The 285,645-nt window shown below is 39.6% G+C and overlaps 13 protein-coding genes and 1 long non-coding RNA gene across 28 annotated transcripts; 6 read left to right on the forward strand and 8 right to left on the reverse strand.

Moving 5' to 3' along the window:
* Positions 1–25,645: 25,645 nt before the first annotated feature.
* wisp1 (WNT1 inducible signaling pathway protein 1) lies at positions 25,646–34,548 on the forward strand. The gene is made up of 5 exons (XM_004073810.4): positions 25,646–25,883; positions 28,034–28,322; positions 30,935–31,189; positions 33,152–33,345; positions 33,416–34,548. The coding sequence occupies exons 1-5, from the start codon at positions 25,836–25,838 to the stop codon at positions 33,713–33,715; spliced, it is 1,086 nt and encodes a 361-aa protein (XP_004073858.1). The 5' UTR covers positions 25,646–25,835; the 3' UTR covers positions 33,716–34,548.
* On the reverse strand, positions 34,012–47,979 carry LOC101170853 (protein NDRG1). Of its 2 annotated transcripts, XM_004073808.3 has the most exons (16): positions 47,832–47,979; positions 43,924–43,999; positions 43,129–43,164; positions 41,373–41,478; positions 39,642–39,762; positions 39,315–39,377; positions 39,152–39,212; positions 38,452–38,538; positions 38,273–38,329; positions 38,093–38,193; positions 37,963–38,019; positions 37,814–37,865; positions 36,862–36,909; positions 36,475–36,510; positions 36,115–36,166; positions 34,012–35,445 (listed from the first exon to the last, which is right to left on the reverse strand). In XM_004073808.3, exons 2-16 carry the CDS (start codon positions 43,978–43,980, stop codon positions 35,195–35,197), a joined length of 1,185 nt encoding a protein of 394 aa, XP_004073856.1. In that variant the 5' UTR covers positions 43,981–43,999; positions 47,832–47,979; the 3' UTR covers positions 34,012–35,194. The 2 variants fall into 2 exon arrangements, with proteins under 2 accessions (XP_004073856.1, XP_004073857.1); XM_004073809.4 differs by lacking the exons at positions 43,129–43,164; positions 43,924–43,999; positions 47,832–47,979 and adding an exon at positions 41,694–41,851 and having other exon boundaries at positions 35,110–35,445.
* A 12,083-nt stretch (positions 47,980–60,062) lies between these two features.
* Positions 60,063–62,493, reverse strand: LOC101163910. Its single transcript, XM_023960250.1, has 3 exons — positions 61,562–62,493; positions 61,361–61,456; positions 60,063–61,285 (listed from the first exon to the last, which is right to left on the reverse strand). Exons 1-3 carry the CDS (start codon positions 61,700–61,702, stop codon positions 60,749–60,751), a joined length of 774 nt encoding a protein of 257 aa, XP_023816018.1. The 5' UTR covers positions 61,703–62,493; the 3' UTR covers positions 60,063–60,748.
* Positions 62,494–67,710: 5,217 nt separating this feature from the next.
* LOC101171502 (catenin beta-1) lies at positions 67,711–76,779 on the reverse strand. 2 transcript variants are annotated; one of them, XM_011480793.3, is made up of 17 exons: positions 76,622–76,779; positions 75,573–75,621; positions 74,025–74,234; positions 73,241–73,491; positions 72,847–73,085; positions 71,610–71,811; positions 71,335–71,479; positions 71,125–71,228; positions 70,871–71,005; positions 70,602–70,805; positions 70,354–70,512; positions 70,144–70,263; positions 69,914–70,064; positions 69,710–69,831; positions 69,196–69,256; positions 68,744–68,939; positions 67,711–68,652 (listed from the first exon to the last, which is right to left on the reverse strand). In XM_011480793.3, the coding sequence occupies exons 2-16, from the start codon at positions 75,583–75,585 to the stop codon at positions 68,749–68,751; spliced, it is 2,307 nt and encodes a 768-aa protein (XP_011479095.2). In that variant the 5' UTR covers positions 75,586–75,621; positions 76,622–76,779; the 3' UTR covers positions 67,711–68,652; positions 68,744–68,748. The 2 variants fall into 2 exon arrangements, with proteins under 2 accessions (XP_011479095.2, XP_020562747.2); XM_020707088.2 differs by lacking the exon at positions 76,622–76,779 and adding an exon at positions 76,208–76,406.
* Positions 76,780–81,251: 4,472 nt separating this feature from the next.
* On the reverse strand, positions 81,252–91,162 carry LOC101164165 (cytoplasmic dynein 1 light intermediate chain 1). 2 transcript variants are annotated; one of them, XM_004073982.4, is made up of 13 exons: positions 90,936–91,157; positions 90,610–90,683; positions 89,099–89,215; positions 88,761–88,991; positions 87,929–88,083; positions 87,709–87,802; positions 86,948–87,083; positions 86,743–86,854; positions 85,545–85,604; positions 85,389–85,433; positions 85,206–85,293; positions 85,005–85,127; positions 81,252–82,450 (listed from the first exon to the last, which is right to left on the reverse strand). In XM_004073982.4, the coding sequence occupies exons 1-13, from the start codon at positions 91,037–91,039 to the stop codon at positions 82,332–82,334; spliced, it is 1,458 nt and encodes a 485-aa protein (XP_004074030.1). In that variant the 5' UTR covers positions 91,040–91,157; the 3' UTR covers positions 81,252–82,331. The 2 variants fall into 2 exon arrangements, with proteins under 2 accessions (XP_004074030.1, XP_011479096.1); XM_011480794.3 differs by having other exon boundaries at positions 85,005–85,293; positions 90,936–91,162.
* A 1,839-nt stretch (positions 91,163–93,001) lies between these two features.
* Positions 93,002–124,822, forward strand: LOC101171755 (copine-4). 3 transcript variants are annotated; one of them, XM_023960051.1, is made up of 17 exons: positions 93,013–93,388; positions 100,168–100,356; positions 105,879–106,058; positions 109,134–109,205; positions 109,394–109,468; positions 109,950–110,033; positions 110,110–110,199; positions 114,429–114,530; positions 114,645–114,731; positions 115,341–115,400; positions 115,507–115,640; positions 115,875–115,929; positions 116,139–116,190; positions 116,715–116,848; positions 116,919–116,961; positions 119,399–119,607; positions 123,863–124,822. In XM_023960051.1, the coding sequence occupies exons 2-17, from the start codon at positions 100,186–100,188 to the stop codon at positions 123,992–123,994; spliced, it is 1,680 nt and encodes a 559-aa protein (XP_023815819.1). In that variant the 5' UTR covers positions 93,013–93,388; positions 100,168–100,185; the 3' UTR covers positions 123,995–124,822. The 3 variants fall into 3 exon arrangements, with proteins under 3 accessions (XP_023815822.1, XP_023815819.1, XP_023815821.1); XM_023960053.1 differs by lacking the exon at positions 116,919–116,961 and having other exon boundaries at positions 93,026–93,388; positions 119,371–119,607; XM_023960054.1 differs by lacking the exons at positions 116,919–116,961; positions 123,863–124,822 and having other exon boundaries at positions 93,002–93,388; positions 119,399–119,586.
* Positions 124,823–131,837: 7,015 nt separating this feature from the next.
* On the forward strand, positions 131,838–147,818 carry mrpl3 (mitochondrial ribosomal protein L3). Its single transcript, XM_023959933.1, has 10 exons — positions 131,838–132,062; positions 134,935–135,116; positions 135,185–135,276; positions 139,706–139,804; positions 143,266–143,365; positions 143,476–143,536; positions 143,717–143,828; positions 143,916–143,993; positions 144,088–144,165; positions 147,599–147,818. The coding sequence occupies exons 1-10, from the start codon at positions 131,989–131,991 to the stop codon at positions 147,746–147,748; spliced, it is 1,026 nt and encodes a 341-aa protein (XP_023815701.1). The 5' UTR covers positions 131,838–131,988; the 3' UTR covers positions 147,749–147,818.
* A 23,503-nt stretch (positions 147,819–171,321) lies between these two features.
* On the reverse strand, positions 171,322–189,832 carry LOC101164657 (chondroitin sulfate proteoglycan 5). Of its 2 annotated transcripts, none has more exons than XM_011480799.2 (5): positions 189,186–189,832; positions 183,140–183,908; positions 182,103–182,291; positions 181,078–181,156; positions 171,322–172,267 (listed from the first exon to the last, which is right to left on the reverse strand). In XM_011480799.2, exons 1-5 carry the CDS (start codon positions 189,265–189,267, stop codon positions 172,079–172,081), a joined length of 1,308 nt encoding a protein of 435 aa, XP_011479101.1. In that variant the 5' UTR covers positions 189,268–189,832; the 3' UTR covers positions 171,322–172,078. The 2 variants fall into 2 exon arrangements, with proteins under 2 accessions (XP_011479101.1, XP_011479099.1); XM_011480797.2 differs by having other exon boundaries at positions 180,994–181,156.
* LOC111948196 lies at positions 180,241–180,982 on the reverse strand. The gene is made up of 2 exons (XR_002874152.1): positions 180,672–180,982; positions 180,241–180,538 (listed from the first exon to the last, which is right to left on the reverse strand). It is a non-coding gene; the product is annotated as an uncharacterized LOC111948196 (long non-coding RNA).
* Positions 189,833–193,150: 3,318 nt separating the features above from the next.
* On the reverse strand, positions 193,151–205,083 carry LOC101164905 (SWI/SNF complex subunit SMARCC1). 3 transcript variants are annotated; one of them, XM_011480804.3, is made up of 28 exons: positions 204,839–205,083; positions 204,397–204,516; positions 203,881–203,966; positions 203,680–203,761; positions 203,344–203,436; positions 202,312–202,381; positions 202,165–202,234; positions 201,760–201,835; positions 201,442–201,567; positions 200,553–200,635; positions 200,355–200,461; positions 199,656–199,715; positions 199,533–199,561; positions 199,310–199,425; positions 199,158–199,229; positions 198,967–199,080; positions 198,740–198,893; positions 198,551–198,661; positions 197,255–197,314; positions 196,858–197,116; positions 196,701–196,772; positions 196,221–196,261; positions 195,109–195,223; positions 194,887–195,041; positions 194,533–194,667; positions 194,319–194,454; positions 194,101–194,202; positions 193,151–193,490 (listed from the first exon to the last, which is right to left on the reverse strand). In XM_011480804.3, the coding sequence occupies exons 1-28, from the start codon at positions 205,004–205,006 to the stop codon at positions 193,423–193,425; spliced, it is 2,880 nt and encodes a 959-aa protein (XP_011479106.1). In that variant the 5' UTR covers positions 205,007–205,083; the 3' UTR covers positions 193,151–193,422. The 3 variants fall into 3 exon arrangements, with proteins under 3 accessions (XP_011479106.1, XP_011479108.1, XP_011479107.1); XM_011480806.3 differs by having other exon boundaries at positions 194,887–195,026; positions 204,839–205,082; XM_011480805.3 differs by having other exon boundaries at positions 194,101–194,187; positions 204,839–205,082.
* aste1 (asteroid homolog 1) lies at positions 204,841–213,145 on the forward strand. 4 transcript variants are annotated; one of them, XM_011480802.3, is made up of 7 exons: positions 204,841–204,940; positions 205,589–205,839; positions 208,312–208,578; positions 209,258–210,159; positions 210,801–211,032; positions 211,130–211,313; positions 212,176–213,145. In XM_011480802.3, exons 2-7 carry the CDS (start codon positions 205,602–205,604, stop codon positions 212,468–212,470), a joined length of 2,118 nt encoding a protein of 705 aa, XP_011479104.1. In that variant the 5' UTR covers positions 204,841–204,940; positions 205,589–205,601; the 3' UTR covers positions 212,471–213,145. The 4 variants fall into 4 exon arrangements, with proteins under 4 accessions (XP_011479104.1, XP_020562751.1, XP_011479105.1 ...); XM_011480803.3 differs by lacking the exon at positions 204,841–204,940 and adding an exon at positions 205,162–205,480 and having other exon boundaries at positions 211,130–211,275; positions 212,176–212,425; XM_011480801.3 differs by lacking the exon at positions 204,841–204,940 and adding an exon at positions 205,171–205,480.
* A 300-nt stretch (positions 213,146–213,445) lies between these two features.
* klhl7 (kelch like family member 7) lies at positions 213,446–223,286 on the reverse strand. Its single transcript, XM_004073813.4, has 12 exons — positions 222,843–223,286; positions 222,643–222,745; positions 220,368–220,461; positions 220,118–220,242; positions 219,874–220,049; positions 218,986–219,160; positions 217,627–217,769; positions 217,218–217,458; positions 216,920–217,121; positions 215,161–215,258; positions 214,890–215,073; positions 213,446–213,835 (listed from the first exon to the last, which is right to left on the reverse strand). The coding sequence occupies exons 1-12, from the start codon at positions 222,969–222,971 to the stop codon at positions 213,661–213,663; spliced, it is 1,845 nt and encodes a 614-aa protein (XP_004073861.1). The 5' UTR covers positions 222,972–223,286; the 3' UTR covers positions 213,446–213,660.
* Positions 223,287–225,777: 2,491 nt separating this feature from the next.
* Positions 225,778–231,365, forward strand: LOC101165404. Its single transcript, XM_011480807.3, has 4 exons — positions 225,778–226,120; positions 226,348–226,426; positions 227,002–227,223; positions 227,299–231,365. Exons 1-4 carry the CDS (start codon positions 226,064–226,066, stop codon positions 227,694–227,696), a joined length of 756 nt encoding a protein of 251 aa, XP_011479109.1. The 5' UTR covers positions 225,778–226,063; the 3' UTR covers positions 227,697–231,365.
* Positions 231,366–233,693: 2,328 nt separating this feature from the next.
* Positions 233,694–258,225, forward strand: fam126a (family with sequence similarity 126 member A). Of its 4 annotated transcripts, none has more exons than XM_011480810.3 (12): positions 233,694–233,855; positions 244,922–245,003; positions 245,646–245,747; positions 246,774–246,953; positions 248,643–248,723; positions 248,803–248,918; positions 249,359–249,454; positions 250,178–250,294; positions 250,770–250,857; positions 252,695–252,857; positions 253,483–253,823; positions 256,085–256,269. In XM_011480810.3, exons 2-11 carry the CDS (start codon positions 244,953–244,955, stop codon positions 253,779–253,781), a joined length of 1,293 nt encoding a protein of 430 aa, XP_011479112.1. In that variant the 5' UTR covers positions 233,694–233,855; positions 244,922–244,952; the 3' UTR covers positions 253,782–253,823; positions 256,085–256,269. The 4 variants fall into 4 exon arrangements, with proteins under 4 accessions (XP_011479112.1, XP_023815557.1, XP_023815556.1 ...); XM_023959789.1 differs by lacking the exon at positions 253,483–253,823 and adding an exon at positions 244,722–244,830 and having other exon boundaries at positions 233,695–233,855; positions 256,085–258,225; XM_023959788.1 differs by lacking the exon at positions 253,483–253,823 and having other exon boundaries at positions 233,695–233,855; positions 256,085–258,225.
* The last annotated feature ends 27,420 nt before the right edge of the window (positions 258,226–285,645 follow it).

The following is a 285,645-nucleotide window of genomic DNA, read 5'->3' on the forward strand; positions in this document are numbered from 1 at the left end:
AAAACAATCCTCCATTTCATACAAAAAGAAGTTGATGAACTATAATTCAACCTAAAAAGAAACATGGGGAGCATAGCAAACTATGCAATTTATATTTTAACAATATGTGATAGTTTTTTTAACAGCCTCAGACAAACAAGAGTATTTTGAAGGGCAATCAAGGAGGAGTAATTTTAACTTTGAGGGAGTCACCAGGAAAATCATGGGCTGATTCAGAGGAAAAAGTCAAACAAGTCATTAAAGAAAAGTTGCAGCTTCCCAGTGATACTGAATTGGAAAAAATACATTGTGCTGGAAAGACCGAAAGCAGCCACAAAACTCTCCGCTTTAAAGGGCTTCCTAGAGGAGAATAGTAGACCACTCACAGCCTTTATTACCCCCTGGGGACTAAATGAGTGGGTCAGGATCCCTTTTTGTCTATCCTCAGCACCAGAAGAGTTCCAGTGCAGTATGGAAGAATGTCTTTTAGGACTAAGGGATGAATCCTGCCAGCCATATCGAGATGATAATCTGGTTCATAGTAAATCATCTGAAGATCATCGGAATGAGGTGAGAGAGGTGCTGCGTCGCTAGCAGGCACATGGTGTAAAGCTAAAGCCGACCAAATTTGAAGTATTTAGAGATTGAGGGAAGATTGTAACCAGGATGGCTACTGCACAGATCCAGCTAAGACCGGGAAAAATGCCGGGCTGTTAGTCATATTATTGCCCTTACATTCCAAACTTCTCAGGCATCACAAAGCCACTGTAGCATCCAGTGATGCTAAACGAGTGATCTCAAGCCAGAAAAAGGGGAAACGCAACAAAGCAGATCAGTTTCTATCGTGCACACCAATCAATTTGTCCAAGCAACTTTAAGATGTGCTGTGTGAACCAACTGAATTCCTGGTTTGTTCCTCTTTAATAGGATATCCAGATTTTGAGAAGCCGTTCATGTTGCACTGCGACGCCTCTCAGGTAAGTCTTGGTGCAGACCTGTCCAATCTCTCGTTAATGCAAATTTCTAATCGGCCAATCACATGGCAGCAACTCAGTGCATTTGTGCATGTAGACATGGTAAAGACGATCTGCTGCAGTTCAAACAGAACGTCAGAATGGGAAAGAAAGGTGATTGAAGTGACTTTGAAGGTAGCATGGTGCCAGACAGGCTGGTTTCAGGAACTGCTGATCTATTGGGGTTTTTCATCCACAACCGTGTGTAGTTTAAGGACAAAAAACGTTCCTTGAAGTGGGCTAGTTTACTGAAATTGTTCAGTCTGGTGTTTAAGGGCTGTAGTGGTTAGTGCTGTCACCTCACAGCAAGAAGGCGCTGGTTCAAATCCCAGGTGGGTTCTTTCGGAATTTGCATGTGGGGTTTGTGTGGGTTTTCTTCCACTGTCCAAAACCATGTTTCATAGTTTCATTTATTTCTAGATTGTCCAAAGGTGTGCATTTGAGTGACTGGTGATCTGTTCAGGGTGTACCTCACCACTATTGCCCTACAGTAGCTGGGTTGGCACTAGCAGCCCCATGACCTTTTTGAGGTCACAGGGCTTTGCTAGTACAGAAACTGAAGCTTGTGCGAGTTAATGTTTTCTCGCTAACAAATATCCTAAACTGATGTAGTTATCCAGTCTGCGTCAAAAATGTTTTTTGTGTTTAACGTTTGTTCACAGTTGAAGCTCAGAGGACAGAGTAAAATCCTTCTTCTTTGAAAACTTTGAGCAAATTGGGCAAAGGAACAGATTTATATTACTGTATTTCCAGCCATACTAATAGTTTTAGGACCTTGTTTGTGTTCTTGGTTTGTGTAGTGTAAAAGACTTAAAAATCTATTCTAAGAGTAAAATGTCATGTTACATAGAGATTTGCTTAATGTTGTGTCAAAAGCAAAAATACAGAAGCAGAAGTGGAAAATCACTTGGGTGTTTTTCAAGCCTAAAAACACACCATCGTCTGACTGGTGGCCATTTTCGGATGCCCAGACTAACTGCTGCGGTTACCACAAAGGAAGGAAGTTGTCAGTAGCTTTAGATGAAAATAAATTCAAAGTGAACATGTTTCTTTGTGGTGAGAGAGATCACTTACCTCAGACTTCACTGCACGTCCTTTATCCAACAGTGAACGAGTTGATTTGTATTTAAAGTTGTTGTTTTGTTTTCACCTATATTCCCTAATTTAATGAGCGTCGATGCACACTAGAAACTTTAGGGAAATTTTCAGGGCACTCGATTTTGCAATTCTAGATTTGGACACCTCCAAAAAAAGGTGAACACCCTTTACAGTGCACCAAATAGTGAGTAGTGAGGGACTTACGACACAACCTTTATCATGTTCAAGCCTTCAGTAGAACGCTCAATAGCTGCGGCAACATGGACAAAAGTAATCGGAATAAATGCCTGATCAGAATAAATGTGTGTCATGTAAACACACCGTTCCGAATACTCAATCCCCGCTAAGCTTTTTAAAGAACATTCCGCCTAATTAATGAATCCATATTAGCAAAAATAAATACCTTTCTGGAAACAGGTAAAGTGCCAAAGTCTTTTAAATATGCAGTTTTAAACCTTATATATTATTTAAAACCCTTTATTTCAAAAATCCTAGAAGGAGTTGTAGTTAAGCAGCTTTACCGCCACCTTCAGGAGAATAGTCAATTTAAAGGTTTTCAGTCAGGGTTTAGACCACACCACAGCACGGAAACTGCAATAGCTAGAGTCTCTAATGACTTATTATTGGCCTCAGAAAAGGGACTACTTTCCATTCTGGTCCTATTAGACCTCAGTGCAGCCTTTGACACTATCGACCACAGTATTTACTCCAAAGATTAGAGCATGACACAGAGATTGGAGGATCAGCCTTCCAGTGGTTTGAATCCTATTTATCCGATAGGTACCAGTTTGTTAATGTAAATGGACAGTCCTCTCACTGCACTCGTGTTAGCTACGGAGTGCCACAGGGCTCAATTCTGCTGTTTATGCTTTACATACTGCCCTTAGGAAACATAATCAGGAAACATAGCATTAGTTTTCATTGTTCTGCTGACAATACGCAGTTGTATTTATCCATTTAACCTGACCAGAGTCACCATGTAGAGAAACTTCATGCCCACATCAGAGACATCTAGACCTGGATGACAATTAATTACCTCCTCCTGAACCCAGAAAATGGTGAGGTCATTATACTAGGTCCTAAAAACCTCAGAGATGCTCTGTCTGATCAGATAGTCTCTCTGGATGGCGCAAGTATAGCCCCCAATTCCACAGTTAGAAACCTTTTTATTTGACCAGGATTTATCATTTAAGGCTCGGATATCTCAGGCATGTAGAACTGCACTTTTTTCACCTGCGGAATATTGCAAAGATCAGAGATACTCTCTAAAAGTAATGCGGAAAAACTCATCCATGCGTTTGTTACGTCTAGACTGGATTACTGTAACTCTTTGTTAGCAGCGTGTCCTAAGAGTTCCTTAACCCTTGTGCTATCTTAGATGACCCCACTCTTACATTGACGTGTTATTCCTACCATGACAAAGGTGGATAAAGGTGGAAAGATTTCATGTAATCCATAGACACCTGTGAAGATCACAAATCATTGAAGAAAAAAGGTTCAACACACTGTCTAGTGGGTCTAGATGACCCAACTCCCAATGTTGAAGTGCCTAGGATAGCACAAGGGTTAAGAAGTCCCCAGCTTGTTCAGAACGCAGCAGCTAGATCGTTAGCAGGAACTAGCAGAAGAGATCACATCACTCCTGTGTTAGTTTCACTTCACTGGATCCCAGTTGATTCTAGAATAAAGTTCAAAATCCTCCTGTTAACCTACAAGGCTTTACATGGCATGGCCCCATCCTATATTAAAGATATCATAGTGCCTTACCAACCAAATAGAACACTTTGATCCCAAAATGCAGGACTGCTTGTGGTTCCTCGAATTAGTAAAAGTGCAGTTGGAGGTGGAGCCTTTAGCCACCAAGCCGCTGTTTTATGGAATAAACTCCCAGCTCATGAAAGAGAGGTCGACAGTTTCTGCATTCAAAGTTAGACTTAAAACATTCCTCTTTGGACAGGCTGGTGTCAGACTAGCTAGTAATAGAGAATATTTAACGTACCTACTGTAATGAATTTTGGGGGAATAAGTCAAATTTTCATTACATCCACTATACATATTTCCCCAGAGAGGCAAGATGGTTTCACAAACAGGGCCAGGGCGGCCAATTTGTATTAATATTGATATCCTAAAAATGTAGATTTTCTGTTATTGTCATTATTATTACCATCTGCTATAAGTACCATAGTGCATGCAACGTACTATTTATATGTTTGAATTAAATTTCTATAACCACAACAGTTAGTTGTTAGTAGGCTGCTAGAAGATAGAAGCTGGAGAAAGTATGGTGCACTGGGGTTCTGTCCTCTATTCTCAACTCCTTCTCTCCTCTATTCTTGATCATTTATTTCTTATTTAGTTCTTCATGCCTCTGTTTGGTGCCGTTTTTAGGAGCTTTTCCTTACAGAGAAGGAGGGTCTAAGGGCAGGGAAGCCCAGTTGTTTGTTAAGATTACGGTAGTTTGGGCATTACCTATTGAATTGAATGACTGATTTCATGTTCTCAGACAATTACCGGCATAAAGCCCATTGAGACAACTAATGTTGTAATACTGGGCTATATAAATAACATTGAATTGAATTGAATGTTTGCCACCAAGCCTGTTTATCTGCGTATGGAGTCCTTCAAGATCCACTCTCATCGTCTTTTGATCTTTTTTCAAAGCGTTCATGGAGTTGTCTACAAGTGGAGGCATCAGAATTGAACTGAATAGGGAGCTTGTGCCCCACCCTACGAATTTTCTACATCACAAATACGATCTATTTCAAACTGCACTTTTGTATCTGCTCCTGATTCAAGAGAATTTTAACAAAGAAATACTCAGAAAAGCTACTTTGATCTTCATTTTCTTTCCGTATGTCCTCCATCATCAGAAAAATGTCACAAGAACATGTTAAAAACACCAAAAATAGACAACTTCCGACCAAGTGGGTCTTTCACCACCACTTCCTGACAGATTTTAGTCAAGTTTCTTTCATTGTTCTAAATAGAAGCTGCATGTATTTGTTCAGTTTTTCTATTTAGTTTTTCCCCCCAAATGCAAGGTTAAGGATTTTTTTTTTCATTTTAATTGAAATGAAATTACTTTAAAGGAATAAGACTTTCCCGGAGAGAATAACTTAACATGGAGTTTTTTAAACAATAAAAAAAAAGGTTCAATAGAATCGGGGGGTAGTTTTTGAAGGGTTTTTTTCATTTGGTTTGTACATGGAGAAAAGCCAAAGCATAAATGTGATGAAATTTGGGGATGTCAACTCATACCATCTTAACAGAGTATCTTCAGGTAATCGACTGTTTTTCACTCAAGTGCAGGAGAAACTGAGCTGTTTTATTCTGTTGAATCCTCGTCTCCACATGTGGAGGGACAAAGAAGGCAGCTGTGTGTTTATCTGCGCTCATGAAATGAAGCGTGGAAACATGCGGGCAGTATAAGTCATACAGGGCAATGTGATTATCCAAACGGCTTTACGAGAAATTTATGTTGTCTACACCGTGTCCCTAAGGCCAATCATGCATTTTTTAAACATGTTTTTCTGAACACACCTGACTGTAATGACGGTCGTTACCAGGACAGAGTTGCAGAGCTTGATTGATGAGCTGAATCAGAGGTGTTTTCAGACGGAAGATTATAAATTAAATCAGCATTTTGATACATAGTAGTTTTTCACCAAACCTTTTCTAAAGGAAACTTAAAACAGTAAACAATTAAAACATATTTCATATACAACTGATGATTTAAAGTGCACATGTAAAAGTGTATCTTCACACTGAACGTTTTCTATCTTTTTACAGATAAATAAATTCTTACCACAAATTTGAATAAACTGCCCTTTTTTTTAACTGGTTCTGTTCCACAGCCATCCTCAACATATGGATACACAAAATCATTTTTTGTTTGCCATATGTAAAATAAATGTACTTTTTTTCCCTTACAATTATATTTTTCCTCTTTATTTGATAAATAACTTTTGTATAGTTTTTGGTAATAGGCTGTTTCCTGCTTTGAATATGATTTAAGCTGTTCAGTGTTCTACCAAAACACAAAGTTGAGTTCTTTTGACTGTATAGATAAGGTGTTTGTGTAATCAAAGTAACTTAGTTTATGTATAATGCGCTTTTGATTTTTATAAGTAAAATGTCTTCATTCAAAAAAGCCACATAAAAACCCTAACAGGTGTTTGGGAGGGTGTTGCTGTAAAGTGAGCATTATGCTGCCAGGATCTTTCCTCACAGAGAAAGATGAGAGTGATTGATGTCCCACATCTAGGAACATGTGCTGCACAGGTTGTGCTTTACTCTTTGAAGTCTTTCAGTTTTTAAGGTGACTTTCTCTGAGCAGCTCTTGAGCCGTCTCTCATGTAGACGCAAACTCTGTGCCTGTGGCTGACACTGGCCGCTTGCCAGAGGCCACTGTGTCCCACACCCTCTGTCTAAAATAAGTAAATTACCAACTGTAAGAGTCTATATAAAGACATTTGGATGAGCATTAATTAAAAAGTTATGAGAAAGCTCCTTAGGGTTCTTTGTTTTCTCACAATGAAAGGAACAAGACTGGCCACATATTGACAGGGTTAGCTATATCTATAAGCTGTATCAATACCCAACCCCATTGGACGAACAATCCCTTACTGATGTAAATATCTGTTTATTGTGCCACCTTTTTATTACAATCTAACATTTATTTAAAAAATAATAATAATAAATCTATTCATGCAAACATATATACAAGGACCTTCTTAATGTGACCTAGACTCATTGTACAATGTGTATTTATAGAATTATTCACAACTAATCTATGCAACTACTGTATCTAAAACAGCTTTCTGAAACCCCTCGTTTTCTAGAAAACCTAAAGCAGGCCCTTACAGGATTTATTTTAGTATTCCAATTTATTTCTAATGTAATTTTTACTTTAATAGGGATATAACTATTCTGCATGGTCATGACTCCTAAATGTTTCCTGGCAAAGGTGCTCAAGTGAATTAACAACAACCTGAAAATGTTTCCAGCCCTAGAACATTTCATTCCAGTCTGCTGCAATAAATGATGCTTAGGAAAGTTTTACCCACCAGAATGACATCAGTATCATTACTGTGACCTCTGACCACCATTGCAAACATGCTGTCAGTACTTGACAAAACAATGCAAATTTGTCCTCTGTGGAGGGGGTTTATAAAGGGCCTACATCCTGCTTTTATTAAACCTTTCAGAATAAACTATTACCATATATATTATAATATACTTCCTTTGTCATACTAAATAACTATTTTTTAAAATAAAATATGAGTTATTTTTGCATCAAATTATCCAACCCAGAAGTAAGACAACTCGATCTCTGAGGCTCCGCCTTCTGCTCCGTGTGGGTGCCGCCCATTTCATGACGTCCATCTGGAGTCGGCCTCAGCAGCGTGTCTGCGTTTCTCCCACAAAAACAAACTGTATCCCAACTTTTACAAAGATAGATGTGCATGTTGTGCATATAAAATAAAATCGTTTTTACTGATCACTGCTAGTTCCACGGCGAAAGTGTGTGTGTGTGTTTTAGCCTGCGGGCGGTGGTGCCAGCGCAGATTTTAAATACCACTTTGGGGTTGTTTCATAGTGAGGATTTAACATTATAATATATTTAAAAGCTCAAAAAAGTTGATTTTCCCTTTAAACTTAAATATTTCCTAACCACTGTATACTATAAAATGAACTCCTTTTGGTATCTACACATTGGAGGCTTTCCAAAGATACCAAATGTGAAGGGGTGGGGCTCCGTTTTTTTGGGTGAATATCAATAAAGTTTCGACTGGACCAAACATAGTGAAGAAGTTATAAACATTTCCCATCTACTTTCTCTTAATTGTCAGCCTCCATCAGGAAGTCTACCTCTCCCTCTGTGGATCATCTTAGGTTTGGTTGATCTTGCGGTCAAAATCCTGTCTTTATCTGTTGCTGTTTTATTGATGACTTGTTTTGATTCTCAAATAAAATATGCAGCTCCTGCTTTGTAAGGCCCTTGTTTGCCTTCATTAGGAAATTACAACAAACTTTGCAGCAAATCCATATTGTGTCTATAAATCTTGATTTTCTCCATCAATTTTGGTTTCAATTGAAATGCAGATATGAAATGGGCGACCTTGGGAGCTTTTCAGGCAGATTACTCTAGCAGTGTTTTACGCGGTTACTCCCCTAGGGCGGTTCAGTTAATCAACTCACCTGTTCAGCGTCCTATTTAAGTCCAGGTGTGCAAGTTGTTCATTCTCTTTCTTTACCGCAGCGCTGCGTTCATCGCCCCACCCTCCTCTACCTGTGAACTCCGTTAGGGGTAGTTATCACACACAAATTTTAAGGAAATTTTGTTTCATGGAATTGTACGGAGCCTTATGCCAAACTAAAAGAATGTGAATGCCAAACTAAAAGATGTAAATGCCAAACTAAAAGAATGTGAAATAAAAGAATGGGACTGCCAAGTCAAAGTATGGGATTGCCAAGCTATGAAAGTGAATGCCAGGCTAAAAGATGTAAATGCCAAACTAAAAGAATGTGAAATAAAAGAATGGGACTGCCAAGTCAAAGTATGGGATTGCCAAGCTATGAAAGTGAATGCCAGGCTAAAAGATGTAAATGCCAAACTAAAAGATGTAAATGCCAAACTAAATGTGAAACTCAATAAATTTTACTGCATGAGTTGTCTGACAGAAAGGGATATTTTCCTGTTTTACTAAAAAGTAATCAGTCTTTTCCAAATGGAGTACTCAGCAAACAGTGAAAGTGTCCCATGAGTTCCACGGGTGCATTTGCAGTGCCACCCTCAGCCTTCACATGCCTGCATGAGCGCACATTAAGCATACATAATGCCAGCTTTTACATCCAGGACAGGTTAACTATCAGTTACCCTGCCAGGCAGCCCTGTCAGGCCCGTAATGAGAGTTTGGTAAGTGTCCTCCCGCGCTCGCTTCAGCAGCCCAACTGTTTATCGCTGCGTCATCATGTGTTACCCAGTCATTACAGGGCAGAGAGCTATTTTCATGATCTGAGCTTTCACCATGCACCTGTGAAAGTTCTCCACCCAGACCCAAACATGAAGGCGCACTGCTGCTTCTAAGATGTGTACATTAAAAAAAAAAGCCCCAGAGCCAGAGCTGATAAAGATGTTAATGTGCTTGTCAGCTTTGGTGTAAGCACGTGTTTGCTAACTGGAAGCAAGTCATGAGTGATGTATAACCATGAGGAATGTAATCATAGTCTTTAAGCACACTGTGTCCTAAAGACGTCATGAGGCTTGACTGTCTTGTTGGAAAGGTATGCTTCAAAGAGAGCGGTAGGAGTTGGTGTTCATATCAATGTAATCAACTGTACAAGAAGGGCCAATGTCATCTCTCCCTTTTGACTTTGGAGGGTGCGGACCTCTATAAGAACTTTCCACAATTCTGTGGCAGCCTCTGCAGTTCACCACGCTCTGGTCTGCTGGGGAGCAGGCAGCACAGACCGGATGGTCAGAAACTGAACAAGCTGGTCAGTGGGACTACTTCTGTCCAGGACTCTGTTGAGGAGGTGGATGACAGGAAGATGTTGGTAAAACTGAAATCCATCATGGACAACACTTCTCATGCACTACATCAGACAGTGGAAGTGATGAGCTGCATCTTCCGTTACCGACTGTTAAACCCGCAGTGTGAATCTAAGGGGCCACTTCCAATGAAAAGTTCATGTAATGATTCCATGATCATGCGTTGCTACGCAAGTTTGAAGTCCATTTTCACGCTCTACCTGTTGAATTTTGACCAATCAGGGATTCGGATTTGGTAGTGAGCAATGCTTTTAATTCCCGGAAAGGACAACCGTTTGAAATGTGATCATAAAAGATAAATGAATAATTGCGATTTGTTCCCTGACAGATTTCTATGACACCAAGTCTTTCACATATCGGAATACAGCTGTAAAAGGAAAAGCCTGGAGCAAGATTCACAAGATTTTAACTGCTTCAACACTCTCCGTATCAAGTCTCTTCCAACTGTAGATGGCACACATGCCCTGGTAAACAGTAACAAAGATAAAGAAGAAGAAGCCCCTCCCTGCTTGTACAGGGTGAAAACTATGGGTTACACGTGCATTCAAGAAGGCACGTTTACCGCGTATCATAGGACTCTCATTCCAACCACTATTGGACCTTGCAACTTAACAGTCTAACGACAGATGCAAATAACGGTTTAGTGACAGAAAAAAAAATCCACTTCTAATTTTCTTGTTCTGGTGTTCTTATTTTCTTTCTATGTATTTATAGTGGATCTCCTGAGAGATTTGTAACACCAGTTTAATTTTATTTTATTTCTATTTTATTTTTCCTTCAAATTGAATTTTGGGAATGTTCTAATTTTTCTTTTCTTTGCATTTTTCTTCCTGATCCCTAGAGTTGTTGTAACAAATGAAGTTCCCCACACTTGTAGGGGTCACACAACAACACACAGACTGACATCTTAAGACAACTTAGAGTTACCTATTAACCCATGAAGGAAGTTTTGGGACTGTAGAAGGAAACTGGAGTCAAGGGAGGAAACCCACACATGCATGATGAAAGCATGCAAACTCAACAAAGAAAGGACCCTGCTGGGATTTGAACCAGAGCTTCTCCTTGTGAGGCAAAAGCGCCAACCACTACACCACCATGCAGACCATATAAGCAAACCAGTCACTCCAAAAAAGGCCAACAATTAGCGCTCTAGATGTGTGTTTCAACTTCAGGTAGCAACGTATCAAACCTTTTCTGTTAGCACTTTAATCTTGGAGGTTGTAATTTACAATACTTTGTAATTTTTTATTCCTTTATCAACATTCTTTAAACGCTTCTTTTTTTTTAAAACAATGACAATGGTGACAAAAACGTTAATATTATCAAAGAATTCAGTATTTATGCACATCAAGGAAACAATAGAAAAACATTGTCTGTTATCAGATAGAGCTGTAGACATGAATGACAAGATGTTTACAGCATATAGGTCCTTCTCTTGTAACTACAGCACACCAGTTTGGACTAAAAACCACTGTAAGTGTTTGTGAGATGTTTTGGCACTTAGTTGTGCTTTGTCTGAGATTTCAGCATACACTTCGAAAACACCGTGTTTTGTTTCATCACGTTCTGTGGGCCCCATATTTGAGTGCAGCAGTGGACATTTAAAGTGTGGCTTTAGGTGTGGTGGATTCCCCAAAGATCTGTTTGGCTCTAAATCCTGTTTACTTTGCTTTGAGAAAATCCTTTCAGCCACCACGGCTCCAAGATTCCCCCCAACGTTCACATGTGTCAGCAGAGAGATAATGGAGCGTGGGTAGTTACTCGGATTATCCTCTCCTACCCTTCTCTACTTTCTACTTTGCCGATGAAAGCACAACTAAATTAAAGCAAAGATAAATCACGAGTCAGAGATGATATGCTCAACTAAAAAATGAACAGCAATGCAGTACACACTTTTTTTTTTTACCATATTGCTTTGTTTTTTTCTACATTTTATCATTTTCACTTGATTTGGTGTTTTTTTCATAATCTTTTTTGTAATTAATGGTTTTCCTCCGATGTTTCTTGCACATAGTGCTGTGTTTAGTAGAAATCACTATAAAGGGACAACAAAAATTTAAAACCTTAATGACAACTGCCCTCACGGGTAGATACTGCATGTCATGTTAGCACAATGGAACAAAAACAGACCCAGTAGCTAGCAACCCCGAAAGACCACAGACACTAGAACGGAGGACAGGCAGCTCCATTCTCCAGGTGTAAACTGGTGAACTGGAATGGAGATCTGTGGCTGTTGGATTATAGCAGATTGGGAGGAGGAAAAAGCAAAAAACACCAGAGCAAAAAGCTCTCCGAACTTGGGAGATGAACTGTGGTCCTGTGGACTTTTAAAACTGCATGACCTTGTTGATTTTTACACCGCACAACCTTTATGCAGAGTCAGTGGGAAATCTTTACCATTCAATATCCAAAAACTGTTCTTAGAAAATGAGGAGGCTACAAACTGAGGGGATGTAGGACCTTCAAGATCAAACTGATAAGAAGCACAAAGAAAAGTTTCTGTGTGTCGGTGTGTGGCCCTACACTTTGGAACGGGTTAAATAATGAGCTCAAACAATGTTCAAGTATCCAAATGTTCAAGAAAATGTGTAAAGAAACTCTGATTTTGCTCCCGCTCCTACACCTGGCTGTGGATCCTGCCTCTGGCTCATCTCTGGCTCGTCTCTGCTCTGTACCTGACCGAGTACCTCGTCTCTGCTCCTGCTCCTACACCTGGCTGTGGTTCCTGTCTCCGGCTCGACTCGCGCCTTTGACTGTCCCCACAACCACGGCTGGATGAAGCTCGTCTGCCGGACTTTTATATATGTAGTTGTAGATTTAGATAAGTTAATTCTTCTCTAAGAGTTCTGGTAAATCGCCTGTCCCTCCTTGGGGAGGATCCCTCCTTCATGTGGGCACCCCTGAGGTTTCTTCGTTTTTTCCGGAATCCGGTTTTTTTGGGAGTTCTTCCTTACCGCAAACGGGGGTCATACGGGCAGGGATGCCAGTATAGCATAGTCAGTTTGTTAGTTCATTTTAGTATTTTCCTATTGAACTCTTTTGTATTTGTGATCCTTTTAAGTTCATGTTTTACTTCAAAGCCCATCGAGACGACTGTTGTTGTGATTTTGGGCTGTACAAATAAAATTGAATTGAATTGAATTGATTTCACCATATAAAGATCAGAGGAGTTAATGATCAGCAGGTGTTTAAATAAATCCAAATACATGTGAGAACTTGATGGTGGTGTAATAATCAAAGCTCTTTTAATTACAATAAATGAGTATTACATTGTGTAATGTGCTATAAGGTTTACTGAAATGTTCTAAATGACTTTGTCCAGAGCAATGTGCGACCAGGGTCGGCTAGGCGTAGGTCACGGGTGGAGCAGCCCAGATGGGGGAGAGTAAGAGGACTTCAATCTGGCAGGAATATGTTTTTGCTCATCCTTTTCCATGGAAGGGCAGGAAAATCATCTACAAAGCAAGGTGAGAGTCCTGTAGACAACAGCATGGTGTCAGGAGACACGGGAGGTGTGAGTGATTATGGAACAAACAGGGTTCCAGGTGGGCAGGGTGCATGATTGGGTTCCTCACCTTGAGCTTGGCAGGCACTTACATGTCACCTGGACACCCTACGTGTGCAGCATTTGCATGCGGCCAGTAAGTAACCTGTATACATACCTTACTAAGGACTAGACTGAGGCATTAGAGCATCGTACAACAGCATCACCTGGACTTCATGACTGTGTGTAATTTACATTATCCTTACAAACTTCACGTTGCCACATGCACGACAATCAAATGTTCCATTCTCCTGATATCTCTTAAGGTAATCCTCTGCGAGCCTGGACAACCCAAAAACCTGCAGCATTTGTACAGGTCAACCACTGCATGGGTTCATGGGACCAAAGTATAAATCAGGTGCAATCAACTATCAACCACAATAGTGCTTTAACAGCACTTGTCATGTACTAATGTTTATTTTCCATTTAGAATTTGTTATCCAGTCTATATTTTTTTAATGCTGATTAAGCACTTCATGCCTTTGTTTGTAGTAAAATCATGCCAGCGCTTCAGTCACACATGATTGCAAACTGACTCATATTTTGAACTGTATTTACTGCTGAATTGCATAACCTGAGGCTCTAGCCATTTGGAGACCAGTATCAGCATAGCCCTGTAATGCAGAGCATTCCTAATGTGGACTTGGCCTTTCTTTCTCATGAGACCAGAACTTGAACAGATCCACCATTTATATTCAAGACATCGCCTAAAGTTGGGATATGTTTACATTGTTCAAGTGCAGAAGTCAAGCTGATGTTTTGTTTGATTTACTGACATGCATTGTTGAAATGAACATGGTTGATGGGCTTCCTGCTGTGCACGTGAGCACACACTGAAAGGCAGTTTTTGTGAAAAGTCAGTGTCTGAGGAACATTTCGGTCCCTGACTTATCCTTTAGCCCTCCCTTAGAGTGCATCTCCTCATTCTTTGGCCAACTTGAGCAAAGCTCAAAAAACGCTGGGTGGGCTAAGAAAAAGTCACCGCTGTAGGTATCCCTTGATTGCTGCATGAAAAATCACAGCAATGTGCAACTCACTGTGTGTTTTATTAATTTCCCGTGATACATTCATGCACACACTGCTATCTACTAATGGGCGTCATGCACTTGTGAGCACATATTTATGAAAAATGAAAACACAGGTCCTGCAAGTCTAGATTAATAAAACAGTTCATTTGTGATCAGCGTTGATTTCTACAGTTTTACCTCCCTCACTCAGGTGTTTTGATTCCATCAAAATTCCAAAAGACAAATCTTAAATGACAGTCATCACAATAAGTTAGGGATATTATGTTTTTAAATAAGTGCTTTTCTTATTTGGTCTGAAACAGAAAGAAATTAGTAAATGTTTTGTTTGATATTATTAAAAAAAGAAACATCATTTTCATTAGTTTGATAATTATTACCTCCAAAAATGAAAAAAAGATAGTCCTAAATAACAAAACTTGACCATATCAATAGTGGGTATTTCTCCCATTTGACAATGACAGCTTGACAGCGTCATCCCCTGCTCCTCACCAGCCTCATGATGAGGTTCAGAAGGCGACGAGTTCCACTCTTCCACAATTTCTACATGCCTTTCTGCCAGATCATCTAGGGGTGGGGTACCATCATCCAGTGTCTGCTTTAGCTGGTCCTAGACATGCTCTATGGGGTTCAAACCAGGAGTTATTACTGGTCATTTCATATGAGGCACTCCCACTTTCAGAAGTCCAGCTGTGACAATTCTGACACCATGTGGTGGAGCATTATCATCCATAAACAGAAAGTTGGGGGTTGCTGGTGGAGTTGGGGGATGATGATGGTTTCTAGTGATGGACCATCTACAAAAACCAAATCGGTTTTGCTCTGACTGGTGTGGTCTGCCCAGAGTGTTGCACCAACTCCACCAAAGTCAACCCTGGGGACCACCTTGACTTCAGCGTATTGCTCTCTTTGCTTCTCCAGCAACCAACCATCATTTCTGTGCAAAGTGAGCCAACACTCATCAGTAAACAGAACGGTAGACCATTGCTGCACTGTCCATGCCACGTTGTCTTATCCCCACTTCAAATGTGTTTTGGTGTTTGTGGAGTCACCTGTAATGGCCGACTGTCAAGGTGGTGGAATCGGTTCCGAATGGTTTTTCTTAAAACCCTGGTACCCGTCACATCTGGTAAACGGGCCTGCAGCTGTATGGCGTTAACTAAACCATGTCAGAGTGTAGGGCTCCTCAGGTACTGGTCATGGTTGCGGTTTGTCACTGGTAAGGTTCCACACCTGGGTCTGTCACAAACTCTGCCAGTAGTCCTGTGTCTGGATTCAAGACTGCTGATGACACTTTGAGACACACCAGGGTCACCTGCAACATCTGACTGTCTACTACCAACCCGAAGGCGCATCATGGCCAGGTGGTTCTACTCGTCCTTAAACCGACGTCATGTGTTTGTGGTTGTTTGAATTATGAACTCGAAATGACTTACGGACGAAATTAGCTTTTTATATACACAGAATGCTGACAATGATGCCACATGGAAATGGGTTTTCTTTTAGACTTTTTTGTTTCGGCCCCTATACGTTAGACACACTGAACACATTGAGACCCTAATGTGGAAAACACTAAATTAAGTGTGCCCATCACCCCAATACAATCCCAAGAATCTATGAAGTGAAACAAATACTATGTATACAATTTCCACTGAGTTTTTCACAGTATCCCCAATGTATTGTGAGTACTGTATTTGCTTACAGTAGTCCTTTACTAACGTTTATTCTTTGTTTAGTTTTTGACTCAACAAGAACTGCATTTTTATTGCTACAGTGTGATTCCAGCTTAAACAAAATCCCCAAATCTCAAGACCACACAAACAAGAAAGAGTACATTCAAATGTGAAACATTAAGGATTAACTTAATATTTAAAGTCTTAAACTTTTATTTGCATTCATTAAGCCTTCATGTTATATGTACTGGCCGCATACATTCATGTTATTGTGTAGCTAAGCCAACTGTAAAGAGTTTCCTCCCATCAGTTTAGAGGAAACAAAAACTATTGTCAAGTGGGGGGTTGCTGAAGGACCCAAAATGCAGAGACTCGAGGCACACCAAACAAAAGCCGCTGCCAAGCAGGGAAACCAAAAAACCAACTGTCTGGGTTATCCCTTGTGCCATCTTAGATGACCCCACCCTTACATTGACGTGTTCTCCCTACCATGACAAAGGTGGATAAAGGTGGAAAAATTTCATGTAATCCATGGACACCAGTGAAGATCACAAATCATTGAAGAAAAAAGGTTCAGCGCACTGTCTAGTGGGTCTAGATGACCCAACTCCCAATGGTAAAGTGCCTAGGACAGCACATGGGTTACCAGGCAAACAGGGAAGCAGACAGTATGGACCAGCACAAGAGGAAGGCAGTGACAAGACATTTTTACCAACAGGACTGACGAGACACAGGTGAAGACGATCAGGGGAGATTGGGACAAGGGAAGTCAAACTCAAAACAACTAAGACAGGCAGGGAGAACCTGCCTGTCTTGTTCCTGAGTTACTTAGTAGGTTGGTTAAAAACTTCTGCAGTCCTTTTTGGTACTTTTTATCATCGTAATCAACCTTAAAATGGAGCAGTGCAAAATTATGCAGCATCATCAACATGCGCAGCATCTTGTGCTTAAATCCTCCTTCTTCCATGTTTGACTTATTTTAGGTTAAAGTAATGTTTTTTTTATGGATTTTGACTGAATGGAAACACAAATGTGGTTGATGGCAACCAAACCAAAACATGATTTCAAGAAATCAGATCGGATGTCAGATCGGAACACAAGTTTTCACCTTAGGAGATGTGATCTGGCTGCAATTACTTATCCAGATGTGAAGGTAATTATGGGTGTTGTATAGGATCTATTACCTGTGTTTTTCTTTTGCCCAATTTCCTGCAGCCTAAATACAGCAACAAATCTGTGAACATTTTTTAAGAGATAACCATGTTTTTTTTTTTGTTGCATGAAGTGACCTCATCTCACCAGTTTAAGGATATTTTTTACTCTAAATGTGGGTTGTTGTTTTTTTAGCATGCAGTTTGATTGGAGTAACATTGAATGTATCTTATCCGTCTTTACACACACACGAGTTGCCTTTATCTTTAAGACTCAATGATTGTTTGTGTTTCGAGTTCATGTCAGATTCTTCACAGCAGATGTTTTAGTCGGGCCAGAATTCTCTGACCACAGCTAGAAAAAGACGTAGTAATTATAGGACCCGTCTGAGCTCCGGCTGCCATGCCCTGGCTCTTTCACATATGTAAGGCAAAACATCACATTTGCTTTTAAAAAAAATCCATTTATTGGGTTAATACAGACTGATTTTTGGTTTCAAAATTACAAAGCAAATCAATTAGGCTCTAACTTTAAACAAGGGTTGATCTACATGTTTAAAAATAAAGCAGTGATTGATGGTTTTCCTGTTTTGATTGCTGCTAATTTGGAAGTTTTATAAGTATTTGTACAGTAAATGTTTGAAGATTTTTTTCTTCTGCAAATATAGTCACTATAAGCAATACTTTTTGCTTTTCCGACCTGTTTGATGGCTTCATGGATTTAAAGCAGAGATGGGAAATTCAGGAAATGTTCCAACACTCTCCACAGTATCTTTTTTCATGCATCACCTCAGCAGTTTTTGGTTGCCTGAAGGTGTTGCGGAAGCTTTTCCCCATTCTGATGAGGATTAGCCACCCCACTTGACTTTGAAGCTGTCTGTGACTTTTCCAAAACACAGATTGACTTCAAGAGAGTTTTAATGAGAGGATTTCCTGTTCAATCAGCTGTGCAGGACTCTAGTAATGGGAGGATAGCTCCAGTATTCACACCCTCTGTCACAAGTTCAACCAAACTCCTCTTTATTTGGGTATTTTAAAAGATTTAACATTAAGGATAATTGTTTCTATTTATTAGATGTTGCATCAAGTAAAAAACGTAGATTTCAATGAACAAGACATGGTTTCATGGGTTAGGGTACTGAATCGATGCACTAACTTAATGAAGCTTCTGCATTTTTTGTTTTGTTTCCGCCATCTTGAGAGAGATCAGCAGTTTAATGTTAAATCTGCTTAATTCCTAGCTTTAAATCTGAGTCCACTTCCGGCCTCAGGCTTGCCTTACAATATCTTTTTTCCCTTAAGAGGCACAAATTGAGCCAACTTTTTTCTTTTCTTTTTTTGTCCGAGGTTGGCTCAATTTCCTGTGGTATTACTGCGACCTGCTTTGCTTGAGAAACCTAGGGATTTTGTGTTCAAGTATTTTTTTTTCTCCAGCTTCTTCAAACATTTCTGTTCATGAGGCGGCCATGGTGCAGCGGCAAGGTGGTAAACCTTAATATTGAAGGTTCGATTCCTGCCTTGCCCCTACATTTGTCAAAGTGTCCATGGCCAAAACACTGAACCCCACCTTGCCTCTGCAGTGCTTCTGGAGCAGAGCCGCCATCAGGGTGTGTATGTGTGTGTGACTGGGACTGTGACTGTAAAGCACTTTAGGCCTTGAAGAAGGTAGAAAAGCGCCACACAAGTATACACCATTTAAAGCACCTAGTTTTAGGGGTCAGCAGAACCTCCTTCATCCATGTATTATTGTGAAATCAGTATCAGAAATACATATGAACTTTCTTAATGTTAATAAAACACACACCAAGATGTGTGCACAGAAAGATCAGGAGGATGGATGACTTGTTGTGTATAAAAACAGGAAATCTTTAAAAGGACCAAAAAGAGAACAATTAAAAGTTTGACCCTGTGTAATTAGTCTTGTCATTTTTGATACACACATTTTTAAGACCTCTATCTCATAGCATTATCCAATCTTTCCTTAATTATCCATTGTTCATAACACTTGGTCCATGTTTTCTGCCCTGTAGTTCATTGTCAGTCCTCTGGGGGCAGTAGAAGGGCCTCTTCTGCTCATTTCAAAATGTCTGCCTCCCTGAAATCTCAAAAACACTTTTGGTGGGAAAAGTTTAGCAAATTGAAACTTTGTGCTGAAAATAACTCATCTATTTTGGGTCATTATCTTAAATGACTACTTGCTGTAAATTAGCCAATAATAAATGTTAAAAATGTGAGTTTCAAATTTGATACAGTAGGTAAATAAGGTGCTTTTTTCTGAACACCCAGGACAATATTCCTTTGCATCTCAAACTAATACTGTTGTGAGCGAAAACGTACATAATTTGACTAATGGATCAGAATTAATACTGTTTGTTTTTTTAATTTAAAAAATAGCAATGCAAAATATTTTTGTGGATGTCATCAAAGGGATTAAAGGACATCTAGATTCAGGAAAAATTTTGATTTTTTTCCATCAATTCTTTGATGTAGTGAACTTTACAGGGTTAAATAATGCTAAAATGATCTTAAAGTGTCCACATTAAGTCTTGCGAAATCTGAAAAGGCTAATTTTGTTCTTCGTTTGTTTGTTTTAGACTCGGTTTTAGGGCTTTAGAAGCTATAGGCTTTATATTGGATTATAGAGTTTTGTCTAATTGTTTTGTATTGCGTCTCTCTGCATGTGCCGCTAAAAACTTTACTATAATTTGGGAGGTTTGTCAAGTACAGGCTATTCAACTTTGTTTCTAAGTCTCTTAGATTATTAACGAAGAGCTTCACCCAAATGGCTCTGATCTTGCAAATCAGAACAATTATCATCATTTGAAAGAGGATTTTCTTTCTTTATTCTCAGTGAGCAGAAAAACTCTTAATACAGTCAAAACTACAACTTTTTTATTCTATGAATGCAAAATAAAAAAGACAGATTTGGACCTTATCTGGGATTTGAAACAGGGTAAAAAATTCTGCTTTTAAAAACACATGGCAGCCAGACAGGAAGTGGTCACATCATGCTGGAGGAGCTAGGTAGTCCTGGTCAGAACGGGGAGGAGAAAGCAGCTCAGAGGATGACATGTCTGCCTGTAAATAACAGAGGCTCAGAGCTTAAAAAGCCTTCATTTCTGATCCATCACTTTTTTCCTTTCTCTGTAACCTCTGGTGAGGTCAGACGTGATTGATTGACTTTCAGCTCCAGTAGCAGTGTGTTTGGTAATTTCCACTCCACACGACAGTGGAGGTTTTTCTCTCTTTATGCTCATCATCTCAAAGAAAACCAATAAAGAAAAGTGGCAGACTGGGATGACATCAGGGACTTGAAGTGAACATCTGGAGGCCAGACACACCAGAGTGTGAGGATAGGTGGGCCATCTGGATGTGTGGAATAGTGACAGCAACTTTTCAGTGGAAGCTTTCAGTGGAGCAGCAACAGAGTTGAACATAGCAGAAAAAAACGCAACACTACCTGGAAAATGTCTCCCACAGTGTCACTCTATATGTATTCATCGTTGTTCTTCACAATAAAAATTAATTTGGAGGAGTGTATTTACAAGACGGTCAAATTTATTAAAATTTACCTGATAAATTATACCTGTACTACCCTGTGAAGTCCCATTCCGGTCATCTTTTGATCTATTTTCCAAGTCATCTTTTAGTTAGGATTAAATTATGATGAATCCTAATGTATTTGTCCTCCATCATCGGAAAAATACCACAAGAACATTTACAAAACACCCAAAACACAATTTCCATTGGAGTTGATCTTCATATAGTAATGTTTACAATTTGTAAAAAATGTAAGATTTTCTCAAAAGCTTCCCTTTTTTTTTAATGAAAATTGTCAATGAATAAATTACGACGGAGTATCAGGGCCACCAAAAAAAAAAAAAAGTAAATTTACAAGATTTTATCTCTTTACGAGATTTTATCTCGTAAATTTATGAGATAAAAACTCATAAATTTATGAGAAAAAAACTCGTAAATTTACGAGATTAAAGTGGAAGTGAGCATGCAGAGCAGCAGGTGAACGCCGCGCAGCAACAGATCAGACCGACTAAACTTAGTTGAACAGGTGAGCTGAATGTTTATTGATAACGTTCCAAATATCTGGAAACTCATTTGTTTGATTTATGATTTATTAAAGTTTTATTTATTGGTGGGTGGTTTGCAGGATCTCTGCAGCCTGTGGACGAAGACATCGGTATCCCTGCAGATGTCCACTTCCATCCTTTCTGCCTCCACCAAAGACCAGGGGCCTCATTTATAAAACTTTGCGTAGGATTTGCGTCAGAAGTGGCGTACGGATGAAACATAGGACGTGCGTACGCACAGAAATATTCGGAGTTATAAAACCGTGCGCACGCACATACTACGCATCTTTCCCTTAATAAATCACAACCAATTCTAAATGCAACGCAGCTTTTGCGGCCTCATGACACGCCCATATTTGCCCATAAATAGTCCGTGAAACGCCCACAAATGAATATTCATTGATTGCGAAACCATGCCAAACACGGAGAGAAAATCAAAAAAACGTAACTTCACTCAATGTGAAGTAGAAGTTATCGTTGGCGAGGTGGAAAAGAGGAGAATAATGTTGTTTGGAGGGCACAGTGTGGGCATTACTAATGCCGAAAAGGCACGTGGCCGGCGCCGTAAATGCTGTAGCCTCAACCTCGGACCGTGGCCGAAATAAAAAAGAAAAGGTCGGACATCAAAGTCAAGGCAAAAAAACGTCTAGCGCTGAACCCCCCCCCCCCCCCCCCCCCCAACACACACACACAAACACCCGGGGGGGGGGGGGGGGGGGGACACCGACGCGCCAGATGAACCCGGTGACACACCCCCAAAAGCCCGCAGAGGAAGTCGGAACCGGCTCATAAGCCACTCGTCCTCGTTTGCCAGCAAGTCTTCTTGCTGTCTAAAGATGCGTTCACTCCGAATTCTTCCATTTGCCACATCTTCTAATAGCGCAAGATCAGCCATTGTGCGTCATTATTCATTGTGATGGGGCATTTTATTTCCCTCCATTTAATTACATCTGACAAGCTACAGATGTCGGTAATAATCGGCGTGGAAATGGGAAATTGATCAGCTCAAATGTAATTTCTTGTAACTTTCTGAATGGTCGAGACATACGCCATACATTGTTTTATCAAAAATAAAACAAACTAAAGGCATATGCATGAATACCATAATTCCGTACCTTATGAAGAAATGTTTTACTATGAAAACAACTTTCCCCAGTGGACAATTAATGCATCTCTCTCTATCTATCCATCTGTCTGTCTAATTGCACCTATATCTGCTCCACCAGACGGACACATTGACGGGAATATCAGTTTTGTACATTATTTCGTTCTGTTAACTATATTATTTATGAGGATGAATTGCACAACATGCCAATATTGCAGAACATATTTCACTTTTCTTTTTGCAAATATGTGTTCATTTGAATTTCTGTTGTAATTTTCGTTTGATTTTTTTTAATTTGTTTCACTGCTGATCGGTCCAACGGGTGTTGGTGTAGCTGTTAATTGTAAGACTTGCTTTGTGAAGTCCTCATGTTAATTCTGAGAGGCAGTATGGTCTGCAATGCAGTTTCACGTGTTTCTTCCATCTGCCGACGGTGTCGCCGTTTCTCATTTCACCCGTTTTTGTGCGTACGCCTGGGTCAGAGCTTGCGTGAAGGACCGCACATTTTCCCGTCAAGTTTGCTTTTTATAAATCTCAACTATTGCGTAGAGAGTGGCGTACGCCTTCTTTTGTGCGTACGCAACGTTTATAAATGAGGCCCCAGATCTCTACGTCTGTGTGACGCTTCCGTCTGAGGAGGATCACTTTTTTGGCATTTTCAACGTTCTAATGCTAATATAACAGACTATTTTCATTCATCTTTATTGTTTTATGCTGAAACGGGACACTTCATCTGGAGGAGTGGGCGTATGTAACACTGTCTACTTCCGCATTGGTGTTCGGATGACAGGTTCACTTCAGGTTATGTGAATGAAAAGGAAAATATAGTAGCGGTGCTCTTCACCAAACGTAGGCCTGCACAATATACCGCAAATTTATCGTTATCGCAAAATCCAGCTCTGCAATATGCATATCGCAAAAGACGGAAAATATTGCAATAAATCGTAAACTTTAAATGTGCTAAAACAATCTTATGTCAGCTTGAACCGTTTAACGAATCAAATGAGTTCCTTTATGCATTTGACAAATCGGATGGAGGCCTATTATGTTAGATGTTTGTCACCTATGTCGACGAGTGACATTTGGAGTATAATTCTTTAACTGTTGCAATGTAATGGGAATGGTTATTTGGTTATTTTGCTATTTGTTTATATACCGCAAATTATATCGTTATCGCAATTTTAATCTCTAATATCGCACATCGCGGGTTTTCCTCATATCGTGCAGCCCTAACCAAACGTGTCTCTGAGTTCCTTATTTTACATATGAAACTCCGCTTTACCGACACTGAACCCCGGAAAGCCGCTACAATGACAATAATCTGATTTTGAGTCGCCAAAAGGTTCAGAATATCTTTGTTTTAAACTTATAATAATCCTGAAATAAAGCTTCACAAAAGGCTCAGATAAACAGACAACTTCTGTGATTTTCTCCTTGTTAATCTACGACTTTTTTCTCGCAAATTTACGAGATTTTAAATCGTAAATTTATGAGATAAAAAAATCGTAAATTTACTACTTTTTATCTCCTTAATTTACGAGATAAAATCTGGTAATTTTACTTCTTACTTCGACTGAGTTTTTGGTGACCCTAAAACGTCGTAATAAATAAACCGAGTTACCAAAAAAAAAAAAAGTTAGGAACCATTATTGTAATTTATACCATGGTCCGGTTGAATACTCGATTCTGATTGGCTGCTGGGTATGCGTTAAAACCTGATAACCGCACGGTGAAAAAAGAAGTTCCGGTCGGCTAGCTTAAATGATTTGTATCACTGCGCCGGCTTCTGTAAAACAACCTTTTGCTTCATCATCTGGGCAAAAACAAGCGGTAAGCGATTAACTTTCCCTCTGAATTGATGCTTTATTCAACCCATCGGGACGATCAGCATATATATATCGCCGAATCTTGACTGCAGCGGTGGTGCTGCACGACCCTCCGCTTCGCGTCGGACGGTTCAGGCTTCCACGGCGTGCGTTAAAAAGTAGTAACCGCACACTTCGTCGGCCATTAACCCTTACATATATTTGCATACAAACCTGAATGTTTTGTTCAAGATTACAAGTTAACACTTTTTATACCATGGTCCGGGTGAATACTCGATTCTGATTGGCTGCTGGGTGTGCATTAAAAAGTGATATACCACAGGATAACCGAACGGTGAAAAAAGAAGTTACGGTCACCTAGCTTAAATGTTTTGTATGACTGCGCCGGCTTCTTTAAAACAACCTTTTGCTTCATCATCTGGACAAAAGAAAGCGGTAAGAGATGAACTTTCTGTCTGAACTGATGCTTTATTCAACCCATCGGAACGATCAGCATATATACATATCGCTTTATATCGCCGAATCTGGACTGCAGCGGTGGTGCAGCGCGACGCAAACTATTTGTTATGCCGCACCACGTAACAAATAGTTCGCTTTTAGTGAGAAAAGCGATCCAAATTGGATAAAAAACAAGAATTTAGGACTAAAAACGGGTTACTATTTATTTCTTTTGTAAGTGACCATGGTATAAGCGGGTTAATGGCCTTCAAAGTATGCATAATCAATTTTTAACGCGCTTCGTGTCGGACGGTTCAGGCTTCCACGGCGTGCGTTAAAAAGTGATAATGCATACTTTGAAGGCCATTAACCCTTACATAATGAAGACATACATGAAGCATTAGTCAAGCATTAGCTGAGCATGTGCGAATAGTTATTAAATGGTAAAAAAAAAAACATTTAAATGTTTATACATCCAAGTGTTTAGACGTGTACTGTAACTGTGTTAATAAATGACCTATATCGACTTTTGTTTTTTTAAGGATAGGGCAAAATTTGTCATGTATATCTGTTGGAAAAAACACTTTTTTTTAATAGTTGAGAAAAGCCTTTGCTAAATACTCGGTTTCTGAATTTACCATGTACGGTGGCCGACAGGGCTCACTCTACATACAAAAGAAACAATGCAACGGCATTAGTGCAATAATATTTACCTATAGTTAACTCAAATATATATATATTTTTAGCTGTCCAGTTAAGGTATTTTTCACAAGATATTTCACAAATATGATGAAATAAATTAGGTGCAAATTTGTACCTAATTTATTTATGTCAATAAAAAAAAGATACATCTATTTTAAAGCATGATGTTGTGTTATTGTTCAGTTTGTGCGTTTTTAAAAGCTAGTTTAAGTTGTTGTTTTTTCGTTTTGTTGTTGTTGTTTCTTTTCTGCACCCTTCTCTCAGGATCAGTGGGACCTTCTGCACCCCTCTGCTCCCAGAACTAGTCTAGCGTGGGCATCGACGTGTGTTTACGTTTTAAAAATGGACGAGCAAAACGAATGTGAGGAAGAAAACCCACCAGTTGATATTCCTGACACGCCCTGACCACGGAGGCCGTCCACGCGAGGAGGGGGAGGAGGAGGAGGAGGATCAGGCGAACGTGGAGCGAAGACAAATCGGAGAAAGTGTCAGAGAAACAACAGGGTTCAGCCGTGCAGAGCTTTCTTTTGGTGGGGATGACAGAGACGACACGAGGATGTAGAGCACCTGCGGTGAGCAGCGAGTTGCGGGATTCGTGGCTTTGATTCCGGTTTAGATGCGTGAGCAGCTCCGCGCCAGTGATGAGGGCGCTGCTTTTGTGGATTCTGACAGCAGCTGGGATTCAACAGGTGAGCAGTGAGGAGACGTTTTTCTGTCTTTTGACGTGCAGGTTAATTGTTGTTGTTTTTTAACATTAGATGATGTTATTACAAAATAAAAGCCTTTTTTTCCTGTGATAAAATAAAAAAAAAAATAATGCAACAATATTATGAATCAGTGACTTAAATATAACGTTTTCTTCCTATGTTGAAACAATTGTGTAACTTTAGTTAGAAATTTAGTGTAACATGCCCAAACACATCCAGTAAAAAGTGAACACAATTGACAACATTTTTTTACACCTCCAATGTAATTTCAGGCTGTCATCTGAAATTTGTTTGAGGTCAGAGCCACCTTGTGGTGGGTTGGGGAAGTGCATCCTAAGCGTCTAAAAATCTGTTCAGCTTTTACTGGATTGTTTTTATTTATTTATTTATTTGTTATTGTTTTGTATAACAATATTTGCATATTTAATATTTGAATTTTAAAAAGCTATCAAAAACATCAATAATATATAAATATGTATCTATACATACATATATCAAACTTAGCATATATAGTCATGTAATGATTGGAAAACAGACATTTACATGGAAGTATTTCCATTATATATACTCTTAGTCATAAATAGACCTATTAGCTCTTATGCATACAGAACATGACATATGGGAACCATTAAATATTAATTTTGTCAAAAGGAGATTAATTTATTGCTTGAATAATAACAACAAAAATAATACATTTATTTAAGCACTTATTCAGTTTTAACAGTTACAATCATTTGTACAATAAAAACACAACCTTAATAGGTTTAAAAAATTATCTTTATGTATTTTAACTCTTTAAATCAACTTAGTTTCATGTTATCCCTTTAGTCTTGTGTGAATTTACTGACACAGTGAAAATATTTCTTAGTTACCAATATAAACAAAGACACTGCAACTATATGATTAACCTGGAGACACCTGAATTTATTTCCAACTATGAAAATTACTTATGTTTTTGTTTTACATAGATGCTAAATTAAGGTATGTTTGTAGCAAAGTGGTTTGATCCATATTTACATCAATAGTCTTCTGGGGGTTCAGCCCTGGTTCAGTTTTTGTTAACTGCATGGGACACCGCCTCTCCTGTAAGATCTGCTGTGTCAAGTTTTGCAAACCCGAGGATTTAAGTAGATCAGAAGTTAGCTTGTAAGGTTTTTCTCAGGCAGCATGATTTTGGAGAGGTGACTCAGTGGCTCGGCTGTGATTGAAACACATTTGACAACATTAACTTTGGACAACACTCAGGATTCTTCTCGGGGTTACTCTAATTTCACGGAAGTTCCAGAAAATGACTCGGGACTCTCAGAGCTTAACATGGTTACGATTTCTCACAATTTTATTGCTGATAAGGGCTTCATGCTAGTGTGCGTTCATGCGTAACCTTTACGGAGCTAAAGCTTCCTGTTGCTGTAAGTTTACAGGTCAAGCTATAAATGGTGTAGTTTCTTGTTCAAGCACTGATGAAATCATGAAAAAAAAGTTTTTGTTGGTGTTGTTTTTTTTGTTTTTGTTTTTAATAATGACATTCCAGGTCAGAGTTACTAATAAGAAATCAAGATTATAATGGAACAGGTGAACAGACCTTCTCCAATCATCTTTTCATCTTTAGTTAAAGCATTACCAGTTTTCTTTTAATTAGGATTTTGCTGTTTTTAGCCAAAATTCAAAAAAACCTTTGTTGTTTTCTGGAACATAGCTCCTGTGGAGCTGCAAAAGGTTATCAGAAAATCATCTCTTAGTTGTGGGTGGGACCGTTGGCGCAGAGCAAGTCCGGCCCCACTTCCCTTCCCCGTTGCTGAGTGCTTTCTGTTTACCCACTAGCTTACAGCCCCTCACACCCCCACCCTAACATTAGTGGACCAACAAAATATGGCGAAGGATTTTGGAGCTATCCAGCTGTTCTTGTAATTTTTCTTTATATATGTGCTTCAGCATCAGAAAAATCCCACAAAAACATGTTTAAGACACCAAAACATAATTTGTTATCAGAGTGGATGTTTAATGTTTTTCTTAAGGAAAAGGTAAAGCAGCAAAAAAAAAAAAAAAACTTCATTGTCCCTCATATATCAACTTTCAGATGTTGAAATCTTTTTTAATAGATTTGTTTTACTCAGTTCTTCTTCTCTCCTCAGGCCTACGCCCTGAATTCCACTGCAATGCCCCTCTCCACAGCCTTCACCCCACCACCCACAGACGCTTATAACCGCACACAGTACTGTAAGTGGCCCTGTGAGTGTCCAGAGGTCCCTCCCAAGTGTCCACCAGGCGTGAGCCTCCTCACAGATGGCTGCGAGTGCTGCAAGGCCTGCGCCCGACAGGTAGGCGAGGTCTGCAATGAGGCCGACACCTGCGACTACCACAAGGGGCTGTACTGTGACTACAGCTCAGACAAGCCGAGGTACGAAAAGGGAGTGTGTGCATGTAAGTGTCACTCATCCAAACAAAACACCTGCTTTTGCACAACAGAATTATAGATTTGCTAAACTGATGATATTGGGGTGTGTCATCGACTGAATATAGTGGAAGTGATTCGATCAGACCTGAGGTCTGGGTTCAAACATTTCTTGTTAAAATCATGTAAAAACAGCAAAATCAAATTATAAAACTAAGTGTGAATTTGCAAAAAAAAAAAAAAAGTGTTTTAATTTTTTGAAAACTGATGTGATTTGATTAAAGCAAATAGTATGTTTTAAGAGTTGGTCCAAAGCAAATTGGACATATTTGATCAGTATCAATATAGAATATTATATTAAATTATCTATTACATAATAAGCAATAGAATATAAAAGAGTATGTTAAAAGTTAAAGTAAGGGCGCAAGTAAGTAATACGCAAAGTACAAAGTACAGTAGTAAGTTGTTAATGATAAAGACCTACTAGAGTCTTTAAGATGTCCTTTCCACCATTTTTCAAATAAACTATACAAGCTGAACTTTGTTTTTCCTCGTTTTTAGTAAAACTATATTTCTAGTTTGTAATTTTTTTTTTCATTCTGCTTTTGACTAGCATCTGCTCTTGGTTATTTGCTTTTTATATTTTTTTCCACTTTTAGTAAAAATACACCAACCTTTTTGTGAATTAACCAAACATTAATGCTTAAATTGATTTTAAAAAATGTAATCTAACTTCAAATTTTAAGGCTGATTAATTAAATTAAAACAATATTTTGGTATGGTAATTTTCAAAGTAATTTTTTTAGCCACTGACATTGAATGAGTCATTTAAAAATGCATTTGAAAAAGAGCTTCTTTGTGACATAGAAATTACACTGGGCGGGTCACAAGCTCCCTGCTCTGCTCCATTCCGATACATCCACTTACAGAAAATAGATCTGTGTACGTCTTATTTTTCCTCGTCTGAGCTGGAATCTGGATCTAAACTGTACGGCTGGGTAGCTCCACTATTGCTCGCCATCACACCCCCAACCTAACATTGTCAGTTGCACTGACAATGTTAGGTTGGGGGTGTGAGGGCCTGAAAGCTAGTGGGAGAGCCTGTAACCAAAGGGATGACAGGAAGTGGGGCGGGGTTTGCTGTGCACCAACAGTTCCGCACAAAACTCAAAGTTAAATTTCTAATGAACTCCTGCTGCTCTGCAGAAACTATGTCCTAGAAAACAACACTTTTTTTTTTTTTTTTTTACTAAAAACAGCATAATCTAAAATAGAAGACCACTGGGAACACTTTTACTATAGATTAAAAGATAATCAGTGTGGGTTTTTAAACATTTATATTAGCTTTGCCATCCATCTACCCTACACCAGCTACTATTGGGTGAAGGCGAAGTAAACCCTGAACAGTTCACTACTCCATTGCTGGATCATTTTGGCATTGTATTCATGTTAATTATTTTCTATGACCAAACCCAAATCCTAATCCTGATTGAGTTTGTCATGTGATCTTTACTTTTTGTCAAAACATCATTACACATCTCAGTTGGATCAACAGTACAACAAGGAACAAGGAAAGTCCTTTTAGAAGTTTTTAGTATTAACATTTTTTATTGTTATTTTGAGAAAAACAAACAGAAAAAACAAAAAAAAAACATAAAATAAATAAATGAATAAAATAAAAACAAGAACATTTCCAGCACAACAAAGTCACAGCACGGAGGCAACACATCAGCTAGTTACATACAACTAGTACATTACATAGATTATGTCATGGTGAACCTAGTCATCATTAGTTCAATCAGAGGACAACATTTGGACTGCCTTTATAAAGAATGTTGACTAGATCACCAGGAAGATGATCAAGCCTCCATAATTTATAAAAAGCATCAGAGTTGCCCTTTAAGAGGGCACTGAGGCGTTCCATAGGAAGAACTTTGAATGCGTCTCTGTACCACTGTGTGACAGAAGGAGGTTGTTCCTGAATCCACTGCAGCAGTATGCATCGTCTCGCCAGGTGTAAAAACTTCTGTAATAAAACCTTCTCCTGACCAGATAGAGGTGGTCTCTCCACTGACACGCCAAGAAGAAATAACGCCGGGTTCAGAAGAATTGTTTTGTGAAAAATACAACTGACTTCGGTTACAATATTTTTCCAGAATCTAATGATCAAAGGACATTGCCAGATGCAAATCAAATCAAATCAAATCAACCTTTATTTATATAGCACTTTTTCGACAACAGATGTCACTCAAAGTGCTGATGCAGTGATAGTATGTTCCTAAACCAGTTTCACATTTTATACAAAGAGGGGAACATTGAGGATTAAATCTATGCAGAAGCTGTGGAGTGTATTGAAGTCTGTGCAGAATTCTATATTGATTTTCTCTAAGTCTGTTGCAGGTGAATACTGTCTTGGCAGATACAAAAGCTTAAGACCATGTTTTACTACTGAGCTCCACTCCCAAATCCTGGCTCCAAAGAATCCTAGTTCCTCCAGTTGAGAGGGAGAAGTTTTTAGCTAAACCGCAAAAAGTAACCTTCATGATTGTTGTTTATGTTGCTTTACAATTTCAGTTCTACTGCTTTTAATAGCTGCCATATTTATTCCCCAATTCATCAACTTGTTGATCACCTCTGTCAGATATGGTGGGAACAGGCTGTGAGCACAATGGTGTGATCTACCGTAATGGGCAGAGCTTCCAGCCCAGCTGCAAATACCAGTGCGTGTGCGTGAACGGTGCCATTGGCTGCGTGGCGCTGTGCTCCGAGTCCCAGCCTCCTCGAGTGTGGTGCCAAAACCCACGGCGCATCAAAGTCCGGGGGCAGTGCTGCGAAAAGTGGATCTGTGACGAGCCCAGAAGGGGGCGCAAGGCCGCACCGCGACATGCAGTGGAGGGTAAACACACATTTTTATACCTCTGTAAGGTCTTTAGACAGCTAGATTAAAAACAGGAACTTGGAGATGTCACAATTAAAGTCAAGTAGAGCTTGATTTATTGCTTGAAAAGGAGTGGGAAGAAGCAAGCAATAAAAAAATCGACATAGAATTTGTAGAGGAGCTGTCTGGGTAACATCTAATGACCAGCTGTGTGAGATGTAATGCAAACAAAGAAAAGGTACATGACATCATGAGAGAGAGAAAAATCTTAACTTTTCAAAACTTTCAACGGTTCTTCCCAGAAGTCTGTAGTTTCATCTGCAGTTGCCAGATGCAGTTTCATCTCTAGAGGTGAAGCCGAAGCAGCTGGGTTTGATTGATGTCCTGGCAAAAGTAGCTGTGTGAGGTCGTTTTCCTCCAGCAGCATTATGAAGTGTGTGTGTGCGCACAGTGGCAGACAGATCCTTTTCCGTGGAAGCCCTGACACTGTTTTTGAGCCACATCCAGTTTCCAGTCATTTAGTGCACCATTGCCGTGGCAACAGGACAGACAGGACATCGCTGTGTTGCATAAGGATCCAGACTGAGGAGCACACATAGTTTAATGGTTTGGATTGGAAACAGATGAAGGGCAAAAGGTCAGTGTTTTTCTATCAATTGGAAATGTAGGAGCAATGGAAATGAGACAAAGGAAAACCAAGACAGGAGAGTTTAAGAAAAAGAAAAATTATTTCAATTGATATGATTTCAATGAACTTATTTGTATAAAAGGTGCAGAAAATACGTTTTTGTTCAATGACAAAGATTCACTTCAATTATTTTTTATGTAAACTGGTTGGCAATAACAGAGGGCAAATGTTATGGTAGATCTTCTCCAGGTTTACACACACTGTTGCTGCTATTTTGGTCCATCCCTCCATGCAGATCTTCTCAAGAGCTGTGATGTTTTGTGGCTGTTGTTGGGCAACTCAGACTTTAAACTCCCTTACATAAGTTGTTTTTTTTTCAGGACAGGTCAACCGTCATCCTCTAGAGCCACCATTCTTTCTGTTTTTCAAATCTTCCTGGACTCTTTGATGCTGACTATCTAAATTATGTGTGTTCAGTCATTCAGGATCTGGAATCATTTAAGTCAGTAATCAGCAGTAAGCTGGTCATGGAGAACTGGAAACAGGCAAAGTAATGGCTCCTGATGGATTGGGGTTTAGAAACTGGCTTGGTCAGTCAAGAACCTTGAAATCATTTTTAACTCTTGAACTATCTTAGATGACCCCACCCTTACATTGACGTGTTCTCCCTACCATGACAAAGGTGGATAAAGGTGGAAAGATTTCATGTAATCCATGGACACCAGTGAAGATCACAAATCATTGAAGAAAAAAGGTTCAGCGCACTGTCTAGTGGGTCTAGATGACCCAACTCCCAATGTTAAAGTGCCTAGGATAGCACAAGGGTTAAGTAGCAACTCTTTCGTTGCCCTGGTGATGTGTTTGGGATCACTGTCATGCGGGAAGATCCAGCCTAATTTCACCCTCAATGCTTTCCCTGATGGGAGGAGGCTTTTGAACAAAATCTATCCATAGATGGCCCTATTTATCCTTTCCAAACATAGGTCAGTCCCCTGTCCCTTTTTAACGCTTGTGCTATCTTAGATGACCCCACCCTGACATTGACGCGTTCTCCCTACCATGACAAAGGTGGAAAGATTTCATGTAATCCATGGACACAAGTGAAGATCACAAATCATTGAAGAAAAAAGGTTCAGTGCACTGTTTAGTGGGTCTAGATGACCCAACTCCCAATGTGATCTTCACTGGTGTCCATGGATTACATGAAATCCTCTCCACCTTTGTCATGGTAGGGAGAACATGTCAATGCAAGGGTGGGGTTATTTTGACCCCACAAGATAGCACAAGAGCTAAGTTATTTAGTCTTACTAACAATAATAACAATAGCAATTTCTCCATTTGCACTGATTCAGCTCTGCCAGCCAAGAACAGGAGCTGGGACAATAACTGCATCTCCCAGACTACCTCATGGAGCCCCTGCTCTAAGACCTGCGGCCGCGGCCTCTCTTTGAGGATCTCCAACGCCAACGACCAGTGCCAGATGGTCAAGGAGTCTCGCCTCTGCAACCTGCGGCCATGTGAGGTTGACATCACCAATCACATCAAGGTATTTGCATGGTCTATACAAACGAAGTCTCAGTAATTCCTCCCAGATGGAAACAGCTTTCTTTCTTTAGCCGGGAAAAAAATGCTTGAACATCTACAGAGAAGACCAACCCCTGAACCTTACGCTCTCCGGCTGCACCAGCAAGAAGCAATATAGGCCCAAATACTGCGGCGTCTGCACGGATGAACGATGCTGCATCCCTTACAAATCCAAAACCATCGATGTGGAGTTCGAGTGTCCCAATGGGGCTGGATTCACGTGGAAGATGATGTGGATCCAGGCCTGTTTTTGCAACCTAAGCTGCAGAAATCCCAACGACATCTTTGCTGAGCTGGAGAATTACTACGGTTACCCAGAGGTTATAGACTAACGAGAAGTCAAATTGTGCCGTTTTCTATTTGGTTTGACATTTTTCCTATTGGAAAAACATGTAAATATGAAACGAATGTCTCCAAAATGAATGAATGAGGCATAAGATTATAACTGCCTCATGAAAAAAAAATTAAATGTTTGTGTCTAAACTAATTTTTTCAGGCATCTTGTTTTGCTTTTTAATACCAAAAGGTCACTTTTGCTGCATTTCCAAACTTCCCAGATGATGCTGCTTGACATTTTTACCAAAATATCAGATTTTTGTAAACAAGTATGCAATAATCACAGCATATGAATCTGTTACAGGTTTTTATTGTTTTATTTTTAAATAAATACAAATGTATGCCTTTTTTATGCATTTCTACACTATTAGATGGTTTGTGCATTGCATCTTTACAAAGCTGTGAGTCTTCTATAAAAGTAGAACGTTGCTGTAGTGCAATTAAAATAGTGGAGTAAAATATGTCCGGTTACGTTCTAGGGCTAATCCTCATGTTAGCATGTGGACTTCCTGTCTCTTTACTCACCCCACAAATCCACAACCATAAAGGAGCGTCACATTTTGAAAAGTGAACAATTCCATGGCACTTTTTTTTTGTTCCATTTCACTTCATTGCAATGGGAAAAAACAAACAACTGAAGCTTTACCAAGATTTATCAATAAAACATAACATGCAAAAGCTTTGAATTTATCTTGGGGCATAATCAGATTAATTAAAGCATATATCAACTGTGGAATGTTATTTTTAAATTGATCACTTGTCTCCCCGACATCTTTGTTTTACATCACTGTTGAAAAATGAGAATATAAAATGATAATTGGCAAAAAAACAAAAAAAAAAATTAATTTTGAGTATTTACAGGATTTTTTTTATTATTCTGTCACTTAATTTGCAAAGTTCCAGAAAAATTGTCAAGCTACATAGCCATGTGTAGTTATTCCATTCATCTGCTTCCCTATCCCATCACCCTGAATCTACAAGTCAGCTCCCAAACACATTTATGATACAGAAAAGAAAAAGTTCAAATGATCTGACAATTACAGTAAGGGAAATAAGACATTTACAGAGATTAAAGAAAGCTGTCTCAATAAGAGTGGATAAAGAAAAATAGAATGAGAAAATGCTGAAATGATTCTCTATACATGAGATACATACGATGATGAACTATAAGCCACAGCTTTCTTGAACATTCTCCACATCAGTGTCCTGAACGGCTGCATTGCCTCTAATTGCACTCGAGCTTTAAGAAACAGACGTTTGAACCCCTGAACGAACAACGTCAACCCTAACCCATGTCAAGACGGGCTTTTAAGGGAATCCCAGCTGAGCTGAGAGGTCACCAGGGATTGTGCGCTATTGGTATTTCCGACTGTCTAATCTAAAGTGTTTCTATGTGTGTGTGAGTGAATTAGAGGCAGCGCAGGACAAATGAAAGGACCTCAAGTAGTTCTTCTGTCGGGCGAGCGGCGGATCACTTAACAGGACACTTCAGTGGACTTAGGCACTGCCTGGTCCATGTTGTTGGTGGCCGTGCCGTCAGCAGAGCCGTCGGCGTGAGCGCGGGCGTCAGCCGTGTGGCTGCGGCTGCGGTTGCCCTCATTGGTGTGCGAGCGGGAGCGGTTTCCCTCGTGGGTGTGGGAACGCGAGCGGTTGCCCTCGAAAGAAGTGATGCTGGAGCCAGAGGCGGTACGAGAGCGAGCCAGGCGGGTCATGCTGGCAGAAGGCACTGAGGGAAGGGGGACAATTCAATCAACTTCCAGCAGCAGTGAGTGAAAGCAACAGATTACTTTTTGTATTGACTGGATTATTTTTTACCAACCGTTTTTAAACACATATTGTGCCGCTGCAACAACTAGCTCATCTTGCATTTTGAAATTACTTCAACCACATTATTTAAAGACCCACTATGAAGAAATGAGTGTTTTTCGTGCTTTTTCACATGTTCTTAATAGATGGAGGACAGGTGGAAATAAAATTGGAATCTGGATCTAAACTGTACGGCTGGATAGCTCCAATATGGCGGAAATGCACCTGTAATGTTTGGCTGGGGATGTGTGGGGCTGTAAGCTAGTGGGAGAGTGTGTAAACGGATGGGTGATATGAAGCAGGGGTGGGCTTTTTTTGGCACAGAATTTTTGATGAACTACTGATGCTCTGCAGAAATTATGTCTTAGGAAACAAGTTGTTTTTTTTTTTATTTGGCTAAAAATTTGCATAATCGCAAGTAAAAAAAAAGGACAATTGGCCTGCATAGTAAAGTTTCTATTCCCACCACAGGGTGGCAGAACACTATTAGAATCAAGTTAATATTGCATTAGGTTATTTGAAGTTCATAGTGCTTTGGAAATCTTGCAAAATTTGGAATAAAAAAACCAAACTTTTTTTGAGTACTTACTGTATCCCATGCCCTGAATGAAGTACTTGAAGGCTTCTGTCAGTTTGCCAGGCTGCACAGAGAATAGAACAGATGCAATCAGACTTCTGTTAAACGGATTTCCTTACCATTTTTTTTTTAACATCGATGTTCCTTTTCTCATCCTGCAAACAGCTTACTACCTAGATGCAACAGCTGCTATGAGCAGGTGCTTCTCAGGATTACAACCTGATGACTGTGGCCCACGTCTGTTTCTACTTAATGCTCTTAAGTGCCACCTTCTTACGCTATTCACACTTCCAACCTGAATAACTGTCCCGATTATCAGGCTGCATCAAGGCCACCCTGCAGAATTAATGTCACAGTCTCAGATATACACACCTGGTCGACTTGGGGCATGCCACCGCAATCAGCCATCTGGAGACATAAAAAACAGGGCACAGAAGTTAACTATTGCCGTTGCCACAGTAACAGAGACATGGCATTGTTCTGCATGTAAAATGCACCACTTGAACGCCTTGTCCTTGCCGAGCAAAGATCTGTGCATATAAACTGAGGAGTTAAAGACAACTAATACTTCCCCTCTGCCGGACAAAAAAGTTTGCAAAAAAGTGGGACAGTTGGTGAACATTACACAGACGCTGGTTAATAAGTCACCAGGTAAATGCTGAACTGCTGGAAACTTATCAGTTCAAGAGTTTCCATCAAGGCCATTTCGTTTAAAAGGAGAGTGCGGGTAGGATCTGCAGGGTTGTGTGGGGGACTCACCTTAAGCAGAGTGGCCTTTGTTGGGTCCAGCTTGGTGTTGCACTCGACCTGTGGGTAAATAATTAAAACTAACTTTAGTAAATTATTTAGTAAAATGTCAAACTAGTGGTTAAAATTCATAAACACTTCCAAGAATGTTGTAAGAATTAAAGTTTCTCCAAAATGTCAAAAAAAACAACAACAAATTTTTGTTTTTTCCTTGCTAATGCATTTGAAACGCTTGCTTTTTTGCATGTAATCTTGCTTATTTCCCAGGCTTTAACACAGAAGACTCGTGCATGGAAAGCAGTGCAACTTAACCCTACACAACCAGTTGTATCATACTTGAGAAATACATTTTTGAGACCCCCATCCTATTCTGTGATCCAAACTTTCCTTAAAAAGCCATTGTAATGGACTTGGTCCATGATTTCTGCCCTGTACTTCATCCTCATTCCACTAGGGGCAGTAGAAGGGCTTTTCTGATGATTTCACAATGGCTGCTTCCATTAAATCTCAAAATCACTTTTGGCAGGAAAGGTTTAGCAAATTTTACACATTTTATGGTGAAAATAACACAATTATTGTTCATTTTTAAATGACCATTTACTGGATTAAGAAAAAGTCCAAATTTGTTGACAATAATTATTTATAATAGATACGCCCTGTTAAAAATGTGTGGATCAAATTTGAAATAGTAGGTAAATAAGGTGTTTCCTGAATACTCATAATATTTTAAACTAACGTTGTGAGCAAAAACATACAAACGTATAACAATTGATACAATCTATATGTCACTAACAAAATGATATTGCATTTTTTGTCAAAGAGTTTAAAAATCATCTTGATTCCAAAAGAAAAAAAAAATTTTGACAATTATTTAATGTATTGGGCTTTACAAGGTTAAAGGGAGGGTATGTGGTGGTAATAGCTTTAGAAGGTTTCAGTAGCTGTTTTAAACACATGGACTCACCACAGCATCCACTGCTGGAGAACTATCACCAACCACCAGCAGAGAAGGACACCTAAATGCAAAAAAAAAACCACAAAAATAACAATCAGTTGCTGATCCATCAGTAGACATTCTGTATTTTGTTTCAGAGCGAGGTGGGAGGAACTTACTTCAGGGTTCTTACATTGCTTCCAGGAACAGGCCGCTCAATTTCCAGATCTCTCCGGCTGAAAAGACAATTCCATCAGCATGAACTAACAATCTAATAAAGTTGTAGTGTTTTTTTTGTGCAACACTCACCTTTCATAGGCCTTAACAAAAAGATGCAGGTTAAACTGGTTCATATCGATGATATGGTTGCGATATCTCGCGATTAAATCAGGGTTGTGATTGATCTCCTCCTGCAGATACAGAAAACAAAAAAGTATAAAAACCAGAAATGTTCACCTTTTAGACTTCATAAACCTGCCGAAATTATACCTTTCCAAATAGGTGAGTGATCACCAAGTCAGTCATGGCATTGGTCCAGCCGCTGATCTAAAGTTAAACAAGTTCGATTTAGTCTCAGATTTGCGAGTGAGCTCAAAGAAAAGAATGGTTTTCCTGTCAAGAATGATACATATGGGGCCGAGCTGCTAAAATGAGCATGAAAAGTTCACCTTGTGTGCAGCCCAGTCCATCCATCCTTCAGCACAAGGGTTAATGTTGATTAACACCAGGCCTTCCACCATGCTTGGAGAGTTCAGCTAAAAATTAAAAATAAAACTATAAAAATGGAGTTCAGTACAATTTAACAAGTCTAGAAAATAAAAACCTAGATATGCACCCAAAAAAAGGGTCAAACAGAGAGGAATTCTGTGGCATGACCACTAATGTTTTCTTTTTCTTTTGTCAAACAAATTACTTTTTTTTTCTCCAGCTTAGAAGTTTTGCACAAACCATTGTGCAGTCCCTGTCGTTCCATAACTGCAGTCTTTCTAAAATTAAAATAAATTCAAAAAAGGCGGATAAAGAAAAATGTTTTTCCACTTCCTGATATTTTTCAAAATAAATTTCTTAAGAAATACTGATGTTTAAAAGGAGATTTGTTTTCTCACAGGTGTTCAGCTGAAACACAAGGAGAGCTGAAGGGAAAACTTCCTTCATCAAGGAGTTAAAAGTTGAACCAACAATGTGAGACTTCCTATTGAGAACCGTGTTGATCTGCTACATTCTTCAGGCCTTTATGGCTCAGCAGGCTCCAGCAATAAGCACGATTTTGTTGCCAAAATAAGCCAACCATTTTAGCTGGTACTGCTAATCCAGGATTGATGAAAACTGGTAATTAAGTGGGATCGATAGAGCTAGGTGTCGGCTTACAGCAAATCTGGCCAGGATGTAGGCTCCGGCTCCAATTCCCATTCCAACCACACTCTTCAGTCTGCAGGCCAGAAAGAGCAGGGGAGGCTGTTAAATTAACCAGCTAGAAGAGATCCTATGAATTACGGAAGGTGGTTAACAAGAAAACTAAAACTCAACGTACCCAAAGTGCTTCAGCACCAGCGGGAGAGTCTCGGATAACTGGTCCATTGATGGATACTCATATCTGAAAGAATTCAAAGTTAAAAACATTTTTGTGGGCCAGGCTTCATCAAAGACATATTGTTCTTTATCACAGTTTCCTTTATGATGCTATGGGCGCATAACCACAGGACAAAGTCCCATCATCAGAGCATAAGATTAGGCTGCCTGAGATAACACCTGCCCCAGCAACACACTTGTTAAATTGGGTTGTGCCAAGTACATCCGCAGTGATCGTTTGACCCCACTGCTTGTTCACAGGTGGATGCTGTGTTTTAGCTGAACTCACCCCGTGGAGAAAGTGTTTGCCCCTTCGTGTTGCCCCGGTGCATCAACATGACACACTGCAAAGTGCTGCATGATTTCTGACATATCTTCATGGTTGAAGAGCGAATCCCAACAGGTTTTATCTACAAGGAGATCAAAGAAAGGAAAGCCTTTAGCTACACTGCTCACTGTCAAACTTTGGTTTCTTATAAGACATTAATCATGCTTGTGAACTTGGTGTCGTTTTTTGGAGTATAAGTCGTGTGTTTTTTATGCATAATTTGGCCTGACTTATAATCAGGTGGGACTTGTATGCGATTTAAAAATAGTAAAAAGGCTCGTGTTCGTTCATTTTCCTCTAACAGTTGCTAGAGTGCACTGTCGGTGTGGGCTTCAGTATTTGCTACTGTAAGTAATGCAGAAGAAGAAGCGCTACGTTCACACCGACCATGTGATGTGCATTCTTGAACGTGCGTTTAGCCCAAAGTGTTCACAGCAGAGAAGGGCTTCTTCTTCCTTTTCTAATGTTGATCAGCGCATGTCCGCCACCTACAGTTGTTAGGGCGAATCCGAAATCTACCCCTACTCGTTCGGCTTCTCCCTACCCCTCCAATTGTAAGGGCATTTGGAGGGATAGGGATGTTTTAGCATGACTTTTCAAAGTTACAAAACTGATGTTGTGCATTTTCTGAGCGCTAGCCACACTGCACTAACATGGATAACCAGTCACTATTGATGACGTCATCGCGTGGGAGTGAGGTCTGGATTAGATGACCCCTTTTTTCTATAACTTGGATTGAATGGCTGAATATACGGTTAGGGAGAAGCTGTAGGGGAAGAATTTGGATTCGACCGTAGAGTCTTGGTGTGAAATGTCAAAGTGGATCAAATCTGTTGAATCTTGCTCCAGCCTCATTCTTTCACAGCTCTATTTCGATATATAAAAGACTTTGTGTCATATAATGCCAACTGGGTACAAACCACAATTATGAATTCCTCCATGATCAATTTTCCAACGGTCGGCACTTCGGTGAATTATAAGAACGCCATCCATCCACTTGTAACTACCAAATCCGAGTCCCTAGTTTAACTTTTAATCAGTTGATGCAGGATTTGTATGTAGAGTCCAAAAAGGGTCGTAGAGGCTTGCGTAGCAATGCGAGAACATGTTAAGTTTGATCGCGGAAGCCCGCAACACACAGCTACACAGACTTTTCTTTGAAAGTTGTCACTTGAATGAGCGTTGCCGATGGGAACGTAGCTTTATGCCAGGCTTGGCAGAATTGTTCCACAGCAACACAGAGGATGAGGAATTCAATAGATTTAGTGGTTTAAAGTGACGGAGATCAGTTGATCTGTTAGCATGTTCTCTATGTTTTGGTTGTCTAAAGAGTTGTTTGTATGTTGTGCTAATAAACACAAATCCTTCCATGTTTATTAAATTAAATACTTTTAAACAGTAGTAAAGCGTGCAGATATTCAATCTATTCGTTTTATTTATTCTGTTATCGTGATGTCTTTCAAAATAAAAATGTCCATTCTTGTTCACATATTTTGTTCAATGGATTTCTCCTAAAAGTGTGACTTATACTCCAGAGCGACTTATTGTCCAAAACAATACGGTGGCTAGATTTTCAGTTACAGCCCTTCTAAGGTTGTCCTACCACTTATTACAGGTGCTTAAAACTGTGCAGGCTGTAGATACAACCGATGTTTGACGCCGATGGCACCAGACGAGGGAGTTAAGACTTACGGTTAAGTCCAATGTCATGGTAGGTGAGGATGACCGGCCTCTCCGATTTGGGAACCCCCTTCATTGTGCAGTGAATTCTCCCATAAGGAGTCTCCACATCATGCTCCTGTAGGTTATAAAGAAGAAGAAAAAAAAATTTAAATCCTAAAGAAGAAAATCTAAACTACAGTTTTGCTAGAACTTGCGTTTAAGAAGACATTGCATCCAAACGTCAGAATATAAATCTACTTTTTTTCCACCATCAAGAAATCCAACTTTCTACAGAAGCTGCAGTTCAGAAAAATCATCATAACACGTAAATAAATCCAATAATTTACTCACGCTGACTTCAATCTCAGCTACAATCATTTCCACGTCAGAATCCTCCAGAACCATGTTTGCAGGAGAGAAGCTAGGCACCACTCACTACTGAAAACTGTCCGACTTGTAGAACCGAGGCTCTGTAAGGCTTTGTAATTATGCAGCTCTGTGGCGAGAGCTGCATTTTATACCCCCCATGCTTACTGGACGACTTAAGCCCTCCAGACTCCCATGGTGCCTTGCAGGCCGTTCAAAACAAGCTAATTCTAGATGAATACATCCTTAAATTGGATCAGCCGGTGTCAAGCAGGGAGGCATCAGCTACTGGATTGACGTGATGAGCACAGGCGCATGCTCACAGAAGAGCAACACTGGAGCCATTATTTAGCAACAGGAAGGAAAGACCCGACTGAAAAATCAAATGCAGACCACCATGGCAGAATCAAGTTATTTTTCACCAAATTAAAAAATACATACTTCTTTAAAAATGATTTGGTGGAAGGAAACTCTTCTATTAACACACTTTGCAGGACACACTCAGGCACGTACACCACGCACGACAGATAATCTCACAACGTGTGCGTCTATACGTTCATGCCCATTAATGATGCTGGGAGCAGCAAAACACCTCAGAAATTTACCAAATAACCACATTTTGTCAACTTTAAATCTTGTTCTGGAGAAGCTCAAATTTCTGCAACCAAATAGTATCAATGCAGGCCAGTAAGGGGATTTTACACCCCCCCCCCCCCCCCCCCCCCCCCTTTCAGGGCCTCCCTGGGAAGGTTGGCCTATTTTGGTCAGGTGTCGAGGGTCAAGCTGGAGTCGCCAAGAATGTGATGACTGCGCGTTCAGCTGATGAAACAAGGACCAAAGAAAAGGTCCCTTCTAATTCTGGAGAAAAGACCAACTATGACCAGGATTAGGTCATGCCTGACGCTCACCTGCAGGCGGATTGTACATTAATCCATAAGAATCCGGGGACTTCAATCAATTTTCACAAAGCTTTTTTTGCAAACATCCCCACTGCAGTAGAGGTGCAAACTGTAGTTGGAACAAACTAAAAAAAAAAGAAACCACCAGCCAGAGCAGATGACCTGTGACCTCTCAGACTTATAGCCCGAAGCAACACAAAAACAACAACTAGGAAAATTCTCTTTTACCTTTTCAGATTAGGACATCATCTCCATACCCACCTTAAACACAATTAGATTCTGCAGCGCAAGTGGGGCGTTAGTGGGGGAGCGTCTTTAAAGAAAATGTATTACAAAACGAGTTCTAGGAATCAACTAAATGTACCCTCATTTCTGCCCTAAAGACAAAACGTACTCCAGATGAATCCAAAGCAGTGAGAGAATTCTGTTTGCCAAACTGGTGACAAGATGATTAAATGAGAAAAATCTATACTATCACATAAAAGCACGGCGAGTGGAGCTTTGTGGTTTTGAAAGCATACCTTGACAACAAGCTGCTGCACAGCTTCTCTCAGGCCCTAAATGGAGAAAACAAAAGTGATGAAAGCAGAAATAAAATCCGATAACATACAACCAATCAATATTTTAAAGACCCATTTTGATGAAAATGATGTTTTTGGTGTTTTTAACATGTTGTTTGGGCATTTTTCTAATGAGAGAGGAAATATATAAAGAAAATTAAGCTTAAAATTGCATTTCTGGGCATTTCTTTATTCGAAATGATCATATTTGCTACAAAAAAAATACACTGGGTGGGCACCAAGCTCCATCTTCTGAGGTCTCAGCAATGGGGAGGGGAAGGGGGGGTGGGGTTGCTCTGTGCCAACAGTCCCACCCACAAGTCAGAGGTGAATTTCTAATGAAGTCCTGCCCCTCTGCAAATAACTATGCCCTTTAAAACAACACAGATTTTTGATTTGAGCAAGAAATGGCATCATTATAAAAGATCAATCAAAAGACAATCAGAGTGGGACTTTAATGACCTAATGCTGTCATTAAGTTTACCAGTAATAATTGTAACTGAACAAGTTAGGCCAAATAATCAGACTGTAGATTAAAATTTTTTTTTTCTTTTACAGAAAGCAATTCTTTGATGACTCCTAAAATGTTACAGAAAAACTGTGTGCAGCAGATTGACCACGCCCACAATGACCAGTAGTGTGCAGAGTGCATCTAAAAATATTAGTATGCAAAGACAAGCAAGCCAATTCTTTGTGCTTAACTGTTTTCTGAGGCACAAACGTGTTGTTGTTTTCCAAAAAAGTGCTCCAACTTACTGGAAGTTCCCTGTCGACCAGCAGGGGTTTGGACTCGACAACCTGGATATCGTCCATTTTCAGTGAGCTTCAGAGCCTGGGAGTGAAAGAGAGAACAGTTTAACCTAAAGGTCAGGAAATAAAGCTGAATTTTAAAACAAAGCAGGATAAAAAAAAATGGGTTATTGAAATCAATTAAATATTAAGCTTTAAAGACAAGAACTTAAGTGACTTTTAATTTTTTCTTCTTCTCAGATTTCCAACTTCACAGTTAAACCGATAAAAAAGAACCCAAAAACTCTCTCATTTTGATCCTGTGGGAGTTTTCCACAGACGTGCAAAGACTTGTTGAAATCTGTGACAACACAGACTCATAGCTACATCCCTGAAGCGCCCCCATAAGGAGAGAAGATACAAAACCTGCCAGAGAGGGTGCAACCCCCCCCCCCCCACCCACCCACCCACCCACCACACACACACACACACACACACACTAACACACAGGGAAGCAGTTAGGAAAATTGGAAACCTAACCCAAGGCTCTCCAACTCCTCTGGGAAAAACATTATCTTTCACTGCCTTAAAGACCATAATCAGACAATATAACGGAATCTAATCAGAACAGAAAAGAATATGCTGAGGCCTGCACAATAAATCACAAATGTATCGTTGTCGCGATATCAATCTGTGGAATATGCATATCGCAAAAGCCTGCGAAAATTGCAATTAATGGTTACCTTAAATGTGCAAAAACTGGCAGCTTGAAGTATTTAGCTAATCAAATAAATCCCTTTATGCATTTGACCAATTGGATAGAGCCTTTTTGTGTTAGATGTTCACCTCTTAAGTAGGGGAAGGTTATATGGAGGGTAATTTAAGTTATGTTGACTCTTATTTAAATTAAACTGTTGTAGTGAATTGGAAAAGATGTTTTGGCTGTTTTGCTATTTGCTCATGTATCGCCAGTTTTATCATCATCACAATACTGATCATTAGTTTTCCTCATATCGTGCAGCCCTAATGCTGAGTAACACAAACAAATGCCCATCTCTGAACATCACTCTGCTGAGGAAGACCTTGAAGATGGTGACTGGGAATGCTAATCAAATTAGCCAGTTAAGAGAGCCTCTTTGTTTGCTGCCATAGTGGCCCCAAAGCCAGAAGCTTGACCTCCTCTCTCTGCAGCTGAAGAGGAGATTGACCAAAACACACATCAGTATACACAGGGAGCAGCCAACGCCATGGTTCCCAGTAAAACATCCCAGCTTCTTATTCAGATGCTGCTTTCCTCCCTTTTTCCAATGTCTTGATTTCTGCCTGGGTGCCATCGCCATGTTTGTATTTCCAAGGTAACACAATGTCTTCGGCGCCATCGTTGGATCCCTCATCAGTCTCTGTCCGCCTCAAAATGGCTTAGAGCTTACCAGAGCAGGAAGTCATTCATGAAAGGCCAAATCCAGTTGTCTGGCCAAATATGCCATCATCAACACACACAAACACACTTCTCTGATGGAGTCCAGCACCAGCTAGATCTGACAACGGGGGCAGAGGAAGAGGAGTACAACGGCTTCATTTGTCCACACAAAAGCAAGGTCACTGTGAAGCTACGGACACACACCGCGCATGTGACGCACCGGTGTCCACACTGGACAAGCAGGGAGGGGCTTCTTCTTTTTCTACTGCTTACTAGCACATGCCCGCCGCCACCTACTGTTGGAAGAGGCTTGATGCAGAAATGTCAAAGAATCTGGTTCATCTTGCTCAAGGCCTTTCCTCTCTCAGTTCTATTGCAATTTATGAGACACTTGGTGTCCTATAATTCCAGCCGGGCACAAACAAGAAATATTCATTTCTCCTTCATGATCTATTTTGAAACAGTTGTCACGTATGGATGGCGTGACAACTGTGACAACATCCATACTGACTATGGTCACGTATGGATGGCGTCCATCCATACGTGACCAAATCCAAGTCCCTGATCGGTCAAAGTTCAACATGGTTTAACTTTGCAGTGGTTTTGTACGCAGAGCCCAAAAAAAACGTCTTAAAAATGTGAATAGATACACACAAACGCTGGATTTTTGCATGCAGAAACCCAAAACACCTGTTTATATAGACCTTTTATTAGAAGACAAATGCAGGGGTTTTGTTTAAAGGCATCAGAGATGAAGCCCCCACACTTAACCACGTTTACAGTCAAGTAAGACCTTCCAAAGTTTCAGATTTGGCGAGTCAGCAGGTATTGCCTTGCTCTGCGCTGTTGTTGCCACCTGTAAGCACATTGGCAGATGACTCAGATGTAGGTCACCTGTTGTTTACACCCTACTGCTCGCTGTGCTGAGCTTGTGTTTCACCTGGCTGTGAGGAAAACAGAAATGGGGCGTTAAGACTTTCAAACCCACTAAACTTCAGGCTGATGCAGCAGACAACAAAAAGCTGAACGGCAGAATCTAAAAGTCACCAATATTGTCAAGTTTCTGCAGGGTATCATGTGTCCCTGCTGCAGCAAGGAATTTCCTTTCAACTTTCTTCAGTGATCGCAGAGGTCACTGACAACAGGCGGATATTGTTCATAAGCAAGTCAAAGAAGGTCTTTCATGCTGATCTCTTATTGGAACTTGGGGGTGGAGATTCTTTTCAAGGGGAAAAAAAATAAAAAAGTTACTGAAACAGCTTTGTTCCAGCAGAAGTGATACTATGTTGTGCAATCATAAACAAGGAAAGAACCAGAAAGCTTGTTTGAGATGATCTGCAATGGGGTGTCAAATGCAAATAGCAAGAGCGTGAATTACATTTTAAAAAGTAACCCGACTTGTGCAAGTTTTTTGAAATTTTAGTTTTACTGCCTAGAAAAAAAAAAGATGAGGAAAACACTGTCATTTTTGAGGCTGCATACCACATTACAGATAGTTTTCCAGTGCTAATCCAGATAGATGTCATGGTGACTATGCATAATCCTTGTCGTTACAAAACTACACGAGCTCAAACTGTTAGCTGGAACATGAGCATATGCAGATTAAATTTAAGACAATTGCCGGGAGTACGAAGCCCGGCCCTGGTTCTCTGATTTGCAACCCCACAGCCTTGCTGCATCCATCTGCAGAAACAATGATTGCTTCTCTAATCTTTAGAAACTCGTTTAATCTGTCAAATCCCTGGTTCTGAAATAACAGCACAGTAGCCCGCTGGATTAAGCTGCCAAAGACCTACATTTTCATGCAAAATATAGATATATCTGCATATATGTATACATTTATGTTTGTGGCTCTTTGCTCCATCAGTATGTAAGGGGAGGGTTAAGGAGGCCACAAGGGGCTGCAGAAACAAAATAAATGTGGAAATGTGGGGGGGATCATGCATGCTTACTCAAGCAGCAGCTGTTGTTTATTGTGACATGAATCTTCCTGAGTCACTACAACACACTGTGATCAGCTTGTTAAATAACATGAAATCCAAATGGAAACATGAAATGCTGAGTAAAACTACTTTTTTATTAAAAAAATAAAATTAAATTAAAAAAGACTAATGTTTTTATTGTGAATATATCATGTGGAAAATTTTGGAAAATAATTTGGAATTTTCAGGAACATTTCCAGACCATATCAGAGATGTAAAAGTTTTTTTCTCCAACACGTGTAGTAGAGTCCCTCTGCAGCATATTTGCGCACCTTCGCTCCGGAAAGGCTGCGCATTGCTGTTTTTGACATGCATTTCCTAAATCCTCTGCAAAAGCATGCAATTGCTACAAATCAAATCAGTTTTAAATAGAAATGAGTAGGTAAAAAAAAAGGTTTTTTCACCTATAATTTGAATTTTTTGGGGGCATTTTAAATACCTAACTCCTCCCTAATAACAACGTGCTGGAACATGCTGCGCGGAAAGGAGAGAAAAACAAATAGAAATAAGTTGATTTTAGGCCAAATACTCACCTTTGGTCTTCGACTGCTGCTTGTCTTGAGTTCTACACGCTTTAAAAACCTTACAGCTCTTTTTAATCAGTCTAAGCTTTTCTGTGAAAAGTCTGCAGAGACAGATCTCTTTGTTTATCATGCGTTGCGCCAGGCGGATGTGTGAGGGAACTTTATAAAGGCTGGGAGGGGGCAGCCCGGCCCCCTTTGCGCCTCTGCCCTCACCATTGGACGACAGCAGCTGCGCATCGCTGCGTTTTCCAGAGGTTTCATGAAGGGAAAGAGGGAAATCAGCACGTCCACACTTTCAAGACACAAAACAAAAAACTTTTGACAACAGGAAGCTTTTTTTTTAAAGAAATTTGCATCAAGGTTCACTGGTATCTATTTCCGATGTTCTATTTACTCTAAATATTTGACAAATATATTCTTTAATAAATTCATGGGCTATGTCCCGCACGCGCAAATTCTATTTATGATTAAGATAAATTATTGTCATCTTTTACATGTGTATGTGGAGGTTTTATGGATGTGCATCTTCTTTTCCCATGAAATCATTCCTTTGGAAAAAGTAGTAGTACTGTTGAAGTTAATTTGCATACTTGAGTACAGGTACTGCAAGTATACCATGTACGTGTAGTGTAAGAAGTATAATAACTGAATACTTCTTCGGACTACATTCTAATATTTTGAATTTACAATATATAAATAGTATATAAAAAGGAAACGTTAAGTATATTAGTATATAAGTAAATTTGATATCACTTAGCAAAAAGTAGTACTTTTTAAGTTTATTTTAAATATACTTGAGTATTAGTATAGCAGGTATACTACAGACCATGTACATAGTGTAGCTTCCTACAGTAAATATACTAACTGAATACTTCTCAAGACTAAGATGGAACATTTTTGTGTTTAGAAAATACAGATACTATATAAAAGTAAACTTCATGAATACTGCCTCACTTTTAGTATAGACTAAGTATTCTTGTAGTACATTTTTGCAAATGGATGACTAATTATACTAAGTTTGATATCTCTTAGGAAAAAGTAGTAAACTTTAAGATAATTTTAAGTATACTTCAGTTTAAGTATAGCAAGTATACTATAGATCATGTCTGTGTAGTGTAAACTAACTGATTACTTCTTCAGAATAAATTGGAACATTTTAAGTTTACAACACATAGATAGAATTTAAAAGTAAAGGTCACTTTAAGCTATAGTACTGTGATGTAGAACACCAAAAAAATACTTTCTACTAAGGGATATTTATGTATAGATATAAATGTCTTTGTTTTGTCCTCTTTAGTATTTTTTGTTTTGTTTTGACTTCTTAAAAAAAAACATCATTTGCCATAACTCTTATCATTAATCAATTAACGAGGAGAGAGGAAATGGCTCATTCTCTCTAAATGTGGATGGATGGGTGGGGTGCTCACCTGTTAACGTCAATGTGTAATATGAATCTTTAAATTAAGAAGAAAAAAAATGCAATGCAGTGTTTGATCGGCTTCTGATTCTAACATAACCCGTGCAGAACTTTCTACTACTAGTTCTCTTGACCAGATTAGCCTCTAAGGTAGTGGACACAACAGGATGCATGACATCCCACCAGAAATGTGATGTTTTGCATACATCAGCATCTTCCAAAAAGTAGTGTTTACATCCCAAATTCTCTCATCCCTTTGACTTGGTGACAGCACTGAGGCTTTTTATGGAAAATTCCACACCTGCAAGGCTCTGACTACTAAGACTGTGAATCTGCCAATAAGTGTGAGTATTGGCTATGAGTGTGTGAAAGCTCCTTGTTGGGATACAATGGCTGTACTGTGGACTTGTAATGTGAAGCCTTCAATAGAAACATGTTGGACAATAGGCACATTGCAGGGGGGTGGTATAGCCAGCAGGCTGCTTTCATATCTCGCATATCTTCTTGGAAAACATACCCATAAGCCTTAAAATAAAATGTCGACTTTTTATTGTGTCTTTAACCTTATCTTAATTTAGCAAAGAGTTATAGCTATAGTTGGTGCTAAAGTCTGCATCAAATTCAGATGAGAAGGTCAGGGATTATGTGGAGGTCAGTGGCTTGACCAAAAATAAAAACATCAACTTCTATGCGGGCTGAGGACCAAACCGCTGACCCTGGTTAAAGGGCAACGACTCCACGACCCTCAGCCACAGTATTTTTTCAACCTGCAGGAGCTCCTTGGTGTTTGCATGCCCAATTCTGCAGCTTTATCTTTGTGAAGCAATGCATTCGTAGGCTGCAAGAAAATGATTGCAGCATTTGTGGGTCGCAAGCTGATAAAGGCAGTGGACTTTCACCTTCCTGATTACTGTATTTGTAGGAGAGGCTGGCCACGTTTAAAGAGCACACCTGGGCAAAAGAGGCTGACGTTTTAAATAGGTTATTTGGATTTTTTTTTCACGTAACTTAAATAAGAGATGTAGAATGTTGACCTTCCGTTACAATGAATGATTAGCTCTTTACTGTAAAAATGTGTCCATGGTCTGCATCCTCCATCCCTTGCAATGCCTTCTGGGGTCTCCAAGTTCATGTGTTGGACTTCAAAGTTAATGACTGCAGTGCTCTGCTGTTCAATGCAAACAAGGTGGAACATAAAAGGCAGGATATAAAGCTCTAAAAGTCCGAGCAGTTGCAGCTGCTAAGTACTGCCAGTCGACACCTGAATGAGTCTCATGTTGATCGAGCCCAACCCAGCCTGGTTGTGTCTCAGAGCTTGTCTCAACTGGTCATGAAGAAGCTGATGCAACACACTTGCAAGTGCCGTGATTCAGGCGCTCATGACCTGAAGTGTGTTTGTAGGTCACGTAGTAAAAGGTGACTAATAAGATATTCCGTTTTTTTTGGCCAGAGGAAAAAAACGTCTGCATTGCATCAGGAAATTTATGAGGCTGACGATTGACGTAAAGGTCAATAGCAATTCTCTATAAACATCTGTGAACAACATAACCTTTTCACATAAAACTTGATGAATTATTACAGATTGGGATCCTGTTACCTAGCACACTGAGTGTGATTTCAGTGAATCCTGGTATCTCTGGGCCTAAAGTGAAGAGTCTGCAGACTGAGAAAACACAGAGGAAGGGCTTCCTCATCTAGATCCAAATGATCAGGATCCACTCAGAACAATTCCATCTGATTTATTAATTAACATTCACTTTGACAGATTATGGTCTCCCTTTGGTAGTTATATTAAAGCGTTTATGCAGGAGATAATTTCAACACCTTATTGTAAGAAAAAGAGAAAAACACTTTTTTGCTGACTGAAAAGGGATTTTTGTTAATTCCTCTGTTGAAAATTTGACTTTCATTAAATACAGATTTTTTTAAAGGAACAGTAACTTGTATGACGAACGCTCTCTTTCTTCTAATATTGATACTGAGTAATTAACCAGGCTTGAGAAATGTTTTCTCATATTGAGTTTAGACAATAAAAGCAAACAAAAGAATCCCAATAATAATCTATTTTTAGTTTTGTTTATAGATTGTAATTTCTTTAAATCAGAGTAAGTGATTATTCGGTTTGGAAACGTAAGCTTTGCAAATGTAAGGTTTGTTTTTCAGACGAACTTTTAACAAAAAAGTTTACAATTAATGCAATTAATCTGACCCTGGCTGGGGTCAGAGGAGTAAAGGTCCAAACCTGCAAAAGGATGACTGACTTAGTTAAACAAAAACGAGTGACCACATGAGCAGCAACCTGCAAACCAAAACACAATACCCACATAGAACTGAAAGCTTTGAGGACGCTCAAAGTAATAGTGTCACACATAATATTGCTTGAGATACTCTGTATTACTCAAACTAAAATAAATGTAACACTTGAAGGACTGCATTTTGGTTTGGAGCTTAAATCTGAGATACCTGCTCTCGTTTTATTGATTCTTACGACAAATCAAGAAGTCCATTAGATTTTGATTGGAGCTAGCAGAGGATCTGCAGCCTGCAACACATAAATAGCCATCTGGGTTCATTTCCCACTGACTACAACCCAGTAGGAAACATTATTTCACCCTTTAGAAAATACACTGATTTGTATTGATGTTATTGTTAATTTTAGCATATACATAAAATATAGGATATAGATGAACTATTGTGTTTTGGTATAAATAATTCACAAACATTAAGAGAAAATAGCTTCATTTTTTTTCAAAATATAACATATTTTAGAACTTTTGACAGAGGTTCACATGACTTCCTTTCAAATAAAAGACCCCCGGTTCCATATAGGATCATCTTATTTCATCACATGTAGAAATAGATAGTTTAATGTAAGCAGTAATAAAAATAAAGATAAAATTAAATCGGAGCTAATTAAGTGACTCTTGTCAGATTTTTCAAAACCAAAAGGTTCACTTAAAAATCCTCAAATTTGTTCAAAAATAGAAAACCCGCCCTATAATCCGGTGCAGTTAAATTATGATTTATGGTTATGCTTACTGACCTCAAATAGATTTTCTGTAGTACACAGCGCTCAAAAATCTGTCAAAGTATTTTGAAACCATATTAGTCAACAAGGGATAACTGAATTGTTGGAGAATTAAGTCAGGAAACTCGTGGACTCATCCGTACTGTCCTTCAACTGTTTGCGTTACTGCACGTGTTTAACTTTACTACTTTTTACTTTACATTTACTATTTTTCTATTTTTCTTTAACCAGGGAGCCACAATTGAGGGGGAAAACGGCAAAGTGTCTGGAGCCTCAGGGTGCAGACCCGAGCACATCCAGACAGCATTTAAAAAATCCATTTAAAAAAATCACAACAACCTTAGAAATGCCACAAAATGACTTAAAATATTTCCTAAAAAACACGCAAACATTTATACAGAATTACTTCAACTGTGGACACAAGCAAAGACCAAGAGAATCGCAGTTTTGACACAGTTAAAGCAACCTGCTGAGTAAAACAAAAATTACTATGTGGATGACTCTTAACTAAAAAGGATGACACCAAAAGGTATGAAGGTGAAGGTTCTCATTTTTTCCTGGTGAGGTTGTTTATTTATTCTGGTTGTTTGTTGCACAACAACACAAACACACAAACTGAACTAATCCTAATCCTCTCAAGAACAAGGTACTGCCCGTCAAGTTCTGAATCAAAGCTGGAAAACCTTCAACACAAGTATAGACAAGAAGAACATGCCAAGGCCGAACAACTAATGACAGCTACACAAATATTGAATCATGGTGTGTTTTCCCAGAGTCATGCATTTGCAGGCTGGATCCAACCCAGGAATCCTGGTAATCCACTGTTGCTTTTTTCAGTCCAGTTGAATCTCACTTCCTTTAGTGACTTATTATACAACCCTTTTTTCCCCTGCCTGTGAGGAAAGCATTCCAGAAGCAGGGAGACTCAGTCTTTCCCCATAGAGCCTCACTCAATCAGCCTTTGTTTTGATTCAGCAGGAAGGTATGTAAGGTCAGGCCGACCACGTCTTCAAATCCACCCAACATTCAGCGGATATTTGTCAGGTGGCGTGGGACGCAAAACGCAAGAGGACCAGGCCTGGTGGCGGAAAAGTCAATATTTAATAATTGAACTAGAACTCGAAAAAAATGTAAGGATCAACAGAAAGTGGACGATCTGACAAAGAAGAAATGTGCTGGGGGAGAGAAATTGACTGACTGAATCTAACAGGGGGAACACTTACAAACAGAAGGAGAAGCAAGAAAACGCTGAAATAAAATCGAATTCTATTGCCTTATAATTCTGTTTTCTCTTTTACTTTCACCAAGAAAAATCAGCTGATGTTCACGTAAGTATGTTGGTACAGTTGTCTGAACGATCAGGTTAGTGACCTGTGGGATGAGAAACCTCTGTTTGACCCCAAAAAAAGAGCACAGGAGGCTAGATTGGGAAGTTGGCATCAATAGGATTGCTTGAAAATAAGTGCAGGGGCTGTAAATGAATTAACTATGACTGGTCAAAATAAAAGCAAGTGCACTTCTTTTATTACCGGTAGTCTAAAGTGCTTAAAAGGAATCCAAAACATGAAAATTTTAAGAAACTTGTTTTCAAAAAAACTTTTAAAGAACATGAAATACTTCAAATCCGTGTTTAAATGATATCTTGGAGGTGAATCTAGAGGACAAACAGTGTTTTGGAAGGACTAACCTCAGCTTCTGAATTCCCTCATACGCTGAGCCTCAGCTAAAACAGTCAGCACTGCTCAAGCATGGCTTCATAATTAATGATTAAATTGTTTGTTGTGGGAAAGTCTTATTGTGCGGTCAACTTTATAGCATGATTTGTTGTCTGTTATTAAGAAGGAGCTGCTGACTCGAATTGCTCAGGAGTTAATGATTCTCGTCTTTCCTTGTAGTGAGGATAAGAAAACAACACGCCTCAAAGGCATATAAAATAAAGCCGTGATATGACTGCGATAACGCAGAGGTCCCTCCTCTGGTGCAAAAACACAGCATAAATAAAGTCATGCTAAACTAAAAGTGCTTTAAAAGATCATAAACAATGTTGCAGAGAAAGTGCTGGGTTCCAGTGACATGCCCTTGTCGTTGACCTTCTGTTTATACTGAGGAAATACATTTTCTGGCATTTTTAGCAAAACAGTACACTTGAATTTTCATCTTTAAGCATACTTGAGTATAAGTAGCAACTATAGACTATGGATGTTTAGTGTATGAAGTATATTAACTGTATACTTCACAAATTGGAACATTTCAAATTTGCAAAATATAGAGTACAGACTATTTATAGTTGTAGTACATTTAAATAAACTACTTTTTTCTGAGGGTTTCCTCATAGTTGGATGTTTTTCAGCAAAAAGTATTACACCTGATGTTTATTTACTACGTATATTTGAGTATAGGTAAGGCAAGTATAGACCATGTATGCTTAGTGTACAAAGTATACTAACTGAATACTTCTTCAGACTAAATTGGTACATTTTAAGTTTGCAATATATAGATAGTAAATAAAAAGTAAACTTCAAGTATACTGCCTCACTTTTACTACAGACTAAGTATACTTGTAGTACATTTAAATAAAATACTTTTTGCTGAGGGTTGTGTGAACTTTCCATGATGTATTTTCCACCAAAGGGGTTCATCACAGTGTTCCAGTTAAAATATTAAGTATTTTTTTAACAGGAAAACCTATTATAGAATCTTTTGTAGTATTCTAACTGCAATAAATAAATAAATAATTACCATTCCAAAAGATTATATATATACTGTCCAGCCTGGTCTAGTTGGTTTTTTTTTTAATTGTTAGTATTTCTTTTTTTATTAAAATATATTGTTTCTGTGTTATTCTGCTGAAATCAAAAAAGAGAAATATAAAACTGGAATCAGGACAAAGAAGACAGATGCGTGGGAGACGTGACGGCCCGCCTGTAGCTCTCTTATCTTCTCATGTCACTCAAACGCGCCTTCAGGAAACGCCCAGTGCTTTGCTTTGGACAGTCAGGCGAGAGAACAGAGGGTTCTGAGTGCTGATCCGCTGACTTTCAGAACAACACGCTGCTTAGCTTCTGAAGCAAACAAACAAACAAACAGCCTCTTTCCAACAGAGCCGTATGATCAAATATCACGCATGGCAAAGATGACAGCAAGATATCTGTACAATACTCAGTAGGCGCTGAGGTCAGATGGGAGGAAACGGGCATTTGAGAGCTAATATTAGCTCAGTTGTACAATAGAGCGGCTTCTGTGTAAACAAGTGGCAGAACATCTGTCCAGAGATTATAGGAACATCGACAGGGAGGCATAAACATTCACCAAAGACCCACAGAGTTCATTTGCATGCACAGATGTGCATATATGTATACTTATATCTAAATATAGATATCTATATATAGTTGTGACAATTAGGAGGAAAAACAAGCTGCTTTTTTCGTTTCCATCCCTCCGTGCCACTCAGTCACATGCTCAGTGTTTCTGTCTGAGTGCCAAGCTCAGTACTCTCTGACTGACTGTAATCTGTTGATCAGTTAGGGGGGAGGGGGGGGGGCATGATGGACAGAAGGACAGCAATCTAGGTCGTCCAGCAGTAATCCCTTTGGATGGAAGCGCTGTATGTTGTCGGGAGAGAATTGTTTAGCTCGCCCAACCCTTCTTGTGGTTGGCATGGTAAATTGTCGCCTTGTGACAGACAGCCCTGACTTTGTCTTCCCCCTCACATGATCTGATGGGATCTGTTAGAAATTCCTGGCTTTGATTAATCAGTCACAAATGGCGGAGAGCAGGGAGATGCTTGAGACTCACTGACTAGTTCTTGTTAAAGGTTTTAAACAAACTAGGCACCTTGTGGGTGTGCAAAAACAAAAGGATTTCTTTGGAACTCTGCTAGAATTTAGAGGAGCATCAGATACATGAATACATCTGCTTCCAGCAGAAGATTGCATAACTACCATTCAGAGAACATCACAAACAAGCTTTTTGGGCTTTGGGTCAAAGGGATGTAAAAGGGTGAATGAGTCCAAAATAAGAAAACAAACCTATTGCAAAAATAGTAAAAGATCAACCCCAATGAAATGTGTGTTTTGAGGGTTTTTGACACGTTCTTGTAGCATTTTTCTGATGATATGAAAAAAAAAAACAACAAGGAATAATAGTGCATTTCTGAGTATTTATTGAAGTCGTAGAGAATCAGGGGCAGGCGAAAAAGTTTGAAAAACGCTTGCAGTCGTTACGTACAAACTACAATCGGCGGGCCACAAGCTTCATGCTCCGCTACATTCTGATGCATCTACCTTCATACAAATAGATCCCTGAACGTCTTTATTTTCCTCGTCTGAGATGGTTTTAGACTCAAAACTGTACGGCTGGATAACTCCAATACTTCTCACCACTGCTCTAAGCAACAAGAAAGGGATTAAAAAAAACTGTGGAAACACTTTTGCAATTGATCAAAAGATGATTGAAGTGGGACTTTAAATTGTCAGCTGTTGTTAACCCTTTAACTGCCTACTCAACCACACAGTAGAGCACTTCGGAAAAATATTATCAAAAGCACTGATTATGTGTATTCTGTTGCAATGAGCAGCAGAACAAAACAAAAGAGTAAATGTGTTAATATTCTCTCAGTGTAAATTCAGTCTTTGGATTTCTGGTTTTAAACTCGGTGCTCGTCATTGTGGTCCCCTGCATGTTTTTGGTTGAAGGATGTTTGTGTTTTCTGTCAGTTTAAATTTTAAACAGTGGTTTTTGTTATGGTTCCTTCCTGGTTACCTGCCACATTCCCTCTTGTTTAAAAAAACCCCACGACCAATCACATTTTCCACTGTTTTCATGTTTTCATGTGTGTTCTGGTTGTTAATTTTCATTTGCAGTTTCAGTGTTGTCTGACTCAAAAACACACACAGATGGCTACGTTTTTAATGATATATAAACTTCTGATTTGTCATTTTATACATCGTATTAGTATAATAAAAAAGTTTGTGAGTTTTTTTTACAACTTGACATTGAAATGTTTCCTCTCAGTTGAGAATCACACATGCATGAAGCCTCCTAGAGCCGTAATAATCCCAGTAATAAAGAGAGCATTCCTAAAATACTTCTTCAACTTATAACAGCTTTTTAAAAGTCAATTCATTGATCTGATATGACACACTCTTAAACAACAGTAAGGCTGTTAAAAAAATTAGATAAGTAATTCACAAATTACTTATTAACTATGTACTATTGTCCAATGTTGTGACCGCAGTTGAACTGGAAACTTGGATGTGCATCGACTGCTGCATGAAGAGGTCAGTTCAGGTACTTAGTGCAATAATAAGATACATATAAATTAAAAATGGTTACACAAAAGCTTTAACCTCTACTTTAGACCTCACACATCAGCCTTTTTGCAAGAACTGCCATGGCTGTGCATGCGCCATATGTCCTCTGTTGACAACTAACAGTTACTTCATGGGGCTTTGTCCTACTTGACCTCGAAGTTCAGTTTGCTAGTCAGTTTTTGCAGAAGGGAGATGGGTCAGAAGAAAGTGCAAGAGGTTAAAGGTCATGAAAGGAGCCAACGCTTCTGTGTTTATATGTAAATATATAGGAATACAAGCAAACATGCTCATATGTATATGTCAACACTCGTGATTCCCCCCCAAAAATGCTAAAATGCATGTTTTTTTTGTGCATATAGTCTTATAAGTGTAACACTATGAATTAAAACTGCTTTTAGAAACGTGGATGATTATTTACAAAGTGAACAGAAAAAAGAACTATTAATATTTGGGAGTCAGCTGAAAAGGGGGCTTGAAAAACTGGCAGGGGAGGATTCACGCTTCGTTGCTAAGGTCACGTTGCAGAAGACCGCTTCATGTCACAAGTCAAACATCATGGCAAAGCTGAGCGCAGCAAAAAGAGGAGCAAGGTCATTGGCAAGGTCTTTGTAAGGTTATCAAGGCAAGTGAGGGGGGGTAGCATGAATTGTTCTACTGTCTAAAGGATTTGAACAAGAAATTAAATTAAAAGATAGAAACATGGAAAAGTTCATCGCAAAATGTTTTTATAAGCACAGCAAGAGTTGTAAAAACATTTTTCCTAAAGGAAATTAAGTCCTGCAAAGAGGAAATGCTGCATCAGAGCAATTCTGCATGGAAAATTTGTTCTTAAGACTAATCCTTAAAACAAAGTTTTTTATTTTTCTTCATAAAATTGTTTTAAATTCTCTTTACTAGTAAATATACATTCCAGACCAAAAGTTTGGACACACCTTCTCATTCAAAGAGTTTTCTTTATTTTCATAACTATGAAAATTGTAGATTCACACTGAAGGCATCAAAACTATGAATTAACACATGTGGAATTATATACATGACAAAAAAGTGTGAAACAACTGAAAATATGTCATATTGTAGGTTCTTCAAAGTAGCCACCTTTTGATTTGATTACTGCTTTACACACTCTTGGCATTCTCTTGATGAGCTTCACCTGAAATGTTTTTCACGTCACAGGTGTGCCCAGTCAGGTTTAATAAGTGTGATTTCTTGCCTTATAAATGGGGTTGGGACATCAGTTGTGTTGTGCAGAAGTCAGGTGGACACACAGCTGATAGTCCAACTGAAAAGACTGTTAGAATTTGAATTATGGCAAGAAAAAAGCAGCTAAGAACAGAAAAACGAGTGCCCATCATTACTTTAAGAAATGAAGGTCAGTCAGTCCAAAAGATTGGGAAAACTTTGAGTCACCAGCCTCAGAAATGGCAGGTTAACAGCATCTCAGATTAGAGAGCAGGTCAATGGCACACAGAGTTCTAGCAGCAGACACATCTCTACAACAACTGTTAAAGGAGACTGTGTGAATCAGGCCTTCATGGTAGAATATCTGCTAGGAAACCACTGCTAAAGAAAGGCAACAAGCAGAAGAGACTTGTTTGGGCTGCTTTGGTCTGATGAGTCCAAATTGGAGATTTTTGGTTCCACCACCATGTCTTTGTGCGACGCAGAAAAGGTGAACGGATGGACCCTACATGCCTGGTTCCCACCGTGGAGCATGGAGGAGGAGGTGTGATGGTGTGGGGTGCTTTTGGTGACACTGTTGGGGATTTATTCCAAATTGAAGGCATCCTGAACCAGCATGGCTACCACAGCATCTTCCAGCGGCATGCCTTTCCATCCGGTTTGCGTTTAGTTGGACCATCATTTATCTTTCAACAGGACAATGGCCTCAAACACACCTCCAGGCTGTGTAAGGGCTATTTGACCAAGAAGGAGAGTGATGGGGTGGCTGTACAGAGGACCTGGCCTCCACAGTCACCGGACCTGAACTCAATCGAGATGGTTTGGGGTGAGCTGGACCGCAGAGTGAAGGCAAAAGGGCCAACAAGTGCTAAGCATCTCTGGGAACTCCTTCATGACTGTTGGAGACCATTTCAGGTGACTACCTCTGGAAGCTCATCAAAGCAGTAATCAAAGCAAAAGGTGGCTACTTTGAATTTTCAATATTACATATTTTCAGTTGTTTCACACTTTTTTGTTATGTATATAATTCCACGTGTGTTAAATCACAGTTTTGATGCCTTCAGTGTGAATCTACAATTTTCATAGTCTAAAAATATCTAATATAAAATATATCTGTTTTTTACAACTACAGATCTGTCTTTTTTTTGTTTGTTTTTTTATAATTAACCCCTCTCCAGCAGCTGAGCAAATCTTTCAGATTGTACTGTACCAATAGAGGGTCATGAATCTTTCAACCCATGAAATGTAGACTTGGATAAACTCCTTTTGTATTTGGAACTAAACTTTATTTATATTATATTTGCATACATTCATTTTTTTTGAAAAGGCAAGAGAGAGTTGGGATATTATAAATGGGGGATAGGGGTACAAAAAAGGAAAAAAACATTTCTTGTATAAATGAGCTGTTGGATCAAAATGTCTTAACTGTTCCTTAGATGGACATTTAGAAGGAATTGTTTATGGAGAAAGGTCCATTGGTAAAGAAGACCGTCGAACTCCTTTCCTAAGACTTTCAGCAGCTGTCTTATATTAGGTAGTTTAGGTCAGGAAGGAGCTGAAAGGCTTCCAACAGCCCCCATCAACTTCATGTTTTACAAAGCATTCCCTCCTGTTTATCAGGTCATTACCCTCACTACCCATTCTCAAGCCTAAACTAACTCTGACCTCTTTGGGCCAGCCTTTATCAGGACTTCAGTTGCCTTTCCCAACCACATTAACTCATTTGCTCAAGTCAAACTCGCAGCTGCAGTTAGTCTACTTTGTAATGTATTATGTCACTTGTTAAGCCATGACTGCAAGAGTGTTAACCTTTAACAAAGGCAGACGGTTTAGATTTTAGCTCGTCTTCAGAATGGTACTTTATATCTCTAACAATGTTTTTTTCCAAATCAAACAAACTCCTCACTTCTGAAACATAAAAAAAGTAAAAACATATTTTAAAAAATACAAACTATATTGCACTGGTTTAATGTAGCTGTGTCTACAGCGATCAGTAGTTAGATGGTGACCCAAGTATCACTGGCATGTCATAGATTGATTGAGACATTCCTCCAGTATTGAGGCAGTGGGATATGCTGCCCCCTGTTGACCAGAATGTAAAACTTCCAGCAGGAGTTTGACTAAACAAAAGCTGCTCAGACCCCCAGGTAACAGCCGTCTTTTCTCCAGCTGATCTGTGATCTGAACAAAGGTGCTGCTCCGCTTTAACCAGCAAAATGGACGGTGGAAAAGCTCTGAGCGGCCGAGCTGGAGTAGTGTCTTTTTTCAGCAGGTTTTCAATGGAAAAGGAGCTGCTGAACTTCCCGTTAACCCGGGCATCATCACAGGCAGCAGGTTGAGGAGAGCAGAGCACCGACTGCTTTCCTGATCTTTGATTTTTGCTCCCTGTTTCCACTTTGGAGGCGAGCTCGGGGAAGAGGTGCAGGAGATCTTTGAGGTGACGACGCACCATCTTTGTTGTGATCTGGCTAGAGTCCAGTTTCCAGTAGTTTCTCTTGGTAGTCACAGGGTCTGGCACCACTGGAATCTAGTAAAGTAATTGTAATCCAGGTTTTAGTTGCAAAATTAAGCTAAACTAGCACATTTAAAGACCAAAACAAACCTTTCTGAAGCATCTGTGCGTTGACAAACACACCCGGATGTTGTTCTCAACAGATTTTCTGCCCTCAGAAATCAGTGGCTCCATCTTCTGAATCAACTACAAGATATTCAATTGGGGTTATTCTTTTTTTTAACATTTTGAGCTGAAATAAATAAATAAATAGAAAAAGAATCAATTAGTATTCCATTTGAATCATCTCACCTGAGTGAAGGTGAGCATCTGGTCCGGAGCATCATGAAGGGCCACTGCAATCTTTGCCAGGTAGGTGGAAGCATTCCCATAGACTTCTCTCCGGGTGCCACTGGTTGGATGAAAGGTTCCTGGAACTCCAGACTTCTCCATCTTCCTTGCAGGGGCTTCCAGATCCGTGTTGGTCTGAGATCTCCAGCTGGTGGACCTTCAAGTCTGCACATAAGTCCTATTTGTACAATAGGGGATTACAGGGTGGGTCCCAAAGGTTAACAAGCACCTTTTCATGAGATGATGACCCATGGATGTTGGAGGTGGAGCCAGACATCACAGGAAAAGGTCATTTCAAAAACAGCTTTACATGTGCAAATGTGAGCAAAAGGCAAATCTGGAGGTGGCAGAGCTGAAGATGTTCAAGTTCCCTTCGGGAATAACAAGGATGGATCTCAGACACGAGATTAATGCAGCAAAGTATCTTAAATGGTATGGACACACGAAGACAGTGATGATATTGATAAAAGATGCTCAGGTTGGGGCTATGAGGAGGGATTTAGGTCAGGAGTCTGAAACCTTCAACACTTAAAGAGCCATTCAGGAGCCAGAAGAAGCTGCAATGTCTTTTGTCAAAAACAAGACACGGATTTGGATTTATGTGAAAAAATAACGCTATTGTTTTTATAAATAACACATACACATAAAGACATTTTTCCAAAAATGAAATAGTTTATAACTTTTGACAGGTTCATATGACTTATTTTCAAAATAAAAGACTCACTGTACCACTTATGATCATCCCAGCAAATGCAGTTACAGGTGGTGTCATGCCAGCACTGAGAAAATATTTATATACACAGGTAATTTTATTGTAGTTGGTGCAGCTCAGTCAAAAATGTGTAAATCTAGCAAACTAAAATCAAATAACAGGTAAATTGTGCAACCCTTTTTTTTTTTTTACCATAAAAAAGCCTGAATTTTGTTCAATAATAGATAGTCTACCTTATGCTCTGGTGCTCCTTAAGTATGAATTCTGGTTCACTGACCCCATGTTGATTTACTGTGGTACATGGAACTCAGAAATCTGTCATAATGTTTGACTTGATTAACTGTAGGAGCATTGTGGGTAATGTAGTCAGGACCCCTGGGAAGTGAGATGTTCTGTGCTGCATCTGTTTAGGAATGAGTTGATTTAAGTTTTGACTTTTCTGGCTGTTTTGTTTTGCTTGTCTTTTAGTCCAAAAGGTAAGGTTACAGTTTAAACTTTTAACCAGTTTGTTTTTTTCAACCAAAGAGCCACAAAGGAGGGAGGGAGTCAAAGAGGTTGCAGATCCCTCCTTCAGGTGGAAGTGGGTGATTTGGTGTGAGGAGCCCTGAAGGGAGCAGATGGCAAAGAAGAAGTCCTTTTAAAAGAAAGATCGTTAAACTAGTTTAAGTCCCAGAATGTGGAGTCAGCATTACGTTTGGATCATTTCCATTCATGTTCAACTGTAGCACGTGGTGGAAATGGTTTAACATCATCACAAAGGTAGGCTGCACTCCATTGTGGACTGTTGTTGTTTTTTTTTTTTTTTCAACTTTTACACAAATATTCACATTTTTCATGCTGGTTTTATTCACCTAACAGCTAATCCTATTATCCTTTAAAGAAAACCTTTAAGTTGAAAATGGAGTCGTAGGCTGGGGTGAAATTCCAATGAACAACCATTACATTCCATTTGTCTTTTGTGTGTGTGATGATGAGACCTATTTGCATCATTTAAACCCATTCAGATTTACACATTAACAATGCCCATGTTAAAGGTTTTGTTTAAAAAAAAATGAATAAATGGGTGTATTCTTTAAACCAGTATTTTCTTGTCCTGCCCTGGAATCTGAAGCCTCAAATGCCTCTTTTACCTTCAACAATTATCATCATCTTTCTTCAGAAAAATGGAAATTGAAATAAAATTTAAATTACTTTTAGTTAAAAAGAAAAAAAAGCCACTTAAGGTTTGGTGATGTTCAGTTTTTACTAATCACATTTGCCAAAATTGCACCAGACTGTCAGCAGGTTGTTTAAGGGATAATAATAAGAAAAATGTTCAAATCTTTTTGAGCACTTTAGTTTTACTACACTGGGTTCATATCGGCTATTATATCTTTATTCTTATCAATGCTTTTCTTTTTAACAAATCATTGTTATTGTTATAATAGTGTGCAAACAATAAGCACACAAAAATGAGACTTTTTTCATGCTACCATGTTGAAACATTGATACATGCCATGTCTTGTATCTGAAGGAACCTGCTAATATTTACAAATCTCATTTTGTAGAGCATTTGTAACTTTAATGCATTGAATTTAGAAGATAAGATCAAATGTGCTTAACATATTTTGCATTAATTAATCTTTTTTGGTATAAATGCAACAAAAATAAAAATAAAATAGTTAATAGATGGATAACTTCTTTCTTAATATGTGTAATTTACTGTATTTTCCTTTTCATTCACATACCCAGAAGTCCATTTGTCACCTGACGTCATGGTCCTGTCATGCGCAGAAGAAACACCAAACCGGAAAGAAAGGCGTTTTTTTTCGATAAACTTTATTGCACATTTTTCAATTTGCAGAAATTCACAGTCAGTATCACAATAAAGAAACAATTGTTAACATCAAACACACATAAAAGACCAAATAACAGTAATGGTAATAAGCCCTGTGTGTTTCTATTTTAGTGTAGGTCTTTTATTTTTTTATTATTTTTTTTTTATAAATGCTCATATACAAACCAAGTTAGGGTGAACAAACGTAAATGCACATATAGAAAAAACAAAACAAAATGTGAAAAGAAGGCAAAGGCAAGCCAAAAAACAATTCAAATAACAATACTTATGATATTTGATATATTTGATTGTTTTTCTGTTTTTGTTTGGAATTCATTTAAGACACTTATAATAATTCAAAAAAATACCAAACAAAGGGAATGAATTTTTACCATTTACATAAATAAATGAAATGTTTGCATAAAATAATAACAGCATTGATAACATCAGAAATTCCCAGGTCCAGATTTTCCATTAAGAGAAGAACGTCAGGTGAAGAAAAAAGGGAATATTTTAAACTTTGAGTGACAACCAATTGTGAATATCAGTCCAAAATATTTGTATCTGGTTGCAACTGTAAAAGAAATGTTCTAACGTTTCAGTTTCAGATTAACAGAATCTGCATGGTTCAGATTGAAATTTGTATCTTTTATGTAAAAAATCTCCAGGAAGGAAAAGTGTTACATACATCCCCTCCTCCAGAGGAAACGTCTCGTTTTAACACAAAACAACAAAGATGAATGAAAATATAGTCTGTTATATTAGCATTAGAACCCTGAAAATAACAGAAGGTGCTGCTCCTCCTCAGACTTAGAGATATTGTCTTTTATGGAGGAAGAAAGGATTGAAGTGGACATCTGCAGGGACACCGAAGTCTTCATCAACGGCTGCAGAGATCCTACAAGCCACCAATCAATGAATAAAACATTAATGAATCAAACAAATGAGCTTCCAAACATGCAGCTCACCTGTTCAACTAAGTTTAGTGTTTGCTCCGCTGCTGTGCTGCGTTCACTTGCTGCTTCACTGTATGCTCACTTTAATTTTAATCTGGTAAATTTACAATTTTTTCTCTCGTTGATTTACGTGTTTTTTCCCCCTCATACATTTGTGATTTAAAATTTAATAAATTTACAAGTTTTTCTGATAAATTTACAACTGTAAATTTTGTAATTGTACCTTTTTATGGTGGCCCTAAAACTCAGTTGTTGTTGTTTCTCTTTTGGCTTTTCCCATCAGGGGTCGCCACAGCGAATGAGTCGCATGGTAAACTTGGCAATGTTTTACGCCGGATGCCCTTCCTGACGCAACCTTCTCAAACCGGGCTTGGGACCGGCACAGAGGTAGAGAAGGGAACAGGGAGCAGCCTGGAGTCGAACCCGGGTTTCACGGACGGAAGGCGCCGCAAACCAGCACGAGCTAAACCAGCTCCCTCCCTAAAACTCAGTTGTACTGAACAATAAAAGGAGGATCTCATTCATAAAGTCAGATTTAAAGGTTTTACATATTTTTACTGGCACAATTTCAAAGCATTTCAAAAGAGGACAAACATTAAGCTTCATGTTCAAGCTTCTTTGTGATTTTTTTTTTGTTTTAAACAAAAGTCACAAGAGTAAAGTTCAAATTGAGGTTTTCATCTGATTATTTTAATGTGCAAAAAAAACATTGTGCAGACTTTATGAGAGGTGATGCTTTTCATGTTAATGAGAAAAATCTGCAAAAGAGTTTCCAAAATGCAGCTTCATATGAGGAGCACATACAGGAGCTTTTAAGAGCTCAATTAATGAAAGGCTAAATAAAAAGAAAAGGACCCGGATTTTATATTTTTCACTGATACTAGCAACTTTCATAGATAGAGCAATAGTCGTCAATAGTGAAAAGTTAAGGTCCTACCAACTTTAAATATCAGTTATCTGTGGGGAAACTCTGGTATAATTGTGATGTAGTTTTCCTTTAAAAACAAAAAAGGTTTTAGGCAATTCAGACAAGCATGCAATGTGTGCTGAATTTAAAATCTAAACTTAAACCATGACAAACACATTTAACAGTTGAATGCATTTCCTAAAATGTTACCTTTGTTTATCCCTAAAAATAGGTATGTGCTTATTTTGACCTTTTTATGTATATCCTGCCTTCATAAGCCTCCCAATTGCACTTGTTGTGCGTCCTGTCTGCTCCACAGGGCGGGGTTTGGCTTGTTCGAGAGCAAATACATCTTTTTGAGGGGGCAAAACACAAATTTAGAGCCTTTATTCTGTTTCATCTGATGTGTGATGCTGCCCCGTCTTCTTTTCCATGCGTTGGAGGGGCAGTTGCACAGACATGGTCAGTGCCGTTTGTTTTGCTGTTGATCTTTACAGATTATGACATTAACCTACCATAAAAGTGCATGCGTGTTTGCCACTCTGCCTGGGAAATTTTGATGAATAAGATTTGATGGGGGGCATTTAAGTTTTAAAATTAATTTGATTTTTATTTTAGTCAACAGTAAAATAGTTGTAGCCCTTTAAGGTTTGTGGTTTATATGTTTTGGTACAATGTAAAGGTACTGATTTTTATATAAGTAAAATGCAAGATTTTATCTAGTTTCACAGTTGTTAATATCACCATTCAGATCTAAACAAAATAGAAAAATGGTTGGAAATCGATAGAGAAAAATAAAAAAATCATTTCAAGCCACTTGAATGTAAATAAAAATGGACTTAGTCTTTCGAGATGAGGACAACCCATAAATCTAGTTGTAAAAAAAATAGTTTTCCTTTATAGTGAGGACATGATTTCTTTTAGATGTTCTACTACTCACATTTTACAAGATTTACCCATTGTTAAAAATTACTTTTTTTTTCTGGTTTGTTACTGAAAATTTCCGGCACCACGATCCAAGGTTTATTTCATATTAGAGGCTTTAAAGTCGCACTCCAGTCATCTTTTGATTCATTTTCAAATTGTATCCAGTTGTTTTGTAACCCTTGTGCTATCCTAGGCACGTTAACGTTGGGAGTTGGGTCATCTAGACCCACTAGACAGTGCTCTGAACCTGATTTCTTCCATGATTTGTGAACCTCACTGGTGTCCATGGATTATATGAAATGTTTCCACCTTTATCCACCTTTGTCATGGTAGGGAGAACACGTCAATGCAAAGGTGGGGTCATCTAAGATATCACAAGGGATAATTATGATGACTATTTTAGCCTAAATTTCTAGGAGTTTCCTGCAAAAGCAGCAGTGGTTCATTAGAAATGTCCCCCGAGTTGTGGGTGGGACTGTTGGTGCAGAGCAACCCTTGGCGTTGTCCCATTGATAATTCTGTTTACACCATCTCCTGCTAGCTTACAGCCCCTCACACCTCCAATCTAACATTACCGGCACAGCAAGTGGAGCAGGGAGGTTGTGGCCAAACAGACGGCTAACATGGCTGCAGTGTGCACATTGAGGCGTGGCTCAATATGGGCAGGGCCCACATTGGTTTGGTGTTGTTGCTAACACTAGCTGCTGGCCAATATGTTTTCTACCCGAGTCTTAGGGTTAATTTCATTTCTCCAAAGTAAGCTGTGGGGGACAAAAGACACAGGATACAAACTGAAATAAAATGCCATTTTTAATTCTTCAGCCGTGTTATTAACTCCTCTTGAAAATAATCACAGCAGGACTACAACTGTTTGTCAACGTAGCTACCCCTGATAGCACATAAAACTGGGTTTTATCCGACCACCAAAGAGATAGCGTTAGAGTTCTATCAGACATCCAACGATGGCATACAAAATAGTTAACCTACCAGTGATACTTTGATATAAAACACTCGTCTCTAGATTTGTCCCCCGATCCCCCCTCAATTTCTGCCCAGCCCCCTTTAGAACATTTGTGACACTGACATATTTTATGCTTCAACAAGCACATAAGAATGCATAATTCTCCATTTTTGAGATTATAAAAAACAAACTACACAATGTTACACTTTAAGTCAGAGTACAATTCAACTGATTATTAGTGTTCTACACATTTGACCGTCAGCAAAGGAACATTGTATAATAACACTATAACTTAACACTATGTGTAATGAACGTTTCCTTAAAAAGAATAAAATTACAGGTAGTTAGCACTGAAAAGAAAAAGAATATAGCTAGTGTGAAGGCAAGCTGGGTCAGTACCATGACAGAATGAATAATACAAAAAGAACAAAATTAAAATGTTCAGAGTAAAAAATAAAAAGGAAAGAAAAATATATTGGTAATACAGGCCAGGCTAAAACAAGTGTTTCAAACTCAAGATTCACCTCGTGTGCGTTCGTTCGGAAAGCTAACCTGCTCTTAGACCTCCACTGTGTTTCCATATCGGGTACTTTAAGTCTCATTTCCCTCCAAATTTCAACATGCTTCAGCGTTCCTGTGGCAACCATTGTTGTTTTCATGTGTCAGGCACTTCCAAAGACCGGTTCCGCTTCACCTTTAACACTCTGCAGGGCAATCATAATGCTGCTTCAAACAATACAGGCCAGTCATAATGCAGCTTCTATCCGGAGAAACTGATAAAAAAAAAAAAAAGGATAATAATAAATAGTCATCAAATGCAGCTGCTTATATGAGCAGAGAGAGATTTGAAAAAGTTCGTCTTACCAATCCTACAGGTCGGTGTCAAACCAGGCCAGCTGGTTGCTGTCCATCAGGTCCTGGGTGTGACCGAGATCTGGCAGAGGGTCAGTGTGGTGACCCAGGTCAGGGAGAGCATCAGTGTGATAGTCCGCACCTTCCATCATTGGGTCCAACAGGGCGTCCGGCCCGTAGTTGGCTGGGTAGGCTCTGTATGCTCCATCTGAAATTATTCAGTCACAGTTTTAAAAAGCCAGCCATCCTGAGACCAAACCCAGCATGAGATGTGAAGGCTTAAGAAGAAAAAAAGATGGGATTAAATTCAACGTTCAACAGCTTTCCAAAATTCTAATACCTTTGTTATTTCTATTTATTGAAGGAAAGAAAAATAAATACACTTTGCATAACTTTGCAATTGTTTTACCACATTTAAGGCGTTTTCATTTAATCAAATAAATAAATAATTAAAATCAACTCACCATCTGGTCTGTAAGCCAGGGGGTCTCCCTGTGCTCCGATATCCAGTCCCAGGTCTCCAGTCTGCAAAGAAGCCAAACAAATTAAAAATATAAGAATATTGGCATAAACATTTCGATGAGATTCAATTTTACGCAAGAAATCTTTAGTGAGACTCAAAAACCACCTCAATAAAAACTGTGTTTTTAGCCTGCTCTTGTGTCATTTTCTTTTGATGTATTTAAATTCAACTCAAAATTGCATTTCTGAGTTTTTCTCTATTAAAATTGTTGTGAATCAGGAGAACATGAAAAAATGTAGTTTGGGGGGGGGGGTATATGCTCCATTCCGATCATACACTTGCAGACAAATAGATCCATGTTCGTCTTTGTTTTCCTCATCCGAGCTGGATCTGGATCAAAACTGTACGGCTGGATAGCTCCAATACTCTTTGCCATTTTGTGGAAAAGAGGATCAAAAGTTGATTGGCACTTTGAATTACAAAAAAGTGCAAAAAATAAAAGTGTGTGCACTCACATCATTCCAAGCCATTGGCTCCGTCCTGAATAAAGAGCTGGTCAGCTCCACGGACAAACGTTTCTTGTAGTCCTGGGGTTTGTCCTCAGACATACGGAACAGGACGGCTGCAGCGTAGGTGGCTAGAGGGGGATTTAGAAAAAAAACCTATTCAGCAAAGTACAAACTGTTTTCTTTCTGGCTCTGTGTTTTTGACAGACTTACCTACGCCCTCGTTGCGGGAGTGGAGCAGCTCGGTGAGGGGTGCAGTGGCTCCTTCAGCTTCAATGGCTTCTGCAGCCTCCTTGTCCTGGGCCAGTTCACACAGAACACCTGCTGCAACACGCTGGATGTTCTCCACTGGAGAATACAGCAACTGGATAGAAGAACAGAGAAGATTTGTTAAAAATGAAGATGTAAGAAAGAGGTTTTATCAAAGATACTTATTTAGTTACCTGGACAAAGAGCGGAATGGTGTTAAGCCCTCTGATGACAATTCGGTTGTGAACATCCCGGGCTAGAATGTGCAGAGCTCCTGTGCAACCTTCCACGATTTCCTCCATACGAACACCTTCCTAAAGCGTTTTTGAAGGAGATGATGATGTGTCAAGTACAGGAGAGGAGGAAGGAACAAACCCCTCACTGAAAACCCAACATCTCGTTACCACAAACTGCTGCTGGTTGCCTCCCATGCTGGTGCGCCTTTGGGTGTCCTGGTGAGCTCTGACAAGCAGTTGGACCAGTCGGGGGATGGCACCCTGCTCCCGCAGGGCGCTGTGATTCGCAGGGCAGAGAGCCAGGTTGCGAATTAAACCAACTGTTGCCTGAATAGAAAGGGGGAAAAAAAATCATAAGATTCAATAAATCGACTTTGTTACCTTGTTACTGGTTGATTATTAAAAGAAAAATTCACTTTAATTAGTGGCCAGTGGGATGGAGGGTGGAGTAGTTTGACCACCACAGGCAGACCATAGTGGAGGCGAACAGCATTCTGAGCCATCTCAGCATCCTGGTGGCGGGAGGTCAGGTGCCGCAGGGCACAGACAGCCGGCTCAGTGATGTCCTCTCTATCACCGGCACGAAGCACCGTCCGCACCAGAGCTTCAATGCCACCCACCTATCGGAATGACATGTTCAGTGATCACATCCAACTCTCAACACACACAAAGAACCAGTTTTTACCTGGCAAACCATGAGCTTGTTACTGTAGTTGTTGCAGGTCAAGTTGGAGAGAATGCCAGCTGCACAGGTCACCACATTGATGTCATCACTGCCGAGGAGCTGAACCAAAGTCCCGAGGAGACCCTCCATCCCCTCCTACAGTGATGAAGCAGCCAAAGCAGGTCAAGATACCAAAAATTTAAAAAAAAAGCATCTTTTCAGCAGGTATTTGAGTCCTTCATGAAGAAATGGGATGTCCCCTTCATTGTACTTACCTGCTTAGTGGCAGCATCTGAAAGATTTCTCAGAGTCCAGAGGCAGTTCTGGACCAGACGCTGGCTCGGGTCTGTCAGATGAAGCCCTAAGGCCTGCATGCCTCCTACACAGGCAAATGACTTAAGTTAGAGGCCTTTGATAAACTGCTACAAGACCTTATTTTACATGTCCATGCCCACCATGTTTCAGTTCCCCGCGTGAGTACGTACCAGCTTCAACAATCGCCGGCTTGTTACTTGAGCAAACGGAAAGCACCTTCAGCACCCTGCTTGTAGTCCACAGAAGCTTCTCATAGGTGAAAGTCCTCATGATGTTAACCAGGGCCTGAGGGCCACCACTGGCCAGAATGATCAGCTAAAATAAGGACAGTTTTATAGTTATATTTGCAATCGCTTGATAATTTAAAAAAACATGTAAAAGGACTAATTTAAAAAAAACCTGGCCATGTACAATGAAAAAATTAAAAAAGACAACCATTTGATACCTTGCTTTCTTGATTGCCATAAGCCAAAATCTGCAGGCAGTCAGTAGTGATTGCCAGAAACTTGACATTAGTGTTTGACAGGAGGGCCACCATCTTTTGCAGTCCTCCAGCTAGACGAACCGCCATCTTTGCCCCTTCTTGGTGCAGCAGCAGGTTGTGGAGAGTGGTGATGGCATAGAACAGCACACTGTCCACTGGTGAGCTACAAACAAGACCCCCCCAAAAAGCTTGCATTATAAGAACAGCCATTTCCTCAAAGAAAAGCCTCTAAAGACAAATGTGATCAGATCCCAGATTCTGGGACGGGGACACTTGAGATGCTTTTTGAATGCAGTTTTAAGTAACTAAAACAAACACCACCAATAACTAAAGAAGATGTAAGAAAGAGCAGAGAGTCTGTTCTGCTAGGGTCCTGTTTGATTAGTTAGTAATCAAACATTGTGGCACCCAACCAAATATCAGGGTTGCATAAAAAACACAAAAACAAGACAATTAACAACCACCAAAGAAAGAACAGTGAATCACATATTTAATAACTTAAGCCAGATACATTATTATAGAAACTAGCTTGATTAAAATATGCTTTGTGTTCCACACAGCAAGTGAATGCAGGTGATATCCACCATGTCGTCACTACTTGCCAGTTGATTGTTTGGATTATCACAAAGGAAAAAACCATAGCAAGAAGGAACCCAAGTGTTTTCAGACTAAGTGTTGAGATGGTTCAGACCAACAGGACATTTTCTTGGAGTTCTAATCAGAAAACAAAAGTTTGTCACTGGAATAAAAGGACTCCACCCACACAAAAGCTCAAAGATTCTTGTTTTCTTTTGACCATCTGATATCAAGCTTGAGGAACATCACTATTTAACATTCTTCTTCTTAAGAAGGCTTAAACCTGCTTTTTTTTAATATTTCTAACAAGTGCTTTGCAGAAAATGTAATCAAATATGTAGTAATGAATGAAGCCACTTTAAGAGGTAAACAAACTGTTTTAAATCCTTACAAATCTTTAAGCATTATCTTTGTAACACAATTAAACAACAACAGTGTCTTTAGTCAGAGGCCTCAAGAGAGACCCTGTTACCCTGAACTGCTGCAGCAGATCCTTCCTGTCCACAGCTATAGTCACCTACAGTGACTAAAGATTACTGTACAATATTTTCCTTTCCTTTTGAATAGGAATAAAAGCATTTAAAATCAAAATGTTATGGCCCTCTCTTTGAAACTCTCTTACCCTAGCATCTTGACCAGAGCAGGGATGCCACCAGACTTGAAGATTGCGAGCAGCCCTTCACGATGGTGGGAAAGGTTGTGCAACGTGCCGGCAGAGCAACGAGCAGTCTCCACATCGCCAGTATTTTGCATGGCACGGACAACCGCAGAGACCATTTGTGGTGAACGCATGAGGGCATGGCGCGACGCTTCCTTCTTTGACAACTGATGCACCATGACAGCTGCTTTATTCACAACAACCTTCGAGGGGAATGAGGTTAGTTTCAGATGAGCGGTCAAAGGATGTAAGAATACTATTGCCATTAAGTAGCGCAATTACAATACTTAGTGAAGTGATCATGAAAGCGATTAGCTTGGATACATATAGGTAATGATACTGTAGTTTTCTCCCATACCTGGTCTTCGTCGTTGAGCAGTTTAGTGAGTTCAGGTATAGCACGTGTGGCCAGCTCAGCATCATCCTGATAGTTAATGAGGTTGACCACGGCATGCTTCAGCATCTGAGAAGGTTCAGCCAGACGCTGCACTGCTGTTGGATGAGCCGCATCCAGCTGGGTGGGAGGGATCTGAAGTCCCTCTTCCAGAGTCTCCGGAAACATTGCGGCACGGACACGTTGAGCTCGCGTCATGGCATAACCCTCGATGTCTGAAAGAGGTGAAACATAAACACAGTGAGACTCCAGAAAATGAAGATTTGGGGGAAATAAGCTGTTAAACTTCTTCGTTATTTAAATATTTAAGACAGAATAAAAAAAAACAGTTGAGGTAAAGTCATATTGTATTCAGACTTCTAAACGAGTCATACTTGGTTCCTCTATTGCAAGTTTTTTAAATGACCTGTCATTAACAAAACATTAAAATCCAACAACAGGGATCTAAAATTTGAATAGGTCCAAATAGAAAAACATTCTTGATTATTCTGGAAAAACACATCATGTCTAAAAACTCTAAATACTCAGTGTAATATATTTTACGTAGCTGAGGGTTGGTCTGTGACTGTGTCAATACAGCTCAAAGCTTCTGTCCTCCATAGAGTAAAAGACACGGCTGGTCCCAAAGACTGGGAGTAACAGATTTGTTAACCTCTGATTTTAAAAATACAACATTTAACATTTCAACGTATACAGCAGCATAAATTGATTGTACTGCATGTCATGTTAATGTTCAACTGTTTTATACCTGTAGGCTCTGGAGTGAAAGGCTGGCTGAACTCCCAGTCATAGAGTGTTGGGTCCTCCTCTTCAATATCAGGATTGCCCTTGCCACTCAGAGATGGTGCAGTGGTGGTGACCCCAGACTGGATTCCTGAATCCAAATAAGACTGCTGCTGCCACTGACTCACAGCAGCCTTACTATCACCCAGAGCCATGTCTAACTCCATCAAATCAGCTACACCAAAGACAAAGAAAAACAGAATATGACATAGTAAAACAAACACTGCTTTTAGCGTTCAGCCTTGAGGTATAGCAGGCTTTGCACTGTCACTGTGGAGCGAAGGTTTATGTTCTCGAACTGAAACAGCTTTCCATTTTAAAAAGCACCGGTCTCCTTTTCTGCATTGGACACTGTGGTAATTCAATCGTTTATTTAAATCAATCTTAGCAGGTGTGGCAACTGTAACGTGAAGTATTTGAAAGTTTTCTGTAAGTTGCACAAACTTAAGACATACATATGATGTTGTCATATGGTGGCCAAAAGCCACACTATAGTTGTTGGTAAAGTGTGTATACATCAGTGTTTTTCAACCTTTTCTGAGCCACGGCACACTTTAACCTTAAAAAAAATCCCGCGGCACACCAGGATCCAAAAATTAAAAAAAAAACAAAAAAAAAACGGAGAAACTCAGTCTGTATTGATCTACAGCCCCTCCACAATCTCACATGCATTTTTGAGATAATTGTGGCAGAAAAAGCTAACAGTTTGATGTGTGTTCGTTGATTTCAAGACGTTTAACAACAGATCTCCTTGAGCGCTGTCACTCTCACAACCCAATGCATCATGGGAGATGTAGTGCATTAAACGGCCGGCGGAGATCGCGTCTCTGAGCTTCCTTGTTTTGTTCACTTGTTCCACGGTCTGACATCGGATTCTGTGGAAAGCTGCACCGATAAAGACGAGCTTTAGCTGGTATTTTTGTTAGAACTGAGCGACTTTACGAGCTAAATCGGGACAAGGAAGTGAAGACTTTAACCACTTCTGATTGGTCAGACTGATGACATGTGATTAAGCTCCCCAAGAATGATTGGTGGAGACAGTTAAAAGGACGGGACTTTTCCAAAATACAGCCGGAGTTGCAGCTGAATCGCGGTACGGTCATTCTTATCAAAATTTATTTAATAAAATAAAATAAACGCAAAGAAAAGGTATTTTACGATCTTTTATATTCCTAACTCCTCAGTGTTTTATCAGGGCCTGTTTGGATGAACAGAGAGCTGAAATCCTGGAGATGGGAAATGTTTAATTTTTCAGTTAATGAGGGCAATTTCCCACGGCACACTTGACCATCTCCCACGGCACACTAGTGTGCCGCGGCACACTGGTTGAAAAACACTGGTATACATGCTCCCCACTGACCTCGTCCAATGCTTTTTTCAGGGATTGTGCATGTGATCTACAAGTGACCGTATTTTGTAAAATACATTTCTCCCAAAAGTGCAACTTGTGATTATTTTTCTTCGTCAATATGTCTTTTTTCGGGGGGCTGTTATACTAACTAAACATACTCACACTGGGTAGCCATTGTTCTTGCCAAGCCTCAGCCCGCACAGCAAAATGTCTGGGAGGGGGGGGGGGGGGGGGGGGAGAATGTACATTATTATACAAGAAAAAAACAAATCACGAATTAAGTTAACTTCCTATTGCCAAGGCTCTATGCGTTATATAACCTTAAGGCGTTTTCACCAACGTGGGTCATTTAAGTAACTGGCTTCGTTACCTGTGGCTGTGCCAGCCCTTCAAATACATGTACGGTTTACTACCGTAAATGTGAGGGGAAATGCCGAGCCTCCACCTCATACCGAGAGAGCAAACCGGTGGGTATTTCCAGGCCAGCGCGAACACAATTCACCATTCAGCGGCAGGGAACATCAAAGGCATATCCCCCTCCTCCCTCCCTCCCCCCACAGCGGCCAAGTTCCGACCTCGAGTCGAAGCTTGGATTTCCAATGAAACTACCCCTCCGCCCGCATTCACTTCCAGTACTCCCCATTTTTTGCGTGGTGGCTCCGGTTCCAACTAATAACAAGCTGCCTTATCAACCACAGAAAGCCCCCCACTAACCAAATGCCATTAGCACGTAATTCCCAACTGTAACACCAAGCGTTAGCGACCCCCACCTACTAGCTAACAGGTTGGTAGCTTACCTTGGTGGCGAGGCAGCCAAAACGGACGCAGCTAATCAGCTTGCTAGGTTGCTAACCACCCAACATAATAAATAAACAATTTGTATTCGAACATTTTTGTTTCTCGCCACTTCGTAAAGCTGCGTAGGGCTTTAACCCACTACACCCCACAAGCCAATACACATATATTTGAAATGGTTGTGTTTTAAGTACACGTTTCATAAGCTAACAGTAACATCCAAAATTACCCTCAATATGGGTTTGATTAGCTTAGCATACCAAAACGTATGAAAAGTAGTTCCAGACGGTAAAAAAAAAAAAAAAAAAACCTGCTCTACACAGCCAGCCAAATCGGAGAACCCCTCCGGAGCCCCTTTGCTGGCCAAAATATGTCTTTCTTTAAGACGTACAACACAACTAAAACACAATTCTTACCGCAATCGAATAATTCCTCCGTGATTCCACAGACAAAATCCACCCTTTTCACGTATCTTAAAATAAGGAAAGAACTGCTAGGTGAGACAGCCGTGCTACTCCGAACCACACCCGCTGCTGCTCTGCCGAAGATGTTGCTTCCGCCTGTGCGATTGAACATTAAGATGGCGAAGAGGGGAAAAATACTGTATTCTGCCGCACTTGAAAAAAATAGAGCGTCACCCTATAAGTCGGTCCAAAAAGACTTTTTTTCCCACGGTCACGTCTTTGTGTATTAATTTATTTTACAACAGCAGGTGATTTTAGCTCTAAGACTTGTCAACAGAACTGATTTAAAACGGGTATATCTGGTGCTATTACTGGACAGGACTGCAGTCATAAATTGCTGTAATTTGAGAGATGGCCAAATGAATGTGCAAAAATTGAGAGGTTTAAACATGTTAACATAAATGTTAGAAATAAATTAGAAATAAAACAAGATTTGGTATTTAATAGGGAAGGAGAGAAAAACATTCATGAGTAAACCAACCAATATAATAGGTTTAAAATAAAGTAGTCCAGTGTGTATACAAAATTTACAATGTTAGCTGTCTTGAAAATCTTTTTAAAAATACATTAAACAGCTTTATATGAACCAATTTATGCTCCAATACATGACTAAAATGTTTTTTTTTAATTAATGAAAACTTTATTGGATTCCTCTAAGCACTGTATGCAATTTAAATCTACTTTCCTTTCAAACAATTTAACCTAAGTAGCTACAGTAGAATTGTACATTTGCTCAAGTCTTTTGAATATTAAGTATATTTTTAAAAATGCAAAAATGGAGAACTCCACAAGGAATTTGAAAGATAAAATAGAAGACGTGTGTAATGTAAATTAGAGGTTAAAGGTCAAGGTCCAAAGTGTCACAGAGGAGCATTTTGCTGTAAAGACAAAAGGAAACTTTACAACCAGGAACTGTATCATAATTACCAACGGACACTTTTCAGTGGAACTCATTTTTCAGGAAAAACAAAGACTACAGAAGAGAAAATAAGTATTGATACTTTGCAGGTGTGCCTACTTCCAAAAAACTGAAAGTCTGTCAACATATTCGGTCAGTTAACTTTACAAAAAAAATCAAGAAATCAACTTTAAGGAATTTATACACACATATTTGCATTTTATTGAGGGAAATAGGAATTTGATCCTTCTTGCCAGAAAGGCGTAGTACTTTGTGAATAAAACCCTTATAAAGTTGTTGAGCAGATTTCTGCACATATAAGGAGGAATTTTGCTCCACTCTTCTTTATAAATGACTGCTATAGGTTTTCTATAGGATTGAGGTCGAGAGACTGAATGGGTCACTCCATGACTTTGATATGCTTCTTCTCCAGCTGTTCCTTTTTATTTTATTTTTATTTTTATTTAACCTTTATTTAACCAGGAAAGTCCCATTGAGATTAAAAATCTCTTTTGCAAGGGAGTTCTGGCCAAGAGGCAGCAAAAAGTTACAAACATAGACAACAAATACGATTACATTCAATTATAAAAACAGTTACATTTAAAGGAGTTGACCTCAAGTGCTCTCAGCTTTAAAATCATTTAAAGAAATAAGTTCAGGGAGCTTCCAGGTTTTTTGCAGTGAGTTCCATGAAGTGGGAGCAGCGTGAGAAAAAGATCTTTTTCCCAGTTCTGTGCGGACAAATGGGACACTGAGCAACAGTTGATCATTTGAACGCAATGTATAAGAATCAACATTTCTCCTCGTTAGTAAATCTCCAATGTAGGAGGGAAGCAATCCAAGTATGGCCTTGTACGTAAATAAAAATGTACCAGTGTCCTTGCCTTCTTGTGGACAAAGCTGACCACCCCACTAGAATACAGTTCACAGTGATGTGTTAATGCTCTACAATTGGTGATAAACCTCAGAGCAGCATGATACAGAGTCTAATTTGTAAAGACAATGAGTTGAAGCGTTCATGTACAAAAGGTCCCCATAGTCTAAAACAAATGAAAATGTTGCCGTCACAAGCCGCTTTTTTACCTCGAAAGAGAAGCAAAGCTTGTTTCTAAAACGAAAACCCAGTTTAAGTTTTAGTTTCTTCACAACGTTTTCAATGTGGGGTTTGAATGTTAAGATATCAACAAGTAAGACCCCAAGATAATTGGCTGCCTTGGCTGGATGTTTTGGGTCATTCTCCTGTTGCAAGATCCATCCACCACCCATTTTAAGCCTCTTTGTGGAGGGAAGGAGGTTCTATATGGCCCCGTCCATCCTCTCATCCACCCAGGAAGTAGCCATGTGCAGAAAAAAAATCATCCCCAAACCATAATGTTTCCACCTCCATGCTTGACAGTTGGGACAGTGTTCTTGGGGTCATGGCCAGCATTTGTCTTCCACCAAACACAGCAGGTCAAAGAGCTCAATTTTGGTTTCATCACACCACAGCATCTTCTCCCAGTCACTCTCTCAAACATGATGTTCATTAGCAAACTTCAGGTTGGCCTGTACATGTCTCCTTAAGCAGGGCTACTTTGTAAGATTGTGGTGTCAAGTATTCCCAATGGTTTTCTTGGTGACTGTGGTTCCAGCTGCTTTAAGATCATCAACTAACTCCTGTCGTGTTGTTTTAAGCCAATTTCTCACTGTTCTCATGACCATAGAAGCCCCACCAGGTCAGATCTTGTTTGGAGCCCCAGACCTACAGGTGGATTTATGGTCACGTTCTTGTATTTTGGCTCTCAATAGTTGTCACCTTAACCTCCAGCTTCTTGCTGATGGTTTTATAGTCCATTCCAGTTTTTGCATGTCTACCATCTTCTCCCTTACATGCACTAAAAGCTCCTTAGTCTTTCCCATGTTGGAGAGTTTGGAGTCTGACTGATTCTGTGGACAAGTATCTCTTCTACAGGTGATAAGTTCAAAAAGGTGTCTTTTATTTAGGTGACAGGTTGATTAAGAGTCTAACTGCTCTGTGGGAACTAGAAATCTTAATGTTCCGAAGGTATCAGATACTTATTTCTCCCAAGGAAATGCAAATAAATGTATTTAAATTGTTTAAAGTCTATGTCTTTGTAATTTTCTATCTCTTACCTTTCTAATGTACCATTAGGATGACAGAGTGTCAATTTCTTTTTAAGGAGGCAAATCTAGAAAGAAAAAGAATCCACAATGCTCACTGAAATGACTTGAAACATTCAAAAGTAACAATAAATTAAAATTTATTGAAAATTAAATAATCAAAAACAGCCATTACTTTTGAGTTGAACACTGAACATGGACAACAGAAAGAGAAGGAGAGAATTGTCCCAAGACATTAGAAACAAAATTATAGACAAACATGGTAAAGGTAAAGGCTATAAAACCATCTCCAAGCAGCTTAAAGTTCATGTGACAACAGTGGCACATATTAAGTTTTAGACCCACGGGACAGTAGCCAACCTCCCTGGACGTGGCCGGAAGAGAAAAATTGAGGACAAATTGAGGAGACGGATAGTTGGAACTGTATCCAAAGAGCCCAGAACAACCTCCAAAGACATTAAAGGTGAACTCCTAGATCAAGGTACATCAGTGTCAGATCGCACCATTCATCGTTGTTTGAGCCAGAGTGGACTTCATGGGAGACGACCAAGGAGGACATCACTATCGAAAGGAAATCATAAAAATCCAGACTGGAATTTGCAAAAATGCATGTTGACAAGCCACAAAGCTTCTGAGAAAATGTCCTTTGAACAGATGAGAAAACTGGAGCTTTTTGGTAAGGCACATCAGCTATATGTTGGTAGACTCAAAAATGAAGCATACAATGAAAAGAACACTGTCCCTACTGTGAAACATGGAGGAGGCTCAGTTCTGTTTTGGGGCTGCTTTGCTGCATCTGGCACAGGGTGTCTTGAAGTTGTGCAAGGTCAAATGAAATCTCCAGATTATCAAGGCATTCTGGATAGAAATGTGCTGCCTAGTGTCAGAAAGCTTGGTCTCAGTGGCAGGTCATGGGTCTTCCAACAGGACAAGGATCCAAAACACACAGCCAAAAAACCCCAAGAATGGCTAAGAGAAAAGCGTTGGACTATTCTGAATTGGCCTTCTATGAGCCCAGATCTGAATCCCATTGAATATCTGTGGAAGGAGCTGAAACATGCCATTTGGAGAAGACACCCATCAAACCTGAGACAACTGGAGCAGTTTGCTCATGAGGAGTGGGCCAAAATACCTGTGGACAGGTGCAGAAGGCTCATTGACAAATACAGAAACCGTTTCATTGCAGTGATTGTCTCAAAAGGTTGTGCAACAAAATATTAAGTTATGGGTACCATCATTTTTGTCCAACCCTATTTCATTAGTTTGTTTTTTAAATAATTCTGTTAATCAACAACTCAAAAGTAATGGCTGATTTTGATGATTTCCTTTTCAATAAATTTTAAATTTATTATTACTTTTGAACGTTTTAAGACATTTCAGTGAGCATTGACATTCTTTCTTTAACTGAGGGGTACCAACTATTTTATACACCACTGTATATGTATATATGGTCCCCACATTTGTAAGCTCTCCACTTATACTCATATTGGATAGTTTAAACTCTATTTTCTACACATTTTCACTTCTAGCAAAAACAGAAAAGACAGACAGAAACCACTCGGGTCCGAATAAATACACCTTTTATTTAACTGATTGACAGATCAGATTATATAAACGCCAACACGGAGCTCTGAAATAACAGGACCAATCAGCGAGGCGATGACTGTACATTCTTGATGCAATTTTTCCCACATCCTGCCCCCCCAACGCTACCGTTTTCTAATCAGCCCATAAGCAGTAACTATGGAACTTAAATCACTAGTGCTTTTCCTTGTACAAATAAAGCTCACCCCCAAACGTCCGTTCTGTTCAGTGCTCTATTTACAGGGTTGAAGTGGATGCAGATCCTCCATGGCCAGTTGGAGACCAGTTACCAAAACCAATTGTAGTGCTTTTGAATCCAGCTTAAAGTACGTTTCCATTCAGTTAAATTATATTTCAATTAGGCTGCAACAGTAGTGTGATAGCATCTTTAGGATTTGGTTGGAATGCAAACAGCCAAAGAAAAAAGAAAAAACATAACAAAAAATAAATAAATAAAACATATTGAAATGGAATAAAGTTTGCTCGTCATGCTCTGCTTGCTCATTTTTACAGTTTTGTTCAACTCTGATACACCCACACACACACACACATACACACACACACGTTTTTCCCTTCATCAAGAACACTTTTGTCCTCAATATCTTCCTTTTAAGCCAATGCACCCTTGCCTTTTTCTAAAGTAAAAACACTAACTGCACCGTCACAAAAAACGGATGGATAAAACATCCAGTTTCATTTTTTTTGTAGTCGACCTCTCAGAATCCACTTCTCCCTTTTCCACTCACTCCATTTTCAGATCCCTCTTACCGCCTTCCTTTTCACGTAACAAACAGACTTGCATGTAAAAGTGACAAGTATTAGTTCCTTGGTGTAACAGCCAAGAAGCGAGGTGCGTCGGGAGCGACGTGTAGGTGAGGGAAGGAATGAAGAAAGTTCTTTCTTGAGGAAAAAAATGGAAAGATGGCGGGAAAGAACATCCACCCCTTAATTTCCCCTAACATCTTTACGATGAAGCGGAAGGAGGAACATGGCGGGAAGAAGGGGGAGGTTGACCGTAACTCAGGTGATGAGAGGAGACAAGGAGAAGTGTGATGGGCTTCATGTGTCCTGGCCGTCGGTGGCTGGGGTGTCGTTGGCATTGGTTAAGTCTGAGTCAGTCTCCCGACTGGATATGCGGTCCAGCTCTGCCTGGACGTCGCCCAGGCCCAGCTTTGAACCTGCATTGGTGGTTGGAAGATGCACACGAACAAATATTAGCATCGCGCCAAAAACCGACACAGAAGCAGCCTGAGCAGTGCAGCAAACAACAGCACATTTCTGAACTGCAATGGGGGCGCAGTAAAAACAAAAGAAAGAGCACATGGTTAAAATAAGAGCTGGTGCAAACTGTGGTTATCCCTTTGTTTTGAAATGGATATAGATTTGGTCTAATTCAAGCACTCCAGCAGGCGTCCGTGTTCTCATTGTGTCCTAACTAATTTGCAAACAGAAAAACAGCCACAGCCACCTCTGAAGAGAGGAAGCACAATACTCCAAAAGGAAAATTCGTTTTTAGATTATATGTTACAGCCACTGGTGCATTTCTTACAGTATGTTTTAGTTAAGCACTGTAATTGTAAATAAACTAATTTATATATTTATAATTTTTCACGTTTTTACGTGAAACATGAAATGCTCTTATAAAATGGAAATACAAAAGGTACAAAGAGTATTAAATTCAACAGCTTTCAGGTAAAAGTTGGTCATTTATTAATCAAAATGAAAATGCACGTAAAATTATATTTTAACTTACAGACCCACTCCGATAAAAAATCATGCTTTTTTTTGTTGCTGTTTTTAAGATGTCCTTGTGGAATTTTTCTGAAGATGAAGACCACTGGGAACACTTTTACAATAAATCAAAAGATGATCGGGTTGGGTTTTTAAAAATATGCAAATCTTCTTAAACAGATCAAGAGTTAAGCACGTGCAAAAAAGACCTAGAATCCTCAAGATCTAGAAGTTATCAAAGGAAAAAAACATATATATGGTTTAATGAATGTTGTCAGTGCCTTTTAAAACATACTGTCAAGTGTATAATGTATGCGCATTTGCTTTTGAATTTGAATAGTGGGAGATAAGAGAGAATGAATGTGCTTTTAACGTCCCAGTCTTATTTAAAGTCACATGCACTGACAATGGGAGGTGCAAAAGAAAAAGAAATGCAATGCTGCATGCAAGCACTATTCATAAAACGATAATTAAATCAAAATAATTGATAAAAATACAAGTAGGATTTTTTTGGGGGGGGTTCTTCCTTTCTGCTGGTTATTCTTTACAGTGTTGTGCAGATTTCCATGACTACAAAGTTGATAGATATGCATCTAGAACATTTTTTAATTGGCAAAAAAGAAAAAACTACAAATTTAAAGGAGAGCTTTTTGGATTTTAATGTTTTTAGGCAAAATATTTTGCTTTGTCTGAAGGCATGCAAAACCCCATCCATCCGGGGAAATTCACAAGAGCCTTTATTGTGCAACTTCTTGACCAGGATATGTGTTTTTCTGTTGAGTAGGACTTTTTTTTTTTAAATTAAAGTAGGCCTTACTTTAATATTATGTAAGTCAGAAAGGCAGCTGTGGAAGTTTCCTTTGGTAATTTTACTTCACAGAGGGGAGCTCCTTAAGCAAAATTCAAAATGAAAAGAACTGTGTCCAAAAAAAGCTGATTCTTAAATTAGAAATTGTTTTGAAAAGTTAAAAGTCTACTGGAAAGCATAAAAAAGCAGTGAGTTGGCGAGTATCCAATCAGTCACTGTTGCAAGAGTATAGTTTAGTCATAGTTCTGATTCTAATAAAAGTGAGAGTTTTGATTAATCGTCAATTTTGAATTAATGAAATGTAAAAGGATGTGCTTGGAAAAGACAGACCAACTTCAGAATTAGAAGCCAATTAAAAGTCAGACAGCAAAAGGGAGAGTCCAAAATACCTGGACTCAAGGCAAGTGGGGCTTCACCCTAACTACAAATTAAGGTCTGGTACATGGCTTTATCCTTGTACTACAAAAAACGGTACTTTATCTCTTAAAGAAGCAAAAAGAAAAACATGACTTTGACAGTCCACGAGTAAATTACACTTGAATTCATCAATGGTCCTCTTTAGTTTTAGAATAAAAGGTGGGGGCTCAGGAAAAGGAAAAGGGGACTGAAAGAAAGATGACCATACACAGGCAGTAAGAGACGACACGACAGACATATCATGCTCACACCTTAGCGTGGCCAGCATCCTCTGACTAGCACGTACACACATGATGAATGGTTAGGAGTCAGACTGCACAAAGGTACATGAGCATAGTTTAAAAAGGAAAATTTCCCACAGAGCTAAACACAGGGATAGAAGGAAAGCCTTAGTCACAGGTGAATGGGTGCTTGGAGGATTGTAGACAGCTGCACCTTAAGGGGAGCACACAAATGTGTCTCGCAGTTTCATTTGAAGCCACCTTAAGGAAAGCGTGATTGTCGTGTTTGAACCAACTGGTCTAGGACCATATTTCTTGTGGACCACCTGCCTGCCCCGTACAGGTTTACCCATTTCTTAGCCCCCAGGCAGCCCGTATGCACCGGTAAGGGCAGTTCAGACTAAGGCTTTCCTGGATGGGCATCATCTTTTTATGATTTTATTAAAGCACATCATGTCATGTCAGAAGTGGGGGAAAAAGTAAAAACAACAATGGATAGCCAATGGGAGGTGGATGAACCAGGATTTTTATGTGACACTGGGAGCTCCTTCTCACCTGACTTCCGAACAGTTCCTGGAGTATTGTTACCGCCGCCCGGTGTCCCCGGGGCTCCTGTACCCGCTTTCTTTGTCAGTAGACTGTTAAAGAAATTGGCCAGCACACCTTCACTGGTCTGACCTGCAGCATCAAGACACAAAAGTGAAAATATCCTCAATGCAGGAACAAAGCAGTGCGCTCGAAGGGTCGTGTACCTACCAGACTGTGGCATGGCGTTCGCTACATTGGCTGCTGCAGAGCGATTACTCGTCCTCGGGGAGCCTGTTGGTGCCCTGCTAGAGGTGTCCTGTGAAACGAAGTAGTGGTTTTTTTACACATATGTACACAGAAAGGACGTTTTCCTTTGCTGATTAGCCACAACATTCACACAGAAAAACTTACCACTGGCCGCCCTGCTGTCACAGTGGGCTGTTTGGCGAGTAGTGACTGCAAATGGTAGAGCATAATATGCACATTTATTCTAAGTTGAGACAAATTTACATAACAAAACCATCAAGCTTGATTTCATGTGCAAACCCAAAGTTATTTATAACTGACCTGCAGCTTTACCAGAAACACTTGGTCGTCTTCTGCCTGTATCTCCTTTTCATGAACAATCTAGTGTAAGGAAAAAAAAACAAGTACAGTCACCAACAAAAGTATTTAAACAAAGTATCACGTCACAGAATTTAAAAAGATGCAAAAAATTATTTATCTAGTCGAGTCAGTGCAAAGGTATTAGCTCATTTTCTCAGCAGCTCAACAACTGATCAGGAGTGAATTTGCTAATTTGATCCCTTCAGAGACGCGAGCTTGGAAGCTCTGAAAAAAGCCTGCTTGATATTTTGAGGAGTTCAAGAGGTGAAAATGTGGTATGGGAAGTGGCCCCTGACCTTGGGCTACAGACCGGCACTGTGGAACATTTGGTAGAGAGAAAAAAAGTAACATGAGCACCACTTTTTTTTTAAATATGATTTTAAAGGAAGTTTATTTTGGAAAACGACTGGATTCTCCCCACCACATCCGGGTCATTCTTGACGCATGTCAAGTCACTCAGTCATGCGTTGAAAATCCATCCACTACTTAAACTGAATCCCTTAAGCTGACAAATTCAGCAAAAAAACAAACTTTTTGGGAAAGTTTCTTTTTGCAGAAAAAGTCAGCGAGGAAAAAGAAGATCCTTCGACTTCAAAATAAAAGAAATCTGCATTTGACAGACAAAAACCAGGAGACTTTACTCCAAATATGGGTTTATTGCCACAGTTGTTCCACACACCATAATAATAATGCATCATTTTCAGCAACTGGCTGTCTAATGCTATGAGGATGCTGCTAATAATGTCCTTCATACGGTGGATTCACGTTTATAACTATATTTAGAAGTTTTAGCGACCACTTTCTAAAATTTTTAACCGTCGCACCATAAAAATCACGTAAGGCTGAGGTTGGCGACGGATTTTTTATCTTCCACTTTGACAGTTGTGGGTTAAGGGCAAATCGAGATCACATTTTAATGGTTTCTACAAAAATCTAGTGTATTAATAAAGTTTAAAGCAGCTGCATTTTTTTTTTGTCTTACAGAGGATGAAGATAAACTTTACCCTCAAAAGATGAGGGAAACTGGAAGCTAAAAAAAAAAAAAGACGGGTTTCAGCCTCGTACAGGCTGGTCCGTGTAAACATGACATCAAACTGGTTTGTGGCCTGAAAAATGTTACAAAATAGTTAACATTTCTAAAATGTACAGTGGCTTGTACCTTTCTGACGGGCGGTTTGACTATAACGTCCTCGTAGTTGTCATCTGCTTTCACCGTCTGGAAGTTCTCATAAAGTATGGCAATCTTCTTCTCGTTGTCCCAGCCTGATGGACTAGTGGAGGACAGAGGGACATACAACCATAAGAGTCTTTACTTTTTTCCTGTCCCTGGAATTGATTTCATTGGGGGGGGGGATTGGGCTTACATGAAGACAGCGTCTTTTTCGACCACCTGAGCACCGCAGTGGAATGGAAAACCGTAGAGTCTGTGAACCAGATATTTGTACAAGATGTCCAGGTTCTTCATTTCCTTCACTGACGTGTAAAGCAGAGTTGCACCATCTGACATTGAAGTCAAGGATTCCTGCACACCGTGGTGACATACATCATTGATGTAGCAACAGCGAAGCTACCCATTCCTTTTGACTGACATGGTTTAGCAGAAACCAGGACACAGAAAAACAGCAATCTTGGCTCAGTTTTAACACATCAACCCTGTGGGTATGTTTAGCGTTTTCAATTGGTTTCAACTAGAGAAAATACAGCCAGATAACAGACTGATCCTCAATATGATAGTCTAGTTATTAACCCTTTAACATCAGAGGTTAAGATTCAGTTTTGACATTCTTTTGATTACCATAACTCATCAACCGATTACGTCATCAACGTACATCAACTGATTCTGATTATGGTCAATATGCTGTTGTCGTCCACAGAGTCGATATGAAAAGCCGTTTTTTTCTGCGTCAGAATCAGCTGATTCAGTTTGGTCGCGTCAATGGCCAAACAGTTGCAGAATGTCAAAAAGGACGTGCTATTTAGGTGTTGCTGCCGACGGCTCGCCGGTCGAACACATTAGCATGAAGCTTCAGCTCAGACTTCCACCTAGAGAGTATCACGTTTAGATCACGAAAGGTCAAACGCAGATAGAAAATGTAAAATCCAAATAATGTTCGATCAAGGATACGGTGTAGACAGAACTGTCGGATGTGGGACTGGATGAAGTCCAAGTGCTCGTCTCTGTAGTCATGCTCCTTCTCCAAAGTGCTGATAGCATCACACTAAGAGAGAAGAAGCAGGGAAGTCATTCTAAATCAATCAGGTAGGGGGATGCTTTTGTTCAAACACACGATAGATAACAAAGATAAAAATGAAGGCTTAAGAACTGCTTAGTATCCAGTGTGTACCTTAGTGCAGACCACCACGACTGGTATTCCCAGGTTGTGTGTCAGTGTGTTGTCTCCTAGTGGCAGCAGTACACCCTCCTCCTCTTCACTTCTCCTTTGAGGTACTCCATCTTCTCCACTACCTGGCTCTATGTACTCCTGAAACTGTTTAACAACTAGAAGAAAAAAATATATATTTTTGTCAGAGATTGTTGGTGAAGACAAAAAAAGGCTGATTATTTGTCCAGCATCTGTCCTAGACTGCAAAGACCATACTGTGTTACTGCGTCTTTGAGCGAAAAGTTCACCCTCGCGCCTAGTAGCTGCAGAAAATCATTTTTGGACATAGTTAAAGATGTGTGTATATGTCATATTATCTGAACATATTAGGAATGTGGGCCAGGTTAACGAAAAAAGCATCAATTGCCAAGCAAATCCTAATGTGTACTTTAGCTGATTCTTTTAAAAATTACATAGATCTGTTCATCACCCCCAGGCAACCAAAAAAATCAAATGGTTGCTATGGAGATAAACTTAAAGAAAAAAATAAAAAAGCTGCAGGTTTGACCAGAGTGGCAGGGGAAGATGGAGAGGGTGAGTGGCAGGGGTGAGGGCAGGTCAAAAGGGGCCGACGGGGTTAGGTAGCTCCTCCTCACAGTTTTCATTTCATTTAGTAATCAATGATATTCTACAAATCCAAAAGTTTCCTTTTCTCCCCAAATTATGAACACCACAATGACAAAAAAGCAAAAAGTCTTCTGTTTTCTCTGAAAGGGAAGATCATTTTCTTTCAGGATGAAAGCTTTCTTTAAAAGCTTTCATCTTTTTTTTTTTTTGGGTCTATGTCCCTTACTTCTGTGTTCCATCTCCCGCAGCTTTTCCGGGGCAACTCTGAGTTTGTCAATGTGTTCCCTAGCAACGGCAGCCCACTTCTGAAGAGAGTCCAGGGCATTCCAAGGCCGCGACATGTCAACTGTTATCAGGAGCAGAGTGTTTTCCACAGAGTCCACTGGAACGGCTACTCCCTGCAGACCTTTGTGGTAAAGGTCTCCGTCCAACACCCATGCATTGCATCTAGTGTGATCTAAACAAAATAACCCACATGAACAGATTTCAGAGTTAATGCCATCATCGTACATCTACTGATATAGTGGTGTTGATATGTAAGAGAGAAAGGCAGTAGTTGGTTACCATCAATGTCGTCATCATGAACACTGAAGTAGAGGTATTCTAGGCCACGCCCCTTCATGTACTCCTCAATACCCTGTAATTTAGCCACTAAGGTGGTCTTCCCTGACCCCACCTCACCTAGACATAGAAAATCCACGAATTACACAAAATACACTGATAGGACATACAATCTTTGAATTCAATCTCTAAAGGAATTGTAAAAAAAAACTTGCATTGTTGTTCACTGAATCTTTGTTTCTAATGCTGCAGCGTAACTATCTTTAAAAAAAAAACTCAATCTTTTATTCTTATTGGACGTTTTCCGATTTATCCATACAAATAAATCGTGTGTTTAGAAATACTTAAATAGTAAATAACAAATTATTTAAATAACAAACCATTCATGTCTTGTCTAAAATGACCACCAGGAAGAGCATCATATGTGTAAAAAATGTGTTAAATAGTTTATATCTACCCCCTTAAAAGAAATAATGAATCTATGATAGATCTATTGAATCTATTCTATTTATCTTTCTTTTATGTATTACAATTTAGTTCACAATTAACACATACAGTTTAAATTGTGACTCCTTTTTTTCAATTCAATACCTTATTTGGTTTTAATAAAAAACTATTTCATGAACAAGCAACTTAAACCAGGCAAAAGTGAAGACATTTACAGTTTTACATTTACAATTTGTAAGGTTAAAAGGTAACATACATGTTATTTATGCTTGAAATGAGAGGAAGTTCCTTTAGGGGAATATTGATCCATTGATTTCATAAATCCATATGGCATTTTTTGAGTGGATTTTCTGATTTTTATTTTTATCTTAACCCTTCAAACTCTCATATCAACTTTGATACAATAAAATACTGTTAAATTAAAGTTACAACTAAATAAATAATGTACATTTCTTTGAATTTGAATATGAGGTATGGTATTGCCATGCATTGTTTTTGATCTGTGTTTTATAAGGTCATCATGTCTGCAAGTATCTTTTTTTCTTTGTGCCATTTTAACCTGAACCGATAGGGGGTTTTTGCACCACGGACATCCTAACAAGTCAAGTGTTCACATTTACATTTATATCTTGGCGACTTAAGGCACAGATTAGCTTAGATGTGCTTGTATGTTTTATATACGTGGGTCTTAATTTAAAGGTACAGGCAGGCAGTCGCTCTGCTTAAATCATTTAAAGCCCGAAAGAAAAGAAAATCAGTCATCCATTGTGTTTATTTTCATCTTTGCTAGCTCTGCTACAGTACAGCAGCATCACTGGATGTCACAATGACTTGCATGGTTTCAAAGTGAGGCGGCTCGATGGCGCGTGTGTGTGCGCGCGCGCGAGCAGCAGGCGCTCAAGAAATACACCTGTCCTGTGTGCGAGATGCTCCAGCTCCAAAGCGAATACCGCTAGCTTAGCTACCGCGCAGAATTAGACGCAAGAGGAGGTGATCACCAACTCATGGGCTGTACCAGAGCTAACGGTACCCACTGGCTAGCCAGCAGACATGCAAATAATACCCACCCATAACCAGGACATTTTTCCCAGACGGAAGCTTTGATCTTGAATGGGTGGACACTTCACTCAGGATGGTAGACCTGCAGACAGCACGCCTCCATTATTACAGCACAGCCAAACAAGACGTAGATTCATACGAATTTATTTATAAACAATGAAGCCACAAGTTAAACTGAGCTCGACTGTGTCACCAGTGAGTCTGGTCCTGATGCTAGCTAGCCTTTTTTTTTTTAGCATGCTAGCTGTCAAACCATCATTTCTCCAGCTTTGTGGGCTCTCAGTGTCCCCAAACTGTAAGCACAATGAACCCGCTTCAATCTCCTATCGCCCACCAAAGGTTCTGTCCATCTTCTTCTTCTGGGTTGGAATTCTCCAGTGTGCTCTTAGGTCCACTTGAGGTGGAGGATAATAGTGCACTCCTCCCTGAAGTCGCCATCTTCGCAGGGTAAACCTAACGGAGCGCCCGGATGTAGCAGCGGCTGGGAGCTAGCTAGCTTAGGGTACCGCGCGGCGCTTCCACCGTGGCCGGGGCGTGGTCCGCGCGCACAAAGGCTGAGCTCCGCCACAAAACACGGGGTGATCTCATCCAACAGGCGACCCGACGGGGAAAACAGATCCTAGAAAATAAAATACATGCCCAAAATAAAAAAATGCGAAATGTCTGAGAAGAAAAACAAATAACAGAAAAACTATGACATTAAATTACACATCATTTTATTGTATTTAGATCTGAACAGATTTACTAATACATGATTTTATTGTTTAAAAAACAGATTTAATGTACCGGTCTTCAATTAGTGGTTTAAAGTCCCTCTCTGATCATCTTTTGATCTATTGTAAAGCATTCCCAGTGGTCTTTTAGTTATGATTATGCTGTTGTTAGGCAAATTCTAAAAACCTGTGATGTTATAGGACATAGTTTCTGCAGAGCGGCAGGAGTACATTAGAAATTTGCTCCATTGGAGCAGAGCTACCCTGCCCCCTTTCCCGTCATACATAACCGAGAGCTCTCTGTTTACACACTCTCCTGATAGATCACAGTACCTCAGCCTCCCAACCTAACATTACAGGTGCAAAAAAAATGGTGAGCAATATTAGAGCTATCCAGCCGTACAGTCCTGAGTCAGATGCCCTCTCGGTTGTGGAAAACAAACACTTACATGGATCTATATGTCTACTAGTGGATTCATCAGAATGGAGCAGAGCAGGGAGCTTGCGGCACACCCAGCATATTTTCTGTTTTTCATCTGCTCCTGATTGTCAACGGTTTGAAAAAAGAAATACTCAACCGTGCAATTTTGAACTTAATTTTCTTTTTAAATGTCCTCCATCGTCAGAAAAATGCCACAAGAAGAGTGCATGTTTAGGAGTTGATGAAGACCATTTTTTGGATGAAATTTAGAATAGCCTTATTACAACGATACAAATTAATTTTCAGTGACAATATATTTATAGAAGCCACAAAAATCCACCTATACTCAGCTTTTGTATTTTGATTTGTAAACGAAATGCCATCTGGCTAGGATTTTTAAAGAGGTAAAAAAAAGATATTGTGATGCATACATTTGCTCCCCTTCATATTTCCTTAAAAGTTGATCCGTTTTTATAACTCTCATGTGAGGTTTACTAGAGAAATTGCAACAACAACAAACCACATTAAAAACCAGCTGATCATCTTTAAATCTATTGTAAAAACATTCCAAGTGGTCTTTTAATTTTGATTATACCATTTTTGGACAAAATACAAAAAAGCTTGAGTTGTATTTTAGGACATAGTTTCTGCAGAGCAGCAGGAGTTCATTAGAAATTTGCCTCTACGTTGTGGCTAGGACCGTAGACATGAAGCAAGTCTGCCCCACTTCCCGTCACCCACTTGTTGACTCTCCCGTTAACCTGTAGCCTCAACCTAACATAAGAGTTCTGATCCAGATTCCAGCTCAGACCAGGAAAACAAAGACATTAATTGATCTAGTTAGTCACGAGTTGATGCATCAGAATGCAGAGAGTTTGTGACCCGGATTTTCTACTTCACATCTACAAGCATTTTCAATGGAATTTTTTCATCTGCTCCTGATCTACAGCAATTTGAATAAAAGAATACTCAGAAATGCAATTTTAAGCTTAATATATATGTCAGAAAAAAAGCTACAAGAACATGTTAAAAACACCAACATTTTTCATCTTTAAAAACTATCTTGTATCTTTCCACCAAAACAATTGTAAAGCAACTTTGCAAACGTCTGGATCATTCTATTTCAAGCTTAAGAACCTGCAGGATACTGCGGGTTCCTGCTGTCAGGCGGTCACAGGTGTGCGGTCACTGCTCATTACAGGAAGCAGCGAGGCGCGTCGCAGCCAATCAAAGCTGAGAAGCAGCCCCTGCGAGCAGTAGTTCACCTCTGCCACCACAAGATGGCGCCAAAACACCGCACTTAGAAACCGCGGGTCCCCCGGTCCTCTGCGCTCCCATGCGGCCCCCTGACGGAGTCCGCGTAGTGCAAACTCCAGTAGAGTGGTGTAGCGTCCTCCTCCTCCTCGCCCTCAGCCTTCACTCAACCAGGCGTGTGGCGCGCATCCTCCTAGCTGTTGGAGTTCAGCTCGGACTGTCAGTGCCCAAGCCGGTCGAGCTCTGCAGTAGTAGGTGGTGGTGGAGGGGTGTAGGTTGAGGCGAGGACAGAGATCTATCACTGCGATGGGTCCGGAGGTGGAGAGGTATTCGTGATTGTCCAGTGACCGGTGGCGAAGTTCCTCAGCTCCGCTCGGATCCCCTCTCCAGGACGCATAGGTGAGTCTCCCCTTTGCAGGTAGGATCATGCGCGAGGGGTAAAAGACTGTTGGGGGGAGCTTCGCGCAATTTTCTGTCCTGCCACTGATGGGTGGAGGCTGAAAACATGCAGCCCAACACAGAAACAGCAACAATGTATGTTGTGTGATTGCTTAAACGAGTTATTCTAGAACAAAACAAAAGAGGAAATCCCCATTTCAAAGAAATCAGTTAGGGTACATGTTTTTTTTTTTCTGAACAACCTCAATGGAGCAGTTTTATAAAAGTAAATCTTTCTCCATTAGTTTCTGCTTTCTTTTCTCCTTTGTGTCTTTCTATTTTATTTGCCCGTCTTTCCCAAATATCTTTCATGACTTTCTAACTAATCCATCATGTGTCATATTAACTCTTCAGTAATCTTTCTGTCTGCTCAGAAAAGTTCATCAAATTTCCCTCTGGTTGATTTCTCTATGCTTTTGGATTCTTTTGTGTTGGACTCTTACAATCTCATAATTGAATTTGTGGTCACAGAAATATGTAGCAGGTGTCATGGAAGTCACTAGCACAGGTGAGTTTGCCTTCCACCTTTTACTCCTCGTGACCGATTTGGCATGTACTTGCACATACACTTGTTCACAGACGGAGGGTCAAAACAATCAAGCTCCAGTGATTGTCACAGTGTGTAGAGAGTGGGTTGAGAGTGAAGTGCAGTGGTACGATGCAGACGTGCCTCAGCAATCAGCTGGGACTCTTCTGGTTTTTATTTATGACTTCCAGGCTCTCCGAAGGTATTTGCAGTTTGACGGTAGTTTTCAGATTTCAAAATGGTATATCTCTTATAGTGACAAAGTTTTGAATCGGAACATTTTCAGAGTAATACAGTCAAATATTTGACACAATTATGAATTTTTTTAATGTTCTCTGATCATCTTTTGATCTAATTTAAAAGAGTTCCCAGTGGTCTTTTAATTAAGATTATGTTGTTCTTAGAAAAAAACAAAGAACGGTGTAATTTTTTAAGACATAGTTTCTGCAGAGCAGCAGTGGCTAATTAAAAAATGCCTCTGATATATAGGCGACAAAGACTGTCCCCACTTCCCCTCACCTATGTGTTTACAGGCTCTTCCACTAGCCTACAACCTCTCACCCTTTGTTGCACTTTACTGGTGCAACAAAAATGGCGAGCAACATTGGCGCTATCCAGGCGTTCAGCATTGATCCAGATTCCAGCTCAGACAAACAAAACAAAGACGTACATGGATCTAGTCGTCTACGAGTGGATGCATCAGAATGGAGCGGAGTAGAGCGCTTTCTACAGCGTATTTTCTACATCACAAATACGCTTTTCCCCCCCGCGATTGAACGTTTTAAATAAAGAAAAACTCAGAAAACCAATTTTAATCTTAAGTTTTTTTTTCACACGTCCTCCACCATCAGAAAAATGCCACAAGAACATGTAAAAAACACCGAAAACATGATTTGTCTTTAAAATGCAATAAGAAAAAAATGAAAACAAAAACCCAAATAACAAATCATCAAATTCAAGATTACAGAAAAAAGTTGTCTAAAATAAAATAAATTGTATGTGTTTATTTCTTTTTAAAATGTATTGTTTATTATTTGCTTTTGATCTGAAATTTTTTATTAGTTAAGCTTCATTTCCTGTTTTTTTGTCCATTTTATTGGTGGGAACTACATCATTTGCATTTCAAAAACAGCAATTTTTTGGTTGTTTTTTTTTAACTGTATGTTTCCAGATTTTTTTTGATGAAGTGTGAAGTGAGAATTAATTGTCACCTACAGCAATGTGTAACACATGTGACAGCTGATGCTTAACTGAACCACCGTGGCCGCTTCGGCACACAGCAGCTCTGGGTAGAGAAATGTTCCATATCTCTTTTTATTATTGGTGTCATCTGCTGTCAGCTGGAACAGACAGGCATCTGCTGCTCTTCACACGCACACACTTTAGTGAACATGCACACGCTGACACAAAACAACAGTTCACAATAAAAAATAAAAAAAACTTTTGCCACTCCCACTCATATCTGCTGCGCGTTACAAACCTGCCATGTGGCTCTGTCCACGTCTCTGTAAACACACCGTTCACTGAGCTTCGCTAAAAATAATCACCCACACACCCTTAGAACATGAATTATGGAAGAAGGGGAAGAGGGAGAGAAAGAGACATTCAGGTCAGAATCAGACCCACTTCTAAGAGCTTGACTCCCCGAGGATGGTACTACTAGACCACTGCATGAATATTCAGCTGGTACCATCTAGAACCACAGATCTGCGGTCATCCTGCTTTTTCGGCTAACTGGACCCGAGGCCACCCAGGGGTTCTGCCCTACACATTTATGGGCCGGAAAATCGGTGCCGTACATTTTCAGATTAATTATACATGAGATGCAGTGTTTCCAACACAGCAATAATCCTCCAGCTAAGTCTAGCCAAGTGTCACCGGCTTTACGCTACACTTGTAATATAAAGGCTCACTGCAGTGCGCCTCACACACGTTTTATTCACATATCACCAACTTCAAGTAAACATCAGGATATTTTAGGAGTTTAAAAAGACTTTTATTATCCAGCAGATTGATCCCTCACCCTTACTGCGTATAGCTGTGGGGACTCGGAAGGTTTGCCCGGATACAGCCCCTTCCAAATGTTAAAAACGGGCCCATCAACACCTCTGCAGCCCATTAATTAACACGTTGTCATTTCTACACCCATTGAATATGTGAGGCTTAAATATATTTAATGCTGCTCGTTAATTTGTGTGCACCATAATTGCTGGTATGCTGGCTGATGACAGATTTGACATTTTTTGGCTAAATTAAAACAAGCTTCAAACCTGACGCACAAAGCTGAATATTTATAAAACATCATAAAGTGTCCTAAAGACCCACTCTAAGGAAAGTTGTGTTTTGAACATGTTCTTGTGGCATTTTTCTAAAGACATCCTCAAAGAAAATGAAGCTCAAAATTACATTTCTGAGTATTTCTTTGTTCAAGTTGTTGTGAATCAGGAGCAGACGAAAAAAATGCTATTTAAAAAAGTTATATTTGTACAATGAGTGGGCCACAAGCTCCCTGCTCTACTTAAACAGGGAGCTCCCAGCGATGTGGAAGAGAAAGGGGGGCGGGGTTGCTCCACACCAACAGCTACAACTTATAGGCAAATTTCTAACAAACCTGTACCGCTCTGTAGAAACTACACCATAGAAAATGATAAAGGTTTTTTTGATTTTGGGTAAAAATGGCATTATCCTAGTTAAAAGACCACTGGGAATGCTTTGGGAATGCTCATCAAAAGATGATCAGAGTGAGTCTTTTTCTTTTAACTTGTCCTGTCCAACAGCTGAGCAGACAGATAAGAGCTGAAAACCTCTTGTGTTGGACATATTTTACTGTTACAATAGGGGTGATGAAACGTTTGACACACTAGGTGTATATTTGAATAAACCCCTTTTGTAATTTAGGCTAAACTTTATTCATATTACTCATATCTGTAACAGTTTTTGTTGGACCGGACGGAAAAGAAAAGAAGGGAGGGGGGGTAAAGAGGAGGGGGGGGTAGAACCGTCACGCAGCAAAAAGCAACAAGTTGCTGGATGTTTACAGTCATTACAGTCAGGTACTTACATACTTATGCAGTGTGCCCCGGCACTTATGAGTAAGTCTTTTTCTTGCATTAGATTTAAGTCACTGCACTGGCTCCCAGACCATTTGCCAAATAATTTGACGATTCTGCCTCTCATTGAAGCCACACACCCTGTTATCGTTTGCTTTTTTTTCCACTCACAACTGTAAATTTCCGCCATTTCAAGTTATCTTTACACCTGAAACTTGTCTCGTATTTTCATTGCTTAAATTTAGCTTTTTAAGTTACTTTTAAATATAAAATCAGTGAGTGTATGAATATTAATTTGTTATAAAACATGGTCTTTTACAATTTCAGCTTTTTTGTGCATTTTTAAAAACTGTTCGAAGGAAGTACAAATAAAATCCAATGAATTAATTTTTACTTTAATATCCCTGAAGAGAGTAAAGTTTGCTCTCTGTCCATCCCACAACTATTTAATGCTTAGTTTCGCATTTACTCGCTCTTTAGTGAGGTTAAGACATGAAATATTAATTGGTAAGGTTTAGAAAAACACAGTACTTTGTCTTAAAATAGATCCTCCAGTGTTGCATGTTTCTCATGAGGGCCACACTTTAGACTCAGGATGCAGACAACAGAAAAAGATTACCACCAGAAGAAGAAACAAAAATAAAACCCTCCGTACAATGGAATTGACGTTTTGTGCCCGTTTCACGCTTTGCCACGAGACTGAGCTCATCAAGTAGACTTTAAGGATTCAGAACAGGTGGGCCACGGAAGAGAACAATGTCTTGCCAACATGTTGAACTAATCCTTTAAAAGCCCCGCTCGCCTTCTTGTCGGGCTATATGCGAGGAGATGCAGAAAACGCCTCACAAGAGTCAGCGCGCGTTCAGAAACGGCCGTAAACACCCAGGTGGGTGCAGCAAATTAATAGGGGAGTACAGAAGAGTGTCAGGCTGAGTCTGCGTACACCCACACAGTTCTGAATAGAGGTCCAATAAGCAGAATAAGTGAGCACACCTGCGTGTGCGATGATGGACTTGAAGAGTTTTCACTGCAAAAGCATTAGATATAGTTTCTTTTGTGCACTCAGAATCAATCCAAATCCTGAATTTATTCAAGAACAGCAGGAGCTGCCTTTATTTTTAATGCTTTTAGAGAAATAAAACAATGTAGCGTCTGAAATGCTTTTGTCACAACCAAGTGTCTAATTCTTTCGAAGTTCAATGTAAAATGTGATGAATTATTAATAAGCCATTCTTCATTACCGCGGCAAAAAGCTGTTTCTATTAGATGCTAAGGACATTATAGACTTGGTGGAAACCTGAGTAGCAATCCGATGACATTTCCTGAAGACTCAGCAGAGGGCTTTGAATGTGTGCATGCATTTGTGCTTCTTTGCTTTAATGTGCATCTGCAAAAAAAAAATTCTTGCATTTACATAGGCGTGTGTGTGCATTGGGGTTTTTGATAAACAGCTGAAAGGTCTGGAGGATCATTACTTTCACTTTTTTTGTGCAAAAATCTAAAATGCTGCAAAAGCCAACAAACAAGTAGATGGCAAAGGTCACGGGAAACCGGAAAAAGCCGCATTCGTGTCGGTACTGTATGTTGCACATGTGAGTGTTTGGCCACTTTGTGTAAAGTGGTTTAGGGTTTAAACCTTGACCTGGCAGTTTGAGTGCCGCCTGCCAAGTCGGCTTTAATTCAGCCGTGTCTTTCATGAAAGTACACGCACTGCATTGGATCTGTCTGTCTATCCATCTATTAGGGATACCACAATTCTCGGTTTCAAGCAGAACAGTGTGTTACCCCATTGAACCAAACCCTGAGGAAAGTGAATCGGAGCATCTCCACTACGTTTGCATATGTGTACGCTGAAAGTGTCAAACACATGTTCAGTGTGAAATTGAATATATTCATTTTGTTTTATGACATCACACCAGGCATAGTATAAGCTAAATGGGATGTTTCTTTTTAAATATTTTTTTATTCATTTATTTATTTCAACCTGATAAAAGAAACATAATAACCCAAAGTATAAATGACTATGAAAAGTTTGAAAAAAGGCCTCAGATGAAGTTCGATAACTTATAAAATTTAAGCCTCTTTTTTCTATTCAGTCCCAACTTAAATTAATTCTGACATTATTACAAGAAATAAACACATACATAGAAAACAATAAATTATGGTCAAAAGAAAAAAAGTTATTTAAGATAATACATATGGATGAACCTTGTTAAAGGGCCCTAATATCTATTTATTAAATCACTTTTTTAAATTGCTTTAATATTTTTATAGATTGACAATTTCTAAAGTCTTCCCTGCAGCTATTCCATATCTGGAGATCCAGTGAAGTTTACCATTTGTTTTCACAGCTGGTTTTATATTTGATCCTCTCAGATTGGATTTATTATTGCTAAAATGGAAGAACCTTTGGGTGTTTTTTGGTAATTGTTTATTATTGTTTTGAACATGATTTGAATTATTTTGAAATCAACCAGGTCTTCAAATTTTATTAATTTCAATTTGTTAAACAGTGAGTTAGTCAGCTCTACATATGATGATCTAATAATTATTCTTTGGCTTTCTTTTTTTAAAGAAAAACAATTTACTGTTTTAATTTAATATGTTTCCCCATATCATATAACAGATCATGTGTGGAAGTAAATATTTAAATTTATAAAGAACAGATATTGATTTAGATATTTTAGATTTTCGGCAATGAATATGTTTCTTCCAACTCAACAATTCATCAAATATTACACCACGGAATCCTATTTCAGACACTATTTTAATTTCTCCATCATTAATCATAAAAGTCATAAAAATGTAATGTGAATTTATTCAGATCAATTAATCTCTTACATTTAGTAAGTTCTGGTCTAACTGCATCCATAAACTCTTCCAAATGATCTCCACAACAAAAAAGAGTTGCATCATCCGCAAATATAATTGTTTTCAACAGACCAGAAACTCCACAAATATTTATTTTCAAGATAAATAGTAAGGGCCCTAAAACCAAACCTTGAGGAACACTTAAGTTTCAACCTAACTTTGTCTTCATGGTCACTCAGAATGTAAAAAATGATTTTTTTCCCCCTGAATTTTAGATATTTGTTATTCTATCTGTCTGTCTGTCTATGTAAAGTAGAAGTAGTTAATCTTGTGTCTTTCTTTCTTTCTTTCAGCCCGACACTGTGTTCAGAATGAGTAACATCTATGAGTCTGCAGAGGCCACGCTGGGCTTCATCAGCTCTCCATGTCTGACCAAAGTGGAGCTGCGAGTGGCCTGCCGGGGCATCTCGGATCGTGACGCTCTCTCCAAACCTGACCCGTGCGTGGTGCTGAAGATGCAGTCGCATGGCCAGTGGTTTGAGGTACTGTCATTTAAAGAGAAACTGTGACAGGAGGGGGGAAGAGGCTGCATCTGTACATTTGCCCATCTGTTGAAAATGTCTTTCTCATAATTATTAAATGAAGTGATTATGGTGAGTCAGAGCTGGAAACCAGAAGTTGATCATTCTCAAGTGTTCTTTCTCACACTGATTCATCCACTCTGACACCTTGTAAATTCTAGCTACAACACAAAGAGTGTCCATCACACTGACAGCACTGACGTCTTATTTTCCTAAGGTCTGTAATATAACAAATTATTAAGGGATCATTTTTATAATGTCAGACATTGAGGATGTACACAGGAACATTTCTATTTCAGTCCTCTGAACAGTATTTACTCTGCGGAAATCTGAGTGGAAACCAGATGATATTTCTGACGACTCAGCACAGTTCACCACATGCCTATGTCAAGACGGGCAGACATATGCTTGTGGGATTCATTGCTTTAACCCATTCATGCCGTAAATTTAGCATTCCCTTGAATGGAAAGAAACATTGATATTTATATATTTTTTAAATTGGAAATAAGGTCAGGCATGAAGGGGTTGAACAAAACCCTCAAAATGTCTTCACCATCAGCCATGTAAGTCCTTTTGAGTTTATGAATTGAATCAGAAATCTAACTAGTAATCATTTAAGTTCCCTAAAAAACTGTACAAGATTTTGTAAACATTTTGACTATTCCCTTAGGTGGTAAAGTATGTGAATTACATATTTTTCCACATAAAACTAACATAATATGTGACTACATGTTTTTGGAGGATTAAACAGTAGTTATTAATAATTTTCATCTTTGGAAAGTTTGTCATTTGCAGTCTTTGGACACTATCTATCCAAGTGCCCCAGTCTTATTTTAATGGAAGCTGTTTTTCAATTTGGTTCCAAAGGAAACAGTCGGTACGGTGGCCCTGAAGTGCCAATCACACCAACAACCCAACAAATCGAATCAACACAAAAACACGATAAAGATCACAACAGTAATAAAAAAAAAAACGAAAAATAAATTAGAAACACCATTTCAGAAACCATAACACAATTCTAAAAAAGGAATGGAACAAAAATTAAACATCTCGGAAAACAAAAGTAATATTCAGAAATCAAAATAAAATCTTAAAAAATCCAACGCAATAAGAAACTGGGAAAGGTTAATACTATGGCAGGAGTGGGCAAACTGCGGCCCGCGGGCTAGATCCGGCCCGCCTCCATGTTTGGTCCGGCCCACTGAACAATATCAGAGACCCATGTTTATTTATTTTTTAATCTGGCCACATGATCAAGACGTGACATTTTATTCCCCCCTTCTGCAGTCTGTGCTCCAACCTGAAACCCTCTCAAAATGCTTGTCAAATAGAGCAGAAGACAGTCTGGTCCGGCCCTTCTATCAAATTTTAGCAGATCTAATATCACTTCATGCCTTTTCAAATGACTGTCATCATCCACTCAGCAATGTCCCATATTGTGTCTTTTTCGTTTTTAAACATTTTATTTTGATTCCTGGAAGTTACTTTTGTTTTCATTTTTGTTTCTGGAATTTTGTTCTGATTTCCAAACTATAATGTTGTTGTTTTCTTTTTTTTAAAAACTTTTATATTATCTTTAATGTGCTTTTGCATAGAGTGAATTAATGATGGGATTTGCCCTTCAGGGCCATAGTAAGTCTGGACAAACCATTTTTATTAAACTCATTCTAAGATACACTAGTATTTAAAAAAAGGGGAGAAAATATTGTTTTGGAGTAGGAAGTCTAACTTCTACTCTTGTAACATCGAACGAACAACTTGCATCTGTGTTTTTTTCAAAGGAAAAGTCTTGGAGTGTTCAGGTCTGTCAAATGGATACTTTGATACACCCTTTCAGAGAAATTCAAGGCAAAAGAATAAGAGTGCCTTCATTTTTGGCAAAAGTTTCACCTTAAGGTCCTCCCTAAAGAGGGTAATTCAGCTATGTTCATGAAAAATACATTAGAGCTGCAAAAAAGGAAGAGAAATCACAGAAATAAACAGCTGCGGGAATGAAACTCCATAGCATTGGGAGGAAATAAAAGGAAAGGAAAGTTAAAACAACAACATAAGATTTACAGGAGATAATAGCCTTGTATGTTGTTGAAAAAAAGCAAATAAGGATGAAAAGCAAAATAACATTGAATGCAGAATGTGTACAGAACCACAGAAAATGAAGGGAAACAAAAAAGGAAACAGGCCAATATTTTCATTTTCTTTCTAAGAAAGGTGTATAACATGCTGATCAACCGGTTTAGAGAAATAGATAAAATACTAACTTCCATTGTGGATCACTGCATGTTGCACGCTAAGTGGCCGTCTCACAGATCTGAAAACACACATGAAGGTCCAAATGTGCCACCACCACCACCACCACACAGAAACTGTCAGACTCTAAAAGCCCCCACACCGTCTCACACACTAACAGCTGTTTTCCACTGGGCCCTAAGATCAACCGCTCAGAAAGTAGTGCAGCATTTGGCAACTCCGTATTAGGAGGCTTCACAGAAAGATCTCTGGAAAACCAAACTAGGGAGCTGTTTTTTTACTATCATATCATAATGAGGACACCAGACATTCAAAAAGTTTGCTAAATGTATTTCTAATTTGAAGGAGGAAGTATTACATTAAACCTTTTCAGTCAAGAGCCTTTTAAAACTTTTTTTAACCTATTTTATAATTTATTTGATTAATTTATCTTCAGAACTGTTCTTTTGCACTGCTTGATATCCCTCCAACCCCACCATTTTTATTACATTACAAAGTCAAAAAACCGAAATTGTCCAAAAACTCAGAGTGGTACATTTTGCCATTTTCTTTACTGAAAAATCCAAAAATATTGATTTAAACAGTTTTGACATTTTATAACAAAGATCGAACACGTAGAGACAAAAAAAAGTATACATCCACAAACAAAGCAAAGGTCAAACAAAGCTTAAAATGCCTAAATAAACAGGTGAAGCTCCACTAAGCTATATGCAAAGTTCCAAGGATTTTTCCAAGCTTCACAATTATGCGTCATAACTCTTGTTTTGGTTGTTTTAAATCCAATATTTTGAAGCTTAACCCAGCCATGTCCAAAGTTTGGCCTGTGGGCCAAATGGGCACGCATTCAAATTTTCATCGGCCCGCGGGCTCCTCCTATGAAATTAATGTGACGCCCAGTTCTTTCTTGATTGGCTAAATTCTGTCGTTCAGAGATTGCAGGCTGATTGGTTGACCCTCACACATTTGGACACCCCTGGCTTAAACCTTCCTGTTAGGTTTTGAATGACAACAGTATCAGCGGGGTAGGGGGGTTGGTTTCATACCTGCATTATTGTAAACAGCTAATAGAAATAATGCAACAATGACTTTAGAAGGTTCAGAATTGATTAGCTTTTTCTTGCTTTTTTCAGAAAGGTTAGGTAAAAATGCTAAATATGAGTAAATTAAATATTTGCAATAAGAAAAATAGGCTTGATAAGCCCCTTTTGAGGAGAATTATGAGGACAAATATAATGTCTTCACTACCCATCAAATTTGGTGTCACAGTGGTGTACCTTAAAAAAGAATTGCGGCTGTTTAGTATCTTTGTTTTGTGGCAAAAACCCTAACCCAAAATCTGTGTTAAATCTGTGATTGTGGGAGAGTCTCTTGCAGGCAGTAATTTAAATGGGTTGGATTCCTTTCAAACAGTTGCTGCCGCCAGTGTTCAGCATGTTCTGATGCTGTGGCAGACTTTGGCTTCTGTGTCAAGCAGTCCGAAAGAATGATAGAGATAATCAAATGTGAGATCAATGTTACAGCTATAATCAGATTTCTGTGTAGTCAAACAGCTTGGGAGAATTTCAGGCTGCATTGGGGGGGAAAAAATCAATGTTTGCAGCTGTCAAGCTGATAAGTGTAAAACAATTTTCTAATGGCTATTTGTGGTAATTGCTGCTTTACTGAAGAGACTTTGGAGGCGGCTAATCAATGCACAAAAGCAGTAAGCTTGGTGTTGAATTGGGGCTTTCGTACTTCAGTACTCTTTGGAGCGCTACACATGGAGCCCAATTTAAAGGGAGACTGCAAACAAGTGGTTGAAGTGATAACCAATCTTTTGTATGTGTTTATTTAAGCTACAACTGAACAATGCAAGAATTTCCTTTATAACAAAGCGGGAGGTTTTCTTTTCCATGGTTGAGTTTTAATCTACTGTACATGTGATTTTCATGCCGTTATTTTCCCTGATATTTAAATAACTAAACAACATACAGTACAGACTAAAAGTTTGGACACACCTTCTCATTCAAAGAGTTTCCTTTATTTTCATGACTATGAAAATTGTAGATTCACACTGAAGGCATCAAAACTATGAATTAACACACATGGAATTATATACATGACAAAAAGTGTGAAACAACTGAAAATGTGTTATATTGTAGGTTCTTCATAGTAGCCACCTTTTGCTTTGATTACTGCTTTGCACCCTCTTGGCATTCTCTTGATGAGCTTCCAGAGGTAGTCACCTGAAATGGTCTCCAACAGTCATGAAGGAGTTCCCAGAGATGCTTAGCACTTTTTGGCCCTTTTGCCTTCACTCTGCGGTCCAGCTCACCCCAAACCATCTCGATTGAGTTCAGGTCCGGTGACTGTGGAGGCCAGGTCCTCTGTACAGCCACCCCATCACTCTCCTTCTTGGTCAAATAGCCCTTACACAGCCTGGAGGTGTGTTTGAGGCCATTGTCCTGTTGAAAGATAAATGATGGTCCAACTAAACGCAAACCGGATGGAAAGGCATGCCGCTGGAAGATGCTGTGGTAGCCATGCTGGTTCAGTATGCCTTCAATTTGGAATAAATCCCCAACAGTGTCACCAGCAAAACACCACCACACCACTTCCTCCATGCTTCATGGTGGGAACCAGGGATGTAGAGTCCATCCGTTCACCTTTTCTGCGTCGCACAAAGACACGGTGGTTGGAACCAAAAATCTCCAATTTGGACTCATCAGACCAAAGCAGAGATTTCCACTGGTCTTATGTCCATTCCTTGTGTTCTTTAGCCCAAACAAGTCTCTTCTGCTTGTTGCCTTTCTTTAGCAGTGGTTTACTAGCAGATATTCTACCATGAAGGCCTGATTCACACAGTCTCCTCTTAACAGTTGTTGTAGAGATGTGTCTGCTGCTAGAACTCTGTGTGCCATTGACCTGCTCTCTAATCTGAGCTGCTGTTAACCTGCCATTTCTGAGACTGGTGACTCAAAGTTTTCCCAATTTTTTGGACTGACTGACCTTCACTTCTTAAAGTACTGATGGCCACTTGTTTTTCTGTACTTAGCTGCTTTTTTCTTGCCATAAAACAAATTCTAACAGTCTATTCAGTTGGATTATCAGCTGTGTGTCAACCTGGTGTGTCCAAACCTTTGATCTGTACTGTAAATGTAGTTTAAAAAAAGATTTGAATGTGTTTTAATTTTTTTCATAAGCTGTGCAGACCTCCGGGTTTCGTCTTATAGACCCATGCGAGTTTGTAATTGCAGGTGGACCGTACGGAGGTGATCCGCAGCAGCAGCAGTCCAGTTTTCTCCAAGATCTTCTTGGTGGATTACTACTTTGAGGAGGTTCAGAGGCTTCGGTTTGAGCTGCACGACATCAGCTCTGGCAACAATGGCCTCCGTGATGCTGACTTTTTGGGAGCGATGGAGTGCACCTTAGGACAGGTCAGTGTGACTGACACACACAAAAAACTAGCAAATTGCATGTTTCTTGAGAGAACAAGGTAAATGTTTGGGTGAAAAAATAAGCATGTGTGAGCCTTTAGCAAAACCAAGCCACATGGAACATAGCAATGCCTGTAAATATGGTTTATATTATATACATCTGGACATTTGGAAGATTTATGATGTCAGCATATTCAGGAGACAAATGTGGAAAAACACATTAATATGCATCATTAGGAACAAGCTGTATAGATGCATTATGACTATTAGAGTTTTTGCTTTACTTTGGTTCCTTTCTGTAATCCCCGAACCTATTTAAAGTCCCACTTCAATCATCTTTTGATCCATTGTAAAAGTGTTCCCAGAGGTCTTTTTGATTACGATTACGCTGTTTTTAGTCAAAATCAAAAAACCTGTGTCGCTTTCCAGGACATAGTTTCTGCAAAGCGAGGGGACTTCATTAGACATTCACCTCTGAGATGTGCGGGGGGCATGTATGTGTGGCGTAAGCCCGCCCCCCTTCCCCTCCCCATTCTGGAATGGAGCAGGGAGATTGTGGCCTGCCCAGTGTCTTTCTACATTTTTTTTAAACTTCATTTTTTTGTCTTCTCCAGATTTACAATGATACGGATAAAGGAATACTTAGAAATGCAATTTTGAGCTTAAATGTCTTCATATATGTCCTCCATCATCGGGAAAAATGCCACAAGAACATTTTAGAAACACCAAAAACACACTGTAAGTGGGTTTTCATCAACCCCTCCAAAACAAAATAAAAAATACAAAAAAATTTATTTTACGTATGAATAATAATATGTTTTCAAAATGCCTTTAACCCTTGTGCTATCCTATGTGGTCAAGATGACCATTGGCTTGTTATCCCTACCATGACAAAGGTGGATAAAGGTGGAAAGATTTCATGTAATCCATGGACAACAGTGAAGATCACAAATCATTGAAGAAATTAGGTTCAGAGCACTGTCTAGTGGGTCTAGATGACCCCACTCCCAATGTCAAAGTACCTAGGATAGCACAAGGGTTATCCATTTGGTTGAGTGGGCAATTGAAGGGTTAAGGTAGCTCTTGTGCATCTGAGTTTTATATTTTAATAAAATTGAATCACAATGAACTACACAATTGGGTAAAGACTCCTTTTCAAAAATAGCCAGTAGTTAGATAATATGTAGTTTAATTAGTGCAAGGAGGCAGCTTCAGCTGTGGATCTGCAGATTTAAGGTCAGCTCCTGCCACTGTCTGCATTTGCACTTTCAGTGTCCTTGAGTTTGTATTTACATAAAGCCTCCAGGCTCCCTCAGATTGTTTTCACTGCATTCATAAGTAAATAAGCCAGTTGGCCACAAAGTCACACATAATGAGCTTATGACTGATTGTTATCAATCTAAATAATTTTTATCATTTTTTCCTATTCAGTTAAAACTATGTGGGTATGATGTTCATTAAAGACCCACTTTGACCATCTTTTGATCCATCGTAAAAGAATTCCCGGTGGTCGTTTAGTTATGATGATGCTGTTTTTAGCCAAAATCATAAAACTTGCATTGTTTTTTAAGACATTTTTTCTTCAGTTGTGGGCAGAGCCATTGGCTCAGAGGAACCCTCCTAACGAGACCCATCACTGAGCTATCCGTTTACACTCTAGCTTCCAGCCCCTCACAAGCCCAAACTAACATTACCGATGCAACAAAAACAGCAAGCAATATTGGAGCTATCCAGACGTACAGTTTTGATCCATATACTTGCTGAGATGAGGAAAACTAAGACGTACATGGATCAATTTTCTGCAAGTCGATGCATCAGAATGGAGCAGAGCAGGGAGCTTGTGGCCCGTCCAGCGTATCTTCTACGTCAAAAATAAGCTCTTTTACAAACTGCACTTTTTTCTCTGCTGCTGATTCACAACAATTTGAATAAAGAAATACTCAATATATGTCCTCCATCATCAGAAAACTGTCACAAAAAAAACACCAAATAATTCATTTTCATTGGAATGGGTGTTTTTTTTTTCTTGAAGAACTGCTCAGGGGGTTTTGGCAGAGATTTTAATGGCAGATGCTCTTCCTGACACAACCCTATATTTAATCCGGGCTGGGGACCGGCACAGGGGGACCCAGACTTGGGCCCCTTGTGGCTACATAGTAATGCAGTGGCGTAAAGTAGAGGTCTTAGTAAAAATTGATTTGAAGAGATGATATGTCGTGATATTTCATTTGGTAATACTTGTATGGATTTAAAATGCACACAGGACAATATTTAGACATCCTTTAGCATCTGATTTTTGTTTTCCACTTCAATCCCGATGGCTCTTTGGCAGCAACAGCACACTGAGCCCCTTTGAGCAGCTATACACCACACAAAACAACACAATTTCCCAAAATCGGTTTAGGTTAAATGCTTAATGTTCAGTCAGGCTTGCAATTTTTGTTATGAGAGATGTTCTGCTTGATTTTGCTTAGGGTGAGTACTGAGTGGTGTACCCATGGGTACCTGTGCCACGTTGCTGCCAGTACCATATAAAAACGTGGATTGTGGTGTTTTGTAGTGGGCTCCAGATGAGAACGAGTGAAGCAGTGCGATAGCAGGGCGATACACATCGTCTGGTGAAACGCATGTAGCGATACATTTCGTATTGCCAGAATCTTGCCAATACACACCCCTAACATGAAGGGTCTTCCCAGAGGATCCACACTAGGTCTTAATGAGAAATAGAGACATTTGTGTTTATACATACAGGACACAACACATTGATTTCATTAAGTGTGAAGTTTTTCAAACACAGTTTGATTAATTGCAATTAAAGTTAGTAAAGTTGTTAGCGTTTTAATTGTGGTCATACGAAAATGAAAGTATGAACTTGTGACTTTATTGCTGTTGAATTGCATGAACTTACATAGATCTATAAACACTACTATGTAGCAACTCCATCACCAAAAAAGAATAGAAACAGACAAAAATGACTTGATTTGTACATCACAATATTAAATAAAACAATGGCCTTTTTGCACGTTTGAGTTAAGACTTTCTCTCTGTCTTTGCTGGTCTTACTGTATACTTCAGATCGTCTCACAAAGGAAGCTGACCAAAGCTCTGCTCAAGCAGGGAAACACCTCTGGAAAGTCCTCCATAATGGTACGACGCTTGTTCCAGAGTCCATAACCTGCATGTGCATCAATCACATACACTTTTTTCTGCACACTCAGAGAGTCTGTTCTGTTCATTTCCATCTAATTTTTCCTCACCTCCTTCTGATGCTGGTTTCTCCTCCTGTTGCACCCCCCCTTACTCTCTCCATCTTTTTTCCGCTCCTCCTCAATAAGGTGACAGCAGAGGAGTTGTCTGGAAATGACGATTACGTCGAGCTCTCATTCAGCGCTCGGAAGCTGGACGACAAGGTTTGTGCGACTGCCTGTGTTCATCAATTCAAATTTGAGATTTCTTTTAAGATAATAAGATGTAATAAAATGTGTAGAACAGGCCTTTCTGGTTGTGCGATCCGATGAAGTAGCAGCTAACATAATACTTATTGTACAATCCGACCTTAGAGGAGGCCCGCTGAGATAGGTGGGCACCCCTCCTCCACAATAACCCCATTTAATCTTGAGAACCCTGCCACAATAACAGATAACCATATTAATTTTTAGCTCTCATGCACATGGCCATGGATGACTAATCCAAACAAGTTGTGCCCAAAGGGAGTTGTGGAAAGCTGCAGGGAGGTGGTGGATAAATTGGAAAGAACAGGAGAGATGGATAGATGAAACAAAATAAAAAGGGGCGGGAAAAGAGGTCAAATAACAATTCAGGGAGTGCGTGAATGATCTATGGGGTAAAATAACATATCTGGGTAAACGCTGTAATGTTTTCTCTCTAAAGGATTTCTTCAGTAAATCGGATCCTTTTCTGGAGATTTTTAGAGTAAATGATGACGGGACAGAGTCGCTCGTGCACAGAACTGAGGTAATCCCCCCACACACACACACACACACTTATTATCACTAACTTTTTATATTAACGTGTGATTGAATGTGTGCAGACGGTCATGAACAACCTGAGCCCCGTGTGGAAATCCTTCAAAGTTTCCTTGAACACATTGTGCAGTGGAGACCACGACAGGGAGTTAAAGGTGAGTTAAATGCAACAGCTGATGTGAAAATGATGCCGGTGACATTTGATATACTGTTAATCTGTTATAAACCTTGGCCGCAGGTCCATCAATTTAGCAACCCCCTTAAGGAGACTCCAGGCTTGTTAACAAGAATGAAGCCAAGTGGCACCGACATGCCTGTTGTTTCCTTGCCAGAAATTGTGTGATTTAAGCAGCTCCCCAGCTCGATGAATATGAAAATAATCTTCCCTTCAAAGCAGCCACAAGCTGTTAGTTACTACATAAGTGATTTCGGGTTGTTGTTTTGACAGTTTGGGATGAAGTCCAAGGCTGAGAAAATATTAAGTACCGTATCTGAGCATTAAAAAAAAAGAGCAGAGCAAAGGTACAAACTTTTCTCCAAAGAAATCTTGATTGATTGGGCTAAAAATCCACCTTTTTTTGTGTACTGAAGAATAATTAAAAATCAAATCATACCGACTGACTCAAATGGGAGATTTTTTCATGATAAAGGAATTTGGTGTCTATCAGCAGAAAGTTGATTTGATTGATTTACGCGTTTGTTTCAAATAATCAAAAAATAATAAAGAAGACAAATAAAATACATCTATACATCAACCTAAAAATGATTAGTCCTGATTCGAGGAAGAAAAAAAAGTACTAGATACATCTCCATAAATATACAGCCACATAAATGATACAACATTTCTTCTAATTATGAATACAAATAATACACATGTTTTTGGGGAAAAAAAATAACCTTTGTTTTTTCCTAGGGCATAGCCTCAGAGTTGTGGGCACGACTGTTGAGCTTATTTCCCATCACCCATTTGTCTACCCTTTGTCCCACTAGGTTACAGCCACTCACAACCCCAAGCTAATGTTAGCAAAACAACAAAAATGGCGAGCAATAATGGAGCCAATGAGTTATATCACTAGAGGAGACACGCCCGTTTTAGAAGCCTCGCCGACGGTGGCAGAGCGCGACGCCATCTTGGTGAGGTCGACGACGCCCACATGACAGTGATTTCTATTGATTTTAGAGGTGTCTAAGTAGCTTTTATATACTTTATATATTTTTACATTTATATATATTTACACATATATGTAAATATATTATATTTATATATATAATATATATACAGATACATCATTTGTTGTTGTTAAAGAAGAGAAACAGTCAGCCTTTAAAGCTCAAACTTTAATGAAAATGCTTTGTTGCAGGACTTCTTATGAAAAAAATTAATTAAAAAAATTATTACAAAGAATTTACAAAAAAATAATTTGTAAACATTTAGGAGTTTTAGACCTCTTTGACATGTAATTTAAATTATTTAGTAAAACCCAACAATAAGTCAATAATAATAATAATAATAATAATAAATCAATAGTAAGTCAATATAAACAATAAATAATAACAATACATAAATAATAAGTCAATAAAAAATAAAAAATAAGTCTATTAATATCATTATTAATAATAACAACAACAACAACAACAACAACAATAATAATAATAATAATAAAATAAATATTCAAAAGAAGTCCAAAATTGAACAATAGATTTACCCTAAAAAAAACAACAACAACAAAGAAAAACAATAGATTTATACCGATCCATGCGAGTGATCAATTTGTGTAACACAGATGTTATGGTGTCGGGTTTCAGGCAAACAGTCTGGCCTCTTATCTAAATGTGTTTCCACAAATCTTTTGAACATAGCCAGACTTTATTGTTAGTTGGTACCACAGTGATCCATCTGGGCTAGCTCTTTTTATTGCTAAGATCCACTTTTTCCTTAAGTCTGAATCCATTGGAAACCTGCAAGAAAAGTTCAGTCACTGAGCCAGAAATGTATAAATCTATATTACTAAAGTAGCCTAGTATGCTGTATACAAGTTTAGTAAAATAAAATGTACATTTATGTCGACAGCAAATTATACGTACATCATGCAGCATGTTGATAACAGCCCTGCAGCATCATGCATGTCAACATGTGTATGATTAATGAAGCCCCTGCAGCATTAAAAGAAAAAAATTATAGTACTTACCTGTGAAATGATATACCTTCCTCCTTCATGGAATCAGTTCTCTTGAAACCCGCACAATGAACTGGTATTATGCAAAAAATGTGTTCACATTAATGCACTGCAGTAGTAACTTCACCTCACCAAGATGGCGGTGCTCTCCTCCCATGAGGAACCACGTGATGTCTCCTCTAGTGATATAACTCATTGAATGGAGCTATCCAGCCGTACAATTTTGATGTCAGATCGGAATGGAGAGGAGCACGGAGCTGGCGGCCCGCTGTCTGTAGTGTGTATATCAACCAAGGTTTTTTTAAAGCACATTTTGTATTCTGCTGCTGATTCTCGATTCAAATAAAAAAATACTTAGAAATGCAATTTTAATCTTAATGTTACTTTATATATGTCCTCCATCGTTGGAAAAAATCCTACAACTACATGTTAAAAACACCAAAACCATGATTTTCATTGGAGTGGGTCTTTAACTTTTTTACTTATTTTTTTACATATCACATGTATCAAATGGTTTGCTTTATGATTGTCACCAAGGAACTTATTAAAATGTAATTTAAAAAATTGTTCTTTTGTGTGCCACCGGTAATAAATGATCATAAACATGGATATTGTTTACTATAAAAGCCTTAAGAATAGCATGATATAGGCCCTTCAAAAGCTTTAGCCCTTCAACACTGTAGATGTCACCGGCGACACCTAAATAACACACGCTCTTTGACATACTGTAACTCTTCGACCGTTCCCGTGATCAACGTGAATCAGCAGGTTCTTCTCCATTTTTAGAATTTGCAGATCTATGTTAACTGCATAAACGGTTGAAGAGTTACGATAGTTGAATGAAAGTAGGGTTAAACTGTTTATGACATTTTACCAAATTAAAAATGCATTTCAACTCATGTTCCTCTTTAAGTAAAAGTTATTTTCAAAGATAAGGATCTGAACCTTTTTAATTTCGTTAGCACCTACACGCATTAATGAAAATAATTTCTACAAATCGATAAAAAAAAACACTCATAATTAGTTCCTTGGTTTTTCTTTTGAAACCATGTAGGTGTTGTCTCCTGATATGTTGTCTAAAGATCTTTAACTGTCACCTTCACTGGCCAGATTGGATCTACCTGCATGCGTGTTTGGTGTGTGTGTATGCTAGGCTTCAAATCAGCTGTGAACAGTTATCCCTCTCATGAATAAACATGAACTTGTTCATTAAATATTCAGAGGCTTCTTAACTCTGTATGGCTCCTAACAGCGGGAGAAAGGGCTTGCACTCTCCCAATCGCACACTCACGACTCTACGGACTATCGTTTGCAGAACTACAACCTATGCTAGCCAGCAAGGCTGTGGTGAGAAATGAAAGGGCAGGGATTTTTCTGCAGGCTGGAACTTTCTTTTACCTGGGTCTTTACTGACCAATGAATAAATGCATAACCTTCCTCTGCAGAGTATAGCAGCTTTTTTCCTATTGTACTTCTCCTTGCTCATATCTCCACCTCTCCCCCTTTTCCTCCCCTCCCTTGGTCTCTCACTCTCTGTCAGTTAGTATTCAGTGAATGGAACAGAGCTTCTTCATTTTTTCATTAGTCTCTAGCACACCTCTCAGCAACTTGAAGTGGAGGCAAGGCTTCCAAAGTAAGCACCTGCTTCCTCATGCTCAGGAATCACTATTAAAAGCACAAATGACAGGGACATAAAGGGCAGGGTGCATCGGGTGGAGCACAAGTCGGAGACAGGAAATGAGGAGATTGTTGCTGGTCCTTTATTTTAGTCAGGTGCCATTGGATTGGTTTAAAGTATAGAACAGGCAAGACTTTTCTGAGCATTACTGTTCACTTTTCAGGAATGTTCATGTCCACGTGTCGCTCCTTTGAGGTAATTGGTTGTTTTTTCACAGGCCATTAAAGTTTGGCCTGCTGACCCCAATTTGAATTAAGTCATTTATCATCACAAGTAGCACCTTAGAGATAAACCAAGGATTACGGCTAAACGCTGACACACGCTCATAAAGCTGTCTCTTAAACTGTGTCCCTCTCAGCGTCTTCAGATTAATATTTCACTGCTCCATTGCCCCCCCACCAACACCACTCTATCAATCATTCACCATGGCATTTCTCTCCTTGTTTGCGAGTAAAAGTGTGTGTGTGTTGGGGTGACCATGTTGTATCTATGCTATCTAACTGAGTGCATTTGTCTGTGTCTGCAACAGTGTACAGTTTGGGACTGGGACTCCAATGGAAAACATGACTTTATTGGAGAGTTTCAGACCACTTATAAAGAGACGATGAAGGCAGAGCAGGAGGGCAAGCAGGTAATTAAAAAAAACAAGCCGTGAGTTTTTACGTGCCTTTCGAAGGAGTGGGCCAAAAAAAATTTCCAGGTTAATGCTGCTGTTTAAAGGTGTGCGTTTGGTTTTATAATCCAGATCCAATGGGAATGCATCAACCCTAAATATCAAATGAAGAAAAAGAATTACAGAAACTCTGGGACTGTCATTCTCAACCACTGCAAGGTGATGTTACACACAGGCCACCCAAGCATTCACATCCTTTCTCTTTGGTAGCATTATTAGATCTGCCTCTTAACTGTCCAAAAGACATGTTGGTGTCTTTACATTTTCACACACGCATTTACTGGTGATTGACATCTATTCATCTATATATGCATGCCTTTAACATGAAAAATCAGTTTTTTAGCTTTTAAGTGTATTATTATGTTCATTCCTCACTATAAACAACCTTAAAGTGGTATTTTGATCTTCCATCAACCGTTTAAATAGAGCCCAACATTTCAAAAGAGCCCTAAAATAAGAACAGAAACAATTCTATATTTCACATTGGATGTGTCTTTGATTGTGTTTCCCCCCACGATACACAGATATTTTTTATTTTTATCTTTCCTTTGTCATATAAAAAATGATACGTGATGATGAGGGTCCTTTCCCCCTGAGGACTAGCTACACAGATGGCATATTTAAGGCCATGATGGTATCCCTCCATGTGTCACTATGTGTTCATTTTGTTATTGCACTTCTAGTAAAATACCAGCAAGTTCTTATCATTGTCTGAGACAATGATTCATAGACAACCCAAACTGACTTCCAATGCCCTTTTCTTGACAGATCATTAAGATGTATTCTTTTTTGGATTACATCATGGGAGGCTGTCAGATTCAGTTTACAGTAAATATGACACTAAAATTAAAATTACTATACATTTGCATCAGATTACCGTTGTCTCATCGTTCCCACTTTGCTGAAACGGTTTCAATTTCTTTTCGCATTTTAGGTGGCAATAGACTTTACAGCATCCAACGGGGATCCGAGGAACAGCTGCTCCCTCCACTACATCCATCCCTACCAGCCCAATGAGTACCTCAAAGCTCTAGTGGCTGTTGGAGAGATCTGCCAAGACTATGACAGGTAGAGAGCACTCCATCAATCATCATTCACCTCATGCTGACATACAATCTAAAAGAACAGAGATGCATGCACGGTTTTTCTCCTTGAGGATCAAATCGTGTCTCCTAGAGATGATTTAGTATGTATGCGTAATATGTGAAATAAAGTTATTCAGATGTCAGGCTTGTGTCCATCATTTTTCTTTCCTTTGCTGCCTTGTTTTCCAATTAGTCATGTCTCTCTTCATTTCTTCAGTGATAAAATGTTCCCTGCATTTGGTTTTGGAGCTCTGATTCCACCTGACTTCAAGGTAGGACATTTGAGGGTGTCTTTGCTGGAGCGGGGGGGGGGGGGGGGGGGGGGGGGGTTCTAGTTGCTTGGGATTAAAGTTTCAGGCATCCTTTGGAGTCAGTTGTATTAGAACAACATGAAAGCAAAATCTGTCACCTTTTAAAACTGGGATTGACATGTTTTTCTGTATGTCGTGGCTACTGATGATGTTTTCTGCCTTGCTTTAAGGTTTCGCATGACTTTGCTGTGAACTTCGATGAGGACAATCCTGAATGTGCAGGTGAGTGCCTAAGACTGACACGAGATAGAACCAGACAGCTCTGTAGTGCGTGCGTCTCATCTATACCTGACCTTCAGCCTCATATTTCTACTGTTCCACCTTTCCTAAACCCCCTCTTTCCTCCTCTCACACACACAAAAGCACACGCAGGCCTACTTAAACATACACTAAATGCAGCGGGGAGATTGTCACAATGCTGCAGGATGTATTTGAGGCTGCACAACACAGAGAGAAACAACACTAATCTCCACGTGTGAAATAGGCTTCTGTGCTCTCCTCCCAACATAGCTTCACTGCCTGCCGTGAAGGTGCATGTGCGTTGGATTGTGTTTGTGTGTGGCATGAGGCAATGCATTTTAAAAATGCCCAGTCACCTTGGAGTAAAATTACATGTAGAGTGTCTGATTTATTGTAGCAAGTTTCTCTGGAAGCACAAGAACTTTGACATTGTGAGGTCAGTGCTGCAATGTGGGCCGACAGAGATAAATAAGCAAGTAAAGACCCTGCGGTGGTGTGGGTTGCAGGGATCCAAGGTGTGGTGGAGGCCTACCAAAATTGTCTCCCTAAGATCCAACTGTACGGGCCGACTAACATTGCCCCAATCATCCAGAAAGTGGCCTCCTCCGCCTCTGAGGAGATGCACACCAAAGAGGCCATGGTGAGTGAGAAAATGGAAGAAAAACACTCTTCTTTACTGTTGTCGTGACTTTTGGTGTTTGTTCTGGCAGACAGACGTAAAAAAAGACAAGAAACAATGTCGCAAAACAAAAGGTGAGATGTCGCAGGAAGGAAAAGATGAGCAAAAAACAATAACATTGAAAGAAACAAGTCCTAAACTTGAGACATTTTAACCCACATTTAAGACACTGCTGTCTTTATGCCTGCTCCTCTCCAGCTCCTGTGGATTAGATCAAGCTTGATTTAAAGACCCACTCCAATGAAAATCATGTTTTTCTGTTTATATAATATTTACATATGAAGAAAATTAAGCTTAAAACTAAATTTCTGAGTTTTTTCTTTATTCAGATCATTGTGTATCAGGAGCAGTTTGAAAAAGCTTGTAGTTGTTGCATACAAACTACAATCAGTAGGCCACCAACTCTCTGCTTAGACATCTGGCTTAAAGCCATAGATAGCTCCATTACAGTGATCCCTCGCTATAACACGGTTTACTTTTCACGGTTTCGCTACTTCACGGATTTGCAGCGTGCATTGTGTTCTGCATTCTGATTGGCTAAAAAGCCACTCTGCTTCTTCTCTACCTGTGCGTCAATAACGTTGCAGTTTAATATGTACACGTACATAAAACAGCTTGCCAAATTTACATTATGTACTTGCAAATTCTCTTGATGTTGGCATGTCGGTGTATAAGGATGTTTTGCGAAGAAGAAAAAAGAGCAACACCAACTGCCGATCACTATGTTCTTCTCCCGAACAAACACACCTGCAGCTGCACCGCGGGCTTTAAAAGAAGAAAAATCTGCAGAGCGGAGTCAGGATGCAGCGGCTCAGTCTGAATTTAGAGCAGTTAAATACACCCGAGTCACTATTTGTCCGACTGTACTTTGTATTTTTTCATAATCATCATTTTATATTTTCTCCCGTTTAATCCAATTACTCGGGTCGCGGTGGGCGAATCTCCGCGATTTGAAGCCTTCTGTTCACATTGATAATAAAAATTATTATTTGACAGTACAGAACAGAAGTTATTTGTTAAAAAACGTTTCTAAAGTACTTTGATTTGTGAAACAAATGTTTGAGCCTATAAAATGATTTGTTCTTTCTTTTCAATGAATAATAGAGGATTTAATTGTATCATAATTGTAAAAAAATAGAGGTTTCTACTTCACGGTTTTTGACTATCACGGGCTCTTTCTGGAACGTAACCCCCGCGAAAAACAAGGGTTTACTGTATTGCTCACCATTTTTGTTGCACCGCTATTGTTAACTTGGGATTGTGAGGTGTGAGGTGTAAGCTAGCAGAAAAGATTGTAAACAAAGAGATGATGGGAAGTGTTGGCAGGCTCACACCACGCCAACAGTCCCACCCATCAATTTCTAATGAACTACACCAGCTCAGCAGAAACTATGTCCTAGGAAACGACACAGGGTTTTTAATTTTGGGTGTAATCATAATTAGACCCAAGCAGACCCCAGTCTGGGACCAGGAACTGCTCTCTGAAACATCTTCGGAGGTGGTCATAGTTTGTTTCCAATCATCCAGCTTCGGTTCGGTCTGAGATTCCTCAGTCTGAATACAATCCGTTCTCAGAGCGGAACAACTGGACCAAAGCGGCCACCGTAGCCGACGTAAACAGAGTAGGAAGGAAGCAACAGATAAGTCGTGGATAAATGTAAAGCAGTGATTGTCGTTTTATCAATAAGAAGAAAAATGTCCAACTGTTTACTTGTTAGAACGTTTATTTTTACACAGCTGAAAACGCTTTTTGCATCCTTTTTGTGTCTCGCCATATGGCACGCGCCCAACAGGCGCTGCTGTGACGTCATCCTAAAAGTTACCCTGTTGTTCCTGAACAGAATTCTCTCAAAACAATGACACAACAGCAATGAGACACAGCAACTCATTGCAATGTGGTTGGATGAATGCAGACTCATTAAAACAACTTTTAATGTGATAGACATTGCTTTTCTCACTGTTTTCCTGACAATCTATGTGTCAAACACTCATCAGTAACTTCTTGGCTGTCTTTTTGTCAGTAACTGCCCTGCAGCATGATGCCTCCACCGGACCAAAGAAGCTTCTAAAGTTTTGAGCCTGACGTTGACACAGACGTTCAAAATTTGTGAACAAAATATAAAGTCTGAATGAACTAAAAGCAGGACTTTCATAATTTCTGCTTCTAGTTGCTTTGCCTCGCCCTCGTAATTACTGACCAATGAGAGAAGAGATCTTTAGTCACATTGTTTTGTTTACAAGGTTTAGTCCGGAACAGGAAAGTCCCCATGATGGCAGTCTGACTACAGACCAAACACAAGGTTCAGGACTCGATCCATCCAAATAGAAGCAGACTGGGTCAGGACCAAACGGTTGTCTGAATACTCCCTGAAAATAGATCAAATTATGATTGGAGTGGGGACTTTAAATCAGAAGCTACTGCTATAAGATAATTGTCATTGGCCATCTTTTCCTCATTTCTTCCCTTTTAACCTGACAACCAGGAATACTTCATCTTGCTGATCCTGACAGATGGAGTCATCACCGACATGGCTGACACGCGGGAGGCCATAGTCCATGCCTCTCATCTGCCCATGTCTGTCATCATTGTCGGCGTGGGCAACGCAGACTTCACAGACATGCAGATCCTTGATGGAGACGATGGAATCCTGCGTTCACCCAAGGGCGAGCCTGTCCTTAGAGACATCGTCCAGTTTGTCCCTTTCAAGGACTTCAAACATGTGAGTGCTGGCTGGGATCAACAGTAGATGTTGCTTTGAGCTTTTTTATATGATCCTAAGCCTTATTAAAATCATGCACATGCCCACCAGGTCAGTAAACAAATGCAAACACTGACGCAACTAATGTGTTTAAAATGAGTAAAAGATGCCTAAGGTGGAAGGTGGTACATTTTGTTCCCTTAATGTAAATGTCAAAAGGGAAAACGTTATTATCAGTGTTGCATAAGTACGGTGAGGAAAAGAGGCCGAGGTATTTATTTTTCTGTCTCTAAGAGCCAAAAGTACAGATGTTTTAGATGATTATGACAGTTTGACAATGTTTTACAATTATATTACTTATATTATCATCACAGCTATTTTTTAAATTAATTTGGCAGTTTTACAAATAGGATTGGCCAGTTTATAACTTGAATAACTTGAAATAAAGGAAAAAATTTCTTTTTAAATAAGCAGGAATGGTGATTCCGACAAATAGAATGACTGAGTAATCACTGTTTATTTCTCAATAGAAGTCTATAGTATTTTGGCCTCTTGGAGCCAGAGGGCTCCTGTTTGGATTGCTGGTGGGAGGGTTAGGGTTACCAGGTCACACGTACAGTCAAAAAATACAATAAAACAACACAAAGTTTAAGTGAAAAACCTGTTTTTTTCTACCTGATTGAAAAACCAGCACTGAGAAAACATGGACGTTGGAAATTCACAGCTGGAGCTTGCAACTTTGACAGCTTTCAGGAGAACTGTTTCATGAAACCAGACATATCATAAGAAAATAAGTAAAACGATTCGACTAAAGCCAAAAGGTCAAACTTTGACTTCTTTTTCAACATTTGATTTATTCATATCTGTCTTTGTGAGTTTAAACGAGTAAGCCTGTCCTCTCAGAAATGACATTGATTTTGGATGTGTGTGTTTGTGGGTGGGTGAGCATAATATGTTTGCTGTGCTCGTCATGAAGCATTAGCGTTCTCCTCTCTGGTTGCGGTGTGGATCTGCAAGTGTGTGTTCTTCTTCTCTGGCTGCATTAGCCTTGCCTGGCTCTGACCAGATGTGTTTGCCCGGATCCGTTATGGTGAGTTTGATCTGTGACTGGTCTGGAAATTATATCTCATTAAAACAGCATCCTAAAGAGTACGAGTTGAACATGTGAAGCTGGAAAATTGGACAGAGAGAAGTGATAAATAATGTGAAAGGGTTGAGGGAGAGTAAAGTTTAGGAAAGAGGAGAGAAAGCTGGTAGTAGTGGTGGTGGTGGTGGGGGGCTGATGGGGGGGATTCAGCTGAGAACCAGAGCTAAAGACAAAAGGGAGCCAGGGAGTTTGTGACAGAGGTGGAGAGGTGATTTTCTGCTCTGTCGTTCCTTTTCAGAAGGGATTAGCAGGACGGAGCTGCTGGATGACAGAAAGAGTGGGGGAACAGGTAGATGAGAGTGAGAGAAATAAGAGGAGGTGGGGGGGGGCAGTTGAAGAGGTTGCGGTGGAAGCGCTTTGATGATCCATTGTCTAAGAGAATTTATGTGAGGCGAACGACAGACTCTGACTTTGACCATTAATTTAATTTAATTTTGAAATTCCTCTGCAAGTTATTACAGATCTAGCCTTGTTTGCAGTACTAATTAATTTATCATCTGCAAGGTGAAGAAGCAATGTTTATTTAGTTGAGCAATCAGCTGTGGTCTTTTATGACTGGTTTTATGTTTTTGCACAATTACCAGTGTAAAGCCTGTTGAGAAAACTGTGTTGTGATATTGGGCTATTGAACTAAAATTGAATTAAATTTGTATTGCACATTTAGTGTACACAGAGACAAATCAAAGTGCTTTGCATAAAACATTGAAGATCCACTCCGAAGAAAATGGTGTTTTTGGTCACAAAATGTAGACACAAAAATGCTGTTTGAAAAAGAGCTTATTTGTGGTGTAGAAAATATGTTGGGTGAGCCACAAGCTCCCTACTCCAAGTTCTCAGGAACTGGGAGGGGAAGGGGGGTCTGGGTTGCTTCACACCAACAGACCCCCCCCCCCCCCCCCCCCACAGCTCAGAGGAGAAGTTCTAATGAACTCCTGCCGCTCTGCAGAAACTATGTCCTAGAAAACAGATTTTGGCTAAACACAACATAAATATGATTAGAAGACCACCGGAGAATAGACACTTTGAAAATAGATCAATAGATTATTGGAGTGGGTCTTTAACATGTATTTAACAAAAACAAAAAAAAAGGATGAGTTTTGCAGTCCAGCTCAAAAAGTAATAAAGATGGACTGTTAAACACAAGTGGCCAGGTTGTGCAGGAACATCTCCCAGCTATGGGGAGTTCTGCATCTAATGCCGAATGCGTCGGTTTGGAATCTTAAAAACCCCACAAAGCGATGGAGACAACATACTAGGGAAGGCTTCACTTCCTCAACCTTGAGGTGACAGTTCCCCCACAGCATCACACTCATCCATCAACCATTTTTATTTGTTCTATTCATCTTGTTCAAGGTCAAATATGCAATGCATACGAATATATAAAATTAGGCAGAAGATTATGGCAGTTCAAAAATGATATCACTATGCAATATCCATTCTAGAGACAAATTTGTAAGGTGACAGTAATCCAACTGAGTTGTGCTTGCAACATTTTTGTTCCAGTTTTTGGAGACCATTATTCTTTGTCTACCCACTCAAGTTGGAGAAATTACTTTTCCAAAAGCAATATCAAAAGATTAATCCTGCAACTGCATAACAAGATTATTTACCAATATAAAATCATGTATTGCAGAAAAAGCTGCTACAAATATAAAATCTACAATTTTACTACGGGGAGCCGCTCCTTTATCCCTTGTGCTATCCTAGGCACTTTAACATTGGGAGTTGGGTCATCTAGACCAGTGTTTTTCAACCTTTTTTGAGCCACGGGACTCTTGTGTTTTTGTGTGTATGTTGTGTGTGAATTGTTTCAGTTTCCTCTATACTTTTTGGCATTCGGAGCAGACAGCAAATAAAGAATTTCATTGTGCAGGGAAACCCGTTTCTTACTGTGCATATGATAATAAACCCTTTGAATCTTGAATCTTTAACCTTGACAAAAATCCCGCTGCACACCAGCATCCAAAAAAAAAAAAAAAGAGGAGAAACTCATAGTCTATTGATCTACAGCCCCTCTGCAATCTCATGTGCATTTTTGTGATGATTGTGGCAGAAAAAGCTGGAATCTGCAGCTGTTTTTTATAAAAGATGTCATAATAGTTAAGTTAGAAGATTTAAAAACTGTTTGATGCCTGTTCGTTGTGGTTTCAAGACGTTTAACAGGGACTCATTGTGCGCTGAGACGCTGTCACTTTAACCCAATGCATCATGGGAGATGTAGTGTGAAAACTGCCGCAAACTCCAGACAGACTCGCGTCTCCGAGCTTCATTATTTTGTTCACTTGTTCCATCCTCTGACACCGATTCTGTGGAAAGCTGCACCGCTAAAGACGAGCTTTAGCTGGTATTTTTGTTGGAACTGAGAGAGGAAGTGAAGACTTTAACAACTTCTGATTGGTCGTGACGATGACGTGTGATTGAACCTCCAAGAATGATTGGTGGAGACAGTTAAAGGGGCAGGACTTTTCCCAAAACAGCTTTAGCTGCAGCTAAATTGCGGTAGCGTCATTCTTATCAAAATTTCTATAATAGAATCAAATAAATACAAAGAAAAAAGTATTTTACAATCTTTCATATTCCTAATTTCTCAGTGTTTTATTAGGGCATGTCTGGATGAACAAAGAGCTGATCTCCTGGAGATGGAAAATGTTTTTAGATCAGTTAATGAGGGTAATTTCTCACGGCACACTTGACCATAGTGTGCCGTGGCACACTGGTTGAAAAACACTGATCTAGACCCCACTAGACAGTGCACTGAACTTTTTTCTTCAATGATTTGTGATCTTCACTGGTTTCCATGGATTACATGAAATCCTCTCCACCTTTATCCACCTTTGTCATGGTAGGGAGAACACGTCAATGGTCATCTTGACCCCATAGGATAGCACAAGGGTTATACTTTCTAACATAAATAGTAAAGATGTGGCACATTTCTTTGGCAAAAATATTTTAAACAAACTCAGTAATGACACCGGAGATAACTATAATACATTTTGGAAGCTGCTGGTTGGGCTTGGCCAGTCCATATACTCATGGGGGTTTACGTTGCTCAGTGAAGGTCGACCTTAAATGTGGGAGCTCTTGTGTTTTTGTATTAACGCCTCTTCTCTCTGTCTTGTGCTTTTTCAGGCCTCCCCAGCTGCCTTGGCTAAGAGTGTTCTGGCAGAAGTCCCAAACCAAGTGGTGGATTACTACAACGCGAAAGGAATTAAACCCAAATGTATGACAGACTATGAGTCCACAAGAACCTTTAGCCCCTGACATTGGACTATGTGCATATTTACACACAATTCCACATACATTTGCCATTGACACTATTTAAATACTATTTAATTATATTTAGGTACTGTATAAAACATTTACATGCACTGAAGCACAAGCAGATATACAAAAGCACACCCAACAGTACAGCATAAAGTAGTTTAGCTCAGAGAAATAGCTTGTTATGGTGATAGTTTGATCTTCTCCGTTGGCGATTATTGCATGTATGGCCACAAAGACGTCACCGGGGAAATTATTGCTATTTAACGTACATTTACAAGGCATTTCTAGAAAAATTGTCAGTCTTCTGAACCAGCATGCTGACTCTGACCATAGCTTGACAAAAGAAATGACAATCTTACCTTATTGAGTAAACTAGCAGGTAAATAAACCAAGGATCCATGTGAGAGAAAGTTTAAATGTTAGCACGCCTAAATGAAAATGTTAGCATTGCAAATGTTATTAGTGAGGGTAGAGAGATTTCAGTTAGTTTCCTGCATAAATGCATGAATAATTCAGTTTCCTCAAATATCCAATCTCGAGTAGCTGCTTGCTAGTTACAAAATAAAGTATCTCTGTCATTTGTGAGCGTCTGGAGTCATCTTTGATGTTTGGGGTTCTTTTCTACAATTTTGTTTGTGATTTTTGCTAAATGGAAATTAAAAACTGAATTATTGTAATAATTTCTTAATAACCTTCTTATATTGTGAAGAGCCTTGGGAGGGTAGAAAAGTGTGTGTGGTAGACTCTAACCTGTGAGCTGAAAACAGTTTCTCTTTTTCTGTATTCTGCATGTTGACAATAATAAAGATACTTTGGTTTTCTCATTTTAGTCTGATCCGTTTTTTTCTTTTGTGAGTGTCAAGTTGTTTTTATTTGTTGTTTGCAAAACTGCTGTGATTGAAAATTAATCTGTTCTGGTCTTTCCAGTTTGGTGATTCGCGTCTCCCAAATGGAACCCTTTTGAAGAATCCATCATTGTTGCAGCACCAGCAATACATAACACTGAAGTTTGTAGAGTCACGCAAGTTGAAATCATGCCAGGTCTTCTGAAGAGCTATCCACATAGAATGTATGGGTGTTAAACTGCTTTACATAGATGACAGTTTGGCTCAGACAGGCTGCACAGTGGCACAAAACATATTTGTCAGTCACCTGTTTCTGCAAGTTGTCCAACCTAGAGAGATGATAGAGGTCTGGAAAGTTCATCTTGTGCTGCATACACATTGGGCATGTGTAAATTTCTTCTCCACATTTTACCAGTCCCCTGGGGGAGCGATGAGCTGCAGGTGCAGCTGAACTCGGTAACCATTTGAGGTGGTGTGGTGGCGTAACCTCCCAATCCAACCCCTTTATGCTGAGTGTCAAGCAGGGAGGCACTGGGTCCCATTTTTAAGGACTCGGCCTGGATTCGAACTCAGGGAAGTCACAGAATAGACCTCCGTCCATCCCTTCAGAGGCTACTAAGCTGGACGTGCTTTCTTGAACACACTAAGGTAGTCGAAGTCGATGTCGAAGAAATGAAAATCCCACACTCCAGGCTTTTTCTTTCACAGCTCTATTCCAACCTATGAAAGACTTTGTGTCATAATTCCATCCAGGGACAAACCACAATAATTAGTTTCTCCTCCATGATCAATTTTCAAATGGTTTAAACGTCCATGAAATAAAAGGGATGCTACCTATATGTCATAACCAAATTTGTACGTAGAGTACAAAAACGGTCTTGAAAAACATCCATTACAACACAAGAGTTTTTAAATGCGGAAGCCCAAAGCGCGTATTTACTGATCTCACGTTTTCACAGACTTTTCATTGGAATGGTCACTTGAACACTCGTTGCCAAGCCCGGTAGCGTTAGATACACTTCAACTGTAAGAAACAGAATATAAATAACAATCCAGGAAATCCCATTGTCTGATTTAAAAAAAAAGCTTATTTGTTTAATGGTGAAAAAGCAAATAATTAGCCCAAACAAACAAACAAGAATTCTGGCCTCACAGACATCTTACTGCTTCTTTAAAAAGCTCTTCTATCCTCTTGCTACACGTCGACATCCTTAAACAGTCAGACTGCAACCTTTCCACCAACCCCTCTATGACCGAGACCATAGAGCTGTCAAAGGACACCAGGGACAAGATTGTAGACAGTCTTGTGCACAAGACTGGGATGATCCAATCCACAATATTCAAAGTTTTTGGTGAGAAATGCTTTCCTGTTGAAGCAATTATTAGAACATGGAATAAATACAATATCACTGACTATCTAACTCCACCTGGAGCTCCATACAAGATCTCGCCGGATGGAGTTCAAACGATCTTGAGAACTGCAAGGAAACAGGGGAACTGGTCAATGACCTGAAGAGAGCTGGGACCACAGTAAGAAAGGGCAGTATTAGTAACACACTACAACTTTGTCATGAATTTAAATCTACAACAACGTGGCTTAACCCAGAACATGGCCAGGACAGTTTGAAGCTCTCCAGAGATCATCTGGATGATTCAGAAGAGGATTGGGAGGATGTCATGTGGTCAGATGAGACCAAACTGGAACTCTTTGGTATAAACTCCACTCACTGTGTTTAGGGACAAGAGTACCGAGTTATATCACGCTTTGGGGCTGCTTTTCTGCAAAGGGGACAAGACAACATATCCGTATCAAGGAAAGGATGAATGGGCCTGTGGATGGTGAGGTTTTAGTAAAAAACATCCCTCCATCAGTGAGAATATTGAGAATGAAACATGGCAGCTTCTTTCAGCATAACTCTTTTTCCTTTAGACTTTACCCTTCTAAGGTCGCCACAGCGAATTAGCTTCCTCCATCGAATCCTGTCTTCTGCATCTTCTACTCCAACACCAGCTACCTTTACATCTGTGTTCACTGCATCCATGAACCACCTTTTTGGTCTTCCTCTATACTTGCAAGGCCCCCCCTAGGAAAAAGAAAAATTGTAGCGAGAAACACAAGATTATTGGTCACACAAAAGAAAAGTTAGACATAAGTGCATCACTGCATTTAAATTTAATTCATTATATCTGCTGTAACCATAATTTGGTTAGTCATAACATTAAAAAAAAATCAACTTGCTCTCACAAAGCAACAAAAAGTTAAATTAATCACCTGTATATGCCTTGTACAGTGTGGACCTCAGACCGTCCCTGCCAACTGTTTTGGGCTTTTGCACCACCAGCTCACTAAACGGTTCAGGATGGATTCCCTTACAAGTTAAGGGCAAAAAGCAATAACAGTCTGTAGTCACTACTGGGGTTTTTTAAAATCATTTACAGTTTTTATGGATACACATCGGTTCTTAAATCATAATGACAATTTTATCACAAACCCACCTGTGCTCTTGGTCTGTGCCATCTTTGCAAGCCATTTGTGCAGGCCAGGGCGGGTGGAACAGCCTGCAGACCCAGCTGTGAATAATGTGCGGTCTGGAACAGGATGGCAACTGTGTGATTGCAGAATCCTTTACCAGCCGCACAACTGCAGGGGAAAGCTTATAGGTTATCACTTTCTGCATCCAGTGATATCTAGATACAATAAATTAAATAGGTTACAATTAAGTCATACTTTTGTTGCTACATCAATGTTCATAATGACATGAAACTATAACTTTCAGTAGGGTGACCAGATTTGAGTTTGTAAAAAAGAGGAGTGAAGTGAGTTTGTGAGATATTTCATCGAGAGTAATTGGTGTGCAGAGCTGCGTACATAAAGCAAATATGATTACATTACATTTATTTTCAATGATATTTTATTATATAGGTATCAAAAAAAGGACATGTCCAGAAAAAAGAGGACGTCTGGTCACCCTACTTTCAGAAAAATACTAATAGTAAGCGAAGAAAGTGCCGCAACCGCAGCAAGAAGAATGAACACGCTAGAACGGGCAACTTTTGCCAACCGGCATTCTGTCTATAGACAAACCTCCAGTTTGTGAGGCTCCTCGCTCTCATTGACCTGAAGCATCTACCTCTCACTACCACCTGTCCCTGGAGTATATTTGATACTATAACCGGATGCAACAACAAAATATTACGTGTTATCTCACATAGAAATACACAACTTTACACACAAGACAATGTCAATAACATTTCATATTTACCTACAGCTTCACCAAATTTTTGGTTGTTATGTTAATCTCATGCATTCTCACTTAAACATATAACATATTTACTGCGATGTGTTATACCTTATATTACAAATTCTTAACACCAGGATTTGCAGTTAACGTAAACAGAGTTATAACCGGTGATGATGAGGCTATGGTTAAAGCTAGCTAAAGCTTACCTTGGTAATTGTAGATAAACCCTTCATGGACTGATTTATATCCCTTGTCCAATTTGTTTCCTTTAGTGGACGAATGCATCTCCACACTCTTCCCCACATTGGCACTGGTGAACTTCGGAACACAACACAGGCTCTTCGAAAATACTCTAGCTGCCATTTCTCCGGCCAACAAAGCACAAACCAGAACTTGGTTTACACTTTGATTACGTGTTTCCGGTTTTTGTGTAAAAGGTCTATAGTGGACCGGATTTTTTTCCAACCACTGAGTCGCTGTCACTACCGATCCCCGTAAAATTTATTCCCGGGCATTTGCCCGTATTACCTGTGCCTAAAACCACTACTACTGGCATCGCATCACGCCCGCCCCACTATTTGAGAAGCACTGGTCTAGACCTCTGTCCTGAATCTTTCAGCATTGCAATGATCCCAAACACATCACCATGCAAAGAAGTCTACGTACAAGCGTTTCAAGGTTCTGGAATGGCATTATTAGTCTGTGAGCCTCAATCAAATAGAGAATCTGTGAAGGTAGTTAAACCCAGTGACAGCCCCAAAACATCACAGCTCTTGAGAATATCTGCATGAAAGAACAGACCAAAATAGCAGATACCGTGCAAACCTGGTGAAGACCTACAATTGTCAACCAGGGTCACATGATTAAGTATTGAGGTTAATGTCTGGTATTTACCAAATATTTATTTTCTGCCCTATCGTTCAAAGAGTTAACTCTTAGCCATCTTTTTTTTTTAAAATAAAATAAAAAATCTTATCTGAAACTAGACATCATAGTTATCTGTGGACCTCCTATGCAAAGCTGGTCCTAATTAGTGAACTGGAACTCCACAACTGTTGAGCTGCCATGGACTGTTCTTTTCACATAGAAGTGGAGCTCACCTAAAAGACGCCATTACATCTTCTTTAAGTAGTTTTCAGACATACAGTGAAATGAAACAAAATACAGTTTCTGTATGTGGAAGCGGAGGAGTGGGAGGAGCCAAAGGCAGAGCTTTAGGAGTGAACCTTTGAAGAGGGTTTGACACCTATGAATGGCTACAAGGACAAAAGGCTGCTTGATTTTATGGCAGATGAAATCCCTGCTGTTAATTCCAGCAGAAAGCTATCCTATATTTTTTAAAACATTACAGATTTAGAACGGGATAACGCAGTACCTGGAGTCTTTTGTGATACATGCATGCTTTATGTAATTCAGTGTTTCCTGCATTCGTCATTCGTTGTGTGGAGATGTCCATCGAGGGTTTTAACGTGAATTCGTCTATGAGCCGTTCAAAATTTGTGGTCAATAAGAATGATGCAGTTTACACGTATTTTACATAGTTTATACACAATTATTACATAAATCATATGCAATTGTTTGTGATTTCTTCTAGATGCATTTGCAAATTTGTGGCTTTCCACAACCATTGAACATTTGTCCATGTATGTCTAATGGACTTATCACACATCTATCACAAAAGAATGACTTTTATGTCACGCAAACGCCCACATATAACATTCAAATAACGTAATTGATGCACAAATCACTAATGAACTGCATATAAAAAGAAATAACCACACAGTTCATGATCTACATTAATTTACATGTTCTTTGCGTGGTTCATTCGTACTTCTGTGGTTTTAACGTGGGTAATGAGAATACATCTGCAAACATTTCACGTTAAGAACCATAACTTTTCTCACTTTTCCCACGTATATTGATGTAGAACCAATTTTCATCTGTGCAACGTGCACAAAATGTATGTAGTCACTGTGTGACACAGCCTTTAGAAGTCTGAGCTGAAGTGAAGCTGCAAAACAATGAGAGAACATTCAAACATCAGACATTGTTAATGTAAAGACAAGAACACTGTTTAAGAAAAATCAAGTTATGGCCCAATGTTAAGGATTATAATCCTAATACCGTAGACATCCTAGCCCTGTTAAAGAGCTCATAAAAATGGACAGCATGCATAGACTTAGTGCCTCTAAACTGCTCTCTCTCTTATGTTTATTATATTTTCCATATTTCTATTTGAGCATAAAGTAAATTTGATTGGCATCCTGTGCTGTGTACAAGTTTCACTTGTTTTCCTATGTACTGTTTTAATTACCTATTTTTGTCTTTTAAATGTGTGCCAATGGAGACAAAACAAAACATAATTAACAAGGCAAATTTAATTATTTCCACTGAGTCAGTCTGGAAAAGGAAAATTGGGGGGGGGGGGGGGGGTCAGTGAAACTCACTGCATTTCATAGTCACATTGTTATCTGTCATGAGCTTAACCTTGGTGATTCCTTAAAAAACAACCAAGACCTCTCTTTGTCCCAAATACTCACAGGAACTCAAAAACATGCATTTATGTATAACTAATGAAGACTTTTAAATGCATTCATGTATTTCAGTGCAAAGACTGACCCCAGCTAGAAGTAATAACTTCTTACTGTTACAGAATGGGGGTTGAGGAAGTAACCAGGCGCAGAGAGGAGGAAGCAGGAATTCCAGGTAACCAAGGGTCTTTAATTCCAATTACACAAGAACTGAGGAGACCTAATACTATGGAGCAGCGGAAGGACAGGACTTAAATACATACAGGACGACGAGACACAGGTGGAAACAATGAGGGCAGATGGGGACCAAAGGTAAAACTCAAAAACACGACACAACACAGGAAACTCTGAAAAATAAAACAGGAATTGAACTCAAAACACGATGAAACAAAAGACAACCAGAAAAAAAAAGTTAAGAAACTAAAACCGTGACACTTACATGTTTTAATCTGCCAATGAGGTTAGAAAAATTGTCTTCTCAACAATTTTTTTTTCAAGAAAAAAATTCTAGTGGCCTAGAAATGTTTTCTTAAACCAAGGTTATTTTGCAATTGAAAAACTTGATAGTTTTGAAGGTGATTGAAAGGATTATTTTCAGAAAATAGGACAATCATTCTGCAAACAAGTTTTTTTTTTTTTTTAAGATTCAGCTTCTGCAGTGTTGTTGGCCAAATCTTCCATAATTTTAATGGTTGGAAGACATATAGGTGAGAAGAAGTGTTTTTCCATAATCTTACATAGACAAAAAGAAACATATCCAAAGATTTCAAATGGAAACTCATGCACCAATACACACTAATAACACTGATGAAAAATGCAGCTACTGTTGTTAATATTAACAATAAAAAAAAAATTTATTTGGTTATTTTAGTATTCCCATTAGTCTTTACTTTACATCTTTATTTATTTTATTTCCTATATGTAAGAAATACATAAAAAATACATACAGTGCATTACTACATTATTCCAATAGTTTTAAATGAAGATGCCACTACCACTTGACCCCTGAAGGAATACAATGAAAGGTGGACAACAACAACAACGATAACAAAAACAACAACAATGATAACAAAAACAACAACAACAACAACAACAATAATAATAATAATAATAATAATAATAATAATAATAATAATAATAATAATAATAATAATAATAATAATAATAATCGAAATGCGGTTGTGCCTCAGCGGAACTCTTGTTTGGATACCTCGCTCAGCGGAGCTATTTATCGTTACGTACCGGAAGCAGGGAGGGTGACATTTGTTGCAGGCGTGTGTTAGCGTTCGAGTTATTTATTTACCACCATGTCATTATAGTTTTCGTATTTCGCTTCTCGTTTTAAACCTCTGTAAAGTCGGATAAAGAGCGTGATGGCGGCATCGGGCTGGAGGTTTGTTCTTCAGCGCGGAAGCCGCTTCATTCTTTCAAGAACAACAGTAGAGAGGTAAAAATGCTAATGGCTAACTATATATCTTCTAGTCTACACCAGTTAGTTAGTTTAGGTAAGCCCATATGATCTTTTGCCTCACAACAGAGTCTAGTTGCTGTTCAGTGACAAAATTCTAAAGTTTATATTTGATTTTCCTGTATAGAATTTTTTCAAAGTCATAGACAGAGAAAATGTTGAACATTTTCTCTTTCCTTTTTCAATTTAAGTAAGTCTTCTGCAGCAGGGGATCATGGGTGTATGTTATTTTGAAAGGAACTTGTATGTGCTGCTGTCAAAATCAAGAGAAATATAGATTGTTGTATATTCAAAAATACAACACAACTGTAATTAAATTTTTGGATCATTTTTATAGGCTACATTTAAAAGAAATGACCAAAAACAAATATTTTTGGTCCTGTTTTTCTTTTCTTTTTTTCTGATTAGTTAGTGATGTTTGTGGCTCTCGTTGGAATTCCGTCAGTAAGAAGAAACTGGACCAAACGGCTCTTTTAGTGCATAATGTCTACACTATTGCCAATAAGTTGTTCTTATAATTCTATTTGGTTGTTTTTAACTGTTGATAAAAACTCGGGAACACTTTGTTTTAAGACAATGTTGGGTTTCTTTGTATTGATAAACAGCCATATAAATGTTAATTTTCAACATAACTGGAGTGTGACTTAATGGTGACTTTTAGAACAAATAATTGAAATGGTTAGGTGTCAAATTAGTCTTTTAGAGATGGGATATGAGACTAGATAAAATATTTTGAAGTGATCAGAGGCTCTGCTGCAGTAAATACATTTAAATGTCAAATATTGATCATGTCTTTTACAAATAAGGGAGCATAATATGAGATACGCATGTCCACTGGACTTTTCTCCCCTCCACAACTTCAAATAAATATGGATTTGGGCTAGAAATTATGCATTTTTTTTACATACAAAAAAATGACACTTTTATCTTTAGATATTTTTAATTCCATTGCAAAAAAATGAATCACAAATCACAATTTTTAACATACATGAAAGCAGAAAAAGGATAATTTTGCGATGAAAACGTGAACGATATTTTAAGATTATCTCCTTAATGCAAAGAAGCCAAATGCTAGGAAATGTTTTTTTTTAATAAGTATAGTATGAATTATAATTACATTGATTTAAAAAGTATTGATAGGGCTGGAATTGAATACATTGAGGGAATTTCTTCGCCATGGGAGCCCTGTAGAGGTTGCAGGGCTTCACTACAGAGATTGGTATGTTCATAATAGAAAGTAACTTGATATCCATCTTGGCACCCACAGCTAACTGATCATATTGATTGCTTCTGACTGATTTAAATGAGCTATCAGCTAATGCATTAGCACGCCTGATAACTTAGCAGACTGGCAGATCTAAGGGCGGCCCGTCTTTCCTCTTAGGACTAGAATAAATAGATGACTATTCTATAAAGTACTTTACATTCCGTTGAGTACAAAACGTTATTTTTAGACATGGAGTGAAAAAATCATTAGATTTTTTTTAAGCTGTTTTGTAAACAATGTTGGAAACCCCTAAATAAGTTACTTGAATAACTTGTATTTGTCATACATAATAACTAAAAAAGCATAAAATATCAGACCTTGGTTTAAGGAGGTGTTTAGCTAAATTGTTTAGAGCAAGTTAAACAAAATATGATCATGATATATAGTTTGTTTTTTGTAACAAAGTCTTGTGAAAATAATCAATGAAACAATTTCTGTGGCGGGAGGTGGGACCGTACACGCCTGTCATGTTTGGTTTGTGGATGTGTTCGAACCAAGCTCTGCTTTTTCAGTGCTGAATGAGGAAACGTGTGTTCTCAGCTGCAGCAGTGACGTGTTCACACAGAGGGCTGCTGCTGGCGATGACGACTGTGAAAAGAAAATGTGCAAATGTATTTTGGTGCCGAAACAAGAGCCGATTGGAGACACTGCTCTCAACAAACTTTAAAGAATAATTCAGACAGATTTGATGTGCTATTTTGAAGAATGATGACATTTTTGATGTACATTTGACCGTTGTTGATCAGTTATTTAATCATCATCAGCATTTTCTTTAGATTATAGTTTGTCATATTCTAAACATAACTCTTTGAAGAATTAAAAGTTAGTAAGTCGTTTATCAATATGTATCTATGTTACGAATAATAAATTATAATACATAAATAAATGATTGAAAATAAAAAATATTGAATATATACATGTATAAATTATATAATAATTTACCATTACAATATTACAAATAATGTAGATGAATAATAAGGGTTTAATGTTTCTTATCAGATGAAAACAGATCATCTGCAGGGATATTTGGATATTTGAGAGCTTGCTTGTAACGTGCTGATGCATGCTGGTCTTTGTACAACATGCATTGCACATTGGTACTCATGGCAGAGTTTTGGTCAGCTTAGACATAAACACTCACTTTTCTGTGCCGGCTCCACCTCCCACCTATTTTTTCTATCCTTGATGCAGATTCTCATGTCCCACAACATTTCCACAGACGGCTTTCATGTCCGCGTTACCACGGATCATTTCTATGACCGTCCCCAAGATGGAAATTCTTTTTTCCTTTTCACTGTGAGATTTTTCTGTTTTAAGAAATAAACAAAAATCCGATCGGTGATATCAGTGCTTCATCTTAAACTCTTTTCACGCTTCAATCTTTTGAAAGCTAACAAAAATAAAAGACATAATTCATAATTTTTTTGTATAGTTTAAAGAGCAGTTGGTGAATCCTCCCTGCACTGCAAAACAGCCCAAAAAGCCGCAGTACCCAGACAGATCTGCACCCTATACCTGTGCATACGACGAAAGCTTTATGTACCTTGAGATATTAGGAATGAATTCTCTTTCTATTTCTGTTAGCTCCTCCCAGTTGGTTGGCTGTATCAGGACTGTAAAGATCCCAACATGGTTTGAGGAGCACCTCACAGAAGACAACCAGAAGTACATGAGACACAGCATGGCAGAGGAGTACAGAAGACAGACAGCTGAAAGGCTCTGTCCTCTCAAAGACGAGCCGTGGCCTCGGCACGAGTGGACAGAAGGTTGGTGCCGTGATTAATGGAAGCTATGTTTGGCTGTTGCTCCTGCTTTTCATTCGTCTCCTTTTCAGGAAGCAGAAGAGTCGGGTTAGTTGCCATCAAGTTGGGGATGGCTCCTATCTGGACCAAAAGCGGAGAAAGACACGCAGTCACCATGTTACAGGTAGCTCACAGAAAACACATCCGTAGTATTTATCATGTATAACTGCAAATATTTCCCAGGAATCTTTTAGAGTTAATAAAATTAGTAAAGTTTTATATTTATAGGGAACAAACCAGCATTTCTGTTCTAATGTTACTCTTTCCTTCTCAGTGAGGTGAAAGCAGTAAACTGCAGTGCCAGGTTCACTCCTTTCACAAGTTAATTTTATTGAATGGTCTGTCAACTGAGTCCATTTAAAGCGAACACTGTCTGTGTTGGCCTCAGTCATTATTGATCGTGATTTACTGCAGCTGGACGCAGAAGAAGAACCCATTTCAGTAAAATACCACAGTTATCAGAATCAGAAATACTTTATTGATCCACACGTGGGAAATTTGTTTGTTACCATAGCAGTAAAAGAAGAATAGTTGTCATAAGAGAAAATAGAATATAAAAAACAAAAGAATTTAACATGAATGTAAACAAACAAGGTCGTATAATTTAAAGAGTAATTTACAGACAGGACCAGCAAAAAAAGACAAATGTCCAAAAGTTATCTGCTACCCTGGAAACTATTGTACAGTGTTATTGTATTTGGTAGGAAGGGTTTCCGGTATCGGACAGTTTTGGAGTGGATGTGTCTGAGCCTCCTAAAGAAGGAGCTCCACTGTTTGTCCAGAACAGGCTGCAGAGGATGGTCTGGGTTGTCCATAATGGATAAGAACTTGTTCAGTGACCTCCTCTCCAACACTGCTTCAACTGTTTCCTGTTTGCAGCCAATGACAGAACACGCCTTTCTGATCAGCTTGTTCAGTCTGTTGGCATCAATGACTGCAGTGCTGCTTCCCCAGCAGACCACAGAGGAGAACAAGGTGCTGGCCACCACAGACTGGTAGAAGATCTCCAGCATCTTACTGCATAGTTAAAGGACCTCAGCTTCCTTAGGAAGTAGAGTCTGCTGCAGGCCTTCTTGTACACAGCAGTACTGTGGCTCCTCCAGCTCAGTTTGCTGTCGATAGTCACTCCCAGGTATTTGTACTCCTCCACCACCTCCACATCCACATCCTTTCCCAGGATGCAGAGAGGCTGCCAGACTGTCCCCTTCCTTCTAAAGTCAATCACCATCTCGATGATCTTGTCCAGTGTCAGTATCTTGTGTCAGTTAATGATCCAAAAACCAAAGGAGCTTGGCCAAAGTAAAGAAGATGAACCTTTAAAGTCCTACTCCGATAATGTTTCGATCTAGAGTAAACCCTTGTTTTTCGCGGGGGTTACGTTCCAAAAAGAACCCGTGATAGGCAAAATCCGTGAACTAGAAACCTTTATTTTTTTCTTACAATTAATATACAATTAAATACTCTATTATACATTGAAAAGAAAGAACAAACCATTTTACAGGCTCAAGCATTTGTTTAACTAATAAGGGTACTTTAGAAACGTTTTTTTCCAACAAATAACTTCTGTACTGTACTGTCGAATAATAATTTGAATCATCAATGTGAACAGAAGGCTTCAAATCGCGGAGATTAGCCCCACCCACCGCGACCCGAGTAATTGGATTAAACAGGAGAAAATTTAAAATGGTTATGAAAAAATACAAAGTACAGTGGGACAAATAGTGACTCAGGTGTATTTCACTGCTCTTCAGACTGAGCCGCTGCATCCTGACTCCGCTCTGCAGTGTTTTCTTCTTTTAAAGCCCGCGGTGCAGCTGTGTTTGTTCGGTAGAAGAACATAGTGATAGGCAGTTGTTGTCGCTCTTTTTTCAATGGGTTTTAGAGAAACTCGAAATTGCAAGAGAATTTGCACGTATGTAATTTAAATTTGGCAAACTGTTTTACGTACCTGTACATATTATATATGTAGTTGTAGATTTAGATAAGTTAATTCTTCTCTAAGATTTCTGGTAAATCGCCTGTCCGTCCTGGGGGAGGATCCCTCCTTCATGTGGGCACCCCTGAGGTTTCTTCGTTTTTTCCGGAATCCGGTTTTTTTGGGAGTTTTTCCTTACCGCGAAGGGGGGTCTAAGGGCAGGGATGCCAGTATAGCTTAGTCAGTTTGTTAGTTCATTTTAGTATTTTTCTATTGAACTCTTTGTATTCGTGATCCTTTTGATTTCATGTTTTACTTCGAAGCCCATCGAGACGACTGTTGTTGTGATTTTGGGCTGTACAAATAAAATTGAATTGAATTGAATTGAATATTAAACTGCAACGTTAGTGACGCACAGGTAGAGAAGAAGCGGAGTGACTTTTTAGCCAATCACAATGCAGAACACAATGCACGATGCAAATCCGTGAAGTAGCGAAACCGTGAAAAGTAAACCGCGTTATAGCAAGGGATCACTGTATTTTCAAATCGTTCCCAGTGGTCTTTTAATTACAATCGTGCTGTTTTTAGCCAAAATCTAAAAACCTGAGTCCTTTTCTACGACCGTTTCTGCAGATGAGAAGAAGTTCATTAGAAATTTGCCTCTGAATTGTGGGCAGGACTGTTCCCCTTCCCGTTGCTGAGAGCTCTGAGGAGGGAGCTTTTGGTCCCCCCAGTGTATTTTCGACGTCACAAATACAAATGTGTCAAATATCTTTTTCAAACAGTATTCTTTCGCCTGCTCCTGATTCACGATTTGAATAAAGTAATACTCAGAAATACCATAAAAACAAGTTAAAAACACCATTTCCATCAAAGTGGGTCTTTAAAATGTAATCAAACATGCAAGAATACTTTACTTGCCTTATTGAAGTAGGTCACTCAATGGTGGTTGTAGGAGGAAGTCTGAGGCTCCTTCATCTCTCCATTGAGGCTCTTTGGCTTTGAAGACGATGCTTGGTCCTATTGCTTTAGTTAATTAAGTTTTGTCATTTATGTTTAGGTTTTCAACATGTTCGATAGCTGAACATAAATAATGGCAGATGGTTAAATCCATTGATTTATCACAAGAATCAGATTAAAGCTCTCCAGTGTCTAGTTGCTGTTCAGAGACAGTTCTTAAAGTTTATAATTGCATTGACATGCATGGATTTTTAATTGGATTCTACACCAATGTTGTCATGTTTATATTTGATAGTAGAAGGAGGAAAAGGATGAAGGCACACCAAAGTCTTAATTATGAAAAATGTCTCACGTTCTTACATTTTCAGGATGGCTGTGGATGATTAAAACAGTCTTAAAAGGGCTTAAAGTGAACTTTAGTCAAATAAGGCCCTAAAAGCATTACATTGTCCTAAACTTCGATTTTTTTCCTCACCAATGCAATGTGACTTCATGTCACTAAAAAAACATTTCCGGGATGTGCGGTGTCATAACTGGTGGTAAATCGTTTAACCTCATCTAGTTATTTTTTTAACTTGTGCTTGTTGGTGTGGGAAAATGAGGGGGCAAATTCACGGAGAAACTGGACAAAAATAAGGATTACGGTACCTAGTGGTGGTTAAAACCGGTTAGTGGAAATCGTTATGAAGTATAAACTGTACAGTTTGCTGAAAGAAAATGAAACGGGCACGGTGGGGATCAAAGTGATGAAATCGCATGTGCAGAGCAAGAATCGGCAGACTCTAGCTCGTTGTTTCCTCTTCTTTGTACGTACTGTCTTAAATTTCACTTCTGTAAATTAGTTGACACCTTGATTTTTTTTTTAATTCAAGTAACTCTGCTGCAGCAGGAGGCTCCTTTTTTACAAAAGGTGTATTTTATTTTGAAAGGAACCTGTTTGTGCTGCTATTACATCCTCATATATATATAGATATTTTTAGAAATATGTGTAAACATTTAGATGCTACATTTTATAAATGATCAGTTTAATGGCCACTTAAACATAGATGAAGTGTTTTTTTTTCCAAATGGAGAGGTGGTGCTAAGCGGCTCCCGCTGGGTTTTGGTCAAAAAGAAACTGGAGCAATACGATTCCGTGTTAAAGGTTGCAGACCCCTGACCATTAGGGCAGCAATGATAATTCTTCGTACAAGAGATTTTTAAACTGTAACAGAAAGCAGCACTTCAGTAAGTGATGCTTCTAGATGATGGACAGGACACTAGAGCAGTTTGATTGATCGTTTTTGACAATCTCTAACAGTGACAGATCTATAACAACATGGTTTTTCCAGCTGGAAAAGCTTGTATTTAGGCTTGTCAGGGGAAAAGGGATCCCAATTCATTACCTTAAAAAATGAACAAACCACAAGTTGTTTTTCAAAAATATTGACTATTTAAAGTTGGGTTTAGTCTCAAACTTCAGTGGCAACAAATGAACCCTGTGGATGGATATTAATAGTTTACACCCACCTTTCTACCTCCTTGCTTAGCTATATCATTGCTCATGAGAAATAGAAAGTGCATGACAATGTGCAATTAGACTTTCAATTAAATGCTAATACCAGTGCTGGCTCTCGTGTTCTTCGCTTAGTCAAGCATGGATTTACCGTAATTGTTTGTTTTTTAAACTTTTCTTCAGGTGCAGGACTGCCATGTCATAAGGTGCATGTCTAAAGAGGAGTATGACGGCCATTCAGCTGCTCTGGCTGTGGGTGGGAAAAACGTCTCACCGTTCTATGTAAGTGATTTCCCTGATTATTAAACACGGTTTCAGCTGTTTCATCAAATGTGCTGACTTTGTATGACGAGAATTAAAAGTGAAGAATAACTTTTTTACGTTTGATTTGCTAAAGAGTTTCTGACAGCCTGCTTTGCCTCTGCTTTCAAGTAATAGGCCTGCAGACCATGAAAATAGTAATAGACAGGTCATTACTTAATATTCTTCATTCATGTTTTATTGTATTTGCATTAGAGATGTCCCGATTCAGTCACAGGATCTGAAATCAGGCCCGATCCCGTGGTTCCAGACTCGGTCAGGATCAGACGTGGCATATATTTATTTTAGTCTCATTTTATGATCAAGCGCTGTGTATTTCAAGCTTATTATTACAGATAAAAATCCTTCTGATAGTCTGAATATCATGAACTGATCACATTATTTTATTGGCATAAAGCGCAGCAGAATACGGCAGCAGTTCCATAACGTTAGCGAGAAATTCAAAGATTTGGACTTCCGGGCTCAATGACACTTATTAAAAATGTTTTAAACTGACAGGAAGTGTCTCTATTGGTTTGTTCTAACTCAACCTACAAAAGGCATTTCAATAGATGGATACACGTGTTTTTTTTTCTTTTTAATGAGACTGAAATGGAGAGACGGCAGTGAGGTGGCTGCCAAGGGACCGTCTACAAAGTGCAAACTTCTGGAAAAAGTGATAGAAAAAAAATTCAATGATGACTAGAACAACCGACACGAATAATGGTTTCATTATTTCACTGGTAGGTCTGCACAATAAATCGCAAATTTATCGTTATCGCAGTATCAAACTGCAATACGCATTTTGCAAAAGTCTATGAAAATCCCAATAAATGGTTCCCTTAAATATTCTAAAACAATCTTATGGCAGCTTGTATTTAACAAATCAAATAAATTCATTTCTGGATTTGACCAATCGGATGGACTCCTTTTGTGTTAGATGACCGCCTCCTATGTAGACGAGGCTCATCTGGAGTAATTTAAGTTATGTTGACTCTTAATTTAAATTAAACTGGTGCAAATGGAAATTATGTATTTAGATGTTTTGCTATTTGTTCATGTATCGCAGGTCAATTGATCAGTAATATTGCAAATCACAAGTTTTTCTCCTATCGTGCAGCCCCACTAGTCATGAATACTAGTTATTGTTTTTAGGAAATATTAGTGGAGATTTGAATCGCATGTGTTCAGTATCTGTGAAGATACCGAAGCTGCAGTCCCAAGACTTTATCACATGACTCATTATCACCAATTTCTACTTATTGATAGTTTTTTCTAGTTGATAGTTGCACCGTTTTTGCTTGATTGTTCAAGCTGCTTCACAGATGGGCTCTGTTTGTGTTGAACAAACAATAAATAAAATTATTATAGGGGAAAATTTGGGTTTGTTCATTTATTTATTTATTTTTAAATGCGTTATAAAAGTATTGGATCGGAATTTAGTTATTATCATATGACTTATGACATATGACATATGCTCATTATCGGATGACTTGGAATTGGATCAGGTCAACAAAAAAAAACTAGACCGGGCAACCCTATTTTACATAACAGCTTAGCTGCAGCAAATGTATTTTTTAAACGAGATTTTCTTTTTATTAATTCTTTTAAATTTGTACGTAATCATTAATTTATGTGTTTATTTATTCATTAGGATTTTTCTCATCATTATGCCCAACATTTATCTAATTCCCGCTCGCAGGCATGCATGGCATCCAAACAAATGACCACACCGTGCTTCATGTCTGCTTGGTAAATTACCAGCAAGAGCTTCTTCTCTCAAGTGTATACTTGGTGAACAAAGCATGACAAATGTTCTGCTGTTGGCTGCGACTTTTGATGCTCTTCTAGCTCAAAGGAAAAGAAGACCTAGTGGATTTCATGCCCACAACAAGTGTAGAGTAGTAATTACTGTGATTACTAATGTGCCACAGGGTTACCACTAGTTTTGATTTTACTTAAAAAGGCAAAAGTCATGCGGAAACTCAGAGGGAGTCTCCATAAAATCGAATTATCCCCTGTAAGATATTTTATTTTAGGGAAAAGACGCCACCTTGAATGTGGATCTATTGCAGCCCTTTCTTAAATCTTCTCCTCTGCTTTCATATCTTCTTTTCGTTTTAGTACAGCTTTATTTTAGAAATCACTTTGCTTACTTTTAAGCATTTATTTACACCTTGACCAAACCTCATAAAAAAGACAAAAATAGAACTATTTATGCACTGAAGAATTTCACACTGTTCTTGGTGTTTTTCCTACAGTTTATGCCTTACAACTGTCTTATAAAAGTCCCGGCCCAATCCTCTTATGATCTATTGTCAAAGTGTTCCCAGTGGTCTTTTAATTGTGATTATTCCGTTTTAGCCCAAAATCCAAAAACCTGTGTTGTTTTCTAGGACATAGTTTCTGCAGAGCGGCAGTAGTTCATCAGAAATTCACCTCTAAGTTGTGGGTGGGACCGTTTGTGTGGAGCAACCGCGCCTCCCTCTCTGTTTACATGCTCCCCCCGCTAGCTTACAGCCCCTCACACCCCCAACCTAACATTAGCGGTGCAACAACATTGGAGCTTTGCAGTCGTACAGTTTTGAGTCAGACGCCAGCTCAGACGAGCAAAACAAAGACGTTCATGGATCTAGTCGTCTACAAGTGTAAGCATCAGAATCGAGTGGAGAAGGGAACTAGTGATTTGTTTTTCATCTGCTCCTGATTCCCAACAATTTGCATGAAGAAATTCTCTGAAGTGCAATTTTGAGGTTAATTTTCTTATTATATGTGATCCATCATCAGAAAAATACAACAAAAACACGTTTAAAGCAACAGTTTTCTTTGGATCAGGTTTTTAAAGCTTACGGTCTTCTCCATTATGTTATTATGGCCCCAAATTGACTCAAACCTGTGGTAAAACTACGATCCTGCAATCACTTTGTGAACCAACGCTAAAATATCATATTTAGAAAAAAAAACTTTTTTAAGAAAACCCACAAGCATGATAAGATGAAGAAACAACAGAGCAAGAATAAAAAAATGGAGGTGTGATTTATTCATTGATGTTTGACAGATTGGTGCCAGGATTTCGTAGATGGAGTTTTTATTTATTTATTTATTTATTTTTTTGGAAGCCCTTTCACACAGCCACGTCATTTTTCAGAGGCAGAGTTTGTTGAAGCGAGAAGCTTTGGCAGCCTGATTCTCAGGCAACAAACGGAAAGAGGGAGAGTTTGGAGGGACTAGAGGCGGTGAGACGAGAGCGGAGTGGAGTGAAAGCAAATGTCATGGAAGCTCACTGCCAAGATCGCTCGTGTGATTCTGAGAGTTAGTGCGTTTAGCTCCTGTACAGTTATAACAAGCCCCTGGTTTATTTAAAAATCCCCCAAAATGTCAAGGTGGCATCAATCAACCTCTTTTTTTTTTTTTTTTTTTTTTTTTATCTCAATGACTGACAGAGGTCGGAAAAGGCAATGGAGCTGTTCAGGAATGCAGGAGTGCCCCCAAAACAGAAAGTGACCATCTTTAAGGTGTCTGACAACGCCATCATTAAACCAGGTTGGTAGCTTTACTCGTTTTATGGCTGTTTCCATGCCACACACAGAGATTTTCTTTTTTCAGCTCACGTATACAAGCGTTTGTGATGCAGTGTTTTGTCTTGTGTGAAGGCACTCCTCTGTATGCAGCACACTTCCGTCCAGGCCAGTATGTGGACGTCACAGCCAAATCGTAAGTTGTGTTCTTCCAAAGTTTCCACATTTTTTTTCTCTCCGAGGAATGTTTTTGGCTCATGATGCGTCTGACTTTCAGCACCATTTTTTTTTTTTTTTTGATTTATTCATAGAAAGTTTGGAGTTTAGTTTTAATAGAAGCAACAAATCGGTGAGCTTCTCTTGTGTTTTTGTGCAGCATCGGGAAAGGCTTTCAAGGTGTAATGAAGCGATGGGGATTCAAAGGTCAGCCAGCCAGCCACGGTCAAACAAAAACTCATCGCAGACCAGGAGCTTCTGGACCAGGGGGGGTCAGACATCCAGCTTACACACACGCTGTGAAATCAGGTCGCTTCTAATTAGTCATTTAAATGAGATTTTTTCCCAACGACATTTAGGATCCAGCCAAAGTTTTCAAAGGGAAGAAGATGCCTGGCAAAATGGGGAACGTGTTTGTCACAGCTTATGGACTGAAGGTAGATGCAGATGCAAACGCTTGCTTTAAGTTTGCTTGACCTTGCAGCCTGCCTCAGTGCAACACACCCTTATTTGCCCCATCTGTGGTTTCAGATATGGAGGGTCAATACCAAGTACAACGTGCTGTATGTCCACGGCTCTGTCCCTGGACACACAAACTGTGTCCTGAAGGTAAGGATAATCAGACGTACACACTCTAAATTAAAGTGTGAAAGGAGACGGCGAGGTTTTCTGATGATGACAAGTGACCTTGCACCTGTAAAAAACACCATCGCACCTGTAAAAAAACACCATCGCACCTGCAGGACGGCACCATTCATCTTCTCTGACGTTGTGCTGGATCAGCACTGTGTGTTTGTGTGTTTTTTTTCCAGGGGGCAATGAGAGTGTGGGCTGTAATGATGTTAGTAATATCCACAGCATCCATCTCCATACTCAGCATGTAGTGCTTGTCTCACGAGTGTGTGAGTGTTTACATGCACGCGGCCCATTATTTGTTTTGGAGACAACTAGTAATGAATACAAATGTTCTTTGCATTTCACCCATTTCAGCCTCACACACACACACACACACACGCACACACACAGGCCTCGATTACTCCTCGATAATATTTTCCCCTGCAGACCACACGTCTTATATTGTCTTATATCGCTTATTTTTGTGTCATAAATGTCCTGATATCAAAATGGAAATGAGCAACGACAGCAGTTTTTTTGCTGATTTCCATTTTGAAAATCTTTTTAGCAAATTAAAAACTTTTTAAGGATTGTGTTGTAGGTTTGTCTTAGTCTTTTGGTTTGTGACTTAAAAAAATAATTTGATTCATATAAGACATGACATATGTGTATACCCAGTGAATGTCGGCTCAAAAATGTCCCCCTCTTTTATTTAACATTTAACTCTAGCTGGTATTGCATGCAGCTATATAAGAATAATATATAAAACAGAACGTGCAGTGTTTGTGTTTCTAAAAGCCCCGAGCAGCGTTGCGAGGCCCACAGGCGCTACCTCCCCTCGCTACCGTCCTTTGACCCTCTCTCATTGGTTAAGCAGATACGACACGCCCCTTATTCTCCTCCTCTGCCTAAGGCCTTGGTCAGAGCTGCATAAAAAAATTGTTTTTCAAAGAGGTTAAGTTTTATTTCCATAGCAACCACTTTATTATGTCACTTTTAGAGGAATCGGAAAAAGTACATTTTTAAATTTTCGTTGGCAATGCAGGTTTTTTGTGGACCACACCCACATTCCTAATATAGTCATATTGTATGTCATACCACTTTATTCAGCCCAAACCGGGGATTTATGTCTTAAATTCTCACAATGTTCCGGTAAAAAATAAGCGAGCAACAGGGGAACGCCACTTTTGTAAACCCGCCACGCCAACACTGTTACCTGAAAGCTAAAAGTGACAGCTAACTGCGATCGTCGCTGCTAATGTCTGCTCCTTTTCTACGTATTCTACGTCTAAAATAAAGAATAATTACAATAACAGTAAAAAGAGTGTTAAAAGAAGCTCGGCAGACCTTGACTTTCATAACTGGTGGTGACCAGTCTAAGCCTCCCTAGGGGGTGTTTAAATTTGTACAAATTTGTGAAGATCACTCAAACAAAAGTATTCTTTTCCACAAAAATGGCCAAATTTCACACTTTGCCAGAAAAGGGCAAGCCGTAGGTCCTCTGGTCATCCCATAATAATTTCAAAACTTCCTTTCGATATCTGCAACATCTTGGTTTTGTTACTCGATTTGAGCAATTTTTTAAGCCCTACAAAAGATTTAGGCCCCATTTTTGATGGTTTTACCCACTATGATGTCTTTTTTTTGGGGGGGGGGGGCCGTTTACTATGGCCAAAATACAGGGTAGTAGGTGCATGCTAATTTTGGTTAACTTTTGAGTTTGTGCACAGAAAAAGAAAGATCTGTAAGAACAATATGGTCTTTTGAGTCCAGGACTGCTGGGAACTCAAACCAACGTCTTATCTTTTAAAAAGGGACTTAAAATCAGCTGTTGGATATTTGTAATAAGTATTTAAAGCTGCGTATATTTCAGTGGTTTACTGACAGAGTATTTTTATTAAACTGAAACCCATTTTAAAGGTTTATAGAATTTCCAGCAAAAGTTGTAGAAAAGGCAGAGGCAGCTGCTCTGCTGTCGATGCAGTCATGCACGCTTGTCAGCCGCACAGCCCAGCTCAGGGCCACTGTTTCACACTGCCAACCGTGCTTGGAAAAAGCTGTATTTTAACAACGTTTCACCTGTGAGTTATTGAACCTGGAAGTCTGCACCTGTGAAGCGTCACGGCGCTTGATGCATGAAGGCAGGGAGGCCACTCTGGATTTCGATAGCCTACCTTGTGCGCTCAAGCCTTTTGCGTTTATTTTAGTTTAAACTTGATGAAAAACGTTGGCGTTTGCAGCTGCTTGCAAATTTACTTTCCTGTCTTTTTTTGTTATTAGTCGGTTATAAGTTGTAGTACTTAAGACTTTGGGCTAAAAATACTAAGAACACATTTACAGTTGTAGTCTGATTTCTACCAAGTGCCATGGAAACAGGGAAGTTCCTGAAAGACAAAATGATCATGACAAGACATTACGATGGCAAGAGGATTGTGTTTCTATCATTTTTGTAAATTTAGTCATTTGTTTAAAGAGCAAAAGAGAAAATGGTCACAGATTGGATGATGATTGTTCTTCTGACTACCAGAAAAATAATGTTTTAAATCCTCCAGAACCTACAATTCCCAAAACCCCACCCCTTTTAGTTTTTAGTATCATTAAAAAGCCCCAAATGTCCTCTGTAGAGACATACCATTGACTGTTTTGGGGGACAGGAGTGAGGGACCCCTCCCCCCTAATTTTCTAAACAGGAAGTACATGTTCTTACTAGTACAGTTTTTTTTGTCATGGTATTTTTCTATAGTGCAAGTTATTTAAGTTATGAACTGGCCAATCAGATCCCTCAACAAAACTATGTAGTCTCACGTTGAACGCTCAAAATGTTTGATTGACAGGTTTTGTCAAGCTTGTTGGACTTGCAACAAGCTTACTCCTGATTGGCAAGAGTGGTTGCCATAGAAACCATGTGTCATGACAGAAAATTACTGCCAAAAAATGGCGACTAAATTGACTTCATTTCACAGGAGCTGAAAGTAAGTCATTTTTATGGCTGACATCACACTCACTCAGTCCAGTTCTCATATACAGTCAATGGTAGATACAGTGGTGGTTTTACCTATGGGCAACGTGGGTGGTCAGGGGAATAAAGGGGGGGGATTAAAACTATGGCCAGTGTTTTTTTTTTTCCAATCGTTTTCTATACTAAAACCTTACAGTGCAAGATAAACTATTATCAAGTTGTATGCAGTGATTGGGAGGTTTATGTTTTCTACAGAGGAAAACAGAGATAAAATATCCATTGCTGGTTGTCTGGAGGTCAAGAGACATTTTGATTGTGACCCAAGATTTCTCATCCATTATGGAAATGTATCACTAATTATTTCTACATCACTTTTTTTTTTAAACCAAACTTACAACACATGTAGATTAATAAAAGTCAGTCCCTTTCATTTCATTATTTCACATTAGTGTGTTTTTTGGGATGCAGGTCAGAGATACAGTGCTGCCAACCAGAAGGTCCACCATTCTCAACCCTCCTTTTCCTACCTACTTCACCGAGGAGGAGGGGGACCTGGACGAAGACCTGTACAATGACGACTTGTTTGTTCACACAGAGCCATCAGTGACTTTGAGCTGAATACAAAGTCAGTCTTTCCTAAACCCTTCCTCTGTATGTGAAGGCTTCAATAAACTCCTCTCTCTTGAAATGTTGTGCTGTTTTTTTGTGTGTCGCTGACAGAGATACAGCAGAACCACCACGGTCTGTTTGATTAAAAACATTATTGCTCAGCCTCTCCCCCCTGAAACCATGGTAACCGTTGGACTGATGATGTCACTAAAGGATCCCCTTGCTAAAAAGGGAAAAGGGAAAGAAAAAAAAAGACAATGGAAGGAAAACATGGAGGGAAAATGTGCAATATGTATGCAGGAGGAGATGGAGGGAAGAAATGGGTAAAAGTGAGGGGCATACGAAGAAAGGGGAAAAGAATTGGAAGGAAATACAAAGGAGTTGATGGACGGAAGGCGTGCGGAGCAGCTGACAAGGGCAGCGAGGAAGAGCCAGGGATGAAGGCTGACAAAGGTTGACATTTGTGAATAAAAAAGGATAAATGGGGACATAAATGTTGCAGGAAGAACTGCTGGGCGCTCAAGTCTGTATTTACATGAAAGAGAGGCTGACAATTCCCGTTTGGCTGTGTGTAAGCCTCTTCTTTTTTTAACAATAAGTAATCGAATACAAATCATGTCCTTCTAACTGCTTCAGTTTTGTGTAAATCTGTCCTTAGGGGGTCTACATGTAAGAGCCCCCCCTCTCACTCTGCGGCTCTGTTTGGCTTGTAGTTGACACCAACAATAACCAGGCTTTTGTTTGAAATGCTGACAAGACGCAATGATGCCTCACAGAATCCCTGCAGCAGCAGCAGCAGATGCACGGCATCTATGCCTGTAATTGAATCAACAAACAGATGCTGGCTCCCTGAACGCACCACGACCGCCCATCTTTAAGCCATAAAGACGTGCAGTGATGAGTGCGTCTGTTGCAACCTTTGTCCTGCTCCATTTAGCATGCCACAGCTCGTAGGTCTGTAAGGCAGCAGCGGCTTCTTTGAAATGATAATGATATCGTTTGAAGGTCCTGCTCTGTGGAGCCTGCACATCATCAGGCTCCTGTGGGGGTGGATGAGATAGATGGTGGGGCTGGGGTCACTGCTTATTAAAGCAGAAAGAGAAAAAAAAATAGAGTAGGGAGACTAAAGTCTTGCCTTTTCACGTCGCTCTTGTTGGTGTTTAATAACTTTATGTAATAATGGATCAGCAGGGTTTTCTTTTTGTTAGAAATCCACTTTAATTCTTTTGAGCGAGCAGCTCATTTTCATGGTTTCCTTTGTTGGCGAATCCTTCGCATCACCACAGGGCTTTCTGTTATCAGTGTCAGCTTTATTAGGCCAACAGCCCTGACCTGGATCTAACTTTCATCGCTGCTGCAGCACACAGGAGAATTTACACTCTAAAGAACCATGAATAAAAATGACACTTAAAATGCTTTTATAGCTCTCTGACACTGATTTGAAATAGACCTGCAGTTCTACACTCAGTTGAATAACTATCATTATAAGACAAGAGGAAATAAGTATTTGATTCTCTGCTGATTATGTAGGTTTGCCCACTTAAAAAGAAATTGACAGTCTGTCATCTTAATGGTACATTAGAACAACGAGCGTTCTGGTTCACACAGACCAATTAGACTGTCCTAATCAACCTAAATAAAAGACACCTTTTGGAACTTATCACCTGTAGAAGAGATACCTGTCCACAGAATCAGTCAGACTCCAAACTCTCCAACATGGGAAAGACTAAAGAGCTTTCAGTGCATTTAAGGGAGAAGATTGTAGACCTGCAGAAAACTGGAATGGACTAGAAAACCATCAGCAAGAAGCTGGAGGTTAAGGGGACAACTATTGAGAGCCAAAATACAAGAACGTGGCCATAAATCCAATGCTTATGTTGATGGGTTTTTTAAGTTTGTTTGTTTAACATAAACCGAAAGAAATATCTCTAAAAAAAATTGTTAAAACAAAGGTCAATAGAAACTGAACAGAGATATAAGTCATACAAAAAATAAACAAACTGACACAGTAAAAAGTGTACTTCAATAATCTAAATCTACTCTGAAGCGAGTTTGGGAAATATGAAATAGCATCATTAAAAATGGGACAAAAAGCGTACATACCCAGATTACTTTACAGATGAAAACGGTCAAGGCTATAACATCAATGAAGCAGCAAACGGCCTCAATAACTATTTTGTAAACGTGGGTCCAGAGTTGGCAGCAGAAATTCCAAAATGCAAAACCAGCAAAGACAATAATCAAACGGGTCCCACACTCCATCTTTCTCTCTGATGGGAACGAAAATGAACTGATATCAATTGTAGATAAATTCAAGAGTAAAAACTCAAAAGATTGTGAGGATGTAGGTATGACAGTGGTGAAAAAGGTCATTAATAAGATCTCTAAGCCTCTAACCTACATATATAACTTATCATTGCAAACTGGGAGATTCCCTAACCAAATGAATATTTTAAAAGGTATCCCTATTTATAAGAGTGAAGACAAACAGATTTGCAAACTATAGACCTGTCTCTCTTCTTCCCCAACTTGATCTGCAATATCTAGATTGAATGAAATTGTATTCTGGTTATAATCAACAAGTCCTACATATATGTATCTGTTACATGGTGTGTGATTCACATCACTGTTTACTGAAATCAGGAATGAATGTTTTCTGAAGATAATCAGTCATTACTAGGCACTGGATTTTTCAGAACCGGATGCCCAAAACAATGTAAAACTATCAAATGAATGAACTCAGCAGGGTCGGGATTATAAAAGCTCGCTTCTTCCCACTCCTTTTCAAGCAATAAATCAAGCTCAGCATGTTTTTAGTTTATGATCACTTTATTTAAGTAAGCAAATGTGACTTAAGTGTGTCTTTGCTTTTGTTTGTCTGTTTTTTTTTATCTATGTTTTTCCTCACTTCTGCAATGAGTTTGATAAATCTGCATCATTCTTTTTATTGTATTGACTCAATTAATGCTTAAAATAAAACAATCCAAATCAAATCTCAAAGCAGCTGGAACCACAGTCACCAAGAAAACCATTGGGAATACTTTGCGCTGCAATACCTTAACATCTCGCAGTGCTCATAAAGTAGCTCTGCTTACGAAGGCACATGTGGAGACCCGCCTGAAGTTTCCCAACGAACACCTTCATGATTTAGAGATCAGAAGATCAGAGATCAGAAAGCCAGCTTCACAGAAATTAATGAACTTTCAAAATAGTTTTAGTGTTTTTCCAATCAAAAAGCTGAAACCATTACTTTGAAAGCAGAGATGTGCTTTGAACTACAGTTCACATCCAAGCGAATCAATCTTAGTTTTGTGTTTGGAACTTCTAGCACTGCAACAAACAAAACCACACACCTAATGCACCTGTGCACCCATTTTCTTATCCTTAATTGCTCTTGTTTTCACTTATTAAAGAGCTGTCGAAGTTTCGGCTGATTCGAGACTTTTCTGGGAAATCATTTAGAGTGTTTGGCAGGGGGTCAGCCTGTGATTTTGACCCTGTTTCCACATGATGGATCTACTTCTCCGCTTTTGCTGGCTCAACACATAAGAAATCTGATTTCCATTAGTGAGGAGGACAGTCACAAACACACTCACAGAGCTACGATTGCACACTTCACAGTGACTTTCTCTGTCTCTGAAAGACATACCTTCTTTACAGCCTCATCAATCTCCATCCAGTACTTAAGCTCAAACTTTATTCCTACTTTAACTTCACTGCAGAAGAATTATAACCCAGGGTATTTTCATTTTGGTAGCTAAATGAAGCCACAATTTCGAAAAGGGGGATCTACCTCACTTACAGGAACGCTGGGTTGATACATCTCTGTAGACGTCGTTATAAATTAGGCCTGCACTTTGAACCATTGGCTAAATAGTCCGCCTCTCTTCTCAGCCAATCACACTCAATATTTTGTCTTTAAATTCTCCCACCTTCTCCACCTGGAGTGATGCTTTGGAATGGTCTGGCCTCTAACCCTTTAACACCAGAGCTTTAGCTCCAGTGTTTACATTATTTTGACTACTTTAACCCTTCAGTTGTTTAACATAATTCCAGTAGAGTCTGTTGGGGTGAAAAGCAGCCATGCGCTGATATGCAACACTTTACAGTAGTGACGTCTTTACGCAATCAACGCACATCAGCTGATTCTGTTGCCCAAAAGCGACTTTGTATGCAACACTTCCCAAACATAAAGCGTTATTCTCCACGTCAGAATCAGCGGATTCACGTTGGTCGCACAAATGATCAAAGAGCGTGTGTCATTTAGGTGACACCTCCAATAGTAGAGGCGACTTAGGGGCGACAGTGGCTCAGGTGGTTGAGCGGGTCGTCCAATGATCGAAGGGTTGGCGGTTCGATCCCCGCTCCCACCAGCCAAAATGTCGTTGTGTCCTTGGGCAAGACACTTCACCCTCCTTGCCTCCAGTGTGGCTCCACTGGTTTGTGAATGCGCATGAATGATCCCGGTGATGGTCAGAGGGGCCGTAGGCGCGAACTGGCAGCCACGCCTCTGTCAGTCTGCCCCAGGGCAGCTGTGGCTACAACCGTAGCTTACCATCACCAAGTATGAATGAGGAGTGAATGAATAATGGACATAATGTAAGCGCTTTGGGTGTCTTGAAAAGCGCAGAAAAATCCAATCCATTATTAGAGGATTAACCATCATCAGGATCTGGCTCTGGGGTTTATACATCTATGGTCGGAGGTCATCCCAAGCACGAAAGACGTCGTTGGCCCAAAGTGTAACTGCCAAAGATAACAGACTTATTTCATGAACATTTTTCTGTAACACAAATAAACCTTTACTGGCATTTCTAATATATCTCCTTATTTAAATGTAGTATAGTCTATTTTCAAATACTTATTTCCTCTTCATTGTCAGCTTTTCATGTTAAATAAAAATTCTTTCATGTTGATTTGTTTTTTGCCCTGGTTGTCTGCCTCTGCTGCATCTGTTAGATTCTTAAGATTCTAAGTAGACTTTGCTAGAAATAAAAGGGGAAAATTCTTGATGTTTGTGTTGAGTTCTCATTTAAACAACATTTGACATTTCCCTACTCTGCTCTGTCTAATAGGATCATTGACTGTATATGAATACTAGATTGCGTGACCCCCTCCTCCCTCGTGTTCCAAACAGGAAGTACCTGCTGGTTCCCGGAAGCCAAAATCTCATAGACTTCTATTGAGAAATAAACAGTTATTTCTCATTCTATTTGTCAGAATAACCCTGTATATTTTTTTTAAATATTTTTCCTGATTCTTATTTTCTTTTTTGATATTTTCTATGGTGCAAGTAATAAACGGACCAGTCAGATACTTTAATAAAAACATATGCTCTCACGTCAAATGTTTGAAGAGTTTGATTGACAGATTTTCCTTAGGTCACTTTCAAGTGGTAGGGGTGTGGACTTCCAATGAGCTCAATCCTGATTGGTGAGATTTGATGACTCAGGCTGACTCCGACAAATCACAGCTTATTAATGTTGTCTGACACCAATATGGTGACGTACATATTGCAAAAAAAAATACGAAAAAAAAGGTGACTGAATTGAATTGGAACCGAACCAGAACTAAGTCATTTTCTATGGGTGACGTCACACTCACTCGCTCCAATTGTCATAGACAGTCAGGAATTTAAAAAAGGTGAAAGATTCAACCTTAAAAGCTACACAACTGTTGTAAGACACTCAAGTCGAGGCTTTTCAAATATCGCATTTTCCCCACTGTAAGGCGCACCTGACGCCTTCATTTTTGTCAAACAACAGCAATGCGCCTCACAAATTGGAGGGGATACACAGCGCTCTGTCAAAATGCTTTAAGTGTTCCAAACAAGGTTGGGAATGAATGATGAATACACTAACACGGCTTACGCCTCTAATGTGGCCAACATGCAGCATGTTCCAAACAAGTTGTAGAGTTACTGTGAACACAATTGATAAAGTCTGACTTGACTGACAGACTTATCTCTGCCTCATTTGTTTTGCCTAAACCTCCTTACAGTTCAATGCACCTCAACCCTTGTGCTATCTTAGATGACCCCACCCTTACATTGACGTGTTCTCCCTACCATGACAAAGGTGGATAAAGGTGGAAAGATTTCATGTAATCCATGGACATGTCAGGAACTGGTGGTGGAGGACCCAAAATGCAGGAGACCAAGCTTGGTGACAGGAAATTAAACATTAAATAAACAAACTGAAACATGACAAAACTACGGGGAGAAACAAACCAGTGACAAAACAGAACAGATGACCTGACAAGGATGAACAGAAACTAAGACACTTAAATAGGCTGAGGGCAATTAACTGAACTGAAGACAGCTGTGGGTTATGAACCTTAAAGTGGAGTGACTGACAAAGAAAACCAAACTACTGAATCCTTACAGGACACCAGTGAGGTTCACAAATCATTGAAGAAAAAAGGTTCAGAGCACTGTCTAGTGGGTCTAGATGACCCAACTCCCAATGTCAAAGTACCAAGGATAGCACAAGGGTTAAACATGACAGACGTTCATTGGTGCTCCTTATAATCCAATGCGTCTTATAGGGTGGGAAAGAAAGTAGTTGAAATCACCACTTTGGTTAAAAACAGAAATGTTACAACAAAAGAAAGTTTTGTAATCATACTTAGCACAAGAAGGACACCCTAACCTAATTTTAAGGCATCATGGGAATTCTTTGGACACAGATGTGCCTGTGAGAATTAGTAAAAATACATTTGCGCTCAAACTCTTTTTCATGGAAGCGTGTTCTCCTGTCAAAAAGTGAGTCTGCTGCCGAATCCCTTCACAAAGGTCTGATCTTAAGAAATAATTTTACAAATACTGGGGCAAACTAACATCTCCGTGGTATCCTCCACATCAGAGCATTCAGCTTTAGAAAATCTGTGCTAAAAATATCAAATATTGTGCTATTCTGCCAGCAGAGGCATAAAATTAAAGGTCAGTGTACGGAGCTGTGTGGTTTTATAAACTTCTCCCGGTTCGGTGATCCACTCAAAACCGCTGAACTGACCTGCATGTCGACACGCACACAGATTTGTGCTTCTGTGTGGCGTTGAATGTGTGTGCCCCCTGATATGAATTATTGAGTGTGTTATTTGAGGGACAGCTGGCTCTTGAACATATTAACTGCCTCAGTCAGGCAGCCAGTTACACAGTGACAGGAAGAGAAGAGCGGAATGAGAGTGCTAATGCAATTTCACACTGACTTGTATTGGCGGGCAATTATATTAGGAATTGTTTACGTAAGCTTTCAAGTTAATTTACGCAAGGAAATAAATGATTTCCTCTTTGCATCAAAAGCAGTGAGTCCAGCTTGGTAATATGAATAAATGTCATAAACAGACAGAGTTACTTCTCATGTAAAGCTGTTACCACATATCTGTGTAAGCTGCTCTGCCAGTGATCCCGCTGGGGTGAGCCCCTCCCAGGTGTGCGCACCTGCGTCTCAGGGGTGTGTGAATGTGTGCCTCCCACCTGTGGTGGTAAATTTTTGGTTCCTTCCTTCCAGCACCGCTGGGTGAGAGCAGGGTGCAGCCTTTGGGCCCTGACTTTACTCTCTGTAGGTGTTCTTCTCCCTCCTGTCAGAGTTTTTTTTGTTTTTCATGCATTTGTGTGTGTGCGCGTGCACTTTTGGCTGCAACATGACCTTACAAAGGCTGTCTTCCTTACTACTTTTCATTGTGCCTCACTTTTTTCTCCTCATTTACAGCTCACAGAAGATCTGACATCTCCATGGTAACAAGGATCAGAGGAGGAATGAGTAAGTTGAACAAAAAGCAGTCAGAGAGGACATTCCGAAGAAAAGGAAAAAAAAAGGAAAAGTGACAAAGACGTTTATGGCCAGAGTCGGACATCAGCTGACACCTTTTCAAGCTCTGGGGTTCATTACTCAATTCCTATTATCTCTTAACTTTCATCAGAGTGCTGACATGGAGAAGTGCACTGTTTTCATGGGGTTTAAATGAACCATGTTGAGACTGGGAGGTAAATGTCAGAGGTTTTCAACCGGAAACCTTCACCACAAGAATGTGACCACGGGATGTCGAGTAAATCAATATAAAAGCAGAGGGAGAGGCTGAAAGTAGGGGGGGGGGGGGGGGGGGGGGGGGGGGGGGGGTTTGCTGCATGTGAAAGGGAGAAAGATAGCAGAAGAAGAAGAAGAGGAGGGAGAAGATGAGACCATGAAGATCGGCTGGTTTGTGGTTTAAAAGCTTTAAAATGGGCTACGATATCAAGACCCCTTGAAAGAAGTAAAGTATTCTTAAAATAAGGAAAAAAATGGGGTAAGAAAAATTGATTTACCAAGAATGTTTAAAATAAGAAAAAAATTCCAGTTACTGGAAGATTTCTTCCTAAACTAAGATTATTTTGCTATTGAAAAACTTTTCTTGATAAAATTATTTTTCTTGCGAGACAGAAAAAAAGCCATTTCTCTTGAACCACGGGTCTTTTAACTTTCTTAAGATTCCGGTTTTGCAGTCTGTCTCTCACTATTTAAACCAAAATTTGACCCCTCGCAGAATTCTCCGGCTCTGTTTGGTGCAAAAAACATGTTTGTATCACTGTGAATGAATGATACAATCATGAATCACCAGTGGATTTCTAAATTCCTCACGAGAGTATTTGAAAAATCCAAATCATGGGTTGGAGACCCCTGATGTCTCTTCCAGAATCTGATGTTTTACTGTTGAGACGGTCGCTGCCCCACAGAAGAGGCTCACCAGCTGACCAAAACATGAAACTAGAGCAAAGAATTTGACACAAAAACCTGGCAAAAGTGATAAACAAACGCATCCGATCACATCACACTTTTCTCTAAAACACAGAACTGTCTCTGAAAGAGCGACTGAAGAAATAGAGTTTAAAACTCACTGAACCAAACCTGAGAGAAATGCCTTTGATTTTTCACCTTTTTGGACTTACATTAAATTAAAACAGCATTTTTTATTGTGTCGTTGGAATGAGTGTGGCAAAAAGTAGTCTACTACAAGAATACTTAGTCTAGTCTAAACGTGAAGCAGTATACTTGAAATTTGCTTTTTACACACTATCTATATGTTCTGAATGTATTATGCTTCAATTTTGTCTGAAGAAGTATTCAGGTAGTACACTTCCTACACCACACGTATATAATCTACAGTACACTAACCATACTTCTACTTCATAAAATAAACTTCAAGTTTACTTTTTTTTGTTGGGGGATCTCAAACTTAGGATGATTAGTCATCCTTTGGCAGAAAGTAATCTGTTTAAATGTACTGCAAGTATAATTCGTCTGTACTAAAAGGGAAGCACTATACTTGAAGTTTACTTTAGTTTTTACATACCATCTATATATTGTAAACTCAAAATGTTCCTATTTAGTCTAAAGAAGAATTCATTTAGCGTGCTTCTTACGCTACACCTACATGGTCTATGGTAAACTACACTTGCTATTCTTATACTCAATTATACTTAATAAAATTAACTTCAAATGTACTGCTTTTTACTACATTATCAAAGATAGTGTCAGTTTTAAAAACCTTTCCTTTTTCCTCCATTATGATGACAGAAAGACGGAAAACTTTTGGACTGAAAAGTTTGGTTTTGGGATTGACTCAAAAAAGTACCTTTAGTACCTTATGGATAGTCTCACAGCAGACAAAATGTAAAAAATCTAAATATACTATGTGCCAAGAAATAATCTCCTTGACTTAGTTTAAACTGTAGAACACAGTATCTTCTCTGCACTCACTGTCACCTACAGATGTACAATATCTTATAACTGTCATCTCCTCTCAAATGCCTGAGATCCTCGAGATATGCGCAAGATAACAAACTCTTATCCCAGCATCATGTTGAATCAGCACACATTCCCTCAGTGGACACAAAGGGAATGCTAATGAGGATGCAGATCAGCACTTTCAAAACGCTGGTGGCTCCTGAATTCTCCGGTTGCTCAGGCTGCACTGCAGGCCGAGGCTGCCGCTCAGTGGTTCGCCAAGGAGCTGCACAAACATGAGGCCCACGATGAAACCGGGTCATGCAGGGTAACATGACCCAAAATGGAATTTTCATTGGTGTATTTCAAGCCATCAAAGTAAAAAATACAAACACATTCAAACAAAAATATATATTTATACATAAATATATCAAACCTAAGATGATTAATCAGGACTTGATTGGAAAATTTTAAAAAGTAGAAGAAAGATACATATTCAAATATGCACATAAACATTTAAAAGGTGGCGTAATAATTACTGTCAATCATATATCATAAATAGACACTTAAACATGCAAAACACTGAATCCACCAAATGTGTAGTTTGTGAAAAAGAGTCCAATTACTTTAACAATAGGCGTTATTAATCTTCAGACAAACCAAAGGTATGTCTGAATAAACCCCTTTAGTAAATGAGGCCAAACTTTATTAATTTCAACCATGTTTGAAAATCTTTGGTGTTGGACCGGACGGAAAAGGAAAGAAGGGAAGAAGAGAGAGGGATGTTAAAGAGGGGGGATAGGAGGGTAATAATAGGAGGGAGGGGGGGTAAGACCATGAAGCAGCATAAAGCAACAAGTTTACTGGTTGTTCATCATTATGGTAAGGTTCAAATGTAGTACAAAAAGGGCGGGGCCTGTCCACACACACACTAAAATGTTATCAACACACCTGCTAGCTGCAAAAATGTCCACATGTCAACATGTACACAAAACAGATAGTGTTCACACACGCATACTTATGCCTTAAAACCAACTAGTGTGAAATATTTCCTTCATTCAATCACACAAACTATTAGTGCAAAGGTGAGCTAACACCTGTGCTCAGGTGAGTGTTTATGTTCTTCTAAAATGGATGGAGGAATGTGAAAAGAAGGAAGGAGAGTGCCCAGCCATCCCCACACCAAGACCCCCGCCGCAGCAGCAGCGGCAGCCGGAACCCCCCCAACGCCACACGGGAGCAGGCAGGGAACAACCGCCCCCCGGGAGCAGGCAGGGAACAACCGCCCCCCGGGCGACCAAATCCGCCACCCAGGCCAGGGCCAGCAGGACCGCCGCGAGGCCCCCAGAGCCAGAGAGCAGGGAGGCATGGGGGGAAAGAGAGCGTCGCCCCAGCCCAACCAGGAGAGCAGCCCCCCCGCCGCACCGGGAGAGCCCAACTCAGGGCCCCACCGGAGAAGGGCGCCCACAGCCCCAGACGAGCACCCCATCACCACCCAGGAGTTCCGGGCATCCCCCCGCCCCAACCCCAGGTACGAGCCAGGACCCCCCAAGGGAGACCGGCTCCGCACTCCAGGCAGCCACCCACCCAGCCCACAAGGGGTGTTGTAAACATCGCCCGACCAGGCTCGGCCACAGTTGGAAATTTGGCGGGGCCCAGCGCTCAGGGGCAAGGACCAGCCCCCCCCCCCCCCAGGCGCACTGCAGGCTAAACCCCTCACCCTAATATGAGGTTATACGAGGAAGGGGGTAAGTTGGGGACAGCTGGTAGACTGTCCCCCGGTGGTCAAACAGCCGTCCCCCAGCCCCCCCCCCCCCCCCCCCCCCCCCCCAGCATAGTGGCCAGGTCCACCCAGCCCAGGAGCCCCATCCCCGGAGGCGCCGACACCCCAAGCCCAGCACCACCCACCCCACAGAGAGAGAGAGGAGCCAGAAGGCGTCGCCCCCCCCCCCGAGGAAGTCCAGGCCCCCACCCCCAAACGCCGGCCCTAGAAGAGCTCTGGTCAGGCCTCGACGGGACCGAGGCAGCCAACCGGCCGGGAAAACCACCGATTGCCTCAGCGGAGACCCCGAACCGTCAACCCCCCATGTCCCGTACCAATATTGGGCTCCCCCTCCCCCCCAGAACGCCCCCCCACGGGACAGGGCCGACAAGCCCCCAACCCCACCCCACTCCAGACCCCGCAGCCGAAGCGGATGACACCCAGGGCGACCGGGGGTCCCAAGAGGCCCTCAGTGCTCATCTGCCTGCCCAGCTGTTGGACAGGACAAGTTAAAAAATAAATAAATAAAAAAGAGTCCAATTATTTGCTTTAATAAGGGAGGGTGGAAGAAAACCATAAATACAATACCAGCCTTAATAAGCTTTACTTAGTTATTTAATTTTTTTTTCTTTTCTTCCTACATTTTTATCATAATTCGATCTGTAACTTCTAATTATAGTTATTTATACTTTATCAGTCCAAGTGCAAAGTTTCTGCAGAGCGGCAGTAGTTTATTAGAAATGTACCTCTGAGTTGTGGGCGGGACTATCGGCACAGAGCAATGATATGTCACCCATAACTGAGGGGCTCTCTGTTTACATGCTCGCCCCCTAGCTTACAGCCCCTCAAACCCTCAACCTAACATTAGCGGTGCAACAAAAATGGCGAGCAATACCAGAACTATCCGGCTGCACAGTTTTGAGACAGATGCCATCTCAGACGAGGCAAACGATAACAAACATCAGAATGGAGCGGAGCAGGGAGCTTGTTACAGCTTCTGTTCAAACTCTGTAGCTGAATGGCTCACGAGACTATAAAAGTGGTTCTATGCAGCAGAAAGCCATGTTCTAACAGCAAAGTTGGCAAAACATCTGTTGCATAACTTGGGTAAATGAACAAGAATACACTGGATACTTTTCTGTTCTTTAATTGCCACAATGGCTGAATTGCTGCCTTGGAAAACTATTTTTTGTGTGGGATGATGACCCAGAAACACTTGTGTCCTAAGGGCTGCTTTGGATTGTTCTTTTTTCCGGTTCTTTCAATACCTGTGACTCTTAGCAGTAGGCTTGAAGTAATAGTAACAGAAGTGTCTGTAGATCATTCGTGTCTGAATCTCTCTTTCACCAACACTTGTGTCACATTGGATCAGTTTACAAAACTTTTCAGATAACAGTGAAGATTTTACCAAAACCTTCTTCATTTGGGTTCTAATTTACTAAAACTTCCACACCTATAGGGTTGATCCTTTCATAAACCTGTATTTGATTGTTTTGGGGAATTATTATGATTTTTACAATTGTCATAGCCTCCTGAATGGGATTGGTAATTTTTCCAGACATTTTTACTTCTGAAGTTATCCTACCCAGATGACATTTGGGGCTTTTCAATGGTATTACAGGTGACAGGGTTGTGGGAATTTTGAGTGGATAACATGTTTCCACCGTTAGTCAGAAGGGTATCTCATGTCAGGATTGTTAAATAGAAAGTCATATTCACATGTGTATTTCATTTCTATACTTTAAATAGAAGCATTTTTATGTATCGCCTAATGTGAGCTAATAATATATCATTGTATAATTCAGGACTATCATCATAGCATCAGCTGGATTGAGCAGCAGGGCAAAGAAGAGAACAGCAGCTCCTCTGGGATCAGTTTTCTCACGAGAGCATCTTATCGTCTCTCTGGAGGTCATCTATTTTCCTTCACTTTGTTTGGTGACTTATTTTGCTAGTTTGATGTTGAGACAGATGTGATCACTCCCCACAGAATATGTACGCTCATCAAAAAAATAAAAGATGAATATATTTAACTAGAGGACACCACTGCACTCTGCTGGACAACAGTGGTAAAGGTGGCTTGATGCGGCGTCCTGCAAGAAAACTTTAAAGCTTTTTTAAGCTTTTGTTTAACTTTTTTTCTTGAAAAAAAAAAACGTTTTTGTAACCGTGTTATATTTACATATGTGGGTTTTAAAATTTACAGGCAGATACAAAATAACTAAGCAGCCAAAAGATAAGAATTCTTCTTGGCTACAAGTAACATTAGATTTAGAGCCAAAGAGATCCAGTCAAATTTATGGAAACACAGGAGAGACTGACGTTTTATTTGTCCTTGTAGCTAATGTTTATGGTGTGGTATGTATAAGCAATGTTTTTATTTTATTTTTTATTTTATTCCTATTTTTTGTAATTAATTAATTTTTTATTAACTACTGTAATTTTTTATATGCTGCTTCTTAACTTGTGTATTCTTGACACTGTCCTTTTTAATGCAGTGGTGTACTCCTTTTTATTGATTGGACTATGAGTCTGGAATACTATCTATCTATCTATCTATCTATCTATCTATCTATCTATCTATCTATCTATCTATCTATCTATCTATCTATCTATCTATCTATCTATCTATCTATCTATCTATCTATCTATCTATCTATCTATCTATCTATCTATCTATCTATCTATCTATCTATCTATCTATCTATCTATCTATCTATCTATCTATCTATCTATCTATCTATCTATCTATCTATCTATCTATCTATCTATCTATCTATCTATCTATCTATCTATCTATCTATCTATCCATCAATCTGTCTGTCATTTATGGGTAGCATCTGCCTTTTCCTCACACCCGCCACCCTCCTGTCTTCCTTCATCACATCCACTAACCATCTCTTTGGTCTCCCTCCGGGACTCTTCCCTGTTATATTCAACCTCATCCTTTTACCAACATCATCACTGTTCCTCCTCTTACTGTATACAAACCATCTCAGTCTGCTTTCCTGCATTTATCTCCAAAACATCTTCCATTATCTGCTCCTCTGATGGAATCATTCCTGGTCCTTTCCATCCCCTTCCCTCCCAAAGAGAACCCCAACATATGTATCTCTGCTTCCTCCAGCTCTGCCTCCTGTCTCTGCATCGGTCAACATGGCTGCTTTCACCACAGTCTTCTACACCTTTCATTTCAATCTTCTGGACACTTTTGTCACAAATTACAGCTGAAACCTCCCTCCACCCATTTCAACCTGCTTGCACATGCCTCTTCTCCTTTTTCCCAAATACAATTACGAGTGTTTTACTTGAAGTCATCCACCTTCTCCCCCTGTAACCTCGCCGTTTATTTTCCTCACATGAGATTCCTCCATCTTCTTTAGTCTGTCTACACTCTCCCAGCCTCATCTTTCCAGTCCCTGATCTCTTTTAGATTATGTTTGCTCAAGATGTAATCAATTTCTTCCTCTCTATGTTCCCTAATGCTTCTCTCTTTTTTGGAAAAAACATCTTCATCATTTCCATTCATTTGGCAGTGTCCACCAGTGTCTGTCCTCCTGTATTCCTGTCCTGAACACTAAACTCCCTCCTCACCTGTTGTCCTCATGTCCACTAAAGGCTGCCCCAGTCACCACTCTCTGCCCCCGAAACTCCTCTCCCACCTCCCTAAGACTATCCCTGTATCCTTTTGCTCACATTTGACCAGGAGGTCATAACCTCTGACATCATCTAACATCCCACTGTCAACGCATCAAACTCACTCCTCTCCGTCCCCAGAGCATTTTTGGCTTCTTAAACTTCCACTGTTTTCCTCTTTTCCACCCACTCCATGATAAAACCGCTTTAACCTGCTCCAAATGTATAGGCCTTGCTCCCTCTTCGTCCGGACTCTTGAACACACACCTTTCTTCTTGGAATCATGTCAGTCAACTCTGTAGTTTTTCATGTTAGAGTCCCTACATCCTTTTCCTCTTTTAACCAACAGCAGTCCAGGTTTTAACAGAACCCTGTAAGTCATTAGAACCAGAGGTGGTTGCTGTTAACCCCAAAGTTCTGTTCATTATCCCCATGGTGGATCGTTTGAAGTCGGTTTTATGTCGGATGCCCTTCAGAACACAACCCTCTGGATTAACCCGGACTTGGAACAGTGCATTCATTAATGTATCACAACAGCAGTAAAACTTCCTAAGTTAATTTTGATTTTTTTTATGTGAGAAGCTTTCACAAAGATTCAAACAAAATCGTATCATTAAAAAAGATAAATACCTAATGATTCATTGGATTTCAAACATCATAAGTTAATTTTTAAAGGTTGTTTCATCATCGTAGGATTTTTTAAAATAGTCTTTGTGAAGACTGTCTGATTTTCTGCTCACAGGCAGAACTTTAGATCTGCTCATTCAGCTGAATCCTGATATTCCCAGGAGCTTTATTGAAGCAGCTGTTATGCTGTAAACATGTAAAAAATACATTTTTTTAATTCATCCCATTTCAGGGTTACTTGTTTTGTAGATTTTATATTACCATTCTCGCTTACACCAAGCAACATAAAGGCTTTCATCCTGATTTCACTTCAGTATTTTTTGTTCTTTTCAAAATCAGAGCCAGAACTGTTAAAACAAATCAAAGTGATATTTTCTTAATTTGTTTTAGAGAAAGAAATTCAAACCACTCAGAAATATGCAGCACTGCAAAAAATATATAAACTAAACTTTGAGATCTGCACTGTTATAAGATTTCTTTAGGACATCTTTTTTATTTTTATTTTAAATCTTGAGAAAGTTTATCTCTTTTTGACATTTAATGTTCAATTTTTTGCATGTAATAAAGTAATGACTGGTTTTTCTAATGGAAACAAAACTTTATTGCAATTTCATTAAAAGTCAAGGAGATAAACTGCACTTTTAAATATTTTTAAAACTCTTTATTAGTCAAACATGAACATATGGAGAATTTTAAAGCTAGAAAAGAAACAATAATCAAAATACTCTATGAGATTTTATCCACATGCTCTAATGTACCCCAGCAGAGATATATTTGAGCAAAAACACAAAACAAATCTGAATGTTTTTCAACATATTTATAGATGAAAACTATTTTGATTCGGTTAGTTTGTTCAAATTATTAGTCATCAGATAAAGTTTAACACCTGAAACCACTAGATGTCAGCAACAACGAGATTCGAGGATGTCATTCAAGCAACAAAAAGATTAAATTATCATTAAAGATGTTGTCATTAAAACGTCTGCCTTACATTCTATTCATCTAACATTATGTATACAGTAAACCCTTGTTTTTCGCGGGGGCTACGTTCCAAAAAGATCCCGTGATAGGCAAAATCCGTGAAGTAGAAACCTTTATTTTTTTCTTACAATTATTATACAATTAAATACTCTATTATACATTGAAAAGAAAGAGCAAACCATTATACAGGCTCTAGCATTTTTTAACAAATAAAGGTACTTTAGTTTAGAAACGTTTTTTTCCAACAAATAACTTGTGTACTGTACTGTCAAATAATAATTTTAATCATCAATGTGAACAGAAGGCTTCAAATTGCGGAGATTAGCCCCGCCCACCGCGACCCGCGTAATTGGATTAAACGGGAGAAAATATAAAATGATGATTATGAAAAAATACAAAGTACAGTGGGACAAATAGTGACTCAAGTGTATCTCACTGCTCTTCAGACTGAGCCGCTGCATCCTGACTCCGCTCTGCAGTGTTTTCTTCTTTTAAAGCCCGCGGTGCAGCTGTGTTTGTTCGGTAGAAGGACATAGTGATTGGCAGTTGTTGTCGCGCTTTTTTCTATGGGGTTTAGAGAAACTAGAAATTGCTAGAGAATTTGCACGTATGTAATGTTAATTTGGCGAGCTGAACAATAAAAGTGTAAATGTAAATTTTGTCCAGTCTCTTGCAATCAAACAAAAAAGGTGTAACTTACATTTCACAATAATTGTCATCAAAACTTTAGCCATAGTTTACATCAGAACCTCCCTCTAAAGTACACAGTTATATTGACAACATGACTAAGTCATTTGACTGTCTTGTTCGTAGACAATGACACAAGGACTTGACATTCTGATGGCACTGACATGTTCAATGACATAAAGACTTAGTTTTGAGAGATGAACTAAAGATTTTGAGCAAGTTAAAGGCTTTTGCAAGAAATCCATAGTGTTTTGCTGTTTGTACATTTTGTTTTGAGAAATGCACACGAATTTGCAAACTTCAATTCTGATCTGAGAATTGTACTAAAGCGACTGAGAAAAACTGTACTGTTTGCAGTGGGTTTTTTCTATGTTGGTATGACATGGTCTGTCAACAAATTACAATATGAACAATAAAAGTGTAAATGTGAATCTTGTCCAATCAAACAAAAAAGGTGTAACTTACATTTTACAATAATTGTCATCAAAACTTTAGCCATAGTTTATATCAGAACCTCCCTCTAAAGTACACAGTTATTTTGACAACATGACTAAGTCATTTGACTGTCTTGTTCATAGACAATGACACAAGGACTTGACATTCTGATGGCACTGACATGTTCAATGACATAAAGACTTAGCTTTGAGAGATGAACTAAAGATTTTGAGCAAGTTACAGGCTTTTGCAAGAAATCCATAGTGTTTGGCTGTTTGTACAAATTGTTTTGAGAAATGCACACACGTATTTGCAAACTTCAATTCTGATCTAAAGCGACTGAGAAAAACTGTAAGTACAGATAGTCTTCATTTAGCACAATTTCCAAGTGAATAGATCTTGTTGAAATAAACTGATTGTTGATTCTCAGTCTAATGGTTGTTTGCTCCAAAATGAGTCAGCATCATTTTATTGTGTAAGTCATCACATGCACAATAGTCTGTTCAATTTTCAAAATCAGTCAAGAAAATATTACCATGAATATGATATATGAATCCCTTGGAACATTTGACTTGCAGTGCCTAAACAATAACAAAGGAACATAGTATTTTGGGGGCACTGACTGTTTAACGCTTGTGCTATCTTAGATGACCCCACCCTTACATTGACGTCTTATTCCTACCATGACAAAGGTGGATAAAGGTGGAAAGATTTCATGTAATCCATGGACACCAGTGAAGATCACAAATCATTGAAGAAAAAAGGTTCAGAGCACTGTCTAGTGGGTCTAGATGACCCAACTCCCAATGTTACAGTTTTTCTCAGTCGCTTTAGTACAATTCTCAGATCAAAATTGAAGTTTGCAAATACGTGTGTGCATTTTTTAAAACAAAATGTACAAACAGCCAAACACTATGGATTTCTTGCAAAAGCCTGTAACTTGCTCAAAATCTTTAGTTCATCTCTCAAAACTAAGTCTTTATGTCATTGAACATGTCAGTGCCATCAGAATGTCAAGTCCTTGTGTCATTGTCTACGAACAAGACAGTCAAATGACTTAGTCATGTTGTCAATATAACTGTGTACTTTAGAGGGAGGTTCTGATGTAAACTATGGCTAAAGTTTTGATGACAATTATTGTAAAATGTAAGTTACACCTTTTTTGTTTGATTGCAAGAGACTGGACAAGATTCACATTTACACTTTTATTCTTCATATTGTAATTTGTTGACAGACCATGTCATACCAACATAGAAAAAACCCACTGCAAACAGTAAGACAAAGGGAAAAAAAGATAGGACAATATTCTGTCCAACAGTACAGGCAGTGCAGTAGGAATTTGTGCGGTCTTCCTACACCTCTTTTCATTCCTGTATGTTAGGCCACAAATTCTCATCCACATCACAGCGAATATCCTCTCTTGCGAAGCAGCGAAATATGTTTGTCACATTTTGACAACTTGGTCAACCATTTTGCAGTTAGTGACTTATACGATGAACTAATGACTAGGTGTTTTGAGGAGTAAGACTATTGCACATCTAACTGTATAATACATTTTGATCAACATGACATGAACAATTGATAATGTAGCAAAGAGCAGAGAATTGTACATAATCATTTGCATGGATGTACCAAAGCAATTGCAACTTGTTCAAAGAAGTGAGAAACTGCTTACATGATGTGCACAAGTGACATCATGATGTGAAGATTGAACAAATAGTTTTGGGAATTTCATTCTGATCTGAGAATTGTACTAAAGCGACTGAGAAAAACTGTAAAGTGCCTAGGATAGCACAAGGGTTACATGAGAAGGAAATTTAGTTTTGACACATGAGTGAATTGTTTTGGGAGAGATATGAGCTTTTGCAGGTGAACCATGGCGCTGTGCTGAACCATCCACATTATTTTGAAAAAAGCACCAAGAGTGTTGAGAACGTCCGGTCTGATCAAGAAATGAGCCAAAGCAACTGAGAAGGATCTTTGCCATTTTGGTGGCACAGACTCTTTACATGGGAAAGGAATTTAGTTTTGAAGCATGAGTGAACAGTTTTGGGAGATATATTAGATTTTGCAAGTGAGCTATAGTGTTGTGCTGAACTATAAGACGTTTTTGCCAAATGATCTTAGAATTTTCAGAATATAATTTCTGTTTCAAGAAATGAGCCAAACCAATGGAGAAAAACTATTACACATGATGATGATGATGATGATGATGATGCATTTTCTGATTGATCATCCATTTATTGAGGGTTCAAAGCATGAAACAGACATTTAAATAATCAATAAAGTAGACTCTAGAAAGGAACAGATGCATATAAAACATTGATAATACTGTGAACACGTCAAAGAACAATTTCCTCAGCAGCTGCTGAAATTGGCACCGTGCTAAGAGACCCGCCGTTTTGAGCGTGCAGAAACCTGAGTTTAAAGAGGCTGTTATTTACATAAAGGTTTGACTGTGTGGCTGCAGGAATCATGATCTGCATTTCAATTTTGTACTCCTTTCACTGAAACTTGCCTGCAGACGTACGTCTAAGGGTGGTTCTTATCTGGGTTGGGAGAACAAATGAATAGGAACAAACCCAGACACTAAAAAACAAGGAGAAGGAAAGCAAAAACAAAAAGGTGACTGGTTCACAGACTTTTGTGCGTTCAAGTTTACAAGTTGGTGAGACGAGTGCAAGTGTGGTCATGAGAGGGGGGGCAGTGAGCGGGTGCTGACTGCGCCATGCTTCACTTTGGACGGTGATGGAGGCAGCTGGGTGAGATGAGGTGAGGAGGGCGATGGGTGAATGTGGTCCCTCCAGGTCTCAGAGCGGTCTGAACTGGACGCCTGAGCCCTGGGCCTGTTCAGCTGAGGTGGGGGGGCGGAGCAGGTGGACATGCATTTGTGTGGGGAGTAAGGGGAGGAGTAGCACCCAGGGGCGGAATGGCGGTTTGGAGACTGGTGGCAGCTGGGTAAGGAGTGACGGCTAGGGGAGGAGTGCCTCCCACAGAGGGGCTCACGGCTACAGTACAGGTGCTCCCGGGTGTTTTTAGGGGACTTGGGCATTTTGGGAGACTTTGGTGTTTTGGGAGATCTGGGAATCGCATGAGAGGAAGAGGAGAGAGATGAAGGGTCTCCATTATTGGCAACCTTGTAGAGGAAGACATCGTACTGAAGCGGCTGGCTGTTTTCCGAGTGCAGCTTGGCCTCTTTGGGCAGAAGCACCTCCAGGCCAATAGTGACTGCATCCTGATGTGGAGTAAAGATGCAGTGATGTAGGAGAGTCACAGACAGAAGACAATCAAATGAAAGCACATACAAAAGGAGAATGGGTTATGACACAGTGGCCTTCTGGATGGAAACACGGCAGCAGGAACTAAAGATTGTGTCACACAGCAACTATGTACATTTTGCGCATATTGAATGAATGAAAATTGGTCAATCGTCAATATATGTAGAAAAAGTGAGAAAAATTGTGTTTTTTACGTGAAATTTTCACTCATGTATCTCGAATGAACCACGTTAAAACCACAGAAGTAGTACGAATAAACCACGCAAAGAACATATAAATCAACATAGAACATGAACCATGCGTGATTTTTGTGCGTTTTATATGTAATTCATTATTGATTCATGTGTCAATTATGTAACTTTAATTTGCTATGTTTGTCATGTATGCGATATAAAACAGAGATCTGCGCACATCGACAAACACAAGAAACGCTTACGGTATCATTAAAGACAGAACTCACACGTGTGAAAAATGCGCATAATGTACGTAGAGGCTGTGTGACCTTTGTACGGTGGCCCTGCAGTGCAAATCACATCACCAAATCACTCAACACACAAAAATGTTGAAGATCAAAACAACAATTAAAAAAGCTTATCAAATAATAAAAAACACAATACTACATTTTAGAAATCAAAACAAAATCCAGAAACCAAAACACAATTCCAAAAAAATGAAACAAAATATAAATTAAATGTTTCGGACAACTTAAACCTAACTTTGGGTTAGAATGATGGACGAACATCATCGTCCAATCAGCGATCTCCCATGGAAACTTCTCTGCGTTGTAATTGTGTTTTATTTTTAACATTTTGTTTGGATGGAAATTACTTTTGTTTTCCACAACGTTTCATTTATGTTTCCTTTTTTTTTGGGGGGGGGGGGGTGTTGTGTTGTAATTATTATTATGTAATGTTTTTTATTTATTTATTTTGCTTTTTAATTGTCTTTGTGATCTTCAATATGTTTTCTTGTTGAGGGATTTGTTTGATTTGCACTTCTGGGCTACTGTACTATTGCTCCCTCCCATTGATTACTTGTTACAATCTGCTTTTTTTATAACATCAAACCAAAAAAATGATATCTTTATGCTTAAATGCAACAAATGTAACACTTGTTTCTCTACAATGTTGCGGCTCAACTTTCTTTGACCTTTCATAACTTTGGCAAATAAGTGATGGAGCCAAGAAACCATGACTCAGAATTGAATTTAGTCAGAATAAATGAGGTAACCTATTTAAAGGAAACAGTCAGTCATGACTGATGCAACAGAGAAAGAAGCTACAAACAACAGAATCCCTTTCATTAATTTGCTGTAGCAGTAAATACAATAAAATCTATTTATATAAAAAATATTTATCAAATTTATTTTTTTAAATATTGCTCTGTATAATGATGCCCATAGTACACTTCTACTTCTAGGCTGTTTAGATTTCACACGGACTCCATCTTGTAATTTCATGTGGTAGTTAGAATACTTTGCTGGATTTTCTGTCTACGCATTCAGGTTTATTTAAGCAAAGCCTGTCCTCATTTAGGACCACAATCTGTTCTTTGCAGAAAAGCCCCGCCTCCTTTGATGCAAAACACACCTGTACTACACCTGTAGTTAGTCAAAACAGAAAAGTGGCAGTAATAGAAGCGTTCAAGCTTTCTAAATTAAGCAGAATAATCCCACCTTGTGGCCTTTTACTGGTTAAAGTCCCACTCCGATCCTCTTTTGATCTATTTTCAAAGCGTTCCCTGTTGTCTGTCAATTATTATGATACCATTTTTAGCCCAAATCAAAAACCTGTGTTGTTTTCTTGGACAAAGTTTCTGCAGGGGGGGCAAGAGGTCATCAGAAATTCCCCTCATAGTTAGCAGAGCAACCCCACCTCCCCCTTCCATCACCTATCTGTTTAAACTAAACGATAAAAGATTTTTTTTGTCTGCTCCTGATTCACAACGATTTGAATAAAGAATTATTCAGAAATGAAAATTTTAGCTTAATTTTCTTTTCTTATATGTCCTCCATCATCAGAAAAATGCCACAAGAAAAACACAATTTTCATCAGAGTGGGGTTTTTAAAACAATTTACATGAAAGAAATAAACCAAAGGCCATATTTCACTAAGCTGTTCAAGTTATTTCGGATTGTTTTGACATTTTTATGCACCTGCTAATTATTTGATATTTCAAAAAAAAGATTAGTTTTATTATATTTTAAATGCCAGGCTTTCATGGTTCTCTTTAGTTATTTTGGTTCTTCGTTTGGCTCATTGTGCTTTGGTGAACGTTTGAGTCTGCGTCTGTGAGCAGCAGCAAGCTGCAGTGCAGGGTCAGGCATGCATCTAGTTCTCATGAGCTAGAGAGCAGCTATAGGCAGAGGTGAGCTTCACTGTGGGCTGACAGGTGGAAGACGTGAGAGCCAGACAGAGAGTGACAGTCTGAAGGGAAACTACAGCTCATAGCAACACACAGGGACAAGCAGGATAAAATGAAAAAGATTTATTCCAACAACTGTCAACTGTAATCCTCCATTTATACCCAAAAAAGTACAAAAGAATCTCAAGTACATTAAAGTAATAGAAAAAACACACTGAATAAAGCCAAGACACAGCGTGTGAATTATATGCATATATAGACTATCAACTCCAAGCATTTACTTCAACCTCATGTAATCTAGACAAATCCACTAATTAGCAATGTCAAACATGACTAGTTCGCAAATACAGATTCACTTAACTTTCACATATTTCTTAAGCAAATTTTATGTTTTCAGACACTTTTATTTTTTTTTACATCAATACATGCGAGCAGAAAGAGACGAGAAGGCAGGGTCAGGCAGGGGGGTGGGGCAGGGGAGAAACAATGAAGGAGGTCATTGGCCAAAGACCAAGGCAGGGCATCGGTAAAGAGAAAAGTCAGTCAGTCAGTCAGTCTGTCAGTCAATAGGACCAAGCTAATGGTTTCAGTCCAGCGTCAGAATCAGATAGACAAAGGAAATGAGGCAGTGGCGCCGTCATGTGGTCAGCATAAACATGGCAGCCTTGTAAACAGATTTGTTGTGCTTCTTAAGTTGTCTCAATATAATTCATGTTGTGCTCTCTTTTTTTTTTGCCAATAGGTGTTTTAAAACCGCTAAAAACTCACAGTATGCACTTGGCATGGAGTAAACTATGTTGTAGGAACTCTGGAATGTGCTGTAGACATTTCCGTCTGATATCTCGATCTTTGTCGCCCGGCGACGTTACACCAGGTTGTTCTGGAGCTTGTTTACCTCAGCATTTTCTTCTGTGCTGTTAGGGGTGCTTCCATGGATGATGGAAGCAGGGCGGTTGTTCTCGTGCTTTGGAGAATGAGAGTTGAGGATGTTCATAGAGCCTTCTTCCTTGGATGGAGGGGACTTAGCTTGGTTGTCCTTCTTCTGGGGCTCATCCTGCAGGGAGAAGTTGCCACGCTTTACACATGGATTCAAATATTTATTTTGCTTAAACTTGAATTATCTGTTCATTTCTCTATATAAGTGCTTCAGTTTCCTGTTTAAAAAGTGTGTCCACTTTTGCAAAACTTCTAAGTGCATCACATAACAGTGCTCAAAAGCAGTCTAAATTAACCATATATAGGCATATTTAACCATTCATATCACTTTGACACCGCTATCTCATTAGCATGATCAAAACTTTCCTTAACCCTTGTGCTATCTTTGATGACCCCACCCTTGCATTGATGTGTTCTCCCTACCATGACAAAGGTGGAAAGATTTCAAGTAATCCATGGACACCAGTAAGGTTCACAAATCATTGAAGAAAAAAAGTTCAGCCTACTGTCTAGTGGGTCTAGATGACCCAACTCCCAATGTTAAAGTGCCTAGGATAGCACAAGGGTTAAAAAGCAATTGTTTATAACTTTATTCATGCTTTCTGCCCTGTAGTTCATTATCATTCCACTAGGGGCAGCAGAAGGTCTTTTCCTGATCATTTCAAAATGGCTGCTTCCATGAAATCTCAAAAACACTTCTGGTGGAAAAGGTTTTGATAATTTTTCAAAACTTTATGGTGGGAATAAGTTATATGTTGTGATTCGTTTTTTTAATTGGTTTAGGCTACGTTCACACTGCAGGCTGAAACGACCCAATTCAAATCTTTTTGCTTTGATCTTTTATCTTTGCTTTGATCTTTTCATGACAGTCTGACCGACACAGATCCGATCTTTTCAAATGCGACCCAGGCCACTTGGGTATGTGGTCCTGAATCCGATACGTATCCGATCTTTTCAAATGCGACCGCCGTCTGACCGGCCAGGCCACATGTATCCGACTCGTACGTCATTGATGCGCTACAAACTTCATCATTCTGCATTGAAGTAGGCGGGAACGAGAACATAAACATCAACCATGGTGGACGATGCTGCTGTGACCAGTCAGTGGAAGGGAAGCGAGGTCACCGATTGGATTTATATTTAGGGTGACAGCTCTATTCAGGCCAAACTCCAGGGCTCTTATCGCAACCGGGCGGTTTTTGAAAAGATTTCCAGCGAAATGGCCGAGCGTGGTGTTGAACCTTCCCTGCGATTACTTTTTTTTTCTCTTTCAGACCGTGGTCAGAAGCGCGGGGGAGACCTTCTCCAGGGCCGAAGGCGAATCCTCCTTCGGGGTTCACTTCCCTGTTCGGACCCTCAGATTCTCCAGAACGGGTTAATAAAGAGTCAATAGCATTTATTCTGGGGGAAACCTTCTTTTATTACCGTTCTCCTTCCTCCCTAACACACAACATGAATGCGCGGCCCCAACACACTTCCGCTGCCCCCCCCCCTCACTCCCTCCTGCGCTAGACGCGCTCTCTCCTCTCTCTTACACGCACGCACGTGGCCGCAGCACATACACATCCCCATTCCACAACAGTGGGTACAGTTGATCCTAGCTCCAATGCCTTCTAAAAAAGAGAAGATTGTGATTGTGCTGGCTCCTTCGTGAAAATAAATGCAATAATGCAAAAAGAGCACCGCTGTTGACAACACCGTTGTTGACATCAATGGTCCTTTTTCGCAAAAACCGGAAGTACGTCATCAACGTGTAAACCTAGTTCCGGTTTGTGCTTCGCTGGCGGAGGAATGGCAGAGCCTAGAGTGTTTTCGAAGAGCCTGAGTTGTGTTCCGAAGTTCACCAGCACCGATGTGATGAAGAGTGTGAAGATGCAATCGTCCACTAAAGGAAACAAATTGGACATGGGATATAAATTCGTCCACGAAGAGTTTATCCACCATTACCAAGGTAAGCTTCAGCTAGCTTTAGCCATAGCCGCATCACCGGTAACTCTGTGTGTTTACGTCAACTGTAAATCCTGGTGTTATTAATTTGTAATATAAGGCATCGCAGTGAATATGTTGTGTGTATGTTTAAGTGAAAAGGCATGAGATTAACATAACACCCAAAAATTTGGTGAAGCTGTAAATAAGAAATGTTAAGTTGCCCGTATGCGTGTTCATTTTGCTGCGGTTGCGGCACTTTCTTCACTTACTAGTATTATTTTTCTGAAAGTATGGTGAGCAGAAGTCCTCTTTTCCTGGACATGTCCTCTCTTTTGATACTGATATAATAAAATAACATTGAACATAGATGAAATGTAATTATATTTGCTTCATGTATGCAGCTCTGAACACCAATTACTCTCGATGAAATATCTCACAAACTCACTTCACTCCTCTTTTTTACAAACTCAAATCTGGTCACCCTATTGACAGTTATAGTTTCATGTCATTCTGAACATTGATGTAGCAACATAAGTATGTCCTAATTTTAACCTATATAATTTATTGTGTCTAGATATCACTGGACGCAGAAAGTGCCAACCTGAAAGCTTTCGTCTGCAGTTGTGTGGCTGCTAAAGGATTTTGCAATCACATAGTTGCCATCCTGTTCCAGACCGCACATTATTCACAGCTGGGTCTGCAGGCTGCTCCACCCCCCTGGCCTGCACGAGTGGCTTGCAAAGATGGCACAGGTGGGTTTGTGATCATATTGTCATTATTTTTTAAGAACGTATGTGTATCCATAACAACTCTAAATTATTATAAAAACACCCCAAGTAGTTACTACAGACTTTAATTGCTTTCTGCCTTTTACTTATAAGGGAATCCATCCTGAACCGGTTAGTGAGCTGATGGTGCAAAAACCCAAAACAGTTGGCAGGGACGGTCAGAGGTCCACACTGTACAAGGCATACAGGTGATTAACTTTTTGTTGCTTTGTGAGCAAGTTAAGTTTTTTTTTTTTTTAATCTTATGACTAACCAAATTATGGTTACAGCAGATATAATGAATTAAATTGAAATGTAGTTATGCACTTATGTCTAACTTTTGTGTGTTGTGTTTCTCTTGTGTAGGACCACAGCCAGATCCATATGATGGCATCTGGAAGCAGATTATGCCAGGTGCAGCCCCAACCTCTCATGGCTGGGTTGGATGGGTTTCTGAGATGGAATGAAAGAGAACTTGGATATATATTGTGGCAAATGCATGAATGCATACCTTAAATTACACTTATCTTGTCTTTAACAATCAGTTCAGCCTTCTGTCTTACTGTTGATCTGTAATGTTATTTTTTATTGTAAATGTTTGATGTTATTTGCATACCAAAAAATTAAATGAGGCACAATTTTGACCAAAATTGTTTTATTTGTTCATCTAATTTTTTTGTGTAGTCAGTCACATTTCAACAGAAAAATATTACGAATATAACAATTATATTTAGATTTTAAGAATATGTGGAAACACTAAATTTTTCCATACTATTTGCACATTATACATTATTTACATACCAAACATTAATTCACTCTTCAAAACAAAAAAGTCCATGATAATTTGCCAAAACACGGCGGTTAAGCCAGATCTGATTCACACTGCCCATCAGTGTTCCTGATGTGAAAGGACTTTATCCTACTGATCACTCTTTCCACCATAATTCTGAGGCGGGTGATGGCTGCGGTTTGTTCTGTTTCCTCCTTGCTGAATTGAGCTGAAAGCTTAAAAGGTCGAATGATGATCTTAGATCCAATGTCAGTTAGGAGGTCTTGAACGAGGAACTTTTGTCCGCCATGACATCGTCTCCTGGCTCCAGCAAAGGAACTTGGCTTCTAAGTCATGGATGTAATCCAAAGCCTCATCCAGAGCACCTGTGAAGATAAAGAAATTAAAAATCAGTCTTAATATATTAATGCTACCTTTCAACACAACACAGTAATCATGTTTTGAAAAGTATGTTAAGTATTTAATTACAAATACATTTCATTTATTTTTGTTAAGGAAATTACAAAATGACAAAATACTCAATATTAATTAAATACATGTAATTAAAATAGGTGAGAGCATGAACATCTTTTATTATAAATATTAATTTGTTCAGGTAGAAATGCATTTATCCAATAACGGTACACATAGTTGACTAACGTTAACCAAACACATTATGAACAACCTTACCTGCAGGTGGGTGTGTCACGTAGTCGTGATCCATCTTTACTGTCTTAGCGTAGCCACCATGTCGCTAGTATCTTCACAGCTTAGCTGCATAGCCTGACGTTTGAGGTTCTGTCATATACTGACTCCCTTCTCAAAGGATCAGTAAAGTTGTTCCAAGGGAAAATACTCGGGGCAACACCACTCTTCAGGCGACGAACGACGCAGCCGCACCACAATCCCGGAGCGAAGTTAGTAAGTGCCGGCAGCAGAGGTTGCTACCTGTGTTTACATTAAAACTATGCCCTTCATCTCTTCAGATCGCCTATATCCATTTGGGTTTCAGGTTTGGATCCACAGGAAAATAATGAAATGAAAGGTAAGGCTGTTTTTGGTTGGAAGACGAACAGCCTGGAACGCAACAGAGACTGCAACTCTTCGACTCTGCCATTCTTCATATCTGCTGCTACGCTAACAGGAAGTTGTTTTACACGTCATTGACGTATTTCCGGTCGAAAAATGCGGAAGTGTGAAAAAGGTCTATTGTTAACGTTAGCTACTTCCACAAACAACCAGTGACGTCATTCGCCGTGCGCAAGCGGGTCACTTCTGGGTCATTTTACGGTCACTGGAGATCACAAAAGTTCGCATTTAATTGGAAATGTGAACGGCCTTGCAAAAATATCGGATTTTTTCAAAAATCTGAATTGAGCATTAAGCCCTGCAGTGTGAACGTAGCCTAATTAAGGTGCTTTTTTCTTCCCCTGAACACGCATGTCAGCACATTGTTGTGCAAAAACTTACCAAGTCACCCAATGTATCATGATTGATACTGATATCTCATTCAAAAATTATATTGCAATTTCTTTTTGTGGATATCAATAACGGGTTTAAAAGACATCTTCCCCAAAACGTGACTTTTCTGTCAATTCTTTGCTGTATTGGGCTTTACGGAGTTAAATTTCTGGCCAAATATGTATTCACTGCATGAAAATATGAGATCAGTGTCTGTTCTACAGGAAATCCTTCCAGTTTATACAATGAGAAGGGTTTTAAATCTTGTACCTCAGGACAAGAAAGCAAAGAGCAGCTGTGTCAATGACAAATTAACGCCGGAGAACCCATGGGGTTTTTCCTTCTTTTTTTCATTTTATTTCTTTAATTTTTCTATTTTTTTACTTCTATACATAATTGCTGCTACCCAAGATTAAAAACCAAAAATAAAATTGTCAAATGAACTTTAAATGTGCAAAAGAAAATGGCTTTAGAGATTTTAATAAAATAATGCAATCATTTACATTTTGTTGATATATCAAGGATAATTCATGTTGTGTTCTGCTGTTGTACAGTTTTCTTTTGTGTTTTAGTTTCCAGATTGTTGAAAAGAATGTTTTCTATGTGTGAGTTGACATTCCTCTATTCGCTTTTGCCTCATGTGTCTTTTTTTATACCAGTTATTGTAGTTGTCGTGTCTCTGTTTTCATTTTTTCCGTCTTGACAAATATGATTACAGTTGCTTTAGGTTTGGTGAATTCTTGGTGTGTTTGCAACTTTATTTTACCTGCAACACATTCTGATATTCTATGGAGTGTAAGGGCCACCATAAAACATGAAAAATGGATAAGTATATGGGAATAAAGTCGTAAAATTGAGAGAGAGAGAAAGTCACACTTTTAGGGGAGTAAAGTAGAAACTAGGAGAAAAAAAGTCAACATTTTAGGGTTGCATGTTGGTTCAATGGCTTTTGCCTCACAGTGAGAAGGCCCTGGTTCAAATCCAAGCTGGGACTTTTCTGTGTGGTTCTTGCAATGAGTGGGTTTTCTCCAGGCTTCCACCACTGTCCAAAGTCATGTCATAGCTTGATTTCTTACTCTAAATTGTCTCTAGGTGTGATTACGTGACCCTGCAAGTAGCCAGTCATGCAAGTCATAAAATTATAAGAATAAGTCAAACAATTCTGCAAAACAAACTCTACAATTTACAACTATAAAGTTGTAAATGTCTCAAAAAGTCTCACAAGAAAAAAAGTCTTACCTCATCAAAAAAAAATTACATTTATCTTTTAAATTGTTTCAATTTTCTCAAACATATAATTATTGCTGCAGACAGAAAAGTGTGGTGGACATCACTTCTGCTCAGGAATCTCACTGAATTTGCTTTACCTTTTTTGTAAATAATTATTGAATTTGTGAACTTAAACTGGAGTCATTTTGGATTTTCATGAAAATGACCAAACTAAGTTTCTTTGTTTTTTGCCAAATTCACCTGTTGGGTTGAAGTGTGGTATGTGTTTTATTTATTAAAATTGGAAAATTGGTCCAGAATTCAGCGGCCCGCTTCATCACCAGAACTCAGTCCTTCCATAACATCACTCCCGTTCTCCAGCAGCTCCACTGGCTTCCAGTAGCTTTCAGGATTCAATTTAAACTCCTTCTCTACATGTTCAAAGCTACTGTTCAAATATAAGAGGGAGCCATAACCTGGCTCCCTCTTATATTTCTAATCTCCTCCCTATTAGCCCTCCCTCTCGCTCTCTCCATTCTTCCTCCCTTCAGCTTTCCGTCCCTCCGGCCCGTATGGTCACTATGGGGAGCCGTGGCGTCAGCCGCTCGTCTCCCCAACTCTGGAACTCTCTCCCCCCAGACCTCCGTCACAATGACTCATTTTTAATTTTTAATCTGTTTAAATTTGCTTTTCCAGATTACAATATTTCATCTGCTGTCTCATTTTATTAATGATTTGAACTTATTTATTGTTTTTAACATGTTGTGATTTTATGTTGTTTTCTTTTGAATCTGTACAGTCTCCTTGGGTGTTCTGAAAGGCGCTTTTAAATAAAATGTATTATTATTATTAAAATAGCTTTAAAACAACAACAGGATTGATCATTTAAAATACAGCCATTGCTCAGTAAAGAAGACTAAAATATATAGAACTCGCACAATAATGTGAATTTTACAGATTACCCAAAAAAACTTGCTGAAATTGTTCAAATTGTGCAAAACATTTATATAGAATTCCAAACTAAATTGTTAAGATTTCTACCAATAATCTTCCTGCTTGTGCAAAAAAGACAAAAAGCAAAATGACGCCTCAAAAGATTCCGACTTTCTGAAAAAGCAGCTGAAAGGTCAGGAAGCGTCAACAACCCCAAAATAGACTTTTGGAGGAAAAAATGAAGTGATGCACCTGAACTCCAACGCCTGAGCATGTTTCATGAAGGAAAACATGCTGAGATTGTTCATGCAGTTAAAATTTGCCGTCATGAACTAAAACGGTACAAAAACTCCTTTATTAGAGTCATTTTGTAGGCTGATTCTTGACCCAAACACTCAAGCTTGATCTAATCAACTGTTGTAACTCTGCACTTAAAAACGTCTCATGACATTTAAAAAGAAACGGCTCAGACTTTTTAGCTTTTCGACCTGACATTTAGAGCATCCTCAGACACACACACACACAAAAAAGTAAAAACCACTCTCCATAACCGCTGCAAGGACATGTCAGCGGAGCACAGAGAGCTTAAAAGTATGATTATGTTCTCTTTTATTTACGCAACCAAGTGTGGCAAATAGGCTGAGAATAAGTTTTAGGAAATCCATTTGCCTGTGGTTATGTCTGTAGATCTGTTTTTTTTTCTCCTGATGCTGTCCAGCTAATGTGTCTGTTTGTAAATGTTTGTTTATTGGCGTGTCACAGACGTGTGAAGGTCATGGGCACAGCAGGCGGTATGTAGGACACAATTGATCCATCAGAGGCTGCAGGACACAACAGTGTTTTCATAAACCTTTGCTTTTAGTTTGGAGTATTTGCCCATGCTTTTCGTTGAGATTTCCTCTATTTTAGCCTTGGAGTCATATAAAGAGCATCAGCAATGTTAAAGTTTGGACTTCGTAGCCCAATAGAAATGAGGTGAACCAGGGAAATATGGAAACAGATATGCAGCACATTTAAACTCAAAAGGTTTAAGTGGATTTATTTAGCTTTAAATTCATGAAGAATCTGCAAAACAAACAAATTAATTAAAAAAAAAAAAAGAGCTGGGTGAGAACTTCACAGCACAGGGACCTAAAATGGCTGTGCTGCAGGAACAAAATGGAGCCTCGGCTGTGTCACTGAGCCCCCCAGGAAACTGCAGAGGCTCAGGTTAGAGAGGAAGCAGATGAAGGAGCTTGCAATTTATTCACACAGCAGTGTCATAACATCTCTGAACATCTGTGCTGCAGGAAGACGCGCAGGAGGTGATCAATCATTTCACCTGGAGAGGGAATGGACCAGAAGCAATAAAAAAAAGGGGGGCCAGAAGTTTTCGTCTACAGCATTTTTACATCGGGGAGGTTTAATGCAAAGCCGGGGAAAGGAACGGCTGCATGTTCCTCTGCTGTTCTTACCTGAAAATGGTTATAAGGGTTTCTGTGTTTATACTCCCAGGTAAAGCTGGCTGTCGATGGCCTCTGAGAGGATTATGAAAGCCATTAGACAAACAAATTCAAGCAGAACACCTAATGGAAACCGCCGATTTTCTGTCGTGAGTTTAGGTCAGCAGAAGAAAGGTTGAAGACAAGATGGGACAGACATGCCAGGTTATTTAAAAAAAGAAAAGAAAAAAAAAAGTAATTGGGAGAGATGGAGGAGAAACCGTGCAATGAGGAGAAAAAGTGAAAAAAATAAATAAATAAATACGGAGGAAACACGAGGAAGCTAAGGGCATACCTGACAGATAATGTTGTCATAGTACGCCAGGTTGTGAGTATGAGCTTGGGGTGCAGGCGGGGGGGTGTCACAGAGTTTCCTTACATTTGGTTGAGAGCTGTCCGCCGTAGTTGAAACGGAGAGGCCGTCTGTCTGTGGCTCGCTGCTCTGTGTGCGGTACTTACTGCAGGGACAGAAAAAGACTTTTTTTTCCTGACGGAAACATTTGTGAACGTTCATTTTTTTAGAACTTGAAGACCCACTCTGATGTAAATGGTGTTTTTGGTGTTTTAGACATGTCCTTGGGGCATTTTTCTGATGATGGAGGACATACTGTATAAGAAAAAAATTAAGCTTAAAATTGCAGTTCTGAGTTAGTCTTTGTTCAAAGTGTTTTCTATTTTACTTGATCGTAATTATTATAAAGAAAATACACCAGGCGGGGCACAAACTCCTCCATGTTGGTTTTGGACTCCATCCGTTGATTACTTTAGCAACACGTCATGTCCCATAGCTAAGTCTCTAATTGCTTGAGTTAGAACCCACTGCTGCCAGACGATCATAGATGCGCCACATGACCTCTGACCTCATCTGTGCGTTTAAACTGGACACCCCTGACGTGCAAATTGTGTTCAGTGTGAACACAGCTTAGTGCATCCACTTGTAGACGACCAGATCCACGAACGTCTTCATTCTTCTCATCCTGGCCTCTGGCTCAAAACTGTACAGCTGGATAGCTCCAGCCATTTTGTTGCACCGGAATGCATGATGTGTTCCTGCAACTGCTGGGACAACTCTCCCTAACTGGCTTTAAAGCGATACTTCCTGACTGTGTAGCCAAAGAGTGTACATGTTATTCTTGAGCTGATGGTAAATCAAATAAAATAAATGTTAGGCTGAGCTGAAGGCTAGCAGGAGAGCGTGTGAACAGATGGATGATGGGAATGAGGGCGAGCTTGTGTTGGGCCAACACAGAGGAGAATTTCTAATGAACTGCCTTTTTTTTTTTTTTGGCTAAAAAATAAGCCATATTTAATTAAAACTTCATTGGGAATGCTTTTAAAATAAATTAAAAGATGATCGGAGTGGGTCTTTAAATGTAGAGAATGGTTTCGAACTCTCTCACCCACCTGCGTTTGCGAAGGCGCCTGTTCTCGTTCTTGAGTTGGTAAAGTCTTTTGGCAAAAAATACTATGATCATGAAGAGCATTAGGAGCACAACAGAGGCCACGCCCACCACCATGCACAACACCTGGAACTCCGTGACAGCCCATTCGCAACGCGTGCCTTTGTTCCAGATATATTCCTGCACGTTGCACCTGGATGCATAGGGAAGAGGACATATGGGCCGCATTAGCCTTTAATATCTCCTTAGCAGTTTTAGCTTGCTGACCTGATTCATTAAAATGGCCAAACTATTATCTTCAGCATATGTTCCCACATTTTCAGTGAATTTGACTAATTCACAAACCGCGTTGAGTGACATGATGGCCTGTTCTAACGTCTGTCTAGCAAAGCAGGGATTCAGTCTACAGCATGGACCCTAATGAGATCAAGGAATCAGAGCATGTGCTCACAGCTGTGTTTTTACTACCTGTGCTTACTTTTTCAAGTACACATTAAAATATGTGTGCATGTGATATGATTCAGAACCTGCAACACCTCCAAGCTCCTCATGAAGCTGCAGGATTTGACAGACGGATACAAAAAAGATGTGAAGTGTGTGTTTGGACTCCTTTTTGCAAATCGATTCTGATGCCCTTCTTAATGATACTGCACTGTTGCACAATCATTCTTATTGTGTCTGTCAGCAGCTCAAAGACAAACCCCGTCTTTACCCCCTGCCTCAAAAACTAATCCTTTAGAGACCCTGTTGCGCTCTTGACCAGCCCTCCTGACACGTTAAGCCAGCCGTCTGGCTCTGTCTGCTTGTTCAGCTGCTGTTTGTCTTCATCGCCCTAAATCTTTTCTTTTGTTGGGAGATAAACACATTGGAAATGGGCCCAATACTATAAATACCTATCATCCCATACCAAAGCAATTAACTAAAAATATAAAATTTGTTTGTATTTGCTCAAATTCAGGGGAAAAGAAAGATGCTAGATGAAAATAAAAAGCTCAGCCGCTCAGTTCCAATGTACATGAATAAAGTTTTTACATCTCCCACCTGCAGAAGGCTCCACTCCCTGGTACTACGGTGCACACTCCTCCGTTGAAGCAGAAATTAGGCTCCGTGTCGCACTGAGCAACACAAACTCCAGGTCCAGAAAGTACAAAGCCCAGCCTACAACCATCTGCACCCATGGCTCCACCAACACCTAAACCCTGGTCTGGGTCTGGGCTTGGGATGGGACCAGCTGCTGGAGATGATCCAGTGTCCATTTTTGGCCCCACTTCATTAAAAACTGCCGGGGTTCCGGGCAGGAGTGGATTCTCATCATCCACATCAGGTGGAGGTGACGGAGTGGGATCGGGTGCAGGAGTTGAATCTAATGCTGAGAGATCGTCGTCAGGAGCTGGGTCGTCGTAAAAGTCAGACAGTCCCCATTGGGTGGAGTCCCCACTTTTCTGCTTTTGCGGTTTGGGGACTTTTGCCCAATCCAAAGCTACATCAGAGGGCACAACGTCTGGGGCAGGGCTATGAAACTTAACGGGGATTACATCATCGGACAAGGAATTCCCATGAGCATCTGGTCCCCCGCCGGCAGTTAGCTCCTCTGCCACAGGTGTGCCCTCTTCAGCAAAATCTAGGTAATGGTGTTTATGAAAGCGGTGATGTCTGGTAGAATGGAGTGGAAGGCTTGGTCTGTGTCCTGCTCCAATGAGGTGGTCCTTTTCTGCCGAGTCATCGCTAAGGACCATCCTGGTGTCCAAGGCCTCCTTGTTGACAGACGAGTGGTTGTGGTGATGATGGCGCTTGACGAGTGAATGTCTTCCTGTAAGCCAGACATAAACTTTGTTGGTGGGAGACATGTGAAACTATTGGATCAACACTAACCCTAAATAACACGCCGTTTGGCGCAAAGACCGTTTACACGATCAACGTGAATCAGCTGATCATGAAAAACAGATTTTTATCCGCTGCAGAATTAGCCTGTTCATGTTGATTGTGTAAACTGCTGTAAAGTTTTGCTTATTGGCAAAAGCTGCTTTTTCCCCCGTTTTAGAATCCACTGGAATTACATTAATTGCGTAAGCGGTTAAAGAGTTACAGTCCAAGGATTGTCAACACCGGAGCTGAAGCTTCGGGTGTCAAAGAGTTAACTTTGTCAAAGAAAAAGTCTTGATTATGAGTTTATCCTTCAAAGACTGTTGTAAAGACTAAACCACTTTCAAATCAAATCAAATCAAATCGTAGTTTATTGTCATATGCACAGCTTTTATACTGACATACGAAATGTTGCTCCAGTACAAAACAACAGAAATGCATACATACAGTTCAAAGTTGCAGCAATGTTGGGCGCACCTTACTAAGCGTGGGTGTAGATGGATTACGATGTGGGGGGGGGGCATCGGTGACAAAAAAAGTATATCAACACTGCTTAATACAATGTGTGGAGACAAAAACTACACAAGTGCAGACAACAACACACTACATGAGGCCCAGTGGGTGGGAGCCTCATAGAACCATTTCTTTTTTGATCTTTAAAACAAAATTACTGTGCAGGCAGCTGGAGCATCATCAGATTTGTTTTAAATGAATAATCATTTTTCAAAGCACAGTCTTTGAAAAGTCTAATTTATTACATTTTTAAAATCGCAAATAGATATTTAGAGATTGAGTATAAATTAAAATGTGTCGAGATGTAACGATTCACTTTCCCCACCATTTGGTTCAAACCTCAATTTTTGGGTCACGATTTTGTTTTGGGTTGATATCTGACTTGTGTATTACAAAGCAACAACAATAAATTTAGAAAAATACTTTTGTTTAAATTTGCCAGTAACAATAAAGGAAAATCTTTTAGTTGGCTCAACACCTACCTTGTGTAATGCAATAAATATTTTAAAAAATGAATCCTTTAAAAGCTACGTTCACTCCAGGCATGCAAACGGTGTTCAAGAACGCATGATCTTGAACACACATTTAGCCAATAGTGTTCACACTGGACTGATTCTACCCAATTCTAGCACATATCAGCCACCGACAGGTTGAAAAGGCTTGGTGGGAAATGTCAAAGTGGTGCAAATCACAGCTCTGTTCCGGTACATGAAAGACTTGGTGTCATACATTTCCAAACCGCAATTATTAGGAGAACTCCATGGTCAATTTCAAATGGGTGGCACTTCCATGATTTAAAAGGGGCGCCATATACGTCACTACTAAATGTGAGTCAACAAGTGTTCAGTGGACACTCGTTTTGCACATTCAGTCATAGACACTTGCGTAATGACGCGTGAACACAAGCGTTTTGAACTCAGAAGTCTGAAACGTGCATTTACATAGATTTTTCATTGAAAGTGGTGCTTGAACGTGTGCGGTGTGAACCTAGCATCACACATTTTCATCAACAGACTTGTAAGCAGTAGGGATTCACTGATTCACATTCGCCACAATTTGGTTCAATGCCGAAACAAATGGTTCCGTTTTAAACCTCGAATTGTAGCATCACATGTATTTACAGATACTTTAGGCTTCCTGCAGGTTTTTCTGAAAACATTACAGTCTTTGCATTGAACAATGTCAATTCTGACAAACATTTAGATGACTCAAGGACATTTTTCTGGCATTTGAAATAGATTTGTTCTAGCACATTTTAAAAAATGTGTTGTTTTTTTTAGAAACTATATTAGAAACTGTGGACTTGAGGATGGTGTTAAAAAGGCATTTTGCTGCACAAGATACACAGTGATGGATCCATCTGTTCTAATATCTAAGGGTGTATTCAGACTGGACACATTTGGTCCAATTAAAGTGAACCAGAGTTCGTTTCCCCCAATAATCCAGAACAAATTTTGAGTCTGAATACACCCAAGCAGACCCCAGTCTGGGAGCAGGAACTGCTCTCAGGCCCTTAGACCCATCTTTGGAGGTGGTCTTGGTTTGTATACAATCAGAGTGAGCTTCGGTTTGCTCTGAGATTCCTCAGTCTGAATACAACCCGTCCTCGGAGCGGAACAACTGGACCGAAACGGCCCCCTGTAGCTGGTGGTCACGTGATCTGAACACAGTCAAAATGTAGCAACAGATGAGCTGCGGACAAATATAAAACAACACTTGTCGCGTTATCAAAGAGGAAAAAAGGGTCCACCTTGTTAAAACGTTTATTTTGACACCGCTGAAAATGCGTTTTATATGCATTTCTGCGTTTTGTTACCCACCATGCACTGCTGTGACGTCGTCCTAAAAGTTACCTTGTAGTTCCTGAACAGAATTCTCTTAAAACAATCCTGTAACACCACAGCAATGAGACACAGCAACTCATTGCAATGTGGTTGGATGAATGCAGACTCATTAAAACAACTTTTATTTGATAGACATTGCTTTTCTCACTGTTTTCCTGACAATCTATGTGTCAAACACTCATCAGTAACTTCTTGGCTGTCTTTTTGTCAGTAAGTGCCCTGCAGCACGATGCCTCCACCGGACCAAAGAAGCGACTAAAACGTTTTGAGCCTGACGTTGATACAGACAAAATTTGTGAACGAAATATAAAGTTTAAATGAACTAAAAGCAGGACTTTCATAATTTCTGCTTCTAGTTGCTTAACCCCGCCCTCGTAATTCCTGACCAATGAGGGAAGAGATCTTTAGTCAGATTGTTTTGTTTACAAGGTTTAGTCCGGAACAGGAAAGTCCCCATGATGGCAGTCTGACTACAGACCAAACACAAGGTTCAGGACTCGATCCGGACCAAAATAAGCGGACTGGGTCAGGACCAAACAGTTTTCCCAGTCTGAATACACCCTAAGGCCTTGATCAGGTCAGGATTTAGAGTTAAAGCATAGAGGCTAACTGGTAAAGCTCATGTCCTGCACGTGGTAATCTGCAAGCAGAGAAGCAAACAGACTCATGTTTTTTTTAAACAAAGAGTGTTAAATAAAAATTTGCTGCAGATTTTTTTCCTGACAATGAAATGATATAAGAAGGTGTCACAAAAACCTCTCCATCATGAGAGTAGAACAGGAGAAAATTAACTTAAGTCATAAGCAGGAGAAACAGGAATCACTGTATTACAAGACCTAGTCTTTCATTCAGAGCTTGTACAAAAAAAAAACACCTGAACGTGCTTGGAGTCACTAAGATTAACGGAGGCTGAAGCGCCACGAGATTCTCCTCAGACACACATGCATCGCGTGGTTGCCATGGTGAGACGCAAAGAGGTGCCATGTTGAGAGGAAGAGCGGAGCGAGAGAGTTGCAGTGAACACAGAGAATTCAGTGTTAGTGCTCTGTCTGTCTTGATTTTCAATCAACTGTCAAAAAAAAAAATCCACCTAAGGTCTAAAAGACACACACAGTGACCCAGACACATTAATAGGAATTCAATTTTCATTTTGAGGTATTTTGTTCCGCTCAGATTCACATCCTTAGCAGCTGTCTGTCTGAACATCCAGGGATCACAACAGCAGGACTCCAAACCTAAATGCATTCCTTCAGGGGAATTTTCATTAGAAAAATGACAATATTTGGATTTTTAATTGGGATTTTGCTGATAACCTCTGGCACTACATTGTCACCATAGTAACAGGTTTTACCTGAGGTCATTGTGATTGGCTAGACTCCCAGCGGCTTTAACATGAGCATGATGGAATGATATAAGGATGCTTAGATGGACTCGAACTCAAACTGCTGACTGCCACACCAGGTGTCAATCATCACAGTAGATCAAAACTGATCCTTTATGTGCTTTTGCTGTTTTTTTTTTCTTTGTCGTGTTTGCCATCGTTTCCACCTTCGACTAGCCAGCCCTCTAACAGTCATCCATTCACTTCTATGAATTTCAAATTTCCGGACTATAAATAGTCTTTTCTTCCCACCTCTCCTGTGGGAAATAATAATGATCTGATCTATGGTGACATCTCATGAGCTGTCTGGGGCAGAGGGGCCAGATGGACCTCACAGCATGCAGCCTTTAAAACTGTGGACACGCCCTTTCCATAGAGATGGATACTTTTGATTTAGAAATTGAATATTTGCTCATTTCGTAAAGATTATACTAGAGGCATCTGAAAAAACGACCAAAAAATAGAGTGACAGTATTCTAATCCACCAAAAAAAAAAATCAACTATTGCAATACTTTAATTTGAAATTAGGCAGAAAAAAAATGACCAAAACATATGCATCAAATAAAAAAATGTTTGGATGAACATTAAATGAATGTTACAGCATTATCACAAAATTAATCTTGTTTTGTGGCATTTTTGTGGGTAATCTGCTGTTTATTCGAAGCACTAAATATAATTAAAGGAAAGAAAACCTATTCACTAGTCATGAGGTCAAAAAGAACAATTCCATAATTGGAATTATTAAGACCTCCCCTCCACATGGTGTCTGCCTTCAATCATGACAGGGAGGGCGGCAGGCGCGTTGTGCCGGTCATTATGTGGCTGCGTTTACGCCTGGTTGCGCATGGAGACCGCGGGTTGCGGGGACCAAAGGCGTCGCGGGTTTCGGCGGCTGCGTGGAACACCTGCGACCCCTTTGCGTGGACGGCCATCCCTGTTGCTGGGCAGCGGCAGAAAGCTCATTTTTATATTCCCGAGATCCTCCTGGTTTCTAGCGGTGCTTTGGGCGCAGGCGCATACCCACCAGCAGGCAGACAAAGCGAACTATATGGCTGTAGTGTGAGGTTTTTTTTTTTTTTAAACCGGACATCATTTGAATGTCCTGAGGAATTTAGTGCAGACATTGACCCTTCTTTTTATCGGGTGCCTTTTCGTCGTTTGGCTGCATTTTAACAAAAATTCAATCTAGATTGATTAATGTTTGAATTAAAAAGCCATTATCACACCCTGCCAGTCTGATAGGACCTGATGGTTCAGACCCATTTGTCTTTTCTTTTAATAACTTAAGCAAAACGTTGGAAATCTGCCAGGTAAATTGACACTGTCTGGTGCAAAACGTTATGTCTAATCTTTCCCCAGTCAAAGTCACCAAAAGCCGATTTGATTTAATGACCCAAAAATCCTTTTGGACAATGTTTTCATCAATTGCAGGTGCGGTCTGATTCTCGCACGTGTGACACAATCAAAGGTTGAGTCGGTTCTTACCGTGAGCAGACAGGGAGGTGATGACCATCGAGATGGCCAAAAGCACCTGCCAGCTCCACAAACGAGCGTCCCCGCGCGCCATAACGCACGTTTCCTCTCCGTGACCCGGTGATCGATGCAAGCTGGATTCCTTCCCTTAGTTCGTCTCACCGGTCAGATGTAGCTAATCCTCCCCGCAGATCCTCCCGAAGTTCAGACCTCCATTATTGCCTGTACGGACGCGTGAACACCTCAAAGACGCGTGGGCTCTCCCACGTCCTCGCGCGGCTGCTCTCTGCTCCGCACCTTTAGCGCGTGTTCCTTCAGTCTGCGCTTGACAGCAGCGGCGGCGGCGGCTCCAGGAGGAGTTGTAGTAGTAAAGCGCGCGACCAGCGGTGGGTCTGCAGAAACCACACGGGATCGACGCCGAACGCCTGCGCGCGATTTGCGCAAGCGGCTACATCCGCGGTGTGCGCGCACACTAAAGTGCCAACGCTCTGGTGCAAACACGCACGGTCCGTGAATAACTTGTAGATCTGCTGTTGGACTGCCACCTCTGTTGTCAGTAGATGTCAATATGCTCCATTTCACAGCACAGCGTGATTCTCCGTGGGTGGTGTTTTGTATGTCAGTGGGTTATTGGGTGCGTGTCGCCTTTGGGCAAGCAGAGAAAGGTTTGCAAATGCTGTGAAGGTGTTAATGTGCGTGCAAGTGCCTGGATAATCTTCTTTAGTGACATAAAGAATCCAGACAATAGCATCTGCTGCTGCTTCTTCACACAAAACTGCTGACCTGAAGACACCTTCTCCTTTTTTTATATATAAATGTCTGAACTCGACAATCAGCCACAAAACTGCCAGCAGAGGTCTAGAAAGACTATTAGGGGCATAACAATTAATCAAATAATCGATTTTTATTCCTATGATCCAACCAAATCAATCTGAGGCAAGGTCGACCTATACCATGATAAAACATTTCAAAATGAAATAAAATTATTATAAATGATGGTGTTTCCACTAGTTGGATTGAGATACTGTAGGTTTATTTTACTATAAGTTAAAAATGACCAAGTGTCATCCCAGCAGACAACACATGATGCAGCAAAAACTGACCAGTCCATCATTCCAGTCCAATGTGCGGAAATACTTTGAATTTAGCAAAGACATGACGGACAGTTTGCTAGAATGTCCTAATATTGTTCTATTTGGATTATTTTGATGTGGATAAACAACAGTGGGCTGAACTTTAGGAAACTAAATGGGTTTGCCAGTAATTCTTGTTTACTTGTTTGTAAACATATTTAAATATCTTGAAAGAAATGAAAGGAATCTGGAAAACTTCCCCTGCATTGTTCAGTGACAGGTATTTATCTCTGAGTCACACTGGTTGAAGTTTTGGCTAAAGATGTCCTGGATCGATCATAGGTCAGGGAATCGGATCGTCAACCAGAAATTGAGATCTGAATTGAATCATTACGATATCCTCCAATGCATGAAAAAGACAAAGAAGGAGAGTTGATTTGGGTGGGAGAGTTCTCCAAATGAAGGATAATGTTCACTGAAATGCTGCCAAACAGAGTGGAACAAACCTGCATCCACAACATCCCTGCTCACATCATCCATGCCAAATGCTCACATTTATTCATTGCATATGCTTTGAAATCTTTGATGAACAGATTATATTTGTTGACTAAAGAGTTAGAAGGGGCTCTTTGCTGTGCATCAGGAACAGATGGATCTCACTGGGAAAGACTGCAAAAAAGAAGACACTTAATTTGAGGCCAAGCTCAGTATGTGTGTGTGCTCTGTCCTCTAGTTTTTCCATCCTGTTCTTGTGTTGAACAGTGAGGGGTGGACAGGATGTCCAAGACCTCTCCATCTCAGAAAGAGTGGCTGTGGAAAAAAACTGCAGGATTTTACTGGTTAGACAGCCCACGGGCCGCCCCACCGTTGGGGTGAAGGTAGAATATCAGGGGGGTTAGCAAGGCTGAATGCAGTCACTGTTCCCGTAAACATGATGGCCTGCAAAAATCTAAAATGAACAAAAGAAATACCGCACCCCACCCCCTGCCCCCCTAAAAATAATGAATGGACTTAGCAGCCCATCACGCTTGCCTTTACCTATATGTGGCCTTAACAGAAAACGTAAAAAATAAACCAATTTTCACCATAAATCCCAAAGGCTGGGCAGAATAATGCGTTTCCAATGCTGCAGTTATTTGTTTCAGCCAAAGCTCCTTATCTAAGAAGGAATCTGTTCTTTTATCCATTAAACAAGCCTTTTTTCCCAATTTTTTATTTTATTTTATTTAGGGCTGGCTTATTTTTTTACATGGAACAATGATGCTTTCAAATTATTGATAAATGTTATTAACCAATTTTTGCAAAAATCAAAATTCAGACTTTATTTTATGATATTGCTATTTTTGAGCTGACGGCAAAGATGTTTCGTGTGGATTTTAAAAAAAACCTGTTATTTCAATGTTGATGCAAACTGTAAATGAAAATCAGCAAATGCCCTCAAAGCATCAGTCTGTTGCCACAAGACCTGCAGGGTTTTAATAGATCAGCAGGGACTTATCTCTTCCAAGCACATGCTAAGCTCTGTGACTCAAAGGAAGTGACAATAGAGGAGATCCAGACACCTGTGAGGACGGCAAACCAACCAGAGCCGCTGAAAGGGCACAGAGGAAGTTCTGTTCATGCACATCAGTGCGCAAAGATGTCCTGTGTGGCTTTTAATTTCTAGAATGTGATATATTTCTATTAACCGGGTTTCGCGCCTCTATGCTAGTTTTATTTTCAAGTAACATTTACTTTTTTCCAATATTCTTTCTTTCTTTTTTTTGCTCCTCTGGCTTAATGCAACTGTCCTTTGGTCCATAGTAAATGTGAAGTGTGAGATTAAAACCTGGGCTGCCATTAGGTGATGACACAGCTGCATGCATGGCGCTGTAAAACAGTGTACAATTGCATAAACTCCCTGCTATAGTGATAACCTGGCACCATATTATGCAGCATTGGGCACAGATGCATAAAAAGCCAACGTGCAGCAGGCTGTTCAGGTGTTGCTTCACAAATAAAGTCATCGAAAAAGTATATTCTTTTTCCTCATATATTTGCAATTTCCTTGATAATGTGATCAAGAAATATTTCTTAGAATTTCTGGGGACGTTTAAAAGTCTTCTTGCATTGGGGGTGGGGTCATATTCTGGTCTTTTTTTGGCCAGTGTCCTGCTTTATTAGATATACCTCTAGCGTTAGTGATTGCAAGGATCATTTTATCAATAATAAGCTACAAAGGTAGAAAACAAGACCATCAGGAGCAATGTGGGCTCCAGTGTCTGTCCAAGCACACTTCAACACATGAACAAGCGAAGCGGGAACAGAACCTGCAACCTTCTGATCAGAGGTTTAGGTGTGAATACGTGTATGAGTCATGTGTCACCATGTGACCCTGTGATGGACCGAAACTATCCAGAATGAACCCAGAGAACAAGCGGGTATAGATTATGGATAAATGATCCAAAACACTTGCAGATGAAAAAACATCTCAAGAAATTGAATTTAACCCTTGTGCTATCTTAGATGACCCCACCCTTACAGTGACGTGTTCTCCCTACCATGACAAAGGTGGAAAGATTTCATGTAATCCATGGACACCAGTGAAGATCACAAATCATTGAAGAAAAAAGGTTCAGAGCACTGTCTAGTGGGTCTAGATGACCCAACTCCCAATGGTAAAGTGCCTAGGATAGCACAAGGGTTCCATACCGGTACTATCTATATATTGTAAACTTAAAATGTTCCAATTTAGTCTGAAGAATTATTCAGTTAGTATACTTCCTGCACTTGGTACATGGTCTATAATAGACCTACTATATTTATACTGATACTGAAATATACTTCATAAAATAAACTTCAAGTGTACTACTTTTTGCTTCAGATAGTGTAACATGCATACACCAAACAGGAACAGAAAACACGTTCAGTTCAATAGAAAAACAAGTTTAATGAGTTAAGTACAGATTTCTCAACTCATGACATGAACACAGATAGTTCACAGAAAGACTAGCCGAGCTTTAGACCAGATACATTTCAACTTGACATGTTTTTGAAGCCTTCAGTCTAAAACACAGAACTAAGGATGAATTACAGACTTGGGTCTGAGTGGCTGTTTTTTAACAATGTGAAAGGCATTGGTCTGGTGGGTTTCAGGAGCAGACATTTTTCTTCGCGTGTCCCATTCGGTGGTCCGTTTAGCTGTGACTTGATGGTGGGGGGGCAGTCTGAGCAGATGCTATACCATCAGGCTGTGAGGACGGATCTGTGACAGAAAAACAACAAAAATGTTTGTGATGTAGAAAATACAGTGGGTGGGTCACAAGCGTCCTGCTCCGCCCATTTCTGATGCATCCACTCCTAGATGACTAGGAGTGGATAAACTCATGGAAGTGCCAACCGTTTGAAAATTGACTGTGGAGGAGAAACGACTGTGTCCAGGCAGAATTAGATGACACAAAGGCTTTCATTTATCGGAATAGAGCTGTGAAAAGAAGAAGCCTGGAACAAGAGTCATGGGATTTGCACCGCTTTGACATTTTACACCAAGCCTCTCCCAACTGCAGGTCCATGCGCTCGTGTTAGGTCACGACAGTCCAGTGTGAACAATGAACGCCCCTCACATGGCTGGTGTGAACGCAGCATTAGAGGTGAATTTCTAATGAACTACCGCCACTCTGCAGAAACTATGTCCTAGAAAATGACACAAGCCTTTTGGATTTTGGCTAAAATTAACCTTAATTAAAAGACCACTGGGAACGCTTTGGAAACAGATCAAAAGATGATCAGAGTCGGACTTTAAGTCAACAGAATTGATCAGAGGATTATTTCTAAACTAAGACAAGTGGACCAAATAGTTGAAACAAAACACTCACAGATGCCATTGGGAGCTCCTGGATGTCGAGGAGCCATGGTCTGAGGATTCCCTCCCCCCGGCAGCACGCGGTTGGCTACAGACTGACCTGAAGAGAGGAGGACTAGTGTGTAACGGCAGATACACAGAATTAGACACCAAAAAAGAAAATGAGATCAAAGTGGAAGTGCTCTAAAGGGTAAGGCGATGCATCCCTCAGGAGAGGTCTTCTTGTCACACCTGTATTCTGCACCGGGTATCCAGGCTGTCCCGGCTGCTGCTCCCTCTGCTGGCGAACTTTCAGCTCTGCCTGCTTTAGCTGCTCAGTGTGGAAAGTCTGTCTTTCCGTCAGAAGCTGCTGCCGCTGCTGTTCTAGCTGTACAAGACAGAAACACAACAGTTACTCAGAGCAGATTAAACTAAAACTGGGTTACTGACCGCAGTAATCACTCACAGCCTCTTTCTCTCTGTCCATTATAGTCTCCAGTTCTTCAAAGTGTCTCAACTTGATCTCCAACTTCTTCATCTGTGTCTCCACCAGCAGAGCCACCAGGGACTTGATCTTGCGTTCTTCTACAGCTGCCAAGTGCTACAAAAAAAACAAAAAAAGTGAGCCAAATTGTTGGTACTGAAACATAAGAGAACCTCTTTAGCTGCCATTTTATGTTTCTGCAGCTTTTATTGACTCATTTCCAGGAAATCATTGAAATCTCTAAGAAATCTTTCACATCTGTGATCTGTGATTCTGCCTTTTTGCAATATTCTCCATTTGTCTAACCTCCAGCTAACATCATTGTGTGGCCTTTACCTTTGCCTTTGTTGCAGCTGAAGACAGTGCTGCTGCTGCTGCCGTGGCAACGCTGCCTTCCACCAACTCCACTTCCATGACTCTCCCTCCGTCATCTCTCTCTACCTCCCTGTGTCTTATGCCATCGTCACAAACCCCTCCTGGAAAACAAAATCCTTACATCCAGTTGTGCATTAGTTTACACACATGACGTGTGTTCGTAAAGTGCTAGTAAACACGCACCTTCCGATTCTTCAGCGTGTACATTTTCACCGTGTTCTCTTTTGACTTGGTCTTCCTCCAAATTTGAAACGCCAGGTTCCATCTTGACCCCATCAACCATCACAAGAACCTGAAGCTGTATACATAAGCACACAAAGACTGGCGTTTACGTCACTACAATAGTTTCTATTGACGTTTTTGCATATCTGCCAATATAGATGCACAAGATGCTCCTGCAGCGAAGAGGAAGAAAGTAGGATTGCACGATAATATCGGATACCGATATTATCGGCCGATAGTGGACAGTATGATGTCATGCTAATATTTCCGATAAGAAAAAAATTTGAAGATAAAATGGACCGATAACTAAAAGCTTAAACTTTTCAAACAAAGCAATAATTTTAACTATTTCTTTTGCACGTTATTATATCGGGTATTATATGTATTGAAAAATGTCCTAGTTACATTGGTATTTAAGTTACAGTATTTGTTCTGACCATAGAAATGCACTGTTCTTTGTTCAAAGATGTATGGCAGACTGAAAAGGCTAATAAAGTGTTTGAACAATCTGTTGTTAAATTTATTTGCAGGTAAAACTAGTTCTGCAAATTTGTTGAATACATAAGAGCCATCCGCTGTTATTTTGTACTTACTTATATATTTTTTTAAGTATTTAAAAAATACATGAGCAGGAAAATATCGGGTATTGGTTGTAAAAAGTCATTATCGTGCATCACTAGAAGGAAGGACAGCAGAGTGAAGCAGACGATACCCAAAACTGTTTTAAACCTTCTTTGTCATGTTTTAACTTTGTTTTTAAACTCTACAGAATTGGTGCATTTTTATTTGTTATATACATGTTTGAACTGATCATTTTGAAACATGACCTTTTTTCCCTTCATTTTTGCAGTTAAAAAAACAAAATGTACTACTCTGAATTTTGTTTTTTGTATAGTTTCAGGTTCATTATGTAATATAATGAAAAAAATATCTGTTTAATAAGAAGGATATCAAATGTTTTAAAACTAAACCTTTAGAGTTATTTGCAAATTGGAAAATGGAAAAAAAAAAGCTCTCAAAAAAAGGCCCCAAACTACTAAGACTGAACTAAATACATGAATCGCTGCACTTACCTGATGAGGGTTGGAGTCTAGTTTGTCCGGGTCCATCACATCTAAAAGAAACAGGGAAATAAATGAAAACAACATTAACTCTAGAACACTTTAGTTATAAAAAGTACACCATCACCTTCACCGGGTAATTTTTACCTGATTGTCATAAAAAATAGATCAAAACATGATTAATTAGAGTGGTTTTCTTTTATTTTCCGCTGTGGTTTGTGTAACAAAATGAAAAAGAGAAACATAGGAAGTTCCTAAGAACGTGCTCAAAAATCACCGAAAAATTAGGACTTTGACAACAAAAAAAAAATCCTAAAATATAATAAAATGATTCTAGAAACTAAGTCTTTAGTCCATTCCTGGGACATGTGAGACTTGGTGAAGCCACAGACAACATGACATGCGACATGTTGAAATTCAAGCAAATAGTTTTGCTCGGGTGAAAATCACCCGGCGATAGTGCTCTAGGGTTAAAAGTTATTTAGAGTTTACCTTTTTTCTCAGACTGGTGGGAAGGGTCAGAAATTTTATCCACAAACTCTTCCTGCACTTTGGAAAACTCCTCTGAAAACAGAAAAACAGGCGTTCAGTGAGAACACTTCACCCTACAGACGTGTCCTCCTCTCAAATATCCCTCCTAAGCTATTACCAAGTGCAGCTTTGGCTGCAGCAGATGCCACTCGTGGATCTACCACGGACGCTAGAAAGGCCACTGTGCTCATGACGGGGTTTTCCGATTGGCTGAAAGGCACCGGCTGGTACGCCAGCGGCCCCAGCGAGGAGGAGGAGTCCTCCAGGTAAGGGTCTTCTATTGGCAGACGGAGAAAGTGGAGGATACATTCATCCTGCGTTCTCGAACCCACGTGCTCCGATACTTTGTTCCAGTCGTCCCTGTAAACCTCTAAAGCCTGAGAGAGGAGGAGACACGAAAGAGGACAAGCAAGGCTGTAAAGGTGATGGGTTTGTGCAACTAATTACATGTCTAAACAGAAAAAGAAGAAACTTATCGAATGCAAACATTAGAAAAGGATAATCTTTGTTTTTACCTCCAATAGCAAAAGTGTTTCTTGCTCCGTCCATTCTCTTCCTGCATTTGCTCCTTTAGCCTAAACACAATATTAGAGTATTTTTTTAAAGTATGACAACAACAAAAATATTTAAAAGACTTTAAAAAAAAATATTCAAAAAATATAAAATAATTAATATTTACAGATTTAACCAATAATTTTTATTTTTTACTTTGTTTTTTATTTTTTCATGAAATTACATGTTAATAATTATAATTGCAAATTGGAAAATGAAAAAGAAAGCTCTCAAAACTATAATTTATAATTTATTATAATTTATTTGATGTTGCTCTGAAATCATGTAGCCATACTTTCATTTTTATCTGATTTAAATCGCAAAAGGGTGGATTTATTTATTCCACTGGTGTTCCATTTAGAAAGTGTTGCTGTAAACCAGGAATATGTTGTCACATTAGACTAATCATTGATACAGAAAAACACACGCAAAATAAGAATAAATCATTTCAGAAAATGTAAACGGATAAAAAGAAAAGCAAAATATGACTTTTCCTTTGCTCTATTGCGGTTAACCTTTCCCAGTCTCGGAGGGTTTTTTTCAGTGTGAATTTGCATGACCTGGGTTGTGATTGACTGGACACCTTGTGAATTCATCTCCACTGTGACTGTGCCTTCTGTACAGAATGGGTTTAGTTTGCAAATATTACATAAATCTTCATTGCGATCAGATCTTTGCTTTCATACTTTAATCCTGAACTTGTTCTTCTATTAAAAGTTTGAACTTGGACAGTTTAAACAAGAGAGAAAAGTGTGAAAATGTTCATGTCTGTCTAAGAAAAGTGTAGAAAGTGTGTAGTGAGGGGCTTTACAGCCCTAAAGACGGACTTGTGAATTTAACAAGTTCTTGTGGCGTTTTTCTGATAAAAAAGGACATTTATAGAGTAAATTAAGCTCAAAATTGTATTTCTGAGTTTTTCTGTGATTCAAATCATGTGATTCAGGAGCAGAAGAGGAAAAGCCCTTTAAATAGGGCTTCTATTTGATGGAGAAAATAAAAGTTTCCTGCTCTGCTCCAGAACAGGGGAAGGACAGTCCTGCCCACAACTCAGAGGCACATTTCTACTGAATTTCTGCTGGTTTGCAAAAAATTATTGGCTAAAAATGGCGTAATCATACTGAAAAGTCATTTTGTTGAGTCATCATTTGTAATTTCTTCCAGGTGAAACGCTGCTGGCGAAACGTTCAAAGAAAGAAGATTGTGAGTCCGTTCGCCGCGACTCAACTTCAAGACATTTTGTACGCGTGTAGTGCAGGCACCTTTGGATGTTTTCTGGCATAGACATCAGTGCGCAACCCAAAGTTCTGGCAGTCTGTAGATTTCTCTCTGCCCCTCTCTGGAAAATACAGCATGTGCTGTGAAGCAGACACCTACGACAAAAACAAAAACACAACCTCATAAGATAAGAAACAACTGTGTGTTTGCTGTGCAGTGAGTGCATCACACACCTGTAAGGGTTTGTGTTGAAGAGGAGCGAGCCCAGATGGCGTGTCGGCTAATACGTTGAAATGAGGTGTGGGTGGGGGTCCCATTGGAAGGGGCCGACTCTCTGCGTCCACTTGGTAATTAATTAAACCCCACTGCTCCAAAAAGGCATGAACCCTTGGAAAGCAGCAACATTTATTTGCAGACGTCCACTGAAAAGTCGCTCTGCAGCCCCGGCGCCACTAAATACCTGATGAGCGAGCAGACGTCTCCGGTGAGGTTGCGTCTGCAGGTGGTGGAGCTGAGGTACTCCTGGGGGTTGAGGCGGTACGTGTCGATCATGAAGTTCCGATATGCCAGGTAGCTGAGGCACAAAAACACCAGTCAAAGAGAGGCCCTCCTCCAGTTACACATCTATGCACAGACGTCAAAAGGACTTACATTTCAGGAGTTTTGGATTTATTTTTTCCATTGAAGAATTCGGGCAATGCTCGTTTCTCTATTGAATGGATGCTGAACAAAATGCACAATGTTGGATTGAATAACAAAAGACGTCTCTCAGCAGACTAGAAAGAGGAATTAGAATCGTTTACCTGTTGTTGTTGAACCACGATGTATAACTAGGTATTATAATATGATGCGTTTGTTCCACAATATTTTCCTCTCCCTCTGACAAACGAGAAATGTCTCCTCTTCCGTCGTCATCGTCCTAAAAAAAAACAAAACACACGACTGAAAATCTCACTTTTATGTCCCATAAATATTGTCAAGAATCTACAGACTTAAACTGGATGCTAAAAGAATAAAAGAGTTTACCCTTCCAGGAAAATCATCATCTTGATCATCTGAAACAAAGAAAAATAAAAGTGGACGTTCACCCAAACTACAAGTCTGTTCGGGTTCTGAACATGCTTGTAAAATATAGATTTAGATGCTTACCGAGGTCGGCCATAATCCCTCCTTTCACTGGAGTGTTCTCACTGTCTTTCTTTAAATTCACTGAAGAAAATGAAAAAAAAGGAAGCTCTATAAGATGTGTGATCAAACTCTTCTGCTACGTTCACACCGGGCTCGACAGTGTTTACTCAAGCGGTCGCTTTACATGAAAAGTCCATGTATACGCACGTATTTGCACGTTTTGGGATTTCGTGCTCACGTGCCGCTACGCACGTTTTTTAAGAATGTTTACTGGCTCTAAGTAACTGGCTCAAAACGTGCAGCCATTGAACACGTGTTAAAAGTTAAATCAGGCCAAACTTTGACCAATCAGGGATTTGATAGTGACGTTTGAATAGCCTCCTTTTCATTCACGGAAGTGCCAACAATTTGAAAATTGGGAGGAGAAATTAAAGGTTTCAGTTTGTGCCCGGCTGGAATTATACGAAACAAAGTTTTTCTAAATTTCAGAACAGAGGCGTGAAAGACGAAGCTTGGAGCGACATTGACAAGATTTGCACCGCTTTGACATTTTGCGCCAAGCTTCTTCCGGTGCATGTGCTATTGTCGGGTAGCAACAGTCCGGTATGAACACCGCACGCTAAAAGTGTTTTCAAGAATGCCCATTCAGTCCGTTCTTGAATGCCTGGTGTGTCCGCAGCATCACACGTTTGGCCAATTTAAGAAATGAAGCTTCTTTACCATTTTTGGGTAGTACAACTTCCTCCATGTTAGGCACTGGCGTTGGGTCCTCCATATCTTTGGTCAGATCCTCCTCTGGCTCTTCTTCATGTTGTCCACGTCTTTTCCTGAGTATGTGGGCAATCCATACAAACTATAAACAATATAGTTTTTGTGTGTGTGTGTGTGTGTCGCAAGCAAAGACAAAATGAATCTCACCCCTTCTTTCCTTTCTTCTTGCCTTCAGGAAAAGGAGGCGATGGTGAGCGTCTCCTCTTTTTGGAATGAGCAGACTTTGATTCCTGTAATAACAGATTGTAGAAATAATGGATGAAGGAATTATTATAGGATTTCAGAAGAAAATGGAAAAAAAAGTAAAATGTTTACAAAAAAGGAGAACAAAAATTGTCATTCCCATCATCTTTTAATCGGTTTTTAAAGTGTCTTTTAAATATGATCCTGTTGTTTTTTTTATCAAAATCAAAAATCTGTGTCATTTTCCAGGACATAGTTTCTGCAGAGCGGCAGTAGTTCAATAAAAATTCACCTCTGAATTGAGGGTGGGACTGTTGGAGCAGAAAAGCCCGCCCCCATTTCTCATCACCAATCTGTTTACACTCTGTTTCGCTAGCTTACAGCCCCTCACACCCCCAACCTAACATTACCGGTGCAACAAAGATGGTGAGCAATATTGAAGCTATTCAGGTGTGCAGTTTAGATCCAGATTCCAGGTCAGATGAGGAAAACAAAGTCATTCATGGATCTATTTGTCTAAAAGGATCAGAATAGAGTGAAGCAGGCAGCTTATGGCCTGTCCAGTTAACCAGTATAAATAAAGAATAAAGAAATACTCCAAAATGCAATTTCAAGAATAATTTTCTTAATATTTGTCCTCCATCATCAGAAAAATGCCACAAAAACATGCTAAAAACCCCATCGGCGTGGATCGTTAATACTTTTAATTAATTCTATAGTTGTTTTAAACAATAAAATAAGGAGAAAAGATCCCATAAACTTTACTTTGCTTAAATTGCAACCATATAAACTTCCATTTTTTTTGTGTAAACAAAAGAAAAAAAAAAGATCAAAAGCATATAACAACACCCACCGGCTCCTCTTGAACATGAATCCGCCGGCGGAGAATGACGGGTATGTTCTTTTCATTTAAACAATAGTCTTCCTCATTCATCCACTCATTAAAGACATCTGTATCCAAAAGCCAACCAGCATGAACCTGGATCACAAGAACAAATGAATCTCATTCTGATAGAAGTAAGTGCATCAGCCAGTAAGAAAGTCTCCTCAATGTGTTTAATAAAAAGTCAAACATTTCATTTACTAAATGTTACTAATGTAATTAGCAGAGTGTGTGATACAGTTTTTTGTTTGTTTGTTTGTTTGTTTGTGTGTGTGCAGCCATACTAACCCTCCAAGGCCTTTGGATGTGTAGCAGCTCCTCAACGTCTCCTTCAACGTCACTTGAGGACAGCCAACGGTCATAGCTGTAAAGATGAGATGAGCACTTGAGGTCAAATAGATAAACCCTGTCTATCTATGTGTTGTTTTTGGGTTTTTTTTGGAAACAGGAAAATGTACTGATGTGGTTCTGCGCAGAAAAAAACAGAACTGACCAGACGGTGAACTAATGTTCTGCAACTGCAGCAACACAATCTATTCAGGTTCTAACAAGACTGGTGCATTCTCAATAGATACATAATGTTTTAGTTCAAATTAAAGTTTTGTTTATAATACTTTGAGAGTAAATGAATGGTTTAAATGGATGCAGATGAAGGGGGGGGCATCTGTATTTGGGTGTTTTCTTGAGTTTTACCTGTCAGGATGCATGCCCCAGTGAACTTGAATGTGATTGTCTCGTCGCATAACAGGACGCATCCACTCATCTGAAAAGGTAAAATTAAAAATGTAATTAGGTATTTTAAAAAACAGTACGAACAAATATGAACAACGATGATTGGACCTTCGTCAATTGGAGCAGCTGATGCGCAGACATGATGACTGGCCATTGCTCTGTCTTCTGTGATTGAACCCTAAGAGAAGGCAAGTCAACCGCTTTATATAAAACAGTGTAAGAAATCATTTAATAAAAATTTTTAAGGGGTGGTCATTAAAATAAAAATGTAAATTGAGTTAAATCGAACTGAATTTAAAACAAACCTAAAATAACAGTGTGGATGTAAACTTTTGAATACAAACTCATGAAATGCAGCGGAGAACAGGTGGATTTTTAACCTGGATTAAACCAAATTGAGTGTTTCAGGTGATCTAAAGCTGTCAGGAAGTCTGACAAGATCTATGGAGCACAGAAGCTGAATGCAGCGTCTCAATGTTTGGTTTAAACTCTAGGATCTAACAAAAGACTGGATCCAGATGACTGGAGAGGTCTGGCTGGTACATCCAGGGTCAGGAGGTCAATCGTGTATTTTGGTAGTAATCCATTAAGACTGCAGCTTTCGCTCCAGTGTTTACATTCCTTCGACTATCGTACATCTTCAACGGTTTACGCAACAAAGGTAATTCCAGTGGATTCTGAAGCGATGTTTTACATAAGCTGCAGCTTTCTGATTGATGTTTTTTGATAGTTCTGTAAAAACACTGTTAGTGTAGTAGTTTTTTCAGGTCCTTGAAATATTTTTAAGATGATAGTGGTCAGATTTAGTGACAGCCTTAACGTGTTTATGAAAATTTAGGTCTGTGTTCATCACTACAGCCAAGTTTCTGACCTATTTAGTGGTTTTTAGATGAATAGATTGAAGCTCTGTAGCGACCAAAGACAATAACCTCAGTTGGGTTTTACTTTTGCTGAAGTAGGTTGTGGCACATCTAGTCATAAATGTTCTTAATGCATAAGAGCTGGGCTCAGTCTACTAGTGGCATGGCCAGGAATGCTTAAATAGGGTAATACCAGTAAACAGAAAAGCTACAAGAGCAAGACACATTCTATATAGGTAACTAAACACATATTTCCGTTTATTTGATGTGTGTCCTTTACCTGATGTCTGAGGATAATGGCAGATAGTCTGCTAGTCAGGTCAGGATCCAGCGAAGAGTCAAGACACACCACCGGCAGGGATATGCAGTTGTTCTGCAGTCACAAAAGATCACTCTAAGACAAAAACGTTTGCACAAACTGGGCTGTATCGTATTTCCCACACTATAAGACACTATGGAGTGTCACAGCAGCCAAAACTGCATGGTAAAGACGAAAAACAAAAACAAAAAAATCACATACAAGTCGCACCCCCCAGCCAAACTATGCACAAAAACACAACTTCTCCGAAAAATATGGTACTTATTTTTGTGTTTTGTTTATTAGGTTCCTTAGTACCTGTAGAAGAGTCTTTTCAATCACAGCAAACATCTCTATGTTTCTCTCGGTTCTTGATGGATTCTGCAGGTCAAATCTTCGCCTGTCAAACAGTAAATTGGTGACACAGACACATTGAATAGAACAAAAGGCAGAAAACGTTTGTAAGGGTGAAATAAAAACACTTTAGAGAGGCAAAAGCACAAAAAGTGTGCAACCCACCAGCCCTGTTCAACCTTGAACTTGTAAGCAGTGCCAAGAATGTGACTGAGTCCACCACCCGGCCGCAAGTCCACGAAGCAATGTGCCTGTTAGAGTAAAAGCAATACAAACACACTTTTATTAAAGTCCCACTTCAATCAGGTTTTGATCCCAGTGGTCTTTTGATTGCAATTACGCTGTTTTAGCCCAAATGTAAAAAATAAAAACCGTGTTATCTAGGACATAGTTTCTGCAGAGCGGCAGGAGTTCATTAGAAATTCGCCTCCTAGTTGTGGCCCTTTCCTGACTTCCCATCACCCCTTTGTTTACACTCTCTCCCGCTAGCTTACAGCCCCTTTACACCCCCCAACCCAACATTGCTGGTGCAACAAAAATGGTGAGCAATATTGGAGCAATCATCATCATCTAAATAAGCAATTCAACGATCAACTTCCAACAGCAAGATTCAAGAATAGCAATTAAAAGTTGGAGGCCTAAACTGCTAAACTTTCAGAAAACATATTTTGACAAACTTACAGGAAGTTTTGTGAGTGCTGGGTTGGAAGCATGTCTGCCAAAGGCATCCTCTTGAAATTGGAGAAGCTGCATGGTGAGTGCAGCCAGAGACTGGCAGGACGGGGCATCCACCACTACATACTGACACCAGATAGAAGACAGAAAAAGATATTAACATATCTATCTCTAACTGTTTTAGACATAAACGAAACCATTTATTGTCTTTTCAATCGTCAAGCAACTAAAAAAGTGAGGCACATCTGCTTTTAAAATGTCAACATTAATTCAAATATGTACACTTAGGTAGAATGTCAAATGAACTTTAATTGAGTTCGACATATTTGGGATTTTACCAGAAAAATCTGTGAAGGCAGTTTAGCTACAATGATGTTTACAATGCGAGCCAAAGGGCTTTAGCAGGGGGCGGCTAACCTTCCTCCTAGCATCCTAGTCTGCTAATTACCTTTTTGTAGTGCCTCCCGATCCACTGCCGCACCAGCTCCAGCTGAGATAAAGTGTCGGGGCTGTCCCAGAACCAAGCGGACGGGCTGCATTCCTTTTTCCGGTATGCGACTGTTCCAGAGTTTCCTTGATTACTTCCAGAGAACCCGAAGTTTGTCACTCCGGACATTGTGGCCACAACAAAACGACATTAATTTCAAACGTTACGCAAAACTGGCTAGCGCGATCGCTAGCGTTTGTATTCTCGTTTTCTCTCGCGAGATTTTACTTAGAAATTTCTCCGTAAAGGTTTGCTTTATTTTCTTAGTGTTCGTTTGTCTTTTTTAAGCACGATTTCTTTTGTAAACATCACGTGTTTCAAAAACTTTCAAACCATTTTATTTTTGAAAATGAAAATAGAGTATAATATACTACAGAAATGTGATCCAAAACATTTATTTTGAAATACTAGGAAATGGTTAACGAGAACAGACAAGATAACGTGTTAAGAGAAATGCGTTAGTACAGTTTTATATAATTGCACCACTTAAAAAACAATACTAGTCTATGTTGCTAGTTTGTTTTAATTCCTAATAGTTTATACCAATCGTCGTGTTCGGTTATTGAGATTGCGACAATAACTTCCGGGAGGTTTACTTTTCTGGTAAATATTGCTTAAGTACTTAAAATATAATCAATAGTCGTCTGGATGACAGCTCTTTCCTCCTTGTGAGTAAAAACCTCTTATCATATTGTTACTCTATCATTTCAGGCTCTGAGATGTCATGGGTGTAAAGGGTTTGACCACGTTTGTGGAGGGGAACCACAACTTCCTTCAAAACCATAAGTTCAAGAACAGCCGCCTGGTTGTAGATGGCTGCAGCCTGTACTTCTACCTCTATTTTAACCATGGACTGGACCAACTGCATGGGGGGGATTATGATGCCTTCGCTTGCCTGCTCAACCAGTTCCTTTCTGCTTTGGCAGCCTGCAACATCCAAGCATTTGTGGTACTTGATGGAGGTAAGAGTAGGTCTTATCTTTAGGCTTCAGATTTTGAAGCACATTTTAAATGACATGGCTTAAAGCGTTAAAGTAAATTTGGATTTGGTTTATTCCAAACAAATATAGACAAACAACAGAAACAGAATAAATAAGAATACATTTTATTTATAAGGTGCCTTTCTGGGCACTCAAGGTCGCCGCACAACATGTATACAGCATAAGAAATACAATAAACAGTTAAAACAACAGCAATTTAAATACATACACAGGTAAATAAAATGTATATGAAAACATGAAAAATAGATCTATACAGAGATATACACAGAACTGAGGATAATTAGTCATAAAATGATTGGAAAGTGTATATACATACACATGCATGTAAATAACTCGGTTATAATTACTCTTCATCATAAATAAACCTATTAGCTCTTATGCATACAGAACAAATCCCATATTAGGAGTTTAATAATTGCTTGAAAGGGAGAAAGGGAAGCAGACCTATTTAATCCCACCGCTGTTACATTTTAGTTGACTTTTTAACTTTTACATAAACTGTCATTATCAGGTTCTTAACTTCTGATCAGTTATTTATACCAGCATGGTCATAAATAAAATAAAAAAACAAGTATTAATTAATTCAAACAAAAAAAAGATTAATTAGATAAGAAGACATAATTATAGGAATCATTATAACATCACAGATAAAGTATCAACATTAAGTGCATGTTTGTCTCTAAAATATTATTGCAATAGACAAGAAATTGTTATTGCAAATCACATTATAGATAGTCACAAAGGAGTCATTTGTATAAATAAGTTGTGTGCTTATTGAGATGATTAGAAAATACTATTGCTTTAATAATTCATATTTTATTCATTTTATTTATTTAATTATGACTGTTATTATTTGGTCAAAATCAGCATCCTTGTCACAACTACACCAGGTTACAGAAATGGTTATGATGTTAAATGAAAGGTCCATATTCTGTAAATTGTCCAGGGTGACTCCACGGTTGGTAATCCATCTTTTGCTGTCACATAAACAGCCTTTCTTCTGGTTTAACAGAGTTCTTGAAATTCTCCGTGCTGTCATGTGTGCAGACAGTGTTTATCAGGGTCCTTGTTCTTCTGCAGCTGTTATCAGAGTTACGGAAAAATACATGAAAACTCTATGTGGTCCCATATTCCAAAACCCCTCTTTAAACAGTAACAGGAGGAACGGACTTACTTTTGAAATTTTCTTTTTGAGATCCATGAGATTCCAAGAGTTTTATCCTACGATCAACGACACATCCTCTAGTTTTGCAAGTTTATTTTCAACCACAACCTCATCCCTCATGGATGAAATTATACAACGATTTTAGTTTGTAGAAAATCTACATTCAATCACGATTGGGTTTGATAAAAATATTATTCAGGTTAAAGACCTAACTGATAACCTTTTGACCTTCATTGCCTGGATAGAAAAATACCTTCTTTTCACGCAGCCTAAAATATTTTAAGAATGTTTGTTGAGCACCCCCCCCCACTGCTCTGATTCAGTTAATCAATCATAAGTCACAAAGGGTATTTGTCTCATTGCCAATATTACAAATTTTTTGCGTCATACATTTAAATGGTAATAACATGTCTCTAAAAGATGACATAAAACAGAAAAGCTTCTTTTCAAACATTTTTTTTAAGTCAGTTTACAGTCACTAATCAAAATGTAATCAATGGCCTATTTTACCCAACGTCAAAGAAACCCATTTTAGATTTATAGACTTATATCTATTCTATGGCTGAATTTCTTAGAACAAATTTTGTGTTGAACCTTGCATTATTTGGGAATTGAATGATGAAACTTTAGAAAATTTGTTTTTCTCCTGTAAATATTCCAAATTTTTCTGGATAAACATTAGAAATTAGATTAATGCATTTTGTGTGCTTCAGTGGTATTAACATTTTTGGAAAATGTAGCTGATTCATTCTCCAATATTACTGACATTGTTCATTACTCTGCAAATATCACATTTCTTGCAGTAAATGGAAAGGCAGCAAGTCTTCATTCCCATGTTTTTTAAATTAATTCAAACTCGTTAAAACCATGAAAACCTGGAAAACTGTTAAAGCAAATTTGTTGTTTTACTTTTTTCCTTTCATTTTTTTGTTCCTTTTTTACTTTGTACAGCCCCTGTAAGGTTCTGTTATGTTACTGTCCTCTACGAGAAAGTGCACAGTGCAGTGTGTTCTGTCCCTGTGCCGGTCCCCAGCCCGGATACAACACGGGGTTGTGTCAGGAAGGGGCTTGCGGTGTTTAAAAAATCTCTGCTAAACCACTTGTGTGTGAATTTAGAGATGGCTATGGATATGCCCAAAGGTGAACAACAGCAACAATCCACATGAAATATCAGTTTGCACCGTTTTTACCGTTTTTCTTTTACCGTGTGTAGAAAAATTGCAGTTTGTTAGGTTGTAACACAGATTTGTGTTTTCATTATTACAAAGGAATGGACCCCAGTGATAAGAAGTTTGCTACGTTGCGGGAACGCATGCAGGCGAAGATCAAAGACGCAGATCACATCTGTCACGGTCGAAACGGCTCCGTCCTGCCCCTCCTCACCAGAGACGTCTTCATTCAGGTCCTCATCCAGAGAGGAGTCCCGCTGGTTCAGTGTCCGGCTGAGGCTGACTGGGAGATAGCATGCTTGGCATACAACTGGAAGTGTCCAGTGCTGACAAATGACAGTGACTTTTATGTCTTTGACCTTCCAGGTGAGGAATGTGAAGGCAGTTTTGTCAATTCACAATTTTATGAATCAATTTTGAGGCTGCATGGCGGCACCGTGGTTAACGCTCTCGACCTGGTTCAAATCCCGTCTGGAGTTTTTCCTGTTTGGAGTTTGCATGTTCTCCTCATGCATGTGTGGGTTTTTCTCCGGGGGCTCCGGCTTCCTCCCACAGTCCTAAAACATGCTCCATAGGTTAGTTGATGACTCTCAATTGTGTCTAGGTATGATTGGGAGTGGGGTTGTGTGGCCCTGCAACAGACTGGTGACCTGTTCTGGTAGAACCCCACCTTCAGCATCTCTGTCGCCCGGGGGTCTATGAAGATAAATGGATGATTCAGCTTTTCTTTTAAAATGCTTTAAACCCCAGGAAATCCCATTAAAAATGTTAAATCAATAGTGCATCTTCCAAGTAGTTTAGCTACTGCCGGTCTGCAGAAACTTTGTCCTAGAAAATAACACCGCTTTTTTTATTTTGGCTAAAAACGGCATAATCATAAAAGACCACTGGGAACATTTGAAAATAGATCCAAAGATGATTGGAGTGCGTTATAATAAGTTTTTTCTTTAAATTCAGCTGTTTCTATTTGTATTGCTTGCTAATATGAGCTGTTTCTAGCGATGACCTTTAACATGCTGTCTGTGTCCTTTGCTCTTCACGTTAGCTGGTTACCTGCCACTTCGTTATTTCCAGTGGACCAATGTCAATGGAAAACCACCTCAACGCTACATATCAGCTCGCCACTACACCACCAACAGCCTGTGTCGCTGGTTTGGTGGTATGAACCGGGAGCTGTTACCATTGTGTGCAGTTCTTAGTGGTAACGACTACGCGGCTCCTAAAGGGACTGACATGCTGCTTTCTCTGATAAACGCACACCCAGGTAGCAGTGGCGGAAGACGTACAGGTGGCTCATCTAGTTGTCGCATAGAGGGTCTCCTCATTTGGCTGTCCTCTTTTTCAAGCGTGGCAGAGGCTCTTGAAGAGGTGAGCAGGGTTATGGGGGAGGAAGGCAGTGGAGGAAAGAGAGGAAAGAAGGGTGGGCTCAGCCCTCAGCTGTGGACAGCCATGCAAGACTACAACATCAAATCTCAAAGCTCTTTGGCTTGCTGGTTCTCTGAAGGTAAAGCAGTTTTTGGAGGAAAGATATTTAGTCTGCCAGAATACCTGAGACTTGCAGCAACTCAGGGACAGTTGGGCCCCTTGGCCCTTGATGCTTTGGTGATGCAAAGAGTCTTTCTTATTCCACAGGTAGAGAATAGTAGGTTAGCCAGCAGCCACTCCACATCTACAGCCATACGTCAAGCGATATATCAGCTTCTACTGCAGAAAGAGCAAGAAAGTGCAACTCAAGGAAGAGGTGGAGGCAATCCATTGGGAAGAACTAGAGGAGGAAGAGGGCGGGGAGGCAGCGGTCAGTCCGGCACTGAACAGATGGGCTTTAGGGCGGCAAGTACGGATTTGATTTTGGTTGAAGAGTACGACCGTTTGGACGTAAACCTGAAAAAAAACCAAGTGGAGGCATGCAACACCAGGAACCATGCACATGTAAACAAACTCTGCCAGGTGAACATTTGATTACTCTCATTGACTGGAACAGAGAACTGGAGAGGAAGTACCAAACAGGAAGTACCTGCTGGCTCCAAGAAGCCAAAATCCCGTAGAGAAATAAACAGCTATTACTCAGTCGTTATATTTGTCACAATAACCATTTTGCTCCGATACCTTGTTTTACATGTTCTTTATAATCGTTTTTTTCATGATAATATTTCTGTTGTGAAAGTAATTTCAGTTGTAAACTGATGTCTGATAAACTGATCTGATGCCTCAGTAAAAGGATTTGGTCTCATGTCGAACATGCAAAACGTTTGACAGATTTGGTGTGGCCCACTTTCCAGCTGTAGGGGTGTGGTTTCCAACAAGCTCACTCCTGAGTAGCAAGAGTGGTTGCCATAGAAACGATGACTCAGCCCGACTCGGACCAATCCCTACTTACTACTATCATGTGGCTCCAGCATGGTGGCGTCTGTATCGTGAAACAATTGAGACTGATTGAAATGGAATTGAGGGATTTTCTATGGGTGACATCACGCTCACTCTGTCCAGTTCTCTTATACAGTCAATCATTACTACCCAATTAGTTCTGGGTTAAAGAAATGACGCATGGTTTTGCTTTATTTGATTGTGCTCATTCTCGTTTGATCAAGGCGCCTGAGGCTGTGCGGCTCGGCGTCCTGTTGGATGTTCTGGGCGTGAATGACTCCGTCCTGGCTCCTGTTCCTGCCCACCTGCGGCTGGCAGTGGCAGTCACTGGATTTTGGTTACGGGAGGCAGTACCACCACCTTCCCAGCACATGCTGCAGGCTTTGCTTCTGGGCATGATCTTTGGTGAGCTGTCACTAAATAGCCAGTCTGGAGCTCCTCAACGCCGCCATGCTGGTTAGTTAAGACAATTTTGTTCTTTTAAGTTTCAAATTGATTTGCAATTTGTCTAAGTGAAAACAGCGAAAAGACTTTAATGAACTGTGTATTCCAGCCCCACAACATAACTGTACTGCAGAGCGAAATTTAATAAATCGACAACGAGTGAGACCGGGGGAGAGACGAGGAGTTGATATTGGGGCAGCCCACAGTATCAGCCAATGGCAGGCCTGCCTCTGGAGTGCACTGTGTCTAAATCAGGTGCTGCTGATGCCGCTGCCTCAGCCCCTTCTGTCATGGTAAAACATGTACACCAGATAGATGCATTCCTTCTTACCTGCAATTGTTCATTTTGTACATTCTTAAATATAAGGATGTAATATACTCTATTATTTTCATGTTGAAGAAAATAAGAAAGAAAAAAAAAGGTTTACAGGGGCTATCAAGTGTGTCATTCCAAAAGCTTGATACAAGGCAGGATGGATACATGCTTTTATGTTGTTGACGCCAAATTCTGATGCTACGATCTGAATGTCCCCTAATAAATAATAAATAATGCTGTAACTGGGGATCAGGGGAGACGACCCAGGAGCAGGAAGAAAAGACACAGTAGAAGTCTTTAATGCCAAGAGCAAAAGCAACTCGAAACAGAACATAGGAAGAAAACGATCCGACACAGAACCTCAGAAACTTGAGCCATAAATAGAACAAAATGATAATGAATCAAATGAAACACACCTGTGATTCTCACAGGACCTCAGGAAGGGGAGGACCTCCAGGAGAGATCACAGCAGAACAAAAGTCAGGCCTTTACATGACAAATGCCTAATAAAGTGGCCAGTGAGTGTAGATTTGCCAATCTAGTGAGCATTGATGTACACTGATTTTTCACAGAGACTTCTGGGAACTTTCCAGGGCACTGGATTTTGGAATTGTAGATTCAAACACCTGGAAAAAACACCCTATACAGTGGACTAAGTAGTGAGGAAATTCAGACACAACATTATTTAAAAAAAAAAAAATGGGGCTTGGAACAGTATAGGGTATAAATATGTGCATATTTTAAGACATTGGATTACATTAGAATATATCTATTAGAATAGTGACAGAGAGGTATTTCAATCTCTTTAATAACTTGACTAGCTTCTTATTCCTCCTCAGGATTTTCAGTGGTTCTTTGGTTCATGGCCTCCTGAGGTACCTGAAAGGTGGCAAGCCTGCAGAGTCCCTGCTAACTGAGGGATCCTTTTATAGACAATTCTACGTCATTCTGCTGGATGCTGTGAGGAGCTGCAGCATCAAAGCGAATCCTCGCTCCTCAGCATCCAACAGGAGAGGAAGAGGCAGAAGAGGACGACAGAGAGCTGGTAGAGGGGCTCGTGGTGGAGGTAGAGGGGCAGAGGACATCAGCAACAGGTTTGCTCTCCTGATGAGTGAAGAGGAGGATGAAAATTAAGAAAAGCAAAACCGGAAAGGCTTCATCTTGGATGCTCAGGAAATGCCACTGTTACTATACAGTGGAGAGAGTGATGTCTTTTAAATGTTAACTCTGTATTGCACCTTTTTCACATTCCTTTATTCTGAAACCTTGTTTTTTTTCATAAGACTTTAAGGGGCCTATTTCATGCAAAATCGACTATTTTGAGATTTTAAGTGTATTATAATGTTAATTCTTCATAAAAGCAACCTCAAAGCGGTATTTTTGATCAATTCATGCATTCCTGAGTATTTTTAAAAAACCTGCTCTGAGCACCAGCCCCTCCCAATCCACGAAAACGACTGGGTTCTCCCATTGTGATGTCACAAAGTGAAGAACAGCCCCTTCCAGGAACAGCTTGTACTGCCAACACCCCCCCCCCCCCCCCAGGCTAAAACACACACCCACTTTCTCAACAAGCTAGCAATGATTGGCTAAACAATTTCCTTTTATATTCACATCCATCTTTGCCAAAGTTCTGTGTTTTCGGGGATGAAACACAGACCTGCTTCTGGGTTGGAAACTGTCTGCGAAAATTACGACTATTTCATTAAAAATCGTTCTTGAGGGTGACAAAGGTAATATATTCACATATGATGGGTTAAAGCATGAAATAGGCCCTTTAACATTTAGAAAGTACTTTTATCCAAAGTAGATACAGAACAAGCGAAAACAGTCAATACATTTTAGAGGAAGAGTTAAAAAAAGTGTTTTTGTAATTTCGCCAAAAGTATTTGTTTTGTCTTGTTTACATGAAAGATGCACTAATAATCAATGCAAACCCAACTATGGGTTTTGCCATATAGCAAGCATTTGCAGCTGAAAATTTTATAAAATGCAATTTTATTGTCTTTGTATGGAATTTTTTAAATTGTAAAACAGGTAAAATCTCCATATTTGCATGCTTGATACTGAAATGTGTACACATTTCAATGAAAAGGAAAGAGGAGAACATGAATTTACATTATTTTATTAGTGTTTATTCACTTTTTCAATAAATCAATTAAAATGTTTTCCCACTGTTACTTCAACCACAAGATCTAAACAAATCTGGAAAATGTAACTTAAGAAATAAAAATACTACTGTACAGGTAAACTTTTTTACAATAAAACAAAAATGACATGAAGACGATACTAAAATATAAAGCCAGGCCACTAAAAATCTTCCTTTATTTCTGTGAGGTTGAGGCAGTCGAGGCAGATGAGGTGGAGGATGCGGCGGATGTAGTTGGCTGTGAATCTATCAGATCAACGTCTTCATCTTCGTTGACCCCACATGTGTCAACGACGCAGATCAGGCAGTTGGTGACTGGAAATGCTCGCACTTTGCTGTATGTCACCCATCTTTAAACGGAAGGAAAGCATACATGAGTACAGAAATAACAAAGAGACTCTTACTGTTTTTTAATGAAGCTATAACGCCCACCAGCTTTTGATTTGAACAATATTTGGTTAGACAATGCAACAGAAATGGTTTTATGTTATGAGCAGTTAAAACACTAAAGTAAAACCTATAAACACATGGCCAAATGGACTTTGTCAAACTTAAGATGTTTTTATTAGAAAACATTCCAGAAGAAAATGCAGGGTTGAGAGAAAAGCCTCTAAAGTCGCTTTTCAGCTGATTCACGTTGATCATGTAAACCACGTGTCAAACTCAAGGCTTGTGGGCCAAATGTGGCCCCCCATGTAATTTTATGTGGCCCACGAGAGCATACAAGTTGTTAATGTCAAAAAATAAAAAATGGTGCATATTCATTCATATCTAAGGGGAATCAGACTTGAAATGTCAGATTGGGCAACTATACATTAGGACTTAAACACTGTCCATATAACCTAACCTGACAGAATCAATGTAACCCTTGTACTATCCTAGGCACTTTAACGTTGGGAGTTGGGTCATCTAGACCCACTAGACAGTGCTCTGAACCTTTTTTCTTCAATGATTTGTGATCTTCACTGGTTTCCATGAATTACATGAAATCTTTCCACCTTTATCCACCTTTGACATGGTAGGGAGAACACGTCAATGTAGGGGGGGGGGGGGGGTCATCTAAGATAGCACAAGGGTTAAAAAGGATTTATGCTAGAGTAACAAGCAAACGTGTTTTCTATGCAACTTTAATTGTCACTTTAAAAAGTTATGAGTTATTTAACATTAAGGAGTAGTTACATTTATTTTTCATTACATTTACTTACATGTATTAGTTATATCTGGCCCTTTGAAGACAACCACTATACTGATGTGGCCCTCCGTGAAAATGAGTTTGACACCCCTGATGTAAACGGAGTGTGTTATTCAGGTGTCATCTTTGGTGTTGAAGGGTTAATGTCATTTTTGCTGGTTGTTTTTTGTCTAGAGATAATTAGTAACAGCATAACATTTATAAATACAAACCTATCAGTTTCTGTGTGGTACTCCAAGGCGTGACCAAGCCGCCCCACTCCCTGGAACCCCGCCAGGACATAGATGACTTCACCCACAGCAGCACACTTGACTGTCACGCCTCTCCATGGCATCGGAGCTGCAGAGCGCCACTCATTGGTGGCGATGTCGTAATATTCCACTGAATCCAGTCCACCTGCAAAAGCACAGCAAGAGAGTCATATCATGAAAAGACCAACCGTTGTAATCACTGTTGGGGCTCCAGTAATAACAGCTTTCTGACCTAATGGCCCCTGGCCTCCAACAGCATAGATCCTATTGTTGACAACCACTAATCCATGGTTCTTTCTGGCTTCTTTCATCCCACACAGCTCCCTCCATCTGAAAAGACGCAATTAGGAACAACCCTCATTTTGACCTCTTTTCTCTTTTTGTGCTTATGAGTATAGTTTTTAGGATGCTGCATTGAATTTAGAAATACTTTCAAAAAGTCTTCGTCTTAGACTGTATATGAGAACTGGACTGAGTGAGTGTGACGTCACCCGCAGAAAATGCCTTGCTTCTGGCTCCAACCAAACAAAGTCAATTCAGTCGCCATTTCTTCCACGACACGATCGCCTCCAGATGCCAGTCATCAGTGATTAGTCCGAGTTAGTCTGAGTCAACGCTGCCATGGCAACCACTCTTGCCAATCAGGAGTGAGGTTGTTGGAAGCCCACACCCCTACCACTTGAGAGCGGGCTACATGAAATATGTCAAACCTTCAAAGTGTGACCATGTACTTTTATTTAGGCATTTGATTGGTCGGTTTATAACTTGAATAACTTGCACTACAAAAAAAAGCATTAAAAAAAATTAGACTGAGTAATAGCAGATTATTTCTTAGTAGAAATGGGATTTTGGCTTCTTGGAGCCAGCAATACTTCATGTTTGGAACACTAGGGGGGAGGGGTCACTCAGTCCAGTTCTCATTTACAGTCATTGGTCTTATTTCAAGAAAGCCTTTTTAACTTTATCATAAATTTGCTACAGTTTTATGTAGTTATCCAGCATTTTGTCTCTTTTAACCTCTAATGAGAAGCATTTGGTTCTACTGCAATATTAACACGGTTTAAACATAGATCTGCCTTTTTTCTTAGTTTTAAATTCATTTTTCTTCCCTCCAATCTTATATTGAAGAGTTAAAATTCAGTCTTAGTATTACTGACATTTAAAAAGAGCAGTAGTGCAGCAACATTTGTGAAGATATAAATTAAAATAGGCATCCATTGCAACTTATCCAAATAATTCTTTTATTGTCTTTAAATGAGAACTCGACTGAGTGACCCCTCCCCCTCACGTTCCAAACAGGAAGCATCGCTGACACCAAGAAGCCAAAATCCCAAAGACAACTATTGAGAAATAAACAGCTGTCAGAATAACCATTCTTAATCCAATAACTTTTTTAACATGTTCTTTATAATTTTTTAATGATATTTTTTTCTTTATTGCAATTTATTAAAGTTTTAAACTGACCAATCAGATGCCTCTATAAAAGAATGTAATGTCTGGGGAGCCACCCTTCAAACATTTAATTTACAGATTTTGGACCAATCACTGCTTACCGACGACACCTGGCTCTAACATGGTGGCGTCTGTATCACCAAAACGTGACGGCTGAAGTTATTTTGCACGGCTGACGTCATACTCACTCGGTCCAGTTCTCATATACAGTCAATAATTACTTGACAAAATTCAAGGCAAAAATGGCCAATTACGGTTTTCTGGACAAACCGCTTAAATCAGACTCACTACAAATGTTACAAAAATGGATACAGATCTAGAGTCTATATCTACCATGACAGCAATTGATCTAAATACATTACATTAACAGCAATAGGTTTTTAGATTTTAGATTTTAGGTTTTAGATTAACAGCAATAGGTTTTTAGACTGTAAGGAAGCAGCCGACAGATTTTTCCACCTTTGAGCTTATAAAATATGAAACGCGCGACAAACAGCGCAATGGAAACAATCCTGGCAGCTGCTCTGAGCGTCACTCACTTTTGTGTGTTGGGGTCATACACCTCACAGTTGTTTAGAATTCTTCCAGAGACGTTGTTTCCCACCGTTCCTCCGCAAACATAAACAAGTCCGTTGGCCTCCACTGAGCCGTGACTGCAGCGGGCCATCAGCATGCTGGTTTTGACCTGCCATGACTCTGTCCTGGTATCGTAACATTCAAAGAGGTTTGAGGCTGAACTACCTGTGGACACATATGAATGTCACTTCAGTAAAAGCTAACAACCGTGTCATGGCACCGCTGTTGTAGCATCCCTGGGTGCTGCCTCCTCATCCTTACCCACTTCGGATCCTCCAGATGTGTATATTTTTCCTTGGGAGGCACACGCTGCCAGACTGTCGCGAGGTGTGGGCGGGCCAAGCTTCGAGTACCAGCTGTCCTTTAGGACATTGTAGCAGTCCATGCGCTTGATGGGGAACAGCTGGGAACCCCCAAGGATGTAAACCACATTGTCCCAGAAGACGGCTGTGGCATCTCTGCGCTTCTCAAAGGGGCAGCGGATGTCTGTCCAGCTGGAATCCTGCATGGAAAATAACTGTATGTCACTTTTATTTCATTTAACCCTAACATATGAACATTTACCTCACAAATAAAGCACTTGGAAAATGATGTTGTCAAACTCCTTTACTTTACTTTATGTATCTATCAGTCTGGTCCTAAACCATGCCTACTGTGTGCTTCCTGGTACCTTTGGGTTAAAGTAGCGGCAGGACTGAGGCTGTGAACCGCCGAACAGAGCAATGCGATAGTCGTGCTTTTTGCGTCGAGGCCGGCTGTTCTCCCCAAGGTCTTCTCGGTCCTCCAGAGAGAGCAAATGATAACGCATCCCACCTTTAAAAAAATAAAGAATTAAAACAAGCTGATTAGCTTTATATGGTTTATGTGGACTTTGTACAAAAATGACAAAAGCCTTTTATTCCTAAAATGTACTGGCTCTTATAAAACTGAAAACTTTTTACCTTCTAGAATAGATTTTCTGTATGTTACAAACTGGACATGAACGTAAATAATATACTTTATGTTTATGTGTTATTGTACAGTAGTCTTTCGCTATACAGCGGTTCATCTTTTGCAGTTTTTTTTTGTACAGTTTTGCATGTTTTTGTTTTTTTGCAGCATGCTGTGTTCTGCATCCTGATTGGCTGTAGACCATCGTCAAACAATCTTTTCTGTGCTGAGTCTCTTGTACTGACTAAGTTTAGTTTGACAATTTTACATAAATCTTCAAATGCGATCAAATCTCTGTTTTTATTCTATAGAACAGGAATTTTTATCTAATCTAATATTTTACTTAGTTATTGTGATTATCAGTAGGAATTTGTGTTTAAATGTTAAATAAATTTATCATAAATATGATTAACCCAAGATCAATTGAAAAATAGCTCTTTAAATCAACATGTGGACTGTGAAAACACTAACTACACTATACATTCACATGATATACTCCTCAGATTGGAGTCTGATAGACTCCAATCTGAGAAGCCTTTTACTTTTGCCAATTTTCCCTATTACTATTTTTTTTAAAAAGCTTAAAGATTCAGATGAAAATCAAACATTTTTAAAAAACTCACTTTAATGAAAATGATGTTTCTAACATGTTCTTTGGGCCTTTTTCTATTGATGGAGGACATTTATAAAGAAAATTTAGCTTAAATTTTGCATTTCTGAGAATTTCTTGATTCAAATTGTTGAGAATCAGGAGCAGATGAAAAAAATGCGGCTTGAAAATCTGTGAAAATTTGTGATGTAGAAAACACACTGGGCAGGCAACAAGCTCCCTGCTCTGATCTCTTAGCAATGGGAAGGGGAAGGGGGGGGGGGGGTTGCTCCGCACCAACAACTCACAAGGTGATTTTTAACGAGCTACTGCTGCTCTGCAGAAACTATGTCCTAGGTTTTTTCAATTTTGTATAAAAATGGCAGAATCATAGTTAAAAGACCACAAGGAGAACTTGGCATAGATCAAAAGAGGAACAGAGTGGGCCTTTAAAGATGAATGTCTTCTAACCCGAGCTGTAAATGCCCTTCCCCGTCACTTCTTACTCACTAATGACCATCTTGAGGCACTGCGGGTTGTCCTGGATGAGCGGTTCGGCCTGAACAGTCTTTGATAGGAACGTTTTGGACACCAGAGGAAAGCGGACACATCCCAAAACCTCCACCATGTACTGTTGTCTGTTGCACACGTCATACTTCAGCCAACGCACTGCTGCATCATAAATCTGAAAGCAAGGAGTAAGGGTTTCAGTTCTTTGTTTCCTCAATGAAAACTTGTAAATCCTGCAAAAGGCAATTACATTAAAGACGATTCAGTTTTTTTTTTAAACCATTTGGTACAATTTACTCATAATAAAAGTTTTTTCAGAGTTAAGGATTGTTTTAATTATGATTGTTTGGGTGATTTGGTGAGTTTTAGCTTCAACAAACGTAAGATGCAAAATTCTTATCACGAATGTTCAGGGAATAAAGCACCTTATTTAACCACTGTCTCGAATTTGATTGACACATTTTTAACATGGTTTAATTGTATCATGAGAAATAAATTATCAACAAATTTTGCATTATATCAATACATAAAGTAGTCTATTTAAAAAATGAATGACAACAGATGAGTTATTATTACCATAACTAAACTTTTCCCTGTCAAGTGTTTTAGAGATTTCATGGAAGCAGCCATTTTAAATGACCACTAAAGCCCTCTACTGCCCCTAGTGGGATGATGATGAAGTACAGGGCAGAAAACATGAACCAAATAGTATGCAATGAATTTTTAAGAAAAGTTTGGATTCGAATGGTTATAAAGAGTTAATTCCCTTTATCAATTACACATTGCTAATATGTTATAAGCTTTAGATTCTTTAAAAAGAAGTTTGGGACTCTCGCATCCTAGAACTACTTTGTGTCACACGTTAAAGCCTGAAAATGGCAGGTGCACCTGGGCTTCAGAGCGGACAGTGAGTTTGTCCTGGTGCAGCAGGTGAGTGAGCTGTGAAACATCAAGCTGCAAGAATTCATCCAGTTTGTAAACTTCAGTAAAATGAAGCTGGAAAAAGTCCTCTGCTGCCGACTTCAGCTCAGGGCAGTCCATGCAGTCTGCGAGAGCCGAGATGCCTGCAACAAATAGATACCGATTAGCGGCGAGTATGACGAATGACGTCTGTTTGTATTTCTGCTGTTACCCAAGCAGTTTGTGGGATCTATCTGGCCTTTAAGAAACTCCACACACATCTTCTTGACTGGCTCAATCTGGTACTGGTTAGCTGCATCCAACAATGACTGGACATTGCTGCTGTTCACGGAGATCCTGACACACAGACACACATTTGATCATTAACCTAATTGGCAAATGAAGACTTTTTGTATTAAGTTATTAAAAATGTCTTTATGGTCATGCTGAATGGTACGAGTGACACGGGCACCAATTCTGACCTGGCTGTGTATATAAAGTCAATAAGCAGCTCAATAATCTCTGGCTCAGCACTCCTTAGCTCCACCTCATGTGACATCGACTCCATCATCCTAGCTGGAAGCCACGAGAAAAAGAAAAAGTGGAATACATGACAACAAACAAGAGTCATGCATTACTGTAATTGGTCATTAACAAAAAAAAACCTGCTGCCTATTGGGGAACAATATTATTAAACAATATTCAGCTCTGTATTATGGTTATTTTTCTGGCTAAAACACATGTTTGCTTAGTTCCTGAGAGTTACATTTTTTATCATTTTTTCCATCTTATCTTTCATTACTACGACAGAGTTTTAGGGCCACTAAAGGAAAAAAAAAGTAATATCGAGATTTGAAGTCGTAAATTTACCAGATTAAAGTTGAAGTGAGCATACAGTGCACCAGCAAGTGAACGCCGTGCAACAGCAGGGCAGACCGACTAAACTTAGTTGAACAGGTGAGCTGCATGTTGATGGATAACGTTACAAATGTTTGGAAGCTCATTTGTTTGATTTATTAATGTTTTATTCATTGATTGGTGGCTTGTAGAATCTCTGCAGCCGTTGATGAAGACATCGGTGTCCCTGCAGATGTCCACTTCAATCCTTTCTTCCTCCATGAAAGACCAGATCTCTAAGTCTGTGTGATGCCTCCATCTGAGGAGGAGCACTTTTGGGTATTTTCAACATTCTAATGCTAATATAACAGACTATTTTCATTCATCTTGATGTTTTACGCTGAAATGGGACGTTTTATCTGGAGATGGTGACGTATGTAACACTGTTTACTTCCACATTGGTGTTCTGCGCATGACAGTACCAGGACCTAAGGTTACAAATGGACTTCTGGGTATGTGAATGAAAAGGAAAATAAAGTAGCGGTCCTCTTCACCCAAACGTGTCTCTGAGCTCCTTATTTTACATATGAAACTCTGCTTTACCGACACCAAACCCCGGAAAGCCGCTACACTGACAATAATCTGATTTGGAGTCACCAAGAAGTTCAGAATTTCTTTGTTTTTTAAACCTATTTGGAAATTAAGCTTCACAAAATGCTCCACATCTTCCACCTTCAAGCACGGCTTAGATAAACAGACAACTTTTTAAGATTGTAACTTTAGGACTTTATTCTCATAATGTAACAGTTCTGAGTTTTTTCTCGTAAATTTACAACGTTAAAGTCGTGATTTAAAAATACATTTTTGTTTGTAAACTGGCCCTTAAACCCCGTCATAATTACCTGTCATTGCTATTATATGTTTATACATATATGGCTGGTCGTGTCTGAGATTTTCTCAAACTATATTTGATCTTAGGTACCGGTAAATTAAAACCAACATTTTAATCAAAATCTAATTTCTTGAGTTACCAAATTATGGCGAGATCTAATATCTAACATTCTATGTCAGACATTGACAGGTATTTGACCTTAAGCTATGCGAAAAATAATGTCTTTCTAATCTTACTTCTCCCTTCTTGTATTTTTCTTGTAATTTATTTGGGGATTATTTTATACATCTCAGGTTGTGTAAAAAATAGTCAGAGAAAGACAAATGCGATCAAACTGAAGTGGTGTAGAAATATCTTGAGTGGAAAACTAAAGATTTTTTAAGGAACAGTTGCATAAAAATGTGGTTTTCCCTTCATTGAACTTAAACGAGAGAGAAGAGAGACGTTTCCAAGTTTAACGATCAATAATCTTGGAAGGTCAGCTCTGAGATTGTAGTCATGCTGAAGTCCAACAACATTGCACTTTGAAAACAATCTAATTGTTGTAATTATCTGCTTACTCTGGACAACAGGACTTTAACCCTGAGAAGTCTCTGAATCTCTGGGGAGTTTGCCAATCACATCGGCTGATTACAATAATATAGGAATGATGACACCGCTGTTATGGTTTAAAATTTAACGGAAGGGTTACAAAAAGGTGAACAGGTGTGTTCACATTGTTTGTCCCGGTCTCTGCTTAGTTTGGGGATTTATACATTTTTATTTTTTCTCTACACTTTAATCTTTGTTGTAATACATAAAAATCTGTTTGATGTCAATATCTGTGATTTTTGTAGGGGGAATAAAGATTTTTACCGTTTGAAATTTAGTTTGTTTATTTTTTAGAGTTTTAGGTTTGTTGTGGAATTATTGTGTACTATAGGCAAATAAAAGACTACTAGGGGTTGTACAAACAGGCCCATAAAACAATCCCGTATGTTCAACCTCAGGTTTGTATGAAGAACTTTGGCTTTGTGTGTGAAACCTACTGGTGAACATGAGGCTGAAAACGTGACTGGCGGCGGCGAGCACTACTCTGTGGGCAGGAAAGTGCTTCCCCTGAACCACGAGGGTCACATCACACAGTGTCCCCTGGAAACAAAACACGAGGCATTATTATTAACTCACAAACACACATGACCGCAACATTTACGTGTAACTGTACAGGTTTTCCCCCGCCTTTGCACACCTGTTTCCGTAGGTTGTTCATTACTCCCATGATGCTGGACAGCTGCCTGTACTCTTCTTTGGAGGCGCATTTTCTCTCTCCTTTCTTCTTGGAGCTGGACGCTTTCTCTGGAGAAGCCATTCCTGCCATGTCAAACTATTTTTTTTATTTTGTGTGACGCATTAGGCAGCGTGTACTTCTCCTTGCCTGCTCCTCGTTGAGATTTAGCAGCTAACGTTTTCGAGCTTCGAGCTAATAAACCAGCAGTATTTAAATTTTAAATACCACCGCAGTTTCTCTGTTTACGCTTTTTTTTCCTTCAAAATAACTGTTTGTCACCAAGGGTACAAAAAAGCCTCATACGTCTAAACCTATTTGGTTGTGGAAAGCTCACCTAAAGACGATGTAGGTGTTCTTTTGTTTTGTCAATGCCAATTTATTTTTTATTTATCTTTTTTGTGTTTCTGTTAGCAGTCAAAAGACAGCGAAGGCGTTATACCGCCCCCTGCAGATTGGAGGCTAACATGACAACACATCTTCATGGTCGAGCATCACCTTTCTGAAGACGTTCAAGAGAGTTAGTTTTTTTTAAGTTGTAGCTTGTGAATAGTTTTGTAAGGGAGTCCAGATAAAAGGGAGTTGCAGTAGTCCAGACGAGAGGTGATGAAACTATGGACTGGGATGGCTGTGGAGTGATGACTGAGAGAGGGGCGGAGACGGCGGATGTTTCGAAAGTGGAAATAGGCCGTCCGGGGGATGTTATTTATGTGGGCATTAAAGGAGAGAGTGCTGTTGAGGATGACAGCCAGACTCTTAACTTGTGGGGAAGGAAGATTGGAGCAGTTATCAAAGGAAATGGAGAAGTTAGGGAGTTTATTTAGGGTGGTCTTTGTTCCTACGATGAGAGGTTCCGTTTTTTTGCTATTTAACTTAAGGAAGCTTGCCGTAAACCAGGATTTTATTTCAAGAAGGCATTTGGAGAGGGAGGCATGTGGAAGAGTGGAGTTAGGCTTGGAGGAGAGGTAGAGCTGGGTATCATCTGCATAACAGTGAAAGTGGATGTTGTGTTTACAGAAGATATAACCAAGGGAGAGAAGGTAAATGATGAATAGCAGGGGACCTAGGACAGAGCCTTGGGGCACACCTGTGGTAATTGGAACAGTGGGAGGGGTGAATGACTTTAATTGGATGAATTGCGTGCGGCCTGAAAGATAGCACTGGAACCAGCTGAGGGGTAAGTCAGTGAAGCCAATGGTTGGAAGTCTTTCCAGAAGGATGGGGTGAGAGATTGAATCAAAGGCAGCAGTCAGATCGGGTAGAAGGAGGATGGAAGCTAAGCCAGAGTCAGCGGCGAGAAGAAGGTCGTTGGTAATTTTAAGGAGGACTGTTTCTGTGGAATTGATGGAAGCCAGACTGGCGTTGTTCATATAAATTATTGGAACAGAGGTGGGTGTGGAGTTGAAAGGTGACGGTTGTTATTGAGATTGGTGAGATCAGAACCTGTTTTTATCAGTATGGGGTGACTGCTGCGGTTTTGAGAACAGGAGGAACAGTTCCAGTCTTAAGGTAATAGGGCCTTTGAGTTGCCTTTAGCGGAATTTATCAAACCGGAGAAATATTCTGTTTTGGTCTTGGAGATGGAGTCTTTGTATTGGATGACATGTCCTTGTGAATAGTGAGCCCAGTTTTCTTGTAGAGTCGTTCTAGTTGACGACCTTTAGCTTTGAGTTGTGTGAGGATTGGAGTGAACCAGGGTGCAGAAACGTTGAATGAAATAGACCTTGTTTTGAGTGGGGCGAGAATGTCTAGAAAATGATGGAGGTTATAATTGTAATAGGAGATCAGTTCCTCTGGAGGGGAAGCACTGTCAGGACTGGGCAGGCTATGGATGAGTGAGGATATATTGTCCAGGTTAATGTCCGTAATTTTACGGAAGCTTATGGTGCGTGGAAGATTGGATTTAGAAACAGAGAGGTTGACATGAAAAGATAACAGCATATGATCAGAATACAGGAGGGGGTCTGGTTTACAGTCCACAGATGTAACACCCGAGCAGCAAACAACGTCTAATATGTGACCCTTAATATGGGTGGGAAAGTTGATATATTGAGTGAGACCGAAGCTGTCCAGACAGGAAACAAAGTCTTTGGTGAGGGGGTTGGTGTCATTGTCCATTTAAATATTAAAATCCCTTAAAATTATTATTCTGGGTGAAAGAGTGGAAAGGTGAGTTAAAATAGCAGAAAAGTCAGCTATAAATTTTTTGACTGATTTTGGGGGATCTGTAAAATGGTACTCATCATATAATAATAAAATATAGAGGACAATAACTAACGTTTCTTATTGTTCACAATATTGACATATCTTTTTTTGCATTTAAAAAAAATGTGTTTAATGATTTTGCCTCTTCAATTCAAAGATCATTCCATGATGAACTGTATTAACACATCTGTCTTTAGCTTTAGTTCGTAATTGAGGTTTCTTAAAAATTGCTTGTCCTTTGAAATTACACTTCTGTGGCATTTTTACTATTTAGCCTACTAATACTTTATTTAATAGTTTATATTTATTTTGTAACTAACAGTAAAACACACAAACAGTTTATTTTAAATGTATTATTATTATTATTATTATAGTTGTCATCTTTCTTCCCCTTCAATTAATAAACACCTTTTTCCTTGTGCCAAAAGAAAGAAAAACATATGCCTACACCATGTAACACTACCAAATGTGAATTTATTAGCTTAATCCCATTTCACAACTACATACACAAAATAAGCAACATTTCTTTTTGTTCATAGTATTTGATTTTTTAATATGTTTTTGGATCTGGCCTCTTAAAACTGTGGCAGAAGATCATTCCATAACCTGATAACCTGTTTAAAATATTGTTAACTATAGTTTTAAATTAAGGTTTCTTGAAATTTGCATTTGTAATTACTCTGCTTTTTGTCCTTGTTTTTTTTTAATTTATTTTTATTTTTTTACATAATTTGTATATTAAAACGTAAACATGATGCACATTTGAAATCTTACAGACAAAGCTGTGTGCGTGCCAATGCGACAGCTCACCTGCAGGTGAACCTGTTTATCACAGTTACCTGTGAGGTATAGTTAAAGCATAACCGGACATTTCAGCAGGATGAGAGGCGCGTGACGTTGACGTCAGACGGAATGCTGGCGGCGAACGACGCATTGTTTGGAATAAATGACCCGAAATCCAACTACAAAAGCTGCAGGAAATGTCCTCTTTTCTCTGCTGCTGTTGCTGCTGCCTAGACGAAAACTCCAGCAGTGAGGTCTGTAAAGAAAAAAGGACATCGTTTTCTTCATATCTGTTTGCATTTCACTGAAGAGAAACTAATGTGTACGTCATGAACTGCTACTGCTTATGTCTATTAATGTTTACGCACAGCTAAAACTTTGTACCCATGCTCTTCTGTCATTGGAATGGGCGCGTGTGTCCAAATATCCTGCATTTTTAAAGCCTAGGGTAACAAACAATATGTTATTTTAAATGTTTTAGAGGCAGCCTCTGTTGAACTCCAATGTTAAAGGAGAAGATGGAGCTGGAACAACGGCCAGACAGCCCCGTCCAGGACATAGTAAGGCTCTTCTTTGTCTTTTATTCATGCTTTACATGAAATTAGTTTATTTGAAGCAACCAATACCCACAAAGAAGAAATATATAATCACAAGAAATATGGAAATAAATATGACTTTGAGTGTATAATTAATTAGAATATCCACCACCTACAGTTGGAAGAGGCTTGGTGCAAAAAATGTCAAAGCAGTGCAAACCTGGTGGATCTTGCTCCAAGCTTTTTCTTTCTAAGCTTTAATATGATATATGAAAGACTTGGTGTCTTGTAATTCCATACGGCCACAAACCACAACTATTACTTTTTCCTCCATGATCAATTTTTCAAACATCCATCCAAGTTTCTGATTGGTCAATTTTCAACCTGGTTTAACTTTCACTGTGCCACGCAGTTTGTCTACGTAGAGCCCAAAACGATCGTAAAAATCTGCGTAGCTACACGTAAATGCAAGAGTTTGAGCGCGTAAGCCCGAAAAACACATTACACAAAATTATACAGACTTAAACACGTGTTGCCCTGGGCGTTGTTAACGTAGCTTAAGAATTTCTCTGTTTTCCTGTTTTTGTTGTGGTGTTTAGATTTTGATTATACTAAGCAAAACGGAAGGCTGCTGATGAGGCGGGTGAATGTCCCAGAGCTGGATGAAAGGTTTGCTGACCTGGCACAGACCTTCAACGACCATCAAGAAGGCTATGAGACAATGGTCGAGCGTATCAGAAACCTGCAAAAAGGATACGACTGCACACGCTGTGACCACATGAGCCTCGCTGAATGTGTGGGCAAGATCATGCAGGAGTGGGGTAAGTGAAAGACATATGCAGATATATTATGTTATAGCAGCTAAAGCTTATTCAGATGTGTTTGTTTGACTCCAGATACAAGATTCAAGGTTACCCTAAGGATAAAAGGGTACGACTTCTCTCTAAGTGTTGTCCCTGTCAGTTTGGAGAGTGAAACTGAGGAAGAACCGCTGCCTCCAGGTCTGCAGCACACTCAGAATGAAGTCAGATATATTTCTGATGGGGCCAAGGCCACCATCTCAAAGAGTACCACACTTCAAGAGCTTACTAGCTGGCTGCTGCGAAGCCAGAGTACAATGATTGAGCAAGTGCACGAAGCAGCAGAAAATTACCAAGAGCAAGGAAGATTGAAGGAGAACCTGAAGGAAAATATGATAGAAGTGAGAAGGGCTCAGAGGTTAATACAAGAATACAAGCAGCGGGCTGGTGAAGTCCTTACAGAAGCTGAAAAGATCGCTAAGGCTCATTTGTAGGCCATCTTTTCTTTAATGGAGTTAATCTGAGACGTGTGCTACACCCTAACACAACACAGTCTTTGCAAACCCTCTACACAAGTTGAGTATTAATTTTACCAAAATATATCAACCTGCAAAATACAATTGTCAATCAGTGTACAGAATCTGCTATCAGGGGCGCAAAAAGTGGGAATGCAGTATATGGGGCGCAGGCCTACAGAGGACGCCAAACCGAAGTTTAGAAAGTCATTTATAGTTTGTATTTTTTTAATTTCAAAGCTGTGCACATAGATATGATGTGATCAGTAACAGAAGCACTGATTGGGTGCCCCCGCCTCAGCTGCTCCTCCTTGCCTTCCCTTGAGTCGTGCACTGAGAGCGCGCTCCGGCATGTAGTCATCTGATGACAGTGCGCTAAAGATGGAAAGGCAAAAGAAACAAACAATTAAGGGCTCAAAACAGAAAATGCCAGAGATGTAGAGGGAATGAAGAAAAGTTCTTCTAAATGGTTGAGAGACAGCAGGTACATTATAGCAGTGATAAAAACAGGCTTGTCAACATTCAGGTTAAAGCTACCAGTAAAATGGTCACAAGTGTTTTGCAACTATACTGAGCAGGATTTATAGTATCAATAATCATGAAGAGAAAATAAAGGAGCTTGTTTGTACAGATTTTGTTTCAGACAGACATAAATAACTTCTTTAACAATAAACTGAAATGGTTTTTATCGCATGATAGTAACAGCACTAAATAATGATAAAAGCTGCTCCTAATTGAAGAAGTAGGGAGGAGTATGTGTGATGTGGCTTAGATGGGGCTTTTGTTTTTATTTTTATATCGTTAAAAGCTTGGATAATTATTGTTTTTTGAGTGACTATTTAGTTTACAGCCTATTGCTTTTAAAATCATTATGGCGGAACGATACTTTGGATTTTAGCTGAACATTTGGAGATGTTTAACAACAATAAATATATGCTATTCTATACCACCACTAACTGATATCCAACAAAAATATAATTTAAAATAAAACAAAAAAATCTATTTTTACATTACATTTTTACAGTTTAGTCACTGTATTCTTTTAAAATCTTCCTAACACAAAGTTAATATCACACAGCTGTGAGGATGGAGAGAAAGAATCAGGACAGATGGAGAAAAGAAACAGGTTGGTCTTATGGTGGACGTTCAGGGAAAACCCAGTTCATACCAAGTCAGTCATTTTGAAATAGTATTCTTCATTTTAGAAAACATACATTAGCAAGATGTTTAATTCATTTAAAATAAATAATTGTTGCTTGGCCATATGATTTAGTGGAGAAGAACACAGGCAAGAGGTGAAGCACACAGACATGAGGTTGGTGATGCATCTGATATCAAAGAGAGCAGTAATGACTTCAGGTAGGAATAATTAAACTATTGAAGCCAAAAAAACCCAGATGCTCCTTCTGGTTCGAAGTTCTGCTGACCACCGCTTCACTGTGGCCTTCTGCAAATAAGTGCAGGCATAGATGACAAGTCAGTCACAACAGAGAAGAACGAGGAGAGAGGTTCAGATGATGATGATGATAACGAGAAAGAGAGACGATCAGCTGATGATGAAGAGGGAGAAGAAGAGAGGTGCAGAGGAGGGGGCTGGTGAATTCCTTCCTCAGAAGATCCTTCTGAATGGCCTTCACCTCACAAAACTGGGGACTCGTTGAGGCAACAATGGTTGAAAATGGCTCAAAAAGTTTCTGGGCCACATCTAAGATCAGTTAGGGAGTAAATCGGTTTATACATTTAAACAAAGAAAGTGTTGTAGGGGTGTTTAGCTTTAGGAGGGGTGGATGGGGCGTTTTATAATGTGCATTTATGTCTGTGTGTGCGTGGTGGTGGTGGGGGTTATAATGTGATCGCAAACCCCTATAAAGTTGGGTAGTTGCGCCCCTGTCTGCATTATTGTTATAAAAATCGCCGTCTTTCTTTGGAAATAGCACAGTTTAAGTCTCTACTTTTATTATTCAAATATATTTTTAATTGGTCATTAAAATGTATAGTTAAACAGATTTGTCAATACATTGATATGAACTCTTTAATACTTTTTTAAAAATATTATGAAAGTATATATTTTAATGTTTAACATAATAATAGAAATGTTTTTTTTCATTAGACACCATTATTTTGTCATGTCCTTTATGATGAAAATGTACTTTAAGAATAACAACCAACAATATTTTAAAAACTCAATAACTTTTACATCAATCTAAAGCTCCTTGTGTATTTTTTTGCTGGCAATGTTTTTTTGTGAGGTCAAAATTAATATTTAATTATTAATTAAAATCATTTTTGTGTTGAGTAACACCACAAACCTGTATATAATGACCCCCCCCCTACTAAATACAAATGTGTGATCTATAAGTGCATATCCATCAGGAAGTGCCAACCCAAAAGTCTTTTGGACCTCTCGACATCAGAGGGAGTCAGGTCTGCCTTTATATGTATTTATTGTCATCTATGTTGTGAAACTGATTTGGTCAACCCCTATAACATGACAATAAATTAGAAAACTTCTACTGAATATTATATTTAAATTCTGTTCTTCATGCATACCATGTGATCTATTCGTAGTGTCAGGACATGAAGCAGCAGTGTGAAAAAATCTCACCTGTCAGACTCAACCCCGTTATGTTTTAGTGTACGGGGGGTTAAAAAAGTGTGGCGAGGTCAAGATTTTTATACCTTCATTATTTCATTATTGTAAAAATGATCATTTATTACAATCAAAATGATCGTACTTGCATGCATGCTGAATACGATTTCTGTTCCATGCTAAAGATTTGAATGATTAGATTTGATTGAAGAAATGCTAGTGAAAATGCACTGGGGAAGTCTGGAGTCTATAGGTAAATGGTGCATTCTAAACTATGATGATGACTTGTGTCCAGGTGTCATCGTAAACATTCAGGTGCAGATCAAATGCGTGCATCCTATTGGGTCAAATAGGTTCTTTTGGATTTCTTGAACTTATACCACCCCCACTGAATGTGACTAAGCACCATGTGGAAGTCCTGAGAAGAGATGCGGAATCAACTCACATTTGAATTTTATTATTTTGCTCCTAAAGTGTAGTTGTCTCTTAAAGGGGTGACTGTTACCACACCTCCCATTGGACTTTTTATGTCTACTCGCAAACACATACATACACTACAGAATGTTGCACTTGAGTGATTCACGCTGTTGTTTATATACTGTTGGTTGTTTTGGCTCATTATAATAAAACTCTATTAGACTATGCTTCAATTTGTATCTGGTTTTCTTTTGGATATAAAATGACATACATAAAAGTCTTAAAAAAGAATTTAATGAATAAGTAGGTCTCTAAATCAGTATTTAGCATTATGTATGTCATTTCAAATCTGTCACCATCTTCAACTCTGTTATGCTGTTTTAACTCCATAACACCAATATTTTCAGATATTATTTATTAAAAATGATAAAAATGTTTTAATGTTTGTTGATTTTTTTCTAAAAATCTTGAGAACTCTCATATGTTTGGTGTTTTATATAGCAATTCTTAAATTAATCAATTTTTTAATGAAAATGCTTTCACTGATTATTTGTGAGCATTCAGTTTAATCTGATTGTATTACTCTTGAATGTGTTCTGTATGGTGGAGTGAAATAAAATAAATACAAAGATGAGAATAAAGAAAAGAATGAGAGAAATATTTCAACATTTTACAAGAATATACTCATAAATGTATTACCTACAAAGTTGTAATTTTACAAGGAAATATCAGAGCTTTTTGAAAAGTAATATTGTAATTTTATAAAAATTAAAATGTTTATTAACAGAAAAGGTAAAACAGATTAAGTGAGATTTTTAAGCAGTGTGACATTCATCCCTGTGCTTTGATTGTCTGCAATAAGAAATAAAATTTTCATCTTCTTTCTTAAAACACTTTAAATGCTAAATGTAACATTTTATTTTGAAAAACGTGATTTTTTTTTTGGTAAAATAACTACTTTTTGAAACATAAATCTACAACTTTATATTTTTCTCTTGATTTCATGACTTGATTCTCATATTTTTGCTGATGTTTCCTTCTTGTATGGTTTTTATTAAAGTAAAAATTAATTTGTCGAATGTCCAATTCGTCCAATTAATCCAATGTATTTTTTTATTTAAAGAATTTAAGTATACTTGCATAACATGTAGACAAGGTGCATCCAAACACATGAAAACACAATGAAATTTCAACACAAAATAGTTACAGGAAGGGGCATGTAAGTAAGGCATAAGTTAACAAATGCTAAACAAAGAATAATAAAAATAAAATGAAAAAAAATAAGAGAAAAAAAATCAACTAACAGGGTGGTACAAATTACAACCTCTTTGAGAGTATTAATATGTTTGAGAGTGTTATAAAATTAATGAAATTCAGAAAATAAAACATAGTTTAACTCTGCATTCATGTATATAAAATTTGGTTTGAAAAATTAATAAATTAACTAACAATATTTTTATGTTTCTCTTATAAACACTAATATGAGTAATTACCGGTACATGTTTAAAGTGTATGACACTATTAATTTTTAATTTACTATTTATGGATGGTTCCTGGTTTTTTTGGTTCAGACAAAGGCTTTGTGTCTCCATTTACTAACAGAAGGTGGCACTACAGCCCTATTTTCCAGAGTAATATTTAACGTTCCTGTCAAAATTCATTCCTGCTCAGTGCAAACCAGTAGATGTCATTTAATATGTAAAAAAAAAACAAGCCTGTGTATCTCTAAATCCCCTAAGATAAATAATTAATCGCTTAAAATGTGTCTGCTTATCACAGTATTTAAATGGCGAATGTTAAGTGAAGCCTGCTTGACTTGGTTAAGGATTGTAAACGTGTAGTGTTTGACAGATTCCAGCTCTTATTTTGAAATCTGATTTGAAACCGCAACTGTTGCAATATAAAATAGACATTTGCCGTTTCCACAATTCTGCCAGAAACAACCCGAAACCTGCGCCCATTTATTTTGGTCTTGTGAATTCACATACAAATTTTGGAAAAACTTTAACAAATTTATCTCCAACTCTATTTTTGCTGTTTTACAACTTTATTATAAAAACATACTATTTGGTTTTCATAGCTTTGATGTCAAAGATCGAGATGCTTTCTTTTGCATAAACATGTTATTATTTATGGCTAAATTCCAAATTCACAAAAGCAAATTTTCTAATAAAAAAACTGATTTCTTTGTGTTCAAACTGGAACTGCAGCAATATTTAAACTTGATTTCAGCTTCAAAAAATACAAAAGCTCACAAAACAATTAACATTTGTAAATCTTTTGGAATGATAACATAAGTTTACTCTCGCATTTTCTCTTTTTATTTTATCTATTTTTTTTTCTATATTTACTTTTTTTATTTTTTGTATGTGTTGCTAATATTTAGAATCTTTCTAAGAATGTAACATGTTTAGTCTGTATTCAGAAGTGTAATTATTTTTAATTTTTCATTTGGTGGTTCTGTATGTTGCAATTGTTCAATAAAAAAAAAAGAAATTGCCGTTTCCACAAATCATTTTGAAATCGCTCCACGAGGGATTTAACAATGGGCTTTTATTGTGTTATATTATAAACTTATGTATGTACAAAGGTAAGTATTTAATAAAGGAAAAAAACAAATGATATAAAAATAAAGCCAACTATTTGTTTAAATGTCATGGTTAGTCTAAAGCGAAGTGGTTATATCATAAATCGTTATCAATATAAAGTCTTTACAGTTCTTTCCTTAAAAAAACGTCTAACATTTTTCTTTAATTAATTTACTTGATTAATTGCATTTGATGTATTGATTTTTATATAGCAGGACCATTCGACTGTCAAAAACTGCAGCTGACATGGACAACCAGACTTGATTGCAGTAACTGTTCGTTTGCTGACGGCAGCTCGAATTTGATTGAACAATGCGTCCAGGAGGCGTGGCTATTGATGACGATCTGTGTACTGATTGGCTTAAAACTCTGTCACTCCACGTAGATCGTGTCCCATTGATTAGTGGAGAAAGTAGTGAAGATGGAAGGAGGCGACAATGCTGAAAAGAAGAAATGTATGTATTAGCAGGGTGATATCAATTTGTTCACCTCTTCGGACCAGCAGAGGACTTTGATACCAGGAACCTGGCAGATAGCATGAAAGTAAGTAAAGAGGAAGTTGGTTCACTTAGCGCTTTAGCTGCGCTAGCTAACTAGCTAATCTGGATGCAGCCGCGGCGACAGCTCGGTCCGTAACAGCAAGCGCATGACGGCGGAAGATAGATTTACACATTTTGGCTAATATCCATGAGGAAAAAACGCCAACTGAACAACCGGAGTTGTTCATAGTTTTTTTTAAGTAACACTTTTGTTAATGAGGAGTTTAACATTCCTGTAGAGAACCTGTGTGTACTCGGTAGGTAGCAATTTAGGTCCTTATTTTGATTTATTTCCAAATAAATCTATTTAATATTGATTTTAAAAAGAGCAGAAAAGTTGTCATTAATATCCGCTTGTTTTAATTTTTGCTACAGATATCCACAATCCAGATAAGAGACTTTGTACCCACTGTCTGTGGGTGTGTTTTGATGAGATATTTGTGATGATTTAATGCTGAGAGTATGCACATGTGAGAGGAAGTGAAACGACTACAAGCTAGTTCCGAAACGGTTTCAATCATTCGTTTTAAAAGTTGTGATAAGATTAGACTTTTCTTCCCTCTAATCTGCTAGTTTGGGGTTTTCTAAAGCGACCTGTGAAAAGATTGACCTCCCAAAGCTTGGTTTAAATGGGATTCCAGAGAAACCCATTCAATGATGATGCTTTTCCACCTCGAAGCCCCTTCTTCCTAAAACCGCTTCATTTGTTTGGCACTACTGTACTTCAGTGCTGAGGCATCTTAAAGATTTCTGGGGATGCTCATTCATCTGCAATGATTTAATCAAAGTAAAAATAAATAAATAAAAGCAGTAAGATTGGCTTATTCTTTTATTATTGAAGACATTTCCCTTTTTTATCCAGCAGGCTGGATCCATCCTGAAAACATTAAGGCAAAGTATTAAAAATACAATAAGAACATTAAGCAAGGGATAAAAATTCAAAATCAATGAATAAATAAAACCAAACACAAAATTATGGTTACTTTGCTAAAGTAAAAGTTATGCAGGACCCCCCCCCCCCAACTATTTGTTAGGGGGGCATTTATATAACAAGTCTTATCACTGTTATTATCATTTCATTGGCTTTTATTATCTGAAGGTACCCCCTATGGTAACAACAACTGCTTTCATTTTTTAAGAAGACAAGGCAATCTTTAGGAGACAATATGTTTTCTTAGGTCTTAGACCAAAAGAAAAACCCAAACATATATACTTAACCTCTTAAGACATGTGCTGATTATGTGAGCTAACCTCCTAAACAAGTGTTCACAGGGCTTCACTTCAGCAGAATTTACCATTGTGGTAACACAACCCAAAATGTGATGTTCATGCATGTGGGCGCCTGGTCTTAGAGGTTAAATAACATCAATCCAAGTAGGAAATAAGCCTGCAATAAATGAGGGAAACTCGCGATATTTGGTGATCAATATTGATCACTATTATTACTTGCGATATATGAACAAATAGGAAAACAACCAAAAACATAATTTCCATTTCACTGCAGTTCAATTTAAATAAGAGTCAGCATACAAGTGTAAATAAAACTAGTCTACATGGGAGGCGAGCGTCTAACATCAAAGGGCTTCATCTGATTGGTCGATTGCATAAAGGGATTTATTTTATGCGTTGAATGATTCAAGCTGCCATAAGATCGTTTTAGCACATTTGAAGTAACCATTTGCTGCAGTTTTGCCGTCTTTTGTGATTATGCATATTGCCTATGATATCGTGATAACGATAAATTTGCAATTTATTGTGCAGACCTAGTAGGAAATGTAATTGTTCTCCAAACAAATGTAGATGGAATCATTATCTACATTATTTTCTGGCTGTTTTTGACCAGATAGCCCTGACGCTCACAGAGCTTAGGGGCTCGTAGCCTATTTTTTAAAATGAATGGATCAACATCTCAATGCAGTTTAACACGATTGTTTTGTTTTTAAATTTCTTTTCACAAAGGTGCGTTTTATATTTTAAAGAACATTATCATGCAAATAGCTTCACAGAACATATTTAAAACACTTCTTTCTTTCTGTATTCAAAGTCACATTGCATGCCAAACATATTATCAGGTATTTTTCCGTGACGAGCAATCGCAGATTAAAGAGAGCGGAGGAAATCAAAAAGTTTTGAGAAGCAAATTTTAAAAGGAGTCCCCCTCAGGCGCATATTAAGGAAGACGGGGAACTGAAAAGGATGAAATGCATCTCTCACTTATCGGTATAAGGGAGAGTAGATTTTCTGAAAGACTTTTACTTTGTCCATTCTTAGCATCCCCACCACCAAAACCCACCAACTCTCATCTCTGTCGCTGCAGGCAGTTTTCTGTTTGTGAGAAGAAAAGAAGAGACGAACATGCTATCCATCCACATTTTTCTGGTGTACCTTCAACCTGCTTTTGTGTAGTACTTAAAGGGGGGAAAATAGTTGTATGGGACAGCATGAACTCAGGGCAAGAGGATCTAAATAAAGATGTCAGTAAACAACGTGACAAAGGAGTGTTATAAATTGTTAATCGAGGGCAAAGAAGATTCTTTAGGTGGTTAAAAAGGACACCTATGTGGGTCAGATGTTTAGGTCATAAATCTTTGGTATAATCGCTCAGATTCTTTTTTTATTTAGCTGTAAGGTTGGAAAGATTTGGCAGTCAAGCCTCCATCATCGGAAACATGTTTAAAAAACTCAGTTTTCACTGGAATGGGTCTTTAAGTCATCTGTGAATTCAAGAGGGGGTTTGTTTGACTTTTTTAAGCCGTCTCATTATAAGCTGTATTGTCACTGTCACCAGAACCTGGGGCTCGATGCAGCTGCACCCTGCACCACAGGAAAAAGCAGCCGAGGCAGCTCGGCCACTAGCAAAACCAACCACTTCATCTCTCTGTTTTTTATCTTCCCTTCCCCACTTTTAAGCCTTTATTCTTATTGGTCCTTTCACTTCCTTAGTTAAAAAAAGGTTCCTAAAAAGTGCAAAAGGAAATGAGATAATCAGCAGGGACGGGAAGGCCTGCAATTCATTCTCACTCGGCTTTTCTTCAGTTCTCTAATAACCAACTTTTAGAGGTATGTCATTCCAAATTTATGATGCCTATTAGGGAGTTTTGTTTTTTGTTTTTTGTTCAGGTGCAGGAGTTTAAGTACTTGGGGTCAACAGTTCAGTGTGATGGGGAGTGTGGAAAAGAGGTGAAGAGGCGAGTGCAGGCAGGTTGGAGCGGTTGGAGGAAAGTGTCAGGAGTGTTGTGTGACAGAAGAGTGTCAGCAAGACTCAAAGGAAAGGTGTACAAGACAGTGGTGAGACCAGCTCTGCTCTATGGGTTAGAGACGGTAGCAGTGAGACCGAGACAAGAGGCTGAGATGGAGGTAGCGGAGATGAAGATGTTGAGGTTCTCCTTAGGAGTGACCAGGTTAGACAGGATAAGGAACGAGTACATCAGAGGGACGGCTCATGTTGCTTGTGTTAGGGACAAAGTCAGAGAAGCCAGACTGAGATGGTTTGGACATGTTCAGAGGAGGGATAGTGGATATATTGGTAGAAGGATGTTGGAGATGGAGCTGCCTGGCAGGAGGGCGAGAGGACGGCCAAAGAGGAGATACATGGATGTCTTAACAGAGGACATGAAGTTGGCTAATGTTAGGGTAGAAGATGTCCATGATAGAGTGAGGTGGAAAAGGATGATTCGCTGTGGCGACCCCTGATGGGAAAAGCCGAAAGAGAAAGAAGAGGGAGTTTTGTTTTTTTATGTTTCCACGATGCAGGTAGGGGGGGAGGATCTGCTTTTCTGTGATTGCTACAAGTGACTCCCCGTCAGGAACTCGCCAAGGATTAGAAATTCAAGACAGACTTGTTTGTGATGGGAGAGGTCTGTAGAAGGAGGAGTCAGATGTAAGCTCATTTAGACGGGATATCCAGCATGTATGTGTGTCAGAGTTTAAGACCTCGCTGTGGGTTCACGGGGAAGAAGCTGTCAGCATCACAGAAACTGGTTTGGCCAAACCTAGAGACTGAGTCAACACTTGTAAACACAGACTTGTGCAATGGGTGGCACAATTCTATCACTCCTTTCTCTACTTGGCACATAGTTTTTGCATTAGTAAAACAAAACCGTTGAATGACAAAAATACATCTTAAGAGACTGAAATGGGTCTGAAGAAAGGAGGTGTTCTCTTTCATTCATTTTGGAGATTGCCTGGAACTGACTGAACAGTAATTAACTCTGTTTTTATTCACCTCTCTGTCTCAGTCCTTTTGGGACGTTACAAAACCCTCACACTTCCACATTTGCCAGATAGACCTATGAAATGTCATCTCAGTCTCCTGCAACAGCTTACACTCAAAGTTCACCTCGTGTAATTCTCTTTATTGCTCTTTAAAATTCAGTTGTGAAGTGGGTTTTGCTTCGTTTCAACTATATAGAGAAGTGTAAATGTAGAGGATTCATAAAAATATTCTTGAGGGAGCTAGATTGCAATTGATTTCAGACACCTCGACAAGAAACCTGAAGCTTTTCTCTATTCTTCTTCCTCGTCTGTCATCTTCAGAGCTCGTCTTTTTCTAGTCCGCCTGTCTCCATCTCCCCGGCGTTTTTCTAGATAAATGTATGGATGTATTTGTGAGTTGTTGCGTGTGCTTATGAAGCCTTTTGAGCCACTTGTCTTTAGCACTTCCCATCCTGATCTATTAGCCAGTCAGTGTAGTTGAGCTACAAGGAAGAAATGTACTGACTGCTCCGTGATCTGAACAAATGTGTTGCCACGCTGTTGGTTCCTCTCATAATCTGTCAATCCTATAATCTACTGCAGATTCATGAAACGGGATCTAAATCAGACAAGCTTGCGGCTGCTAATGTAATTGTGTTCTAAATGGAAGTGGGTATTTTTTGCACTGCTTTTTTCTTTTGCTTTGTGTCACAATAGCTGAGAAATTGTAGTGTTATTTTCTTTTAGTAAAGCTATTACATATGTCCACAGTTTCAAATGTGTTTCTAAGTGTGTAACATTAAAACCACAAACGACCACTGCACTTTGTCGATGGATTTCCTCCTGGGTACGTGTTTCAGACTGCTTACTCATTGGATAACTGTTTATTAGAAATTTTCAGTGACGCAGCGTTGATGTAAACAAACCCGGCTAAAGTTTGAGATTTAAAAGTCACTACATCAGTACATTCTATTGACTGTATATGAGAACTGGACTGAGCGAGTGTTATGTCACCCATAAAAACTATCAGCTCCAACCAAATGAAGTCAAATTCAGTCGCCTTTTTAATTTAATTTTTGGCTATACGGATGTTGCCATGTTAATACCAGACGTCCTTAGTAAGCAGCAATCGGTCCAACATTTGTTGCGTACGTTTGACGTGGGGGCCACCAAGAACCACACACTTTTATTGAGGCATCTGATTGGTCAGTTTAATACAGAAATAATATCACGAAAAAAAAAAGTTATGATTTTGGGTTCTTGGAGCCAGCAGTTACTTCCTGTTTGGAATTGTGTGTGTGTGTGTGTTGGGGGGGGCAATTATTTCCAGTTCTTATATACAGTCAATGGTTCAAATCCTTTACAGGACGAAGTTAAAGTTCTTTTTCGTTAAAATTTTACTTTTGTTATATATTTTACAAAAGGACTTCTAAAGCTACAGTTAACTAAGCATTCTGTAATTTTGTAATTCTCTAATAGCCTTCCCTGCTGTCTTTTCATTCATTGTTTCTCATTTTTATAGCAGCCTTACCGTTTTTGTTTTTAGCCACAAATGTTTGTGGGATGAAGGTCTTACTCTTTTGTTCTAGACAAGCCTTTTGCGTGTTTTTAATTTAATACAGTTATTACTGATTAGATACCACAGTGGCAGCACTGTTGGGTTCAAAGCAACTAGTGGGAGGAAAGGCTTTCCTTTCAGTAGACTGATTCATCCTCTCACTAATCACTGCCTTCTGTCTCCAAAGTAACTCTTCGCTAAAAGCATTAGCTGTTTTCTGCTCACCTGTCTGCGTGATGGAAGGGAACAAAAAGGCTACTACCACGCACTCATTTCTCTAAATGGAAAGGATTTTGCTTTTTAGTCGTCCTTGTTTCACGAGTCACTCACTCCCCTCCCCCCTTTGCCATTCCTGCCATTGGTACAGTCCATAAATAGACTGTTGCTGCTACAGAAGGTACTAAATAGCAGAATCGTCTATAGGAAGCATGTAAATGGACAAATTGAAACATCCAGAGATACGAGAGCTTTAGGAAAGGAAACAAAGTATTTTAGCAATGAACCAAAGAGCAAAAACAGAAAGTGGGAAATCTATATTCAACTTTTTATTATTCATATAGAGTAATTAATGGAAAAAATACTATAAAACCTTGTATTCGTGTTGGTGTTTAGTTAGCTAAACCCATTTCCAGAACATAGTTTTATATAAATAAACTAAACAGAAAAGTCGCATGATGCCTTTGGTCATAGAAGTCTGAGGACTTTCTTTTTCTCAGCGTATTTTATCAGCAGACATACCAAACATGGACTTCATTTCTGCACTTAGATGTCAAATGTGGCTGTGCCCGCAGCTGAATGTGACATCGGGATGACATGCCCTAGTGGAAAAACAAAACAAAAAAAACTTCATTTATGGTATTTATCAAAAAGTAAAATTAAACTAGAAAAGATGAAGAAAAAAATGTTTTTGGAAGTAGGGGATCCTCTAAATCCTAGTTTTGCAAGTATGGAGTAAAGTGTAACATATTTGGTGTAGATTTGGGGATGCACCACTTGGTCCCAATTTGGTTTAGACCTTGAATTCTTTTGGGGTCACAGTTCTGTTTTGGTCCAATAAATGATTTATGTATTTGAAAACCTCAAAAAAAAAACAAAAAAAAAAACTAAAATTTCAGAAAAATTCTTTTTCGATTAGCTAATTGGGCAACAATAAAACAAAACCTTCCAGTTGACTTGTACTAACCCTGGTGTCATGTAATGAAAGGCTAAATAATAAATCCTTACACACGTGCATGCCACTTTCAGGTTAAACATTCTGGTATGCAGTAGCACCCATTCACATGATTCGCTTCAGTGATTTCACGTATGGTTCAGTTTTAAACCCAAAAACTTGCATGTTCACTCGGCTCATCGTCAGCGAAAATCGCCTGGGTGTGAACACAAAAAACGTGGCGAAAAACGCTGGCGAATAACGCCTGGCAATATTCGTCCCGGTGTACGGGGCTTTGGAGTAGATGAATTGCCGTGGTGCTACTTATTTAAACTTTCATATTAACTTTGCCAATTCTGCCACTCGGTGTGAGCAGCATAGTAACATGAATTAATATTATGCAACTAGCTCAGGGGTCGGCAACCCATGGCTCCGGAGCCACATGTTGCTCTATCATCCATCTGTTGTGGCTCCCTGTGACTTTGGAAAATAATGAGTATTTTATAATAATTAAATTTTATTTCAGTTTGTTCATTTTTCATGGCATTTCAAAGCCGCTGATGGCTCCGTACGAAGCGCGAGCCATGTAAAAAAACAGCTTCGTAATGAGCTCGCATTTATCAGGCGAGAACTGCAGAGCTGATAGCAGGGAGAGGCACGTGGGGCGGCTTCAATAAACACTCCGATCTTCTGCCGGGAACTTGACATGCCGCGGGGCAGAGACCAACTCCCTGATGACAGACTGAGAGTTTGCGCCAGCGTTGCCAGAGTCACAGTTTTCCAGCCGAAAAGTCATCTGAAAACCGCCAGACTCAGCCAAAAACAGCCCAACACAGCTTTTGTTGATGTTTTTTTTTTTGTACTTGACTGATAAAATAAAAGATTTTACTAAATAAAAGATAGTTCAGACTAATAATAAAATGTGTACAATATTGAATATTTCTTCAGCGGGCCGCCTTCTTCCATTCATTTGCTTAACCCGCTCTATCCCCGCTATAACCTGCGTCCGGCTCTTTCATCCTTGTGCGGCGCTGGAGCGCCCTGACTATCGTATTTTGCGCTCTCTGTGTAGGACACACTGAGGAGCGCGGGGGAACCAAATCTCAGCTGCAGAGGATGTGAACAGGTGAACAGGTAGAGAGGAAAAGCAGGTAAAGTGGCAGAGGAGGGGCTTTGGCTTCAAACTCTGTCAGAGAGATGCAAACACGGGCGTCAGATTCAGACGCAGCTTTCCCTGCAGGAGTTGAAGCAGAGACTTTCCCTGGGATGATTTTATGAACTCAAACATGGAAACATGATTACCAAGTAGAACTCTTCAAAGTAATAAACCTGATCTCTCCACATTGTCAGTGTCTACCATGCATGAACACATCTTCTTCACACATTGATAAACACATTGCTCCATGCAGCGATCAGACCAGAACCAGTAGCTCCTCCCACACGCGGCCACGGTATCATCCTTTAAAGAACATAATGTGCATTTGCAGCGGTGTATGCTTCAGACGATGTCCGATTGGCCAATCTACATGTCAATGAAGTCCCGTACTTCTCAGTGAGGACTTTGGTGGATTTTAAAGAAGTACTTTTTTTTCTTTTTATCTTTTCTGGCCCGCGATCTACACTCATGTCCTTGAAGATCGACGTAATGAGCACCCTTGATATAATATATACATGCATAATATATATAATGATGTCAAAACGGTTTGTGGCTCCGGGTGCTTTCTTTTTTCTTAGGGGCGGCCCCAAATGGCTCTTTGAGTAAAAAAGGTTGCCGACCCCTGAACTAGCTCAATGAACCACTGTACTGCATTTTAAAACTAATGAATCCTAGCTGGTATTAAAATTCATATGCAGATTTGTGCCCACATATCCCTCAAATTTTGGAATTCAGCTGATAATTTCTTGCATTTCCTCACTTTTTATGCTGATGTATGTGAGAATGAGAAATGTATCTGACAGAATCATTGACTGTATAAGAGAAATGGACTTAGGCTACGTTCACACCACAGGCTGAAACGACCCAATTCCGATTTTTATTTATTATTTTTTTCCCCTATGCGACCTGTATCTGAGATTTTCATGACAGTCTGAACGATACAGATCCAATCTTTACAAATGCAACCCAGGCCACTTGGGTATGTGGTCCTGAATCCGATACGTATTCGATCTTTTCAAATGCGACCTCCGTCTGAGGGGTGACAGCTCTTTTCAGGCCAAACTCCAGGGCTCTTATCGCAACTGGGCGGTTTTTAAAGAAAATTTCCCGGTTAATGGCCGAGCGTGTTGTTGAACCTTTTTTTTCCCCTCTGACCGTTGTCAGAAGCACGGGGGACCAAAGGCGGATCCTCCTTCGGGGTTCACTTCCCCGTTCGGACCCTCAGAATCAAATCAAATTAAAGTTTATTTGTATAGCACCTTTAAAACCCAAGGCATTCAAAGTGCTTTACAAGATGAAATTCAAAAACAAAGGACGAGACAAACACATATGTAATTAATTAAAAACCGGCACAATGCCAACCACACACGCACGCACACGCACACACACATTCACTGTGATAAAAGACAAAGGATGCAATGTAAAAAACCTGGCTTTGTACTGAGGTTGAGGAAATGAAGTTTTGGGGACATGTCCACATCAGTGACACCCCACCCAGGTTCACAGAGTCCACTACCACAGGACCCCCCCAGATCTAGACAAAGAACCAGATCCCATTGCATTGACCCGCTCACTGAGAAAGGTCAATCACCAATGTGATTCTCCAGAGCGAGTTAATAAAGAGTCCATAGCATTTATTCTGGGGGGAGCCTTCTTTTATTATCGTTCTCCTTCCTCCCTAACACACAACATGAATGCGGCCCCCTCATTCCCTACCTCGCTGGACACGCTCTCTCCTGTCTCTTACACAGACGCGGCCCCAGCACATACACATCCCCATTCCACAACAGTGGGTACAGACGATCCCGGCTCCAATGCCTTCTTTAAATGAGAAGATTGTAATTGTGCTGGCTCCTTTGTGAAAATGAATCTAATAATGCAAAATGAGCTCCGCTGTTGACAACACTGTTGTTGACATCCATTGTTAACATTAGCTACTTCCGCAAACAACAGTGACGTCGTTCACCGTTGAGTACTATTCTCCGCATGCGGGTCACTTCTGGGTCATTTTACGGTCACACACAAAAGTTTGCAATTAATTGGAAATGTGAACAGCCTTGCAAAAATATCGGATTTTTAAAAAAAATCGGAATTGAGCATTAAGCCCTGCAGTGCGAACGTAGCCTAAGTGTCTGAGACAATCTACTTTTCTGATTGGTCAGTTTTTATTTTGAATAACTTGCACTACAGGAAAAAAATATGAAAAAAATTATAGAGTAGCAAGATCATGTTAAAAAAAGATAGCAGAACAAGAATGGTTATTCTGACAAATACAACGGCTGAGTAACGGATGTTAACTTCTCTGTAGAAGTCTATGGGATTTTAGCCTACTGGAACCAGCGGGTACTTCCTGTTTGAAACGCCAGTTAGAAAGGTTACTCAGTCCAGTTCTCATATACAGACGATGATCAGAATAAACATTCAGAAAGGTGTATCTTACTGTGTCTAACTGAAGTTAGTTTGTTTTTGTCAGTTTTTCCTCATTCAAAACGTGCTGCCTGTTCAGCCTGAATGTGTTTTTTTCTCCTCTGGAGTACTTGATGTCACTCAGGGCTGTCTGTGTGGGTGAGTTCTATACAAGTCGAGAAGGTGTTTACTGCAGAGATGTGTGTCTGAAGAGAAATGAGTCCCACTGCTGGAAACCCAGGAAGAGGATAGAAGCGTGCATCTTTGACGTGTTGCAACCTAGCGTGTACAGGGTCACTGTTTGTCACGATTGCTACTCTTCTTCCTATTTTTGTAAGAACACATTTTTAAAATTTCACTAATAAGTAAAACTTGCCTAATCTGAAGTCATTCTCTTTGTGCTTAGATTTAGACCTAAACCGAATTCTTCTCCTACCCCTACGGCTTCTACCCTTCCCTGACATTTAGTCCTCCAAACGCCCCTACAAATGGAGGGGTAGGAAGAAACCGCTGGGGTAAGGGAGGAATTGGGATTCAATCTTAGTCTATTTATCTGCACACTTAAAACCCATGAAAATCCATGTAATAACGCAGTTCTTTTTGCAGGTAGTTGTGGCTGCATTGCAAATGAAGGAACATGTTGGCGATGGACCAAGGAGTGGTGGAGGAATGGTTGTCAGAATTTAAGGTAAGCTTTCTCATGTGTTGTTTTTTTATGCAAAATCAGTAGAATCAAGCAAGTGCCTGTTCTGCTTTGTATTCTGTACATCCACCATTGCTCCATATGAACAGCTAATATTCTCTGAGTGCTTTACTCCCACTCAAACACGAACACTGTTTGTGTCCTTTATTCTATTTATTAACCTCTTTTGTAAATGTGTTTGCGGACTCTTTTGTTGACCTCAGATAAAAAAAAGCTTTGTCAGATAAACAGTGTTTATGCTTCTCCTTCTAAATGCAAAAAAAAAAAAAACAATTCGAATACGGGGGAAACAAAAAGTGTGATCAATGCAATGACCTTTTGATTGGAAGCTTGATCAGATAATGATCAGATTAGGTGATTGATTAAAAATAACAAGATGTATCAAATCTATTTTGGATACTAATTCATGAATTGATTAGAAAATAAATAAGAAAATGATGTCATCTTACTGAGAATACAATTGCTCACAAAAAAGCAGTGGCTGGACAAATTTGGTGGCCCACCAATTTGCTTTTTAAAAGATATGTTTTTTGAAAGTTTTTTTCTTTTCTTTAATAAAACTTTAAAAATATCTTTTTTTTGGACTTATCAACAGCCTGTTTTTTCTTTCTTTTGTTTTTTCTCCAGACTCTCCCTGACAGTGCCATCTCCACCTATGCTGTCTCACTGAAGGACAAAGGCGCCCTGGTCCCAGCTCTCTACAAAGTTATACGGGAAAACTACAGTGATGTACGTCCTTCTGTTGTCCTTCAGTGTCCAGTGTGTGAAAGTAGCTGAAAACTACTGTCTACATGCGGGTTCTCGATCCATTTGAAGTCATTTTTCCATGTCTCACAAGCAATGGTAGAAAAGAAAGTTTGATTTTAAATCTGTAGGTTTATTTTCTCCCAAAACATTAATGGAATACCAGAATAAAAAAAAAAAAAACATCTACTACTAAAAAACATGGCAACCTGTTTACTGACAGCTATTTTTACCTTTTTGTGCCCCTTTTTTTTGGTTTTGTTAGTTTGTACCTGTAAACCAAATCTGCATCAACTGCAGCTCCCGATGGAGCACAGAGTCACGCTTTCAGAGATTCTGCTTACATGAGCTCATGGATTTTTGTGAGCTGCTTTTATGATTTGAAGACATCCCCATGTTGAGCTTGTCATTTCCTGCTGTTGTATTTTTAGCCAGCTTAGCCCTAAAGAGGAATAAAAGCATTACTGACAGACAGACAGGGTGGAAAATTATATTTTAAGCAATCAGCCCCGAGAATGTCTGAGCAGATATTTAGAAGAAACGCGTCTTAACCAGCTTTTCACTTCTGGGTTGACATGACTGTTAATTTGACTCAAGGCCATCCACGCTCATTTGCATGAATGTATATATATTTTCATTGAAGTTGTCATTTTTTTTGTTGTGTAATAGAGAAGAAAACATTTTAAATATAACTTATTTTAGAAAATAAATACTTGTATTTGTTGTTTCTTAAAATAGTTTTACACATTTGAGTCACACTTAATTTAGTAAACGATCAATTATGTTTTGAATGACAAAAAAAACATTTATAAGTTGTGTGTACAACTATAAAAGTCATATCAGTGCTTTACTATTAATATTACTTTTACACTTGAAGCTCATTTTATATTTGAAATTATGATCATTTGGCACCATCCACAGTTTGAGCTGTAGTTTGATCTGACTTGACTGGTTGTCTTTTTTTTTTTTTGCATTATTATTTGTCTCCTTTCATTTTCTGACCTCCCCCAGCTGCTGGAGCCGGTTTGTCACCAGTTGTTTGAGTTTTACCGGAGCGGTGTGCCGCAGCTGCAACGTTTCACGCTGCAATTCCTGCCAGAACTCCTGTGGAGCTTCCTGTCCGTCAGTGCTGCCAGGGACCCCCACACCTCCGGCTGCATCGAGGCCCTTCTGCTGGGCATTTACAACCTGGTAGGGGGTCTATAGGAAAGCATCGACTGATGACTATAATTAAAATGTGTCCTTCATTCAGACTGTAATTGAAAAGAATGCTTTTGTGGCCATTTTGGTACAGTTGTGCATTTTGGTGTGAGCTGAGCCTTTAACTGTGCAGCTTATTTCTAGGATTTGCGTCATAACTTTTCTTGTCAGAAATCTTGAGGCTGTTTGTGAAGAAGTAAAAATGAAAGCAGCTAGCAGCGTTGTGTGGCCCCACAGACAGACAGACAGACACCACCCGCCTTTGACCCGGCCTCACTGGCTGAGCGGCTGCTACATGCGCCTGCTTCTCTCCTTCGTCCAGCCACCCTTGTCGGAGCTGTGTGTGACAAATTGATGGAAAAAAAAACATTCTTTTCTAAATGGCAGTTTTCTGCTGGTTTAATTTCCATAGCAAGCGTTATATTTTTTTAGTTGCCTGGGGGTGATGACCAGATAGATGTATGTCATTTTTTTAAGAATCAGCAAATGTAAACTTTTTTTTTAGGTTTTTGTTGACTACACTCCTTAACTGTTTGCATTGTATGTTGAATCATTTCGTTCAGCTATGAGCTGAAGATTCATATGCTCGTTTTTTCAAAATATTCAGATAAGAAGGTTGGGAAACCCACCTATGCGAGCTCACCACGCTGGCGTTCAAAATCGACAAACTAATTCTAAAAATATATATACATATAAAATAATTCCAGCATTTTTCCCCCATTAGCTTCCCAATGATGCTCAAGGAGCTTGGAGGCGATAGATGGAAATCCCTATTGGGGACGTTTACATCTGTAGAATGCATCACAGGTGATGATATTTGGAAAATTCGAGATGGTGGCCTCTTCTCAAGGTTAAAGGTCAAAGAAACGATGGTTGTGGTAGTAGACGTAACCTGGCAGCTCGTATGTCAAGTGTCATAATGACGGCTCAAACAAAAGTTCTATTTTGCTGTGCAAGAATCGCAGAATTTCACACTTTGCCGCAAAATGGCAGCCAAGCTTTGGTCCTGTGGCCATCCCATAATAATTTCAAAACTTTTCGTTTTTAGTAGTGGATTTTGAACGTTTTCTGAGATTTTTGCTCCGTGTATTTATTTATTTATTTGGGGTTTTCAAATGGTCTCTCCCGCTGCAATGTTATCTTTTTTTTTTTTCTTTTCTTGTGGGAGGGGTGATGCTTACTATGCCCATGCGTGCGAGTTTTTTGCTATAAATGCGCCGTAAAAACAATCTGGATCTTTCAGTCCAGGACTGCTGCAGGGACAGAATTAGAAACAGTGAAGTCACCTTTAAAAATGACCATAATCTCCTCACAGAGACGCGCCACTCCAAGTCATTGCCAAAATGTGCTTTTTTTCTTTTTCATTTTCATTTGCTCTTAATATTCTATCAGCAAAGTGGGGCGTGTCTCCTAGCTTCCTCTCTGAATACCAGAATAGGTCAGTCTGCTGTCACTCAGCATCCCGGCTGCTTCCTATTAATCTGTTTGACATTAACATGCACACAGGGGGCATGAAAACCCTGGGGTTTGTGTCTTTGTGCGTCCACACAAACGAATGAACGCAACAGGGGGGCGAGGAGGCGAGGTTCACACACAAACATGACCCATGCTTGAAGAGTAAAGATTGTTGTTTGGGTCACAGCGGGAGAAAAAACAAACACATTTTTGCTCTTTTCACAGGAAATAGTTGATAAAGATGGTCAAAGTAAAATCCTGTCCTTCACAGTCCCATCTCTCTCCAAACCCTCAGTGTATCATGAGGTGAGTGAGTATCCAAACTGGAAAAAGTCAATTCCTTTAGCCGCTTCACTGTCTTAAATCTGATGTTCCCTCTGATCAGCCTTCAGCCATTGGCTCCATAGCTCTCACAGAGGGAGCTTTAGCCAATCACGGACAAAGCAGGGTGGTGTACAGCGGGCCGCACCTCCAGAGAGAAACCTTTAACGCACAGAACAGGTAATGTGAGCTCCAGTGGTGCCTGGCAGTTGAGCAATTAAAATTTAAGCACCAATTTTTACCACTGTAATATCTGCAAATTCTCTATTATATATAAAAAAAATGTAAATTTGTGCCACAAACCTTTTCTAAACCGTAGATGTAAGCTTCCCTAAGTAGGTTTATGGTTGTGCGTGTGCTGTGGGGATCACGTGTTTAGATGGTGTCATGGTGAATCATTTTCTGTTGCGATGTCGTGAAGGCCCGCAGCTTTTCTTCTGCATCTCTAAAGTTAAAATGCAGAATTCTTATTTTAGTGCAACTTAGGAGAGATGGAGGTCATCTTTCCTCGGTTTGATTTCCTACTTCAATTTTCTTTTTACTGTGACTTTTTTATTTATTTTTGTTGTTGTTGTAAATGGTTGTTTTCTGTCTCTTTCTAATGGTTTGTGTTCGTTGAGGTTTGAGGTGCTGACCTTCCTGCTGCTGTGCTACAATGCTGCTCTCAGCTACATGACAACCACCTCCCTGCAGTCCCTCTGCCAGCTCAGCTCCAGGTAAGAGATGCACAACCACTCATCTCACTTTGGCACTAAACTGGATGAATGTTTTTTACACTGTTGTCAGAATTAATGAGGCTACTTCCACGTGTACAAATACATGGCAGTGTGTAAGCACTTCCTCATCTGCTCCCTTCCAATGTACTGAGGCGCCATTCTTTGACGCTGCAGCTGCAAAAACTGAGCTTAAAAAAAGTCATTTTCCTGCTCTGTTCATGTTTGTACTTGAATAGAAAATGTAAATTGCTTTTAGAGTTCTGTTCTGATCATCTTTTAATCTATTTTTAAAGCAGCTTTTAACTATGATGATAGCGTTTTAAGGCGAAACCCAAAAAACCTGTGTTGATTTCTAGGACATAGTTTCTGCAGAGCGGCAGGAGTTGACCAAAAATTGACCCCTGAGTTGTGTGCGGGTCTGTTCATTCACCTTTTATGTGATCTCCCAGTAGTTTACAGCCCCTCACAACCCCAACCTAACCTGTTTTTTAAACTGCATTTTATTTTTATCTGCTCCTGATTCACAACAATTTGAATAAAGAAATACTCTGAACTGCAGTTTTCTTAATATATGTCCGGCATTAAAAAAAGCTACAAGAACATGTTAAAAACCCAATGTAGCTTGTCAAAAGTGGGTACCAATGGAATTGTGTTATAACACATAAGGAATGTTGATGGATGCTTTGATTTTTTCAGTCGTTCTATTGTTTTTCACCACCTTAGGGTGTGCATATGTGGTTACCCACGGCAACAGATGCGGCGCTACAAAGGCATCAGCACACGACTGACTGTCACGTCAGAGTTCCTGGTCCAGCTCATCACAGGAATCCATTATGCCTTGTGAGACCACATGCTTATTACACTTGCAATCAGATAGAGCGACTGCAGCCCGTCTGTCTCACTGCATGCTCTCTGAGAACGTGCAGTGTCTTTTTTGTTACAGGTTTCTTTCTGTTGCTCTCTTATAATTTAAGGATTTCATAGTTGTACAGTATTTCTGTAAAATACTGTAAAAATGTAATAGTTTGGCAGTGTTTCTTTTGATTTAATTTGATATAAATGATAAATTATATATATTCCCTAAGAAAATCAATGATCTTGTTGTGTTCAAGCATCCCTTACATTTTAGAATTTGTATTTATTAAGAAATGCACACAAACTCTATGAAATACAGGAGGAAATGTTGATAAATATAGTAAACTGCTTGCATTTCTTGTATTGCAGAACTAGCTTTGTCAGTGTAACTGTCCTAAAGTCTGACGTAATGATCCAACTTCTCTTATTTTTGAGCATCTTTGTGTGTTTCTTCATATAGATGCAATGGTGAGGTTGAAGTGGGATCTAAAGCTCTGGATGATGTTCTCTATCGAGCCCAGCTGGAGTTGTTCCCTGAAGCGCTTTTGGTGGGTGCAACATTTATTTTTATTTTAATATGTTTCCTGCTAAACATCACGTCTTCTCTTCCTTTCTGTTTTTGGATCAGTGTAGGAAACGGCATGTGATTGAAGTGCACATGCTGACCTTTGCTCTTGAATCATGCCCAGCACAGCGCGCCGCATTGTGTCGCTCTGTGCGTATCGGCAACTGTTAGCCCAGGGTAATCCCTCTAGATTATTTACATGCTTTCCTCTCTGCTCGCTTAAACTGTAATCCTTAAGACCCGTGGAGTGGAGGATTGAAGCTCGTAAATTCACTTTACTCGTGCCAAAGTCAAGGTGTGCTGCTCCAACACAATCAAAGTACTCAGTATTTGAACTTTAACTAGGGTGAAGACATTTTTTTATTATAATCTTCTTAAATGCACATAGATAAACTCAATCTAAGGCTTTTTGTAGCATTTCTGGCAAAGCAGCAGGTGGCTTTTATCTTAATGTAACTTGATGACGCGCTCCTCATGAGATCCATGTTGCAAAATTGGACAAAAGATGTTTTGTGACCCCAATGTCGTAATAACGGTTGCGTGATTTAATGTGTCACATGAGAATTTGCAGCAAGATCGCCTCGTTATGTAAACCGATGAGAAACACAAAAGCCGTTTGTGTTTGGACCGCACCCCTTTCCTGTCGAACGTGTTGCCGCTGTGCTGTCTGATATTCATCTGCAAATCAGGTGATAATGGCTTAGTTACAGATGAATAATTTGCGTAACACCTCCCCCCCCCCTCCAAAACAAAATAACTTTCTGTGTTTGGATGATGGGATGTAAGGACTAGATCCACTGAATCTGCAGATGATGGGAGTTTGGGACACGTTTAAATGTCTTAGGTAGACATTATCTCTGAGTTTAGCTGTAAAATAAGTTTATCTGTAAAATTCCACCTCTTCTTTGTATTTGCAGGTGTTCATTAGTCACATGCGTCTGTACAGGGGTTTGGTCTGAGCAGGTGCTGCAGGTTTTTTGGCTTGTCCAGGTCTGTGGAGCCTCGTAGAGAGGAGCGGCTGCATCTTAAATTACCGCTCTGATCTTCTTTTGATCTATTTTTAAAGTGGCCTTTTTAGTTATGATTACGTTTTTAACCAAAATTTAAAAAAAAAACTGTCGTTCTCTATGCGTCTATGCAGGAGGAGCCTGTGGCCCGCCTAGTGTAATTTCAACATCACAAATACGGTTTTTATTAAGCAACATTTTTTTCTGCCCCGATTCGCAACGATTTGAGTAAAGAATTTATTTAAAGAATGCAATTTTAAGCTTACCGGTAATTATTCTTTCTACATGTCCTCCATGATCAGGAAAATTCTACAAGAACATGTTAGAAACACCAAAAACAGTATTTTTATCGGAGCAGGTCTTTAAGGAGAGCGCAGGTGTGTCTTGCAGTCCCCTTGGCTACCTCAAGGGATGGCATTAAAATGGGACGTACCACTAAGGTACATGTGTTGAGTGTATCATTAAGTATTCATAAGGCTAATAAGTCGCACGCACGTGCAACGAATAAGTGATGCTGTCGTATGGTGTCCTCACACCACGTCTTCCACCTCTCAATGACCTGTCGCCTGCAGCATGCCCGTAGAAAAATGTCCATGAACATTTTCGCTCTACGGGCTCACCAACCTTGATATTTTGTATGGGACATCTGCGTACAGGTTTTCCCATTTTCTTGCCCGCAGACAGCACACCTGTAAGGGCAGTTGTGACTTCGGATACAGGTGTGGGTTTACTGCAGCTATGTACGTTTTTTGCTGTACAACTTTGTAAAATAATGAATCGGTAATGTTCCTGCTGGGCCTTTTTCCTGTGAAGGTGGGTAATGCCATCAAGTCATCGCTGCACGGAGCAGCTCTGAAGAGCAACAACAAGGAGGGCACAAGGAGCATCCAGGTGGAGATCACCCCCACCTCCTCTAGGATCTCCCGCAATGCTGTCACTTCCCTCTCTATACGAGGGCACCGCTGGAAGAGACACGGTGAGATGCACAGGCTGGAATAAAGCAGTGAGGAGGAGGAACCGAAACTCAATTCTGAGAAACGACATCCAAAAAAAAAAAAAAAAGAAAAAGGGTAGAATACGTCAATTTTTTTCTCATTTTTCTGCCCGTCTTTGTGTGTTTGCTTTGATTATTAGTTTCAGTTGAGGCATAGACTAATGGCAGTAGAGCAGCTTTCTTTCCTTCCATTGTTATAAAGTCAGGTAAATTACAGCCTTCAGCTAGTCTAATGTGTGGGTTTCAATCCCAGCATGCACCGTTGACTCCTTTTGGGCAGTGACCATGCCAGCAGCTTGGCTGTGGGGGCAGCTGTGATGAAGGGAATGGGGCCTGTGGTGATTGGTCTACCACTTGCTGCAAGGACTTTGGTCATCACCATCATCATTGTCGTGATCATTTAGCGTGTAGTCTGTTATGTTTTGATCAAAAATATCTTTTTCTGTCATTACATTTATTATTTACTTGTTTTTCTTGTGTTTGTGTGGTTGTGTGTGCCTGTGCACATGACCGTTTTTTTGTTTGTGCGTGCATGAAATGTGTGTTCATCTGTGTACGTGTGTGTGTGTGTATTGTCCCACCACCTTCCCATGCTCCCCGTCACCAGAGTCCCCAGAGGTGAGTGTAGAAAGTGATGCGTCCATAGGGGGCGTGGCTATCCCCGAGATCAGTGTGACTGGCGTAGGTGGCGACCGAATGGCCAATGGAGACTCCCTGCGGCCACGCCCCGACGGCCGCACCCATACGGACGGTGACACGGGCGCCTCCCCAGAGGTCAGCCTGGACCCTCGCAGTCATGACTCCGGCAGCACTCGGAGTCAGGAGGTCAGGAGGCAGAAGAGTTTGAGACGAATGGTGGAGAATGAGAGTTCTGGGTTGGCCTCCACAGGGAGGAGCCAGCACTGAGGTGCTGCCCCCCTCCTCCTCCCCGCCCCTGGGGTAACCTAGGTAACCATGTGTGGAGGGTGTGATCTGAAAGCTGCATGGCGATTTCCTCCCTTTACCATTTCCACTGGGCTATACCACCCTGTCTTTGCCTATTCACACACTTATCCACTCATCTGTCTTTCCATGGTCATTCAGCCGTTTGCTCTCCTTGCGGCTGAAGCTTCCGCGTTAAGATCAGCTTCTGACATTCCCTCAGGCCAAATGATTGCATTTTCTGTTCTCGCGCTATTTGATAACCGATCAATAACCTCATGAAATGCTTCAGCAGCCTGTGGCTGAGTCTTCAGTAGTAATTGGTGGTTTTGGTTCATTTATATCGATCCAACAGGAAAGGATATTAAGCCAGTTAGATGATACTTCTCTCCTTCTTGTTTCTAAAAATAAGCCAACGTCCAATTTTACATTCTGGATATTTTCTTGGTATTTTAGGAAACTAAAAAAAATTAGGTTTCATTAATTGGTTTTGGTTCATTTTTACACCTCAATACATTGCACCTTGGTTGCCTGTGGAAACAGATTATCAGATTCTGACTGTATAAGAGAACTGGACCGAGTAACCCCTCCCCTCTGGTGTTCCAAACAGGAAGTACCCGCTGGTTCCAAGAAGCCAAAATCTTATAGACTTCTGTAGAGAAACAAACAGCTATTACTCTGTCATTCTATCAGTCAGAATAAGCTTTCTTGCTTTTTTTTTTTTTTAATAAATACTTTTTTTTCATTTCAAGTTATTTAAGTTCTAAACTGACCAATCAGATGCCACAATTAAAGTATGTCGTCCCACGTCGAACATTTGATTGACAGATTTCTTGTAGCCAGCTTTCAAGTGGAAGGGGTGCAGACTTCCAACAAGCTCACTCCTGATTGGTGAAAAAGGTTGCCATAGAAATTCTGACTTGGACCAATTTGAACCAATCACTGGTTACTGATGACGTCTGGCTCCAACATAGCAGAGTCTGTATCGCAAAAATGTTGACTGAATCATTCGCTTTGAGCTGGAACTATCATATATTTGGAGGAGAAGTTGCGTTTTTTTTGGCCAGGGGTGGGATCTGTACTCAGGTGTGACTGTGTTTTTGTTTTTTTAAGTGTGAAAAAAACAAGCAGCTCATGTTTATTATTTTCCCACCACTCATTTAAAGTGATTTAGAGAGTTGTTAGCATGTTTCTTATGCTATGGTGATCTCAGCATTTGTTTAGAAGGTGTGCTAAGAAACACTTATTCTGGGTTTCATGAAGCTAAATAAGGTTAGGTTAGTGACGGGTATATTCAGTTTGTTAGCATGAGAAGCACTTTTTATAAATAAAGTTTGATTCGATTTGATATATTCTGTTCTGCTTTGCCATTCAAGATGTTGTTCTTGGTCCCGTATTTTGGTAAATACATTTGTGACTCCAACCTTAGTGCAACTAGCTTTTTTGGCGGTTTTTTTATTTTTTTTACATCTGCAAATTTTACTCCAGAGAGGCTTATAGTCCAAACAATTGCAGTAAGCCATGCTCTATGGATGACATCACACTCACTCGGTCCAGTTCTCCAATGCAGTCAGTGAGTGACTGGAAGCTGAGGAAGGATACGAAGGTCTTTGGTTTAAGTCTAGACGATTACGTCGACACTGCTCATCTGTTTGGCATGAGATGAGAATGAGAGGACCTTCCTATCTGTCAATCAGCTGCCAGCCAGAGCTGTGTTCCTGTGATAGCATCAGATCAGATGGATTTTTGTGAAGACGGCTCCTCGCGTAGGTGTGGTTCTTGTTATGAAGGCAATAGAGAAATATGTCTGTATTTAGAACACATGAAGTAACCAGTCTAGAGTGTGACGGTTCGTGCCAGCCTTTTCTGCCTTCTCTCTTCCTTTGTGGTCTTTCCCAGAATTCTCCTCTTGCGCCGGTTCCTGTGTTTTTTTTTCCCCTGTTGGGCAACAACATGCTGTACTCTGTCACTAAATTACTCACAGCTCTGCTTGATATCCTAATGTGTGATGGATTGCAACTTGTGCTGCCTTGTCAAGTGGCCAGATATCCCATTGGTCTAACTTAACAATGTGACAGCGCCACCTGCTGGATAGTTAAACCTCCTTTGGCATCCAGATTCAAGTGCAACAAAAATGTTACAATTGAATTGCTCTTTACAAAAATGTTTGTTTTTCTCTGTGGAATCTGGATTAGCAAAGAAAACTGGATGCCAGACGAGGTTGTTTGATGCTTTAATTCATCTTTTTCATGCGAGTCCCTTCCTGTCTCCCTCTGTTTTCCTCCCAGATGCAGTGGATCTGGGTTCCCCGGATGAGCTGATGGATATCTCTGAGGTGGATGAAGGCGATTGGCCCGTTGGGCTGGGCTCTGACATGACCCCGCCCACCATCACCATCAGCAACAGCGTCACGACATTAAACCTCGGCATAAAGGCCATTAAGAAGTGTCGGCTCGGCGGGCGCAGCAGCAAAGACAAGGAAGCGGGGCCTCTAACAGCCGTCCGGGCCGCCAGCGAGAGCGCAGAGCTGTCTGTCAAGCGCCTGACACTCACTTCCAGCCAGTCTGTCCCGAAGGCCGGGGCTCTGACCAGCCTGACCCGCACTGCCAGCGCCGTTTTCTCCCGCTCTTTTGAGCAGGTCAACAGTGGCAACGGCCCCGCCGGCAACCACGTGGCTTCAGAGGCTGGCCGCTATTCCTGCAGCCTGCAGGAGGATGGGATGGGGTACTTGAGTCCCATGCCAAACCACACCCAGCGCTCCCCGAGCATTAGCATTCACCTTGGCTCTGACCTTTGAACCCTTTAGCACTCCTGACTGTATGGACCCCTATCTCTGATTCTGTGACCCCGTGACCCCGTATCTGTGATCTGGAACTTCAAGCCATGCCAATTCTGGACCACAAAATTGTGAAGCCTTTCCTTTCCCGCCGTTTGTCCCTTCTAAAATATTTTCGGTATTTTTCCGTGTCTGTGCTGTAAACCGGCTCTAAACTTCGTTCAAACACTCATGGCCGCCTCTGCTTTTCTTGTCTGCAGTCTTTTGTGAGCTTGACAGACGCCGGTCGTCAAAAAAATATCTATATATACAAAAAAACGACGCCTTCAGTTCCACTGGATTTAGTCAGAGTTGCCGCACGACTGAACGGTTGTGAATGAATGCACTGAAAACAAACGCATCACTAGCATTGGGAAATAAATCTTCTGGAGTTTGTTGCTCTGCATGGCTTCTCTGTACATCCATCCTGGTGTTGCCCTGTTGTTTAGGGGCAGCTGTAACGGTATCTGTGCACAACTGAATGTGTGTGTGTGTGTTTGGAGATGAGTGTGTGTGTATATATTGTGCATTTGTGTAACTGTTTTTAAAAACAAGGCTGCTGATTGGTTGATTGATACAGTGAACACGGTATGATACTGTTTGAAGGAAATGTTTCTACTACTTTTTTATTCATGGTAAATACCTTCTCATAGCAATACAACTACCCTTCTAATATTTTTTTTGTCTGATTTTTGCTTTTGATTTGTTTTTTTTTTAAAAGTAAAGTCCAAATTCTTCCTAAAAAAACACACTTTGTGCAATATCAAGCATAAAAGTGAATAAAAGGTTCTTTTTGTTTACAATCAGACAGTATTCTTGTCAAAATGGAGAAGCAATACTTACCTAGCCTGCTCTCAAAGCACCTTTGTTAATTGCTGTCTATTTGCTGATTTAAATACATTCACTTTTCAAATGACACCTGATTTTAGAATATTTTGGGGAATTATAAATTTGTATAATTAGCAAAGTATTGAATTTTGCACAAGGGAAAAGCAAAATGTTATTTTTCTCCTCATGGTATTTTAATAAAAACAGATTGCAAATTGTATTTTTCTGGGGAAAAATGTCTTGATGCTCCAAACAAATTTAGTTTTTTTGCACCCTGAGCAGCATGGAATAAAACTGTCCTAATTTTTTCTGTAGGTTAAAAAATGTGATGCCTTAAGGTTTTTTTTTTTTTTTTTTTAAGAATCGTTGAGTGTTCAGTGCTGGGAACATCACATCAGGGGCAACGAGGCATCTTTTCTGTCTTTGAATCAACTCTCCCTTTCAAATGTCTCTGTGTCCTCTTTCGTTTAATTTTGTCATTTCGCTGAGATGCAACGATCAAAAAGTGAAAAAATAACTGAAAGTATCTGCTCCCACTGATGTTCTAAATCCAGCAGCGATGCTGCGTCATCCTGAGGCATACTTGTGTCATGTCGTGTGCTGTAGCTGTTGTGTCCATAGCTTTGGTGGAACGATACCTATGTTTCTATGTATGTGGGTTTACAGTAAAAATTGTAAGCTATTGTACATCTTACTGTTAAAGGTGGTTATATTGGCCTTTATATGTTTAAAACAAAAGTAATTCTCTGCTGCAACTTATGGGGAATAAAGTGTTTCTATATTTCACGCTCGTTCATGTGTCTTTTGTGTCAAACGTTTTAAAATAAAATGTTCATGCATCAATCAAGTGCACGATTTTACTGAACAGTTCTATTAAAGAACTACTCTGATGAAACTTGTTTTTAACTTTTTTTCTGAAGACTAATGGCATAAAGAAAATTAAGCTTAAAATTGCATTCCTGAGTACTTCTGTATATATCTTTTATCTATCTTTAGCAAAGTTTTATTCTCATTTTTGATGCTTTTCCTTCTTGAATTATTTACTTACAGTGAAAATGTTCAAAAAATAAAATGTGAATACACATAAGAAATTAGAAAATAAGTAAAGAGCCTCTTTGTACTTTTTATTTTGTAATGTTTAAGATCAACAAACAAAACTGATGGAAAAAAGGGGGGAGGATGGTGATTCAGAAAAAAGCAACATTGAGTAGTTTAGAAGACAAAATGGGTTTGTCCTCTAGTTCAATGAAACTCGTGAAAAAATAAAAATTAGCGCATTTAAAAAATATTTTGATGTCATTTTCTACTCCCTCGAGTAGAAATTGTAATCAAAGTTGAGTCGTCTTACAGGGTAAGTTATAGGGAAATCCGCTAGGTGGCAACCGCGCACAGATGAAGGATGGACAGAATCGTCAACTTCTTCTACGTCACTTCCTGTTCCTGTCCTTTGAACCCTCGAGGACCAAACTGTCTCGGATAAACACATGGCTAAACTGAGTAAGGAGGCCAAGCAGCGGCTTCAGCAGCTGTTCCAATGCGGGCAGTTTGTCATTCGGTGGGGGTTTATCCCAACTGTGCTGTACCTCGGTTAGTATCCGAACAAAACCATGGAAACGACAAGGAGAATGACTTATGTTACCTAGCATTTTTTGCTAGTTAGCTCCACTGCCTAGCTAACGGTTAACCTTGCACACGTTTGTCTATTTTATTTATTTTCCATATCTAACACATCTGATTTAACTCATTTGCTCTGTGTGTGTCTGATTCTCAGAAATTCTTGTTTGTTTGTTTTTTAACTATTGACTTGTACTTAAGAGCTGGACTGAGTGACTCCTCTACTCCCGTGTTCCACCAAATACAGGAAGTATCTGCTGGTTCCAAGAAGCCAAAATCCCTTAGACTTCCATAGAAAATTCTATGGGATTTTTAAAAAACAAAACAAATATCTCACCCATTTCCAGAAGTAAAAACCTCAATCTTCAATTCTATAAAACTCCTTTTTATAAACCCACCCTGTACTGATGATGAAAACTTGGATGCTTTATATAAAATAAAAATTACATTATTGGATTTTACGTGACAAATAGGTCAAACGCAATGCATTTTGGTCTATTTTCGCCAATCCAGTGGGCATAGATGCTCACTAGTTTTTTTTTGCAGACTTTTAGAAAATTTCTAGGGCACTAGAATGGTAGATTGGGACACCTGGAAATAGTGATGGGTAGATGAGGCTTCATGAAGTGTTTTGGTACTTTGCTATAGATTCCGTGTCACTCAAGACGGACTCCTGCTGCACCGAAAACATCATTGCAGGCAACCAAGTTAAGAAACTGCTGATAAACTGATTAAATGAATTAGTGTAAAGACAATATTTATCATTGTAGTTGTGGCTTCCTCTTTCCCATGTCTCGCTCTATAATGCCCCAACACTGAGGAGGTGCTTTGAAGTTTGGCAGTTCTGCTGAACATTTAACCTCCGAAACATAAAATCAAGCGGAAACTGAGAGGAACGGATGGGACAAAAAGCTAAAATCACTATTAAATATTTCCACAAACCTCATTAAAATAGCACATTAAACATCTTTAGTAGAGATTTGGTAAAACTGAACGTCAAACACAGGTGGGAGGGGGAAACGGGGGCGCGCGAGTATTGTTCAACAGCTGGGAGCTGGCCGCTCATCTGGGGCATGACAATTCTTTTCCCGACACTGTTAAACAGATTTAGCACTGCACAAAGCATTTGTGTAACCAAAACCCCCCAAATTGACGCGAAATGTGCCTAAAGCAAATTTTCTCTCCACTATCAAAATTAAAACCACCCAACTGGGAGGAAAACCACAGAATCTGTAAACGTGGTAGATGCACTTCCTTGTTTGGCTCCTCTGTGACACAGGGGCTGTATTGGTCACGTGACTTCTCCTGGAGCGATACGCGCACCGACATGGTGTTTAACTTTCTGAGCTCGACGCGTCGGTGTTGGCGGACCCATCACCGTTCTATATAGTGTACTATGTAGTGCAGAGGTGGGCACTGAGGGCCGCAGTCCTGCATGTTTTCCAGCATACCCTGCTCTGGCATGTTCTGATTGGCTGGACACACCTGAACCAGGTAATCAGCCATGAGTAGGGCAAGATTATTGGCTGGACACACCTGAACCAGGTAATCAGCCATGAGTAGGGCAAGAGTATCTGGAAATCATGCAGACACACCGGCCCTCGAGGCCTGGAATTGCCCACCCCTGATGTAGTGGCTAGTGAAGATCCCAACGTAATTTAATTTGGGCTAGAAATAAGCCATTTTTTTATGGATGACATCACACTAACTCGGTCCAATTCTCTTATACAGGCAATGGTTTGAGTTGTGCTTTGCTACACTAAATTAAAAATATATATATATCTTTTACAAATTCATTTTCTTTTGATTGCAAAAAAATGTCAGGATTTATCGTCCTGAAAAACTGCTTCAGACTAAAATTACGGGTCAAAGTTAATATAATGGATTCATGTAATAATTCTACACGCGTGTTAAGTGTGTGTACAGTATTTCCTGTGTGTTTGGGGTACATCCTAATGTTAAAATGCGACATAGTTGTTGTTTTGTGACTGTTTTTGCGCTGTCATCAATTAAAAGTGCCCAATGAACTCCAGCATTAGTCTAAAACAGCGTCAAACCTCGTTCCTCGGGGGTCAGAGTCTCGGTGTGCTGTGGGGGAAGTGTGTGTCTGTGTGTGTGTGGGGCGGCGGGAGATGAAACTTTCGCATGCATCACCGCATATCTGTGGATTTGCCATTAGTCATCTGTAACCTCAGCGGGCTGGAAACACCAATGCTGATGTCATCCTTTCTGCTTTTTGAATAGCATGAGTCGTTGTATTTGTTTAGGAGAAACAAATACTCCATGTGTTGGTATTCCTTTTGTTAGGTGCTTCTACTTTAATTTGATATTTTCTTTGCAAGATAAATTAAAATCAAAGAAGACCAGCATTAACTTGATTAAAATTTGAACATTGTGTCCCAGTTTCAGTTTTAAGACTATTTTAAGGCTTCTAGGAATCTATTTTTTCATATTTTACAGATGCATTGTGTTGGAATTATTTAGAAAATGAAACTTATTGTCAGCACTCTTTATATGAATTTTCAGAGCTGACCGGTTGGGTAAATTATAAGCAATCTTGGAATGCAATTAGGCAATAGATCATGCACAGAAACCCCGTTAAGAATCTTTGTCATTTTTCCTGTAAATGAGTTTATCACCAGTAAGCTGAGCTCTAACTGCTAAAGTAATTACCTTCTATATGAAGTCAACTTGATCTATTGATATTCCTGCCAACTAAACTTCCAACTCCAGCTTTCATAAAGAAAATTCATGTTGTTTTTTTTTTTTCAATTCTTTCAAAGACCTCCGATGAAAATAGTTTTTTTTTATCTTTTTAACGTGTTTTGTAGCATTTTACTGATAATGGATGACATATGTAAAGAACATTGAGCTTTGAATAGAAATTCTGAGTATTTCTTTATTCAGATCATTATGAATCAGGAGCAGACAAAAAAATACCCACAACTTAGAGGTGAATTTCTAATGAATTACTGCCACGCTGCAGATACTATGTCCTGGAAAACGACAGTTTTTAGATTTTATCTAAAACGGCATAACCATAATAAAAAGACCACTGGGAACACTTTTAAAATAGATCAAATGATGATCAGAGTGGACGTTTAAATTGCTGTCTTAAAATAAAAATCCAGCTGATTCGTTGTTTTCGTCTCTAAAACTGTCCGTCGTGCAGCTTTTGGGAGTTTCTCTGCTTTTATCTTTCTGTCTTGACTCTTTGGTTTTGTCATTCCTGTGTTTCTTCACCGCTGTTCTTCGTTTTGCTTGTACTTGAGATTTTAGAGATGTCTGATGAGAACCACCAAACATTCTGTGTTAAATCATCTCCTCCCAGAGGTTTTTGAATCCTTTCCAGTGTTTATCAGAGGGATCTCTGCATTTCCTGTTGTTCTGCCAGGTGTCCCGGCTTGTTTCAAGTCCACAAGGACTCTTCTTTTGTTTTTAGGCCGCTGTGTTTATAGCCTTTCGTATTTAAAGATGGCTTTTATTTGCAGGTTTCAAGCGGGGAGCAGATCCAGGGATGCCTGAGCCTACTGTCCTGAGGTAAAGACTCGGTGGTGTGAAGTTACTGCCAACACCTCTGAACCCCAAACACAGCCCAAATCGAAGGGCTTGAGGAGGAAAGTCTGGAGAAAACAGGAACTGTTGATGATTCAGGAATGTGCTTCTGTCAAGCATTGTGGTGCCTTTGTTGTCCATGTAAAACACTGTCCATCACGTTGACATGAAAACAGGCAGAACTTGAAAGATCTATAAAGCTAGGAAAGCAACCAAATTCTTGAGGTTTGGTTGAATGTTGTTTTATTCTTTTTTGTAGTTGAGTGAATTACTAGTAACAAAAGCAGCAGCCAAATCAAAGCGCTCTCTAAACAGAAATCCTTCTGGGGCATAGTTTGAAAGTGTTTAAAGTGGTCAGAAAAGGCTTTCTGCTGGGCAAAAAGTACATTTCTGATGAAACGCAAAAGAGCACTGTGTGGAATTCAGGCATTTTGTTTTGAAGGGCCTGTATCATGCTTTTCTTAAGCCTTTCAGAGTAAACTATATCCATAAATATGATCATATATTACCTTTGGCACACTAAAGAACCTTTTTTATATTAAATAGGGGTCATTTTATTTGTTAATTTTCCAACCCAGAAGTAAGACGACTCGATCTCTGAGGCTCCTCCTTTCTCTCTGCGTGGGTGCCGCCCATTTCATGATGTCATCCTAGAGACAGCCTCGTGTCTGTGTTTCACGAAAACAAACAACAGCCGAACTTTTGTAAAGATGGATGTTAATACTGTTCATTTAAGCAAAGCGCTTTTGCAGATCACCGCTAGTTCCACATAGAAAGTGGGCGTGTCTGTGTTAGCCTCGGGGGCGGAGCTTTCAGCACAGACTCTTCCTAGAAGGGGCTGTTCCTCACTTTGTGATGTCACAATGTGAGGACACGCTCGTTTTATGTAGATTGGGAAGTGTTGGTGCTCAGAGCACAGGTTTTTAGAGGAATACTCTGGAACGTGTGAATGAAACATTCTTGGTGAGGAATAAACATTATAATACATTTACAAGCTGAAAAAAGTTGATATAGATCTGTTAACAAAAATATACTTACATTTAAACGAGGACTTAGTCCTCAGGCTGCCAAGAGGATTTTTCCTTAAAGTAACAGAAAAGATCATATTTGGCTGCAACTGTAAAAACATGAATTTTGTTTATTTTTGTCATTAGTTTATGTTGAGAACAAAACATTAATGAAGAGCTCTGCAATATTCAGACAAAATCTCCCCCCCCTTTTTTTTTTTTTACAATAATTGGTGAAATCAATTACTTCACTGGTATCACTGAGAAATTCTTAGATTTATTCTACATTTATTAACAAGTTCACTCCTCTGTTTCTAACAATTTGACTTAAAAAATAGTTGTTTTCCATCTAAATGTCTTTTGTTACAGTAGCTAGTTTTTTTTTTACTCGAAAAAGTGGATCTTTAATTTTTGCATGAAGAATCTTAAATAAGAAAAGCTTTTCCTGAGAAAAAATACTTTAAATGTTTTAAAATGAAAACATGTAATAAAGACCCTCTCTGATGAAAGTGGTGTTTTTGGGGTCTTAAACATATTTTTGTGTCATTATTGTTCAGATTAATAAGGATAACAAAGAAAATTAATCTTAAAATAGAATTTCTGAGTATTTTTTTATTCAAATAGCAGATGATAAAATGCTGCTTGGAAGAGATTGTATTTGTGTCGTAGATCCATGAACGTCTTAGTTTTCCTCGTCTGAGTTGGAATCTGGATCTAAACTTTACGGCTGGATAGCTCAGATATTGCTCGCCATTGTTGTTGCTCCATTAATGTTAAGTTGGGGGTTGTGAGGGGGTGTAAGCTAGCGGGAGAGAGTGAAAATAAAGAGCTCTGTCACGGGTGATGGGAAGAGGGTCTGCACCAACAGTCCCAACCACAACTTGGAGGCAAATTTCTAATGAACTCTTGCTGCTCTGCAGAAACTATGTCCTAGAAAACGACACAGGTTTTTTGGATTTTGGCTAAAAACAGCAGAATCAGGGTTGAAAGACCACTGGGAACTCTTTCCATAGATCAGAAGATGATCAGAGTGGGACTTTAGAGGAACCAGTATCATAAAAAGGTAACATTAGATTGTAAAGGTTGCAGTGATTTAATCTTTATTTTTCTCCTTTTGTCTTTTAGTTTGCTCTGGGGCTGAGCTCCGCCTCCACGCCACCAACCGCTGTGAACGCCAGGAAATGGGCATAATCGCTGTGCACGAAAAAGAAGGTCCTGCTTCACAAACCATGCATGAAATGACTGTGGCTCAAAGGCTCAGACCTAACGTCTCTGAACAACAATATTTGTTCTCACTCTGTTTTTGTTAATATGTGACGTTGACTTCATAATGTCTTGGTTTTCTTAATTTATAAATGAAACATCTGACAGTAAAACCTGTAAAGATTGAAGTTGGACCTTTTGATTTCTCCACTGCAAATGTTTCTCTGAAAAAATATGTTATGATTTAGTGCTCATTTATAACAAGTTACTGTTATAAAGGAATAAGATCATACAGAGGTTTGTTCTGTAATCTCACATGACTTGGTGCTAGAGACCTCCCTAAAAGATCCCAAATCCCTATGCTGTTCCCTACAATGGCACTTCAGGGCCACCATACACAGTGTGCAGCTCTGCTTATAAATACAAAAAAATAAAAACAGCTTTTGGGGAGTGTTTCCGTATTTTCCGGACTATAAGTCGCACCGGAGTATAAGTCGCATTTTAACTTTCACAACCTTATATGACACAATCATAGCAGACTGTTTATCTAATAATTTCACAGTAATTTTTTCTCAAACTTATTTATTTATTCTTTTCATGAAGCATCATTGGCCAACTAATACTCTGTTTTCATCCTGTATTTGTAGAAACAGTTGTCATTTTTATTGCATTTCTGAATCTAGGAAATCATTGGAAAATAGAATATTGTGTTTTTAGCCTTCAAGATCTTACTGTAAAAAAAGTTTGCTGATTCTCTGAGTCACTTAACATACCCTTAACACTTAACATACCTCATACATCAAATTGACCCAGGAACATCATCTCTGTTCCTCACAAATGAACATAACAGGAGCGTTAACAATGTATTTATTTCAATTTATTTCTAATATAAGTCGCTGCGGAGTATAAGTCGCACCCCTTGCCAAACTATGAAAAAAAGGGCGACTTATAGTCCGGAAAATACGGTAATTGGTGAAATCTGTACAGTGTTGGTAACAGCCTACAGTAAGCACAAAATAAAATCAACGTTTCTGTGTCTCAGTGCGGTAAAAAGAGACGGACGCTGCTGTATATTCTTCGTTCTTATTATTACGAGAAAAAGAAATGCATTTTCTCAAAATAACGACATAGTGGATCTTGTTATCATGAGAAAACGGATTAAAAAAAAGTAGGACCAGCTGCTTTCGGCTTCCGTACAATTACAAGAAGAAAAACTCTTATCTTCAAAAAGTTGTAATTTTACACGGAAAAAGTCAGTTTTTTTTGTAAAAAAAACAACAACCAACTATTCTGCTCAAGAACCTCAACAAACCTTTAACTTTTTGTAAACTTCTTCCTCTTTCGGCTTCTCCCATCAGGGGTCGCCACAGCGAACAAGTTGCATGGTAAACTTGGCAATGTTTTACGCCGGATGCCCTTCCTGACGCAACCTTCTCAAACCGGGCTTGGAACCGGCACAGAGGTAGAGAAGGGAACAGGGAGCAGCTCTGAGTCGAACCCTGGTTTCATGGACGGAAGGCGCTGCAAACCAGCACGAGCTAAACCGGCTCCCAACTTTTTGTAAACAATTAACTTTATTTTTATTATGAAATTACAACTTTATTCTGAAAGAAATCACAACTTTTTTCTTTTAAAGTTCACTTTTTAAATCAGGACATACATAAATTTGTATAAAATGTTGACTTTATTTTGAATCATTTTTCAGCTTTATTCTCACAACTGTACAACTTTTCTTTAGTCTAAATATATTTATTTTTTATATTTGTCATAGTTTCTAGATGATCACACATTCCCTAAGATTTCCCATAATGTTGTTTGATAGGATTTAGAGAATATTCCCTCCTACGAACGAACTAATACTAAATTTAGTAGCTGTATGAATGACTTCAGCTTCTGCAAATGCAGAAATGAATCCTTCAAGAACACATTTAAGACGGCCGTTCACACAACTGAACAAGCTCCATATGTTCAAATCCAACTGCCATACAACATTTAAAAGTTCCAGCTGAAGTGACCCCACAACTCTGTGAATTTATCAATAAATAAATCATTGCATTAAGTATAAATAGTATAAATAAAGCACCCTGGGATGAGGTCATCAGTCCAGACGCTCACAGTGTGACGGTGAAACCCTGAGGAGAAAATCTTTCCCGCTTCCCTGAGGTTTGTGAACGGAGTCGGCCCTCTTTCCGCTCACGCCGACGGGTTGTCCTTCTGCCTCCTGGGCGTCTCCCATTTGCGGAATGCTCTTTTGCCGTCGATGAGGAAGAAGCGGAGGTGGCTGAGGATGCTGTGCGCCGTCATCCTCCTCTGGAAAGTGTCGGGGCTGTCCAGCTGCTTCAGCAGCTGCTCCTCCTGGCTGCTGCTCGGCGCCGGGACCCGCTCGCTCCTTTTCATCTGCGGACCACAAAGTCCACTTGGATGACATCATCTTAATCTGACGAAAGTGGGGGTTTGCACCTCTTTGCGCCCACCTTTTCTTTGATCTGTGCGACCAGCAGCGGGATGCCGGGTTTGATCTCACGGAGGATGGAGTTGTCCGGGTACTCCTTCTCCACCTGCTTCAGCAGGACGGTGTAGACGAGCAGGCCCTGCGCCAACCTCTGCAGACAGGCCTCCTGCAGGGGGCGCAACCGCAGGCAGGCGTTAGTCTGGACCTTTTCCGTTTCACAAAACTTTAGGTCTTAGACTGCTTACCTTACTGTAGTTAGACATTGGGCATTTCACTGGAAACGCTGAGCGTTTGTGGCCTTCCAGAAGAATGTAATCCACATTTCCCTGAAATTCCTGCTCAAACTGAGGGGAAAAAAGTCAAAATCGTTAAGGATTTTAAATTTGACAAAAGAGTTTCCATATTTTAATAACTTTCACCTCTTTCTGATGCTGTTTGGTTGCCTCAATCAACCTTTCCCAGGTCCTCCAGATATTGGAAGCGAGGGGAGGGGCTTCCTCCACGCTCCCCTCACCTGAAGTTTCACCTGCCAGAAGGTCCGGAGGTGCATCTGTGAGAGCTGCTGCAGCAGCCGCTGCAGCGGCGGCGGACGTGCAGAGCAGCAGCAGAGCTGCAATGAGCAGACGTGGGTCTGTGCATGGAGGAAGAACAGAAATGAATGAAGAGAAAAGAGGAAGAGCGAACGCACCACAGTCCACAAATAACTTACTGCATGTAGAGGGCATGACTTGCTGCTGGGAAACACGGGGGGGCTGGGTTTGAGCTGATGCTCAGGGCTGGCTGGGGATGGCGTTCAGACCCGCTCTCATTTTATACCCCCTTCACAATGAAAGGGATTTCCCAATCTTCAAGTGACGTCAAGCATCCATCGCAATTTGAATAATAACTTTTTAAAAGAGAAAAGTGAAATATCAACTTGAGATATTCCTCCTGTTCTTTTTCTTACATCCATATAATACATATATATAGATATATACGTATAGAGAGATATTCGGCATGTGAGTTGGGCTACACACAAAGTCATTTCTTTTAAAAGCATAAAAATAACACATTGAAATAACTGAGGCAATCCCTCTGGTATTATTAACCTAATTATTTAAATGGAAAATTCATTAAAACTCAAAGATTTGCATAGCAGGGAATCCTTTTTGTGCTGGTAATACGTCTAGGGAAATAAACGTAGCTGTTTTTAAGATGAAACTTATTTCTTCTTTTCCCTTTTTGCTCTAATGACACGTTTAAACACATTCTCTTGTAGCATTTTTCTGATGATGGAAGACACACATTAAGAATATTGAGCTCAAAATTGCATTTCTGAGTATTTATTCAAATCCTTGAGAAACAGGAGCAGACGGTAAATTAATGTTTAAAAAAGGTGGTAAAATCTGCAAGCCATTAGCTTCCTGTTGCGCTTCATTCTGATGCATCCACCAGCAGTCAGATCCATAAAAATGAGGAAAAAGAAATATGTTTAGATAAAAACATTAACTGAAAGTCACTTCATGCAAGACTTTAGCATTTAAAGCCCTTTTCTCCTGCCCAGCTAGTGAGCCAGTCAGGACAACACATTAAAATAATTGTGCAAATTTGTGGTACAAGCACAAATTTATTTATTTCTTTTTTTCACAAATTTGGCATCGATGTATCCATTGACTGTATTTTAAAACTGGACTGAATGAGTCCTCCTCCTGGCTTTCCGAACAGGAAGTAGCCGCTGGCTTCAAGAAGCCAAAATCAAATCGACATTTATTGAGGAGTAAACAGTCATTGTATTTGTCAGAATAAACATTCTTCCCCTGATATCTTTTTTCATTTTCTTGATCATCCTAATTTTTTTCAGTACTGCAAGTTATTCAAGGTTTAAATTGACCAATCAGATGCCTCGATAAAAATATGTTTGATTTACAGATTCCCCTGAGCCCGCTTTTAACCCTTGTGCTGTCTTAGATGACCCCACCCTTACATTGACATGTTCTCCCTACCATGACAAAGGTGGGTAAAAGTGGAAAGATTTCATGTAATCCATGGACACCAGTGAAAATCACAAATCATTGAAGAAAAAAGGTTCAGAGCACTGTCTAGTGGGGTCTAGATGACCCAACTCCCAATGTTAAAGTGCAGGATAGCACAAGGGTTAATAGGTGGTGGTGGGAGTGGTTGCCATAGAAATGTTGACTCAGACAGATATGGACCAATCACTGGTTAATAATGGTTCCAACATGGCGGTGTCCATATAGCAAAGAAATGGTGACTAAATTGACTTCATTCTGTTGGAGCCATAGTAAGCCATTTTCTAAGGATGACGTGACACTCACTCGGTCCAGTTCAGTTGATGTTCTTTAGGATCCCCTCTTTCACAAAAGGACGTCAGTCACGAGAAAATGCAAGATTTTAAATGTTCTATAGTTTTCTGTAGGTACCCCTCGAGATAATAGAATGCATTTTGTGCACAAACAGCCCACAGTGTTGAGACTGGGAGAATGGGAATTCATTGAATTGAAGGCCACCATCTTTAAAACTGTCTGCCACCCCCCTCCCCCCCTCCCGCTTTTCTGCAAGAGGGGATCCTAAGGTACATCCATGGTAAATTTGGGGCTTTTACCACAAAATTGCACAATTTGTCTAAATTGTCAACCTAACTGCCCCCACGTACATGAAAGAGGAATCTTTAAAGACCCACTCCAACGAGAATGGTCCTTTTAGGGGTTTTAACATGTTCTCATAGCATTTTTCTCATGATGCAGGACATAGATAGAAGAATTGAAGATTAAAACTATGTTTCTGAGTATTTTCTGATTCTGATCATGATAGATCGGGAGCAGATGAAAACTAGTTGTTTGAAAAAGTTCTCAGTTGTAGCAACTGAATTGAGCGAGGCAAAGTCCCCCTGCTCCGCTCCATTCTGATGCACCCACTTGCAAACAAATAGATAGGCATCAGGCTCAAAACTGTACACCTGGATAGCTCCAGTATTGCTCGCTGTTTTGTTTGCACCAGTATTGTTAACTTGGGGTTTTGAGGAGCTGTAAGCTGATTGGAGAGAGGGTAGACAAAGAGATGATGGGACATCAGCCGAGGCTTACTTCTGCGACAACAGTCCTGCCCACAATTCAGAGAAAAATATTTGATGAACTGCTGCTCTGCAGAAACCATGTCTTACAAAACGACACAAGCTTTTTGATGTTTGCTAAAAACTTCATATTAATAATTAATGGACCACTGGGAACACTTTTGCAATGGATATAATATTATAGTTCTAATCCGACAACAGGCTCACTGGATACATAAATGTTGTTTTTTTTTTCAGGGAATAAAAAACATCAGGTTTCCTTTAAACCTCTAATAAACTGAACAGTGTGATGTTCAGTTTGCCATTAAACCAGAAAATCAGAGCACATTTGAACAATACTCCAGGTTTTGGTTCTAAATGTTGTTTAAAAATCTGCTGACAAAAGAGAATTTGAGGACAAACTCAAAAGAAAAGAAAAAATGCATTTTGGAAAAGATATACTGGCAACTTTTAAACCAGAACCAAATGTTTAATTTTCTTCGAAATACTTTCACTATTGGGCCATGATTGAGGTCATTACTAAAAGTAATATCAAATTTTCAGACATGTCAGCACGGGCACAAAGGGCCTAGGAAGAAAAAAACAGAACATTTTTACGTAATGTTGGAAATTAGCGTAAAATAATAATATATTTCATTATATTTATAGGTATTATTGCCAAAGGTTCAGGTGGATAAATGTAAAAGTTCTAGACTACAGTAATGCCACAAAAAGGAAGAACTGAGGTCTCTACAACTGTAATTTATTGGATTCATTTGTGTTTTTTCTTTTTTAGGAAAGTGGAAAATCATTTCGTTTGTGCTTAAAATAATTGTAAACACAGACAGAAAACACAGACATATTCAGGGAGTCCTCCCTGAATATGCTGTAAGTTTTTCTTCTTGTGGGAGTGTTCTGGTACTTCCAGGGGGCAGTTTTAGACTTCAGAATAACCCAGTGGTTACACAGTTGGGTGTCAAAACGTATTAGGTGGTAACCTTAAACATTCTCCTCATTTCTGAGGAACTCTGCAAAACTAGAGGAATTTAGAGTTTGACAGGCAAGGCAAAAATAAGAATAATGCACTCACTTTCATTCACAACACCTGGAAAAATGTTGTACTGCACTCCAATACACCACCTTTGAAGCAAATTATTATAATTTTATGTGATTGTATTTTGTTTACCTTTTAATCAAGAATTTCATAGGCATTTTCCCCCATGCAAATAAACAATAAACAATAAATAAACCAAAAGGTTTATTGTTGTTGTTTTTTTAAATCCTATGAATGAACTTTTCCATTTGTTGATAAAAGTTTAACTTTTAATCAGCTGAAATTACTACTGTTATTCTTATCCAAGCTAAGTTTATTTTGGAATTGACGTTTATTTAAAAAAGTTAATATTTCATCAAATCCTTTGGGATTCCGATTTCAATTAATAAACATGTGAATCTAAATTAAATCAATTTGTCAGTGATGGTAGTTAAACGTGATTTTTTTAAACTGATTAACTATAAAAAGTTTGACTTTTACAGTTGTGTCTAATTCTGTGAAAGAATCAACAACAAAATAAAAAAAAATAATGAAATTAAAGAAATTTTGATAAATTACTTAGATGGCATCTTTCTTGTTTAGCTTCAGTTTACTAAATTTATACATCGCTGCTTTATAAAAATGTCGTGTGAGAGCAAATCTATATAGACAATCAACTATTTCTGCTTTTTTCCCCACAGCATCTTAAATAGACTTAAACATACCAAAGCTTCCTTTTCATTTACATAACATTCTCAAAAAAACTTGTATTGGTTCATTTTGGAAACTGAAATTACAGTATGTTAAAGAATATGGAAAATGACACCAAAGCATCCTACCTGTTCACCTAACAACCTCGCTGACCTTGTTAACAACATGGCTACTTAGCTTACATTCTTTCTTTTTTAACATTTATTTTATTATTTCTTTTTTGCTATGATTGTATCATAAAGAACTTTGTCAATAAATTTCCTTATTTTTTATTCCTTATTTGTTTGCTTTGATTTTGTCATTAATAGTTCATTTAAAAAAACAAATAAAAATGAACAAATAAATACATTAAATTTGCCTATTTAACTTTTTTTTTTAAAATAAGACTTTTTTTCACCAAAGTTTTTTTTAAACTTTTACAAATGAACTGGCAATTTTCTATTTATTTATTTAATATGATTATTTTTGTTTTACTTATCCTGTCCAACAGCTGAGCACACAGATAGTAGCTGAAGGCCTCTTGTGTGGGACATATTTTAGTGTAACAACAAGGGTTCTGGATCTTCTAACACACCAGATGTGTATTTGAATAAACCACTTTTTGTAATTTAGGCTAAACTTTATTTATTTTTATATTGATCACATTTGTCTCCTTTTTTTGTTGGACCTGACAGAAAAGAAGAAGAGGAAAGAAGGGAAGGATATTGGAGACAGGGGTTAAGGTCACAGAAGAAAGGGGGAAAAGGGGAGATAAGGAGATCTGGAGGATGGTTATCCGGGGGGGGGGGGGGTACAATAATAAAGCCACAAGATGCTGGAGGATTATCATTACTGTCTGGGGTAGATTTTAGTCATAAGGGGCGGGGCCTGTCCTCACACGTACTCAGGTGTTGCAAACATACCTGTTGGCTCCAAAAATCTACATTTACAAACATGTCAGCATGTACACACACCGACAGTTCACACACACATATGCATACAAACTAACAATTGTGAAGCATTTCATTCTGTCACACATACTATTTGTGGAACGGTGAGCTGACACCTGTGCTCAGTTGGGTGTTTATGTTCTGCTGAGGTTAATGATGGAATGCCAAAAGAGAAAGAGGGCCCAGCCCCACCCCCACCCCCGACATCAGCATGGTAAAGCAAAAAGAGGGAATCCGCCCGCCTGGCAGGCCAGCCAGACACCCAGACCAGGGCCAGCAGGACTGCCACAGGGGACCCCAACGCCACAGAGGTAGGAGGCATAGGAGCATGGAGAGTGCAGGCCCCAGCCCAGCCAGGGGGGCCAACACGAGACCCCACCCCCGGACAGCCCCCCCAGCCCCACACGAGCCATGGACCTGCCACCACCTCAGAGTTCTGAGCATCCCCCCTCTCCAACCCCGGCACGAGCCAGGGCCCCCCAAGGGAGATCCGCCCCATGCTCCTGGCAACCGCCTTCCCATCCCACGGGATGAGAGCAAGGCAGAGGCCGCCCACTTCCACCCATAAGGAAGCAGGGGTCCCAGAGGAGCGTAGTTAACCCTGGCCGACCAGGCTCACCCACAGTTGGAATCTTGGAGGGGGCCAACGCTCGAGGGCAAGGACCAAAACCCACACCACACGGACACGGACACCCCCGGCTCAGATGTAATATGATCATCTGTTCATGGTCCACCCGAGAACTCAGGGATCCTTCCCCTTGCGTGGAGAAGGGGCCGCCCGGCCAGCACCCAAGGGACATGGCGGCCGTTGCCGAGAGCCTGGTTCCCCCCACCAGGGATGGAGTAGGGGACAGTTGATCAGAAGTCCCACCTTCCTTTTGTAAGGTTTGTGTTCTTTGCTTGTGTTTGTGTGTGTTGGAGTGCATATTGTTGAGGTTAAAGGGGTGTGTGTACCAAAGTGTGCAGTTCAAATTGGACACTGAGAGGACAGTGATGTTCGCTTGAATTGCACCATGTCTAAGGTGCAATTAAAACCGAGAGGGGAGGGGCCCAATTCCATGCGGCAACTATGGGAGGGGGGCCACTGCCAAGTAGTTCCCACCCGAAATGCATCGCAGGCTAACCCCCCACCTAGGCCTGCACAATATACCGCAAATTTATCGTTATCGTAATATCCAGCTCTGCAATATGCATATCGCAAAAGACGGCGAATATCGCAATAAATCGCAAACCCAAAATGTGTTAAAACAATCTTCTAGCAGCTTGAAGCATTTAACGAATCAAATAAATCCCTTTATGCTTTGACCAATCAGATGGACGCCTTCCCATTGTTGACCAATCAGATAGAGTCCTATTATGTTAGATGTTTGTCCCCCGTGTCGACGAGGGTCATTTGGAGTATAATTTTTAAACTGTTGCAATGAAATGGGATGATGTTTTTGTTTATTTTTCTATTTGTTTATTTACTGCAAATTATATCGTTATCGCAATATTGATCACTAATATCGCAAGTTTTCCTCATATCGTGCAGCCCTAGTTCATACTAGGTCACGTTTAAGTTGTGGGCCTCTATCTTTTTTCTTCATTGTTCATTTATGTTTTGGCCACAGCTATAGGTCTTAACTTTTTCTCCTTTTTGAAAAAGACTTGGATTTTAACTTATGTTGACTTATTTAACCCTTGTGCTATCTTAGATGACCCCACCCTTACATTGACGTGTTATTCCTACCATGACAAAGGTGGATAAAGGTGGAAAGATTTCATGTAATCCATGGACACCAGTGAAGATCACAAATCATTGAAGAAAAAAGGTTCAGAGCACTGTCTAGTGGGTCTAGATGACCCAATTCCCAATGGTAAAGTGCCTAGGACAGCACAAGGGTTAATAACACTTGCAGTAAAATGGAAATGTAGGAGACACCAACCTATTTTATTCCTGGGCATCTATATAAATTTTTTGTAATCATTCATCATAGTTTTGGCAAGTTCTATGGTAAATATATTTTCTTCTTTTTGAATAAAACTTGTACGTTAATTTAAGTTGTGTTGAATTATTTGAATAAAACTCACACTGAAACCAAAATGTATTGGTATTTTTGCTTTTCTATTTTTCCATTTATCGCAAGTCATACCGTCATCGCAGTTTCAAACACTGATATCGCATATCGCAGATTTTTCTAAAATCGTGCAGGCCTACCCCCACCCCACCCTAATAAGTGGTTGTAAGAGGAAGGCGGGTAGGTCGGGGGCAGCTGGCAGACTGATCCCCAATTGTTGAGGCAACCGTCCCCCCAGCCACCCCCTCCCGCCAGCATTGGTCCCCAGCTTCCCCAGAGCTGGCTTTGTTTAAGATAAGCGTTTGTACATACAAGCAGTGTTGGCAGCTCTTTAAAAAAAAGTGTGCATGAAATGTTTTGGAAAATGTATTTTGTCTATGTTGACATGTTGAAAACCACAGAATATTCTAAAAGAAGCATTTACACTAGATCTTTAGACTGCCATGGATAGCAGCTTTTTTTTTTTATTATAAAAAGAACTGTAGAAAGAAAATCCTCTGTTGACAAAAAAAAAAAACCCTTCAAAATGATCTAGAATATCAGAGCAAAACTAACTGGAACTTCCAATTCCATGTGTGGTGTACTTGGAATTTTTGGGCAAGTAAATCAAGACTGTACTATTCTACTTAATCATTTTCTAATTTTTATTTCTAATTGTGCATGCCATTATGAATTAGTTTAGAAAGTAAAACTGGAAAAACAAAGCAAAAGTTGAAGCTGTACGGGGAATTAATGCAATAATTATATAACCAGGAACATTTAATATCATAAAGTTCCAAAAAGAAAACAAAAAGTCTGCAGAACAATACAAACAAACCTGGTTTTCATGCAAGACTGTGAAGCAGAAAAAATGTTAGCATTTTTTTCACATACCGGCTGATGGATCCACATGAAAACCAAACACTCACACTTTTTTCTTGATAATACAGTTTCAGCTGTTGATGCAACTTTTGTCTTTTCTTTTAGGATCCTGGAAAATTGTCCACCATAGATTCAATGATGGGACTGGCTACGTATGGCATTTGACACCGCAGAATAATATCATTGATATGAAGGGTGTTATTTAGGGACTGGCAAAAGTTTTATTTACATGTCTCGCAGTTTTCATTTTGTTTATGTAAATCTTGAACTATAAATGGTGCTCCAAAAAGGACTGGACCATTTCTCTTTGAAAGCACCAGAGTTCACCCCATAAAAGAGCTTTTGATCCTTCTGTACTTCTGAGCAAGAATTGGAAAAAAACAACAACATTTGCTTAGCATCTTAAACATTGTTGCACAAATCGTGCACAGCCCATGAAATCTCAAATGTCAATAACTCAGTGTGCATCATCTGTTTCCCCGGAAAACAATGTGAACACAGAGCCAGACCAAAGCTGCAGGCACACACCCATGCTTTCATCAGAAGTGACAGCATGACTGATCTCACGGACACATTGCACACATTAATATGTCAGTGCACAGCGAGGCCCCCCCCTTACACAATGTGGGTGGCAGACAGCATTAATGCTAGTTATGTTCACAAATAGAGGATTCAGCACATTAGAACGAGTGCATCATCTGCTGGTGTGTCCGCAGGATATGTCCATATAAAAGGGTTTTAACTGTGACAAAGAATGGGTGGAACAAAATACGTTTGATTCATGATTTGCGTTTGTTTTCCTTCTTGATTTGCATACTCATGCTCGTTGTCTATACTCACCTTGATGTGCTCAGTGTTGCTGCTTTTACTCAACCAGTGTGAATACAGACTCAAATTTAGCTCAGTAACAGTGAGTCAAAGACCAACTCTGATGACAATGGTGTTTTTATCATGTTCTTGTTGCTTTTTTTTAGATGATGAAGGACATATATTAAGAAAATTAAGCTTTTCTGAGTATTTCTTCATTCAAATCGTTCTGAATCAAGAGGAAGCGTTTAAAAAAGTTTGTATTTGTGAACCAGAAAATATGATTGGGTGGGCCACAAACTTCCTGCTCCGCTCCATTTTAATGGATCCACTTGTAGAGAAATAGATCCATGTGTGTCTTTTGTTTTCCTCGTCTGAGCTGGAATCTGGCTCAAAACTGTAGATCTGGATTTAATATCATTCACCACTTTTCTTGCACCAGTAAGGTGAGGTTGGGGGTGTGAGGAGCTGTAAACAAATTGATGATGGGACGTGCGGGCAGGGCTGCCAATGGTTGTGCCCATAACTCAGAGGTGAATTTCTTGTGAACTCCTGGCGTTCTACAGAAACGGTGTCATTTTTGAGGAAATAGTTTTTTGGTTTTGGCTAAAAACTGCATGATCACAATAAAACCGGAACGCTTTTAAAATAGATCAAAAACTTGATTGGAGTGGGACTTTGAGTATGTAAGCATTACCATACATACAGAAAAACAAAACATAATAAAAGTTGGAAACATTTTGACACTAAGGGCTATGTTGAACAGCATGTTTCACATCAGACCAACAAATTATGTTTTCATTCTTTTCTGAAACAATGTTTTGAAAGGTTTAGTTTGGATCTGCCAGCTTCACCATACCATACCGGTTGCATGGTGGTACAGTGGTTAGCGCTCTTGCCTCACAGCAAGAAGGCCCCTGGTTCAAGTCCCGGCTGGGGGACCTCAATGGCCTGAACATCAATGGGTGACCTTGCATGTTTTCCCCATGCATGTGTGGGTTTTCTCCGGGGACTCTGGCTTCCTCCCACCATCCAAAAACATGCTTCATAGATAAATTGGTCACTCTAATTGTCCATGGGTGTGTAATATGTGTGACCCCGTGACAGACAGCGACCAGTCCAGGGTGTCCCCTGCCTTCACCCATAAGTGGCTGGGACAGGCTCCAGCAGCCACCTGACCCTGAATGGGACAAACGGAAGAAGATGAATGAATGAAAAAAATGCTTTACCATACTGTATATTGTCCAGTTATTCATAAAGCATATTAAAAAACAACAACACCACATAGTCAATCAAGTAAAGTCAGTCACAATTGGCAACTCTTATTTGTCTAAAAAAACACTTGAGGGCAGTCCCCTGATGACAGACATGACAGGAGAGCACCATGGTCCGTGGTCCAGGAGCACACGCTTAACAGATTCATCAGTAAATGGGAAATTGACTGTTAAAAATGTTTGTTTTGATTGCTACAATTTAAACTCAGACCTTTGGAAATGAGGCATGAAATTCAGTTCCTCATCAAACACAAGCAGTTCTTCAATAAACAGTTGGAGTTTGAACATTTATGTTTTTTTTTTTTTTGAGTGGATGTTTTTGTATGGAGACATCCACACTGAGACATGCTTTTAAGGATAAACGGATATGGAGAATTTCCATCCTCTGACGAGCGAAAACAAAAAAAGAGGAAGTGGGCACCAGCAGTCGGTGTCAAGAGACGAAGATGTGAAAATTTGGCTTTTTCTGATGAAAGTTTAGTGTTTAACAGAAACATGGGAGTTTGAAGGTTCCTGCACAGTGTCTTGGCTGTCCCTAGCACTGCGCTTTTCTGGACTGAGAGGTCTCAGGTCTTTCCAGGGATCTGCTGTAGCCACTCCTCCAGTGTAGCGGTCACTGCCAGAGTGATCCGATCACCATGGTGACCACTGTCCCTTTCCAGGCCTTCTCCCTGAGTGCCTCTCCAGTTTCTCATGTTCCCTCTTCCTGATGTTGCCATCATGATATTGCCACAACACCAATGTCTGATTGGTTCACCATTACCATCCTGTCAGTCTGGATGTGAAAGTCCCACAGGATCCGTGCTCTCTCATTCTCTGCCACTTTCGGAGGAGTTTCCCATTTTGACCTTGGGGTCAAAATGGGAAACTCCAAGGTCAACATGGGAGGTGTTTCCCATATTGACCTTGGGGTTTCCAGTCCATATTTGGCATGCATGTCTCTGTCTACTATGTACTGTTTAATATATATAAAGGAACATTATTATTTTCATCAAAAGACTAACTATTTCTGCTAATACCAGTCTGATCATGTCTCCCTATAACATATATTTAATACATTCTATTTGTTGTTAATAAGTTCAAATAAATACATCAGAAGGATCCATTCCAAGGTAATTACCTTCAATTCAATTTTATTTGTATAGCCCAAATTCACAACAACAGTCGTCTCGATGGGCTTCGTATCAGTAATTGAAAAAGTAAAACATAAAATAAAAAGGATCATGAATACATAGAATTCAAAAGGAAAATACTAAATTGAACTAACAAACTTACTAAACTAAACTGGCATCCCTGTCCTTAGACCCTTAAAATTGATCTTCTGACATTTCATATTAGATGCCCAAACCAGAGAATTTGCCGCCAAAAACAGGACCACATGCCAAAATGTACCCTCACATAAATTTATAGTAACATCTCAATGATGCATGGCACGTGGGAGGAAGCAGGACTACCCTGAGAAATCCCTCATGCATGGGGACGATGAAGTAATCCCACCGGCAGAGAAAAAAACCCTTTTGCCACTCCAACCCCCAAACTATAACAGGAGCCGTGCAAACTTTGCATTCAAAATTAGGTTATTTTGAGCAATCTGTCAGTTTAGCAGAATGGATTTCCCTGTGGCAGAGGTTGCTTTTTTTAAATTTTCAAAAATTCTAAGCTTGAACTAAAAAACCTGAAACCTGAAGAGGAGTAGAAAGCTTTATTTGTATTTCCTACAAGCAAGATTTGAACCACTTTCATTAAAACAACATTTCAGCTAAAATTGAAAATGAAAACCTGAAAAAACAAATCTCATTTTTAGTAAGATTCAAAGTTTTCAGGTCACTAAACTTGTCTGACTCACAAATAGAAAAAGAAAATTACAACAATATGTCAGTTTTCTAAAATATCTGCCTAATTTACAAATGATAGAATGAAATATGAGCAGCGCATGTTTGCTGATGTCCCCCCCAATGGCGGTTCTACACGAACTACACTAGAGTTGATGTTAGAATGAAAAAGACTCCCAATTACCTGTGTTAGTGTGATTCACCCAGCCACCGGTGAGTTGCGCCCCCCAGTCGAATTTTTTGACTTATGTTCCAAAGACTACCTCAAAGAGGTGTGGGAGCAAGTGTCTTGCAGCAGAGGGCGGTGGTCACGTGCACGTTGGGTCTGCTGTGTCGGAGCGGGGTATTGTGGGAAATAATCCCCAGTGCCTGCTCTGGTCGAAATTGGGTTTAGCACGGTTTTTTCTCCTGCCTGATTCCTTTTCATGTGGCTGTTTAACGTTGTTTCACTCTGAGTTATTTCATCCTTTTTATTTATCTATTTATTTTTGCACCACATGTGTGGAGAGGGGAGAGGATGAACAGATAGGTGCGATGTTAAGAGTCAGATGTGTTAAAGTAAATGGTAAATGGTGTATACTTATATAGCGCTTTCTACCTTTTTACGAAGGCCCAAAGCACTTTACAGTCACAGTCCCATGCACACACACATTCACACACTGATGGTGGCTCCGCTGCCGAACACTGGTGCCAACCTCCCACCAGAGGCAAGGTGGGGTTCAGTGTCTTGCCCAAGGACACTTCAACACATGGGCATGCAGGCGGGAATTGAACCTGCAATCTTATGATCATGAGTTGACCGCCCTACCACTGCACCACGGCCGGCCTAAAGTAAGTGCGCAAAGTGCCGGTTTCTGCAGGCATGTCAAAACAAAAGCTCAAAGTCTCCTCACTGACTTAGGTATTTCCTTGTGTGTAACACTGCGGGCACGGAAAATGCCGCCCCCTAGGAAGTGCCGCCCTGGGCCACCGCCCATATCAAAAACTGCCACTGGTCCCCCCTGCTGAGTTTTTTGTGAATGGGAATAATAAAGTTGTTTTTGTTTCTGGGATGGCGATAGTCCTTGTTGCCATGTGATCAGAGTGGCTCAGCAGTCATATTGTGTGTATCATAGTTTCTATTTCACAATGGTTGAATATTTTCATACGAGAACAGGAAGGGCAGTTTGGCGGACAGTGTGTAACTGTTACAATTTTAGGTTGTAAATCCTTATACTTCAGTAGCATCATGATTAACCCTTGTGCTATCTTAGATGACCCCACCCTTACATTGATGTGTTCTCCCTACCATGACAAAGGTGGATAGCGGTGGAAAGATTTCATGTAATCTATGGACACCAGTGAAGATCACAAATCATTAAAGAAAAAAGGTTCAGAGCACTGTCTAGTGGGTCTAGATGACCCAACTCCCAATGGTAAAGTGCCTTGGATAGCACAAGTGTTGAGGGCAGGACTAGTCCATGGGAAAGCAGGGTTTGGTTCCCAGGGGGTGCGACAAGCTTTATCCAGTGTGGGTCGTAGGGCAAGACCCTTCACGCTACTGCTTAACTGTATAGCCACAAGGGGGTCCAAGTCTGGGTGTCCCTGTGCCGGTTCCCAGCCTGGATAAAATACAGGGTTATGTCAGGAAGGGCATCCGGCAAAAAAACTCTTTGCCAAACCACCTGTGTGGCGACCATTGAAGGGACATGCCAAAAGCGGAACAACAACATTTTTAAGGCTTTTTAGTCGTTCTATCCCGTGCTTGTACAATGCTATGCTCTGTGTCGGTACAGTTAGCATCCACACCAGCCTCTCGTGTTGCATCCATCGTCTCACTCCCCTCCACATTGATCAGAGCCTTCCTAGATGAACTGTTCTTGTTCTTGGGTATATTCTCTGTGTTCTTTGAAAAATATTCTACCAGACTCAAGTTAGCCCCTACAGGGAGAGTAACGTTATCTTTTCTAACCACGCAGATACGTAGTCCGTCTAAGCTATTTATGTGAATTTCACTAAAGCTAACTCAACCACGTCCTATTGTCACGGCGCCATCTTGCTCCCCCCAGAAGTGAATTTCTTATGACCTTCTGCCGCTCTGCAGAAACTACAGCGGGGAAAATAAGTACTGAACACGTCAACATTTCTCTCAAAAAATATATTTCTAATCGAGCTATTGACATGAAATTTTCACCAGATGTCGGCATCAACCCAAGTAATAGACACATAGAAAGAAATCCAAACATTCATGTCCATAAATGAAGTTATGCGTAATAAAGTGAAATGGCACAGGGAATAAGTATTGAACACGCTTACTGAAATTTATTTAATACTTTAATACTTTAATACTAAAAACCTTTGTTGGTGATTACAGCCTCAAGACGCTTCCTGTATGGAGAAACCATTTGAATACATTGCTCAGGTGTGATTTTGGCCCATTCATCCACACAAACTGCCTTCAAATCTTCAAGGTTCCGGGGGTCTCTTCTGTGAACCCGGATCTTCAGTTCTTTCCAAAGATTTTTAATTGGATTCAAGTCTGGTTATTGACTGGGCCATTCTAATTGGCCATTCTAAAAGTTGAGTGTTACCTTGGCTGTGTGCTTGGGATTGTTGTCTTGCTGAAAGATCCACCCTCTTTTCATCTTCAGCAGCCTGGCAGATGACAGCAGATTCTGATCAAGAATGTCTTGATACTTTTCTCCAGTCATTATTCCTTCAATGATATGAAGTCTACCAGTACCACATGCTGAAAAACAGCCCCACACCATGATGCTCCCACCTCCAAACTTGTCTGTTGGTATGGTGTTTTGGGGGTGATGTGCGGTGCCATTTTTCCTCCAAACATGTTGTTTGGAGGAACGTGTCTTATGACATCCGAAGAGTTCAATTTTGGTCTCATCTGACCAGAGTATCTTCTCCCAGAATATAATGGGTTTATCCAAATGTTGTGTCGCAAACTCCAAACAAGCTTCAACATACTTCTTCTTGAAAAATGGAGTCTTGCGTGGTGTGCGTGCATGGAGGCCATGGCGGTTGAGTGCATTACTTATTGTTTTCTTTGAAACAACGGTACCTGCTGATTCCGGGTCTTTCTGAAGCTCTCCACGAGTGGTCCTGGGCTGTTGGAGAACCCTTCTGATGATTGTTCTGACTCCTCTGTCTGAAATCTTGTGAGGAGCACCTGGCTGTGGCAGGTTTATGGTAATGCCATGTTCTTTCCACTTCCGGATGATGGCCCCAATGGTACTCACTGGAACTTTCAGAAGTTTAGAAATGCGCCTGTAACCAATGCCTTCAGTGTGTTTTGCAACAATAAGGTTGCGTAGGTCTTTGGACAGCTCTTTGCTTTTACCCATCATGCAATGCTTCTTGTCTAACACCTTGCTGGTGAGAAACCTTTTTTAAAGGCATCAGTCAGGACTGTACCAGCTGATATTACTTTGCACTGATAGGGGGCAGGTTAACCTTCTGAATACTGACAAACTCCAGCTGCTTTCTTGGCTTGCCAGACCTTTTTACCCCTCCTTTTCTTCATGTGTTCAATACTTATTCCTTGTGCCATTTCACTTTATTACAAATAACTTCATTTATGGACATAAATGTTTGGAATCTAGCCACAGGGGTTGCAAGCCAGTAACTTCTGTGCCGGTCCCAAGCCCGGATAAATAGAGAGGGTTGCGTCAGGAAGGGCATCCGGCGTAAAAAATTGCCAAAATAACCATGCGAATCATCCACAACACTTTAGACATACCGGATCGGTCGAGGCCCGGGTTAACAACGACCGCCACCGATGCTGTTAACCTACAGGGTGTCGGTGGAAATTTGACTACTGTTGGTGGAAGAAAGAGGGGAGGCAGAAGGGTCCGTGGCCAGAGAGAGAAGGGAAAAGGCAGGAACATAGGTTTGAGAATAGGGACTCTTAACGTTGGCACAATGACAGGGAAAGGCAGAGAGCTGGCAGACATGATGGAGAGAAGGAAGGTAGATGTACTGTGTGTGCAGGAGACAAGGTGGAAGGGCAGCAAGGCACGTAGTATTGGAGGAGGATACAAACTGTTCTATCATGGTGTTGATAGGAAGAGAAACGGGGTAGGAGTGATTCTGAAGGGGGAGTTTGTAAACAGTGTTCTAGAGGTGAAAAGAGTCTCAGACAGGATGATGAGCCTAAAGTTAGAAATTGAAGGGGTGATGGTGAATGTAGTCAGTGGGTATGCGCCACAGGTTGGCTGTGAGTTAGAAGTGAAGGAGAGATTCTGGAGTGAGTTGGATGAGGTCATAGAGAGTTTTCCCAGAGGAGAGAGAGTTGTTATTGGAGCAGACTTTAATGGGCATGTTGGTGAGGGCAACAGAGGTGATGAGGAGGTGATGGGCAGGTTTGGTGTGAAGGAAAGGAATCTGGAGGGACAGATGGTGGTGGACTTTGCGAAGAGGATGGAAATGGCTGTAGTCAACACTTACTTCCAGAAGAGAGAGGAACATAGAGTGACATACAGAAGTGGAGGTAGGAGTACTCAGGTGGACTACATCCTATGTAGACGAGGTCATTTGAGAGAGGTTAATGACTGCAAAGTGGTGGTAGGAGAGAGTGTAGCCAGACAGCACCGCATGGTGGTGTGTAAGATGACTCTGGAGGTCAGGAAGAAGAAGAGAGGGAAAACAGAAAAGAAGACCAAGTGGTGGAAGCTACAGAATGAAGAAACTTGTGAGGAATTTAGGCAGAAGTTGAGGCAGGTCCTGGGTGGTCAGGATGAGCTTCCAGAGGACTGGGAAACTACAGCAGAGATTATCAGGGAAACAGGTAGGAAGGTGCTAGGTGTGTCATCTGGAAAGAGGAAAGACGGTAAAGAGACTTGGTGGTGGAATGAGGAAGTACAGGAATGCGTCCAGAGGAAGAGGTTGGCTAAAAGGAAGTGGGATGTAGAAAGGACTGAGGAAGGTAGACAGGAGTACAAGGAAGCGCAGCGTAGAGTGAAGAGAGAGGTGGCAAAGGCCAAACAGAAAGCTTACGATGAGCTTTATGACAGGTTAGACACAAAGGAAGGAGAAAAGGACTTGTACAGGCTAGCCAGACAGAGAGACAGAGATGGGAAGGACGTGCAACAGATAAGGGTGATTAAGGACAGAGATGGAAAGGTGCTAACAACCCAAGAGAGTGTACAGAAAAGATGGAAGGAGTATTTTGAGGAGCTGATGAACGAGGAAAATGACAGGGAAAGAAGGGAGGAAGATGTGGTTGTTGTGGAGCAGGAAGTAGCAGAGATTGGAAAGGATGAGGTTAGGAAGGCTCTGAAAAGGATGAAGAGCGGAAAGGCCGTTGGTCCTGATGACGTACCTGTGGAGGTATGGAAGTGCCTAGGAGAGACAGCAGTGGAATTTCTAACAAGGTTGTTCAATAGGATTTTAGAGAGTGAGAAGATGCCTGAGGAATGGAGGAGAAGCGTTCTGGTCCCAATCTTTAAGAACAAGGGTGACACGCAGAACTGCAGCAACTATAGAGGAATAAAGTTGATGAGCCACACAATGAAGCTGTGGGAAAGAGTAGTGGAAGCCAGGCTTAGGAAGAAGGTGGAGATTTGTGAGCAGCAGTATGGTTTCATGCCCCGTAAGAGCACCACTGATGCCATTTTTGCTTTGAGAATGTTGATGGAAAAGTACAGAGAAGGTCAGAAGGAGCTGCATTGTGTGTTCGTAGATTTAGAGAAGGCGTATGACAGGGTGCCGAGGGAGGAGCTGTGGTACTGTATGAGGTCGTCTGGAGTGGCAGAAAAGTATGTCAGAGTAGTTCAGGACATGTATGAGAGAAGTATGACGGTGGTGAGATGTGCTGTAGGTCAGACAGA

Source organism: Oryzias latipes, chromosome 11, assembly GCF_002234675.1.
Source record: "Oryzias latipes chromosome 11, ASM223467v1".
Taxonomy (NCBI): domain Eukaryota; kingdom Metazoa; phylum Chordata; class Actinopteri; order Beloniformes; family Adrianichthyidae; genus Oryzias; species Oryzias latipes.

What these genes read in the sequence shown, in the direction of transcription:
- wisp1 (XM_004073810.4), top strand. Translation starts at nt 25,836, where the DNA reads ATGAGGGCGCTGCTTTTGTGGATTCTGACAGCAGCTGGGATTCAACAG. An exon ending in ACCGCGACATGCAGTGGAGG is followed by an intron (nt 31,190 to 33,151) that starts GTAAACACACAT and finishes GCACTGATTCAG; the next exon opens with CTCTGCCAGCCAAGAACAGG. An exon ending in ACATCACCAATCACATCAAG is followed by an intron (nt 33,346 to 33,415) that starts GTATTTGCATGG and finishes TTCTTTCTTTAG; the next exon opens with CCGGGAAAAAAATGCTTGAA.
- LOC101170853 (XM_004073808.3), bottom strand. Translation starts at nt 43,980, where the DNA reads ATGGACGATATCCAGGTTGTCGAGTCCAAACCCCTGCTGGTCGACAGG. An exon ending in TGGACTGGGCTGCACACAAG is followed by an intron (nt 38,330 to 38,451) that starts GTGAACTTTTCA and finishes GTTTAACTTTAG; the next exon opens with ATCAGCGGCTGGACCAATGC. An exon ending in CTCCAGCAGTGGATGCTGTG is followed by an intron (nt 36,910 to 37,813) that starts GTGAGTCCATGT and finishes ATTTACCCACAG; the next exon opens with GTCGAGTGCAACACCAAGCT.
- LOC101163910 (XM_023960250.1), bottom strand. Translation starts at nt 61,702, where the DNA reads ATGGAGAAGTCTGGAGTTCCAGGAACCTTTCATCCAACCAGTGGCACC. An exon ending in AGATGCTCACCTTCACTCAG is followed by an intron (nt 61,457 to 61,561) that starts GTGAGATGATTC and finishes AATATCTTGTAG; the next exon opens with TTGATTCAGAAGATGGAGCC. An exon ending in CGCACAGATGCTTCAGAAAG is followed by an intron (nt 61,286 to 61,360) that starts GTTTGTTTTGGT and finishes TTACTTTACTAG; the next exon opens with ATTCCAGTGGTGCCAGACCC.
- LOC101171502 (XM_011480793.3), bottom strand. An exon ending in TTTCACTCCAGAGCCTACAG is followed by an intron (nt 73,492 to 74,024) that starts GTATAAAACAGT and finishes CACCTCTTTCAG; the next exon opens with ACATCGAGGGTTATGCCATG. An exon ending in CAGATGCTGCCACTAAGCAG is followed by an intron (nt 71,006 to 71,124) that starts GTAAGTACAATG and finishes TCATCACTGTAG; the next exon opens with GAGGGGATGGAGGGTCTCCT.
- LOC101164165 (XM_011480794.3), bottom strand. Translation starts at nt 91,039, where the DNA reads ATGGCGACTTCAGGGAGGAGTGCACTATTATCCTCCACCTCAAGTGGA. An exon ending in GAAGATGGACAGAACCTTTG is followed by an intron (nt 90,684 to 90,935) that starts GTGGGCGATAGG and finishes TGCTGTCTGCAG; the next exon opens with GTCTACCATCCTGAGTGAAG. An exon ending in GCGGGAGATGGAACACAGAA is followed by an intron (nt 88,084 to 88,760) that starts GTAAGGGACATA and finishes TTTTTCTTCTAG; the next exon opens with TTGTTAAACAGTTTCAGGAG.
- LOC101171755 (XM_023960051.1), top strand. Translation starts at nt 100,186, where the DNA reads ATGAGTAACATCTATGAGTCTGCAGAGGCCACGCTGGGCTTCATCAGC. An exon ending in CAGAGCAGGAGGGCAAGCAG is followed by an intron (nt 114,531 to 114,644) that starts GTAATTAAAAAA and finishes TTTATAATCCAG; the next exon opens with ATCCAATGGGAATGCATCAA. An exon ending in CTTTCAAGGACTTCAAACAT is followed by an intron (nt 119,608 to 123,862) that starts GTGAGTGCTGGC and finishes GTGCTTTTTCAG; the next exon opens with GCCTCCCCAGCTGCCTTGGC.
- mrpl3 (XM_023959933.1), top strand. Translation starts at nt 131,989, where the DNA reads ATGGCGGCATCGGGCTGGAGGTTTGTTCTTCAGCGCGGAAGCCGCTTC. An exon ending in TCAAGAACAACAGTAGAGAG is followed by an intron (nt 132,063 to 134,934) that starts GTAAAAATGCTA and finishes TATTTCTGTTAG; the next exon opens with CTCCTCCCAGTTGGTTGGCT. An exon ending in GAGCTTCTGGACCAGGGGGG is followed by an intron (nt 143,829 to 143,915) that starts GTCAGACATCCA and finishes AACGACATTTAG; the next exon opens with GATCCAGCCAAAGTTTTCAA.
- LOC101164657 (XM_011480797.2), bottom strand. Translation starts at nt 189,267, where the DNA reads ATGGCGCGCGGGGACGCTCGTTTGTGGAGCTGGCAGGTGCTTTTGGCC. An exon ending in GGGAGTGGAGCCTTCTGCAG is followed by an intron (nt 182,292 to 183,139) that starts GTGGGAGATGTA and finishes CTATGCATCCAG; the next exon opens with GTGCAACGTGCAGGAATATA. An exon ending in ATGACAACATTATCTGTCAG is followed by an intron (nt 172,268 to 180,993) that starts GTATGCCCTTAG and finishes TTCTCCCTGCAG; the next exon opens with GATGAGCCCCAGAAGAAGGA.
- LOC101164905 (XM_011480804.3), bottom strand. Translation starts at nt 205,006, where the DNA reads ATGTCCGGAGTGACAAACTTCGGGTTCTCTGGAAGTAATCAAGGAAAC. An exon ending in ACACGCTGAAGAATCGGAAG is followed by an intron (nt 195,042 to 195,108) that starts GTGCGTGTTTAC and finishes ACTGGATGTAAG; the next exon opens with GATTTTGTTTTCCAGGAGGG. An exon ending in TGGACAGAGAGAAAGAGGCT is followed by an intron (nt 194,455 to 194,532) that starts GTGAGTGATTAC and finishes TGTCTTGTACAG; the next exon opens with CTAGAACAGCAGCGGCAGCA.
- aste1 (XM_011480802.3), top strand. Translation starts at nt 205,602, where the DNA reads ATGGGTGTAAAGGGTTTGACCACGTTTGTGGAGGGGAACCACAACTTC. An exon ending in TTATGTCTTTGACCTTCCAG is followed by an intron (nt 208,579 to 209,257) that starts GTGAGGAATGTG and finishes TCTTCACGTTAG; the next exon opens with CTGGTTACCTGCCACTTCGT. An exon ending in ATGTAAACAAACTCTGCCAG is followed by an intron (nt 210,160 to 210,800) that starts GTGAACATTTGA and finishes CGTTTGATCAAG; the next exon opens with GCGCCTGAGGCTGTGCGGCT.
- klhl7 (XM_004073813.4), bottom strand. Translation starts at nt 222,971, where the DNA reads ATGGCAGGAATGGCTTCTCCAGAGAAAGCGTCCAGCTCCAAGAAGAAA. An exon ending in TTTCAGCCTCATGTTCACCA is followed by an intron (nt 220,462 to 222,642) that starts GTAGGTTTCACA and finishes CGTGGCTTCCAG; the next exon opens with CTAGGATGATGGAGTCGATG. An exon ending in GACTTTATATACACAGCCAG is followed by an intron (nt 220,243 to 220,367) that starts GTCAGAATTGGT and finishes TCTGTGTGTCAG; the next exon opens with GATCTCCGTGAACAGCAGCA.
- LOC101165404 (XM_011480807.3), top strand. Translation starts at nt 226,064, where the DNA reads ATGTCCTCTTTTCTCTGCTGCTGTTGCTGCTGCCTAGACGAAAACTCC. An exon ending in ACAGCCCCGTCCAGGACATA is followed by an intron (nt 226,427 to 227,001) that starts GTAAGGCTCTTC and finishes TGTGGTGTTTAG; the next exon opens with ATTTTGATTATACTAAGCAA. An exon ending in CAAGATCATGCAGGAGTGGG is followed by an intron (nt 227,224 to 227,298) that starts GTAAGTGAAAGA and finishes GTTTGACTCCAG; the next exon opens with ATACAAGATTCAAGGTTACC.
- fam126a (XM_023959789.1), top strand. Translation starts at nt 244,953, where the DNA reads ATGTTGGCGATGGACCAAGGAGTGGTGGAGGAATGGTTGTCAGAATTT. An exon ending in AACCCTCAGTGTATCATGAG is followed by an intron (nt 248,724 to 248,802) that starts GTGAGTGAGTAT and finishes CCCTCTGATCAG; the next exon opens with CCTTCAGCCATTGGCTCCAT. An exon ending in ACAGGAATCCATTATGCCTT is followed by an intron (nt 250,295 to 250,769) that starts GTGAGACCACAT and finishes TTCTTCATATAG; the next exon opens with ATGCAATGGTGAGGTTGAAG.